This window comes from Pseudonaja textilis, chromosome 3 (genome assembly GCF_049901715.1).
Source record: "Pseudonaja textilis isolate UNSWEBS1 chromosome 3, rPseTex1.2, whole genome shotgun sequence".
Taxonomy (NCBI): domain Eukaryota; kingdom Metazoa; phylum Chordata; class Lepidosauria; order Squamata; family Elapidae; genus Pseudonaja; species Pseudonaja textilis.
Genome location: NC_141992.1, coordinates 191,578,841 through 191,867,198, shown reverse-complemented (window position 1 = coordinate 191,867,198; position 288,358 = coordinate 191,578,841). Strand labels below are relative to the sequence as shown.

At 41.9% G+C, this 288,358-nt stretch overlaps 1 protein-coding gene and 2 long non-coding RNA genes across 4 annotated transcripts; 2 read left to right on the top strand and 1 right to left on the bottom strand.

Annotated features, from left to right (window-relative positions):
- Window positions 1–115,964: 115,964 nt before the first annotated feature.
- Window positions 115,965–143,061, top strand: LOC113438339 (uncharacterized). Its single transcript, XR_015743311.1, has 3 exons — window positions 115,965–116,045; window positions 137,695–137,807; window positions 139,732–143,061. It is a non-coding gene; the product is annotated as an uncharacterized LOC113438339 (long non-coding RNA).
- Window positions 143,062–146,129: 3,068 nt separating this feature from the next.
- Window positions 146,130–149,911, bottom strand: LOC148126465 (uncharacterized). The gene is made up of 2 exons (XR_015743312.1): window positions 149,803–149,911; window positions 146,130–149,325 (listed from the first exon to the last, which is right to left on the bottom strand). It is a non-coding gene; the product is annotated as an uncharacterized LOC148126465 (long non-coding RNA).
- On the top strand, window positions 149,520–271,018 carry ZFAT (zinc finger and AT-hook domain containing). 2 transcript variants are annotated; one of them, XM_026703688.2, is made up of 17 exons: window positions 149,520–149,871; window positions 158,439–158,609; window positions 173,495–173,761; window positions 187,781–187,948; window positions 195,465–195,618; window positions 198,041–199,500; window positions 202,245–202,477; window positions 210,421–210,508; window positions 215,051–215,200; window positions 218,179–218,352; window positions 221,883–221,971; window positions 230,132–230,270; window positions 238,594–238,700; window positions 240,591–240,714; window positions 241,639–241,769; window positions 265,354–265,605; window positions 267,882–271,018. In XM_026703688.2, exons 1-16 carry the CDS (start codon window positions 149,853–149,855, stop codon window positions 265,585–265,587), a joined length of 3,708 nt encoding a protein of 1,235 aa, XP_026559473.1. In that variant the 5' UTR covers window positions 149,520–149,852; the 3' UTR covers window positions 265,588–265,605; window positions 267,882–271,018. The 2 variants fall into 2 exon arrangements, with proteins under 2 accessions (XP_026559473.1, XP_087787860.1); XM_087931734.1 differs by having other exon boundaries at window positions 265,354–265,613.
- The last annotated feature ends 17,340 nt before the right edge of the window (window positions 271,019–288,358 follow it).

Below are 288,358 nucleotides of genomic sequence, written 5' to 3'. Positions count from 1 at the left end.
CAAATAGACAAGGAAGCCCTAGCAGCTGTTGCAGCCGTGAAAAAGTTTCACGAATTCCTTTTTGGCCATTTCTTGAACTGGTCACCGACCATAAGCCCCTCCTGGGCCTACTGGCTGGCGACAAACAGACACCTCAAGTCCTTTCCCTAGAATGACAAGGTGGACACTTTTCCTAGCGGCCTATTCATACAAACTTATTCACCGCCCGGGCAAAACTCTATCCCACGCCGACGCTCTCAGTCGCTGCCCCTTACCCGCTCCGGCTGAAGACCCAGCTCCTGTCAACGCCATTTTTGAAATCACCCAGTTGGACCTGCCCATCACCGCCCTTGACATCGCCGCTAAAACCAAGGCAGACCAAACGCTCGCCCAGGTGCTCGACTGGGTGAGGAGGGGATGGCCGGGAGGCAACGTCGATAACAAATTCGCACCCTTTAAGACTCGCATGCAGGAGCTGTCCAGTTTGCAGGGTTGTCTACTGTGGGGCACTCGAGTGGTCATTCCGACCTCGCTGCGTACCCGAGTCCTGGAGGCGTTGCACGAGGGACACCCCGGCATTGTGAGAATGAAGGCGTTAGCACAGCTACGTGTGGTGGCGGGTCTAGACGAGGACATTGTCAATTGGGTAAGTTCCTGCAGCATTTGCCAGGAATCCCGTCCTGCTCCCCCATCGCCACCCCTACCAGATGGGAGAGCGCCAACGCCCCTTGGTCTAGAATCCATATCGATCTGGCAGGCCCGTGCATGGAAAGATGTTCCTAGTGGTCGTGGACGCTTATTCCAAATGGATAGACGTGGCGCAGCTATCCACGACCACCACACTAGCAATCACCAACGTGTTAACGCGCCTGTTCATTACACATGGACTACCCGACTCCATTGTCTCCGATAATGGCCCACAGTTCGCATCAGTAGAATTCAGCCATTTTGCTGCCAACCTGGGCATTCGCCACATTTTCACAGCCCCATTTCACCCTGCCAGTAATGGGTTGGCTGAACGGGCCGTCAGGACCACCAAAGAGGCCCTCGCTAGGTTTGGCAGGGATGACTGGCACCACAAACTCGCACGGTTCCTGATGAGCCAACACTCAACCCCTGTGCAGTCACCAATAAGTCCCCAGCGGAACTTCTGATGGGCCGGCGCCTGAGGACTGTATTGGACAGATTGCACCCACAATACTGCCCTGACTCTCCCTCGCTTCTACGTCGGGGTTAGACATTTCTTGTTACAGGAACCGATATTCGCAAGGAATTTCGCCGGGACCCACTTTGGATTCCAGGTGAGTCATCGCCATCACCGGGCCGAGATCGTATAGAGTCAGGCTGGAGGATGGTCGCGTCTGGAGGAGACATATTGACCAGCTTAGAAGGCGCCTCAGCACCCTTGCCAACAAGAGTCCAGAGTCTCCAGTCGAAGGGGAACCGCCTCATCCGCCGCCCAGCCACATCGTACCCAGCGACCAATCTGCACCAGCGGTCGTTCCGGTCAGCCCAAACTCGGACAACAGCGCCCAGAGAGTTGACCAGCCAGATCCAACCCACGAGAGCTCGACCCCAATAACCAACCCGGTGTTTCCCGAGGATGCCCAGTCCAGAGAAAGTGTTGGCGACACTATGCCGGCTCGACCATCACAGACTGGTACCGAACAGACAGACAATGTTCCCGAGTTGCGCAGTTCCGGGCGCCAACACAAACCCCCCGTCTACCTCAAGGACTATGCATGTTCGCATCTGGGGGGAAGGGGTGTTATGTCCTGAGGACTCAAGGAGTTCTCACTCAGGTCCACTCACTTTACGTGGGCGTTATTCCCCCATTCCCATTGGTTGGTTCTCCCCAGCAGCCAGCTATAAAAGCAGGCTGCGGGGTCCAACCGGTTGCTGATTGCTGCGAGCCAGTTCCAGGCTTGGCAAGCACGGTCAGCCCTTTATTGTAAAATAAAGTATTGTTGCACTCATGCTCTGGTTCAGCCTCTCATTGCTCAAACAAAACAGTGGGCGTGGCCTAGTCTGCCTCCTGCACCATGGCGGGTGGGGGAGGTTTTGCCCTCCCCTGGCTCCAAAGGCTTTCCTTGAGCCTCCAGGAGGGCAAAAATGGCCCCCCCAGGCTCCAGAGGCTCTCTGGAAGTCAGAAACGGGCCCATTTCCGGCCTTCCTGAACTTCCGGAAGGCCCGTTATTTGCCCTCCCCGAGCCTCTATGCATGCCCTGCACTTGCCTGCATCCAAAATGGGCCGTGTGAGAACTCCTGGGAGGGATGGGGTGGGTGGGTGGGGCCAGGCAGGGGTGGGATTTGGGGGTTCTCCAAACTGCACAGAATCTTAGCTAGGGACTCTCCCGAACCCCTGCGAATCCCCAGCAGCCCAACCCTGGTTGTTAAGTAACCATGCAGATTGTTAGGTGATTCTACGGGGGGTACCACAGGGGGTGGGAAAGGCCCTGGTCTGTTCCTCCCTCATGAAAAATGGAAACCAAATGATAGAAAACATTATAAATATATATTTATTTTATTTATTATTTGATTTGATTTTTTTTTTGTATGCCAGCTTTATTATGTTTACAAATAACTTAAGGTGGCCAACATATCCACCATCCTTTCCTCAACCTATTTTCTCCACAGAGTAACTCTACGAGGTAATTGGAGGTGAGAGAGGATGACTAGGCCAAAGTCATCTAGCTGGTTTTCATGGCTAAAAACAGGACTTGAACTCCTGTTTTCTGCTCTGGTGCCTTAACCACTAGGCCAAGCTAGCTCCATTTTCACTGCCATCTGGTATTTTTATCCATTTTTTTTTTCAGGCTTGGAGACATGGAGAAGATAGTCAGAGGGCACTGCTTGTGGAGAAGAGATAGCAGAAAAGCATTACATGGGGAAGGAGTCTAGAGGTGGCCTATGGATGTTCTGGAGTCTGCAAAGGCTGTATATGACTTGCAGGCCACTCATTTGTACTTCGCTCTTACCTCATCATCAATCAATCAGAACAGAGCTGGAAAGGACGTTGGAGGTCTTCTAGTCCAGCCCCCTGGTCAAGCAGGAGACCCTAATAACATTTCAGACAAGTGACTGTCCAGTCTCTTCTTAAGAACCTCAAGTGTTGAAGCAACCTACAACTTTTGAAGACAAGCTGTTCCCCTAGTTAATTGTTCTCATGTTAGGAAGTTTCTCCTTAATTCCAGATTGCTTCTTTCCTTTGTTTACACCCATTGTTTCCTCTGGTGCTTTAGAAAATTAATTGACCCGCCTCACCCTTGTGGAAGCCTCTCAAATACTGGAATACTACTATAATGTCCGCCCAGTCATTCTTTTCTCTAGACTAAACGTGCCCAGTTCTTGCAACCGTTCTTCATATATTTTTGTGTCCAGGCCTCTAATCATATTAGTTGCTCTTCTCTGCACTTTTTCCAAAGTCTCAACATCTTTTTCCTAATGTGGTGACCAAAACTAGATTCAGTATTCCAGGTGTGGTTTTACTAAGGATTTATGAAGCGGTGCTAATACTTCATGTGATTTTGATCCTGTGCCTCTGTTTATACAACCAAGGATTATATTAGTTTTTTTGAATGTGGCCACCCACTGCTGGCTCATATTTAAGTGATCGCCAACTAGGACTCCAAGATCTTTCTCACAGTTATTGTTTTTGAGCCAAGTTTCATCTATTTTGCTTTTCAGTTTGGCAAATTCCCAGTTAATTTTTTAAAAAAAAGAACCAAGAAAGCTATGAAAAGAGAAGCTCAGATGGGAGTGGTGAGAGAGGGATTCCACAGAACTTGTCCTGTTTTCCTCTGATGTCAGTGAAACATCTCAGCAACTTCTATGCCTGCAGAAAATATATGCAGGTCTTTATTATTTTCAAGATTCAAGTTTAAAAAAAAAGGAGAGACATCTGTACCACCAGTTTAATTTTGGAATTTCCTGCCCCAAGATGGAGCAAACCCAAAATTGTAATAGTACAGGTCACCTGTATTCTCAGGCAATGAAAAGCACGCTTCTCTTTTTGAAACAAAATAGATGAATGTCTTAACTTGTAGGTGGTGCAGATAATTAGAACATTCTTAGGACTTTGTGTGGTGACCTTTGGCTATTCTTTGTTTCTGTTCAAGCTTCAAACAATATTCCCTGATTAATGTCAGGCAGGTTGTTCATGAAAAGCAATGTGGTATTAAGAGCAACGGCATCCTTGCTCTTAAGCAATCCTACAGGTTTTCAAAGGGACAAAGGGTACTGTGAACTCTGTGGGGCTTCCAATTAGGGATGTGACCCAATTGACAGGTTGCTAACTCCAAGGACACTTGGCTCATCTGTACTATATTTTGGATACCCCATCGGGAATACCTTCAGATCTTCCGTGTCTAGTTCTCATGTGTGTTAATAATAATTAAATCAACTGTTTAGATGTTGAGACCCTAGAAAGAGTGCAGAGAAGAGCAACAAAGATGACTAGGGGACTGGAGGTTAAAGCATATGAAAAATGGTTGCAGGGAATTGGGTTAGTCTAATGTAAATGAAAAGACTGTCTAAGACAGGGGTAACCAACCTTTTGAACCTCAAGGACCACCAAACTCACAATTTTAGATCCCAGGGACCACTAACTGGTTCTGTGGGTGTGGCCTAATTTGTGGGTGTGGCTTGGTGGTCATGTGACTGGCTGGGCATGGCTTGTATGTAAATATTATGAATATTTATATAAATATTGAATTTTTTTATTAAAAAAAGAGCAACTTTTACCCAAAATCAGGCAAATGGAGTTGCTCACAGAATCATTCAATGATCTATCTATCTGCCATCGGCTAGCTCAGTCTCTCAAATTTGCTTGCCATGAGTCTGCACTGAATTTGCTTGCAAGCAAAACTTCAGTCCTAAGGGAGGTTCGGCTCTACTTAAAAGCAGAGCCGAAGATCTAAAGACTAGCTGGAAAGCAAGAAATCCAACCATTTTCTGCTTCCTAACTAATCTAAATCTCCCAGCACAGAGAACAGATGATGGTCAGGAAAAGGAAAAATAGAAATTTAGCAGGCAAGTTTACTGGGTAAGGAGTGAGTGGGTGGGGACGGTTCCCACGGGCCATGTGGGCAGCGCAGCACTTGTGTTTCTGCGCAGTCTGGATTAATTGCTTTGAAGAGGTGCTCTTGGGGTGAGATTTCTCTGCGGCCGACCAAAATTTTCTCACGGCCCACCGGTTGGTGACCGCTGGTCTAAGAATGACCTGATGGCAATGTTCCAATATCTAAGGGGCTGCCACAAAGAAGAGAGGTACAATGTATTCTCCAAATCACCAAAAGATGAGACAAGAAGCAATGGATGGAAATTACTCAAGGAGAGAAGCATTTAAGGAGAAATTTCTTAACAGTGAGGACTATTAACCAGTGGAACAGATTGCCTTCAGAAGTTGTGGGGGCTCCATCACTGGAGGCTTTTAAGAAGAGACTGAACAACCATTTGTCTGCAATGGTAATAGGGTTTTCTGCTTAAGTAAGGAGTTGGACTAGAAGGAACTCCAAGGTGCCTTCCGAACTCTGTTATTCGGCTAACTGACCAAGAAAAAGAAAAAGAGAGAGAGAAAAGCATGGGTGCTCAAATATGTATTATTTCGTGAATTCCCATTTGGTACCTTTAGCTTCCTATAAATGTGGAATTTGGGTTAGTGGATTGGAGACGTTACATGTTAAGCCTAGTGTTATTTTTTTCCTTCTCCTTTATGGCCTGCTGAAATCTAAGTGGTTGAAAAACAGCTCCATTAAACTCTAGCATTGCAACTTCTATGTGGAAAGGAGGCAGAGGAAGGGCGTGTGGGTATAATGTACTGAGTTATAAATATTTCCTTTCAGTTCTGATCAAGGGAATGAGTTCAAGACTACATCCAAAGATTCTATAAAAGTTGAAGGAGGCAGGGCGGGAGAGAGAGAAATTGAGATCTGAGGTCTATCTGATGTGGTGGAATATAGCCTTGATTCCCAGGAGGGAGAGAGTGCATTCCAGAGGAGGAAGAGACAGCTACATGAGCCATGGTGGCACAGTGATTAGAAGGCAGTATTGCAGGCTAACTCTGCTCATTGCCAAAGGTTCAATCCTGAGTAGCTCAAAATTAACTCAACCTTCCATCCTTCCGAGATTGGTAAAATGAGGACCCAGATTGTTGGGGACAAGATACTGACTCTCTAAACATCTTAGAGAGTGCTGTAAAGCACTATAAAGTGGTATATAAGTCTGTGCTATTGGTATAAGTTCAGTTAGTTTGTGTGAAGGAAAGTGGGTCCTCCCTTTACGGCAGAGATGGGCCACTATGGCATCTTTTACAACCTGTGTACTTCAGCTCCCAGACTCCTCATCTCCTGAGCCACAGAGAGAACACTTCTCAATCACATTTCAATTTCACCGAAGATATTCCGTGAAGGAGTTACAATTAAAATACAAGTCATGCCTTCAATTCAGTCAGGAGATCAGAGCCATTTCACAAATTACACTTGTGAAATGAAAGACATTCTAGATGTCTCTGTTTAGTCTCTCCCTCCAGGCCAGAGGTGGTATTCAGCAGGTTCTGACCAGTTCTGGAGAACCGGTAGCGGAAATTTTGAGTAGTTTGGAGGAATGGCAAATAACACTTTTGACTGGCCCTGCCCCAATCTATTCTCTGCCTCCTGAGTCCCAGCTGATTGGCTGGGTCTTCTTTTGCTGCCCTGCACAGGAGAATGGAGCTGGAAAGCAGGTTAGTGGGTTGGGGAAGGGAATGGGATTTTGCAGTAACCTTCCCCTGGAGTGGGGTGGGAATGGAGATTTTACAATATCCTTCCCCCGCCACACCTACCAAGCTACACCACGCCCACCAAGCCACGCCCACAGAACTGGTAGTAAAAAAATAATAATTCCACCACTGCTCCAGGCAGTAAATCTGGAACAATATGAAGAAGTCACTTAAGGCTCTTCCTTCCTACCTTTTTCCTTCTCAGATTCTAGAGAGCATCATCCGAGTAACAATCACAATTAAAAATAGAAATAATCTCAGCAAATTCAGTTGGGAACATCATTTTCTTGTCCTGAATACATTAAACATCCTTAATCCTAAAAAGCAAAATTCATTCTAATCCTAGAATTTGGTTCCGAGGACATGTCAGGTGTTCGGCATGCATTTAAATACATCCTTGCTAAAGGATGGAGGTGTTTTCAAATATAGGTAGTCCTCAACGTATGAGCACAATTAGGATCAGAATTTCCATGGCTAAGCAGGATAGTTGTTGAGTAAAGTATGCCTAATTTTACAAAGGTCTTGCCATGGCTCCTATGCAAATCACCATGCTGAAGGAACCACTGAAGAAGCTTCTTGGTGAGAAGTGAAACGTCTTCAAAGAAAAACCAGAAAGTCCAGTTGTCTCTTGGGAGAAAAAAAGAAACACATTTGGATCTATCTGAAAAGTTAGAAATGTGGATTCTTTGTTATCTTCTTCTATAAAGTTGATGTATTACTTTGCCTTTTAGTCATACTTTGAAAGTCACATTCAGGGTGAAGGAGAATAATAAACAGTGGTAGGAAAAGTAAGATTTCAATGCCGTTTTTGAATTTGAAAGAATCCTCTGAACAAAATGCAAGCTTTTCCTGCGATTGGTTTATATAATCCATTCCTTAGGCTAAATTGACTTCTGTTACAACCCTCCACTGTGTGCCTTTGAATTTAGAGTTATTGTGTGCGCGTATTGTTTTGTTACTTTCCCTCACAGATAGGGCAGGGGGAACTTTAAAAGAAAATGGTGGGTCTGTTGATAATCGCTCAACAGAGATAACCTAGCAAACATTATACAGGTCTTTTAATGACTTCCTCTTGTTCTTTATTACTTTTATCATAAACTGTTCCGCATTTTCAAAGGCCTGAATGAATATAAAAACATCCTTTCTAAACAATCTTTTAGGGACAGACTGTGCCAGTGCTGCTTCAAACAGAGATTTTTGAAGCCTCTTCTAAAAAACAACAACAATTATAGTTCAATCATACTATTGTGCAAGGAACACCCTCTAATAAATCTGTTTAGCAGTACACATTGATGGAGGTGCAAGCAAACAACTGTGGTTCCCAAAATAGAGGCTACATTAAGTTGTCCCTACCATTAAGATGCACAGACTGGAAGTTATTTATTTGTTTGTTTCGTTGTTTGTGGAGTTTCTCAGTCATTCAGGTCATGGTTGTCCCAAAAGTGCTTTTTTTTTCCCAAGAGGCAACTGGACTTTCTGATTTTTCTTTGAAGACATTTTGCTTCGTATCCAAGAAGCTTCCTCAGCTTCTTTAGCACCACCTCCAGAGCTGAAGAAGCTTCTTAGATGAGAAGTGAAATGTCTTCAGAGAAAAACCAGAAAGTCCTGTTGGTTGGTTATTAAATTTATGTGCCTGTCAAGGATGAAACTTTGGCAGCTATGTGCCTCTTGGTTTTAACTTGCCATTAGAGTAACGGGCTGGCTGGCTGGTGTTAGGTGTTGTTTTCAAATGGGTTAGTTGGACAAACAAAAACTTCTTTGATGCAACTGAAGACCGTGAGAGCCTGGAGCCTTTTCAAGGACATCGCAACAGGGGTAGAATTGAAGCAGATGATTCCCATAACAAAGATAACTTGTTTACATGGACTATGTGAGAGGCTAAGAGTTTGGCTGGGAAAAGTATTGTTTAATTCTATGAACTGGTGTCTGGGAACCTCTGAGTTAGTTTTGCCTTGACATTACCAGGCGGTGTATTCAATAAACAGTAGGATTTTCGGAAATGGTACAATCCTGGAGTTTTATTTGGATTCTCGAGCTGGATGTTGACAGTGCTACTCTGTTTGCCTAGAGACACCTCTAGGCAACTTAGAATCAATAAAAAAACAAGAAGATAAAACATTGAAATAATAGCAATAGCATTGAGAATGAAGGTGAATATACATATCTCAGAAAATTGTTGCAGGATCCAATCTGGGTTTTGTCTTCTGAGCTTTTGGACCCATGCTGGAGCCCATCCTCAGGCAAGTTCTCTCTAGCAGATTGGATCCTGCAACAGCACTCAGACTTACACACTGCTTCACAGTACTTTAAGCCCTCTCTAAGCAATTTGTGGAGTCAGTATATTGCTCCCAACAATCTGGGTCCTCATTTTTACCCACCTCAGAAGGCTGAGGCAACCCTGAGCTTCATCACGACTGAACTCCAGGCTGTGGGCAGAGTTGGCCTGCAATACTGCACTTTAACTGTCCTCACCATTAGGAAGTTTCTCTTCAATTCCAGGTTGCTTCTCTCCTTGATTAGTTTTCACCCATTGTTTCTTGTCCTGCCTTCTGATGCTATGGAGAATAATTTGACCCCCTCTTCTTTGGGGCAGCCCCTCAAATACTGGAATACTGTTATCATGTTTCCCCCTTAGTTATTCTTTTCTCTACTCTGCCCAAACCAAATCCTGCAACCGTTCTTCATATCTTTTAGCCTTCAGGCCTTTAATCACCTTAATTGCTCTTCTTTGCACTTTTTCCGAAGTCTCAACATTCTTTTTGTGATGCGATGACCAAAACTGGATGCAGTATTCCAGGTATGGCCTTACCAAGGCTTTATAAAAAGGTACTAATACTTCACCTGGTTTTGACTCTATGCAGCCAATGGTTGTATTTGCTTTTTTGGCTGCCAACTGCTGGCTCATGTTTAAGTGATCATCCACTAGGACGCCAAGGTCCCTCTCACAGTTACTGTTTTTGAGCCAGGTTTCACCTAATTGGTATTTGTACTTTTGGTTTTTCCTGCCCAGGTGAAAAACCTTGCTTTTCTCCACATTAAATGTTATTTTGTTGGCTAGGGCCCATTGTTCAAGTCTGTCAAGATCTTTTTGGATCCCGAGCTCGTCTTCTTCTATTTATAATAGTTGTCCCGGGGTCATGTGATGGATCCCGCAACCTTTCGACAAGCAAAGTCAATCGGGAGGCCAGCTTCACATAACAACCATGTTACTAACTTAACATCTGCAATGATTCACTTAACTACTGTGGCAAGAAAGGTCATAAAATGGGGTAAAACTTACATAACAGCCATCTCAGCAACATAAGTTGAGGAGTACCTATACTCTGAGAGTATGGAAGACATAAGTATTTGCCATAATCTGCTTTCCAATTTCCTGAAATTCTTCCTTGTATGAAAAAGAACTTTTCCCCCTCATCTCATTCTTAGAATGTGTCAGAGTTTCTGCTGGTGCGATTTGGGAGTTTTATTGCATTGCAAAAGAACAGAAAATTCTGATTTTATCATTTGTTCGCATAATATCCCGCTTAATTATTCTCAGCAAAATATAAAGTGGGATTGGAGAAGAGGTTGGAAAGACATTTGACCAGCCAAATGACAGGAGCATGTAATTCTGCTATAAATCATTTCCATCTTGCATAACAACTACCCTCAGAAAAATGCCAAAATATAGGGCATCTAAAGGACCGAGAATGTCAGAGTAAGGACAGATGGTGGATAAGCAAAGTGGATTTTGTGTGTTTGTTTTTGCTGTTTTGGTTTCTTCACAGTGGACAATGCAAGTCACCCAACACCATTTTTTCAGCATCTCGCAAAGAGATGCCGAATCCTCTTGCCAACTTTCTTATTTTGCAGGAATGTGGGGCCAAATCCAATCATGGTTCAATCATCAGGAGGACAACCGTGGTGAGGAGCCAGACAAACTGAGTTGAAGTATGCATTTTTATGAATGCATCATTAAATTATTTGCATATAATTTGCATGACAGCTGGAGAGGCCAGACTGTGACTGGTGGATAGAGTTGGATGCCATATGTGTTATAAAGTTGCGATGAATTGTGGAGTCTATTTTTTTTATCCTTCCTTCCCTCCATCTTTCGTTTTTCTTTTTTTTCCTATTCTATTCTGTGCTGTGCTGTGCTGTGCTGTTCTTTCCTCCTTATCACATAAGTGGCCAAATACATTAGCACTGCTAAAGCATAATTATTAGTTTACAACACAACACAACACAACACACATACATACATAAATATCTGTAGTTCCTCTTGCATGTGTTGCCCAAAACTTATTCCAGTGAGTGACAAGGAGGGTTTTTAAATATTTGAACAGCTGGGGGTTATTTCCATTTAAAATGAGAGACCAGAGAAGCAATCTTTGCACACATTAAAAAATTGCAAGAAAAACATATTGAAAGTGATATCCTGCTTTGCTTTGGTCTTAGTAATTGCAGAGGGCAGAGTAGAATGGGAAGGACTTGAAATATTAAATCGGGCTATGTCTCCATGAATTAGTTCTATTACTTGTTATTACATTTGAGTTTTTCTTATATCAATAAAAGGCATATTTTGTACTCCACAAAAGGTATGGTTTGTGAGAAGCTGTCTATTAAAAATCCACCAAGACTGCTTAAGAAGCAGTCATAGGAGAATTGTCCATGGAAGAACAAAGCAGTAAACTTCAAACTCACCACAGGTTAATATTTTTAATAAGACCACCCAACAAATGATGGTAGATTTCAAGTTTTCTAGACCTCTTTATTACATAAATTGTTATAAAAATGAAGATCAAGCAAGCAAACCCAAAAATTAAACCACCTTGGCTGGTTTTTAAAAGCTAATCAGGATTAGACCTGGTTAGTATTTGGATAGAATACAGATAGTTCTTGACTTATGACTGATCAGTTAGTGACCATTCAAATGTCCATGAATTCCCTCCTCCTCCCTCCTGATGAGGAGAGCACATCTTTCTCCTTCTGTCCTAGCCACTTTTTACAGAGGCACGATTGAGACCATTTTAACAAATTGCATCCCTGTTTGGTTTGGTGGCAGCAGTGCCTTGGATAGAAAGTCCCTACAGATAGTGGTAAGGACAGCTGAGAAGATGCACAGTTCCCATTATTCGGGATACTGCTGATGAGCACTATGAGCTTAGAGCTCAAAGCATTGTTAGAGACCCCGCGTGCCCGCTTCACAGTCTGTTTCTGTTGCTCTCCTCTGGGAGCAAGTTTTGAAGTATTTCTAGCAGGGCTACCTGATTCTGTAACAGCTTTGTCCCCTAGGCCATCCATCTGGTAAACTCGCAAGATTCGTTTTTCTCGCCATGTACATCCAAACTAGACTGTGCTGTTTCTCTGTGTCATATAATATATGTGGGTATATGCATAATATTTATTTGTTTGTTGTTTGTTTATTTTGTCATGGTTAAGTTGTATATATTGGAGGTTGAGAACCTTTGAGAGCTGTATGCAACTAAATTTCATTTTAATGCAGATTAGTGTACATTCAAAGTAACAATAAAGTTATTCTGAGTTCTAAAGTTACCATCTATCTGAAAAAGGGGTCTTATGATCCAAAGTTCTGATAGTCTTCCCTTTACCCACCATGCCCATGTGACTATACTTTGACTGCTCAACAACATGGCTGAATTTACAGCCCCTTAAAGCATCCCACGATAACATGGCCACACAACATCTTACAAAGATTTGGACAAAAAATGGCAACCTTATGGACTACGTTTTATTGGGCTCAGGCTGAGATCAGGATGGGAAGAGACAAACCAGCCAAAGCCTTTGCCTCAAGTACAGGCAGAGAAGGGATGGAAATTAATGTCAACCTGGATTTGCTTTTTGCGCGTGGGTGTGTGTCCTAGATGTTGGATGTTGGGTGGGAACAAATCACAATAGCTCTTCTGGTCCAATATAATGGTTGAACCAGAAAATCCTTTAACTCAGCTGTCATGTTACCTGAATTATATGGGCAGTCAAAGCATCAGGAATAGCTATATTTAGCATGGTCCTTCTAGTCTTCCTTTTTTGAAGAGTTAATTTCAAATGTTCCAGAATTGGGTGAACACGTGGACTTCAGTTTCCTGGCAACTAAGCTTAGATTTTCAGTCTTCCTCTTATTCCGGAAGCAGAGTACTTTATTGTTCCTGGTAATATGAACTTGTGAACTTCTTATTTAGTCACCTAACAGAAGTTTTGAAGGCCACCCTTTCACCATGTGAACAACGATATAAAAAGGGTATTCCTGAAAAGAGAGCAGAGAAAACCATCAAGGCAGTAAGAGGACTAGAGACTTACCTTTAAGAGGAAGCATTGCAGAATTAAGCATGTCTAAAGTCTAACAAAGAGAGATGATATGATGGCAATCTTCCAATACTTGAGGTTCTGTCACAAAGAAGATGATGTTGACCTATTCTCCAAAGCACGAGGGTAGGACAAGAAGCAATAAATGGAAGATTATTAAAGAGAGCTCTCTCTAGAACTAAGGAGAAATTTCCTGATAGTGACAATAATTCATCAATGTCCATCAGTGGACAGATGTTCAAGAAGAGTCTAGATGGTCATTTTCTGGAATGGTATAAGACAAGGGTCTTCAAACTTGGCAAGTATAAGACATATGGACTTCAACCCCCAGAATCCCTGAGCTAACATGTCTGGAGGAGGAATTCTGGGAGTTGAAGTCCACAAGTCTTAAAGCTGTCAAGTTTGAAGACCCCTTGGTATAAGGTGTCCTGCATAACCAGGGGGTTGGACTAGAAGGCTTCCAAGGTCCCTTCCAACCCTAATATTCTATGTCATATATTCTACCATATGCGAACAAGCTGGGAAGTGAAGTTGTGTGAAGGTCTTCCTTCTGTATCCCTTGAGCCTCTTGCCAATCAAGACTTTGGAAGACTCTGAATGACAAGAGAGATGGGAGGGGGGAAATCTCTTGTCCCCCTTCCTGATTTTCTCTTCTTTTATTCCATTTGAGTTGCGGATGTTGAAGGACTTTACATTTTTCATGTCTCATTCTCCCTCCAGAGAAGTCAAGCTGGGATATAAAATCTCCCTCTTTACTCTTGTCAGTAATTCAGTTTGAGGTGGTAATCTGGTTAAGCTATAGTTGGCTAAACTAGGATTCATTGAATAAATTGCCATTGGTTGGGATTATGCTAAGCATCCTGATTTACAGACCACACTGGCTAAGTTCCTGTGGGACAATCCACAAAAGAAGACAATGAACCATTATCTACCTACTCAGCACTGAAATTGCACAGGATTTGAACTGGGGTTCTCCAGGACATCTCCACATTGCTAAAGTCACAATAGCTTTATTCTATTATTGACAATTTAGCATTGATTAGGAGGGGAAAGAAGAAGAAAACAGGAAGGCAAAGAAGAAGGAGAATGAGCAGGAAGAGAAGGAGAAGGAGAAAGAGGAGGTGGAGAAGAAGTAGGAGAAGGAGGAAAAGGAGAAGGAACTAATGCAGGAGAATAAAAAAGAATTGCTCTCTTGTTTTACAGATTATTAATGCGTGAACCAAACTTTCCCTGCAAAATTTCCCTCATATTTATACACGGAATAACTGTGAGCTGCAGCTTGATATTTCTTTTTCTTTTCTACTTCCATGGTGGGTTTGTTTTTCTTCCTTTATTTTTCTACTGACAAGAAAATGTTGATATGGTTCCTTAGCTGTTTCAGTCTCCATCCTGCTGGGAGAAGCTGCACTAGAGGACAGTGGGAGATTATTTCCATTCATCAGCAAGGTTGGGAAAGGCCTATATTTCATATGAAGCTGCATCCTGGGAAACATGGCACGAGAACCGAGAGTGGACTTAAGATGTCAAGCAGAGGATGGAGAGCAAGCAATTAAAGGAAGGTGAAAATCTCCTGATCTTATATAAGGTCAGCGTGCTAAAACACAAGAGAAAGACTCTCTCTCTTAGGGCACCGTCCATGCTCTGATTGTGTAAAGCAAACAGTATTGTGTACTGATCTGGTCACCACAGGATAGGATAGAAGATAGAAAAAGGGCAAAACATACTATTACTACATTAATACTTGTAATGGCATGTGTGAATGACCTTGGGAGACAGGAGGAAGAGCCACAGACTAGGCAACAGTTAGATAACAACAACACACTCTTTGCCACCGCAAGGAAATTGAAAAATTATAAACAGGGCCAAAGCTCCAGTGGTGGGATTTAACCAGTGTAACAACTGGTTCGGTGAGCGCATGCTTTGCTTCGCGTGCGCATGCAGAGTTTGAAAACCGTCCATTTTCAGCTCTAATACTTACCTTCTGCTGCAGCCCCAGTGAGTAAAACAACTGAGGCATGGCAATCTGCTGTGCTGCATGAATCAGCTGGACTTTGAAACACAGAAATAAAGGACAGACTAGGACAGGAGTGGGTGGGTGGGGGGAACTGGTCACCGGAATTACCAGTTCACGTGAACCCGTCCAAACAGCTGAATCCCACTTCTGCAAAGTTCCCTAGCTTGTTTATCTGGGGGTTACTACATCAAACAGACTTCGGCATTGAAGATCCTCTTCTTTACAATGAAAGTGTGTACATAAAAATGGGCCTTGGTGGTGCAGTGGTTAGAGTGCAGTACTGCGAGCTACGCCTATTGCAATTTGGCAGATCGAATCCCACTAGGCTCAAGGTTGACTCAGCCTTCCATCCTTCCGAGGTGGGTAAAATGAGATGAAAATGAGATGATGGTGCACTTATGCATGCCCCTTACAGACATCTTAGGAATGGGCTAGGGTCAATAGTGGTTATTTTGAGGTTAAAGGAGTGGGGGTTAGAGGATGTAACAACAGAGTCAGGTAGTGCATTCCAGGCATTGGCCACTCTGTTGCTGAAGTCATACTTTCTGCAATCAAGTTTGAAGCGGTTTACATTGAGTTTGTATTTGTTGTGTGCTCTTGTATGGTTGTGGTTGAAGTAGTCATTGACTGGTAGGACATTGTAGCAGATAATTTTGTGTGCTATGCTTAAGTCTAATCATGGGTGGCATAGTTCAAGGTTTCCCAAGCCCAAAATCTCAAGCCTGGTGATATAGGGTATTCTGTTGAAAGCAGAGGAATGTAAAACTCTTCTCGTGAAATACTTCTGGACTCACTCAATTGTATTAATGTCTGATATGCAGTGCAGATTCTAGACTGATGAGCTGTATTCGAATATTGGTCTGGCAAAAGTTTTGTATGCTCTAGTTAGCAATTCGATATTTCTGGCGGAGAAGCTTCGTAAGATTAGATTTACAACTCTTAATGTCTTTTTGGCAATGCTGTTACAGTGAGCTCTGGAGCTTAGGTCATTTGATATAAGAACTCCAAGGTCCTTGACAGAGTGAGGATCATCAATGAGGTCATATCCACCTAGTTTGTATTTGGTGTACTGATTTTTTTTTACCAATGTGTAGGACAGAGCATTTGTTAGTCGAGATTTGGAGTTGCCAATTGTTTGATCATTCAGACACATAATCAAGGTTGCTTTGAAGGATAGTAGCATTGTCAGTGGTGTTGAATAGTTTTACGTCATCCGCAAAATGGACACAGTTGCTTATAAGGTGATCGCAAAGGTCATGTGATGACCCGGAGTGTATCAGAAATATAACAAAAACCAAAACAGAAATAAAGGTCCTTTAATGCCTTCAACTTGGCTTCAGTGTTTAAATGTTCACAGGTGAAGATTAAACTATTTTCAAAATAACATTCCAAACAAAAGAAACAGTTCAAATTCAAAGAGCAGATAATGAACCAAAAACCCAAAACAAACCGCACTGAATAAAGTTCCATGACAGACCAGGATAAATAATTGCCATCTTCAGGAAGATAAGCAGGTACAGTCCATTGGAAGAACATCAACCAAGATAAACCTCCTCTAGGAATAAAACACTAATTTGTCTCCAGCATCTGTTAGCATGCAGGTTATTATTTTCTAAGAATCTACATATTTCATCACCATGTTTTATTTTCTAACCATTGACAGAATAGATCCCAGATTTTATAAAATTGTTTATCATTTTGTTCTCTGATTTCAAATGTCAATCTACTCATTTCAGCACATTCCAATATTTTCTTAATGATTTCCTCCTGTGATGGTATTTTCTCATTTTTCCAATTTTTAGCAAATACAATCCTAGCCGCTGTTAATACATTTACAATCAGGTATTTCAATTCTTTACTATATATTTCAGGTAAAATTCCCAATAAAAATATCTCTGGTTTCAAATCTATATGCTTTTTTGTCATTTTTTCCAACCACGTGTGGATTTTAGTCCAATATTTTTTAGCATCCGCACAAGTCCATCACATATGGTAATATGAGCCAGGTGTCTGATGATATTTTCAACATTTTTCTGATTTGTTCTTGAACATTCTTGCTATTCTTGTTGGGGGAAAATGCCACCTGTAAAACATTTTATAATTTTGAGGCCATAATTTTTGCCATTTCTCTAGATCAATCCCATATCCAAAATTCTTCCCCCAAGCAATCATTGTTTCTTTAACTTATTCTTCATCTAGTTTAATTTCTAATAAATATCCATACAATTTTTTAATCACCTTTTCATCAGTATCTGTCAAAATCTTATCTAGATCAGTCAGTTTATCATAGGAACCTCCTGTTTTAGAGTCTTTATCATACCTTGAATGTATTTGAGCATATGAAAACCAATTCATCTTTATACCTTGTTCCTCTAATTTTTGTATAGATTTAAGTTCACCCTTTTCATTCAATATTTCACCATATCTAACTGTTCCTTTTTATATATTATAGGATAAGAAAATGCTTCAATAGTTGATAGCCAGACTGGAATTTTCAAATAACATTGTCTTTCAGTCTTCTCCCAATTTAACCACAGAGACTCCTGTATATAATGTCTTCTAAAGTACCCCTGTGATTTAGTTCCTTTATTCCTTTATAGAAAAGCATGCCACCCCAGCAACAGGTCATGTCCTTCTAATGTCAACAATCTAGTATTTCTTAATGTTATCCATTCCTTAACCCACATCAAATTTGTAGCTTGATAATACAACTCCCAATTAGGCAAACCAAATCCTCCTCTTATTCTAGCATCTTGCAAAAGCTTTAGCTTTATTCTTGCTGTCTTTCCTTGCCCTATATATTTCAACACGATTTTATTTAAATCTTCAAAGTAATCTTTTCCAAGCCTAATTGGAATTGTTTGGAACAAAAATAAAATTCTGGGTAGTATATTCATCTTGATTGTTGATATTCTCCCAATTAATGACATTTGTAAATTTTCCCATTTCGCCAAATCTAACACTATCTGCTACTTAAGTTTGATATAATTATTCTCTTTTAGTGTACTGCAACTTGCTGTCAAATGTATCCCCAAGTACTTAATCTTGTTCGTTACCTGAATTTTCGATAGATCTGCCAGTTCTTCCTTTTGTCTTGATAGCATATTCTTTGTCAAGATCTTTGTCTTATCTTTGTTTATTTTCAAACCAGCCACTTTTCCATATGCCTCTATCTTTTCTATCAATTTTGATGCTGTTTCTAGTGGGTCTTCTAAAATGAAGACCAGATCATCTACGAATGCTTGCAACTTAAATTCTTCCTGTTTAATTTTCATCCCTTTCATCCCCATCTCAACTAGTAAGGAGGGGGTTTGTTAAGGTGGGAAATAGCGCAGCTTAAAAAAAAAAAAAAGAGCACACTACACCTTGTTTGATTGTCCAAGGCTTCTGTTAAAATTTATAACTCTCTTCTCCAGAGTCTTATCACCTTTTTTTTCTATAAGCTTCAACACCAGACTCCAGCTGTTGATAGAAACCCAGAAGAGCACCTGCAATAATACTCTCTCATGCTCTTCCCTCTATCTTATCAAACAGGCAATGTCCTTGAAAAGAAGTCTCAGTTCTTTCTCAGCTTTGTCTGGTCAAGAAAAAAAAAATATTTCCAAGCCTCTACTTGGCAGTGTTACAAAGTTTCTTTTGCTTTCACTTTCCCCCTCCTTTTCCATACAAAATATAATGAAAATTAATTAAAAAGGGGAAAAGATATTAAAAAGGATGACTAAAAGGGAGTCTCTAACCTAAAATATTACAAAGTCAAAAAGGAGAGAAAGAATAGGTGGAAGAAGAAAAGACCGGTCCAGTTTCGAAATATAAAATCATGTATAGAAAATCCAGCAATGAGGAAAAAAAAATACTTTGACATTCCTGTTTAAAATCACCGCTTAATCACTTCTCTGAAAACTTTTAATGATTCTTTCTTTTCCTTAGGGTGTCCTTTCAAATCTTAAGATAAAGAAAAAGTTCTCACCAAACTGGCACACTTTCTCGTTCCGTTCTCTTTCGTTTCGGAGCTGTCCCAACTTCAGCAGCTTTAATGGCTGCCTCTTTGCCGCTGGCAAAAAGAGCTTCTCCTGGATCTACTAGAGACTTTGTGGTATCCCTGGGATTGACAGCATGCACTCTTTACATTCACCATCTCTTTGGGATTGTATAGATCCAATTGGACCGTCCAGGAGCAAAGATATCAGCAGCGATCTCAGACCTCCAAGATTGCATGCTGTATCGTCGCGATGCCAGCTCCGCCCTCCCGAGGGGGGAATTTCTTGTAGGGTGTGTGGTTAGACATAATAGCATTCTTCTTCTAGGTCAAGGTCATGTTATTTCTGCACCTGGGTGAGGGGAAGTCTCAAGTTGGGACAGATGGTGATTGGGGCATGTGATGCCATGAGGGGTGCAGGGGGTGGATTTGTAATGTTTTATTTATTGCAAGGAAACCCGGAATTTTCAGATTCGGGGTTTCCCAAATGTGCCAGTTGACTACTCTAATAAAAAGAACTTTGGAGAGGATGTCTGTCTCGGAGTTATTTGTTGGAGTGGAGGTTTTCTGGAAGGCTAATTACCAAATCTGCATTTTTAAAGCTGCCCCAGCTCAGTATTTGCTTGGGGGGCGGGGGGCAGGGAGCAGAGGCACTGAGTTTCTGTCTCCCTTAAGGTTTCTATTTCTATCTTAGGGGAAATACAATATTCTGCCTTTTTAATATTTCCCAAAATATTTCATTCTTTTAGGAGAGGGGTAACTTCCCTCAGCAGTGATTGGGGAGGGGGAAAGTCCCCTCCTGGATTGTGAATTTCTTTAATTTATGAGGCAAAATAGTGGACCTTAAAAAGGGAAAGGAAGGAGGTGTTTTCAAGTCTCCAGCCAGCTGAGCTTCTGCATATATACTAAGACTGGCCTGTTTCAATCAGCAAATACAGTCTAGCAGCATTTCAGTAAAGTTATTTCAGATATAGCCCCTAACACAGCCCAAAAGAGCAGATATTGTGGTTAAGTGGCACCCTCTACAGTGCAGTTCTTTACTACACAGTAAAGAAATGACAATAAAAGTTGTCTCATCTTATGTATAAAGGCTAAAAGTGATATGCATACACACACAGATGCACCTGTGGGGTGTCTTCAAATCTCAAGTGCCCAGTTCCGAAAAGGAGGAGTGAAGTGTACATGAGCATTGACAGATGTATCCACTATCAGAAACCAACTTGATAGAAGATGATCTCAATATACATAGCAGAGGTGGTATTCAGCTGGTTCTGACCAGTTCTGGAGAACCGGTAGTGGAAATTTTGAGTAGTTCGGAGAACCGGCAAATCCCATCTCTGACTAGCCCCGCCCCATCTATTCTCTGTCTCTCAAGTCCCAGCTGATTGGCTGGGTCTTCTTTTGTTGTCCTGCACAGGAGAACAGAACTGGAAAACAGGTTAGTGGAGCGGGGAGGGAATGGGATTTTGCAGTACCCTTCCCCTGCCATGCCCACCAAGCTGCACCATGCCACCCCCGCCAAGCCACCCCCACAGAACCAGTAGTAAAAAAAATTGAATCCCACCACTGGTATGTAAGTTTATAAGATTGCTGTCAGGGTTCCAAGTAACAGACCCAACACAATGAAAAAATTGAGGCCTGAGGGTTCCTCAAAGTACAGGTTTATTACACATGTCATATTGGCACATCTGGTGAAAAGCTGACCCTGAAAGTCCCACGGTTTTTATCACCCAAATTAAAAGTCAAAGTTCTCTCCCTCCCTGCACTTCCACATGTCCATCACATGGTCCAATCAGGTCACAGTCCAAACTTCAGTTGGTTCCAGTCCACGCCTCCCTAGCACCTGGTAAGAACGTCCTTGGTTCCAAGGAGGAAGAATTTTATTTTGACTACATGTCCCCAGCTATCTCTACTCCCCACTCCCATTCCCACAGCTCCAACCAGCCCTGCTGTGGCAGCTCTGAAGATGCTCCAAAATGGCATCAGGGTTCACGTGTGCCTTGGACAGCTCAAGATTGGCTGAACCTGCAGGTTGCTCCCTTTCAGAGTTTCATGCAAACAGTATAGAGATCTCTGAAAGAGCAGCCAGGCTTGTAGAGACAGGGCAAGTCCAAAAACAGAGAAATACTAGATTGAGTTGATTTATACATCTCAGCAAGCTCATATTATTTATTGTCAATGGAGGTCTGAAAGGGTCCCACAATGGAAGTATGGATGGAAATTGAGTTATGGAGTTGTCAGAGATGGCCAAAGTTTTATTTTTATTTGAAGAGAACTTATCCAGTTTTGTTTTCACTTAGAAACCAGTTCTAGACTTCATGCTCAAAAGAGGAAAAAAAAGATTGATTTTAAGTTTTGTTTATTAGATTAATGTTTTGTTATAGAAATGGCTTATGTCTACTAGACATGTAAGAACAAAATGTTGAGGTTGCCACACTGGTTTGAATTCTACTTCACCCAACCAAGTCAACAATTACTGCTTTTCCTTCCTATTTATATCCTGCCCTTACTATTTCTGCAAATAACTCAATGTTATTTGACATGTCCAATACACCTTTCTCTTCCTATTTTTCTCGGGACTGTAATGGAGAATAATGGCCCAAGATCACCCAGCCAGCTTTCATGGCTGACAGGGCAGGGCTTGAATTCACAATTTCTTGCTTTCTAGCCTGGTGCCTTAACCACTAGGCCAAAGTGGCTCTCTTTTTACCCTGTATATACTGTAGTTATACCCATCACAGTGTAGGACAGAGGCTTAGTCCTACCTATATTGCAAAATAACCTAGCCTCAAAGAGTTTCAATCAAAGATGTCTTCATCTTCCAGGCAAACCAAGGCTGTTTTTTGTTTTATTTTATTCAGCGTATGGCATCTACAGATATCATACAATCATTGATATTGTTGTTGTTGGTTGCGAAGTCATGTCCAACCCATCGTGACCCCATGGACAATGTTCCTCCAGGCCTTCCTGTCCTTTATCATCCCCTGGAGTCCATTTAAGCTCATGCCGACTGCTTCAGTGACTCCACCCAGCCACCTCATTCTCTGTCGTCCCATTCTTCTTTTGCCCTCAACTGTTCCCAGCATTAGGCTCTTCTCCAGGGAGTCCTTCCTTCTCATGAGGTGGCCAAAGTCTTTGAGCTTCATCTTCAGGATCTGGCCTTCTAAAGAACAGTCAGGTTTGATCTCTTCTAGGACTGACCAGTTGGATTGCCTTGCAGTCCCAGGGACTCGCAGGAGTCTTTTCCAGCACCATAGTTCAAAGGCTTTCATTCTTTGGTGCTCAGCCTTCCTTATAGTCCAACTTTCACAGCCATACATTGCAACTTGGAAAACCATAGTCTTGACAATACGCACTTTTGTTGGCAGGGGGATGTTTGTGCTTTTTAGTATGCTGTCTAGATTTGCCATAACTTTCCTCCCCAGGAGCAAGCGTCTTTGAATTTCTTGGTTGCAGTCCCCATCTGCGGTGATCTTGGAGCCCAGGAAAATGAAATCTGTCACTACCTCCATTTCTTCCCCATTTATTTGCCAGGAATTTCAGAGGACTGTATGCCATGAACTTAGTTTTCTTAATGTTGAGTTTCAAGCCAACTTTTGCACTCTCCTCCTTCATCTGCATCAAGAGGGGCTTTAGTTCCTCTTCACTTTCTGCCATTAGAGTGGTATCATCTACCTATCTGAGGTTGTTGATATTTCTCCTGGCAATCTATATATATATAAGTGAAATACCACTCACGCATCATCACAAAATCTCCAGAACCGTAAAGCCTACAAACTTGAAATTTGGCATGTATATTCCTCTTGGCTTCTAGGTGCTCACTAAGAAAGGATTTTTTGAAATGACCATCAGAGCATTAGTATTTCATATATTATTATTAACATAGTCTGATGCTAAGGAGTTCTACTCCCCATCCCCGCCTGAAAATAAATCTGTTCCAAATGCAAAACACAAGCAGAGGAGAGGAGTTTCAGTTTTAGTTTGACAGCAGCAAGCAGCTTTAGTACAGAACAGTTGAGCTAAGCCATGCCCAGGCTCCTTGCTGTCTCCTTCTTGATCACACAGCACATACTTTTTTCAGTTTCCAGACAGCCCTCAACTCTCTTACACACTGACAGGATATTAGCCAGATGAATACCGATGGATGCTGGTAGGCAGAGGCACATTTTTTCCCCTTATTTTCTTCCTGAAAAACTAAGCCCAATCACATAGTTTCGTAGCGAAGCACAGGTATCCAGCTACTCATTGATATAAAACACTAATAAAACAATTTTATTTGGGGCATGCAGTGTTGACTAACTCCACAATGGTCAATGTTCTATCTTAACAGAGCTCTTAACAGTCTACACACATGGCAACCAAATTGGGTATTGTGTCACTCACAGTCAAAAACTATAGAGGCAACAACTAGATTACAACAGTTAAAGGCTGGTTTTAAAATGGTCAATACAGTGACTTTGGAAGTGTTGAACAGAAATATCAGAGAAGATAAAACTATAAAAGGAATGAAAATTAAAAAGGAAGAATTTAAATTACAAGCTTTTGCAGATGACCTAGTCTTTATCTTAGAAGATCCTATAGAAACAGCCTTGAAGCTGCTGGAAAAGATAGAGACATATGGTGAGGTGGCCGGTCTGAAAATAAATAAAGATAAAACAAAGATCTTGTCAAAGAATATGTTACTAAGACAAAGAGAAGAATTGGCAGAATTGTTAAAAATCCAAGTTACAAACAAGGTTAAGTATTTGGGGATATATTTGACGCCAAGATGTAGTACATTAAAAGAGAACAATTACATTAAACTTAAAACAGAACAACAGATAGCCCAAGACCTGAAAAAATGGGAAAACCTAAACTGTCATTAATAGAGGATTTCAACAATTAAGATGAATATTCTACCCAGAATTTTATTTTTGTTTCAAACAATACCAATTAGGCTTGAAAAAGACTATTTTGAGGACTTAAATAAAATTGTGTTGAAGTATATATGGCAAGGCAAGAAAGCAAGGATAAAGTTAAAGCTCTTACAGGATGCTAGAATCAGAGGAGGGTTTGGCCTCCCTAACTGGGAGTTGTACTCATCAAGCTGCAAATTTGATGGGTTAAAAGAATGATAACATTAAGGACAGGACTAGATTGTTGACACTAGAAGGTCATGATTTGTTGTTGCCATGGTTGGCATGCTTTTCTATGGTATATGGAACCAAAACACAGGATTATTTTAGGAGACATTATATAACGGGAGTCTTTGTGGTTAAACTGGGAGACAAAAACAATGTTATTTGAAAAAATTCCAGTTTGCTTATTGACGACAGAAGCGTTTTCTTATCCTATAATTTATAAAAAGGAACAAACAGTTAGATATGGGGGAACTACTGATGAAAAGGGTGAACTTAAATCGATAAAAACTTAGAGGAACAAGGTATATGATGAATTGGTTTTCATATGTGCAAATACACCAAGGTATGAGGAGGATTCCAAAACAGAGGGGATTTTATGGGAAACAGACTGATTTAGATAAGATTTTGATGGGTACTGACAAGTGATTAAAAAGCTATATGGTTACTTATTGGAAATTAAGCTAGAGGAAGAACAAAGTTAAAGAAACTGATTGCTTGGGGAGGAATTTTGGATATGGGATTGACCTAGAGAAATGGCAGAAATTATGGTTGCAAAACTATAAAATGACAATGTCCACAGCCTATAAAGAAAACTTGTATAAGATGTTTTACAGGTGGCATTTTCCCCAGACAAGAAAAGCAAGAATGTTCAAGAACAAATCGAAAATGCTGAAATGTCATCAGAAACCTGGTCTATACTACCATATGTGGTGGACTTGTGAGGATGCTAGAAAATATTGGACTAAAAACCGTATGTGGTTGGAAAAATGACAAAGAAGCATATAGATTTGAAACCGAGCTTTTCTTATTGGGAATCTTACCAGATGTTTATAGTAAAGATTTGAAATATTTGATTGTAAATGTATTAACTGCGGCTAGGATTGTATTTGCAAAAATTGGAAAATGAGAAAAATTCCATTGCAGGAAGAAGTTATAAAGAAAATATTGGAATGTGCTGAGATGAGTAAATTGACATTTGAAATTAGAGAGCAAGAAGATAAACAATTTTATATAATTTGGGATCTTTTCTATCAATGGCTGAATGATGAAATACAAAAATAGAATATTTAGAATGTTAAACAATAAGGAATAATATTGATTTCACTTTTTCTTTTTCTTTTTTGGTATTTGATATTATATTTATAAAATGTTTTTTCTTTTTTTTTCTTTTATTTAGATAGAACTGGTAGGACTATATGATTTGCTATAGAATAAATTACTTAAATTATAGTTATCTCATAAGGCATGATTGAATAAAAGTATAGTCAAATCTTTTTTTCTTTAATAATGATATGAGGATATATAAGTTTGGATTGATAATAAGAGTTATTATATAAGGTAATTGTAATTGTGACTACGAAATGAATGCACAAAACTGATGAACCAACCGCCTCACTGTTTGTATATAAATATGAGAGCTGATATTTTTATGTTTTGTCTGTTTGTTTGTTTGTTAAAAAAACAATAAAATTGTTTTTTAAAAAAATGGTCAATACAGGTCAGTTTCTGAAGCCAAATTAAAGACTTAGGTATGCTGGCAAAATTTAAGTTTTACTTCCTATGTATTGCCAGACTTGCCATGAATGAGTCATTGGCAGATATACCTCTCAAATAACTAGGGGTATGTACTTTAGATGTCTTCAGGCAAATTAATATTCAAACTGGCTGGTGTTAATCTTGTTGGAGAGCCCCTACCATGTCATTACATGGCATAGCAGGAGTGAAAACAGAGAAATTAATCACATTAATCCTCCTTCCATATAGACATAATCTCTGGAATCTCTGTGTATTATAACTCCTGTGTCCTTCAAGATCAGTCCTTTTATTTATTTATTTTTTTGTTATGAAAGTGTTTAGGTACCAATTATAGCTAAGTACTTTCGCTCACCAGGAAGAGAGAAGAAATATCAAGATACATGAATGTGTTAAACAATTTTTTTTTTAAATGATGGCAACTCCACTCTATGAAAACAACCGGTTGAATACCATCTTTGGCCAGATAGATACTGTAGAATAGAAGTAGCCATCTATGGCCTCTTTGCAACCTGTGGACTTCAACTCCCAGAATTCCTGAGCTAGACACAGGTCATAAAGGGATCATCATTACCCACCTCTGCTATAGAACCATGTATTCCTCTGGTTAATACAGAAATGCACATGTGAAACTCTCGTCTGTTTGTCCCGAGTCGGTAGCAGAAGCGGTATTCAGCAGGTTCTGACCAGTTCTGGAGAACAGGTAGTGGAAATTTTGAGTAGTTTGGAGAACCGGCAAATGCTACCTCTGACTGGCCCTGCCCAGTGGTGGGATTCACCCAGTTCACACCAGTTCGGGTGTGAACTGGTTGTTGGAAGAAATCATTAGAGCAGAGAACCGGTTGTTAAATTATTTGAATCCCACCACTGGCCCTGCCCCCATCTATTCTCTGCCTCCCGCGTCCCAGCTGATCGGCTGGGTCTTCTTTTGTTGCCCTGCACAGGAGAATAGAGCTGGAAAACAGGTCAGTGGGGTGGGGAGGGAATGGGGATTTCGCAGTATCCTTCCCCTGCCACGCCCACCAAGCCAAGCCATGCCCACCAAGACATGACCACAGAACTGGTAGTAAAAAAAATTGAATTCCAGCACTGAACAGAAAGCATCTTATACATATAGATGAGGAGGTTATGGGAGACTACTTGCTTTTTCTTTTCCACAGGAAGGAGAATTAGCAGATGTGTAATTTTGCATGGTTTTCTGAGTTTGAACACACGTTACAACTGACATTTCCAACAGGATATTATTTTGAAAATAAATTTTAAAATGGAAATAAAAAAGACCCTGACTTAAAGATAACAAAATATCTAAGGAGATTAGGGAAATAATTCTAATATATTATTATTATTGTTGTTGTTGTTGTTGTTAGGTTGCAGGATAAAGTTAGCATTTATTGCAATAACTAAGAAAGACACTGTGAAGGAATTCTAATTCTGCAAAGAATAGAATGCTTGACCTATTTAAAGCAAAATCACAGCTCTTGCTCTTTTTCTTCTTCTCTTCTTATTTCTCCGGTATATGTGGTGCAACTGGCTGGAGGTTTCCCATTCATGGTTAAAAGAGAGTGCTTGGTCCTTATCCTGAATTATTGGAACTGACTCTGTGATTGTGACTTTGTCAAGATTTGCTCTCAGAGAATAGAGGTCTAATTACGACAATCACTCTGAATGGATGAAAATTTTACTGAGTGGTGAATTTAGCTGGCCTTTTCACACATGTTGAAAGGATTGGAGTAATGGACTTTAGTTACAGGAAAATAGACACTGGGTATATATAATGAAAAACACCCTAATGGTAAAAGCAGTTGCTCAGTAGAACTAAAGACTGAAGATGTCAAGTTCTTAGCCAACCCATCTCCATTATTAAGATTCTTCCAGAGTTTCTTTTTGAGGATTATTAAAAGTTAGGAGAGAGGCATCCAAAACTGTCAAAATATCAGATCCAATCTGTTGGAAAGAGACTAGACATGGCCTTAGTAAGACCATACTTGGAATAATGCGTCCAGTTTTGGTCACCATATTATAAAAAAAGATGCTGAGACTCTGGAAAGAGTGAAGAAAAGAACATCAAGGATGATTAGAGGGCTGGAGGCTAAAACAGATGTAGAACAGTTGCCAGAATTGCGTATGGTTAATCTGGTGAAAAGAAGGACTGGGGGTAACATGATCAGAATGTTCCAATATTTAAAGAGCTGCCATAAAGAAGAGGGTGGGTGGGGTCAAGCTATTTTCCAAAGCACCAGAAGGCAGGACAAGAAACAATGGATGGAAACTAATCAAGGAGAGAACCAGCCTAGAACTAAGGAGAAATTTCCTGAGAGTTAGAACAATTAACCAGTGGAATGACTTGCCTTCAGAAGTTCTGGGTGCTCCATCACTGGAAGCTTTTAAGAAGAGACTAGACAGCTACTTGTCTGGAATGGAATGGTATATGGTCTGCTGCTGGATTGGACTAGAAGACCTCCAAGGCCCCTTCCAACTCTGTTATTCTGATTGTATTGGGATCAGCTCCCAGGGCTGAAAGAGTTAGCAGAAGAAGCAGGAAGAAAGAGCTTTTTACCCACCAAGCTCCCAGGATTCAACTACTCTAGAACAGGGGTCTTCAAACTTGACAGTTTTAAGACTTGTGGACTTCAACTGCCAGAATTCCTCCTCCAGTCATGTTAGCTCAAGAATTCTGGGAGCTGAAGTCCACAAGTCTTAAACTTGCCAAGTTTGAAGACCCTTGCTCTAGAATGAAGAAAGCCACTCAACTAACCAAGGTAGGTCCCATCGATGCTTCAGAATATCATCTCTCTTTGCACCAGGTTTTGACAGATGACTAATTTCTCGAGTCTAACACCTCTCAAGACTGATCTCCACTCACAGCAGTATTGTGACTGTTCCAAAATTTGCCCCTGGACAATGACACTGAGAAAGTGGGAACGCTAATCATTGGATAAACCTAGTCTATCCAATGGCTTTGCTTAACATGCCTTGCAAATACAAAATGAGGATACCATCAACTGACAACAAACAAGAACAAAGCTTTGGTCCCAAGCAGAGGTAGTATTCAGCCAATTCAGACCGGTTCTGGTGTACTGGTAGCGGAAATTTTGAGTAGTTCGGAGAACTGGCAAATACCACCTCTGGTTGGCCCCACCCACCTGCCTCCGCCATTACCTCTCCTATATTCCCTTATTTTTTAGTTCACTGATTCACATGGCAGAGTGGATTGCTGCGCCTCAGCTGAGATAAAAAAACAGCTCAGCTTACCAGTGTTGACAGAGGTCGGTCTTTGAGCCCTCCGTGCATGCACATAGAACTGTCCAGGTACAAAACTGTCCAGGTACAAAACAATTTGGAAACCCACCACTGGTCCCAAGGTAGCAATTGGTAGAAGACAAAACATTGCACATTCTCCCAGTTGTTTGTTTATGACTTGGAGATGGGCGGGCCACATTTTAACCCAGCAATGCAGAACAGTCCTATTCATCTTCACTGTGGTTTGAAAAGAAGGAGTCAGGAATGAATCATAACTTGGCAGGAAGGAAAATGGTAGATAAATGTGTGAGTCTGTTTCTATCAAAGGAAAAATCCCGACCCCCTCCGAATTGATGGAAGCTTGTTAAAAGAACCCACCCAAACCCAAAGAAATGCAGTGATCAATCAAAGCAGATAGACTAGCTTGTACTATTGAACAATATTATGTCAAGAAAGGGGATCGGATATTCTTACTCATACGACTAGTTTTCACCTAAACAGTGCTGAAAGATCATTCGTCATACAGATTTATGAGCACAATTGAGCACAAAATTTCTGTGGCTAAGCCAGACATTTGTTAACTATGTTTTGCCCCATTGATATGACTTTACTTGCCACAGTTCTTAAGATAATTATTGTAGCAGCTGTGGTGACACAGTAGTGAAAATGCAGCATTGCAGGCTAACTCTGCCCACAGCCAGGAGTTTGATATTGAGGGGCTCAAGACTGACTTCCATCCTTCTGAGGTCAATAAAATGAGGACCCAGATTGTTGGGGACGATATGTTGACATTATAAACTGCCCAGAGAGTGCTGTAAAAGCAGTATGGAATGATATATAAGCATAAGTGCTATTGCTCGTTGTTAAGTTGGGAACACAGTTGTTAAGTGAATCCGCCTTCTGCACTGATTTTGCTTGTCAGAAGGTTGCAAAAGATGATCACATGACCTTGGGATAATGCAACTTTCATAAGTACAGACCAGTTGCCAAAGATCCAAATTTTGATCACAAGACCATGGGGATACTTCAATAGTTGTTAATGTGAAAAAAAAAATTGTCATAAGTCACTATTTTCACTGCCATTGTATCCCTGAATGGTCACTGTTGTAAGTCAAAGATTACCTGCACGTATATGTTTTCATCTAGTGCCCTTTAGTAAAGATATTTCAGCCATTTACTCCAAGCAGTGTTACTAAACAGTAGACACTTGTTGGTTTCCACATCCTCAATAACACCACCAAGAGTCTCTCTGACCTATGATATGATTGATTGACTTTGGTTGATAACACAGAAAAATTGCGTTGGTGTAATTGTACCCCCTCTGTGGCATCCACAGCTTCCTAGCAGCTTAAAAAAGGTAAAAGTAAAGGTTCCCCTTGCACATATGTGCTAATTGTTTCTGACTCTAGGGGGCGGTGCTTATCTCCATTACAAAGCCAAAGAGCCAGTGCTGTCCAAAGATGTCTCCATGGTCATGTGGCTAGCATGACTAAATGCCAAAGGTGCACAGAATGCTGTTACCTTCCCACTAAAAGTGGTCCCTATTTTTCTACTTGCATTTTTACATGCTTTCGAACTGCTAGGTTGGCAGAAGCTGGAACAAGTAACAGGAGCTCACTCCATTATACGCCACTAGGGATTAGAACTGCTGAAGCAGCAGAAGTCTTTCTTTCTCTCCCCCAAACGATGCCAGAAATGAGTCTTTGGCGGCGCAGCCTCTTGGAGCAGGATGCCTTGCAGGGTCCCAAAGATTCATTTCTGGCAGAGTTTGGGGGAGAGAAAAACTTTTGCTGCTTTCCTTGCATACAGCCAAAAGCAGAAGAAGAAAGAAGCAGCCCAGTAGCCAGGCCAGGCATGTGGGGTGAGTGAGGCAAGCTCCCTCCCTCCGCCTTCCCCCCCGCCCCTGCTCACTACCTCATGTTGTTCGCAATGCAAGCAACACAAGCCTTGTGTTCCCGTGGGCCATGTGAGCAGCTCAGCCTTGTCTTACCATGCAGCCTGAATTAATTGCTTTGGGAGGTCCTCTGGGGGTGACATTTCTCTGCAGACCACCAAATTTTTCTCGTGGACCACCAGTGCCGACCACTGAACTAAGTAACATCAGCAGGGCTAGCAACTAGGGTTAGGTAATAAAACATTTGCAAGAAAGCAATCAAGCTCAGAAAGCAAAACGGACCCCATAATCCAAAATAAGTTTATTGTGTAAGGGTAGTTCAGGTTGAAAGACATTCAGTTTACAAATGTATTAGGTTGCAGATGGGAACCTGTCCATGTGCAATAGAGGTGATAAAAAAAATGAGTCGATTGTAAGAAGATACACAAAACGATGAGATAGAGAATATCCCGGAGAGCCCTGGGATTGCTCCAATCTGGTTGCTTCAGCTCTGGGCTAATGGCCAAAGGACTTGGGCTCTAATTGGCTGTGAAATGAGTGATCACAGTCATGGCAATGCATGGGGGAATTTCCACCTAGTTGAAGATTAAAGATCTGAGTGACATGGCAGGCCAAAAAGGGAACAGAGGTTGTACAGGAGATACTTTGACGCCTAGGTCTTTCCCCTGGGTGTTTGCAGAAGAGAAAGGGCTGGAGAGGTTGCAGACTCTTGAAGGGATTGACATTTTAGGAAAACTAAGCTACAAATACACACACACAAACACACACACACACATGCAAATACAATACTTATAGGTAACCCTCAACTTTTGACCACAATTGAGCCCAAAATTTATGTCGCTAAGTGAGAAATGCATTAGGTGGGTTTTGCTCCCATTTTACCATAAATGTGAGTCAGTGGTCAAGTGTCTGCTGCTCTTCAGAGCTACCAGTTCTATAGAACCGGGCCAAACTGGTAGCATCCCACCCCTGGTCTGATGGTGTGATTATGTTTATCTTCCGCTGCCAAGCTTTTTCTCCAAAGTCGATGGAGTTAGCGCAGATGAAATCGAGCAAACCTGACTGTCGCTTTAAGTCAATTCCATATTTATTGGAAGTCCTTATTCATGAAAAACATCCTTCCTTCAAGAAACCAGAGAGCCGAGCATGGGAAAAAGGCAAATTATTGAATGTCACCTCAGGATTCCTGAGAAGAATCTTCTTTCTTTCTCTTCTGATTTTTGAAGCCAGACATGTGGCCGAATGATGAGCGTGATATCATAAGAACCTAGAACAAACTTCACTCTTTAAATAGATGAACTTCATGGGTGGGGAAAGAGGCAGATCTATTCTCTGTGGGGAGCTGAGTTAGGCCTTGCTAGACTATGCTGTGTCCTCTGTTGTCTTCAGCATGTGGTTCCATAGCCACCACTGAGCCATCTGCGTCTCACAGATAGTGAGTGGGTGGATGTTCTCCAATTTTCCTTAATTATATTCATTGCTCCATTCTGGCATCAAGCAAAGGATGTTTCTTTATTCCCTCCCTCACCCCTCCACAGGCGCAAGTTTTCTGCAGAGAAAAATATAGTTCAACTTTATTTTTAACAAGCCTTTCATGCCTGTTCCAAAGAAGATCATACCCCAGTGAAGTTTTTATGGGCAAACCGACATTGGGGTCTGCTTGAAGCATCTGGCCATCTCACACTGTTGGTGAGACTGTGAGCTGGAATAGAATGATTCTTCCAACTTCCTAAAATTCCTCCTTACTTCATCCTACATCAAATATTTTTCCTCTTTTTTAAAAAAAAATCCATTGAATTCAGAATAACAGAGTGGGAAGGGACTTGTAGGTCATCTAGTCTGACTTCCCACCCAAGCAGGAGACCCTACACTATTTCTGACAAATGGTAGTCCAGTCTCTTCTTGAAATCTCCAAGTGATGAAGCTCCCACAACTTCTGAAGGCAAGTTGTTCGATTGGTTGATTATTTTCACTGTCCAGAAATTTCTCCTTAGTTCTAGGTTGAATCTCCCCTTGCAGTTTCCATCCATTATTCCTTGTCTGGCCTTCAGGTGCTTTGGAAAATAGGTTGATCCCCCCCCCATCTCTGTGAACTGGATGTCTATAATTTTTGGACCATTCAATGTGTATGTTTATAAAATTTATTAGCTGTCCATCTGACCACAGGGTAAGTTATGGTGAAGTAATTAGTAGAGCTGCCCCTAATGAAAAGAATTGAGTCCCCTGATCATATTGAATGGTGAACCCTACCTTGGAAGGGATTAATGTGTGGAATAATTCATCCATGAAAGTCATTATCATAGACCATGGTAATGGCCATTAACTTGGGTTGGACAAAAATTATGGAGGACATTTTATTTAGGAATGGTGGCCTTGAAGACTCAATGGTATCACCAGGTTGGGACAATCCACCCACCCCAATTCCAGATGCAGAATAGTGATAGGACAGGACTACATCTCTGCCTCTTGCCATTAGACCCTAAAATCAGAAAGGCATATAGGGATTCTTCCAAGCAAAGTTCTTTATTGATCAACACCTAAAGACAGAATCCCGCTAAACTGAAGTACTTTCCTATATACCATATTTTTTCATCTATAAGACACCCCCATGTATAAGAGGCCCCCATGTTTCATGTAGTTTCTTGTAGTAAGCACATTACAAGCTATCACTGTGCAAAAGCCATCATGTTGGAGTGAGTAATACAACAAGAACAGGAAATGCATCCCATGAACAATAGAGATGAAAGTAGAGTAGCAATGTCATACAGGAAACAATGATAATAGAGAGGAATGATAAAGCTGCATATAGCATAGAAGCTCATCTGGCATGTGTTCTCCTCTCTGACTCTGCCTCCTATGTATAAGACACCCCTCCATTTTCAAGTAAATATTTTAAAGAAAAAGTAGCATACAGTAGTTGTCCTGGTCACCTAGATTTTTGTACCCTGCATCTGTTCCACTACCAAACTTTGCAGGGAAGGGCAGGTAACAGCCTCCAAATCTGAATGGTACCCCTAAAACTTTTATTGTGCTCAAACAATTATAACTCAATTTGTTAGCAGGGGCAAAAACATAGATAACATTACTCTCATGATCGTGAGAATAGAATAGTACCTATTTCCTGTATTCTTACTCATGTTTATACATACCTATTATCTTGTAAGAGATTGACAAATCAAATAAATAGAATAGAATAGAATAGAATAGAATAGAATAGAATAGAATAGAATAGAATAGAATAGAATAGAATAGAATTCTTCATTGGCCAAGTGTGATTGGACACACAAGAAATCTGTCTTGGTGCAAATGTTCTCAGTGTACATTAAAAAAAAGATACATTCATCAAGAATCATAAGGTATAACACTTAATAATAGTCAAAGGGTACAATAAACATTGAAATCATACTAGGAAACAGTCAATATAAATTGTAAAGATACAAGCAACAAGTTACAGTCCTACAGTCACAAATGGGAGGGGATGGGTGATAAGGAGTGATGAGAAGATTAATAGTAATAGTAGTGCAGACTTTGTAAATAGTTGAACAGGGTTGAGGGAATTATTTGTTTAGCAGAGTGATGGCTTTTGTGGGAAAAACTGTTCTTGTGTCTGGTTGTTCTGGTGTGCAGTGCTCTATAGCGTTATTTTGAGGAAAGGAGTTGAAACAGTTTGTGTCCAGAATGGGAGGGGTCTGTATATATTTTCACAACCCTCTTTTTGTTTCATGCAGTATACAGGTCCTCGATTGAAGGCAGGTTGGTAGCCATTGTTTTTTCTGCAGTCCTAATTCTCCTCTGAAGTCTGTGTCTGTCCTGTTGGGTTGCAGAACCAAACCAGACAGTTATAGAGGTGCAGATGACAGACTCAATAATTCCTCTTTAGAACTGGATCAGCAGCTCCTTGGGCAGTTTGAGCTTTCTGAGTTGGCACTGAAATAACATTCTTTGTTGTGCTTTTTTTGACTAGTTTTTGATGTTAGGTGTCCATTTTAGGTCTTGTGATATGATAGAACATAGAAATTGAAAGTCTCTACTGTTGATACTGTGTTGTCTAGTATTGTAAGAGGTGGTAGTATGGGAGGGTTTCTTCTAAAGTCTACCACCATTTCTACGGTTTTGAGCGTGTTCCAGATTGTCCCAGTTACATCACAAGGCAAGTTGTACAACCTCCCATCTGTATGCAGATTCATTGTCATCTCGAATGAGACCAATCACTGTTGTATCATCTGCAAACTTCAGTATTTTAACAGATGGATCGTTTGAGATGCAGTCATTGGTATATAGGGAGAAGAGAAGTGGAGAAAGCACACAGCCTTGGGGGGCCCCTGTGCTAATTGTACAGGTATCAGATGTGATTCTGCCTAGCTTCACCTGCTGCTTCCTGTCTGTTAGGAAGCTTATGATCCACTTACAAGTGTATTCAGGTACCACTAGCTGGTTTAGTTTAGTTAGAAAAATGTCTGGAATGATGTAATTGAATGCTGAACTGAAGCCTACAAAGAAGACCCACGCGTAGGTATTTGAAGATTCAAGGTGTTATAGGATGTAGTGCAGAGCCATATTAACAGCATCATCTGTTGATCTATTTGCTCAGTATGCAAACTGCATGGGATGACTCATGTAGTTTCCAAGACAAGTTTAGCCTTTCAACAGAAGATTATAAAATTGATTTCAGAGAGACACCTTTGGCCATGAAACTCATTGATCTTTGAATCATTGGACATTCATGCAGAGACATTTCCCAAAATGGCTTTTGAAGGAATTTCCAAGCGCACAGCTTGTGAGTTCCTAAATAAGATATCTTTCATAACACCTGTTATACAGGTTGACTGGAAATAATAAAAAAATAACCTTGTTTTTTTTAGGGGGGGGGGGATTCTAAAACATCTTCCTCTGTTAGAATTTGTAGAATAGGATCCTAGTCAGGATTCCAGCAATTGCTCTAATTAAATCAAGATTCTCGAGCCAAACTTCAAAAAGCTTTCAAAGGATTTATTAGAGGTAACATACTGGCACTGACCTCTATGAAACCAACTCTGGCATACGTAATTTACAGTCCCCTGTGACCCTGTTTCCCCCCTCACCCCTGGGCATCTCATAAACCAAATTCTCCAATTGAGCATGTTCACAGGCTGGGTGTCATCACATTCTCCAATTAAATATATTTGTGGGCAAAAGCCCTGGTATTTTAGCTACAGTCTTTTAAAGATAAGAGTTGGAATGTACTTTCGCTTTCAAACTGCTGCATTGCTCTTCCAGATTTTCTTACTCCCCCCCTTTCTTTTTAATGGCAACTACTAAAACAGGCATAGGAATGTTTTATGAGTTGACAATCATAATTGGGAGAATTAATTATTTTGTGGCCATCCAGAGATATTTTCTTTTCAGAGAAAAAGGAGACTGTATAGAAGCCATGACCTAAATCTATCTAACAAAATGAAATTCTGGATCTAAATCTAACAAAATGAAATTCATCGTAGATAAAAGTAAGGTACGAAAACTTAGGTAAGAAAAATCAACCCATACAGATATAGATTAGGTGAAACTTGGCTTAATACCCGTAACTGCAACAAGGATCCTGAAGTCCTAGTGGACAATCACTTCAATATGAGCCAACCTAGTGTGGCAGTAGCCAAAAAATGCCAATTCAATCTTAGGCTGCAATTAACAGAGGGATAGAATAAAGATCACGTGAAGTTCTAGGACCACTTTAGAAAGCCCTAGTAAGTCCACATTTGTAATATTGCATCCAATTCTAGTCACCACAATACAAAAAAAGATGTTGAGACAATGGAAAGAGTGCAGAGAAAAGTGACAAGAATGATTAGGGGGCTGGAGGCTAAAATATATGAAGAATAATTACAGAAATTGGATATGTCTAGTCTAGCGAAAAGGAAAAACTAGCAGTGACATAATTGCAGTGTTCTAATATTTGAGGGACTATCACAAAGAAGAGGGGGTCAACCTATTTTCCAGAGCACCAGAAGGCAAGATAAGTAAGAACAATGGAATCTAATCAAGGAGTGAAGCAACTTGGAACCAAGGAGAATTTCCTAATAGTTACAACAAAGAATCAGTGGAACAACTTGCATCCAGACGGTGTGAATGCTCCATCACTGGAGGCTTTCAAAAAGAGACTAGACAAGCATTAGTTTAATGAAAAGAAGGACAAGGGGTGACATAATAGCAATGTTCCAATATCTCAGGGGCTGCCGCAAAGAAGAGGGAGTCAAGCTATTCTGCAAAGCACCTGAGGACAAGAAGCAATGGAAGGAGAGAAGCAACTTGGAACAAAGGAGAAATTTCCTGATAGTGAGAACCTTTAATGAATAGAACAACTTGCCTACAGAAGTTGTGAAGGCTCCAGCACTGGAAGTTTTTAAGAAGAGATTAGATAAACATTTCTCTGAAATGGTATAGGGATACCTTCCTAAGCAGGGGGTTGGACTAGAAGACCTCCAAAGTCCCTTCCAATTCTGTTATTCTCTTCTCTTCTCTTCTCTTCTCTTCTCTTCTCTTCTCTTCTCTTCTCATATTTTTATTCTATTCTATTCTATTCTATTCTATTCTATTCTATTCTACTCTACTCTACTCTACTCTACTCTACTCTACTCTACTCTACTCTACTCTAATTCTATTCTATTCTATTCTATTCTATTCTATTCTATTCTATTCTATTCCATTCCATTCCATTCCATTTGTCTGAAATGGTATAGGATCTCCTGCTCAAGCAGGGGTTTGGGCTAGAAGACCTCTAAGATCCCTTCCAACTCTTCTCTTCTCTTCTCTTCTCAAGCAGGAGATTGGACTAGAAGACCTCTGAGGTCCCTTTCAACTCTATTATTCTATGTTCTATGTTTTTCCCCCCAACGTCTCCCTGAAGCAGCTTTCCAAAAGCAGCTTTTTAAAATGACACATTTGCAGCCCATCTCTCAGGAGTCCATGGGCACTTTGGGAGTCATCATAACGGCCTCTCCTCCAGCAGAACATAAAAATTACGATCCGGAGGTAGCTTTTAATTTCTCTTTAATGAAGACGACCATCAGAACCTGACAAGGTGGGCTATTAAAAGAAAACAGATCTGGAGGTATGGCAGGGAAAGCGGCAGAGGAAGAAAAAGAGTGTCTCAGAATTAGCAAAGGTGAATCAGATAATTATACATTCCTCAATCATGCAGTCTTTAACCGAGGGTGGGCATTCCCAGCGAGCATTTAACAAGCTGAAGAAAAAGCGTGGCAAGCTATTTATTGTTGGGAAGATTTATCGCAGAGCTTTAATTGCTCCCCCATCCAGTTGGATGAGGGTCATTGAAAGAGATAAAAATATGAGAGGTCTTAGTCTTTTTACGTTGGGCAATGAAAATGAAACATAGCCTGTGACAAAAACACCACCCACTTCCATGCTGGAAGAGTAAAATCCCTGGGTTATAGTTTCAGAGCAAGATCCAAACTCTGTCAAGGACCTTGGAGTACTCATCTCTAATGATCTAAGTGCTAGAGCCCACTGTAACTACATAGCCAAAAAAGCATTAAGGGTTGCTAACCTAATCCTACGTAGCTTTTTCTCTGGTAATATCACACTACTAACTAGAGCATACAAAACATTTTCTAGAACAATACTTGAATACAACTCATCAGCCTGGAACCCACATTACGTATCTGATATTAACACAGTTGAGAAAGTCCAGAAATATTTCACAAGAAGGGTTCTCCACTCCTCTACTCGTTGCAGAATACCTTATGCCACCAGACTTGAAATTCTAGACCTAGAAAACCTAGAACTACGCTGCCTTCGATCCGATCTAAGTATAGTACATAAAATTATATATTTCAATGTCCTACCTGTCAATGAATACTTCAGCTTCAACCATAACAACACAAGAGCAAACAATAGATACAAACTCAAGGTTAACCGCACCAAACTTGATTGCAGGAAATACAACTTCAGCAACAGAGTGGTCAATGTCTGGAATACTCTACCTGACTCTGTGATTTCTTCCCCAAACCCCAAAAACTTTAACCTTAGACTGACTACTATTGACCTCACCCCTTTCCTAAGATGTCTATAAGGGGCGTGCATAAGCACACCAATGTGCCTACCGTCCCTGTCCTATTGTTTCTTTTATTTTTCATATATGTATCCATTTCATGCATTTATAACCATGTTTTTACTTATACCTATTATCTTGTAAGTGATTGACAAATCAAATAAATAAATAAATAAAATTTCTTTATAAGTGCAAAATGTATCAAAGCCCACTGTTCCCTTTGGAAGTGTAGTAGGGATTCTCCCCATTCTCTCACAGACACAAAGCCACACCCCACAATCATCCCTAATCCCATTCACTTTTTTCTGACCCAGCTCTCCAAACACAACAAACCCTCTGAAATTAACTCAAAGATTCCTTTATTAGGAGCTCCAGCAGCCCCGGCATAAAGTTTATCTTTCAACACCGGCTAACAAGTCTGTCCAGCCGGAAGATGAATAGTTGTCTGCCACATATATTCATCTTCGCCCCCTGCCTTTTATCCCCAGAGCTAGGGTGGGGCTTCACTAGCAACGGTGGCTTTTCCACCCCAAGGATCGGCCCGCGGATTTCCACAGCTCTCCTCTCCTCTGCTTTCTGGATATCCGCGCATCAGGCACTGGACCTGAGGGATGTTGACTTTCTATCTGAGGGCTGACAAGTGGCTCAAACTCCGCCTCTGTCTCTCTCTCTCACAGCTCCATTCCCTCTTCCACCTCAGAGCTTTCAGGTTGCCCTGACTCCGATGCCTCCTCCTCCTCCTCCTCCTCTGATTTTGCTGCCGGAGAGGCCAGCAGCTGACAAGCCACAACATCACTTCCTCACCCCATTGGGGATCAGGCCCAACCATTTTTCATTCAAGCGATAAATTTTGATCTATGTTGTTTAACTGGATGAATATATTAAAACATATTATATTTAAAATGTATCTAAATGTGACTAGCATAACGGAGTGTTGTTTGTGGGATCTTAGGTGCCCTCTGAGCTTGGATATTTTCTTGCAGATGTTTTATTACCAAACTAGGCAACATCATCAATGCTAGAAGGGAATGGGGTTTGCTCTCTATGTAGATATAAAAGACTTGCTGGTTCCTTGATTAGTGTGTTGTTTACTGTCAGCATGTTTGTCTGAATCGGTAGTTCCTTGAATGGGGTATTGTTTGCTTCTTGATTGTTGGGCTAATGTTAATGTTGGTATTAATCTCTGATTATCAGGGTGTCGCTTGCTGATGATGAATTGTTTTGGTCCTTTTGCTTCCTTGTTAACTTTTCGATTATCTCTTTCTAATGGTCTGTATCTGTTCTTTATCTCTATGTGCCTGTTACAGCCAAGCTCAGAGAGCACCAAAGACCCCACAGTTCAACTCTGAGCTACAAATATTCCCTTCTGTCAGAAGTGTGATTCATTCCAGATTCCGTCTATATATGCATAAATAGGTCAACTAGCAGGACATGTGAAGCTAAGATTTAACAAAACTAAGTTCCCACGTTTCTATAAGGAGACCACTCAAAATGAAGTTTATCTATTGTAAACCTCTTGCTTGATGCAGGAATTTTAAGACTGAAAATTGGGTCACTCACCAGCCTTCTACAGAAATTCTTCTAATGGCACGGAGCTCATCCATGCCTTTGTTCCACTATCAAGAAGTTTACCATGAATTCTGGAGTTTTTTCTAATGTTTCATTGTTTCTATGACTTCTAGCAATATCTATAAAGTAGAGGGAGGAAATGTTTTCCCTTCCCTTCATGGCCACCCTTCAAACATCATAGAACACAAAATCATAGGGCTGAAAGATGCCTCAGAGGTCTTTGAGTCTAACCCTCTGCTCTGTCAGAATCAGAAGAGAGCTGGAAGGGACCTTGGAGGTCTTCTAGTCCAGCTCCCTCCTCAAGCAGGAGACCCTATAACATTTCATACAAGTGGCTGTCCAGTTTCTTCTTAAAAACCTCCAGTGATGGAGCACCCACAACTTTTGAAGGCAAGCCCTTCCACTGATCGATTGTTCACACTGTTACCAACTTTCTCCTTAATTCCAGGTTGCTTCTCTCCTTGATTGGCTTCCATCCATTGTTTCTTGTCCAGCCTTCCGATGCTTTCAAAAATAAGGTGACCTCCTCCTCTTTGTGGCAACCTCTCAAATACTGTGATCATGTCCCACCTAGTCCTGCTTTTCTCTAGACTAGCCAAACCCAAATCCTGCAACTTTGCAAATTTGTTTTCATGTGTGTTGTACAGGTCACCTTCAAGAAGTGAGGGGAGCCAAATGTTAACTCTTAAAACATTTTGTATACACGTTTTATTGTTGTCAACAGAAAGTGGGGGGAGGGAGTTTCAAAGAGCAGACAGGGGTGTGGAACTGAAAGAATATTCCATTCATATTTTCTTCAAAGACTGATTAGATGACTGAAGCTTCTGCCACACAAAAATCTAGTTGGAGAGCATGATTGATGACTCTTGGCTATGGATGTGTTTCATTGGATGATATACCCAGGGGGCGGGGGGAAAGCAGGATCAAGGGTGACAGTGAATTATGTATCTCAGAGTTAACTACGCCCAGGCTAATGCCGGCATGTTAACTTCTAATAAATCCTCTTTAGTTTTGGGAGTATGGCTCGAGGCTCATTGGAGTAACTGCTGGAATCCTGACACAACCATTCTTCATGTGTTTTAGTCTCCAGGCCTTTAATCGTCTTAGTTGCTCTTCTCTGATCTTTTTCCAAAGTCCCAACATCTTTTCTGTAATGTGATGACCAAAACTGGATATGATATTCCAGGTGTGGCATTACTAAGGCTTTATAAAGCAGTACTAATACTTTATGTGATTTTGATTCTATGCCTCTGTTTATACAACCAAGGATTGTATTACTTTTTATGGCAGCTGCTGCACACTTCTGGCTCATGCCTTGGTAAGGCCTCATTTGGAATACTGCATCCAGTTTTGGTCACCACATTGTAAAAAAGATGTTGAGACTTTGGAAAAAGTTCAGTGGGGGCTGGACTAGAAGACCTCCAAGGTCCCTTCCAACTCTGTTATTCTATTCCATCTTCAAGTGATCGTCCACTAGTACTCCAAGATTCCTCTCACAGTTACTGTTTTTGAGCCAGGTCTCACCTAATCTGTACTTGTATCTTTGGTTTTTTTCTGCCTAGGTTTTAAACCTTGCTTTTCTCCACATTAAATTTCATGTTGTTGGATAAGGCCTGTTGTTCAAGTCTGTCAAGATCTTTTTGGATCCTGAGCTTATCTTCTGGGGTGTTGGCTATTCCTGCCAGCTTCATCTACAAATTTGATGCTCAGGGAAGGAGTCCTTATCCCAACCTGGACAAATGGTTATGCAGTCTATTTTTGAAAACACCTAGTGAATCTACAACTCTGGGAGGTAAGAATTTTCACTAATTAATTATTCTGACTGTCAGGAAAATTCTACTTACTTCTAGGTTGTGTCTCTTTAACAAGCTTCCACCAATTACTTCTTGTTTTTCCCTCTGTTGCTTTGAGAATAAATCAATCTCCTCTTCTCTATGACAACCCTCAAGTACTGGAAGACAGTTATCATCAGTTAGGAGTTAGAAGATGGAGGAAGGAGGAGTTTGGACTCTGGAGTCACCGGACTGAGGGACTGTGATTTGATTGGGAATTGTGACTCTGGGGGGAAATTTCCAACTTTTGCTTTTATTGGGTGTAATTCTGGGATCTTGCCAGAATCGGAATTATACCAGTTTCTTGCCAATTTAATATGTCCCTAATAAACAGGCTTTAATGAAAGATGGGTGCCTTGGATTTTTATTCAGGGGACTTGTTACTTGGAAGGGTGACAGTGTCCCCTAATCCTTCTCTTCAGTAGAGATATCCTATTTCCCCTTAATTTTAACTTCTTCAGACTCCATACTTAGGTTCCCCAGACCATACCCAACATTTTTCAACCATTTCCCAAAAGAGATTTCTTCTAGATCCTGTGACATTCCATCTTCTGTTTGGCCACAATCCAGGTTTAATGCTGCATCCAAAGCAAGAATGTACTGTAATAGCCTACAAGTGTTCTAACCAACACAGAAAGAGCAGTGTGATTTTATTTCTTCAACTACAGTTAAAATGTTTGGTGTAGTGGTAAAGGCACCAGGCTAGAATCCTAGTCCAGAAGTTCTAGATCTGCCTTGGGCACAAAGACAGTTGGGTGACTTTGGTCCAATCACTTTCTTTCAGCCCTGGGAAAAAGGCAAGGACAACCCATTTCTGAAATGTAGCCAAGAAAACCTACAAGGACTTTTCCAAGTAGTCATCAAGAGTCAACACTGATTCAACACATGTGCGCACATTTAAGAAGGTTGAACAAGGATTTAACGTCAACTGGATTGTATGATTCATTTTTAGGAAAGCATCACCTGAGTCATGGCTATTTTACAAAGAACATCTCATGCTTCTCATCACACCTCTGAGGAAGAACAGGATGATTTGCTGAACGGATGCATCTCTATAGGGTTTCTGCTCCACTTCCAAATCCCAAAGAAATGTGAAAATCTGTTTTGTCTTAAACAGATTGCATATTTTCAAGAAACATATGAAGGGATGATGCTTTCACTTCCCCAAATCCCTACTTTGCTTAGATTCCTACTTACTTTTGTGTGAAAGAGATAGACTGCACAAAATCTATAGGTGTCTATGGAGATTTGCAGTCATCCAGGTCATGGCTGTTCCAAAGATGCTTTTTCAAAAGGCAACTAGACTTTGCTTTAGCTTGAAAACCTTTCCCTTCTCATCCAAGAAGCTTCTTCAGTTCCGTCCTAAGCCGCATCCACATCATAACAATTATGGCTACTCTGGGATTCTGTTTTAATATTTTTCTATGCATGCATCATGGTTTCCCACTCCCCTCCTACTTCTGCAGAGTTGAAATAAATAATGGAGATGAAGCTGGAATTATCTGGAATTAAATATAATACTGTACCTATTAAATATTTAACACATCAAGAATTTTCAGACTGCAGTTATACCTTTAATGTATTTTCCCTAGCCTTTTATAATATTCAGTCTGCAACAGGAAGAGAAGGATAGTGATCTACAGAAAGGAAAACTGAAAATAATATGGAAGGAAGTTGTTTATATTTTATTTATAAGTTTAGGATATTCAGCAGCATGAGGTTCATTTCGCCTCCACTATTTTTGAAATTTAAGCTTTGATACAGATTGTCTTTTCCTATCCTTCCTTGCAGACAAGCAAATGTACCATATCACTTTAAAAAGCAGATTGTATAAAATTAAGAAACGATACAATTAGCCATGACTAAGGCAAAGTTTCTACCACTTTGCTGTTTATAGCTATAATTGACAAATGAAGAAATATTCTTGCCTTACAAAAAAATTATTTGAGAGAATGGTGAACATGCAATTGCTAAAAGAGTAAATTGAAAGTTCTTGGAAAAGAAGAAATGAAAGACTGTGATAAAATGGGCTTGCATCACCCTTGTGTCAGAAACACCTATGTGCTTCCAGGTTGAAAGGAATAGCCAATGACCTTACCATTGCCTGGGGAATGTCCAGTTGGGTGTCTGTGATGACCCAGGGCATGGCACAAAAATAACAAAGTCACCAAAGTAGATAAATTCCCTTTAATGCCTCCAACTTGACCCCAAATGTCTAATCCTCAGCTGGAGATCAAACTCTTCCAAAAACAGTCTACAAAGGGAAGAAATGCAGTCCGAACCCAAAGGAAAGATAATTAGAAATTTAAAAAAAACAACACACACACTGAAGTAATTAGCACGACAGGCCAGGATGATAAATTGCAGATTTCCAAAAGATAACATAGCACCCACAGTTGGGAGGATGCCAAAATCCAGATAAGTCTTGACAAAGATAATGCACTCTTTGCTTCCAGCAACTTTGCCATGTGCAGTTTGCCCTTTTAAGCAGTCTTCCCAGTTGCAGCCCATGAAGGGGATCAGAGCCCTTTCCTCTCCCATAAGCCATGTTGCTCCCTTCTCCATTCCTCCCTGTATGCCATAGGATGAAGAGGGGATAGCCCTGGGTCTTCCTCTGAATGCCCAGCCGGACTGTGCCCTTCCCCCATTTCTTCCACAGCTATTGGATCCACATTTCCACTCCCTGTCAACTGCTCAATCTCCCCCTCAGAATCAGACTCCAACAAGGGCATGATAGTCTCCTTTCATGTTCCCAGCAGGAGCTGGAGCAAAAAACGGGAGCTCACCCAGCCCCATGGCAGCACTCAGGTCTTGAATGCGGGCTTGCTAACACCAATGCATAAGCCATCATCATCATCATCATCATCTTTTAACGACCCCATAATCCTTTGTGGGGTGGAATCTGGGCAACTGAATGGAGCTGGCAAAGTGTTTTAATGGCCGGATGCCTTTCCTGTCGCCAATGCGGAGTTTTGTTCAGCAGATGTATTCTCAGTCTGTCCAGAGAGAGAAATATCTGCCTCTACCTAGGAACAGCCTCCTGATTGTGAAGAAGCGAGGGCTCTACCTCTAGGCCCCCGCACCACCCCTAATCACATGAGCCACCATGTTCCCTATAAAATGGGCTGACAACTTGACACAATTAACTGTGGGAACAGTCAAAAAATAGATGGTTAAAAGAGTGAAATTTACATTACATTATAACTGACAAGATGGTTTTTTTTAATGATGTACCATTGGAATATGACTCCAGAAAAATTGTCTAGAATATATACAGATACTTCAAATTTATTTTGAAAATGCAGACAATGTGAAGGATCATTTTATGATGCTTAGTATAAAAGCCAGAGATTGCTGGGTTTAACTGAGATAATTTAAAGATGAACAATGAACTGAAACCTGAAGTTTTCCTATTGGGACTGAAGGATAAACAGGCAGGTGAGGGAGTCTTGGAACATTGTTTTTATATGGTATATGATAATTGAAGTGAGATTATTGTATGCACAAAGAGGACAGAGGAAGGGTGACAAAACTTGCTGAGATTGCAAAATTGACTTGTTGATTAGAGAAGATGATTAGAGGAGATATAACATCTATGCTTTTTGGAGAGTAGAAATCCCTTATGGATTTTTGGCATTAAAAAGAACAAAAATGAATTTATGAATCATGGTTTTTGATGGTTAGATAGGACAGATTAAAGAAACAATAGATTCACAGTAACTTTAAAGGGACAGGACGATTTATAATTGCTGTAAAGAAGATAAGAAATTTCATTTGTATATCTTTTTTCTTCCTTTTCTGCTATTCTTTTTTTTCTTTTTGCCTTGTTAGCTTTTTCTTTCCTTTCCTTTTCACTCTATTTTAGTTTATATTAGTCTTAGTTTTGTGCTGGAAATTTTCAAAAACAGAAACTTGCAATTGTTTTAAATACATATACTTGGTTAGCCTAATGAAAGATTCTTGACTCAGATTTGTTTTACCAATGGTTAATTAACAGAAACAAAGGTTAGAATCTAAAAAGACTAAAAGATAAGAAAAAAAATTGTATTGAAAATTGTATGAGATGGATAAACTAATTGTATTACTATTTTGTGATCAATATTGATATGCCTATTATGATCAGTATTATGATTAATGTTGTATCTCTATTTAAAACTGACTGTAATCATTATTACTTTCTAGTGTTTACTATGTATGAGCTACCAACCTTAATATCAAATGTAATAGAAAGAAATACGTTTATTGTTCTATTTATATTCTATTCTTTTTATCCTTACATATTTGTAAGTTTGTTTGTGTTTTAATCTTTTGTAAATAAAGTTTATTTTAAAACTTAAAAAAAATACTGACTGTAACCAGACAACAAGCTGTTCAGATAGATATGGAACCTTTTATATATATATAACCAGTTCCAGAGAATCAGTAGCAGAAATTTTGAGTAGTTTGGAGAACCGGCAAATACCACCTCTGACTGGCCCCACCCTAGTCTATTCTCTGCCTCCCAATCCCAGCTGATCGGCTGGGTCTTCTTTTGTTGCCTTGCACAGGAGAACTGAGTTGGAAAGCTGGTTAGTGGGGTGGGGAAGGAATGGGGATTTTGCAGTATCCTTCCCCTGGAGTGGGGTGGAAATGGAGATTTTACAGTATCCTTCCTCTGCCATGTCCACCAAGCCATACCTACCAAGCCATGTCCACAGAACCAGTAGTAAAAAAATTTGAATTCCACCACTCGTTTTGGGTGACAACGATCAAATGTTATCATCACAGCAACCAGGGACATCCATGGGAGCAGAGAGAGGTCAGATTGTCAAGAAGGGGGTTGTGATATGTGATGGAAGCCTTCCTCTCCACATACATGCATATAAAAAAAGGGCATGGCTTCCATCACTCCATCTTGACATTTTTTGATCTCTCGATGTCCTCTGGGGATGTCCCTGACAGCAGTTTTTGTTTGTAACCCCTCTTTGGTTTTGGTTTAGATCAGGGGTCCCCAAACTTGGCAACTTTAAGACTTGTGGACTTCAATTCCCAGAATTTCCCAGACAACATGGCTGGCTGAGGAATTCTGGAAGTTGAAGTCCACAAGTCCTAAAATTGCCAATTTTGGAGACCCCTGGTTTAGATGATCTTTGTAATGAGAGAAGAAACGTCTTCAGCTCAACTGCTAAGCAGACATGCCATTCTTTTCATCGAAGGGTATTTGGTTCTGATTGTACGAATGCTTCAAAATCCAAAAGCCATCAACATACCAAATAACAACTAAAAGCTACACACAACCAGGAACTGTATAAATACAATACACAGAGCAGTCCAGTTCACATGTTCTGGAGAAAGAGAAGTTCTCTGATGATGGGCTCCAGCAAGAACTTGAAAGCTCAGAAGAATAAACCTTTAGTCCTGGTGGCAGATCAGATTGGACCCTGCAACATAATTGGAAAAGCAACTGGGTGAGGCCAACCCTACCATGGAGAGAATGACATTCCATAAAAAAGGGGCCACTACTGAGAAGGGCCATCCTTGTGGTCCCATCAATTGACAATCCTTAATCTATGGGGCTCATAATATGCCCTGCCTTCCCATCCTGGTGTGCCAAGTGGATGTAATAGGAGACAGCTGGTCCTTCAATTAATATTCATCCCAAGCCATGTAGAGTTTTAAAGGTGGTAACCAGCATCTTGAATTGTACCTAGAAGCAGATTGGGAGTCAGCACAGCTCTCACAGAAGAAGTGGCAGAAATGCAAGTCTAGCCTTGCACAAAACTGTTCCGGCCACTACATTATGAACAAACTTAAATGTCAGAGTGCACACAGTGTGACTATGTGAAACAACCCAGGAGCAAATACAGTAAACAGAGGTCTGTAATAAGAAATAGTGGTTTATCTCTACAAAAGAATATATACATACATGTACTAGGCCAGTGGTCTTCAAACTTGACAGCTTTAAGACCTGTGGACTTCAACTCCCAGAATTCCTCCTCCAGTCATGTGAGCTCACGAATTCTGGGAGTTGAAGTACACAAGTCTTAAACTTGTCAGGTTTGAAGACCCTTGTACTAGGCAAAGGTCAATCAATCAATCAGTAGCTACAACAGCAGGTAAAAACACCTGGAGAGAGAACTGCCCCCACAGGGCCTCTCTCATAATACAGACTCTTAAAGTGGTAACAGTCAAATAACCGTGCTGACTCATTCTCATCATTGCATCATCATTACAGCATTACAGCAGCTGGTCAGCTATTAAATTATTACCCTGACATTAAACTTCTGAATACTCTTCAAGGGTAGCTCCATATACACCCTATTACAGTAGTCCAGATGGGAGGCAACCAGGTTGCGGGTGATTATGAGAATGGCTCGTTGGTCAAGGAAGGGGTATAATTGGCACACAATACATACAGCACAACTTCTTCTACAGAGATTCCTTGTTCCATTTCTTCACAACCTTTCAAGGGGGTTGACTTCACAAGTGAATCTTAGTAGGGGATCAACATGGAAAAAAAACAGCAAGGCCATGCCTTCTTCCTGCATCTCAGTAAAAATGTGAATAAAGATAGCAGAAGAATAAAGGCCCTCTTTGCACCCTTCCTCTTCCACCTCCATTGAAAAGCTGTGCCTGTTAGATCGGTGGATCGGGTCACATAAGAGGCGAGACGCAATAGTGAACAATCAGCTCTTTATTTCAGCTCTGAACAAGGACAGTTTTAGATGTGTGAGCTGCTTGGCTTTATACAGCCGGCCGGCGACTCGGCGGCCAATGGCAGTGCTTTGAATCTCCCGCGATCGGCTCGGCCAATCGTGGTAGATTCTTAGCGCTCCAATCACAGGCGTTCCTCGAACCAATCGGATTGCAATCTGGGTGGACCAATCAGAATGCGAGTCTTCAAGAATGTTAATACAGAACACCCCTCCCCTCATGGTTTCATCCGACGCAGTGTCATGACGTAGTCGCGCAGGTAGGTGGGGCTTCGAACTTGTCTGGCTGACCTGCGTGGCTCAGTCGGTGTGTGGTCGTCAGCCGGTTCGGACGGGCTCCGCGTCGCTCTCCACTTCACTGATGGAACCGCCTGGAAGGGTGAGCTGGGCCTGTCGCCGCAGCTCCCGCCCGGACTACCTGGGTTGGTCGAATTGCGGTTCCTGTTGCTCTCGCTCGGTCTTTCCGGGCTGGTTGAGCTGGCTTGGCTGTACCTTCCAGGTGAAGATCCCGTCTGCGACAGTTCGAGGTCTGCTGGTGAGTATGGCTGGTTTGTTTGAGCGTTTCTGTCTTCTGGTGGGGGGTGTTCGGCTTGCATTGGGGTGTGTGTCGTTGATGATTCCGGCCAGCCGTCGTCTACTGGCTTGGATGTTGAGGCTCCCCCTCCCTCTCTGCTTTCCTTGGTTGCCGTTGCCGAGGCGTCGGGGGTGTTGGTGGCTAGTCTGGACCGTAGCTGGTCGATGTGCCACTTCCAGCTCTTCCCGTCTGTTGTTTGGAGTCTGTATGATCGGGGCCCGGTTACCTGTGTTATTTGTGTGGGAACCCAGAGGGGGTCTCCCGTGAAGTTCTTTGCGTAGACTGTGTCCCCGATGTTGAATGCCCGGTACCGGCTGGAGGAGTCCGGGGATTTCTCTGGGTTGTAGGTGGGGTGTAGGTGGTCCAGTGGAGACCTCAGTTTCCTTCCCATTAGTAACTCCGCTGGGCTCTTGTTCGTGGTCGTGTTCGGAGTGATGTGCTGTATGAAGAGTAGTTTGTTTATTTTTTCCTGGATGTCGCCGGTTTCGATTTTTTGGATGGCTTTTTTTTGTGTATTGGACCATCCGTTCCGCCCTACCGTTCGCCGCCGGGTGAGCTGTCGAGGTTAAGGCGTGTCTGATGCCCCGTTCGGCTAGGTATTTTTCAAATGCCAGTGCCGTGAACTGTGGCCCATTATCTGACACTATGACATCCGGTAACCCGTGTGTTGCAAAGAGTCCGTTGAGCTTGTCGATGACCGCTTCTGTTGTTGTTGCCCTCATAGTGCTTACCTCCAGCCAGTTGGAGTAAGCATCTACGGTGATGAGGAATGTATGCCCCTTGGTAGGCCCGGCGAAGTCTATGTGTATTCGCGACCATGGTCCTCTCGGGGTCTCCCATTCCAGGATTGGCGCAGCGGGGGGGGGGTGGCTCTTGACTCTTGGCATCTGCTGCAACCGGCGACCCATGTCTCGATTTGTTTGTCCATCCCTGGCCACCAAGCGTAGCTTCTGGCCAGGGCTTTCATCTTGACGACCCCCGGGTGTCCCTCGTGCAGCATTGCCAATACTCTGTCTTGGAGTGCTTCCGGTATGACTTCCCGGTCGCCCCAGAGTATGCACTCCCTTTGCGAGAACAGCTCAGTTTGGCGGTTTCGGAAGGCTCTGAACTGCTCGCCGCTGTCACTTTCTGGCCACCCTCGCTCTACCCAGCTCAATACCCGCGCCAGCCGTTTGTCTTTATTTGTTTCACGGGCAATGTCTGGCGCGGTTAAGAGTGGGCTGGGTAGGGTCTCGATTTGCAGGGTCATCGTTGTGGGCACTGAGTCGTCGTCTAGGTCGGGTAGTGGTGACCGGCTTAGTGCGTCGGCGTGCAGAATGTTCTTGCCGGGTCGGTGTGATAGTTCGTATGAGTATGCGGCAAGGAACTCGGACCACCTCATCATCCGGGGCGACAGGATGTTCGGGGTGGCCTTGTTCCCTGCGAGTATCCCGAGCAGGGGCTTGTGGTCCGTAATGACAGAGAAGTCCCTACCATTAAGGTATTCGTGGAACCTTTTTACTCCGGCGACGATGGCGAGGGCTTCTTTGTCCAGTTGACTGTAATTTCTTTCCGGTTTGGCCAGCGTTCGGGAGAAGAAGACGATGGGTGCTTCCTTCCCGTCGGGTAGGGTGTGGCTGAGGACTGCTCCGATGCCAAACGGTGATGCGTCGCACGTTACCGTGAGTGGAAGGGTCTCGCTATACTGGATCAGGACTGCGTCCGATGTTAGCAGGTTTTTTGTTCGTTGGAACGCCGTCTCCTCCCGCTTCCCCCAGGTCCAGGTGGCCGTTTTATCGAGTAGCCGGTGTAGGGGTTCTGCCACGGTCGCCTTTTGGGGTAGGAAAATATTGTAAAAATTAAGCAGTCCCAAAAATGCCTGTAGTTCCGCCTTGTTTGTTGGTGTGGGGGCTTCTTTGATGGCTCTGAGTTTCTTCCCAGTTGGGTGTATTCCGTGCCGGTCCAGGAGGTACCCCAGGAACTCGACCCTCTCGGTGTGGAGTTGGCATTTGTCTCTTTTAACTTTAAGGCCGGCATCTTTGAATTTGTTCAGCACCGCCCTTAAACGGATCTCCAATTGTTCTCTGTTGGCGGCTGCGATCAGCACGTCATCGAAGTAGGGAACCACCCCTTTTATTCCCTGGAGGAGTCTTTCCATGAGACTTTGAAAAACTCTTGGAGTGACGCTGACTCCAAACTGGAGTCGGTTGCACCAAAAGGCCCCCTGGTGTGTAACAATCGTTTGCGCTTCGGCTGTCTCCGCATCGACCGGCAATTGCTGATACGCTTGTGCCAAGTCGAGTTTTGCGAAGACCCGGCCTCCCCACAGTGAGTGCAGAAGGTGCTGTACTACTGGGACGGGGTAGGCGCTTTGCTGTAGCGCGTGATTGAGGGTGGCCTTGTAGTCCCCGCAAATTCTGATGGAGCCATCGGGTTTGATGGGGGTAACTATGGGCGTTTCCCAACAGGCATGGTCGATGGGCTCTAGTACCCCTTGTGCAACGAGCTTGTCTAGCTGCTCGTCGATTTTCGGCTTGAGTGCAAAAGGCACTCGCCGGGGTTTGAGGCGGATTGGTGCGACGTTAGGGTTAAGGTTGAAGGATATAGGGGGCCCTCGGTACTTGCCTAGCGAGTTGTCGAAGACCTCCTGGAATTCCCTTACGAGAGTCGCTTCCCAGTTGGCGTCGTCTGTATGATGGATGCCCGTCACCTCGATGCCCAGCGGGGTGAACCATTGCAGGCCGAGCAAGCTGGGGCGGTCCCGGTCCACGATTGTGAGTGGCAAGATGTCGGTGTAGTTCTTGAACGTGACCTTAAAGTGCCCAATGCCGACCACAGGGATGCGGTTTCCCTGGTAGTCTTTCAGGATTAGCTTCTGGTCGTCTAGTTCGTTGCGGCGGATGGTCGGGACCAGGCGCTTGATTGTGTGCCAAGAGACCATTGAGAGGTAGGACCCGGAGTCCACTTCCATCTCGCAGTGCTGGTCCTCGATGCACAGTGCCACGTGTACCTTCCGGGCGTCCATGGTTAATGAATGGCCGATGACGACCGTCTGGTGGGTCTCCTCGCGCCGCTGTGCCTCACTGAGTCGTCTGCTGCGGCTGTCGCGGCTCCACCGGCTCTCAGTTGGTCGGTCTCGGTGCCTGGGGGGGTGCCGTCTCGTCGTCGTGGGCTGTTTCCTCGTCGCTGCGGGCTGTAGCTCTTTTTGTTTCAGCACACCTTGGCGATGTGCCCCCGCTTCTCACAATGCCTGCAGATGGCGTCGAGAAAACGGCATTCGGAGCGGGGGTGATCGCCGCCACAACCGGCGCAGTGGAAACCTGGCTTCCGTCCCCTGCAGTCCCGGTGGTCGTGCTCGGTCTGTAGCCGATGGATTTCCTCGTCGTCGTCGTCCTTGGTGTCGGATTGGGGCTCGAGGTCGCCATGATGTGTGGTTGTTTCTCGATGGCTGGATTCCCCGGGCTTCGCGGTGGTGGGGGTCACTTTGTTGGTCAGTGGCCGTTCAGTCGTGTTGGCTTGCCTCATCCGGGCTGCTGACTGGCGGGTGGCCTCGGCGGCGGTGGCCTCGGCGAGGGCGTCGGTGAGGGAGATGTTGCCTTTGGCCATCAGCCGGCTCTGCAGCACGGGGTCTCAGAGCCCAAGGACGACTCGGTCCTGAAGTGCCTGGTCCAGGTCGGGGAATTCGCAGGGGTCTCCCAGGTTCCGTAGCTGGGCCACGAAGTCGCCGATGGTCTCGCCTTCGCGCTGATCTCGGCAGTAGAAGTCATGCCTACGAATGAGGATGGGCACGGTAGGGGCGTAATGGCGTTGCAAAATGGGCTCGAGGTCAGCCCAGTCCATCTCCTTGACGTCGGCGGGTTTTGCCAGCGCCTTGGCCATTTTGAACACTGCGGGCCCGCAGTGTGTGAGGAATACTGCCCGTTTCCTCTGGCCGTTGGCGTCTTTGAGGTTGCTGCATTCCAGAAACATCTGGAAGCGGTCGATGTATGATTCCCAGTCTTCGGTTGCTGGGTCAAATGGAGCGGGCGGCAGGGTGCTGGCCATTGTGCAGGGTTAGGTGCTGCCCATCCCAGTAGTTCCTGCAGCTATGAAGTCCTAAAAGAGATTTTTGTCCTTTACTGTGTTTAATATTCTTTGGGTAGTGAGGTGGCCTAAAGGTGGAACTCTTGCCTCACATTCAGGAGGCCGTCAGTTCAATTCTAGGAAGAGGCAGAATATTTCTCTCTCTGGGAACACTGAGAATATATCTACTGAATAAAACTCCACATTGACGACAGGAAGGGCATCCAGCCCATAAAAACTCCGCTCCATTCAGTTGCCCAGACTCCACCCCACAAGGGATTATGGGGTCATTAAAAGAGGATGATTGTGTTTGATATTCTTGCATAAAAGAATGCAGCAATTAAAAAAAAACCTGGCACGGGATAGAGAATATATGCTCACAAAACAAAAAGAAAATCTTCGGAACAGTGATGGTGCCTGTAATGGAGACAAGGAAGAAGTACATGAACCTAACTCCTAATTTAACAGTTCCTCATCCTGACAGAAATGTTGCCTTTGGCCCAAATTCACATGCATTCTTTTAAATAACAATTTTGATTTAAAATTTCATGGGATCATAAAAACCTAGTAGAAGTTGTTTATGATTCCATCTGCTCTACAAGTCATTGGCAGGGATTGCAAATACAGGGCTTCCCTATGGATGCATTTAACACCAATAATCAATGTGGCTTTGGTTTTCATCGGCTCTGGTAAGTCCAATAATGGGTATAATGTGCAACAGGCATGTGGCCATTGAAAACCTGCAGAGTTCTTCTAATTTCATGATAGTGAAGGACTGTAAGCAATTTCTCCTAGGAAGCCAGGACTGAGTAAGTTGCTTCTTGCAGGATCCTGTTCAACAGGTGTCGTATGTATGACCCCCTAGATCAGGGCTGTCAAACTCCTGGCCTATGGGCCAGTTCTGCCATGTGCTGGCCACACCCACAACTGGTTTAGCGAAGGGGGAAAAGTCCTGACACATCATGTGGTGCTGCCATGACAATGTGAGTTTGACATCCCTCGATCATATTTTGGACTAACATAGTTGCTAAACTCCAGTTGGAGAAGCAATGTAAATAGAATAGAACAGAACAGAACAGAACAGAATAGAATAGAATAGAATAGAATAGAATAGAATAGAATAGAATAGAATAGAATAGAATAGAATAGAATAGAATAGAATAAACAGAGCAGAATAAACAGAATAGAATAGAATAAAATAAACAATAGAATAGGAATAGGAATAGAATAGAATAGAATAGAATAGAATAGAATGGAATGGAATGGAATGGAATGGAATGGAATGGAATGGAACGGAACGGAACGGAACGGAACGGAACAGAACAGAACAGAACAGAACAGAACAGAATAGAATAGAATAGAATAGAATAGAATAACAGAGCTGAAAGGGATCTTGGAGGTCTTCTAATCCAACCCCCTGCTGTCACTAAACAACTGTTGTAAGTCAAGGACTACCTATATTGTTTATCCATTTTGAAAAAGCACTATTTTTTAGTGTAGGTTTCACATTTTACAGGTGTAAAGTCTTATTTTCTTGTAAACCTCAAATTTTTGCACTTGTTGAAAACTATTATATAGGTAATATGCTTAGATTGCAGGTAGTCCTTGAGTTATGACCATAATGGAAGTTGCCCATTATGGCCATAAATCATAATGGTTATAAGGAAGGTTGGTTTTGTGACTTTTATAACTTTTTTGTGACACTCATGAACTGAACACCACAATCATTAAGTGAACAAATTGTTTGTTATGGTGCGGTATTGCCGAAAAACAGAAGTAAGTGTCCATTTTTGGCAAAACCATGGAAAAAATCAGTCATATGGTCATCAGACACTGCAGATGGCCATAAATGCAGTCAGGACTTGCATCTTAGCTCTATGTAATTTCTCTACTCTACAACTGGAACTTAGCTGCCAAAGCCTTCTCGTGCTACTATACACAGACTGTTAATTTTTAAAGTAAATCCTGATTTCAGTTAAGGAATTTATTAGAAGTGAATTATTTACAGACTAATAAATCCTACAGGGAAAGGGGGTTTGTTTGTTTTTTAGTGGAAAAATAAATTCAGGAAGCATGGTCTAGACAAATCCACATTTTTAAAAAAAAAAAGAGAGAGAGAAAAGAGAATCTAATTTTTACTGTCTGTTCAGGTTGTTGAACAGCTACAGGATTCAGTTAGGTATAAGGCCTATTGAATCAGGTGGGAAATAGATAAAGCCGTAACTCCCATCTAAGAACTGCAATAGCACAAGAGTGACTTAAAGTCCAATTTCTTCTCCCAGCATCCAATATAGCAGTCAGAATAGCATCTTCCTCATATAAAACATGGATCAGCGGATTTTCAGGAACTCAAGAGATTTTAGAAAAATGAAGGATTGGCATCTGAGGGAGATGGGTAGTTAAGAAATTAACAAAATAACAGAGCTGGAAGGAACCCTGGAGGTCTTCTAGTCCAACCCTCCCTGCTCATGCAGGAGACCCTACACCATTTCAAACATATGGTTTTCCAATCTCTCCTTAAAAACCTTCAGTGTCAGGGGTGGGGTGCAAATATTTTTACTACCGGTTCTGTGGGTGTGGCAAGGTGGGAGTGGCTAGATGGGAGAGGCCATGTGACTGAGTGGGTGTGGCTTCTTTTGTGTGTGTGTGTGTGTGTGTGTGTGTGTGTGTGTGTGTGGTGTGGGTGAAGCAGTAAGACAGTGAGGGGGATCCTGGAACAGCTGATCATCGGAATAGCTGATCATCAGGAGGGGAAAAAAACAAATACCAGTAGTAAAAAAACATCTACCGGTACGCCCAAACCGGGCTGAACCAGTAGAATACCACCATTGTTCAGTGTTGGAGAACTTACAACCTCTGGAGGCAAGTTGTTCCATTGATTAATTGTTCTTAACTATCAAGAAATTTCTCCTTAGTTCTAGGTTGGATCTCTCCTTGATTAGTTTTCATCTGTTGCTTCCTGCGCTGCTTCCAGGTACTTTGGAGAACAGATTCACCCCCTTCAGCTCCCAGAATTCAGATCCACTGAATCGGCAAAGCATCTGGCATCCCAGTTGATGTAATGCACATCAAAGAAGGTCCCTGGGACCCGTTTACAAATCTACTTTAATGCAATGATTGATTGAAGTCCCCTGAAAGCCAATCTCTCCTTCGAAACTTTGCCCAGATCAACTTACCAAGTAGGGAATTCTGGGAATTGAAGTCCACCAGTCTTAAAGCTGCCAAATTTGGAGAACCTGATGCAGTCCGGGATATAAACTAGAAGACTCTGAATTGTGAATTCTGTCTTGAAATGGAAGCCATCTGGGTGAACTTGGGACAGCCTTCTCCCTCAATCCTAAAGAGAAGGCGATGGCAAACTACTTCCAAAAATGTTGGCAAGGAAACTGAATGAACTTGTCGATGTAGTCCCTGGGAATCAAGATTGACTCAAAGGGTCGTCCTTCTCTCCAACCTTAAAGGCTGGAAGTAGCCAAGTCTCTCTGGATCATTGTGAGGCCCTATTTTTTTTTTTCTAACAAGGGACGCAGTGGCTCAGTGGCTAGGATGCTGAGCTTGTCAATCAGAAAGATCAGCAGTTTGGTGGTTCGAATCCCTAGCGCCGCGTAACAAGAGTGAGCTCCCATTATTTGTTCCAGCTTCTGCCAACCTAGCAATTCGAAAGCATGTAAAAATGCAAGTAGAAAAAAATAGGGACCGTTTTGGTGGGAAGGTAACAGCGTTCTATGCAACTTTGGCATTTAGTCATGCCGGTCACATGACCACGGAGATGTCTTCGGACAGCGCTGGCTCTTTGGCTTTGTAATGGAGATGAGCACCGACTCCTAGAGACGGAAAAGTCTAACAGATATGTGCAAGGGGAAACTTTACCTTATTTTTTTTAACCAGAAGAGACTGTCTCCAGGGCCTTACTACCTTGAAAATGTAGGAGGGTCCCTGGGAGGGCTATCTTCTTGACATTTTTGGCCAGCCCTTGCAGACAACCTTGACATTGTATCAGCATTTGGAAAATGTTGCCCAGGTTGAGAAACACTGGATTATGTCCTATAATCCTACCGCACAATCACTTAAATATGAGCCTGCAGTGTGCTGCAGCTGCCAAAAAAAAAGCCAACGCAGTCCTAGGCTGCATTAACAGAGGGATAAAATCAAGATGGCATGAAGTGTTAATACCACTTAGTAAGACCACACCTGGAATAATGAATCCGGTTTGGGTCACCCCAATGTAAAAAAGATGTTGAGACTTTAGAAAGAGTGCAGAGAAGAACAACAAAGAGGATTAGGGGACTAGAGGCTAAAACATATGAAGAACGGTTGCAGGAACTGGGTATGTCTAGTCTAATGAAAAGAAGGACTAGGGGAGACATGATAGCAGTGTTCTGATACCTTGGGGTGTGCCACAAAGAAGAAGGAGTCAAGCTATCCTCCAAAGCCCCTGAGGGCAGGGCAAGAAGCAATGGGTGGAAACTAATTAAGGAGAGAAGCAACTTAGAACTCAGTAGAAACTTTCTCACAGTTAGAACAATTAATCAGTGGAACCATTTGATCTAGAAGTTGTGAATGCACCAACGCTAGAAGTTTTTAAGAAGAGATTGGACAGCCACTTGTCTGAAATGATATAAGGTCTCCTGCAGGAGCAGAGGGTTGAACTAGAAAATCTCCAAGGTTCCTTCCAACTCTATTATTCAGTTATTTCTATTCTATGTTGCTATAGGTAGAGATTCAGTTCTGATGAGGAATCGTGGGAAAAATTAAGACAGGGATGAAGTTTGCAATGACAGCCCGATCTCCAATTAATTGTAGTCTCACCCTCATGCAAAAAAGCTGAGAGACGTACTGAATATCCCTTTTCCAGCCACAGAGATTGCCTTGAACTAGAGTTGCTTAAGGCTTCAGTATTCAGCTACTGTCCTCTGACTGAATGCAAATCTCTGTCTTGCTGGATCCCTGGAGACTGAGGTAGTGAACGCTAGATAGTCTCCCAAGTCATTTCACACCCATTTTTTTTTTGATTTTCCAACTGACTAGTAATTTAGCAGAACTGGAATGAGAAATTCATGGTGTTGATGTCATTAACTTGCAAGCCTGTGTATGCCGAAATGATGGTTTCTCTGAGCTGGCCATTGCAAGTTCTTCCATCAGAGAAGTTTATGCTATGAAAAATTAGTCAGAGCAGGGAAATTGGTGAGAAATTAAGTGCCTGAAGTCTCTCCATCCTTTGAAAAAGAGAGGTAGCCTTGCTGCGTTGTAAAATAAATGCTCCCCTATTCTTAATAAATACATTTCTGGTACCGCATCGAATAACTACTGTGTATTAAATGAAAGAAAACAGAGGGTTGATTGAACAAGTTCAGCTCAAGTAAATATTGAGGGAAGGAGAGCCGACCACAGTTGGAATGCAGAGCTAATCAGGGGTTTCTGCAAAATTTGATAAAAAGGAAAATAACCTTCAAATTTTGGCTATGATGAGTGCATTGATATTAAAAATGAGTGAACTTTTATTGCCTTGTTGTACTCACCGTCTAATCGAGGTCACATGAAGTTCCAGTACCTTTTTTCAATGCCTTAGTAAGTAATTCCACACGTGGAATACTGCATACAGTTCTGGTCACCAGCAGGGGGTGGGATTCTACCGGTTCAGAGCGGTTCAGGCGAACTGGTAGTTCCGGTGAGCATTTGGCCCCGCCCACCTGCCCCTGTTCTTTCCTGTGCTTTATTTCCTGGGTTTTTTTTTTAGCACAGCTGATTCGCAGGGCAGAGTGCTTTGCATCAGCTGTTTTACTCACTGGGGATGCAAGAGAAGGTAAGCAAAGTGCACGCTCACCGAACCGGTTGTTACACTGTTTGAATCGCCCCACTGGTCAACACACTATTAAAAAAAAGATTTTGAGATTTTGGAAAGAGTGCACAGAAAGAGCAACAAGAATGATTAGGGGGCTGGAAGCTAAAATATATGACGAATGATTACAGGAATTGGGTATATCTAGTCTAATGAAAAGAAACACTAGGGGAGACATAATCTCATATTTGACGAGGGGCTCCTACAAAGACAAGAGGGGCAAACTATTTTCCAAGGCACCAGAAGGCAAGGCAAGAAACAGTGGATAGAAACTAATTCCAGAGAAGCAATCTGGAACCAATTTCCTAACTGTGAAAGCATTCAACCAATGGAATAGCTTCCCTTCAGAAGTTGTGGGTGCCTTTTAGAAGAGACTGGACAACCATTTATCTGAAATGGTATAGGGTCTTTTGTTGAGGATTAAACTAGAAGTTATCCAAGGTCCCTTCCAATTCTATTTATTCTGTGTTTTATGTTCTATCTAGTGCTAGTGTTTCTCAACCTTGAGAACTTGAAGATGGGTGGACTTCAATGCCCAGAATTCCTCAGCCAACAGTGGGAGTTGAAGTCCACACATCTTTCAAGCTGCCATGATTGAAAAACCCTGATGTAGAATTGCTGATCATACCATGTAGATACCCCTGGATCTAGCTTTTATAAGTTTATGGCAGAGGTCTCCATACTTGGCAATTTTAAGACTTGTGGACTTCAACTCCCAGAATTCCCCAGACAACATGGCTGGCTGGAGAATTGAAGTTCACTAGTCTTAAATCTGGAGATGAAGTCTACAAGTCTTAAAGTTGCCAAGTTTGTGGACCCCTGGTTTATGGAGTTAGAGCAACCAAGAAGCACCCGACACATTTGAGAAGAAGGCAGTGTTTGGCCCAAACATTTTCATTGCTCAAACTCCCTAAAGTTATTATCTTGCCTTCCTCCAGTACTTTGCAGGACAGTGTAAAGTTGAAATCGCTGAAATGAAATTCCTGCTCTTGTGATATTTTACTAGAAATAGCTCCTTCGCCCCATTGCCTCCTTTTTCTCTTTCTTGGCTTTGCGAACCGAAAGAGGCAAGTTGTGTTGATGAAACACACACTGCATCAGTGTGGGACCATAGCAAATTCAAGCCAGACTTAGCAACGGCTCTTAATAATCATGGCATGTCTGTCAGAGAGGACCTTCTGCATACTACTGCCTTAAATAATTCACAGCTCCTCAAATATTGCATTAAATAATTCAAGGACAGGACAGCCATTGTGATTAATGATCTGTAGCTGATATTTTTGCTAATCCTGCAAGAAGGCAGAGACTGAAGGAGGGAGAGAGGGAGGGAGGGAAGAAACAAATATATAAAGAAGCATATGCAGGCTCAAAGCAAGGCAGGAGTCTCTTAGCAAATTAGAAAAATGCCTAGTATTTGATGCAAAAACAACCATGCAAGTGAATATATTTAAGAACGCCATCCCGTAACTCTACACGATTAATTTAGTTGAGAGTTTACAGTGTTTTCCCATCTCCTTGCTGAAGCTTTAGGAAAATGAGATCTTTTGCACCACAAAAGCCCAAAACATTATCCAAAGCAGAGACCGTACAGAAATAGGGAATCCAATTAAGCAGGAATCAAAGTTATGCAACCATCCTCCGACTTTCTCTTTTTCAAAATGCACATAATCCGCTATTTCCATTTCCAATTTCTTTTCTTCTTCGAAAACCAGCTACCTCCTTCCATCGTCCGTCGTCTTTTCCATATTACTTGATTTCTGGCATTTGCCCTGCCGAATATCAAAGAGGGGGTCGGTGGGGCTTGATATGAACCAGGAGGAAAAAAAATATTTCTGCTTGCAGTTTTAGGTTACAGACCATCCTTCCCTGCTTTGCAAAGAGTGATGGGTTTTTACGTTCAAGGAAACCAGTGCAATCCTTTTGCTGTGCCAAATCAGAGAGACCTATAAAATTTAGCATCATATCTCATCTCTGTCCCAGAATGATTTAGTGACTATGGACAGACATTAGCAATAATATTGTGCAAATGTTATGAAGGTTTGAGTAGAGGAAGACTTGAGTAAGCATCTCTTGAAAGTTCTCCGTAAAGTGATGGAATTTCCCACTCACTTCCCCCCCTCGCCTCAGTTCCACTATGCTTGCACTATTGCATCCAGTTTTGGTCACCAAATAAATATATTAAAAAAAGATGTTGAGACTCTAGAGAAAAGCAATAAAGATGATTAGGAGACTGAAGGCTAAAACATATGAGGAACAGTTGCAGGAATTAATGAAAAGAAGGACTAGGGGTGACAAAAATAGCAGTGTTCCAATAATTGAAGGGCTGACCCAACGAAGAGGGGGACACAATCTATTCCCCAAAGCATCAGAAGGCAGGACAAGAAGCAATGGATGGAAACTGATCAAGGAAAGAAGCAAACTAGAAATAAGGAGGAATTTCTTGACAGTGAGAACAACTAATCAGTGAAACAGATCGCCTCCAAAAATTGTGGGCAGCTCCATCACTGGAGCTTTTTAAGAAGAGATTGGACAACCACTTGCCTGAAATCGTACAGGTTTTCCTGCTTGAGCAGGGGGTTGGACTAGAAGACCTTGAAGGTCCCTTCCAACTCTGTTATGCTATTATAGTTCTACAAGCAAAGGCAACCATTTGGATTCATGTACTTCATCTCTGAGCTTGAGAATTGGAAGAAGATTGAAAGCAGCCTGCCAGTGGCCTAGAAGTGGAGCTCTCACCTCACAATTGAGAGGCTGTGAGTTCGATCCTAGGCAGATCTCCTGCTCGAGCAGGGGGTTGGACTAGATGACCTCCAAGGTCCCTTCCAACTCTCTTATTCTATGATTCCTAAAGCACGGGTCAAACTGCTTCAAACGGGAGCAGCTCCAGGCAATCCTGCAATGCATAGAGTACTACACCAGCCTGATGTCAGAAGTCTTCCAGGCAGTCCATCCCCAAGCATCTCCAAGGATGCCATTTTTGAAGCTTGAAAGCACTTTGCCGAGCAGCAGAGCAGGGATTGGGAGGAGAATTGTCCTCCAGAACTGATCTTGAATACAAATAGAGGAGAACATCTGTTCTCCTTGGTGCTCTCTGAGCCTGGTGGTTTTCTTTCATGACCCAACTAGATAAAGTTATCAGGGCTACAGTGCTAACCCCACTCCCTCCAAGCATTGATGATGTTGCCTAGTTGTGCAATGAAACATCTGCAAGAGAACAACCCAGCTCAGAAAGCATCAAGGATCCCACAAACCCCCTGCTCCCTACCCCTCTTCATTGTCCTCCTCTCTTTTTTTCCCCTTTTCCTCTTCTTCCTTTTCCTCCACTTCCTCTCCTTCTCCCTCCTCTTACTTTTCATCCTCCTCACTTCTAACACAGATGCTGTTTCCTAGTTGGGTAATGAAACATCTGCAAGAAAACAACCAAGCTCAGAAAGCATCAAGGACTCCAACAGAGGGCATAAAACCCAGGGACTCTCAGCATCTCTTCCCCTTTTCACCCAGGAATTCCAAGGCATGTGATCCTGTCCACCATTAAATCATCTTTCCAAACAGCCTCCATGTTTCCAGTGTCTTTTTTCCCTGCTTGGAACTGAACCCAGAAGGATATTTTCTTCCAACACTTGGAAACATTTTTGGAAATGGTTTGCCACTGACTTCTTTCTGGAGTTGAGGGAGAAGGGCTGGCCCAAAGCCACCCAGCTGGCTTCCTTTTCAAGGCAGAGCTAGAATTCATAATCTTCTAGTTTCTATTTTGGACATTTATTCACTACACCAGGGTCTTCAAACTTGGCAGCTTTAAGACGTGTGAACTTCAACTCCCAGAGTTCCTCAGTTTTGGAGACCTTTGAACTATACCAAACTGGCTCTCTTTTGAAGGATCTTTGCCATATTTTTTTTTAAAAAAGTATAAATAATGTGTAAAATAAATTAAGAAAGACATATTTTCAAATGTTCAGTCCTTGGTTTAAAAATAGCTTTTGTCAAAATGTGAACTGTTCTTCCAGGATAAAACTGGCTACCACGGGGTGCAGAAATATGCAGATGACATTTCATTGCCTCATAAATATTGCCTCATAAATATTCATAAATATTGCATTGTAAATAAATAGAAGAAACAGGCAGAAAAAAAAAACTAAGTCATATCATCAGTGCACACTGATGATGTTACCTAACTGGGTAATGAAAGGTCTGAAAGATCAGAGAGCACCAAGGACCCCACAGTTCATCCTGGAGCTACAAATATTTCTATCAACGTCAAGAACCTGAAAAACATCGGAATCTTAGCTGTGATATATGAGGACAAAGGAAGAATGCTTTGCACACAAAAATAGCATGATACTTTTAATTCCCATAATAGATGAATGGCTGGAAAAAACTGATGGAACCGGCAGAGGTGGCTAAATTAACTGCTTTAATCAAAGAAAAGAACACATCCAATATTGTTTTTAACTTTAAACCGGTTCTGGTTTTTATGCTTGAGACGGGAGGGGGGGATGGAACATTGATTTGCTGATTAGATACGTTTGTTGTCATAGAAATAGCTACTACATATTAAGTATGCAAAAGTAAAACGTTGAGGCTGTAATCTTACTGTTTTATTCTACTTTATTCAGGAGTCAATGTTTTTCTTTCTTTTTTCCCCCTTTCCCTCCCATTTCCCACTCTTTTCATTTGCCTTTTAGATTTTGGTAAGTTTTATAAAAATCATTAGAAGCTTAGAGGGAGGGAAAAAAAACAGGACTTCACAGTTCAACCCTGAGCTACCGATATTCTCTTCTGTTTCTTGCATCTGTTTGCTACCATCTGGATTTTGGGAGCCCAGACACGGTAACTATATATATAAAGTAGCTTTTGAACATTTGAGCATGGATTCCATGCTGTGTTTTTATCCTAGCTGTCCCAGTGAATCAGGTTTCCATGGCCATGCAAGTCCTCAGGAATTAGCAAACACTTCTGGCAATTTAGATCAAAGGAATCCATGTATGTTACACTAAGTACCGGGTTTTTTTTTTCCTGATCAAACTTTATGATGTACCTACGTTTTCTGGAAATGGCATCTAAAACTGCAATGCTTCTTTGTTAGCTGCAGACATAAAAACGTTATACTGAAGAGATTAATCCCTTCCCTTCAGGGCCAGTGATACAGTCATAGGAGAGATTAATACTTTGCACTCTTCTCATGCAATTCAAAAGTTTTTTTTTTTTTTAATTTTATGTCCCCTCTTAAATTCAGTTGTTCCCATTGAAGCGGAGTTTGCTTTGAGCAACGTATTTCTTTGTGCCTGTACTCTTCTAGTGAGCCATGTGTCTAACACATGCACACAGGTTGCGTTTTGGATGAATTATTGCTCCCATTGTTTCTGTGGATTCACATGTTCTTTGTACATGCTTTTATCGCATGAACACATCCAGAAAACATGAGGGTGGGATGAAAGATTGGACAAAGAGTAACATTTTGAAGGATAAAGGGCCTACAATTTATTGAATGGTCTGATTATGCAAACTGAGAATACCTCTCTCCCGTCCCTAATCATGTCACAGCAGAAGGAAACATCAAGTCTTGGGTATGGCTATTCTAAAGAAAAGAAGGAATAGGGATGACATGATGGTAGCAGTGTCCCAAAATTTTAGGGGTTGCCACAAAGAAGAAGAGGTCAATGTATTCTCCAAAGCACCTGAGGGCAGGACAAGAAACAATGGGTGGAAACTAATCAAGAAGAGAAGCAACTAAGGAGAACTTTCCTAACAGGAAGAACAATTAACCAGTGGAATGCCTCCAGAAGTTGTGGGTGCTTCATCACTGGAGGCTTTTAAAAAAGAGATTGAGCAGTCATTTGTCTCAAATGGTATAGGGTCTTCTGCTTGAGCAGAGGGTGGACTAAAAGACTTCCAAAGTCTCTTCCAGCTCTATTATTCTTATTGTGTAAGTCCTCTTCACAAATCCTAGGAAAATGTGAGCAGAAACCCACTTAAATGGGAGTTGGACTAGAAGACCTTCAGGACCCCTCCCAACTCCTCTGTTCTATTCTATTCTATTCTATTCTACTCTACTCTACTCTACTCTACTCTACTCTACTCTACTCTATTCTTAGGGATATTCGATAAAATTTTGGAGCAGATTAATTCATTAGTGGAATCAAACAATTCCTTCCTTCCTTCCTTCCTTCCTTCCTTCCTTCCTTCCTTCCTTCCTTCCTTCCTTCCTTCCTTCCTTCTTCCTTCCTTCCTTCTAATTTCTGCTACAAATAGCATGCAAATTAAAATGTTAGCAGCACTGTAATACACATTAGTCTTTTATTCCATTCCTGTTAGATTGAAAAATATATTATTAATTCTTTTTTTTCCTTTTTATTGCTGCTAAAAAATGGTCCCATAACATTACATACAGTAGGTTGGGTTTGCATGTGTGCATAGAACATAGAATAATAGAGTTGGAAGGGACCTTGGAGGTCCCTAGTCTCCTAGTCTGACCCCCTGCTCAAGCAGGAGACCCTATACCATTTCAGACAAATAGTAGTCCAGTCTCTTTTTGAAAGCCTCCAGTGATGGAGCCCACCCACCCCCAATATATAGCTACTTGTAGGTCTGCTGAACCATAGATACATCGGAAAAGAAATTTTAATATTCTCTCCAGGCATCCGTGCTCTTGCATCCATGCAAAGTACCAATTGTTTTACCATCCTCCGTTGTCGCCCTGACCTCCGTTGTCGCCCTGACCTAACCATACAGCAACGTGCCCGCTCCCGTGTACTCCGCACTGAACTCAAAAAACATCTCGACAATGGAGAGAAGGACCTGTACATTGACTACCATGCTGACTGTATCAAAAGTAAGTCACACAACCCGCAACTCAGCTTTAACCTTCAACCACAACCCTACCTCAACCAATCCACCATCACCCAAGACTAGGCATGCACGCCCCTAACTACCTTAATTCCAACTACTGCTGGCCTTAAATGCAAGCTACTCAATGCAAGAAGCCTTGTAAATAAAATACCTGAATTTTTCCTCCTACTAAATATGGCTAAATTCGACATTATATTTGTCTGTGAAACATGGCTCAATGAATCTCTCCCCGACTCCATTACCACAGTAAGAGACTATCATGTTTACCGATCAGATCGTGAAATTCGTAGAGGAGGTGGTGTTGCTATCTTCTACAAAAAGTCCTTACATCTAAAAAATATCCAAGTTACCCAGGAGCTTGCTCTTCCTGAGACCATTATCTGTGAACTATCCTTAAATATCACAATTCGATTCTTACTATGTTACAGAGCACCTGATTATGACATCGAACATGTAAACAAGCTAAATACACTACTAACATGGGCAGCATCCTGCCCATACCCTTTATCTTTCTTGGTGATTTCAATCTGCCTCATATTGACTGGACCCTAAATGAATGTACAACTGAAACCATACATGCAACCTTTTACAATGCTGTTACAAATCTGGGACTGGAACAACTAGTATCCAACAACACTAGACTAAACAACTGCCTCGATCTCATCTTCTGCAATAGTTTGAATTTAATTTACGGAATACAAACTAAAGAACCCTTTTCCAGCAGTGACCACAATATAATTGACTTTTGTCTCAACATACGTCCACACAAAAACCACCACAATGATGTGATCCCCAATTATAATTTCAAAAAAAGCAACTATGATCTTATAAACAACGATCTCTCATCCCTTGATTGGCAATCTCTATTCACTGGATGTAATACTGTTGAAGACCATTACAACATATTTTTACTTGAAGTCAAAAGAGTCATCAAACTATATGTACCAACAACTACTCCCAAAACAAAACAAAAAAAAACAGATTGCCCATAACAATAAGGAAACTTCAATCCAAAAAGAGATCACTCTGGCGAAAAAACAAATCTGGTCACGTTGCCAATTTCAAAAAACGATACAAAAATTTATGCCACCAAATAAAGACCGAATGCACCAATTATCACATCAAACAAGAGCAAAACCTTCTAAGCACCAATTCCACCAATGCTTTTTACAATTTTGTAAACAACAAACTAAAAGATTCAAGGTCCATCCCACCCCTGATAGGACCTAATGGTAAAGACTGCAACGACGACACCATTAAAGCCAACATCTTTAACACATTTTTTGGCTCAGTATTTGTAAACAGCAATGGATCATGCCCAGCATTTCCTAGCCGAACCACAGATAACTACAGTGATCTAATACATATTGATTTTACAGAAGACAATGTTGAAAAAGCACTACGCAATCTAAAACCATCCCTATCTATTGGACCAGATGGAATATGTTCCTATTTCTTAAAAAAGTTATCCACTGCCATAGCCAAACCTCTAAGCATAATCTTTGAAAAATCTTTCAGGACCAGTTCCTTGCCTAACCTATGGTCACAAGCCACAGTCATCCCCATCTTCAAAAAGGGAGAGCCTTGCCTAGTTGAAAATTACAGACCAATCTCCTTATGCTGCGTCACCTGTAAAGTCATGGAATCAATTATTAACCAATCCATCATCCTCCACTTAGAGACAAACAACCTACTCTCCAATAAACAATTTGGTTTCAGAAAAAAACTATCCTGTAATCTGCAACTCTTACACTGCAAAAACATATGGACTACACAACTTGGTCAGGGCAAAACAATAGATGCAATCTACATAGACTTCTGTAAAGCCTTTGATTCAGTGGTACATGACAAACTACTCCTAAAAATAAAATCCTATGGTATCTCTGGACAACTGCATAACTGGATAGAAGCATTCCTGTCAAACAGACAACAAATGGTCAAAATTGGGAGTGTCCTATCAAATTCTGTACCTGTCAATAGTGGTGTCCCCCAAGGCAGTGTTCTAGGACCAACTCTCTTCATACTCTACATAAATGACCTCTGTGATCATATTAAGAGCAACTGCGTTCTTTTCGCTGATGATGTAAAGCTGTTCAATACCACAGACAATACTGCTACCCTTCAAAAGATCTTGACTGTGTATCAGAATGGTCAAACAAATGGCAACTTCAAATCTCAACAAATAAATGCTCTGTCTTACATATTGGCAAAAAAAATCTGAAAATAAAATACAAGCTGAATAGTAAAGATCTTGTTGATGATCCAAGCTCTGTAAAGGACCTTGGAATACTCACCTCTAATGATCTAAGTGCTAGTGCCCACTGCAACTACATAGCCAAAAAGGCATTAAGAGTTGTTAACCTAATCTTACGTAGCTTTTTCTCTGGTAATATCACACTACTAACTAGAGCATACAAAACATTTGCTAGACCAATACTCGAATACAGCTCATCAGTCTGGAACCCACATTACGTATCTGATATTAGCACAATTGAGAAAGTCCAGAAATATTTCACAAGAAGAGTTCTCCACTCCTCTACTCGTTGTAGAATACCTTATGCCACCAGACTTGAAATTCTAGAACTAGAAAACCTTGAATTACGCCGTCTTCGGTCTGATTTAAGCATGGTATATATAATCATACATTGCAATGTCCTACCTGTCAATGAATACTTCAGCTTCAACCATAACAACACAAGAGCACACAATAGATACAAACTCAAGGTTAACCGCACCAAGCTTGATTGCAGAAAATACGACTTCAGCAACAGAGTGGTCAATGTCTGGAATACTCTACCTGACTCTGTAGTTTCTTCCCCCAACCCCAAAAACTTTAACCTTAGACTGTCTACTATTGACCTCACCCCTTTCCTAAGAGGTCTGTAGGGGGCGTGCATAAGCGCACCAACGTGCCTACCGTCCCTGTCCTATTGTTTCTTTTATTTTTATTTTATTTTTCTTATATGTACTTATTTCATGTATTCATAATTATGTATACACTTTTACTTATTATCTCGTAAACAATTGACAAATAAATAAAATAAATAAATAAATAAATATATCAAACTCCTCAGTCAATCCAGATCAATGCTTTTTAATATCGTGAAATCCCAGGACAAAAAAAAAAGGCTAAATACCTATCCTTCTCACCCCATCTCAAAAAAAAAAAAAGAGCAGAATTTCATCCTCTATGCACCCTATTTTTCAAATCAAATTATATTCTCCAAACTTTGTTTCATGCACACTCCAAACCTCACAACAGCTGTTGTGCTTTAGCTAAGGCCATTACAACATTTTCTATGAAGAAGATGCACTTCAATTATTTATTTCCAAGAAAAGCTCGGCGGTATTTTCTCTGTCCATTTTTCTTAAGTGAAGAAAGATGCAAACTGTCCCCTAGGGACTTTGTTTTTTATTTTTTAATAGTAATTTTATTAAATGTTACAATTAAAAAGATGAAAACTAGTACAAACTAAAAAAAAACATAAAAGAATAAAGAGAAAAATGGAAAGTCCATAAAAGAAAAACATAGGGAAGAGAAAAGGAGAATGTAATAAACACACAAAATGTTAAAAAGTTATGATATTTATGTAGTTACTTATCAAGCACATCTAAATTATATTAATACAACCAAAATATCTTTAAAATCCCCAGGGCATGTCACATTTTTTGAGAACCCCTAATGTGGAAATTGAAAGTTGAAAAAATTGACATGCCCTAAAATTGTAGTAAAGGAAAAAGAAGAAGAAATATACAAAGAATTGACTCTCCCCCTTCATCACAAATATAAACAATTTAAGTAACTTATCTTCTCTTAAAATACAACAAATGATCTCTTTTCCCCTACCCTTTGTCTTATCTATAAATAAATTCTTAAAGCTTTATCTTTTCAGTCCTGACAAGCAAAGTCCATTAAGGGTTGCCAAAGATAGCAATCTACCTGTTTTAACCTGGATCAAATCAGCCAACATTATATTCCTTCCTTTTCCTTTTAACAATCTTGATCTTTAGTCCCTTCAATTTATAGTCTGGAATTTGACTTCTTTTCTTCAAACCTTAAGCCAGACTCTTTTTAAAATCTACTTTAGGAAAAGTCTTCAGGTCACTCTCTTGTTTTGTTTTTTGTATATCTCTGTTAATTTTCAATTATTAAGGCATCAGCTGGTTTCTTTTGTAAGCTCATCTTTTTCCATAGCATTATTTTAGTTTCTCATGCTGGCAAGAGAAAATGCTGTCAACATGGCCCAGTACCAGGTGAATATCATTTAGTTTTAATCCTATTTATTTTACATATTTTTTTTACACATGCTATATTTCTAAAACCCATTTTATACCGTTTTTATCTGCTCAGTGTTCAATATTCTGTCTATAATTTGTACATGTTTGACATAAATAAAGCTTATCATTTTTAAATCCACTTTCAGAACAGTCTCAATCCCGTCAAATATAATTTGTCTTCTATAATGCCGTTTAAGCAGACGATCTATCTATCTATCTATCTATCTATCTATCTATCTATCTATCTATCTATCTATCTATCTATCTAGTATATTTATATCTATATATCTATCATTTATCTATCATCTATCTATCTATCATCTATCTATCTATTTTTCAAAAATATAATGTTATTACAATCACTGACCAGCACTTAAATAGATAGACACCATACGCAGCAATACAAAATTCAAATAGATTAGCTAACATATTCCTAAATAAAGATACGAACAATGATTTCGTCTGATTTTCCCTCTTTGTTCCCTGAAGAGTGACACCAAGCTCAATTAGCAGTCAGACAAATTTGCAACATGCCTTATACTTGTAGAAACTTGATTTTCAACTAAATAGACCTCATCCAAGCCACCAGGGAAAATTTGTAAATTATAATATACAATGAAGCATTGTGAAAATCATTATTAAAGGAGCAAAATACGATGATATGAGCCAGTTTCAATTACATCCACCTCACACGGGTAAAATTTGTCATAGTAAGGCATTTTTTACATACCTGCTTTTCCTTGCCAAGCGAAAGACAGTAAAACACACACACACACACAAAGGGAAATTAATATGCTAACTTTTATTCCCAAAATATATTGATTCTAGTGTTCTCCATACGTTTAGACTACACCTTCTATTAGCCTTATATGCTGTCAGGTAACCGAAGAGCCAAAGGAAGTCTGTGTTCTCTTGTCATGTTAAGCCCTAATTTGTTTAATCATGGTTTATTGCATTAACAACCATCAGCTTACAGAAACTCTCAGGACTACAGATCTGGGGCTCCTAGAAAACCAGAGTTTTTCTCATTGTTGAGCTGGTTATTTTTATTCTCTCTTCGCCAAGGGTTTGTATCTCTGTTTTTATATTATTTACTGTTAATGTGATTTTTATATTTTTTTATATCTATGCTTTTTATATGCGGTTTACTCATTTGTGTGTCATGCGAGGTCACATTCAGTGGTATTGGTGGCTCTATAAATTTGACTAATAAATAAATTAAAGTAACTTGCAAGAGCACCTTAGAAGAATGCAGTAGCAAATCACTTTTATGCTCCATCTAAGAAAATTGCATGGTCATTAACAAGAGTCTATATTAATTCAAGTCAACATTATCTTTAGAGGTACTTGCTATAAAAACTTGTTTCAAAGACCTGAAAAATATCACTGGATTGATGGGTTCACCATTCTTCTGCCGCCTCCTCTTCCTCCTTCTCCTCCTTCTTCCTCTTTGTCCTCTTCTTCTTCTCCTTCTCCACCTCTTCCTGTTTACTTTCATTGTCTATCTCCTCTTCCTCTTCTTCTCCTTCTTCTCCGCTTCTTCCTCCTTCCTTTCATTGTCTATCTCCTTTATCTCCTTCTTCTCCTTCTCCTCCTCCTCTTTCTTCTCCATTCAATGAAAGGGATTTAATGGTGTAAGTGGCAGGTATGACATCATTTATTTTTACCTTTATTGTTGATAAAAATAACACAAAAGCCATCATGATATTGAATTTTGACAGCACATCCTGGGGTCCCCAAATAAAGTTAAGGGCCACAAGGGACCCCAGGTGAAGTGCTCAATTGTGCTCTGGGAAGCCAATTCATGTTTTTAAGGGAAATCTCAGCAGGCCAATGACTTGGCATTGACAAAAGCATGCAGTTGGGCTGAAGAACAATAAGGATCCAATGTGTCAGGATTCTGACTAATGCCCTAATAAAATTAAGAGTCTCAAGCCATTTAGCAAGAAAAATCCAGTTGTTTATTAGGAGTGTCATGTCGGCACGACCTAGGTGCAGCCAGCTCTGGCTTCACCCAATCCATGCCTTGCCTCTCACCCTGTTTCCCCTTCCCCCCAGAGTGTGTCACCAGTTACATTCCCCAATGAAGCAATCATGTGGGTCATAGAAGTCACTCCCTCCAGCTATTGTGGGTCTCCGTGCAGATGGCCTTGGCTTTGCCCGGCTAGGCTGTGTCTTGTTTTGACTAAGGTGTGAATTCCTTGGTGCAGCTGCAAGGTGCGATTCCCATCCCCCTGCCTATGGCAACTCAGGAGCAGGTCGGGAAAGCTTTGCAAGTTGACACAATGAATCATTGATTGGATGGACACATCTTCTAGGTTAGAGGTCAGCAACTCATGGCTCTGGAGCCACATGTGGCTCTTTCATCCTTCTGCTGCAGCTCCCTGTCACTCAAAATATGCATCACAACCGCCAAAGTGTGACACCCACCAGCACATGATTTATTGAGCTTTTCAACCCCAGTAGGTCAACCATGGATAAATCCAGAAAAGAAAAGTTCCAGAAGAAAACAAACTGTTTAATTCAAGTACATATTGTTGATGTAATACCCCGTTAGGAGAATGAGCGCATACAGGGAGAAGTAGTGAGAGTAAAGTTGAATAATACACACACAGCACACGGATACACTGTACAGTAAATGTAGGTTTTTACTTCCAATAAACGTTTAAGCAAAGTTCAAACACAGTCCAAGTCATTCACGGTTAAATCAGTCAGTTTTCAGTCCAGGGATAATCCAATAACAAAGTCCAGTATCAAAAACAGTTCAGTAACAGACTTACATCAAATCCAAGAATAACAGTCAATTAGGAGGAACGGCAATACTATCCAACAGAAGGAAACAAAGACTCACTCACGCTCTCTTCTGAGACTAAAACAACCCAGGTTTCTGGCTCCATCTTATGGCCATTTGAGAAACCACACCCAATTACAGATTTAGTATTATCTTAAAGACATAGTATTAAAATGTCTATCCTACTTTATATATTTCCAACCCAAATAACTGTTAGGTGACTTACATTCCTAAAACATATGCTAGTTTTGTGGCCACCCAGGAAATAGTTAGGCATGGGAAGGGTTTTGTGGCTCCCGGTGTTTTCTTTTCTGTGGGAAATGGGTCCAAATGGCTCTTTGAGTGTTTAAGATTGCCGACCCCTGTTCTAGGTCCTATCCTGGCTGTCATTGCCCTGCAGGTGGTCCCATGCAATAAATATTTCTGTGAGACTACACAATTTTGCAAGTCTTTGTAATACTGGTTCACCAAGGAACCCATTTACATACAATTGACCATGGTTTTCCTAGCTCCATAATTTATACATCTTCATCATGCTCATCTGAAAAGCAAAAATGGGGATTTAGACCACCCTCTGCAAAATTTGCAATGGCTTTGTGTTGAAATGTGTTCTTGGAGATGGAGGAAAAAGGTCTTTGCACATCTCTCTCTCTCTCTCTCTGTCCCTCCCTCCCTCTCTTTTTCTGTATATCTATATCTATCTATCTATCTATCTATCTATCTATCTATCTATCTATCTATCTATCTATCTATCTATCTATCTATCTCCTCAGTCCATACATGCCTAATTATGGCAACTGTCAGATTTTTTTCTGCAATAGATATTACGCTCCTGGCTTGACACATCCTAAATGTGATGCAATTATCTCAAAATAATTTTCTTGGTTAATGGGCTCTTTTCTTCATCTCCTCCATCCACAGAACTCATTACCCCAAGGATTGCTGCATATATCTCATTCAAAATTCCGATTTGGAGTTTGCGATGATGTTAGGGAAGAAGATAATCTCCAAGCTGCTTTTCACAGACTTCCTTAGCCTCCTGCTTCCAACCAGTGCAGGACAATTCCAAGCCTGAGACTGAGAAACTCACACCCACAGTTTCCACCAAATGGTGATGTGGGCGTAGGTCACGCTTCTGAGTCATCTTTCTCTAACATTCTGTGATGATCCAGGGCAAGGCACAAAGCTCACACAGCCAGCCGAGAGTTCAAACTCCCCTTTAATGCTCCAAATGTTCCCTCAGATGCTCCCATGTTCTTGGCAAGTCCCAGAGCAAAGCTGGTCTGTGCCTAGACCAGCAAAACAAAAGAACAGGAAAATGAGTCCACAAACCATGGAACAAACAATGAGTCCACAAGTAAGGAAGAAGCAAAAAGTCCTGCAAACTCCGAAAGTCTGTCCCGGCACACCAAACTAGACCAATTCAGTGTTTGTAATTGACAAATGCCCCTCCCCATAGTGTCTCCTTAAATCTCAGTGCCCAGTTGTGCCTTGTGAAGAGTGGCAGGGCACTCTCCTCCCGAATTGTCAGGTCAGCCTGCGCTGTTCCTGGCTTCTCTCCACTCTCCATGCTCAGGGATCAGGAGACGCCAGTCCTTGCTCATTGCCTGAGCTGTGTTGCTCCTCCTTTCCACTGCTTGCCCTCTCTCAGTCATCCTGCCCCTGTTCCTCCCTGCTAACAAGCTATCCCAATCCTGAAGGGCCCTGGACTGCCTCGGCCTGCTCCTGCCCACATTCCTCCAAAGTCAATGAAACTACCCCCTCAATCTCCATAGGCTTCAGCTCCGGCTTGTCCTCCTCTGGAGATTCAGGCTCCGATGGGGGCATGACACATTGCATTTTTCTGATTGATTGGACTGTGGTGCCCATCATTCTGAGCCAGCATGGACATAGAAGAAGAGAAGAAGAGAAGAATTCTTTATTGGTCAAGTGTGATTGGACATACAAGGAATTTGTCTTGGTGCAAATGCAATCAGTATCCATAAAAGATATATTCATCAAGAGTCAAGAATCATCAGGTACCACACTTAATAATAGTCATAGGGTACAATAAGCAATCAAATCATACTAGGAAACAGTCAATATAAATTGTAAGGGTACAAGCAACAAAGTTACAGTCCTACAGTCACAAGTGAGAGGGGATGGGTGATAAAGAGTGATGAGAAGTTTAACAGTAATATAGTGCAGATTTTGTAAATAGTTGGACAGTGTTGGGGGAATTATTTGTGTAGCAGAGTGATGGTGTTTGGGAAAAAAACTGTCCTTGTGTCTAGTTGTTCTGGTGTGCAGTGCTCTGTAGTGTTGTTTTGAGGGAAGGAGTTGAAACAGTTTATGTCCAGGATGTGAGGGGTCTGTAGATATTTTCACAGCCCTCCTTTTGACTCGTGCAGTATACAGACCTTGATTGAAGGCAGGTTGGTAGTAATTGTTTTTTCTGAAGTCCTAATTATCCTCTGAAGTCTGTGTCTGTCTTGTTGGGTTGAAGAAGCAAACCAGACAGTTATAGAGGTGCAGATGACAGACTCAATAATTCCTCTTTAGAACTGGATCAGCAGCTCCTTGGGCAGTTTGAGCTTCCTGAGTTGGCACTGAAAGAACATTCTTTGTTGTGCTTTTTTGATGATGTTTTTGATGTTAGGTGTCCATTTTAGGTCATGTAATAGAACCTAGAAATTTGAAGGTCTCTACTGTTGATACTGTGTTGTCTAGTATTGTAAGAGGTGGTAGTATGGGAGGGTTTCTTCTAAAGTCTACCACCATTTCTACGGTTTTGAGTGTGTTCAATTCCAGATTGTGCATATACTCACATTTATTATATGACACAGAGAAACAAGACAGTCTAGTTTGGATGTATATCTGTACATGGTGAGAAAAACGAACCTTGCAAATTTACCAGATGGATGGCCTAGGGAACAAAGCTGTTGCAAAATCTGGTAGTCCTGCTAGAAATACTCTGAAACCTCCTCCCAGAGGGGAGCAATAGAAACAGACCATAAAGTGGGTGTGTGGGGTCTCTAACAATGCTTTGAACTCTAACCCTATAGTGCTTATAAGCAGTATCCTGAATAATGGGCTTCCTATAATCTTCTCTGCTGTCCTCACCACTCTCTGAATGGACTTTCTATCTGAAGCACTGCCGCCACCAAAGCAAACCGTGATGCAGTTTGTTAAAACGCTCTCAATTGTGCCTCTATTGGCAAAGAGAGCTGTGTGCAATCACATAAAGTCAGGCTAGTTGATTTCCCACAGTCTCTGGGCAACAATTATGAGAAGCAATTCTTAAAGAGCCCTTTGGCCTCACATGAGTCTCCTTCACATGCAGCTCTGCATCCCTCAGGCAACACGTCAGGCCAATGGCAACCTTACTGCTCATGCTCCGATTCAACTTTTGCATTTCTGCTGGCCCCATCAGTCTCCACACAAGCTTTGGTAGATCAGTTTCACCTCCTACCTTGTCGCTGGCAAGGAATGTTTATTTGGGAACGTCCTGGACAAGGTAATTCATGTCATGAAGGGAAGATGCTTTGAGTTTTTGAAGCATTACTTGCTTCCAAGGCCAACTTCCTTTCTTTGAAGCTCTTCATATTTTGCTATTTAGTACACACTGTCAGCTCCTGGCAGATGCTGGCTCACCAGGAAGTTAGAGCTACATTCACCTCAGCATGCCAAATAGGTCAATCATAGCTTTCAATCAAGATAAGAAATGATGTACCTGCTACCAGCTGCCTTGTCTAGATTAAAAGGTACAACCAGGGGAAATTATGGCATCCCCTCAAAAAATAAGTGGGGTGCTTTCCACTTTCTGAAGAAGTGCACTATCTTCCCAACTTTACCCTAAATCCTTGAAGAGCCCATTTAAATGGTCTTCAGCGAACCTTCAGGTGATAATTAATTCTAGATCTAGACTGAAATAAGTTTTGGAAACTGCCTCAAATGGGAGAAATTGGGTGAATGGAAGGAGCTTCTCTTCATGGAAAGGAAAAATTAGCTAAGTATATATATATATATATATATATATATATATATATAACAAGGTTAGGAGATTACCTTTCTGGTAAAAAATATATATTGCTACCAAAAAGGTTTCTCCAGAAATCTTCCCTTGGGATTTAAGCGGCAGATAAGAAGTCAGGATTTCTTCAGAAACTGACTAGAGAATAAGAGATTCACGTGGATCTTTTGCCCTCTGGGAACATCCCAACCTCTACGAATTTTTCGGAAATTCCCTTCTCTTTTGAAAGAACTTCTAAAGAGAACTTTCCTTCCTCAAAGTGAGGCCTACTAGGAAATCACCCAGGAGAATTTCTCCGCTCAGCATTAGCTGCATGTGCTGAGTGGAGAAGCGTTGTCTCCTGTCTATCTTGCAACCCTTTTGGTCTTCTTCATTTTTAATTACTGTCTCTATATTAGAGAATGGGCCTAGACCAGAGGTGGTATTCGGCAGGTTCTGACCAGTTTTGGAGAACCGATAGCGGAAATTTTGAGTAGTTTGGAGAACTGGCAAATACCACCTCTGACTGGCCCTGCCCACATCTATTCTCTGCCTCCCGAGTCCCAGCTGATCAGCTGAGTCTTCTTCTGTTGCCCTCCACAGGAGAACGGAGCTGGAAAGCAGGTTAGTGCAGTGGGGAGCAGTGATTCAATTTTTTTATTACTGGTTCTGTGGGCATGGCTTGGTGGAAGGGGAAGGTCGCCAACCTTTTGGACCTCAGAGACCACCAAACTCATAATTTTAAATCCCAGGGACCACTAATTGGTTCTGTGGGTGTGGCCTATTTTGTGGGTGTGGCTTGGTGGTCATGTGACTGGCTGGGCATGGCTTGTATGTAAATATTGTAAATATTTATATAAATATTGAATTTTTTATAAAAAAAAGAGCAACTTTTACCCAAAATCAGGCAAAGCAGGCAGGCAAATTGAGTTGCTCACAGAATCATTCAGTGATATCTGCCACTGGCTAACTCAGTCTGTCACATGGAATTTCCTTGGCGTGAGTCTGCACTGAATAATAGAACCTTCAGTCCTCTACCGGTTCTCCAGAACTGGTCAGAACCTGCTGGATACCACCACTGGCAAGAGAACAACCAAGCTCAGAGAGCAGCAAGGATGCTGAAGTTCATATCCTTTGGAATGAGGTAATATTCATCTCTTTGTGTGCCTAGATGTTGACCTTGGGGGATGGATCCAAGTCTGGAGAATCTTATTGTGTATGGAAAAGATTTCCATACCTTGAAGGGATTTCGGGTAGTTTTAATTGTATTGCTGATACCAGCCAACATCCTAGAAGAGATGCACTTAGTCAATTTCAGGCCAAGAGTCAATATGAGCACAAAAAACTTAAGCCATGTTTTTTTTTTTTGTTGCTTGAGGTTTACTGTCAAGTCAGGGCTGGTAAGCGGTGTGGGTAGCAAGGGTGGCCTGAGGGTTTTGCCTTCTAATATTGTGTTCTGACAAAACCCTTGTTCAATAAAACAAACACGAACCAAAGGGAACAGAAACCTTTTAATGATTCTTACAAATCCCTGGTTAAAAGGCTGCTACAAACTAATTAACTCTGATAAGCACGAGCCTTGCCAAAACTGTGAGAGGCTGCCAAAAATAATGGATAAGGTTACCTAGAAATATTTTACAACACAAGAGTCTTCAAATACCAACTAAGATACTGCAATGTCCACAAGGCTCAAGTTTCAAAAATTTTTGCTTCCTGCAAAGAACGTCCAATTCCCAGCTGGCTTTTACTTCTTGAAGGAGGGGCCATTACCTTACAGCCTTACTCCCAAGTCACCTGTGCTGCTGCAGCTGCTCTTTTCTGCGAGCAGCCCTGTGCGCACGCACACTTGGCACAGGCTCCTCGGGAAGCTCCTCATCACTGCTGCCAGCCCGCACAATCTCTGAAGGCAACAGTCCACTCCCTAATGGTCCTGGCCCCACGTCTGAGTCCTCGGTCTCCTCTGCCGTTGCACCTGCTGCCGGCTAACCACAACACATTGCAACATTTCTCTCCCAAATAAACAAAGCAAATAATGGTTTAAAACTACACCAATTTTGGAATCTATGGCCTGAAGCTATTTATAGAATATTCACCCTAGCAGCGATAGTTGTTAAAAGCTTCCTGCCAAAAGCATTAATGAATTTTGCACGGAGTCCAGAGCATTGGCATTTAAGACTTAATAAAAACCTTCTTTGCTTTATTTGGGGAATTTTGTTCCATGCTAATTGGTGTCAGCATCAATCAGGATCACAAGTGCAAACATGGCTGCTTTCAAACCCTTTCGGTTGTTGCTTAATTTTTGCCACCTTGAGTTGCTCAACGGAGCCTCTGGCAGCTTCCAGGGAACGGGCATCTCAACAATGTCGAGAGTGTGGGAAATAGGGAGCTGATAAAATGGTAAACATTAAGCCAAATATCTTCAGGTAAAGTAAAAGATAAAGGAGTCCCTGTAGATTTTACTCCACTAATCATTGCCGGCTGTAGGGGGCAGTGTTCATTTCCGTTTCAAGGCCATTCCGTTTCAAGTGCTGTCTGAAGACATTTCCATGGTCATGTGACCAGCATGATGTCATCGAGCGCTGTTACCTTCCCATCAAAATGGTATCTATTTATCTACTCGCATTTGCATACTTTCTTTTTTAAAAAATTAAGTGTTACTAATTTTCTATTATTACATTAATTAGTGCTTAATAAACATCGTGTTGTCTAGGTTGTTTTGTTTGCTTAACAATTAAAATTAGAGTCCTAATCTTTACCTCTTTTCTCCAGACATTGATAAAACAAATTGCAGGTTTGGTAGTGTTCTGTATCTTCTTTGTGTTTAATCTTCAGTGGAAGTCTGTCCATTTCTGCACAATCCAATATCTTCTTAATTATCTCTTCATCTAGTGGTATATCTTCATTTTTCCAAACCTGAGCAAATGCAATCCTCACTGCTGTTAATACATGCAATATTAAATATACAGTTGATTTATCACATTTTTCTGGTACTACACCTAATTTTTAAAAAGTTCAGGTTTAAGATCTACATGTTTGCATGCTTTCGAACTGCTAGGTCGTCCAGAGCTGAGGCAAGGATGGGAGCTCAATCAGCCCATCAAGTGGCACTCAGGTCTCAAACCTGGGCTGCTGGCTTTCCAGTAGACAAGCTCAGCTTCTTAACTGATGAGCCAAAGTGCCACCCAGGGTCTGTCAGGGGTGTGGATAAAATCAAGATGGCAGCCATGTTTTTTTTAAAGATGGGTTTCAATGGCAATGTGATAGACACCATGTTGATATTTTTTTTTAAAAAAAAGCCAGACTTGTCGTTAGTTCTTTATGATTCTTTGGGAACAACTCTGTTGTCCTGTTATTTTACTCTTTTCTGAAAATAAGGAGGAATATTTTTACTAATGAGGCTCTTTTGCTGGATCATTGATTAGATTTATTCTCTGTCTTTCATTTAGGATTGAAATGCTCTCTTCCTCTTTTTCTCTCTCACTACAGTGTGTGAGGTGAGTTGGGCTAAGAGAGAAGGACCAGGACCAGGAGCCTCCCTAGATGAGAAGGGATTAAATTCTAGATCTTCTGATTTCATGTCCACCACTTCCATCTCTGAACAATACAGTTTCTTGGCCTGAGAGAAAATATCTATGCAAAGTTCCCCAGGGAGACTATAAGATAAAGTGAAGCTGAGACCATGGATCACCTCATGGTTGGTATGGCTGCCATGAGATCACCCCAGGTGCCTTGAAATTTCCTGAGGAGACGTTCTCAAACTGAATGTGTTATTTATTTATTTATTTTGTCAAGCGATTATAAGATAACAGGTATAAGTATAACGTAGTTATACATGAAATGGATACATATAAGAAAAATAAAAAGAAACAATAGGACAGGGATGGTAGGCACGTTGGTGCGCTTAGGCACACCCCCTACAGACCTCTTAGGAAGTGGGTGAGGTCAATAGTAGACAACCTAAGGTTAAAGTTTTTGGGGTTTGGGGAAAAAAACCGCAGAGTCAGATAGAGTATTCCAGACATTGACCACTCTGATGCTGAAGTAGTATTTCCTGCAATCAAGTTTGGTACGGTTTACCTTGAGTTTGTAACTATTGTGTGCTCTTGTATTGTTATGGTTGAAACTGAAATATTCATTGACAGGTGGGACATTGCAATGTATAATTTTATATACTATACTTAGATTGGACCGAAGACAGCGTAGTTCTAGGTTTTCTAGGTCTAGAATTTCAACTCTGGTGGCATAAGGTATTCTGCAATGAGTAGAGGAGTGGAGAACTCTTCTTGTGAAATATTTCTGGACTTTCTCAACTGTGCTAATATCAGATGCGTAATGTGAGTTCCAGACTGATGAGCTGTGTTCGAGTATTGGTCTAGCAAATGTTTTGTATGCTCTGGTTAGTAATGTGATATTACCAGAGAAAAAGCTACGTAGGATTAGGTTAACAACTCTTAATGCCTTTTTGGCTATGTAGTTACAGTGGGCTCTAGCACTTAGATCATTAGAGATGAGTATTCCAAGGTCCTTGACAGAGTTTGGATCCTCAACAAGGTCTTGACTATTCAGCTTGTATTTTATTTTCTGATTATTAATTTTTTGCCAATATGTAAGACAGAGCATTTATTTGTTGAGATTTGTAGTTTCTTCAAATATTGTTTCTTCCAATGCATCACAGTCACTTTGCGAGCATTTTCACTTAAATAAATTTCCCTTAATTCTGGTATGTCCTTCCTGGTTCAATTCAGGTAGCTCCATATTAGATAGTTAGCTTCCTTAGATATTAAATTGTAACATCTATCTTCTTGCGATTCTGTGGCATCATATTATGATGATTTTTTTATCATGGGATGAGTGCCCCTATAGTAGGCAATGACTAGAGGTATAAAATCCTTTTCCTTTCCTTTCCTTTCCTTTCCTTTCCTTTCCTTTCCTTTCCTTTCCTTTCCTTTCCTTTCCTTTCCTTTCCCCTTTTCTTTCTTTTCCTTTCCCTTTTCCTTTCCTTACCTCTTTCCTTTCCTTGCCTCTTTCCTTTCCTCATCTCTTTCCTTTCTTTCCTTTCCTTTCCCCTTTCCTTTCCTTTCTCCTTTCCTTCCCTTCCCTTCCCTTCTTATCATACTTTAATATTTTATCTTGTACACTATATTGTTCATGTTTTTCATATGTATCTCTACCTTTCATGTATTGTACCACTTCATAGTCTTCATATTTGCAAGCTAAAGATGCAAAGCAGAAAAGTAACATATCCTGTTAATTAACACAGTGCTGCATCCACTTTGTTATTAATACAGTCGAGTCTATGTAACCATGCCTAGAATTTTAATTGTGGGAGAAATAGGCAGAGTCTGGGAAAAAAAAGTCGTGCCTGCTTTATTGTTTGTTTACAACTCAAGCACAGGGCAAAATATATCAATGCAGTAGTGAGGGAAGAGGAAAAATAAACTGGTGGTTTTGTAAAGAACCAACATCTTCATTTACAGCAGGGAAGGAGTACAGACTGTGAATGTAGACTATGTAGTTATTCCAGACTCTAATGGTTGGTGAGTGAAAAATGAAACTAGTAAAAGGAGTCTAGGGAAATTTCAAACATTGAGGGGAAATTAGCTTCAAGAGAACAGCCTGGAAAGTGTGTCTTGTGATATATGGTTGAGCCAAATGGAATAGTACTAAGATAATATGCATATATCAAACATCTGCTTCTTTCAGTGACTTCACTAAACTTGCCATCTCATTCCAAGGCATGTATGTTATAGACTATAGATCGTAACCTCCAGCTATCACAAAATGTTATTGTTCATTTCAGCAAGAACTTTTGAGCAATTAACGTTTAAGAAACATGGTTAATGGAATAATTGAGGTAAAATCTTCATTGGTGGGAGAAGGAAGAGGAGGAGGAGGAGGAGGAGGAGGAGGAGGAGGAGGAGGAGGAGGAGGAGGAGGAGGAGGAGGAGGAGAAAGAAGGAGAAGAAGGATCCATTCCATCCAGTGATATTTTTCAGGTCTTTGAGATAAGTTTTTAAAGCAAGTATCTCTAAAGATAACATTGACTTGAATTAATATAGACTCCTGTTGAAGACCATGCAATTTTCTTAGATGGAGTATAAAAGTGATTTGCTACTACATTCTTCCAAGGTGTTCTTGTAAGTTTCTTTAATTTAATTTATTTATTGGTCAAATTTAAAGAGACATCTATATCACTGAATGTGACTCTTTTAAGATGTTCAAATCTTTTAAATCATGTATATTTGCTGGTGACTTCATGGCATATCGTATTCATAACAACAGTATAGAAATTGTTCCACACTGACTTTTTAAAAGATGTTTCTTTTTCTCACTTCAGACTTTCAGTTTATAGTCCTGGTGCCTGGAAATTCCAGGTGGTCTTGCATCTCAGTGGAACTACAGGCAACTATAAAGAGGCAGGGTATCATTGTCTAAATTGTCATCCCTCGAAGTACCCATTAATCCATGAAGACTGAAGTTGTGCCGCATAAATTTATTGTGGCAGGCTGAGACTTCTCAGTACATGGCAGGCCTGTATATTATTATTATTACTATTATTGTTGTTGTTGTTTAAAAGATAGAGAGATAAAGATTATGACAGGGTTTAGCAATAACAGTGAATGCCTGTTTTGTTGTTTTTTTTCCAGAGTGTCCTCAGAAGTTAGCAGCTGCTGTGCTACTGACACAGATGTGGAACAGCTTGCTGGAGCTGGGAGCAAGCCATTTTGGGAAAGTCTGCCTGCCCACTGCATTCTCCTGGGAATCCAAGGAACCTAGAATTATGAGGATGTTGAGACAACCTTCATTGGTGTCCTTTGAAAGAATCATGGTCCCTAAGGAGCTTAGGCAGAAAGCTGTAACAATTACATAGGGATGAAACAGTCTGGTGTGGATGTTCCTTTAACAGTTTGCCCAAAAATAAACAGTTGATCTGTCTGTCTGTCTGTCTGTCCATCTATCCGTCTATCTGGCTTATGTCTATCTATCATATATGATTTATCAATCTATCTATCTATCTATCTATCTATCTATCTATCTATCTATCTATCATCTATCATCTATCATCGTCTGTCTGTTTGTCTGTCTATCATCTATCTCTCTATCTTTCTATCTAACCTAACCTAACCTAACCTAACCTAACCTAACCTAACCTAACCCAACCCAACCCAACCCAACCTAATCTAATCTAATCTAATCTATTACCTGTCTAGCCATGGCGGCACAGTGGTTAGAATGCAGTATTGCAGGCTAACTGGACCAACTACCAGCAGTTTGATCCTGACTGGTTTAAGGTTGACTCAGCATGCCATCCTTCTGAGGTGGGTAAAATGAGGATTGGTGGGGGAAATAGGCTGACTCTGTAAACCATTTAGACAGGGCTATAAAGCACTATGGAGCTGTATATAAGTGCTGTTCTTATTGCTAAATATTATATCAGAGGTCTCCAAACTTGGCACCTTTAAGACTTGTGGACTTCAACTCCCAGAATTCTCCGGTCAGCATAGCTTGCTGGAGAATTCTGGGAGTTAAAGTCCACAAGTCTTAAAGTTGCCAAGTTTGGGGACCCCTGTATTATATCCTCTGTCTGTCTGTCTGTCTGTCTAATTCATATGGCCACTCATCTCATAAAAGCACAGAACAATTAATTAAAAGGAAAACCTAACAAATATATATAAAACCAGTTATTTCAAGCAAGAGAAGGTCAGCTGAGCTGCAGTAAAAGAGCCATCACAAGAAAACCACTGCATTGAACAGAACTGGCACATACACTTTATTTCTGGAAACTCTCAAAGGCAATGAAGGTGAGGTTCCCAGTGGTCTGAAAAGCTGCTGTCAGGACCCTAATTACTCTGCTTGGTTCCTTTTATATGACATCTGCCACCTTTAGTAAACTCAACTCACCTTATCTCCTTTGCTTCCATCTATTAAGTAATTCCTATTGAGCCATTACCAGCAGGTTGTCTTGGCTTTGAAGTCTGTAGGACTCTCTGTCTTTTCTGAAGCTCATCTGTCAAAGTGCTTTCTTCTGTAGGCCTACAATTCTGGCCAACCTCTGCTGTCACGTTGAGCTCATCACCATGCAAGTCTCTCTTTTGCTCTGCATTCACATTTCTTAGAACGTCTACTTACATATTCAGTCGAATGCAGCATTTCTCAAACCAGGCAAGATGTGAAGATGTCACCTGTCAGAATTCTACGGCCACTATAGCTCTCTATCTTAGCATAGCTGGCTGAGGAATTCTGGGGGTTGAAGTCCACACATCTTAAAGTCCCTAAGTTGAGAAACACTGGTCTAATGACTATATAATAATACCCAGTGTCTCAATAAAAGTTCTGCAAACCTTGTGAGGATAAGGAAAAGCCATCACCACAAATTTAAAGAAGATCCAGTTTAAACACAGGAACCTTCTCAGTTAGCACCTACTTGGAGTTAGATAAGGATCAACAGAATTCAAGAGGCATTGCATTTATTTTTGCTTGTGACTATGTAGAGATTCTAGGTTGATACCTCTTTCAACTCCACCTCTTTTAACTCCACCTCCAGGTTCTGTCCCTTGTCCTCCTATAGGAAATGCTATAAACTTCCAGGAGTCTAGCTAGAGCGTGTCCGTCTATAGGAAAGGTAAAACATTACATACATACATACGTTTATAAGCATGTCTCCGTTAGATATATCTTCCAGCTTTTGTTGAGCAATTAATGAAAAGGCACACAGATAAGCACTGTCAAGCAGGATAAATCCATTTAGCTAATCTTGACTGATCTTGAAAAATCTTAATGGGATTAGAAGTGATTAACACTTAGATGGGAGACTATCAGAAATCCCAAAGCTGTAAGCTCAGCTGTGAAGTTGAAGAAACATCTTGGAAGAAAGGATTAGCAAATTGCTCTGTACATGGATGTGTCTATGTAGTCACCAGATGCAGAGACTAATGGAGATATCTAAGCTCTGTTACCAAAGCAACAAGAGGCGAAACGTATCTGTAGTCAGCATTGGAAAACATTCAACTCAGGCAGACACCTTCCCAATTCACAGGAGCATAGGAAGAGGAGAAGGAATAGCATAATCAGACATGCAAGGTTCTGTTGTAATAACCAATCTTAATGACAATAGTTTTGGCCCTTCTGTGTAGTTGGTTTCCTGGTTTGGAACGGGACATCTCACCATAGCCAATTTCCCACAGCCAACTTGCCGCAGCCAACTCATCACTGCCAACTCACCATGGGACAGCTTGCCGCAGGACAATTCAACAAACCAATTTAATTTATTTTAAATCATTAAAACATATTTTGTTTTTTCTCATTCACATTTCATTTTGTCCCTCCTTTGGCATCCTTTCTGTTGATTCTGATTCTCTTTGATTCTGTTCCACCATTTTTTTGATACTAGTATAACACTTGTCCCACGGCGAGTTGGCCACAGCGAGTTGACTGGGGTGAGTTGGCCATGACGAGTTGGCCATATCAAGATGGCTGTGCTGAGTTGTCCTAGACTCTCCTGATCTGGTGTACGTGGTGGAGCTGAGACCAGGATTTAGGCAAGACCCAAGGGACACTGTCTTAGATCAGCATGAAAGAAGACACCCATATTATCTTTAGAAGTTTAGTTTCCAAGTCCAATGATGGCCAAAACACAATAAATCATTTTCTTAGGCAACACCGGAGAAGAATAAAATGTTCTGCAGGAATTCTGGCTGTAGTCTCTTAAATTACACTTTGATTTAAAATTTGGTAGGGTCATAAAGGGTTAGCAGAAGTTGTTTATGGTTCCATCTGGTGTACAAGTTGTCAGTAGGGATTGCGTCAGGACTGATTCACACTTTCATCTACATTTCTTCTTCACTCTCAGCCTGAGGATAACTGAGAGTGGAGTGGTTGGAATGAATGCAAGAGAGGGAGACTGGTATTCAAGCATCCATCAGCACTGTGGGACATCACTGGCATCCCAAGGACACACCGAGCAGATGCTCCGGCATTGCAGACTGTTTCCCATAACAAAATGAACATGTGTGATTAGTGGATGTTTTGGCCTGTGGGTGGCCCGTAGGGAAAAAGAGGAATTAACTATGCTTGCTTTTGCAGGGGTAAACCCAGAGCTGGTTTCTCTTCTTCTGTGCCAATGTGGTTTATTCAGTAAAGTTTATGGTCTTGGTAAAAATAATGTTGCAGGAGTTCCTTTTTCTGGATTTGCCAACTGGACAGTTGACAGATTATAAATACATGGATTCCCTACAGATGTATTTGATATCAACTACCAATCTGGCTTTCTTGGTGACACATCCCATAGAGTGGGATAAAATTCTGCTGGAGCTGAAACCAGCCCCTACCTTGCTAAAATTTAGGACAGGACTCAAATATATATTTACTAGCTTTATGCCCGTGCTTCTCTATGAAACTATGTGAACTTTGTTTTGGGGGAGGAAAATAAGGCGGGGGGAATTGTGCCTCTGCCTATCAGCATCCATCGGTATTCATTTGACTAGTGTCCTGTGTCCTGTCAGTGTGTGAGAGAGTTGAGGGCTGTTTAGAAATTGAAACATGGAAACTGAAACAGTATTTGCTGTGTGAGCAAGAAGGAGACAGCAAGGAGCCTGGGCATGGCTTAGCTGAATTGTTCTGTACTAAAGCTGCTTAGTGCTGTGAAACTAAAACTGAAATGGAAGCTCCACTCCTCTACTTGTGTTTTGTATTTGGAACAGATTTCTTTTCAGGTGGGGAGGAGGATTATAACTACTCCTTAGCATGCATGCATATATGCAAGCGACCAGCTATCGCACCCCCCAACCCCAAAACCAAACAAGCTGACACACACCAAGAACACAGACCCAGACCCCAAACTCGAAGCCAGACCAAAACCCAGAATGCTACATCACAGCCACCTGTTCAGGAAACCCCATCAGAAAACTCAAGAAATTATACCACAAGAACTCAAGAAGTTGCAAAACAGCAAATGACCCAGGAAATCATAGCACAAGACCAAGGATACCACAGCAATAAAACTCACAAGGTCATCACACAACCCATTACCCAAGCCATTACAACACAGGAGGCTAATGGAAAAGAGATCAAAACACAAATGACCCAGGAGATCACAAGACCAAGGATACCACAACAAAAGAACTCGCAAGGCCATCACACAATCCATTACCCAAGCCGTTAAAACATGGGAGGCTAATGGAAAAAAGATCACTACAAAACAAACGACCCAAGAGATTACAGCACAAGATCCAGGATATCTCCACAACAAAACTCACAAGGCCATCACACAGCCCATTATACCAACATCAACTCCATCAACCGATCAAGAGGCAGCAGCGCAGCCAACCAGCCAACCACACCAGCCCCCCTGCCACCAGTATTTATAGAGAGACAGTAGCTCTGATCACACACTGCTTGCACTGGCACAAAACCGAAAGCACCAGCTTGAGGATGGCGAGTGGGAAATGTCACCAAGATACTCTTAATCTTACACAGGAAAAGACCCAAACACACCTAGACCTACATACCTGTACCCGTGAAAATCTCTCTCTCTCTATATATATATATAGAAAATATATATATATATGTTGTGACTCAGAGGTTTGAACCTGCTCTGACAGAAGACATAGGCTCGAGTGATGAGGAAGATCTGGCATTAAGGTTTGAGCCTGCCTTGTTGAGTGACATAAATGGGAGTCAGGAGGAAGAGGAGGACTTGGCATTGGGGTTTGAACCTGCTTTGCTGGAAGTTTCAGAATCGTCATCCTCTCCAGGACCTTCCTCATTAGTTATACCTCAGGTGTCGGCAGATAAGCAGGAGAACGTGCCAGAGTCCTTGATATGAAGATCAAACCAAAGAATGTTGGTTTGATGCAAGGAACAGACGTAAGCAGAAACGTCAAGCACAAACTGGAAGGAGACGTCGAATCAGGGACTGAGGAAAGAGACTGACACGCCCCTCAAGGAATATAAGGAGGCGTGTTAGCTTTGAATCCCCGTTCGGGTCAAACTTGTTAATTTGCATCTGCAGTTTGGACAAAGTATTCTGTTTGCCGCTCGTCTCTGATTTATAGTTCTGCTCGTTATCAGAATTTGCAGACAGCTTCTGGGAAATCTGCCAACGACGAATTCAGCCAAAGGAAAGTTAACTCTGTTGTTCCTGATATTGTCTGTTCGTGTTTTTTCCTTTGGACATTTGGACTCACCTCGTGGCCACAGGTGAGACAGAACATATATATATATATATATATATATATATATATATATATATATATATATATATATATATATATATATATATTCCCAATTTTTTTTGTTTAATGCTAGTGGCTTTAGCGTTTGTGTTCTCTATCATTGTGTTTTTTAACATTGTTTTTATGACTGTTTTTTATTGTACCTTGCAGGCACCAAGAACCATTAAAAAAGTGGGTGACACTCTAAATAAATGTTCTAAATAAATAGAGAAGGACTAGGTAGTCAGCCATTATGAAACTTGAAGGCTAGCTGAAGTGCCTAGGCCCAGACATCTTGGAAATTTATTTGTTTTGTTTTGTATTTCTCAGACGTCTAAGAGGGGAAAACTTTGTTCTTATTCTAAAGCCTGACATTTCTTCTATGTTCTGTGATTCTGTGGATTGTTTTTGTTTATTTTTTAAAGAAGTCCTCCTCCTCTCTTGAAGACATAATGCAAAACAATACAAGTGCCTTTTCCCTTTGTCATCACCTTTCAAAAACCTTTTAGAACTTTGGACAAAGCCATTGGTATTTGTTCTGAACATACAAATAGAAAATAGTAGGGGGGTTTAAAAATAAAAGAAAGAAAACCTCTCAAAAAGAGGACGACGACATTGACAGTCAATAGAATGGAATAATCATCTTGTCTCTTTTCCCGAGACTGAACAATGGTAAGAGAGATGGGGGAGAAAAAGAAAAGTATTTTTCAACACGTTAAGTAATCCCTGGTAGGAACTGGAAATCATTTCCCTGATTTCAAAGAGGCCAAAGAATATTCTCCAAGTTCTAAGGGCCTTAATTCTCAAGTTCTAAGGGCCTTAATTCTTAAGTTCTAAGGGCCTTAATTCTCAAGTTCTAAGGGCCTTAATTCTTAAGTTCTAAGGGCCTTAATTCTCAAGTTCTAAGGGCCTTAATTCTTAAGTTCTAAGGGTCTTAATTCTCAAGTTCTAAGGGTCTTAATTCTCAAGTTCTAAGGGCCTTAATTCTCAAGTTCCAAGGGCCTTAATTCTCAAGTTCTAAGGGCCTTAATTCTCAAGTTCCAAGGGCCTTAATTCTCAAGTTATAAAGGCCTGGAGACTGAAACATAAGAAGAATGGTTTCTGGAATTGGGTATGACTAGTCTAGAGAAAAGAAGGACTAGGAGTGACATGACAGCACTGTTTCAATATTGGAGGGACTCCTACAAAGACAAGAAAGTCCAACTATTTCCCAAAGCACCAAATAGCAAGATGAGAAACAATGGTTGGAAACTAACCAAGGAGAGAAGCAACCTAGAACTAAGGAGAACTTTCCAAACAATGAGAGCAATCAACCGATGGAACAGCTTGCCTTCAGAAGTTGTGAGTGCTGCCTCACTTTCAAAAGAGACTGGACAGCCATTGTCTGAAATGGTATAAGCCCATGGAAGGGAGCCAAGGTCCCTTCCAACTCTGTAAGTTCATGCCACACATTATTTATGAAGTCCTAAATAACACACTTAACATAAGTTCCTTCTTTTTGTGTGATGAATGCAATCGCACACAGAAAGAAACTGGGGAAAAGAATTCTAGTATTTAAGAACTGTTTGGAATGATTCCCTAAAAAGGCAGTGCATTCATCTTTATTTATCCGTTGGCAGTTTGTGATTTTGCCAGCAGATAAATAAAGATAAATGTGTCGCCTTTTTAGGGAATTGTTCCAAATGGTTTTTACTTATGTAACAGAACAGAGCTCTGTGGGCAACTTTTCTCACTTTAGAGATATCCATGCCTATTTAAGGTGTGTTCTAGATTGGCTAATCTAGAGGTTCCAGGTGGATTGGAACTGCATCTCCCATCCCATGAGTTAATTTTGTGAGTTTGCTTGCTAGCAAATTTTATGTGACACATTCAGGTAGCCAGCTGAAGAATCATAGATCTCTAAATTAATCTGTGATTCTGTGAGCAACTCAGTCTGCCTAACCTGCTTTGCCTGATTTTGGGTAAAAGTTGCTCTTTTTTAGTAAAAAAAAATCAATATTTACGTACAGGGTGTGTTGTGAGTTAATTTTGTGAGTTTGCTTGCGAGCAAATTTTATGTGACAAACTCAGGTAGCCAATGGCACAAAGATAGATCTCTAAGTGAATCTGTGATTCTGTGAGCAACTCAGTCTGCCTACCTGCTTTGCCTGATTTTGGGTAAAAGTTGCTCTTTTTTAGTAAAAAAAATCAATATTTACATAAATATTTATAATAGTTATATACAAGTCATGCCCAGCCAGTCACATGCCCAGCAAGCCACACCCACAAAGTAGGCCACACCCAAGAACCGGTTGTTAAGAAATTTGACTCCCACCCCTGCCTCTGTGTGTGGGTGTAAGTGTGCGTGTGTGTGTGTGAGAGAGAGAGAGAGAGCAAGAGAGAGAGAGAGAGGTTAATAACCTCTCCCTCTCTCTCTCTCTCTCTCTCTCTCCCACAAACATCAACAAGCCACCGTCAGTCAAAATTCATGTTAGTGGTCCCCAGGATTTAAAATTTGGTGGTACCTGAGAACCAAAAGGTTAGCGACCCTTGACCTAGAGTACTGCATCCAGTTTTGGTCACTACGCTATAAAAAGATGCTGAGGCTCTAGAAAAAGTGCAGAGAAGAGCAACCAGGATGATTAGGGGACTGGAGACTAAAACTTATAAAGAACAGTTACTGGGCATGGCTAGTCTAGTGAAGAGAAGGCAGGATCTCCTGCTTGGGTGGGGAGTTGGACTAGATGATCTACAAGGTTCCTTGGAACTCTGTTAATCTGTTAAATTGATGAGTTCTTGGAAAATCCAGAATATTTAAGTACAAATCTCTCATCACTTCAGCTTGCTAATTTCTCAACACATTGAGGATTAATTGTGGCTGGACTTTCACAACATGCTAAACAAGTAAGTTGTATGCTTGGTTTTTTTCCTCCTAAATTTTGTCAACCTAGCCACTAAATTTTAACCATACAGGTACTCCTCAACTTATATCCATTTGTTTAGCAACTGTTGGAAGTTATACCACCACTGAAAAAAGTGAGTTTTCATTTAATTATTTATTTATTTGTATCCCCCTTTATTATTTTTACCAATAACTCAAGATGGCAAACATATCCAATACACCTTCCTCCTCCTATTTTCCCCACTGTGACAACTCTGTGAGGATTGGATCGGATTGAGTGACTGGCCTGAAGTCACCCAGCTGGCTTTCATGCCTAAAGTGGGACTAGAACTCACAGTCTCCTGGTGATTGGCCCAACGTCACCCAGCTAGCTTACATGGCTAAGGTGGAACTAGAACTCACAGTCTCCTGGTTTCTATCCTGGTGCCTTAACGACTAAACCCAACTAGCTCTCTTTCATAGGTCCACACACTAAAAGAGTAATTCTAACCATCCCAATGACATCTGCTACAATTCAGATACATTTACAAGGGGTTTTGTCAGCAGATCAAAATGCTATCTAGACAGCGTCTTGTCTGAGTGGTGCCAGACTTCGTACCTTCAGCAACCCTGAGATCTGTTAACATTACATCTGGAAGAGCACGCCTGGTTCTAAAAAGGACAAAGATTTCTGGATAATCCTCCCAGCAGACATCTCTTACAATAGTTTTGTGAATCCGGTCTGAGAAACCAAAATATGACATTGATACAAAAACAATTAGCTTTTCTAGAAGTGTATCGGTCTAATTCATGTTTTAAAGTTGCCTTACCCCACAATGTACGTAAACCAGAGGTGGTATGTTCGTGGGGTGGGAAGGGAATGGGGATTTTGCAGTAACCTTCCCCTGCCATGCCCACCAAGCCACACCACGCCCACCAAGCCATGCCCACAGAACCAGTATTAAAATAAATTGAATCCCACCACTGACGTAAACAGTAAGATTTAATTCTTATTGCCTTGCACCTTGGCTGTCTGCCTCTTTTTAGAAGAGGAAAGCTCACATATCTTGGAGATTTTTTATATTCATTTCCTGAATGTTAAGGAGCTTTGTGCTGTAATATGTGCATAATGAAGAGCCTGATCAAAACAGCTTTGAAAGGTGGCTTATGAAAGCAGGTGTGACCTGGATTTGGGAAATGACAGCCGGAAAGATTTGCTTCCCAAGTAGTGATCCGTATTTGTGTGTCTTGATATTCCCCACTTGGAATATCAAGAATATCCCCATGGGAAGAGTTCCATGGAGGAAAATCTTAAAAGGGGAAGTCAACTCAAGGAGCTTAGGAAAATATGAGATGTACAATTATCAAAGCCCAGGAGGGAGGTGTTCTGACCCAAACCCTTTTCCAATAAAACAAACATGAACCATGGGAAGAGAAACCTTTTAACGAGTCTTATGAATCCTCAATTAAAAGGCTGCTGCAAACTAATTAACTTTGATAAATACAAGCCTAACCAAAACTGTGCGAGGCTGCCAAGAATTACAGATAAGCAATATTTCACAACACAAGAGTCTTCAAATACCAACTAAGATACTGCAGTGTCCACGAGGCTGGAGTTTCAAAACGTTTTTGATTCCTAAAAAGAACATCTGATTCACAGCTGGCTTTTATCTTCTTGAAGGAGGGGCCATTATCTTGTAGCCTTACTCCTGAGTTGCCTGTGCTGCAGCAGCTGCTCTTTCCTACGAGCAGTCCTGCACACATATGCACTTGGCACAGGCTCCTCGGGAATCTCCTCATCACTGCTGCCAGCCCCCACAATCTCTGAAGGCAGCCGTCCACTCCCTAATGGTCCTGGCCCCTCATCTGAGTCCTTGGTCTCCTCAGCCATCTGCCCCTGCTGCCGGCTAACCACAACAGCAGGCCTTCAAGCAGATGAGATGATAGGAGTCTTCCAATATTGGAGGGGCGGTCACAGAGAAGAAGAATTCTGGGGGTTGAAGTCCACAAGTCTTAAAGTTGCCAAGTCTGGAGACCTCTGTCATAAACAGTCAAACTCCATTCAAAGGAGGTTACTATGACCACCAGGGGATACCACCTGAATGTTTTTGTCCCACAGGCACTCATAAGATGTGGGTAGCAGTTGTCATTTTATGGGGTTTGAGACCTCCAGATTTTATCTTGCGTTATTGAAATGACTGCTTCTTTTCATATATCCTCATGAGCCATGGTGGCACCGTAGTTAGAGTGCAGTACCGCAAGCCACTTCTGCTGTCTCTCAGCTGCAATTTGGCAGTTCAAATCCCACCAGGCTCAAAGTTGGACTCAGCCTTCCATCCTTTCAAGGTGGGTAAAATGAGGACCCAGATTGTTGGGGGCAATAGGCTGACTCTGTAAAATTGCTTAGAGAAGGCTTTAAAGCACTCTAAAATGGTATATAAGTGCTATTTCTATTGCTTTCCTCCCTGAATTTTGGAGACATCAAGAGACATTCTTCTTCAACTTTCGAGGAAGAGTTGAAGAATTTTTTGCCCCATAGGGCCTGGTGGCCTCTCTAGTTTTGGAAACTTCTCCTAAGACATGCTTGTCCCTGACATCTTCATTAAAAATCTACTTGTTCTGAACACTTCCTCCATTTCCTCCAGCCCTTTGAAGATCATCTTTAATCCTTTCAGCTTCTTTTAATGAAGGTGATGAATATACACTTAGGCAAGAAAAACCAAAAGTACACATATAGACTGGGTGAAACCAGGCTCCATAGCAGTAACTGGGAGAGGGAGCTTGGCATCTTAGTGAACAACCAGCTAAATATGAACCAGCAGTGTGCAGCAGCAGCCAAAACAGCTAATGCAATCCTAAATTGTATTAACAGAGGGATACAATCAAGATAAAGGGAAGTACTAATACCACTCTATAAAGTCTTAGTAAGACCACACCTAGAGTACCGCATCCAGTTTTGGTCACTACATTATAAAAAAGATGTTGAGACTCTAGAAAAAGTACAGAGAAGAGCAACCAGGATGATTAGGGGACTGGAGACTAAAACATATGAAGAATGGTTACAGGAACTGGGCATGGCTAGTCTAGTGAAGAGAAGGACCAGAGGAGAAATGATATCAGTCTTCCAATATTTGAGGGGCTGCCACAGAGAGGAAGAAAGGGTCAAGCTAATTTCTAAAGTGCCTGTAGGCCAGACAAGGAATAATGGATGGAAACTGAACAAGGAGAGATTTAACTTGGAAATAAGGAGAAACTTTCTGGCAGTGAGAACAATCAACCCATGGAACAGAAGTTGCCCTCAGAAGTTGTGGGAGCGCCATCACTTGAGACTTTCAAGAAGAGATTGGACTGCCATTTGTCAGAAATGGTGCAGGGTCTCCCGCTTGGGCAGTGGGTTGGACTAGATGACTTACAAGGTCCCTTCCAACTGATTATCTGTTATCTGTTAATATTTGAGTCTCTGCTTTCAATACAGCTGGAATTCATTTTGGCTCTTTAAACTTCTTGAGCTGGCAGCCTTTTTTCTAGAACTGTGCCACAGTCTGGAGTCCAAAGTTAAATGGGATTGAGAACATATATGGATGCCTACCCAGCACAGGCTGAGAACACTGTACAAATCTAGAAAAAGATGCAGCTATTTTAATAAGGTTTCCAATAGATCCTGCGCTCTAAATCAAACGTATGTTTTTCAGATCGAGAATGTTCCGCAGCTTTGTCCTTGTTCTATAATCTTGCATTTCTCTCTCTCTTTATCTGTGACTTTATAGACTTACTTTATAGATTCTTAAATGTCTTTATTGAAAAAGTGGGACTTTTCAACAATAACAGAAGAGATGCTTTTTAATGCAGTAAAACTGTCTCCTCCAGTATCCTGCCAACTCCTTTTCTTTGTTGAAGTTATTTTTGGTGTCTGGAGTATCTGCCCACAAGCTCCTTACTTAACTTAAATGGTGATTTAATGTGACATTCCAAAGTGGTTATTTTTCAACATGATCTATCCTCTGGTATGTATAAGTTGCTGGACAATGAATATTTCTCCCATCTGGGCCAGATCTTCCAATTAAAACAATTAATTGCTATTAATTAAACTAACATATCACTTTCATAAATTGTGTAAGTTAATTATTTGCATTAATCATTTAACTACCATTAAAAGCAGTCATTATGAAGTGCTTTCACTGCATTCAAAATACTAATTAAAACTGATAAGAGATTGCTGTCAGTGCATGTCCCCCCCCCACATCCGTTCTTTTATTGAAACTTGCAATAGCATCACACAGAAGCATCGAAGCCAATGGTTGTTTTAAATCACATTGAAATGAAGCTAATTGGCTGAACTGTACTTGCCTTTCCAGAATGGTGCAAATTGAATCTCTATTCAAGATTTAACTTTATGGATGTTTTGTAGCTGGGCTGCTGGCTTTTAGCAGGAAAAATAAAGTAACGGGGGACAAACAAAATGGAAGAGAAAGTTCAGGCCTCAACGGCACAGAGTGTGCTAACCCCTTGTTCATTTTCATGGTGGTTTCTCATATTGGTGATGGTTTGTTCAACGAGACAGGGCTGGGTTCATTCAGAAACACGAGGTCATAAACCGCGGGTTGCCCTTGACTTGCGACTACAGCTGGGACCAGAATTTCCATTGCTAAGCAACATGGTTGTTAAGTGAGTTACACCCATGTTTGCAACCTTTTCTGCTCTGGTTGTTAAGTGAATCATTTGCAGTTGTTAAGTGGATCCGGTTTTCCCCCCATTGACTTTGCTTGTTGGAAGCCAGCTGGGAAGGTAGCAAATGGTGATCATGTGACCTTGGGATGTTCTGCAGCTGTTATAAATCCATGCCAGTTACCAAGTGCTGAGTTTTAATCATGTGACCATGGGGATGCTGTGACAAATGAATGTGTTAGGACTGCTCATAAGTTGAGAGTTTGATCTAGTGGTTAAGGCACCAGGCATGAAACCAGGAGGCTGTGAATTGTAGTCCCACCTTAGGCATAAAAGCCAGCTATGACTTTGGGCCAATGACCAGGAGACTGGAAGTTCTAGTCCCACCTTAGGCATGAAAGCTAGCTGGGTCACTTTTGGCAATCACCAGGAGACTGTGAATTCTAGTCCCAACTTAGGCATGAAAGCTAGCTGAATGACGTTGGGCCAATGACCAGGAGACTGTGAGTTCTAGTCCCACCTTAGGCATGAAAGCTAGCTGGGTGATGTTGGGCCAATGACCAGGAGATTGTGAGTTCTAGTCCCACTTTTGGCATGAAAGCTAGCTGGGTCACTTTTGGCAATCACCAGGAGACTGTGAATTCTAGTCCCAACTTAGGCATGAAAGCTAGCTGGGTGACGTTGGGCCAATGACCAGGAGACTGTGAGTTCTAGTCCCACCTTAGGCATGAAAGCTAGCTGGATGACTTTTGGCAATCACCAGGAGACTGTGAGTTCTAGTCCCACTTTTGGCATGAAAGCTAGCTGGGTCACTTTTGGCAATCACCAGGAGACTGTGAATTCTAGTCCCAACTTAGGCATGAAAGCTAGCTGGGTGACGTTGGGCCAATGACCAGGAGACTGTGAGTTCTAGTCCCACCTTAGGCATGAAAGCTAGCTGTGTGATGTTGGGCCAATGACCAGGAGATTGTGAGTTCTAGTTCCACTTTAGGCATGAAAGCTAGCTGGGTCACTTTTGGCAATCACCAGGAGACTGTGAATTCTAGTCCCAACTTAGGCATGAAAGCTAGCTGGGTGACGTTGGGCCAATGACCAGGAGACTGTGAGTTCTAGTCCCACCTTAGGCATGAAAGCTATCTGGATGACTTTTGGCAATCACCAGGAGACTGTGAGTTCTAGTCCCACTTTTGGCATGAAAGCTAGCTGGGTCACTTTTGGCAATCACCAGGAGACTGTGAATTCTAGTCCCAACTTAGGCATGAAAGCTAGCTGGGTGACTTTGGGCCAATGACCAGGAGACTGGAAGTTCTAGTCCCACCTTAGGCATGAAAGCTAGCTGGGTACGTTGGACCAATGACCAGAAGACTGTGAGTTCTAGTCCCACTTTAGGCATGAAAGCTAGCTGGGTCACTTTTGGCAATCACCAGGAGACTATGAATTCTAGTCCCAATTTAGGCATGAAAGCTAGCTGGGTGATGTTGGGCCAATGACCAGGAGACTGTGAGTTTTAGTCCCACTTTAGGCATGAAAGCTAGCTGGATGACTTTTGGCAATCACTAGGAGACTGTGAATTCTAGTCCCACCTTCTGCATGAATGCCAGCTAGGAGACTTTGAGCAAATCAATCTCTCAGCCCAACCTACCACACCACCCTAAGTTACATATAAAAATCACAAAGATGGAGAAGGGAATGAATGTGCCTCATACTAAACATTTGGAACTTATATGGGGAGAATATATGAAGAATAAGAAAATAATAGAGTTGGAAAGGACCTTGGAGGTCATCTAGTTCAGTGGTCACCAACCAGTGGGCCGGGGACCACTGGTGGTCCACAAGAAAATTTTGGTGGTCTGCAAAAAAATGTCACCCGCAAAGCATCCCCCAAAGCAATTAATCCAGGCTGTGCGGGAGCACAAGGCTGCACCACCCACATGGCCCGCGGGGGACACAAGGCTTGCATTGCATTGCAAACAATATGAGGTAAGGAGGGGAGAGGTGAAAGGGCAGAGGGGGGAACTTGCCCTACTCGCCCGATGGATCTGGCCTGGCCACCTGGCTGCTTCTTTCCACTTCTTTCTTCTTCTGCTTCTGGCTGCACAGGGAAGCAGCAGAAGTCTTTCTTTCTCTCCCCAAACTCTGCCAGGAATGAGTCTTTGGGACCCTGCAAGGCATCCTGCTCCAAGAGGCTGTGCTGGCAAAGACTCATTTCTGGCAGAGTTTGGGGGAGAGAAAGAAAGACTTCTGCTGCTTCTGCTGCTTTCCTTGCATGAAGCCAAAAGTCTCTCTCTCTCGCAACGCCCCCTGAGAATGGAGCTGGAGATGGTATCCTGTGATCCCAAATAAAGAATGATCAATCGGTAGGAAAACGGGGTAGGGAATTTTCCTGCAGCCACTGTCAGTCAAAATTCATATTAGTGGTCCATGGGATTTAAAATTATGAGTTTGGTGGTCCCTGAGGTCCAAAAGTTTGGTGACCCCGATCTAGTTCAATTCCCTGCTCAAAAAGGAGTCCCTATACATTTCAGACATTGGAATGGTTGTCCGATCTCTTCTTAAAAACCTTCAATGTTGGAGCACTCACAACTTCTGAAGGCAAGTTGTTGATTAATTGTTCTAACTATCAGGAAATTTCTCATTAGTTCTGGGTTACTTCTCTCCTTGATTAGTTTCTACCCATTGCTTCTTGTCCTGCCTTCAGGTGCTTTGGAGAAGCAGAAATGTTAACTCAACGGTGCTTGCATTTATTTTATTGAGTAAATGAACACTAGAATAAGTTTTGGCAATCGGTCTCAGTGGCACAAGCCACCCAAAATTACTATATCTTTTTTTGCAACAGATGAGAAAAGAAGAAAAGGTTGGATGATCTTGGGCTCGTTGCAACTCCTATCTGAGCTAGAAATGGAACTCAGACATTAATACTGATAAAGCTTTCCTGCTGCTGTAATAACAACAATAATAAAAGTATTAAATGCTACAGAACAGATAAAATGTGCACTAGCAGAGTTATGAATTATATATGGCACCTCTTCCATAGGATATATAGAGACAGAAGATGCAGTTTTTATTTATTTTATGGGATCTGCTCTTTCCGGTTGCAGCAGAACATGATTAATTTTGTATGTTTATAGAAAATAGTAATAACCAAAAGACAGGAAAGTGTAATTTTCTCAACATTCCTGACAGATATTAGGACTGAAAAACAACAAAAACCCCAAAACTCTAGACCTCAGCATTTAACAACCCAGCGTGCTTTAAATTAAACTTGCAAAAATATTTGGAAGATGGGGGAGAAAATACTTCTATTTTCAGTTACTAATTCTGCCAGCAAGTCAGCCCTAAGAACAAAGGGAACAAGGGGGAAGTATTAGAAAAGGATAAGAAAATTATGATGGCTATCTAAGCATGCAGGACAAAAAGGGAAAGAAGGGGGATTCATCAAATTTGCAGGTGACACCAAGCTGGGGGGAATAGCTGACACTTTAGAAGATCCAGAAAGATCTTTGCAGTCCTGAGCATTGGGCCTTATCCAGCGTGATGCAGTTCAGTGGTGTGAAAAATAAGATCTTGCACTTATGCAGGAAAAACCAAATGCACAGGTAGGTGCTATGTGGGTCAACAGCAGTAAACTGTGAGAAGAATTTAGGAATCCTAGTGGCACTCACTTAAATATGAGCCAACAGTGCGCTGCAGCTGCTAAAAAAGCCAACACAGTCCTAGGCTGCATCAACAGAGGAATGATATCAAGGTCAGATGAAGTCTTAGTGCCACTTTATACAGTTTGGATAAGACAACTCTTGGAATATTGGGTCCAGCTTTGGTTATCATGATATAAAGTGATATTGAGACTCTAGCAAGAATGAGAAAAGGGCAACACAGATGATAAAGAGTCAGGAGGATCAGTGGTGGGATTTAAAATTTTTTACTACTGGTTCTGTGGGTGTGGCTTGGTTGGTGTGACAGGGGAAGGATACTGTAAAATCTCTATTCCTTCCCCACCCCACTAACCTGTTTTCCAGCTCCATTCTCCTGTGCAGGGGCAACAAAAGAAGATCAGCTGGGAAGCAGGAAATAGATGGGGGTGGGGCCAGTCAAAGGTGGTATTTGTTGGTTCTCCAAACTCCTCAAAATTTCCACTACTGGTTCTCCCGAACTGGTCAGAACCTGCTGAAGACCACCTCTGATGAGGATAAACCATATGATGAACAACTGAGGGGACTAGGTATGTCTGGTCTAATGAAGGATTGGAGGGACATGATAGCAGTCTTCCCAATACTTCATGAGGAAGTAGTTGACCTATTCGCCAAAGCACCTGAAGGTAAGACAAGAAGTAACAGGTGGAAGGTCATTAAAGAGAGACCCAACCTAGAATTAAGGAGAAATTTCCTGACAGTAAATCAGTGGAACTGCTTGCTTCTGGAAGTTCTGGATGTTCCATCACTGGAGGTCTTCAAGAAGAGACCGGATAGCCATTTGTCCAGTATAAGATCTTCTGCTATGGGCAGAGAGTTGGACTAAAAGACCTCCAAGGTCTCTTCCAATCTTATTATTCCATGTTCGAGCTGCGTGGACATCTCTTGCATTAAGATGTCACAATGCAAACAACGAGAATTTCATCCAGCTATGTGTAACTCACGTAACGTATGGAATGACATTAGGATTCAGGTGTTGATGTTTGCCTCTTCTCTCTATTCCACCCCTCTAAGCTGCCCATGGGTTGGTGGAAAGCAATGTGGTCGTTCCTAAACTTTGAGGCACTACAGAGATGAGGCAAATGAACTAAAGAAGAAATCTGGAGAAAAAAAAAAAACTGATAAGAAGAGAATATTTGTAGCTTGGGGCTATCAAATCATCCCAAGCATATTCCAGTCTCTAGGACCCCAGTCATCCTTGCAGTTCTTCTTTGAACTCTTTCCAAAGAGTTACTTGATTCCTTCTTCCTTGTGACAACAGTCTAGATTTTGGAAGACTGCTATGTCAAACTACAGGATCAATAAAGAGAAAAAAACCTATGAGTGAGTAAAGGCAAAGATAAAATCTCTTTGGATCCCACCTGGATTCCTGGTGACCCTACAAAGGATTGTGTGGGTGTCAACTCATAAAACATTCCTATGCCCATTTTAGTAGTTGCCATTAAAAAAGTGGGGGGGAGGAGGAAGGAAATCTGGAAGGGCAGTGCAGCAGTTTGAAAGCAAAAGCACATTCCAACTCTTATCTTTAAAAGATTGTAACTAAAATACCAGAGCTTTTGTCCGGGAATATATTTAATTGGAGAATGTGAATGATGACACACAGCCCGTGAACATGCTCAATTGGAGAATCTGGTTTATACCTGGGGGGAAGGAGGAAATAGGGTGCCCAGTGACTGTAAATTACGTATGCCAGAGTTGGCTTCATACAGGGCAGTGCCAGTACATCGCCTCAATTAAATCCTTTGAAGTTTTTTGAAGTTTGGCTCAAGAATCATGATTTAATTAGAGCGATTGCTGGAATCCTGACAGTGGGTTTTGGACAATAATGCCTTTCCCCAAGACCTCAAAAATTGGATCAAAGCCACCCCAGAAGCATCCACAGCTGAGGGTGAACTAAAATCTAGGGATTCTCTATTTTATTGCACCACATCGAGCATTGGCAGCTTAAGACATTGTTGATGGTGGCTTGTTCTCTGAGCTTGCTGTAATATCATCAGCGGGACATCGGTTGAAGCGTCTTCTTTCAGTTCTCCTCCACTTATATTGGTCTTATGTGGTCACGTGGTTGGCTGGTCATTTGATCGACTGGTTGCAAGATGCTTAAGGATTTGAGTTTGGCTAATCTAAAGAAAAGAAAGACTAGGGAGGACATGTTAGCAGTATTCCAGTATCTGAGAGGCTGCCACAAAAAAGAGGGAGTCCATTTATTTTTCCAAAGCACCGGAGGGCAGGACAAGAAACAATGGATGGGAAATAATCAAGGAGAGAAGCAATCTGGAATTCAGGAGAAACTTCCTAACAGTTAGGAAAATTGACCAGTGGAACAGATTAGCCTTCAGAAGATGTGGGTGCTTCATCACTGGTTGTTTTTAAGAAGAGACTGGACAGTCCCTTGTCTCAAATGGTATAGGGTCTCCTACTTGAGCAGGGGGCTGGACTAGAAGACCTCCAAGGTCCCTTCCAGCTCTATTCTGATATTAAGTTGACCTGGTGATTCCTGATGAGCTGATGATGTTATCTAGTCCAATGATGAAACGTTCAGAAGATGAACTTGAGAGCTTGGTGGGCATGGTGTGGTGGGTGTAGCTTGGTGGGCATGGCAGGGGAAGGATACTGAAAAATCTCCATTCCCTCCCCAGCCCACTAACCTGCTTTCCAGCTCCTTTCTCCTATGTAGGGCAACCAAAGAAGACCCAGTGGATCAGCTGGGACTCGAGAGGCAGAGAATAGATGGGGGCGGGGCCAGTCAGAGGTGGTACCAGTTAAAGATAATCAGAGTTGGAAGGGACCTTGTAGGTCATCTAGTCCAACCCCCCACCCAAGCGGGAGACCCTACACCATTTTTGACAAATGGCAGCCCAATCTCTTCTTGAAGTCTCAAATGATGGCGCTCCCACAACTTCCGAGGGCAAGATGTTCCATTGGTTGATTGTTCTCACTGTCAAAAAGAAGGCGGTGTTTGCCGGCTCCAAACTACTCAAAATTTCCGCTACTGGTTCTCCAGAACTGGTCAGAACCTGCTGAATACCACCTCTGAACAGCAATATCGGAGAACAAACCATCGCCAACATCTACCACCCAAGCTAGAAATATTTTCTATCCTTTTAAAAGCTTAAGACATTATTTTATGTGGCTTGACATTTTTAACTAAAAATGGTTCCATTGTCATTCAGCAGCTTGCCACGGAATATTGGCAGCACAGTTTTGGATCTCTTAAGAAAAGAAAGGGTTGATGACTGCTCTTTCATTATATAAATAATCCAAGCCAAGTTGATTCATTAGTGGAGTCTGTGGTCAGAACTAAATTCTGTCTATCTTGCTAGGATATCTTTCTTAGTCCCTGCATTTGATTACAAGAGTTGGACCTGCTTGCCAGCTTTGTGTGGATGTCAGGAAAGGGAATTTTTTAAAAAAAAAAAACCACAGAGTTTCCGTGGAGATGAAATTTGAAGTTACCTTCGCATTAATGATTCAGCATTTTCTTATGACATTGCACGACTCACGCCTGGCGCTTACCATGTTTGGTCTGCTGAATAAATACATTGGGAGTAGAAAAATGAGCGCATGGGATGTGAATATGTAGTGTAAGAGCACAGCCTGGTGGCAAACTAAGCAGATAATTCCTTGAAAATGACCCAAACCAAGTTGACAGATTGTCAAGCCACAAACTGCTGAATTGATTGTCCCAAAAGTGCTTTTTCAGGAGGCAACTGGACTTTCTTGTCTGGACTGGACAACTGGACTTTATAATATATTATAGAATAGAATTCTTTATTGGTCAAGTGTGACTGGACACACAAGGAATTTGTCCTTTGAGACAACCATGACCTGCATGACTGAGAATCCGTACAGACTTTTAGCTATACAATTTGGGATGAACACCCTTTGAGTGCTGTGGAAAAAAGAAATGGATTTTCAGAGGAAAATTGCAGACTGCAGGAACCAGGAGCACAATTCAGGTGACCCTGAGGACACAGACCTCCAAGTGGCCTCAACGACCCACTAAAAGGATGCAAATGACCAGCTTCTGCAAGGAATACTAATTCTTCCATTCTCCACTATCCTATCAGAGCTGAAGAAACTTCTTGGATGAGAAGCAAAACATCTTCAAAAGAAAAAAAAAAACACAAGAAAGTCCACCTGCCTCCTGAAAAAAAAAGCACCTTTGGGACAATCATGACCTGAAGGACTGAAAATCTCTATAGACTTTTTTGCTGAATTGGTTTTGAAATCAGACAGGATGTTGGTTTTCATCTTCAAGCCGGGTTGAGTTTGAGAAGCCTATCCTTTCAATAGCCTCAGTCTAAATCTCAGGTAATCTTTGACTGCGACCGTAATGAAGTCCCAAAGTATGATGGCTAAGCGAAACACATCTTAAATGAACATTTTCGCCCTGTTTTAGGACCTTTCCTGCCATTATTGTTAAGCGAATCACTGCAGTTGTTAAATTTAGTAACACGGTTGTTAAGGGAACCCCACTGACTTTGCTTGTCACGAAGGTCGCAAAAGGGATACAGCAACCATCATAAATAGGAGTCGATTGTCAAGTGTTCCACATTTTGATCACGAGGATGCTGCAATGATTGTAAGTGTGAAACGCAGCCATAAATCACTTTTTCAGCGTCACTGTAACTTCGAACGGCCACTAAACAAACAGTTGCAACTTGAGGGTTATCTGTCATGAGTTTTCTTGGCATGTTATGAAAAGGGTCTCCCCCTCTTATTCTCCAGTTCTGTGATTTCCTGGTGGTCTCCCATCCACATGCCAACCAGATTTACTAAACACACTAAGTTTCTGAGCTCAGGTATACTTAACATTTGACGGGAGGTCGGTGGGGATGAGGGATTCAGGAACACATTTTTCACAATACCATCAGGTATAAAGGATTACAACCAAGCAACTCACACAACATAATTAAGGTTGATTTTGCTGAAGCTAACATGACCCAACACAAAGCTAATGTAATTAGGCTAGAGGGAAGAAATTAATGACTCGGAGATAAAAGAAAAAAAATGTGAAATAAACTTATCTGTAAGGTAGATGCACCTGAGGCAATATTGGAAGGTGCACACCCTTAAACCCAGATGGCCAAACTGCAATTTTTTAACCTGACAACAAAGAGAAATGATTATATTGCAAAGTGGGTAAGTGAGTCGAATTAAAGCCATTTAGGGAAAAACAATATCTTCATTGAATTAAATGACCACGAGATGGCAGCAGAGGGATATCCAAAGCTTCTTGGCTGCCCCTCAGTGGTGGCCTTGATTGTTTTCATACGCCAAATCTGACAGGGTGGGTTCACATAAACATGCTGTTGGACTGAAGATTATTTTACAGGTTCATAGGATCGCCTGATTCATACAGCCTGCTAAGATTTTTCTATCCTCACTACACATTAGTCTGTGTGCAGCTCGACATGCAGCTAAACCCACCTATCCTCCAATAAAACAGACTGTGTGTATAGATCTGAATGCTTTATTGAAAGAACAGGATATGGTGAAACTGGGGAAAATAGGGATACAAACCAAGATAGACAGTATTGAGCTACTGCTGAATGTAACAATTAATAAATACAAGCAATTTAAATCTCACCAGCGATGTTCTGTGTCTGGGATGTGGGTTTGTCCTTGGATGACCATGTGTCACAGATTAAGATGGATTCTTCTTTGTGTTTCTGCCTTCTCCAAATGCTAAAGGAAATGGAGTCTGGCATCCCAGCGTGCACTTGGTTTGAGAGCTGCGGGCTGATGGGTAAAATGGGTTGGGTCAGCTTCCAGACAATACAATTGGTATTTTGTCTCTCTGGCCACTAGATGGGGTTAGAGTGCAACAACAGTATATAAAAAGTTATATGCTGGGGCCTGACAAATATGACGCCCTTTTCTTTTCTTTTTTCTGTCTTCTCAACGTGCTGAACCATAAACCGAGCTCTCATGTAGGCTAGTCTATCACCTTATAAGGATATAGAGTTGTATCCCAAGAAAGATCTCCTAATATTTATGAGCTGTTTATCAATGGACCTGATTGCTTTGAAAGATCTTGATGTCTCCTTTGAAGGAGGTGTTAAGCAGAGACTGGCTGGCCCATGTGTGTGTGTGTGTGTGTGTGTGTGTGTGTGTGTGTGTGTGTGTGTTGATGTAACCATGGATTCCTTTACTAGGAAACTTGAGCCAGCAATGTGCAGCAGCAGCCAAAAAATGCTAATACAATCCTTGGTTGTATAAACAGAAGCATAGAATCAAAATCACGTGAAGTATTAGCACCGCTTTATAAAGCCTTAGTACCTGGAATACTGCATCCAGTTTTGGTCACCACGTTACAAAAAAAGGATGTTGAGACTTTGGAAAAAGTGGAGAGAAGAGCAACTAAGATGATTAAAGGCCTGGAGACTAAAACATATGAAAAACGGTTGCAAGAATTGGGTTTGGCTAGTCTAGAGAAAAGAAGGACTGGGGGTGACATGGTAGCAGTGTTCCAATATTTGAGGGGCTGCCACAAAGAGAAGGGTCAACGTATTTTCCAAAGCAGAAGGAAAGACAAGAAACAATGGATGGAAACTAATCAAGGAGGGAAGCAACCTGGAATTAAGGAGAAACTTCCTAACTGTGAGAACAATTAACCAGTGGAACAGGTTGCCTTCAGACATTGTGAGTTCTTCATCACTGGAGATTTTTTAAGAAGAGACTGGACAGATACTTGTCTGAAATGGTATAGTATCTCCTGCTTGCTCAGGGGGCTGGACTAGAAGACCTCCAAGGTCCCTTCCACCTCTATTTTAATTCTGATTCTATGTTCTCCAACAAAGGTGGCATTCAGCAAGTTCTGACCAGTTCTGGAGAATCAGTAGCGGAAATTCTGAGTAGTTTGGAGAACCGGCCAATCCCACCTCTGACTGGCCTTGCCCTCATCTATTCTCTGCCTCCCATTGAGTCCCAGCTGATCGGCTGGGTCTTCTTTGGTTACCCTGCAGAGGAGAACAGAGCTGGAAAGCAGGTTAGTGGGGTGGGGAGGGAATGGGATTTTGCAGTAACCTTCCCCTGCCATGCCCACCAAACCATGCCACGCTCGCCAAGCCATGCCCATAGAACTGGTAGTAAATTATTTTTAAATCCCACCACTGTTCTCCAAGATCATTTGTGTTCTACGATCCAGGCATTATAGAAGAACAAAACAAAGAGCTTGACTGAATTATCTCTTTACCCACTAAAGATCAAGAACCATCCCTGGGTTGATTTCACTACCCTTCTTTCAAATCTTTTACATTGTAAGCCTGAGGGAGAGGCCTGACTAGATACATTATTGATTTTGCTAAGCTACTCTGAAAGCTTTCTTTCTTTCTTTTTCTTTTTGGCTGAAGACTATATAAAAATCTTTCCCATAAACAAACAAACAAAAAAAGGTTTGCAGCCAAGTGTTTGGGAGAATGGAATTGCTTTGCACTGAAAATGTGTGAATAAACAACATCTGACTGGATTTATACTGCATTTTAAAGCTCCACAGAATCTGGTTGGATCAACAGGGTGGAAAACTTCAGGCAAATGGGGAGAAGGTTGAGACCAGAGCACAGGCAGACCTTGATTTACCACAGTTCATTTAGTGACCATTCAAAGTTACAACGGCACTGAAAAAAAGTGACTTATGAGCATTTTTCACACTCACGACCTTTGCAGCAAGCAGCCCCGCCATCATGTGATCAAAATTCAGACCCTTGGCAATGTCAGATCTATGTATCTGCCATTCTTCAATGGAAGAAGGGGAGGGGGGAAGTTGGTACAAGTAATCCTTTTTGATGTAACCTGAATATATTGATTCTGTATAACTTGTATATGATATACAACTGAAGGAGTGGAGCCAGATGTCTAGAAACTTGTCACCTCTTGAAGAGATAACAAGATGAGAAGGGATCATAAAAATTCCAGCTCTGGAAGACACTCCTGGGAACTCTGCTAAGATATGTTCCCAGAGAAGGGGAGGGGGGAATTAACATGTTGGTTCTTTGTTTGACTAAATCCACATCTCAATAAAGGGAGAGGTTCTAAGTTCCTTTATCTATGACTGTATGCCTGGAAGCATCTTAGATTCTGCTTTGCCTAGTGTTGGGTTTAAATCCCTTTCAATAAAGGATTCCTTTTAAAACCCCTGGTTTTCAGAAGTTCATTCTTTTCGGTTGAAGGGAAAAAGTCCAATGCTTACAGGCAACTGGTTCATACTTATGACCATCGCTATGTCCCGATGTCACATGCTCCCGTTTTGCGACCTCCCTGATAAGCAAAGTCAATAAGCAAGCCAGATTCACTGAACAACCATGTTACTAACAGCAAAGGTCATACAATGGGGCATAACTCACTTAACAAATGTCTCACTTAACCATAGAAATATTGGGCTCCATTGGGGTTGTAAGTCAAGGACTACCTATATACACCTGGGTGGGGTTTACTAGTTAAGGAGCAACTCCTGGAGGTTGTAATTCAGTGCTGGAGGAGATGTTCTGTGTCCAAATGTTATAGCTTTCCCAGTTTCAAAAAATCATGTACATAGAATAACAGGGTTGGAATGGTGCTTGGAGGTCTTCTATTCCACCCCCACCCCCCTGCTCAGGCAGGAAACCCTATATCACAACTTCTGGAGGCAAGTTGTTCCAGTGTGAAGAGTTTATGAAAAGCAAAAACGTTGATCACATATTGTCAACCCAAGAGGCCATGTTTAGTTGCCCACTGCAACGGTGGTGGTGGAATTAAAAACAAAAATACTACCAGGATTTGCAAGAAAAAGTGAAAAGGAGTTTGTCAGGGGATTTTAACCACAAAGTTTCATAGAGGGTCCCTGAGAGATTTTCCCTTAGATTTAAACCTCTAAGTTTAAGGGTTTTTGCATTTTCCCCCTAAGGAGAAAGCAGGTTCTGTTGCTAGAGAAATAGCCAGTAGCAAGAATTTAGCTCTTGACCTCTTCCAGGAGACAGACAGACAGACAGATATAGACAGATGATAGATAGATAGGCAGGCAGACAGACAGATGAGATAGATAGATAGATAGATAGATAGATAGATAGATAGATAGATAGATAGATAGATAGATAGATAGATAGATGATAGGCAGGCAGACAGATTATAGATAGACAGATGATATAGATAGGTAGGTAGGTAGGTAGGTAGATAGATAGATAGATAGATAGATAGATAGATAGATAGATAGATAGATAGATAGATAGATAGATAGATAGATAGATAGATGGATAGATAGATAAGAGGGAGGGAGAGACAGAGAGACAGAGAGACAGACAAAAATTTCTCAGCCTAGAGTACAACCTTAGGATTTTTGGGTAATCTCTCACCCAAAAAGAAATCAGATTAGATCCCCCTTTTTCTCAAGACCAGCCAAGATAAGTAACAGAATTAACAAAGTTAGAAGGGACCTTGGAGGTCTTTTAATCCAACCCTGTGCAAAGTTAGCTGCAAAATACAATATGCAGCTAACTGCATATTGTAGTGTATGCAATATACTTTATTGCCAAGGCAGTCTATTGATCTAGAAAAAATGGTTTGCTTTGTGCCCACAAATAGTTTTGCTTGTTTTATAATTCACAAAAGCAGGTCCTATTCCATTTGTGAGGAAGAAAAGAGGAATTTACATTTGCAAGCCTTTTGATTTGAGTAGAGGAATGCATGCAAGAAACTTTCCATAATTTATGAGCAAAAACCAAACGAAAAAAAGAAGTGATCCTGGTTAAGTGTAGGCTACGGAAAATTGAATAAATGTTATGAACCTCATTCATTAGCTGAAGGATAATGTTTTGCACACCAATATAATTAATTGGATTTGAAAGAAAGTTGTGGTTGCTTAGAGCGCATTGAGACAGAATGAGGTCTTAGTAGGTGGCAGAAGTTAAGCAACCTTGGCAAATATTGGAAGCCATGCAGGGTTATTCCTGGTTAGTATTGGATGGGGGATTAGCAACTGTGTTTACAACACTGCCAAAAAAGATGTACATTTAGCAGGAATAGAGCTTGGCCAAAAAGCATCTTCATCCTTCTTTGAAGCAATGCTTCTCATCCTTGACATTTTTAAGATAGGTAGACTTCAACTGTCAGAATTCCCCACTGCTGGCACATTTTAAAGGTTTCTCAGGATTGAGAAAAACAATGGCACAAAGTAAAACAGGATTTAGTAAATTGTGCACGCACAGAACCCAAGTGGTGAGAAAACTACATTCAATATTCACTGATGGCGCTTTTAAATGGCACCAAAGACAAATCTCAAACTGTTTTCTTACTATTATAGTGAAAGGGGGAAAAAATGAACAAAGCAAATGTGACAGCAGTTTAAACACATACACACACACACACAAAGAGGAAAAGAAAAAGGGATGTTTGGTTTGGACGGACGATCCCACTCCTAGAAGAATGAAATATTTTGAGAAACCTTAAAAAGGCAGATTATTAAATTATCCTGGGTGAGAAATGGAGAAACATGCTCTTGGAGACAGAAAGCAGCCCCCACCTTTCTTAAAAGCTCCCAGCAGATATTTTGGTGCCCATTGAGAAGGACTGGGCCAGCCTATCTACAAAAGAAAAGACCTTCAGCTCCAGGGTGATGGGATTAAGACAAGATTCTTCAGGACATAATAGGATTAACCCACTAGCAGCAGAGCTCACTGGATTGCACAGTCTCCTAAGGACATTGCATCAGAGTCCAAACTTCAACCAAACCTGAGAGCTCAGACAACCTACAGAGCCAGCTCTGACCCCCGACAACAGCCAATGCAATACATGTTCTTGCACAGGAATAGGAAGCTCAAGTGCAAAGCCCAAGAGAAGGCATAAATACCCCTCACTCTCCACTCCATCTGGTCAGCTACTCAGGACCTCGAACCCAAGTGGTTCTGCTTCATCTTTCCAACCAGCCTCCGTGTTTCCAGTGTCTTTCTCACAGCTTGGAACTGAATCAGATGGATATTTCTTCCAAGAGTTTCTAACACTTCCCCCAGCCTTTTGCAGGTTAATTTACAATATTTGCAAACCTCAGACGGTTAACAAATACAGGTAGTCCTTGTCTTACAATCGTTTGTTTGGTGACTGTTTAAAATTACAATGGCACTGAAAAAAAAAGAGACTTTTGTCTATTTTTCACACTTACGATCATTGCAAATGTCAACTCATAAAATATTTCTATGGTCTTTTCCAACAGAAAGGGAGCGGGGAACAGTGAGCAGCTTGCATTCCATAAATGTTTTCAAAGATAGTAACTAGGTGACTGAAGTTTCTGCCGTGCAAAAGTCTAACTGGAGAGCATGTCTCAGCTGTTCTTCCAGATTTAATGCGATGAAACGACCACTCACGCTGGACAAGTAGTGAGCTTTTATTTTCCTTCCATGCTAAAACATCAGGTAACAACGAAGCATAATAGTTTAAAGTCAGCTCTGGCTTTATCTGCAGCCAGAGCTGTATTTATGCATGTAACATATTATCTGATTAATTAATCGATGCAGCCAACATCCGGCCACCGCTGCTTTATCACCATCCAGAATAATCATTAAATCAGGGTACGCTCGTAACATGTTACCGTTTACCGTCAAATTTACAGGCTTTTACTCTTATTCAAATAACATCAGTATCACCGTCACCGTCACCAGCACCACACACCACCCACACCACCCGACAATTCCTCCGCGGTTCATATCGCTTCACTCAGCAAGCCACATTCCGCCGCAGTCATTATTCAGGCAATTGACGTCATCGACCTGCGTCCGTCTGCAATCACCACCTTGCGCTATGGGGAAAATGCCAGCCACAGAGAGGATCAGTCCAGGCACTGTATGAAAATGACCTCACACCCACAGGATTCCGCAGCCAGCCCTGCAGGAGACTAATAACCACAGTATAGTGGGAACACAGTTCAAGTCGCAGTTCCACAGAAACCACCTTGGAGTCATGACAGGATGATTGATGACTCTTGGCTATGGATGTGTCCCATTGTAGAGTATGAATTAACACACCTAAGGGGTGAGAGAAAAACCAGGATCAAGGGTGACAATGAATTATGTGCCTCAGAGTTGGCTACACCCAGGTAGCACTGGCATGCTAACTCCCAATAAATCCTTTTTAAGTTCTGGAAGTTGGCTAGAGACTCATGATTTAAATGGGGTTAAGTGCCAGAGGCCTGACAGTAGCATCTCTCCAGTCATGTGTTCAAAATATGGACTCTTGATCCCTGGCTCATATTTATGATGGTTGCAATGTCTTGGGGTCATGTGATCCCCTTTTGCAACCTTCTGGGGAAACCAGATTCACTTTACAACCCATTTGCTAACTTCGTAACTGCAGTGATTCACTTAACAACCACGACAAGACAGTTGTAAAATGGGGCAAAGCTCATGACTGTCTTGCATAACAACAGAAAGAGTATGTTCATGAACTGGAATAGAGCATGGTAACAAGATCAGCCAATGAATAAGCACAACAACTAAATCAGCCAATGAGGACTGTTTTGGAAACTGAAACTAGAAGTAGTCTAGGCTGGAAACCGAAACTAGAAGTAGCCTAGGCATGGCTTTATATTAAGCTCTGCAGCTCTGAAGCTCTGTTAAGCTCTGAGTCTCTCTATTGAAAATGAAAGTGCTTCTCTCCTCTGCTTGCCTGCTGAACTAAAGTGAAACTGATGTCTGTTTCTGTTCGAGTTTGCTCCATGTTGGAGAAATCTACCACTGGTGTTGCAAAATTTACTCTATATGTTTATAAAGAAGTTAAACGAAGCCTCAGTCTTCTGGGTTTACTTTTCTGGCACTGAATTTACGCTACAATACTCAAAACACTATCTGTAATTGAAGAATTGCAGGGCTGGAAAAGACATTAAAAGCCCTTCTAGTCCAACTCCCCTGCCTCAGAAAAGCAGGAGCTGTTTGTAAATGGGGAATAAAAATGCAAAATGGGCATCCTGCCAATTCTAATTCCTCTCCAAAGTCTGTAATCGTTGCCCTTGCTCTTTTTAAAAGACTTTAAAGTCCATGAATCGTTATCCATTTCCCACAATTAAAGCAGCAAAGGCGAAGATTACTCCAATGCTAGTAAATTAGGCAGCCCTCAATTTACAACAGTTCTGTTAGTGTCCATTCAGAGTTGCAATGACACTTTTGAAAAGGTGACTTTTGCCCGTTTTTCACACTTTATAACCGTTGCAGCATCCCCCATAGTTTCCTGATCAAAATTTAGACGCTTGGCATCTGTCTCACATTTATGATGGTTGCAGCATCCAGGGAGTCATGTGATCCCATTTTTGTGACTTTCTGATGAGCAAAGTTCCATAGTAGAATAGAAATAGGAATAGGAATAGAAATAAAAATAGGAATAGGAATAGGAATAGGAATAGGAATAGGAATAGAAATAGAAATAGAAATAGAAATAGAAATAGAATAGAATATGGAAGGGAAGATAATGTAGAGTAGAATAGAATAGAATAGAATAGAATAGAATAGAAGAATAGAATAGAATAGAATAGAATTCTTTATTGGCCAAGTGTGATTGGACACAAAAGGAATTTGTCTTGGTTCAAATGCTCTCAGTGTACATAAAAGAAAAGATACATTCATCAAGAGTCAAGAACCATCAGGTACAACACTTAATAATAGTCATAGGGTACAATAAGCAATCAAATCATACTAGGAAACAGTCAATATAAATTGTAAGGATACAAGTGACAAAGTTACAGTCATACAGTCACAAGTGGGAGGGGATGGGTGATAAGGAGTGATGAGAAGATTAATAGTGATAGTAAAGCAGACTTAGTAAATAGTTGCACACTGTTGAGGGAATTATTTGTTTAGCAGAGTGATGGCTTTTGGGGAAAAAAAATGTCCTTGTGCCCAGTTGTGTGCAGTACTCTATAGCGTTGTTTTGAGGGAAGGAGTTGAAACAGTTTATGTCCAGGATGTGAGGGGTCTGTAAATATTTTCACAGCCCTCTTTTTGACTCATGCAGTATACAGATCCTCGATTGAAGGCAGGTTGGTAGTAATTGTTTTTTCTGCAGTCCTAATTACTCTCCGAAGTCTGTGTCTGTCTTGTTGGGTTGAAGAACCAAACCAGTCAGTTATAGAGGTGCAGATGACAGACTCAATAATTCCTCTGTAGAACTGGATCAGCAGCTCCTGGGCAGTTTTTGAGCTTTCTGAGTTGGCGCAGAAAGAACATACTTTATTGTGCTTTTTTGATGATGTTTTTGATGTTAGGTGTCCATTTTAGGTCATGTGATATAATAGAACCTAGAAATTTGAAGGTCTCTACTGTTGATGGGTCCATGGGGAAACCAGATTCACGTTACTAACTTGGCAGCTGCAGTGATTCACTTAACAACTGTGGCAAGAAGGGTCATAAAACGGGGCAAAATTCACCAAACAACTCTCTCACTTAGCAATTTTATTGTGGTCATAAGTCGACAACTGCTTACACTTCTGGAATTAAGGAGAAACTTCCCAACATGTGAGGACAAGTTGTAGGTGCTTCATCCCTGGAGGTTTTTAAGAAAATCCTAGACAGCCACTTGTCTGAAATGGTACTTATACTCCTGCTTGAGCAGCGGGTTGGACTAGATGACCTCCAAAGTCCCTTCCAAGCTCTATTCTGATTCTTTTTCTGAGGAGCTGGCCAACTTTGAAAACTTTGGCATGCAGATGGGCACGCATGCCCGGTAATATAACCTAGAAAAAGAAAAATGCACTGGAAGCAACCATTGGAGGTGTTTTTATCTCTCTTTAAGGGTAAAAAAAAGTATAAAAGAGTCAAAAGTTAAAAAGTTCTTGTCGCGAAAGTGGTCAGCCGCGCGCATGCGCAAACCATCCGTTCTAAAGTTTGTTTGTTTTTTTCCCTCCCTCCCTCCGCCCCTTTGGAGGAGGGCGTGCCTCGTCCTGCCCCTCGGCTCGCGCCCCACCTCTCTCTCTCCCCCCCCCCGCCCCTCCCCTCCTCAGGGCGCGTGCGGCGTCCGGCCTCGCTGATTGGGCGCCGCCCGCCAGGTGGATTTTTTTTTCTTTTTTTTTTTTTTTGCATAACTTCGCTCCTCCTCCTTCCTCTTGGGCGGTGAGCGAGAGAGCGCGAGCGCTTTTGCGGTGGGGGTTGGGGGGAGGGAGAGGAGGCGGGGAAAGCGAAGAGGAGGACAAGGGGGGGGGGGGGGGGGAAAGCGCGGATTGGTTGCTAGGGTGGGTGACGTCAGCGAGCCGGGGACGAGGGTGGGGGGGCGGGAGACGCGGAAAAGGTCAAACTGAAGGCGAGCCGGGGAAGCGGCGGCTGCAGCGGCGGGAGCGGCGCCCCTTCCCGGCAGGTACGGCCAGAGGGGGGGGAGAAAAGGGAAAACGGGGGACCCGTGGCCACGCCCCCTCACCACGACCCCACGCTCACCTTGGGGAAGGGCACGAGGGGCGGCCCCCCCCAGGGCCGGGGGTCCCATTCTTCCCCCAAAGTGTGGGGGGGGCTACTTGTTTTTGGGGTTCCCCCCCGCTCAGGCTTCTCCATCTTCCTCCCCCCTCTATACAAGCCTTCCCTATGGGGGTTCCCCCCCCACATGCTCTATCAGGAAACCACCCCTATTTCAGCATCCCTATTCCCCCCCAAAAAAAAGTTCATAGAGTATCACTTTCCTTTCTAATGGTGGGAGGGGGGCAAAAGCCCCTTCCCGCTGGGTAATGGCTACTACTTTCCCTTTCCCTAACTGCCCCTCTTAGACCTTTTTTTTTTTCAAACTTGGCAACTTTAACGTCAGTTCCTCAGCTGGCATGCTGAATCCTTCCCCCCACACACCCTGAAGTTTTATTTATTTTATTTGTATATATAATATATAACATATAAACTATATATTTTTATAACATATAAAAATTCAATTCAACAGTGCGTTGTCTGGATGCAATTGTTTTTCGGCCATTGTAATTAAAATAACATTCATCACAACATGAATACTGTAATAATAATAATAATAATAATAATAATAATAATAATAATAATAATAGGCTTGTCCATCTTAAACAGATTTCTGTTTTAACATTTATCCTTTTTATGTCCCTGCCTTTCTAACTTCTGTTTTTATTGCCTAAAGCAATAAAATAAGAATAAATAAGAATCCTCGATGCGCTAAAAGTAATACAGAGTTCTTGGCATGCATAAAAATGCATAAAAAGAAGTGAATGTTAGCAAATGGCTCTTAAGAAAGTGTGGCCTCTCTCTTTCTCTTTTTTTTTTTTGCCTGCCAGAAGTTGTCAAGGATCCCGTAAAGATGGAGTTCTTTGCCTTGCCTTCCTTCTCCCTCCCTCCTTTAACAAGAAAAAAGAATGTAAAATAACTTTTCTTTTCAGCGGGCTTCCTTCTGATTTTCCTCTTCAGGGCAGGCTTTCCGGACTTTTTTCAACTCGGTTATCTGTAGTTTGTAATGAAAACTTCCTCTTAAAAGGCTGTCCCGCCTGACATTTGGAAAAGTGGAGGGGGGGGAAAAAAAAGAGTATTGTTTGGATATGGTTTCTCCTCCGGATGGGTGGATAAGAGCTGCTTGTGTGTGTGTGTGTGTGTGTGTGTGTTTCCCCCAAGCCGAGGAAGGCCACAAATGGAGACTGTGGCTTTGGAAAGGGATGAAAGTCAAGTTGGCCTGGAAGAATAATAAGGTTGGAAGTCTAGAGAATCATAGGGTTGGAAGGGATTTTGGAGGTCTTCTAGTCCAACCCCCTCAGATTCTCAGTCATCCAGGACATGGTTGCCCCAAAGGTTTTCAGTCAGAGCTGAAGAAGCTTCTTGGATGAGAAGTGAAACATCTTCAAAAGAAAAACCAGAAAGTCCAGTTGCTTCTTGAAGAAAAGCACCTTTGGGACAACAAAGTTGAAAGGAACCTTAGAGGTCTTCTAGTCCAACCCCCTGTTCAGGCAAGAGACTGTACTATGTCAGGAACTTCCAGTGTTGGAGCCCCCACAACTTCTGGAAGCAAATCCTTCCACTGATGAATTGTTCTTACTCTCAGGAAATAAATGTTTTTGGTGTCTGTAGGTCGGCCTCTTGAAAGCATTTTACATGAGGAAAAACCAGGTTGGATCCTGTTTTGGCTCTAAGCAAGTTGTAACATCATTCTGTCTCGTACTTTGTACGTGCAATATTAAAACTGGATTTCCTTCTCTGTCTTTTCCATGTACTATGGAAGAACCGAGCTATATAAAGTTGTATTTAGGCTTGGTAGCTTCTGTTCTTTAAAGATAAGATAACCCTTGACTTACAACAGTTCATTTAGTGGCTGTTCGAAGTTACACCGGCATTGAAAAAAGAGACTTATGACTGTTTTCACGCTTAACGACCATTGGCTGCATCCCTACAGTCACGTGATCAAAATTTGGACACCTGGCAACTGGCGTGTACTTAATGATGGTTGCAATGTCTTGTGATCAAGTGATCACCTTTTGCAACCTTCTGACAAGCAAAGTCATTGAGGAAAACAGATTCCCTTAGTAACCGTGTTACTAACTTAATTTGCAGAGATTCAGTTAGCAGCAGTGCCAAGAAAGGTCGTAAAATGGAGCAGCTGTCTTGCTTAGCAACAGAAACGTTGGACTCAATTGTGGTCCTACATTGAAGATAACCTTATGTCCTTGGAAGAAAAAGGTTCCAGTTGTTAGCCTGGTGTTTACACAGAGTTGAGGAAGTGTTAGGTTGTGTTTAAGTTGAAAGAGATTGCAAGATTTTGCAACGTCCATTTATACAGTATACCTCGATTGAAGTTGTAATTCGCCATGTTCATAAAAACGTCAGTTCTATATAGTGAAAGAGAGAAACATCAGATACCAGTACAATAAGCTCTACCTTCCTTCCTGAATGCAAATGCTGAAAGTCAGATGCTGGGGTTTTGAATTCAGAAAAATTGCTTGAGGGAAATGCATGAATATTTTTGTTGTTGGAATTAAAATAAGCCTTTCATGTCTGATAAGGACAGATTAGGCCTTAAAAAGAGAGAGCTTTGTTCACAGATGGTAAAAAAACAGAGTAACTAAAGGAGAGGAGCGTTTTGTGCAAAAAAAGGAAGGCTGAGTTAACTTTTAAAAACTTTCTGCTGACAGAAAGGAGGAAACCGAGTGAACATTGCTGTTTAGAACAAACATTTTAAAGAATTTTCTGGCTTCATTACGAAGACTTCATGCTCAGATCTCTGAAAATTATTCCTGGGGTTTTTAAGGTATGTGTGTGTGTGTGTGGCTCATTTTTAATTGACGTTCCCACATTGACCGATCCACATGTAATGACGTGGAGCTTAGGCACATCCGAAAACTGCCTTTATCTTTCGTAAAACGTGAAGCCAGCATATGTGTGCAGCCTGGTGATGACACATTGGCACGTTTAGCGAGGAAAGGATCTGGGTGTGCAAGTGAACAATGGTTTGAAATGAGATTGAAATGTTCCTAGGGTGAGAATGGATGAAAAATGATGTGTTCTGCTAACCGCAACCCGACTCCTCCAGAGTCAGCTGAGGGTTTTTCACAGCCTAATCTTAACTCGTACCCACCAAAGATGTAATAAGTTTGCTGACTTCAGGTTATTTCTCTATTACCTCCCTTCTCCCTCCACCTCCATTTGCAGGACAGCAATAAAGAATGCTGAGGAGAACAAAGTTCTTCACTTTAATGAAAAATAAACTTTTTAATATTTTAACTTCAGGGCAAATTTTCCTCTCAGCTGCTTTTACTTTCCCAGTGATTCCTGGAATAAAGATTGACAGATGATTGATTCATTTAATTACTATATAAAATGTTTCAATCATTTCCTACTCTGGATTTCTTATTCCTGAGGATATATTTCCGCAGATTCCACTTAATGAGACTGGGCTATGACTAATTAGCAAAACTAATTAGCAGGAATTTAATTTGGGGGAAGAGGGATCTCTTGGAATTGTTTTTTTTTTAAAGAATGTGAGTCTTACTGAGCTGAAAGAAAGTCTCCTTAATAATAGTGATTTCATGCGATATGGTGATTTACATTCCCAGAGAAAATAGGGACTGTTGTTTGATTGTAGAAGACACTGCATTATGGAAGAAAAATCTTCCCAGCCATCTTCTGATAAAGTCACTGGGGGAAACCAGATTCACTTGATGATTGCATAATTCACTCAACAACTGCATTACTTGCTTAACAACCATGACAAAAATGGTTGTAAAATGTGGCAAAACTGACTTAACAACTGCCTGGCCTAATAATAGAAATGTTGGGCTCAAATGATGTAAGTGGAAAAGTGACTGTTTTTTAATTATGTAGTATCGATATTGTAGAATATCACCTTTCATAATTTCAGAATGTATCTCTTTTTGACTTTGAAATTTGCATGTAATACAGATGGGGTGTGTGTGTTGAGAACTGAACAAGTAAGGAGAGGGGGCAAAAGTTAGAGGAGCCCCTGGACTTATGGGGCCTCGGGAAACCCATATAGTTGAATATACTTTTTAATTTACAGTAATTATTTTTATCTCTGTTTCTCTAATGTCTGAAGCTGGGAAAATAGTCTTATTTTTCCAGCTTCAAATATTAGAGAAACAGAGATAAGAGTTAGATAAAACCGATTAGGTGAGAATATTACAAGTTTTGAAAGTAGTACTTTACACCTTAAGGGCAGTGCAGTGACTCAGTGGATAAGACGCTGGACTTGTTGGCTGGAAAGCCAGCAGCGCAGGTTTGAGATCCAAGTGCCATGCAACGGGTGAGCTCCCGTCCTTGCCCCAACTCGTGCCAACCTAGCAGTTCGAAAGCATGCAAATGCAAGTGGATCAATGGGTACCACTTTGGTGGGAAGGTACATGACCACGGAAATGTCTTCAAACAGCACTGGCTGAATGACCTTGAAATGAAAATGACTGAAACAACTAGCAGTGTAAAATCCACAGGGACACCTTTGACCTTTTACTTTACACATTAGTTTTTCTTGGATAATTTTTCAGAAATCCAGAAGAATGAAATCCGACTTTTTGTTTAAAAGAACATGTTGGCACCTAAACTAAAATGATTCTAAAAAAATCACTTTTAGAGTTTATAGCCACACTTATTCCCCCCAGGTATATATATAAGTAAACATATTTTAAAGGTTACATATTTGTATTACTTTCAGAACACATTTCAGCTTCTTAATAAAAATTCATCTTGAAACATAGTCCCCTTTCCATGTAGATTCTGTTACCTTCTTTTTCTTACAGCTTTTTCTAAAAACTCTGTTGTGTGGGAGACAGCTGCGAGAGGGCATTCGAGATTGATTTTGACCTTGAAAAACTTGTTTAACTACATCTGCACTTAACCTTAGTCGAGTAGTAGATGCTTTATTACAAATTAAAGGGGAAAAAAAATAGACAGAAAAAACATGTACTTGTTGGGTTGGGTGACCGAACGAAGGAGAAAATCCTCACCTCTTCGTTTATCCCATGTTGTTTGCCCTAATTAATGGGTGATACTAGAATGTGCACTCTTGTGAAAGAGTGAGAATATCAGTAGGTGGATCCCTTTTCTGTGTTGATGGAACAGGCCTTGGGAACTGCTGTATCTTGACATCTTCTTCCCTTGGGGAAGAGAGAGAGAGAGAGAGAGAGAGAGGTTTTATTTCCTCCACCCTTCCAGGTGTGGCCACTGCCCCATAAGCAGTATCTGTATACCTTGTGCAGTAAAATATCCCCCACAGCGTTTTCAAGAATCTGATCTGTACTTTCAGATATTCCCGAAAATAACTTTGTTGTGCAACTCCTGTAGACTAACAACAAGTACTGACAATTCCCCTACAACTGTTCCTCATTGGTGAGTTGAAGTCTTCTCATTCCGTCCTTGAAACCTATTCCATCATGAACTTTGCTATTCCCGTTCCTGATCCCTAATCTTCTTCTGTGGTCTTAGTTTGTGGCTACCTCACCTGCTCCCATGATCATGGGTGGCAAAGCCTAGGACCTTGTACAGGACAGAGTTGTATTTTGTTACAGAATAACAGAGTTGGAAGGGATTTTGGAGGTTGTCTAGTTCAACCCCTTGCTCAACCAGGAGACCCTATATATCAAGGGTCTTCAAACTTGGCAACTTTAAGACTTGTGGACTTCAACTCCCAGGATTCCTGAGTAACATGACTGGAGGAGGAATTGTGGGAGTTGAAGTCCACAAGTCTTAAAGCTGTCAAGTTTAAAGACCCTTGCTATATACCATTCCAGACAAATGGCTGTCTAAAATCTTATTAAAACCCTCCAGTGATGGAGCACCCAAAACTTCTGAAGGCAACTGTCAGGAAATTTCTCCTTAATTCTAGGTTGGTTCTCTCCTTGATTAGTTCCTATCCATTGCCTCTTGTCCTGCCTTCAGGTGCTTTGGAGAAAAGCTTGGCTCCCTCTTCATTGTGGCAGCCCTTCAAATATTGGAACACTGCTATCATGTCAACCCTAGTCCTTCTTTTCATTAAACTAGACATACCCAATGTCAGTGGTCAATGCAGTGGAGACTGTGTACATGTTAAGGCTGCCCTTACATGGTGTTAGAATAAGCAGGAGAAAGAATTATTTTAGCATTGGGGCAACTATGGGAGTTATCAAGCTTGATTCTCTCATGGGGTGGAGACCATCTGAACACAGCTTCTCAAAAGATATGATAGAACAAACATCTTGCTAAGGAATTATTGTACCCTGATTAGGTGCATGTGAGAACATGATTACAGTAAACGTTTGTGGACTGAATCATAAAAAGTGCCTATTTCTAGGCAGAGTCCTGCAATAATGAGTTCGGGGCTTTAAATATGTGAGTCTGGGAGGTATGTGTGTGTGAGTTTTGTTGCGTTTCCTGTTTAGAATTTACTTTATGGCCATTTAAACTTTAAAGTACATTGCCTTCACTAGCAGAATGTTAAGGAGGCTGAGGAATCATTGAAAGTCTTCTGAGCAAAGGAGGACAACAATTTGGCTCTTTCAAGAGATTTTTTTAAATTATCTATTTAAATGCAAGAAGTGCTTGGAACCAACGAAGCTATGTGATTTGTTTATTCCTTCTTTGTAATCTTTACCCTTTCTGTTTGATTTTGAAAAAAAAATGCCTTACACCTTTCTTTTTTTTCTCTCCATTAGGGTTGCACAGACATATAAATTCAAAAGAGAGAGGAGTATTAGGTATATTTCCTGCCTTGAGTTATTTATAAAACTAATAAAGGTGGGATGTTAATTAAAAAGAAAACATGATTCTAGATGCAAATGGAATACCTGTCTAGATTGCTTTAAAGCAGTCACATCTTTTCCTGGAATCAAAGGCCTGCTCTCTACATCTATGTCACAATTTTTGGAAAAAGATACATTTGGCATAAGTTGTTGAGTACACACCTGTGTGTGCTCTAAATCACACACTTCAAATCTGGATTTCTGCCCAGGCCTGACAGTCTCTTGTCTTTCCCTTTGAGCCTTCTCCCCTTCTGATTTGAGTTGCCTAGCGCAAGGGTCTTCAAACTTGGCAAGTTTAAGACTTGTGGACGTCAGCTCCCAGAATTCTTGAGCTAGCATGACTGGAGGAGGAATTCTGGGAGTTGAAGTCCACAAGTCTTAAAGCTGTCAAGTTTGAAGACCCTTGGCCTAGTGTAACATTTTTAACAGATTTAACACAACTAAACAGTTTAAAACACAGCCCTGGTCCTCCCAAAATTTAAGACTTGAGAATCTTAGTAAAAAGAAAGACAAAGAGTTCAGATATTTACCTCAATAAGCTGTTTCTGTGTTTAATTCACCTGAATAAAGATGGGCCTCGCTTAGCAAGGAAGAACCCTAAACACATTTTGACACTCACATTTGTATGTTTGGTATATTGTCCACTTCTTCCAGAAGCAGTGGCACATTCCACCCGGACAAACTGACACACTCACGATAAAGAAGCACAGACCTTCAAGGACATTTGGTTGTCATCTCAGGGACTTTGGGTGTTTCCCGAGGAGCTTTCCATGACTTTGAAGGCCTGCAGAGGCAATGGTGACTTTGGCACATATGCTCCCTCAAGAGTTTCAATAGAAACATTGGATTCCTGGTCAACAGACTGACCTTGTTATTACAATGGTTTAACACCAGTTGCGTTAAAATTCATTCACACGTGTCTTAATTGACCTTGATCCTTCTCAAGAAAAAGAAATGAAATAAAGCACAACTGCATGTACGATTTTCCTCTCCTTTCTGCTTCGCATAACTCTTACTTAGTTTTTTTTATCCCGGCACATTAAAAACACACACATTAGCTGAAAACGTGGGTTACGTTTCTCCTTGTGATACTTAAGATAAAAAGGACGAGGCATTGGGGAGATAAGGGGGTGTCAACACACTCTTAGAATATTTTCCAAGTCTGTGTGAGTTCCTAACCGCCTGGCTTCGACATTTTTATAACCTTTTACTGTTAGCGGGAATGACTATACATGGCCAATCCTCGTGTATAATTTGGCAAATTTCAGTTAACTAAAAGGTTTATGTTGGCATTGAATCTTAGCTCTCCAGTGATTCAAAACAATGGCTTGGGGAGATAGAGAAGGAAAAGCGGGAATTCCATTACTTTCAGATAATTTCTAATGTATTGATCGAGCATTAAGCGCGTCCCTTGTTTTGGAATGCTTTTCTTATACAAGTAGACCTTGGGTTGCGAACGTGATTGAGGGGATCCAATCTGAATTGGTCCCCGGAACCAGAGGTTTGTTCTTCCAAGCTTTTGGGTAAGTGCTAGAATTCAACGTCATTGGGTTAATGTCATGGCCCTCTCCCCTCTTTGGAAGAGCTTTATAGCTCCCACTGCCTTAAGAAAGTTCAAAACATTCTCAAAGATCCATCTCATCCTGGGAACCCTTTTTTAAAAAAAAAAAAAAAAACTATTACCATCTGGCAGACGGTACAGAATAATAAAAACAAGGACAAATAGGCTGAAAAACAGCTTCTATCCCAGGGCACTAGCTTTTTTTGAATTCTGCTATATAGTGCAGTGTCGGGGGTTTTCGGTTGAATGTGTGGAGAATGAATGATGTGTGTGTTTATTTTCATGGTCATGGTCATGATGTGCACTCAAGATGCTGTTTGATTTTGTTGTACGAGGTGCAATGGCAATAAACTAAACTAAACTTAAGTTTCTGGGACAGTTTTGGTACAATTTTGGTTTCCCAGACCTTGATGCGTTGGGCAAAATTCTAGTTGCTGTTATGTGATCTGTGTAATCTTGGCATATTGGCATCCCATCACTGGGAATAAACTTGGTTTCAGTTGAGGCTCTATTCAAAATCCAAGAAACCCTGGACTCCATTGTTATAGAGAAAAGGACTTTTACTGAAAATTGAAGTGGTAGCACCAGAAGAAATACAAGATCTGAAGCAACAGGCGCAAAAATCACATGTAGAAAGTTATCCCATGTTCCCACCCCCGATAGTTCAAACTGGCCATCCAATCTGAGATGTGTATAATGTCATGTGGGTGCATCTTCAGGTGGCATTTCACACATCTGGTACGCCAAGGCATTTGGTCTTGGCCTAGAGAGATAAGAGGCTACATCTGTGAGGTAAGCATAGTGAAGAAAACATCCCAACTTTTACATTTCACCAACTTAAACCTCCAGCACCCTTCCCCCCACTGGAGCCCAATTATTCCCCCCCCCCCCCGTTTCTATGGCAGCCGAAAAGACAAGCAGAAGAAGGATTCTTGGAGGCTGACACTTAGTCTCCATCGTAATAGGCTATCGGAATTAATGAACTATCCAATTTGGTCTATTAAATTAAGATTTCACTTATGCTTCTCTGTATTGGAATTGAGGTAATAATGGTGAGAAATGTTATTTTGCAAAGGGTGAGTGGGAAAAAAAGGAACCAAGGCCCCAAAGAATTTATAGCCTCTGGCAAGAGTGGAGACAGGTATGAGATAACGTTGAGATATGGACTTTTATCTCAGCATTGCCTTCATCTACCATTTATTAATATTTCATTAAAGTCTAAGATAATTCGTGTTTGTTGCAGAGCCAATCAGGTTAGCTTTAGCTGTAAGTGATGACAGGCATATTTGAAATTGCCAATTTGTGGAATATAATAAAAATCAATCTAGTTGTCCAGGTTGGTAGAACGTAGGATGCTTTTTGGTGTTGATCAAATGTGCATGCTTGAGGAACGACTTTAGATGTAATAACAAACGGTCTGAGTCAAAGATTAAATCAGCTAGGCCTATTTATCTAAGTGGAAGTGAAAGTTAGACAATGAAAGGAAAAGAAAATATTAATAAGAAGTGTCCTAGGGTAGCATTGTGGCTGTTACATCTGAAATTTCCTCTGAGCTGTTTCTGAATTGTCCAGGAGGGTGGAGTCAGTCTGTTTTTGTGTAATTTTTGATATCCTTTTGAGGTAGAAAGAGCAAATGAAACCCAGCTGAATTGGGGGGAGAGGGGGAAATAGAGTTGGTAATCTATTTGATTCAGATCTTATTTTTATATTCTGATGAGGACTAGTGATGACTCAGGCTGAATGGCTACATGTCATTCTTTTTTCATATGGGATGATTGCTTTTCACTGTCATAAATAAGAGCACCATTATAATAAAGACTAAAGGCATTAGCTCCCACCATGATCTTGGGTGTTGTGGCTGAATCATGTAACCTTCTAATGTTCGCAAACTTTGTCCTCTGAGCATTGTGACTTGATTTATGGTATCTGTTGGGTCCTTCTTCATGCTCCTGTATCAAGCTGCCTTTGAGGATATAGCAACAGTAGACCATGATCTAGTTTGTCTGTTTTAAAAGATCAAAGGATTGGATGAAGCCCATTTGTCTGTAAGCTTCAAAGTACTTGTTATGTTTATATCTCTGTAAAAACAAGATGGAAGACCTAAGAAAAATAATAAGAGGTACAAGACCAAAGAGTTGGGATAGGGGTCTTTATTATAGTGTTGGGACATCTACAAATATTCCAGAGGTGAAGATAATTTCTCTCGTCCCAATCTGGAACTTCTTTGGGGACAATTACTAGTCCATTATTATACTGTTCCTTGTCTAATGTTGCTGTTTGGTTTTAAGTCTTTCCTACATTAACAGTATCGAGAAAGGTGTTAATCAAATCGTTTGAATTTCCTTTCTGTATAGAAACATAAATGCACTGCAGGGAACAAATATTTTATTGATGGTGTATTATTCCATAAAAAGAAAAAGTCTTAACCTCTATGCATTATCTTAGACATATTGTCTTGCTTTCTGGTCAATACATAGACATACTAGGCAACAAACAGTTTTGCTAAATGCCTACTTCGGTAATTTTTGATTGAGACCCCAGTGTTAATTTTTGGAATGTCCTAGTAGTGTTTGAGTACCCAGATCAAGCCTCTCCTTTCTTATTTTCAACACCATCTGATTGCTATCACCTTCTATGTGGGGCTCAGACATGCAAGGCCATGAATTAAACTGATGTATTGCTAAACAGCCTATGCACAGAAATCTTCTCAACTAATGGGTAGAACCTGCTTGGATTTAGATAAGGGTCAGTGGAATTCAGGGGAGGCTGGACTTTTAGTCCTGTTTGTGGCTACGTAAGGATTCTAGGCTGATCCCTCTTTTAGTTCTGCCCTCAGTTTCTGCCACTCCTGTTCCTATACTATGTTTTGTTAACGTCCTTATTCCTGTGCCCCAGTCCTCTTTAAAAGCATACTATAGCCTCTAGTAGAAATTTATTTACTTCCATTTTGCCATTGCCTGACTCCAGGATATCTCTAAGCAGTTCATTATATAAAACAGACTATAGAAACGGTACAGGCAGAGTTTGCTTGCCAACCACCTGGTTCAGTGACTATTTGGGCCTCATCCTGGAAGGAGGGGGCCACGAGAGAGAAGTCCTACTTTATGGGTCCTGAAAGGTAGGTGTGTTTGTTGGAGCACACCTACTCCATGGGTTCTTACTAGCTGGGCAGAAACTACAGGAGGTACGTAGACCTTCAAATGACGGGCTCATGTCATGTAGGACTTTATTCAGTGGTGGTATTGAATTTGTTTTTACTACCGGCTTGGTGGGCATGGTGTGGCTTGGTGGGCATGGCTTGGTGGGTGTGGCAGGGGAAGGATACTGCAAAATCCCCATTTTCACCCCACTCCAGGGGAAAGAGACTGTAAAATCCCCATTCCCTCCCCACCCCAGTAACCTGCTTTCCAGCTCCATTCTCCTGTGCAGGGCAACAAAAGAAGACCCAGCTGATCAGCTCAGACTCAGGAGTCAGAGAATAGATGGGGGCAGGGCCAACCAGAAGTTGTCCCGGCCACCAAGCCACGCCGACAGAAGTGGTAGTAAAAATTTTTTTGAATCCCACCACTACTTTGTGCCCATACACCTGAGAAATTGTATATGCATCAGAAAAACCCACACAATCCAGTCAGGAGAAACATGTCCTTTTTATTTGCTTAGCCTGTATTATAAACGCATCTCGGTAAGAAATGTCATTTTCCTGAAATATATCTTTTCATCAATTTTCAGAGTGGCAAAGTTAAGGGTAGAAGGACTGGGTTATAAACATTTTCTCCCATCTTGGAAACTTTTCTTGCTTCTCTTAAACTGGACCAAGTGGTGGTGTGTGTGTGTGTGTGTGTGTGACATGAAATTATTTAGGGATTGTACTACAAGGACCTTCTCAGCTGGAGACGGATGGCTTTACACAGCTTTTTTTCTGTGACCTTGGAGATCAAAGCAAAGATATCCTGTTTTCTCTTAGGTAGATATTCAGTTGTTGTGCACTGAATTCCCAGAAGAGGCTTTTTAGAAGCACACAGTCTTCAATATATTACTTTCCTTTTATCTGTCGGGTAGGATGCTGACCATTCCTGGCTGGTACTGTAATTATTGCTGCCAGCAAGTTTCAGAGTGGAAGAGTCTAATTTTAAAGACGTTGGATGGAAGTTTTTATTTTCTTCAAAGGCTTAGAGCAGCAATAGACGATAAGCTAACAGAAAACAGTTAATGCTCACTGATCCCGATGAAATTGTGTCAAGAAAGGACAACATCTTTGTGCTAATAATTTACACTCCTCACCAAGGAATCTAGTTTTGTGTCATTGTTTAGTGACGAAGACACACAGACTTTGGAAATAGTTTGGGCCGTTTAAAGTTTAAATACAGGTAGTCTTCGACTTGAGAAGCTGCTAAGAGAGGAGGGGGTCAAGCTATTTTCTAAAGCACCCGAAAGCCAGACAAGGAACAATGGATGGAAACTGAACAAGGAGAGATTCAACCTGGAAATAAGGAGAAACTTTCTGAGAGTGAAAACAATCAATCAATTGGAACAGCTTGCTCTAGGAAGTTGTGGGAGTGCCATCACTTGAGAATTTCAAGAAGAGATTGGACTGTCCTTTGTCAGAAATGGTGTAGGGCGGAGGGGTTGGACTAGATGACCTACAAGGTCCCTTCCAACTCTGATTATCTGTTATCTGACTTGCAATAGTCCGCTTAGTGACCGTTCGAAGTTACAACGACCCTGAAAAAAGCGACCCATGACAGTTTTTCACACTTATGACCATTGCAGCATCCCCATGGTCGTGTGATTTACATTTGGATGCTTGACAACTGACTCACATTTATGACGGTTGTCATGTCCCTGCTTGATCGAACTAAGTATAGAAAGTTAGCACCCACCCTTCTCCTAGAAGTACGAAATAGTCCAGGAACTATTTAAAAAGGCAGAATATTATATTTTCCCTAAAGGAGAAACACATTTTTAAAGGCATAAACTCAGAGCTTCAGCTCCCTGCTCTCCCCAGCAGATATTTTGGAGCCATCTTATCTACAAGACAAAAGACTGGCCAGCTTCTGTACAAAACAAAGGACCTTCACCCTCAGGACATAATAGGATTAGCCCTCTCTCCATCTCACCATGTAGCACCTGGGAAGATTGCATCACTCAGCAAGTTTCAACCAAGCCTGGGATTCAAGGCAACCTACAAGGTTACCCCTGCATGACCCCACAGGAGTCTGACGACTAATCAAAATACATGCCCTTCCCAAAGAAACAGGAAGCAGGTTCAAAGCTCAAGAGTGGGTATAAATCAGTCTCTCTCTGTCTCTGTCTCTCTCTCTCTCTCTCTGTCTGTCTCTGTCTCTCTCCCTCCGTCTTGTCCTGTCCACCATTAAACCATCTTTCCAATCAGCTTCCATGTTTCCAGTGTCTTTCTCCCCACTTGGAATTGAACCCAGCTGGACATTTCTTCCAACACAAGAAACCATGCGTATATTTGTTTTCCTCATTGTTCTCTCAGGTCGAATGAAGGTAGGATGGTTACAATCTTCCAAAACGGTTGGGTGTATTCTAGAAATTGACTTTCTAAACTGCGTCTGGGGGCTGATTCATCCATCACAGAAGACTTCCAATCTCCCTGTCCCGAATTGACTCATCTCTCATCTAAGAATAAAATAATTGTATGCATCCATGAAGTTTGCCTTTTAATGTCAGGTGAGGAATCTGTTGATGCTAAATGTCAACACCTTGTGGAGAGCCATCATGGTGAACGTTCACTGCCTCCTATCCGAAGATTAAAGAGTTGGTGTCAGAAATAGGACACAGGATTCTTTTCGCACATGAATCATCCTTTCTTGCACCTTGTTGCTGTCCCACCCGCTACATAAAGAAATCCTCTAAAATGTACACCTTTGACTTCTTTTAAAGAAACAGGAGTAGGAATATTTGCCAAGGAGAGACTGTGTATAGATCTTCCATCCAAATCAGCTCTTCGGATGACTCAGAGGTCAGAATAGTTTTATTAAAGAGCATGCCTGTTGTATTTATGTGCTGCTGGGCTCCACGTCAAGTCCCAGCAGTTGACAAGGATAATTTTTTAAAAATTGGAAAAATATAAAGTGGAAATCAGAATATTCAGGTGAGCAACATGCGCATCGATGTCCATCTGCCGAATGCCCGTTGGAACAACTCAAGCCTTCGGTAGCTTCTGAAAAGCTATCCACAACTGTACGCATCTATATTCCAGAAGAAATTTCCAATTGGAAAGGGTTTTTATTGTTGTTGTTATTTTGCATCCATCCATACAACGTTCTTGCAATAGCCTTCTGCCTTCTCCAGGTCCCTTCCAACTCTTCTTAATCTGAATTTTAACAGCGAGGACAATTAACCAGTGGAACAGATTGCCATCAGAAGTTGTGGGTGCTCCATCACTGGAGGTTTTTAAGAAGAGGCTGGACAGTCACTTGTGAAATGGTATAGGGTCTTCTGCTTGAGCAGGGGGCTGGACTAGAAGACCTCCAAGGTCCCTTCCAGCTCTATTCTGAGTCACAGGTGACCTTTCTAAAGTGTAGATGGGTAGCAGTGTTCTTTTTGGGAGAGTAGAGTCTTCTTGCAACTCTGCCAGGAACACCATTGGTGTTAGGTATATTCTGCTGATGGTAGTCTGACACTAACATAAGCCAATGCAAGAGAGGCCTTTATTTATTTATTATTTATTTATTTATTTGCTGATTTATTTGATTTTATTTCTATAGCCGCCCATCTCGGGAAGCAATTCTCACAATTCAAGTTCCTTAGAGTGGCCTTGCGATTCTTTAAGAATCTTTGGTCTTGGTATGTTCTTGGTTGGTTGGTTGGTTGACCACTCTCAAGGAGGATACAGCAAATGAATCCTTAACTTACCACCATCTCTTTCGTGACCATTCGAAGTTACAATGGTACTAAAAAAAGTGGCATGACTGTTTTTAAGAGGCGCAGTGGTTAGAGTGCAGTACTGCAGGCTACTTGTGCCTGCCAGCTGCCTGCAGTTTGGCAGTTTGAATCTCCCCAGGCTCAAGGTTGACTCAGCCTTCCATCCTTCCAAGGTCAGTAAAAGGAGGACCCAGATTGTTGGGGACAGTATGCTGATTCCGTAAACCCCTTAGAGGGGGCTGGAAAGCAGTATGAAGTGGTATAGAAGTCTAAGTGCTATTACTATTGCTATTTTCACACGACAGTTTCACACGAGTTGCAGCTCGTAGTCATGTGATCAAAATTCGGCTGCTTGACAACTGATGTGTGTTTATAACGGTTGCAGTGTCCCGGAGTCATGTGATCAGCTTTGGCGGCCTTCTAACAAGCAGTGTCCATGGGGCAGCCAGCCAACTGAAGGACACTTACCATATTTTGGTAAAAGAATGAATAAGTACCTTTGTTTCCACGTGGAAACCGTTTCTGAACTTTGTGCTTGCGGTGGAAACAAATGAAAATCTGATTTTGGGTTTTACAGATTAGATTGATAGGTGCTTATAGAAGTGGCTAGTTTATATTATTATGAAAAAGCAAAAAGTTGTGGTTTGATGCTGATGCATTCTTTTACTGCAACAGAGGGAGTCAGAAATCAACACTTTTTTTCTTTTTCCCAGCCCTTCCTCATTTTTCTTCCTCCCCCTTTCCCCCTTGTGCCTTCCTATTTACTTTTGCATTTTGTACCTTATCTTATAACCCAATAAAATGTTTAAAAGGAAAAGAACTACCTGTAAAAACAGTGTAGAATTTCCTCCATGTGTACAGAGTCTTGCAGGGCAGTGGACTTGCGGAGTGCAAACTCTTCGGAAGTAGTTTTGGAATCCTTTCCGGCCTGTTCAACATCCAGCCCTGTTTTTTCTGAGGTCTTCAGGAATTTCCTTTGTTCAAGCCGTGACTTGCTTCCGCATAATTGTGTTATGAAGATCAGATTTTCTAGTGAACCCTCAGAATTATGTTCTTTATATAAGGCAGGACTTCTCATACTCAACACTCATTGTTGACGCCATGTTTTCTGTGGTAGCCCTTCAAATATTGGAACACTGCTATTAAAGGTAAAGGTTCCTCGCACATGCGTACTAGTCGCTTCTGGCTCTAGGGGGCGGTGCTCATCTCTGTTACAAAGCCGAAGAGCCAGTGCTGTCTGAAGGTGTCTCTGTGGTCATGTGGCCGGCATGACTAAACGCCGAAGGCGCAAGGAAGGCTGTTACCTTCCCACCAAAGTAGTCCCTATTTTTCTTGCATTTTTACATGCTTTCGAACTGCTAGGTTGACAGAAGCTGGGACAAGTAACGGGAGCTCACTCCATTATGCAGCACTAGGGATTCGAACTGCCAAACTGTCGACCTTTCTGATCAACAAGCTCAGCATTTTAGCCACTGAGCCACCACGTCCCTACACTGCTATTATGTCAATAATAATTCTTTTTTCCCAGCAACTGTTCTTCATATGTTTTAGCCTTCAGCCCCCAGCAATTATCTTTGTCGCTCTTACCTGCACTCTTTCCAGAGTCTCAACATCTTTTTTATATTGTGATGAGCAAAACTTGAATGCAGTATTCCAAGTGTGGTCTTACCAAGGCATTGTAAAGCGATAGTATCACTTCTCGTGACCTTGATTTCTGTCCCACTGTTAATACAGCCCAGGATTGTGCAAAGTATTTCAGTGAAATTGCTAGCTTCAATTTTGCTCCCTTTAAAACCGTCTAGACAAAGAGCACTTGGGAACGGAAGTTTGCAGGATTATTTTTGTTTTTTGTAAACCCCAAATTAATCCTGACCGTTTTTCTAACACAGAACAAAAGTATTTTAATCTTGACGGACAATATGTCTGTTGATCTCAGCTTACCTTCTGCTTGTCGAATTCGGGATGCCTTTTCCTATTCGTGTAACAGTTATAAAGAACGTTAATTTTCGGAACATCCTTGGAATCACTTACCAGTCATCAAAACCATTTGTCACCTCGCAGATGATCCTTTGATAGAGTATCTTTAGTTTCTGTCTCACCTCCCTTTGTCCATTGCAGCTGTTGTTGTTGGCACTCCTGAGTTTTGTCCTTCAGCCTCAGCTGTTTGTGTCGGCATCTTTTCGGCATTTCCCTATGATCTTTTCAGCAAACCTAGTCAGTTGCAGGAAGGACTGCTTGAGGGAACATCGTCCTGAGTTGAAAATATTCAGTTAAATTCCCTGTAACTCAGGAGCTTGCCTATGTATCAGAAATCCTATTGGGAATCTGTATACCAGAGGTCTCCAAACTTGGCAACTTTAAGATTGGTGGACTTCAACTCCCACAATTCTCTGGCTGGAGCTATGCTGGCTGGAGAATTCTGGGAGTTGAAGTCTACCAGTCTTAAAGTTGCCAGGTTTGGGGACCCCTCCTGTATACACCTGATCCCCCTACATCTAACTATCTCAACAGTTCTCCCTGCCTTACGTGCAAAGATCAGATAGTTGCTGAGATAGCTAGAAGGCGTCCCCAAACAGGAAGCTTTATGGTAGCATTTGCCAAGTTTTCCACACTTGTAAACCACTCTTAGCCATTGTAGCCGGCCAGCAGGATGTCATAGTTGGTGGAATCAAGCCAACTTGAGATTCCAGGGCACCAGGACAATTGTAGTTCCTCTATCCTGGTCTGTCTCAAGAGCAACCAGCATATTTTCCTTCCCATCCCAATTTGAACTCCAATGAAAAAGGGGTCGCATTTCCTACTTTCTACTGGGCAAGGGAGGATCACTTGGTCATGGGACTTAGAATTTAGCGTTGGGAGAAATATCCTTCTGGGTTCAGTTCCAAGTGGGGAAGAAAGACATGGTGACTGCTTGGAAAGATGGTTTAATGGTGGCCAGGACCACGCGGCTTGGAGCTCCAAAGTGGAAAGGACGGTCCCATGCTTCAAGATGTTGGGTGAAGGAAAAGAAGAAGGGACAAGATGCTACGAGACCCTTAGTTACATACCCTCCATTGGGCCACACCTTACTGTTTCCTGTTCCTCTGTAAGAAAATGTATCCCATTGGCTGTCAGACTCCCAGGGGCGGGGGTCTTAGCTAACTTTGTAGGCTTTGCCTGGACCACCTGAGTGCTGGCTGATGCAATCCTCCCAAGCCATGTGGTAAGGTGGGTAAAGGGCTTTGTTATGTGGAGTACTCTGGCCCAGGCCTTGATGGCCCCCCTATTAACAAAGGTGTGTGTGTGGGGGGGTGAGTTTCTGCTTCTGAGTTTCTACTTCTCTTTTAAGGGAAATATTCTGCCTTTTAAATATACCTTAAGTATTTCATTTTTCTACGAGGTGGGTAGGTTTTAACTTCCAACAGTAGAACACAGAATAATTAGAGTTGGAAGGGACCCTGGAGGTCTTTTAGTCCAACCCCCTGCTTGAGCAGGAAACTCTATACCATTTCAGACCAATGGCGTGTCCAGTGTCTTCTTAAAAGCCTCCAGTGATGGAGCACCCACGACTTCTGAGGGCAACTTCTGTTCCATTGGATGAATGGTCTCACTGTTAGGAAATTTCTCCTTAGTTCTAGGATGTTTCTCTGCTTCATTCGTTTCCATCCATTGCTTCTTGTCCTGCCTTCAGGTGCTTTGGAAAATAATATGACCGCCTCGTCTTTGTAGGAGCCCCTCACATATTGGAACAATGCTACCCTGTGTCCCCTAGTCCTTCTTTTCTTTAGACTAGAGATCTTCAATTCCTGTAACCGTTCTTCGTATGTTTTAGCCTCCAGCCCCTCAATCATTCTTGTTGCTCTTCTCTGCTCCTGATAATTGTTTGTATCTTTTGTCAGAACAATCGTTTGGGTTTCCAGCTTCAGCCGGGGTTACACAAGAACAAATCAAAATGGAATCCAGATAGATAGGCTGTGAAGAAAGGAGATTTATTTATTCCCCAAAACCAAAGAGGTTTGCTACTGGGGGTAGCTACAGAGAAAATGAGGCCCAAAGGGATTGTTTTATAAAAGAGCTTGGTCTTGGTGGGACTTGAGGGGTGTGTGTGTGTGTGTGTACACATACTGGTTCTAATGTGTGGCTCTGTCAGAAGGTCAATCTTAATTGGCCTTCCTTTGTTGGCTTGCCTTTGTTGTGTAGATCAGCGGTCCCCAACCTTTGCGGCTTGGCAGCCTGGCTTGGCGGGGTGGGGAGGGAACGGGTGAGTGGCACACCAGTATGTACATCCATGCACACACAGCTGGACTGTAAGTTGAGCTGTGTGCATGTGCGCCAGCCTGCCACTTGCCTGAGTCAAGCTGTGGCCGGTTGTGAATCGGTCACGCCCTGGTTGCGGGCCACGACCTGGGGGTTGGGAACTCCCTATGTAGATGGTATCTGGGCAGTCTACTTGTGGGTTTAGGAAAATGTGAATGAACAGGGTTTTTTGGCTGCTTATTTATTCTTGCGCAGGTAATTGGTTTTACTGTTTATCAGTTGATCGAGCAATCTTAGCATCTAATCTTTGTTGAAACGTACCTTTTTGATCGCACCAAAGGTGCTTTTATAAGAGGCAACGGGACTCTCTGGTTTTTCTTTGAAGATGTTTCGCTTTTCATCCAACTAGTCTTCTTTTCCATAATGTTTTGGTTTTGCATAGAAAAAGTGAACAATCCTGTTCTAAAGACCCACGAAACCTTCACGTTCGGGCAGATTTGCTCCATACCATGTGCTTTCTTTTGTGTGAAAAACCCCTTTAACTTCCCAGGTTCTCAGTTCTAAAAATACCTTTGGGGATTCCTTCTTTGTCTTGAAAAGCTAATAAAAGTCAATTTCTTATCCGTAACTGCGTGTAGTTTTCTCCTCCTAACCACAGCTTGGTTTCTTGTAAGAATTACAGGTGGGAGATGCTTTTAAAACAAATGTCTCTCTTTTTTATGTGAGTCAGTGAAGGTGTAGAGCAAAACATCAGCATATGTTCCCTATCTCATATGCCATTACTCAAAATGCCATTCTAAATATTCCACACCAGGGGTGTCAAACTCGATTTCATTGAGGGCCGCATCAAGGTTGTGTTGGACCTTGGGGCAGGCGTGGGGGTGCCAGTGGTGGCCCAAGTAGCAAAAATGGGCCCAAAAGCTCCTTTTTTGGCTGTAACGGCTTCCTGCAACCCTCTGCCAGCAAAAATGGGAGCTCTGTTTTCTCTGGCAGAGGCACCACGGGCCAGTCTACTGTTATTAGGGCAGCACCGCGTGCCAGATCTAAATATCCCACCATCAAGTCATAAAATATTTCTATGGTCGTTTTAGAGTTGCCAACAGAAAGGGAGTGGGGAGCAGTGCAGCAGCTTGCAAACCTAAAGTGCATTCCGTAAATGTTTTCAAAGATAGTAACTAGGTGACCGAAGTCTTTTGCTCCACAAAATTCTAACCGGAGAGCATGATTGATGACTCTTGGCTATGGATGTGTCCCATTGGAGAATATGAATTACGATACACCCAGGAGGTGGGGGAAAATCAGAGTCAAGGGTGACAATGAATGATGTGTCTCAGAGTCGACTACACCCAGGCAGTGCCGGACCTTGTAACTCCCATAAATCCTTTTGAAGTTTTGGAAGTTTGGCTCGAGACTCATGATTTAAATGGGGTTACGTGCCGGAATCCTGACACCCACAGGCCGGAACCAGTCCCCGGGCCTTGAGTTTGACACCCCTGGTCTATATGAGTAAAATCTTTATTTAAATAAACCACCGTGCTTTATTATTTAGGCAAGGACAAATAATGGGTTCTGTTCCATAAGTTTGATTCGAGTTTTTAAAATATTATTTTTCTTGCATTTATTCTTAATGCCGGGCCCCCCCGCGGGGCCCCCCGGCCCCCCCGCCCCCCGGCCCGCCCCCCCCCCCCCCCCCCGGCCGGGCCGCCCCCCCGCCCCCCGGGGGGGGCCCCCCCCCCCCCGGGGGGGGGGCCCCCCCCCCCCCCCCCCCCCCCCCCCCCCCCGCCCCCCCCCCCCCCCCCCCCCCCCCCCCCCCCCCCCCCCCCCCCCCCCCCCCCCCGGCCCCCCCCCCCCCCCCCGGCCCCCCCGGCCGGCGGGCCCCCCCCCCCCCCCGGCCCCCGCCCCCCCCCCGGGCAAGCCATCTTGTTAATGGAGATGCATAATATCACCTGCTTAACCTTCTGTTTTTTTTAAAAAAAGATGATCTTGAAAATTAATACATCTGAAATGAGTTCCGCTCTCTTTTCCATATAGGTTTTGCACTGTAGTTAACTGGCTCAATAAAGTGATGGCGACTTATTGAAATGTATTTATTTAATTCAATTTAGGCATCTTCCAAATCCGACTCCAGGCTGGTCACAATATAACACCATAAAAAACCAATACAGACCAATACCAGATGGGCTCCGGTCACCATATGGAGACAAAGTGCAGGATTCAGGTATTTCTGATCAGATAATCCTGATAAAAGCTTTCCAGAAAATGCTGGATTATTTTTTCTTGGACAGATTATTTGCTGTTATTTGCCTTTTATGCCTGAGGTAATAACATACTATTGATTCAATGTGCACCATAAAAAAAATCAATTTAACTTTGGAAACTTTTGGAGTAACGAAGATCTTATTTAAACAGTCCAAAGTTTAGTGAGACCCAGTTCCTTCCCATCTCCCATGGGGAGCACACCTGTCTTTAAAATGTTCTGAGTTGCTCTTAAGAGTCTTTTATGTTGTTGTTAACAAAGAAAAACTTCTTTGCTTAATGTAAGTATTTGGATATATAAAATTTCCCTAGCTAAATATCGTGTCCCTCAACCAAGACCATAAATTGAGTGGTACATTCAATATCATATCAATAACAACCACTTCTATAAGTTCCGTATAGGTAGTCCTTGACTTACAACAGTTCATTTAACTGTTTAAATATGTTCTTCAGCATTAAAGTAATAAATATTTCAAGGAAGAAAAAAAGTGCCGTACCCATTTTTTTCACCGTTCAGAAAAATGTCTTTTGCTTTAAACGTATAGGTATTTCTTCCCCTTACAGCAGTTCATTTAATGAACGTTTAAAGTTACAACTGCACTGAAAAAAAAAAGTGACTTAGGACCGTTTTTCACACTTAGTTTACTTTATTGTCATTGCACCTCGCACAACGAAATCAAACACCATCTTCGGTGTACATCATGACCATGAAAATAAACACAAACACACATCCTTCACATCCTCCACACATTGAACCGAAAACCCCCGACACCACACCAACACTGCATTATACAGCAGAATTCAAAAGAGCTACTGCCCTGGGATAGAAGCTGTTTTCAGCCTATTTGTCCTTGTTTTTATTAGCCTGTACCATCTGCCAGATGGTAATAGTTCAAAAAAAGGGTTCCCAGGATGAGATGGATCTTTGAGAATGTTTTGAACTTTCTTAAGGCAGTGGGAGCTATAAAGCTCTTCCAAAGAGGGGAGAGGGCAACCCATGATCCTCTGGGCAATGACATTAACCCTCTGGAGTGCTTTCCTATCTGCCCCTGTGCAATTGGCAAACCATACAGAGGTGCAGTCAGTTAAGATACTCTCTATGGTGCAGCGGTAGAAGGTCACCAGCAGTTTCTCATTCAGTTGTTGTTTTCTGAGAAGCCTCAGGTAGTATAATCTCTGCTGGGCCCTTTTGACCAGTGCTGCCATGTGGGCACCCCAGGTCAGGTAGGGTAACACCCGTTTTTCACACTTACGACCATCGCAGCATTTCCATGGTCACATAATCAAAATTCAGGCACTTGGCAACTGACTTATTTATGACAGTTGCAGTATCCTAGAATCACGTGATCCCCTTTTGACAAGTCAGTGGAGAAGCCAGACTCACTTAACAACCAACTGAACCGCTGCAGCGATTCACTTAACAACTGTTGCAAGAAAAATTTTCAGATGGGGCAAAATTCGCTTATCAGCTGTCTCACTTAGCAACAGAAATGTTGGGCTCAGTTGTGGCCATACGCAGAGGACTGCCTGTACCAACCATTTATGCTTTCTCCTCTGCATAGGGTAGTTGTGTTATACATAATATGAGCTGTGGGTGGCATGGTGATTAGAATGCAGTATTGTAGGCTGACTCTGCTCACTGCCAGCAGTTCGATCCTGACTGGCTCAGGGTTGACTTAGCCTTCCATCCTTTGTAGGTTGGTAAAACGAGGACTCAGAATTTTGGGGGCAATATGCTGATTTTGTAAACACTTCAGAGAATGCTGTAAAGCCCTACGGGCTATATATGAATTTAGGTGCTATTGCTATACTGTTTATCAGTATGTGAGCTGAAGGAGACCTAGAAATTATGTTTTTCACCCACCTTTAATTTTCTCTTTTTCCAGATGGACCTCCCCTGCATTCCAAAGAAATTGTAGTTTGTTGTTGTAAACATCCCCGACTGGAAGCTGGAAAATGTAGCTTTCAGTCCGATGTTTGCTGCCGCCGGCTACTCATAAACAACACTGGAAAGAGAAAGATCCATCATCAAGAGGCTTTGTTTTTAAAGCTGGCAGGTACTGGGCTGTTGCCTCTAGGACCCATAACAAAGGCTTTTGGTTGAGAGGAGGAGGAAAAAAATGTGTCTGGCAAATCCTTTGAAGTTTTTCAAGCTTGGCTCGAGGCTCATGATTTAATTAGGGCAGCTGCCGGAATCCTGACAGTATGGATGATAAAAGCCTCCAGTTGACCTTAAAACAGAGGTGGGGGACGATAGCCCCTTTTATGACTTGTGGACTTTAATTCCCAGTTTGATTTATTTTAGTTTGTTGTCATTGCACCACATACAATGAAAATAAATACCATCTTCAGTGTACATTATGACTATGAAAATAAACAAAATACACATCCTTCACATTCTATACATTGAATTGAAAACCCCCGCTATTGCATTTGTGTTGCACGATACAGTAGAATTCAAAAGAGCTACTGCCCTGGGATAGAAGCTGTTTTTTAGCCTATTTGTGCTTGTTGTTAATATTCAGTACCGTTCAAAAAAAGGGTGCCCAGGATGAGATGGATCTTTGAGAATGGTTTGAACTTTCTTAAGGCAGCAGGAGCTATAAAGCTCTTCCAAAGAGGGGAGAGGGCAACCAATGATCCTCTGGGCAATGACGTTAACCCTTTGGAATGCTGTCCTATCTGCCACTGTGCAATTGGCAAACCATACAGAGGTGCAGTAAGTTAAAATGCTGTCTATAGTGCAAGGGTAGAAGGTCACCAGCAGTTTTTCATTCAGTTGTTGTTTTCTGAGAAGTCTCAGGTAGTATAATCTCTGCTGGGCCCTTTTGACCAGTCAGCACGGCTGGCTCACAGATTCTGGGAGTTGAACTCCACAAGTCATAAAGGGACCACCGTTCCCTTAACCCTGCCTTAAAAGGAATGTCAGTTTTTCTGGACAAGTGCATGAGTGATCAAATCCCTGTGGGTGTATTCATTTTTCCCTGATTCCCAATATCAGTAAATGTTAACACACACACAGGTAGTTCTCAGCTTAAGACAGTTCGTTTAGTGACCGTTCAAGTTTACAACAGCACTGGAAATAGTGACTTACAAACGTTTTTCAAGCTTACGACCATTGCACCATCCCCTTGCAGCGTCACATGATGAAAATTCAGGTGCTCGGCAACTGTCATGTTTACGGTGGTCGCAGCGTCAAGTGATCAAAATTTGGATGCTTGGCAATTGACTTATGACAGTTGCAGTGTCCCAGGGGGTCATGCGATCCCCTTTTGCGACCTCCTGACAAGCAGAGTCAATGGGGAAGCCAGATTCACTTAACAACCACCTTACTGTCCTAACAGAAAGGTGATAAAATTGAGCAGAACCTGCTTGACGGACATCTCACTTAGCAGTGGAAATGTTGGGGCTCAATTGTTGTCATAAGTGGAGGTCTACCTGTGTAGAGTTAGGCCATTGGTCATGATGGGCAGCCAAAGCTCACTGCAATGCTACTAGACTTGAGCCCAAGATTCCTCTTAAGGTCTGTCCATTTCTTTCTTTTCCTCTTATTTTTCATGATTTTCTGCTTTAATATGTTCCCTCTTGGACTGAGCGGTGCTATTTGTTTATTTTCTCAAATAGGGGCTCTTCAGCATTTCTGCTTCTTAAAACTACAATTTTGGACAGCTTGAGAAATATTCACCCACACGCATTCATACATTCATTTAAGTGTCTTGGGATTCCGTTGAGAACTGAACAGTTAAGGATGATGAGACATAAAAGAAGAAACATTTCAAGGTGCCGCTCTGGCATCTGAAACCCACACTCTATGCTCTTGAATGTTGGGGTGTGTCCTATGTTTTCCTCCCATTTGTTTTATGTTGTCACACTTGCAGGCTGCCAACTCTTTTATAAGTTGGCTTTAGTCAGCTGTGTTACTGTCAAGAGCAGACTGAAAGGACATCTCTCTCGAATCGGTGCGTCTCACCTCAGCTTAACCCCATCAAGTTTTCGTAGTAGGGGAAACAGAAAAATAGAAAGTGGCAACTGTCGTTGGCTCACGGCGAAAGGGAGATAATAAACGGAACAAATAAATAACGAGCCCTTTGCACGTTTGTCCGAAGACAAAATGTTCTAGTCGCAGAAAGGTGCAATCAAGTGCATCTGAAATCCAAATTTGGAAGAACTGGTGATGACCAATTGCAAATCAGATTTGATATAAATTCAAAAGGTTAATATTTTGGGGCAGCTCCAACAGAGCCTTACTTAAATACCGTTATCATTATCCTCGTTTAGTTGGAAGGACAAAATATCATTAATATTATTCATTATTAAAGTTATAGCTCATCTTTGGGTACTTTGGAGAGACTGAGTAGCCCAAGGAAAGACCCACCGAGTTAATCATGTCTTGGCTTATCCTCATGCTTCTGTTAGCTCTACTATGTCTTTGGTTTACGGAAACCTACTTGTTTTATTTAGTTGAGTTCAATTACTATTCCTTTGTTCTTGCTGTGATGTTGTTTTTTAAATATGTTCTTCGGTGTTAAAAAAAAACCTAATAAATATTTAAAGGAAGAAAAAAGTACAGAACCCATTTTTGCCCCGCTATTTGCAGAAGTACGTCATGACCCTGTTGGAGTTCGAATCTGAGGAAGAAGACGAACAGCTGATATGGAGTGGGAGTGTGGCTCTGCTGGCTGTAGAGGAAACTGGGGAAGGGCAAAGTCTGGCTGGACAGAGCAGGGAAGAGGTAGAACAAGGGAGAGGGAGTTCAGAGGAAGGCTCAGGCCCACCCCCTCTTCTTCCTAGGGCACGCAGGGAGGAATGAAGGAGAGCAACACGGGTTGCGTGGCTTACGGGGGAGGAAAGGGCCCTGATTCCCTTCATTAGGCACACCTGGGAATGAGAGTTGACGCATGCTGAGTGGGGCAGCTGCTGGGAGCAAATGTGAGTTTATCTTTTGTTGATTTTAGTTATCTGTGTTCCTGGCATCTTCCCGATCATGTTGAGTTATTGCCGTGTCTTCATGTCTGGAATTCCTTCTGTTGCCCTGCCAGACTAATTACCTCATTTTGCCTTGATTGGACTTATAGTTACAGTTTTTGTTGACCACATTTTGGACTTGACCACATTTCTGCAGCCACTGGCTGTTCCTGGGAGAGTTTTTCCTCCAGCCTGAAGATAACCAGGACATTAGGGGAAAAGTTAGAGCTAATAAAGGGACTCCTACTGATTATCTGACTGTGTTGCCTTTCTGCCGTGCCCAGGGTCATCACAAAAGTATTTGTTGCTTTAAAAGTCCTCGACTTACAAGAGCGCAACCAGTGACTGTTCAAATTCTCAATGGCACTGAAAAATGTGACGTGCGGCCATTTTTCAATTACAACCTTTGCAGCATCTCCATGATCTTGTGATCAAAATTCAGATGCTTGGCAACTGGTTCATACTTAACAACTGTTGCTGTGTCCTAAGGTCACATGACACCCCTTTCATGACCTCCTTGATTGTATCCCTCTGTTAATGCAATTTAGGATTGCTAAGGATAGCATTGGCTTTTTTGGCTGCCACTGCACATAATTGGCTCATTTAACTGGCTGTCCACTAAGACTCCCAAGATCCCTCTCACAGTCACTGCTATTAAACCTGATTTCTTCCAGTCTGTGTACTTTTGGTTTTTCTTGCCTGAGTGCAAGACTTCACTTTTGTCTACATCAGATTTCATTTTGTTAGTTCATGTAAACATCCTACACTCAGCTTTTATCCCATGAAATGGCTGGGGGATGCAAGTTTGCTTCAACTGATTTGGAAAGACAGGCCTTGCTGAGTAGCTCATGTTGGGGACAAGGGAGAACAGCCATCCGTTTGATTCCATTCCATTTAAATGAGGGAAGCCAACTACAGAAGTGATATCTCTGGCCTGGTAAAGGCAGCCATTTTGATTCTGTGGATCAACTCAGAGTGTGTTATGTAGGCCTTCAAACATTCCAGCTCAGGACAGTTTTAGCATTAGCATTAGATCCTCTCATGCTATGTAGCGTATCAGGCAGCAAGGGATCTCTAGATGAACACTTGAGTGTCTTGTCTTTCCTTGAAGATGTTTCGCTTCTCACCTGACATTTCTGTCAGAAATGAAGAAGTTTCTTGGATGAGAAGCCAAATATCTTCAAGGAAAAACAAAGGAAATCCAGTTGCCCCTTGAAAAACCACCTTTGGGACAACCATGACCTGGATGATTGGGAATCTCGATAGACACTTCCCACGTCATGTTTAAGAGTCTTTAGGGTCTTCTGTGAACATCCTTCGCCATGTATTTTGAGAACGTCCTCTTGGCCGTTTGGCATCAGTGAGGTCCATCTCACCGCCATCTTGGGGATTCGATTGTTTTCCATCGGAGAATATGACCAGCCAGCTGGAATCTTCTGCATGCGACTGTTATGTAGTTGGCAGGAGAAACTCTTTTGGAGCACTTCTTCGTTAGAAACATAGTCAAAATAGCGAATCTTTAGGATTCGGCAAAGGCATCTTAATTGGAAGACATCATGTCTCTTGCTGATGCCCTCCAAGTCTCACTGGCACGAGTCTCAGGACATGAGAAAAAAAATAGCATTGAATACAGATAGTATTCACCAGAGGTGCAGAAAGTAACCATAGGGTTACTATAGCTGGATTGCAACAATCCAAATGGCTGCTAGATGACAGTCAAGAGATACAAAAATTGGGCTGTTGCTTAATATTCAAATACATTTCAGATTTCTTTTTTTGTCTTTTAATGACCCCGTAATCTCTTGCATCGGGGTGGAGTCTGCACAGCTGAATGGAACTAAGTGTTATGGCCAAATGCCCTTCCTGTCACCAATGTGGTGTTTGCGGCAGATATATTCTCATTGCGCCCAGAGAGATAAATATCTGTCGCCATCTAGGATTGAACTTGCAGCCTTCCGATTGTGAGGTGAGAGCTCCATCTTTAGGCTATCGCACCACTCATTCAAACATGTTTCAGATACTGGTACAAAAATCTCCATACTTTGCTATGCTAACTGACTGCATGGATTGTTGCATACCAGAATGGGGTAGCCCTTATCTACACAATCAGGAATGTTGATAGTGAAAACATCAAGGTCTTCCAGTATTAAGTTGCTGCTTTTCCAATTTCTTCAAAGATGGGGTGTAGCCTTTATTCTCAAAAGGGCTCAAATGAAGGGGGTAGGGAGAGAAGCGTGACTAAAGCTTAATAGTCAATTGGTACAAACTTGTGTTCAGAACAATTGTTGAGTAATGTGCGGGCAATTCTTGCCATCGACATAGGACGCTGGTCAGTTTGTTCCCTTTGAGGCTTCCCGAGTAGAATAAATTGTCCATAACCCTTTTAAATGTTTGGCTGAACCCTTTTCATATAGAAATCGATGGTGATAAATGATGATTAACTGAGGATTGAATTAGTAATCACTGGCCACATGCATGACTGTCTGCATACTATGTGCTAGCAACATGAGCACCCTGATTCATCAGTTATCTGCTCTCGTGTGGTGTGCATATTTGCAAGCTGCTAATCTTTGTGTCCCAAAATAGTATATTGTTTCACAGTCAACGGTATGGGTATAGAAAATGGTTTGAAATCATGTTCCTCCAGTTGAGATTCCTATAAAATATAACTCTCTCCCACTGAGTTGACTTTATCTTAAAAGATAAAGCCTTCTGCGTGACTTTGGTAAATGTAGTCTTGTGCATTAATCGAGTGTGGTAGCTTGGTCAGCAAAGCAAGTTTAAGGAGAACATGACTTTGAGGTGGCTCCAGACAGTTTCTGACAGTGGATCCTGCTGTGTCAAAGTGGAGTTACAAAGAAGAGAGACTTCGTGCCCTGGGAATGGAGCTGGCAACCGTTCTCCTGGTTGGAGGTGTTTCATAGAAGCTCTGTAGATCTGCCTATTAAAAGCAGATTTTCCTTGGAGTGCCTGTAATGTGCAAAGTCTGGGAGGCTGGAGAAAAACCCAGGTAGATTTCTATAGGTAAGTTATATTTCAACAACATGCTTCTTCTTGTGCCATATCCGTCATTGGACGTTGGCGATCGTGTTGACGATCCTATTATCAACAGCCGCATGAAAAAAGTGCTGTTGAGATTTGTACAAATCAGTCCCTTAGATTTTGAAGCCATGATGATGTTCTTCTACCTGGATCTTGTTTGCCTTCAGTCTTTCCTTGGATGTTTAAGTATGCCATATTTTTCCGGGTGTCTCATAAGACGTCCAAAATATTCAAACTTTTGCTTTTTTATGGTTTTGATGATTTTCCTTGGCTTTCCCAGGTGGCTTATCACCTCATTTCTGATTTTGTCAACCCAGCTTATACATAAGAGCCGCCTGTAAATCCACGTTTCAAATACTTCTAGTCTCTTCAAGTGGCTTTCTGTCAGAGACCAACTCTCCACTCCATAGAGAAGGATAGAAAAGATGTAGCATCTGACAAGCCTGATTTTCAATCTTAGGCTTATGTCGTGACTGCAAAAGACCTTTTTCATTTTGAAGAATGCTATTGGAGCTTTCTCTATTCTTGTCTTTACTTCAGTGGTCATAGTCCAGCTTTCACGTAAATTAGAACTGAGGTACATGATCCAACTTTTTCTAATGGTATTCCTTCCAAAGTTATTGGTGGTAAATTAATGGGTTGTTTGTGGACGACCATGATCTTGGTTTTTGAGGTATTAAACTTCAAGCTGTATTTTTCAGAGATTTCTGTGACTGTTGATGAACTGAAGGACTTCATGCTTACTGGCAAGCAGAATGCTTAGATCAAGGGTCTTCAAACTTGGCAAGTTTAAGACTTGTGGACTTCAACAGAATTCCTGAGCTAACATGACTGGAGGAGGAATGCTGGGAGTTGAAGTCCACAAGTCTTAAAAGTTATCAAGTTTGAAGACCCCTAGCTTAGATTCTTTAAAAGAACACTGGCTCATGATAAAACCTAGAGACAGTGGAAGCTGAACTGAGGACAAAATAGGTCACCAGAGAGGAAGAAATAGTGAAGGTTAATTAGTAATGTCTAGAATCAACCATTGGTGTGTGAATTGTGTGTGTATGTGTGTGCACTCGCTTGCATGCACAAAGGATGCCAGTCTTGAAAAACTGATGAAAAAGCCACATGCTGGTCTTTGTGAAAACAGCTCCTGGTGATGTCCATTTGTCCGAGCACAGATGCCTAATTCCGTGTATTAAGAGCCGGCCTACGGAAGTTAATTACAGCCCGGGGTTGGCTCTAGCATCTTAAGGAGCCAGCCTTGAACTCTGCATCCTGAATCTGGGGTGTTGGACAGACAATCCTAATGTGCTAAGAGATGGGATTTGTTAGGGGAAGAAAGGTTTTTAACATCACTGGCCTGCTTTCAGCAATATTATAACAGCCTACAAGCTAGTAAATGCCGAGGGAGGGGCAAAATGTTTCATGGCATGACCATTTTGTGCAAGGAATAGCTGATTCGGGAGGATTCACAATTTAAGCACCTCTCTCTCATCAGCAGCCATCTGTTCGGTACTGTGGTTTCTCAACACAGTCACAACAGCTAAATAGTGTATGAATTTATTATCCTTAGCAAGGGAGAAATCACGTTGATTTACAGTGAGGTATTGATGCTGTGCTATCAAAACCTCTTTCAATGATTGCTTGCTCTGGTCTAAACCACTGTTTTTCAACTTTGACCATTTTAAGAGGTCTGGTCTTCCAACTCCCAAGAATTCCCCGGCCAGCCATTCCCCAATTCTAAGAGTTGAAATCCAGACCTCCTAAAGTGGCCAAGGTTGAGAAACACTGCTCCAAATTCTTGTTTTCGCTTTGAATTTGGGTTTTTTTTGGTTTTGTTTTGAGTAGCTTTTTCTGAGCAGGGAATTTTCCGTTAAATATGAGAACTGCTTGTCTTGCAGGCCAAAGACTTTTGGTCAGCAGAAATCAGAATCCTCAGTGTCTCTATAGTCTGGTCTCTGTGTTGCAAAGTATGTTAAGCTAACTTCCAGCTGTAAGCTTTTATTGGAAAATTCATGAACTTGCAAAAAAATAAATAAATGGCCAAACTCTTAAATGTTTTTCAAACTTGGCAACTTTAAAGATGTATGGACTTCAGTGGCCAGCTGGAGAATCCTGGGCATTGAAATCTACTCATCTTAAAAGTTGCCAAGTTTGAAAAACACTGCTCTAGAGGAAGGATTAAAAAAAAAACCCTCAACCAGATCACAGTGCTATTCAGAATTGGGTTATGTTGTTGATGTACAAATTCCATATTGCTCCTTATTTGTGTCTCAAGTAAACTTAAAGAGGCTCAATAATTTGAACCTTGAACCTACTCATTTGAACCTCAGTTTAGAAGAGCCTTAAATTTATTTTCCTTTATTTGTATCCTGTTTATATCTAAACCCGTTCTGAAAACTTTTTGTTCCTTAAGGCAGACTTTCTAATCATATAGATCAGGCATATCCAATCCGCAGCCTGCGGACCACATGGAGGCCTAGCTTGCAATAAAAATAAAATTTAAAATAAGACTATTTTAAAAATAAAGGAAGTTTGTTATTTATATACATTAACTATATTTCATATGCTGCTCAGGCAAGCCAAAAGGTTAGACATGCATCATGTACAATAAGCCCTTCAGTCTTGCACTAAAACACCTTTGTGCTGGGATTGGCATGTCCAGAATTGCAGCTTAAGGAGAGAAGTTGTTCCATGTGATTCTGTCGTACACTGTTGTAAACTATTCATCTTTTCATTCTGCAGTTTTCCTTTATTAGCCTATGTATTCTGGAGAATGCCATTCAGATTGCAAGTTGCTTTGAGCTTTTTCATTGAAAAGCACAGAGTTCAACTCGACTCCTGGTGCCCCACAAGGACATACCTGTGCATATAAAATGAACCATGATCTGCATATAAATTTAATAAATGAGTATACTACATGCTGTGTCTACATAAACATTTCCAAGGCAACTCAGCTTCTGAAAGTTTGCTGAACAGTTGAACGTGGGCGGGTTTTTTTTTGACAGTACAGAAAGGTGAAAATCCAGTATATACAACAACATATAGCTGTTGTTTTGATTAAAACTACAGCCCATTCAAAGAGAGTTTGGCTCCTGGTAACTACAGAGACTCTTCCATGCAGTTTTCTTGGCATTAAGGAAATTGGCTTGACAGATTCCTGGGAATTTCTGCTTATCACGCAACCTTTGGATCTCCTGGTGGTCCCCCATCCAAGCATTGACTTGGTTCTTTTGGGAAACATGGTCAACTAGCTGCTGCCACCTGTTGTGGCCTCTACACCCTTCCTATGCCCATACATGTATTCCAAGAGCCACGTTCAGCATCCAGAGGTTTGGGGATCCCAATCCGTAGATTGAGCGCAACTTCCCTCGGGCTGAAAGCCTGCAAATCCTTCCATTCCTCCACTATCCTGTCAGAGCTGAAGAAGCTCCTTGGATGAGAAGCGAAAGGTCTCCAAAGGAAAAGAAAAATCCAGTTGCCTCCTGGAAAAAAAAAAAAAGCACCTTTCGGGATTCCCTCCGGTTGCTTTGAAACTTTCCAGCAGCCACTAGGAGGTGGCGTAGCCGCGCAGGCGCACGGGAGGTGGTGGTGGGGAACTGGCTCCGCCCAATGACGCTAGACAAAAGGGACAACTCCTCCCTTCCCGCTCCCCCTCCGCGCGAGACTCTGACGTCACTCGAGGAAGCGCAAGCCCGCAGCCATGTCGGTCGCCGCAGATTCGCCATAATCCCCGTCCGGCAGCTTCTCCCGTCGCCATTCCAGAGCGGCCGCAATTAATATTTATAGAGGTCGGGGCCGGCTTTTTTCTCCCCCTTTCTTTTTTTAAAGGCTCCTTCCCGCCCTTCCAGGGACTCAGGAAAGGCGCATCGGCGGACGGCGCTTTCCCGAAGGGACGGAAGTGCGCCAATCTTCCTTTTTTTTTTTTCTTTTTCTCTTTCTCGCAATTCAAAAGGAAATACCCGGATCTTTTTCTTTTTTTTTACTTCCCGCTCCGCAATCCCGGGCTGCCATGGAGTCTCCTTCGGCCGGTGAGTTGTGGGGGGAGGGGCGGCTCGGGCCCCGTCCGCGCCAGAACCGAAGGGGCACGCGGCGGAGGGATCCCGTGCGGACTTTGGTGGATCCGCCACGCACTTCCGGTTCTCCGTCGACCGTGCGGGGCAAGTTGTTGAGTGGCGAGCAGATCAGACGCAGGCGTCGAAGGGGAACCGGAAGTATCCATATCCCTCCCCCCCCTTTAGTGCGCCTCTTGCCCAGACCTCTTTGGGAGTGGGGGGAATCTATTTTTCTCAGTTCAAAAAAATAACACTTGGGACTCCCGTGCCCATCATTCCCAGCCTCCTTAGTCCATATTCAGGAATATGTCCAGCCCTGCAGACGTCCCATGCCCTCCCCTCAAAGCCAGACGACACGCAGATACGTGATTTAAATCCGCCTCCCTTTCTCTGGTGTCCTTATTTAGCGGGCGACGGGAGTTCCTCCCCCCTCCTTTATTTTTTGGTGGCGCGCGGATTGTCGGGAGTTGAAGTCCATCGCGTGGCATGCTGGGGCTTGAAGTCCTGAGGCTCACCTGGACTGCAGGATGCCTCCTTCCCTTCCCTTCCTCCCTGGTATAGTTAGAACATCAGAGTTGGAAGGGACCTTGGAGGTCTTCTAGTCCAACCCCCCCGCACCATTCTACACTATTTCAGACATAGTATATATATATATATATAATGTCAGAGCTGAAGAAGCTCCTTGAATGAGAAGCAAAAGATTGGGCAGGTGATTGGACTAGATGACTTACAAGGTTCCTTCCAACCCTATTAATCTGTAATCTTAAATAAAAAAAATATAGTATACTGTACATTCTTGACGAATGTATCTTTTCTTTTATGTACACTGAGAGTATTTGCACCAAGATAAATTCCTTGTGTGTCCAACCACACTTGGCCAATAAAGAATTCTATTCTATTCCTATTCCTATTCCTATTCCTATTCTATTCTATTCCATTCCATTCCATTCCATTCCACTATATTTGATTCGATTCTAATTCTATTCTTATCCTATTCTATTTACTACACGATTTAACAGATAACAGATAATCAGTTGGAAGGCACCTTATAGGTCATCTAGTCCAACCGGGAGACCCTACACCATTTCTGACAAATGGCAGTCCTTCTTGAAAGTCTCAAGTGATGGTCCTCCCACAACTTCCAAAGGCAACTTCTGTTCCATTGGTTGGTTGTTCTCACTGTCAGAAGGTTTCTCCTTATTTCCAGGTTAAATCTCTCCTTGTTCAATTTCCATCCATTATTCCTTGTCTGGCCTACAGGCGCTTTAAAAAATAGATTGACCCCCTCCTCATTTCAGAGATTTCAGAGATCCAATCTCTTCTTAAAAACTTCCAGCGTTGGAGCATTCACAACTTCTGGAGGCAAGTTGTTCCACTGATTGTTTTCCCTCTCAGGAAATGTCTCCTTAATTCTAGGTTGCTTCTCTCCTTGATTAGTTTCCACCCATTGCTTCTTGTCTTTCTTTCTGGAGCTTTAGAGCAGGGGTCTTCAAACTTGGCAAGTTTAAGTATGTGGACTTCAACTCCCAGAATTCCTCCTCCAGTCATGTTAGCTCATTTTTGCCATTCACATTTCATTTTGTTCCTTTAATGATTCTGTTTCACCATTTTTTTCAAAATGTATAACTCTTGTCCCCCAGCAAGTTGTCCTAGATTCCATATTGGACTAGAAGACCTCCAAGTTCTCTTTCAACTCTTCTCATCTTCTGAACCATTATAGAAATTGGAAATTAATATGATTTTTTTTATTTCCTCACATGTTCCTATCTTTTATTTATCCTGCTGCCTGCGTCTTGTCTGAATATTTATTTATCTTACTCATCCAACTCAAACAAGTGACTCTTAATGGCTTATAACAGGCGGCTTCAAACTTAACAGCTTTAAGACTTGTGGACTTCAACTCCCAGAATTCCTCTTCCAGTCATGTTAGCTGAGGAAATCTGCGAGTTGAAGTCCACAAGTCTTAAGCTTGCCAAGTTTGAAGACCCTTGGCTTATAAGATTATATCAAACAAACACCCTCTCAACCACCTAAGACAGGAGTGCTATATTAGGGGACTGGAGGCTAAAACATATGAAGAACAATTGCTGGAATTGGGTATATCTAGTTCAGTGAAAAGAAGGACTAGTAGGTGACATGAGAGCAGTCTTCCAAAATCTCAGGGGTTGCCATAAAGAAGAGGGCAGTCAATCTATTGTCCAAAACATCTGAAGTCAAGAAGCAATGGGTGGAAACTAATCAAGGAGAGAAGCAACCTAGAGCTAAGGAGAAATTTCCTGATAGTTAGAACAATTAATCAGATCAATTGCCTCCAGAAGTTGTGGATGCTCCAACACTGGAAGTTTTTAAGAAGAGATTGGACAACCATTTGTCTCGAATGGTATAGGGTTTCCTGCCTAAGCAGGGGGTTGGACTAGAAGACCTCCAAGGTCCCTTCTAACTCTACAGTCAGGTAAATTACACTGAGCTCCATTTGACTGGTTTAATTCTCTTGAAACTCATTACCTGTAGATCCCATGATCCCAACATATCACTTTGTACCTGGAAACATCCCACAGACTATACATTGGCTAAAAATTGAGAGATTTGAGTTATGACATACTTTAATCTCTCTGCTCTGACAGCTTAAGGAAGCTGGCCCATTAAATGCCATTTGGATAGAACCAGAAAAATACCTGCTTTGAATGTGCATCCCTTGCTTTCTTCTTCTCCTCATAATTCCTATTATCAGAACCCACCAGAGTTATTGTAGGACACTTTTCAGAGCTTCTGGAAATAAAAATTATCCCTTTTTTCCTTTCCTTCCATTTTCCCAAGCTAGTCTAGGTCTGTGGTTTTTTTCCACTTTACTAACTCCAACAGATCCTGATTTCAACTCCCAGAATTTCCCAGCCAGCATGAGAATTCTGGGAGTTGAACTCCAGACCTCTTAAAAGTTAACAGTGCCAAAGTTGAAAAACACTGTTCCAGGTTTAGCATTTCCACTTCGTTTCTTTTTCAAAAGTTTTTGTTGTTGCAGTTGAGTTTTCTAATGCAGTGGCCACTAGAGGCCGCTGTTAACATTCTGAAGAGATTTCAGTTTAAAAAATCAAGACTGTTTAACCAGCTAGATGGGCGGTAAAATAGATGATAAGGAATTATGCTTGAAATAAGTTTGCAATATTCCAGAAATTTCAGGGTTAAGTGCTTTTTTTTAAAAAAAAGATGATCCTTGTGTTAATTCTACCAATGGCTGCAGTAATAAAGTATACAGAGAGCCCGTTTGGTGTAGTGGTTGGGCTAGAAACTGGGAGTCCAGGAGTTATAACTCCCGCGCCTTGGACACAAAGCCAGCTGAGTGACCTTGAGCCAATCATTTTTTTTCTCAGCCCTAGGAAGAAAGCAATGGCAAACCACTTGGAGCGGGGGTGGAGAGGTGACTTGCCAAGGGACTTATCACCCTGAAAATTGGACTTCACTGAATGGAAGAAAAAGAAAAAAGCAAACCCAAAGAGCTCACTGTCCTAATACTGCATTCATACATGCCAAAATAAATCTCTTATCAATTTATTGAAGAAAAGAAAGCACAAAGAAACCTTTTAACACTGGTATCTTTCCTGAATCAGGAAACTGCATGTAGCACAGGCAGCTTTAAGGAACGAAGGCTACTGCCTGCTTAGCAAAGCGGAAATGGAACACTTGTCAGACAGGATTTGTGCATCATTCTCTTGGGTTTGATGAAGACAAGGCTGAAAAAAATAGCTGCCCTTAAGGCCAAAAATGAAGGCTCTTGCCTGGGATCCTGAGCATTGCATTAGAACAGTGTTTCTCAAACATGGGAAAGGGATGGACTTCAACTCCCAGAATCCCCCAGCCAGCATGGGGAAATCATTGGCCTAAAAGCTGGTTTTTACAGCTAAGGTGGGGCTAGAACTCGCCATTTCCTGGGGATTGGCCCAAAGTCACCCAGTTGGCTATTATAACTAAGGTGGGACTAGAACTCATGGTTTCCTGGGGATTGGCCCATAGTTACCCATTTTTCATGCCTAAGACGAAACTAGAATTCACAAACTCACGGTGACTGGTCCAAAGTCAATCAGACGGCTTTCGTGCCTAAAATGAAACTAGAACTCACAGATTCTTGGTGATTGACCCCAAAATCACCCAGTTGGCTTTCATGCCTGAGACGGAACTAGAACTCACCGTCTCCCGTCTTCTAACGAAATACCTTAGCGACTAAACTGTGTCCTAGGGAGCCACAATGAAAGCCGGTTGTCAATTCATATCCTGCTTGTGAATATTCTAATGCCCAGATGCCCTTGGATCGCCACTATATGATACAATACACTAGACTGGGTAGATCTTTGGCCTGATCCGGCAAAATCCCCAACTTTTCCGGTCTAGCAGTTTGGAGGAAGAATGGCTACTTTCTACTTTAGAAGGTTATCAAAGGCTATCAAAAACAGGATGGTCACATTATTATAATAGGTTCACAACGTTGTGAAGTCCCAGCTGACGGTTCTTTAGCTGGTGAAGGCCTTCATATTCATCAAGTTGTTCCCAAGAATCTGGGATGTTGTAATGTATCAGCGTAGTATATGTACAGATCCAATCAGTGTGTCCTTTTCAGAGGTGGTATTCAGCAGGTTCTGACCAGTTGTGGAGAACCTGTAGTGGAAATTTTGGAGGACTGGCAAATAACACCTCTGACTGGAGATTTTGCGGTATCCTTCCCCTGCCACACCCACCAAGCCACACTCACAGAAATGGGAGTAAATAAAATTTGAATCCACTCCTTTTGCAACCGAAGATAAACATTTTGTCAAAGTTGGATACCTGTGCTTTGCTACGAAATTATGTGGTTGGGGAGGAAAATAAGGGGGGAAAATTATGCCTCTGCCTACCAGCATCCATTGGTATTCATCTGGCTAGCGTCCTGTCAGTGTGTGAGAGAGTTGAGGGCTGTTTGGAAACTGAAAGAGTATTTGCTGTGGGAGCAAGAAAGAGACAGCAAGGAGCCTGAGTGTGGTTTAGCTCAACTGTTCTGTACTAAAGCTGCTTGCTGCTCTGAAACTGAAGCTCCTCTGCTTGTGTTTTGCATTTGGCACAGATTTCTTTTCAGGTGGGGAGAGGGAGTAAAACTCTTTAGCATCAGAGCGTGTTGATACTAATATACAAAATACTAACGCTCTGATGGTCATTTCGAAAAATCCGTTCTTAGTGAGCACCTAGAAGCCAAGAGGAACATACATGCCAAATTTTAAGTTGGTAGGCTTTACAGTTCTAGAGATTTTGTGATGATGCGTGAGTGGTATTTCACATATATCCACTTTTAGAATCTCTCCCAAAGTAGGACATATGTTATTTTCTTTTACTTTTTATTTTTTGTCACACAGTCAGCCAGATGTTTTGGCTGGATTTGGCTCTTTTGTCCACCTATTGAGTCTTTCCCAAGGAAGGACCTGGAATAGGCAGATATGGATGCATGATGGTGTTAGAAGTATGATCACAGGATTTAAGGCTACTCCATGTAAAGCTGCCTTTTTGCAATTGACTGTTGGCAAATTTGTCAATGCTGATGATGATCAAGAGGTGCTCCAGTTGTTTTGGGATTGCACCAAATGCACCTGTTTACTTTTGGTACTGCCCTTGCTCGCTTTTTCCACAGTCTTTCTATTTGTAGGTCTTTGTATTTTGTTAGCTTCTCCAGTTCTTTCTCTTCTCTTCTGCTGTCTCCAGGTACTGTCACGTCCAGAATCTAGAATCTTATTGACAGTTGTTAAGTGTGGTGTGTTATGTGGCAGATGCTTCTCCGTTTGAATTCAAAAGTCCCAGAACAAAGCAAAGAAGCATTATATCAAGGAGATGGTCAAGTCTTTGTAAAGAGGATAACACACATTTGACAGATGTGAAAAAATACATTTGATAGATGTGAAAAATGGCAAGACACCCTTAATATATCCTGTATCTCTTCCTTTCCCACCTGGGTTTATTTCTTTCTTAACAATTGCACAGTAATCAAGGACTTGGATACAGCCCTATTTTTCCTGAAAAGACTATTACTATTGATACTACCTTTGCTTTCTTTTGCCACAGTTGTTCTATTTCTATCTGCAAGTCCGTGTATATTGCTATTTTCTCTTGTCTTCTGCTTTCTCCAGGTACTGCCACATCCAGTATCCAGACTTTTTTTTTGTCTTTCTTATCAACAGTTTGCCAAGAATTTTTATTAGTGTAATTATCTTCATTGTTTCAGTAGTCATTGTGAAATTAATCTGATATTAATCTTGGTTCGGTGGCTACAGCTTCCCTGAGGTAGCAGTGTTCCAATATTTGAGGGGCTGCCACAAAAGGATGGGTGTAAATTTATTTTCCAAAACACCAAAGGGCAGAGAAGTAACAACAACCTGGAATTAAGGAGAAACTTCCTAACAGAACAATTAACCAGTGGAACAGCTTGCCTTCAGAAGTTGTGGGTACTCCAACACTGGAGGCTTTTAAGAAGAGATTGGACAGCCATTTGTCTGAAATGGTGTAGAGTCTCTGCTTGAACAGGAGGTTGGACTAGAGGACCTCCAAGGTCCCTTCCAACTCTGTTATTCTATTACTCTGTATGAGGTGAACAGGGCAACGGTGTCCATCTTTACACAGAAGCGAGTGACACTCTGCTTCTTCTCTAACAAGTTTCCCTCAGGTTGTGGCTCTAGTAGAGAAAACATTACAATAATACAGAGATAGAGATAGCAAATAACTCGATTTATTTTCCCAAAGCTTTCATGTCATAAGGAAGTTGTCTGGAATTTTAAATAAGGCTGTATGTTTGTAGGCTCTAAGAAGATTGTGTACAGCCAGGCGAAATGTTCTATGTCTCCTTAGCATGTCTATATACTTAATTGATTAACAGCTTCTTGGATCCTCTGCATATTTAATTCTTTGTCTAGTTAATTGCTCTGTTGACTTCCCTCCTAATTAATTACCCGCAGCCTCCTCATCAATTCCATTCATGCTTAATTTGGAATACTGCTTATTTGATTCTTTACCTTTCATTGGCTCTTTCAGTTATTGTCCTGTAGGTTCCCAGCCTAATTATCACCTGATTTATCCCTTACAGTTCACATATTTAGTAGGACGCTAGAGAGATCGGCAGCAACTTTATTAGTAGCAGCAATAATTATTTATGCGGTGTGTAGCAAGATTTCACTTTTTGGTTACTGTTCATCCTTGCAGCAAATCCGTAAAGTGTTTTGGCTTTTCTTTTTTCTTTTGGAATTTAGAGGCAGGGCACTAAAACAGACTGAAGATGGAATACACTTCCGTGGGATAACAAGTAAACAATAATAATAATCTGGTTTTGACAGGTGATGTCTTGAATTTGCTCATGCACTGAAACTGAATTTGCTTTTGGTTTTCTTCTGCTTTGTTTACTCTTCATTACAATCTTCAAATCAAACTGTCTAGCAGGCAAACTGTGTTGTTTCATTCTTCCAATCCAAGGGTCTTCACACTTGGCAAGTTTAAGACTTGTGGACTTCAGCTCCCAGAATTCCTGAGCTAACATGACTGGAGGAGGAATTGTGGGAGTTGGAAGTCCACAAGTCTTAAAGCTGTCAAATTTGAAGAGCCCTGTTCCAATCAATCAGAATACAGCTGAAAGGGACCTTGGAGGTCTTCTAGTCCAACCCCCTGCTAAAACAGGAAACCGTATACCATTTCAGGCTGCCCAGTGTTGGAGCATCCACAACTTCTGGAGGCAAGCTGTTCCACTGGTTAATTGTCCTCACTGTTAGGAAATTTCTCCTTAGTTCTAGGTTGCTTCTCTCTTTGATGAGTTTCCATCCATTGTTTCTTGTCCAGCCGTCTGGTGCTTTGGAGAATAAATTGACCCACTCCTCTTTGTGGCAGTCCTCAATTTATGGCCCTAATTGCCAGCCTCAATTATGATACTAAGTCAACCACTACCTGCATTCCTATTTATTCAATTAGTGGAATAATTGAGTCCAACAATAATGGTCATAAGACTGTATCACCTTCCATGTTTGCTTTATGACCGGTTGTAGTGTACTCCTGTTATTACATTTTGTGACTTTTGGGAGCATTTTCTGGCAAAAATCGCCTATTCAGTAAGCTGGTGTAAAACTCATTATAAAATTGAGTCCAGTCACAACTTTGCAACCAAAATTCTGAGCTCAGTTGTGGCCATAAGTCAAGGACTACTTGTATCACCATCATCATTTAACCACCCCATCATCCCTTGCGGGGTGGAGTCAAGGCAACTGAACGGAGCTAGCAGAGTGTTTTAATGGCCGGATGCCCTTCCCTGTTGCCAATGTGGAGTTTTGTTCAGCAGATATATTCTCAGTGTGCCCAGAGAGAGAAATATCTGCCTCTACCTAGGATCGAACTCACAGCCCCCTGATTATGAGGTGAGAGCTCCACCTTTAGGCTACTGCACCACTCTAATGAGGACTCCTGTATAACTTTATAGATTCCCGAAGAGTCCCAATTAAAAATAATAACACTAATAACCAGCTTTATTTATTTATTTGTTTCGTTTTGTTTTCCAGGCAACAGATCCATCTTCATGTGTAAGCTGTGTAATCTCTTTTCCCCCAACCAGTCCGAATTGCTGTCTCACGCCTCTGAGAAGCACTCAGAAGATGGGACGAAGGTGGACGAAATCATTGTCCTGCTCAGGCCTCTCACGACGCCCGCCGATCTGAATAAAAACGGAGAAGGTACCAGCCAAAGATGGGAACCCTTATTGCACTCTGGGTTGTCCTAAATTGCTTCAAGCCTTCAAACAACCCAAGCTTCTGCTTAATTCATTACAGCAGCGAGTCCTTGTCCTTGCGTAATTCATGTAATTAAATGTTCCCTGCGCGTAAGGCGAGGCAGCCTTCGATGGTCTCCTGAGCTCGCCAGGATGTTTGTTTCTTTCATGAGTTAGAAGTACAGTTTGATGTCTACAGTGCCACATGTTTATCATCCCTGTCCTTTAAGGAGGGAGCGCGTACGTGCGTGAATTTAACCATCTTTATAAATTCAGCTGTGCGTTAGGGCAGAAGTAACGAAGCTGAGCGTTCATGGTTTAATAATGGATTTTATTTCCTGCCTTTATTACTTTTGTAAATAACTAGCTTGATAGCCGTGCTTCGCTACAAAACTATGTGGTTGGGGTGGGTTTTTGGGGAGGAAAATAAGGGGGGAAGGGAAATCTGCCTCTACCTACCAGCATCCATCGGTATTCATCTGGCTAGTGTCCTGTCAGTGTGTGAGAGAGTTGAGGGCTGTTTGGAAACTGAAAGAGTATTTGTTGTGGGAGCAAGAAGGAGACAGCAAGGAGCCTGGGCATGGCTTAGCTCAACTGTTCTGTAGTAAAGCTGCTTGGTGCTATGAAACTAAAAATGAAACTTCTCTCCTCTGCTTGTGTTTTTTATTTGGAAGAGATTTCTTTTCAGGCGGCGAGGGGGAGTAGAACTCCTCAGTATCAGAGCATGTTAATAATAATATACAAAATACTAATGTTCTGATGGTCATTTTGAAAAATCCTTTCTTCGTGAGCACCTAGAAGCCAAGAGGAACATATGTGCCAAATTACAAGTTTGTCGGCTTTACGGTTATGGAGATTTTATGATGATGCGTGAGTGGTATTTCGCTTTTATATATATAGGTTTAAGGCAGCAAACTTGCCTGATACTCCTTCCTCCTCCTATTTTCTCTACATCAACTCTGTCACCCAGCTGGCTTTCCACCTAAGGTGGGACTAGAACTCACAGTCTCCTGGTGATTGGCCCTACATCACCTGTCGAGTTTTCATGTTTAAGGCGGGATTAGAAATCACTACACCTGGAGATTGGCCCAAGGTCACTCCAGTTGCCTTTCATGCCTAAGGCAGGACTAGAACTCACAGTCTCCTGGCATGGCTTTCATGCCTATATCTTCTTATAGAAGATTTTATATCTTCTATCTTCTTATAAAAACATAGCCTTTGAATGTTATCACTTCTCTTATATACAAGGCATATGTTCTGACCAAGACTTCCTGAGACAGTAACAATCACGCACTATTCCCATAAATCTTTTTTTTTTAAATTTCGATGGCTGTGAATTATATGCATTCACAGCCTGTAATGAGTCCCAAACACTTTATGAATAGTCCAACAGAAGCCTGCCACAGTCTTTCGGGATAAGGCTGATAAGCTCCCACCTTTACCTCCCTTGAAATGCTGCCAAAGACTAAATTGCCAATTAACTGTACAAGGCCAAATAAAGAATGAAATCAACACGGAGCTTCAGAGTTTAAACTGACCCGAACGAACAAAGTTGCTTCCTGCAAAGGCTCACGTCCCTTTGCTCTTCCTTTATGTCTTATGGTAGGGGCCAATCATCTCCAAGCCTTACTCCCCAATCGCCCTTTTTGTCTTAACTGTTCTTGCCTTCTGGCAGCTCTGCGCAAGCGCACACTGGGAACAGACTCTCCCTGTTCGTCTGCCTCGCTGATGTCAGATTCTGGAAGCTCCGGAGTCAGCACATAACTCTCAGATGGCGCTGTGTGTCGAACGCAGATCCCTCGTCCAAGCCCTCCCCAGACTCCAGGACTGGCCCATGTTCCTCCCCACTGTCCGACTCTGCGGCCAGCTCCGCAGGCCGCCGGTAGACCACACCATAACAGGAGAACAAGTGTGCCATGCGGTAGCTACCCCCTGCAAAGCAGCATGCCCTGGGATGGGCTTCCCTCATGAGAGCAATATGGAGCCTCTCTTTGTAATGATAATTACCACCTCCGAGACTACAAACACATACCAGGAACGATTGTTTGCTTCCCATTGGTTTTAAATGTAAGCAGAGCTCTGCTTTGTTTCTAAAGCCTTTATTTTGGTGTTCCACGGTTAACTAGCTCTTAGAGAGCCATTAGGGAAATTTCCTTTGGAAAGCATCCACTGTATCAAATAAGAGGCCACTATCATTTGGCAAATCAATTGGCCGAATGCTAACTTGGCATTTGTTAAAAAAAAATAACAATAATAATAATACTTGTGATTCATTTTATATAATAGCCCTCATTTTCTGTAAATGCAGGACTGGGGACCATTCATAATTTATAATGGCAAATTAACACTGATGTATTAGCCCAAAAGCCATACAGCACAAAGGTTGAGTGGCTTAGCCGGTGATTGTTGTCCTAGCTAAACAGGATGACAAATACAATTTTCCTTTCATTTCTAAGAACGGTATTGTCCCTGGCACTAAAATGATCAGAGGCTGGATGGCAGCTGCTAAGCCCTTTTCTGATGTTTGGTTTTAATATCACAGCTGGGTCGAAGGGAAGGACAAAGCAAAAAATAAATAAATAAAAGTTGCACAACTGATAAGCAAAGCCCTCTGCAGCTCAACTGTAGTGAGAGAGACAACCGATGTTATAAATCAAGCACCTCCATTATTGTAGAGCAGGTAGCCAGACAGCATCTAGCATATGTCTTGTAAGTTTTATAGACCGGCATAGAATCATACACTAGAATCGTACAATAAAGGGCCTTGAAGGCCTTCGGTGTTGTGGTTCGCTGGAAGCCAGTGCAGACGGCAGCAGAATCGGACAGTGGGGAGGAACGGGGATCAGTCTGGGAGTCTGGGGAGGACTCGGAAGAGGGTCATGTGTCCAATGCAGAGACAGGGCCAGAACCATCTGGAAGTGAGGTGCTGCCTTCGGAGCCTTTGGAGTATGGCAGCAGTGAGGCAGAGCACCCAGGGGAGCCTGTTCCCAGTGCGCATGTGCGCAGAGCTGCTAGAAGGTGAGAGCAGCCGAAACAAAAGGGGCAAATTAGGAGTAAGGCTGGGAGGTGATTGCCCCTCCCATAAGGGCTAAAAGTCAGGCCTAGATGATGAAACCTTTGCAGGAAGCAAAGTAGTTTGATCGGTTCCGAGTCATCCTTGAAGCTCTGTGTGCACTTTGTTCTTCGTTTGGCTTTTTATAGTTCATTTGGCTCTTCTGTTGGCAGCAATTCAAAGGAAAGAAAGGTGGGTGCTTCTTTAGAGGGGCTATTTGGGATTCATTATAGGCTGGGAATGAACATAATTCCCAGTGTTGAAATAAAACAAGAGTTGTTTTAACTAAGCATGTGCTTAATTACGGTCTCAGGAAGCCTTGGTCAGAACATTCCAGTCCAACCACTTGATGCAGTACAGGAGTCTACATTTCTAAAAGCTGATTTTATTTGCCATTTTTGCTAACTTACTGTACATTAAAGGAATAGATATTATAATACCATAACACTTCTTCAGACATACCTTATTATTATTATTATTATTATTATTATTATTATTATTAAACTGAGACAGGCTGTGGTTCACAAGTGGCAATTGGTTATGTTTTCCATATACTGGAGGTTACAGCATTGCTGGGTTCACCCAGTGTGTAAAATTAGGCTAAATCTAACTGAAAAGTTAAAGTTGACCACAAGTGAGAAACGCAAGCACTGTTTCTTAATGGTTGCATGACAGCTGAAGTGCCAGCTTTGCTAATTAACACTGTGCACCATTATGGCAAGAATTGATGCAATAAATCTGTCTGGCCATTGATATGTTCAAAAGATTAGCTGTTGGAAATCTAATTAATGTATTATAAAACTCTCAGTGGTTTTCTTTGCACAAATCAGATGGAAACTTCTATACTGTGAACATCCTGATGGAGCCAAGCAAGGCTACGAAAGTGTATTTTAACTTCCATTTCAACTTTCTTCAGATATTCTCTTATATACACTAAACTCTTGTGCTGAACGCTGCCTCTTATGAGCACAGTTGAGCCCAAAATTTCTATGTGGTAAGAGAAACACTTGTTAAGTGAGTTTCCCCACTCCCCATTTTACAAACTTCCTTGCCACGCTTGTTAAGCGAATCGCTGCAGCTGTTGAAGTTCGTAACATGGTCATGGAGTGAATCTGGTTTCCTCATTGACTTTGCTCGTCAAAAGATTGCAAAAGGGAATCACATGACCCCAGGACCCTGCAAATGTCATAAATATGAGTCGGTTGCCAGTCATATGAATTTTTTTTCATATGGAAAAAGAAAGGAATTCCTAGTGAAGTTGAAGTAATAAATAACATTTTGACTTGTGCTGAAATGGATAGGCTAACGCCAGAGATGAAAAACAAGGATGAATCGAAATATTATATAATTTGGAATAGATTGTACTATGGGTGGGGACAGAAAGGAAGGGTTGAAGTTTGAAAAGAATTGTTAAGGGGACATTTCTGATCACAAGACTTAAATTATATCAAGAGTATTGAAAGATATAAATAAGGCCAGTCCAGGGGAGGGATTCAAAATTTTTAACAACCGGTTCTGTGGGTGTGGCTAGGTGGGTGTAGTCATGTGACTGGGTGGGTATGGCTTTTTCTGTTTTCTTTTTTTTCTGTTTTTTTCAACAACCCCCCCCGGCCAGTTTTTAAGCCTCTTGAGGGGGTCGCTTTTGCTCCCAGGAGGCTTCCCTGGGGTCCAGGAAGGTAAAAAACAGAGCGCAGGGAAGGCATGCAGCACAAACTATGCTCCGTTTTTGGGCCTTCTGGGCCTCAGGGAAGCCTCCTGGGCAAAGCCAGTAAGACAGCGAGCGGGATAACAGCTGATCATTGGAACAGCTGATTGTTGGGAGGAAAAAGAAATACCTTAAGGAGTGATTGGGTGGGGGAGAACGCAATCAGCGATGTCGCGCATGTGCGATAAGGACATGGGTGGAAAGGGGAAAGGCGGGTGGGGAGGGGCGGGGCCAGCCAGGGGCAGGATTTGCTGGTTCTCCAAACTGCAAAATCATAACAACCGGTTCTATAGAACCAGTCAGAACCGGTAGAATCCCACCCCTGGGCCTGTCATATGAATTTTTGGAGATGCCGCAATGGTCATAGGTGTGAAAAACAGTCATAAGACACTTTTTGTCAGTGCCGCTGTAACTTCAAAGGGTCACTAAATGAACTGGTGTAAGTCGAGGACTACCTGTATGAGAAGTATGACTGCTGCCACAAAAAAAGGAGAATGTGATTTCTCTTTTGTGTGCTTTTCCACTGGCAAAACATTTTTTGCATGCTCTTTGTATAGGAAGGCATGCCAAATTAAATACTAATAAAATGGAATGAGCTAATTTAGCTCCTCATGTTGAAGCTTATGGGACTGTCTCTGTCTGGTTGTTTCTGCCCAGCCATTAACATTAACGTGGGAATGTTTGTTTGCTTCATTGGATAAGCTCTGCCATCTTACATCATCTTGGAGACAATGCATTTTTGGTGGCCCCTCCAGCTTTCTGGCATAACACCCTTCTGAAATCAATCCAACCCCAGCCCTATTGTGTTTTTAAAAGCCTTGAAGATAAGGCTTTTTCAATAGGTCCTGGGAGGAATGGATTGTGATCTCTTTGTGATGGTTGCTTTGTATGGTTTCGTAAATTATACATGCTGTTTTTCCTGATATGGATGTTTTATCCTTATGATCGTTGCTGTATGTGTATGTGTGTTTGCTTGTTTTAAGTACTACACTCTGTAAACTATCTAGAGTTTCAAAAGTGATTGAGGCAGCCTCTAGGTTTGATTTCACTTATAAATAAAATGAAATCTGGCCATCATTGGTTGTGTGAACAAGCCATCATACAAGTAGGACACATTTGTTTGAGTGTATCGTGTTATGCAAATATAGCAATTGTATTTTGCTCACTAGGATTTAGGGTTTAGTGTGCAGGATCTGTTCTGGTCTATGAAAAAATTCCTAGGTCCATGCAACACTTTTTAATTCTTAACTCCTGGTTAACAAAGCATAGTTTTTGTATTTATTCAGTTATGTTCCAAGAGGAGAATTATTCTCCAAGAAATAAATAATACTATGATATAATGCAATGGGCTTGATGTATATACCATATGATAATTCAATGGGTATCCATTTCCTTTTAGCCCAAACCACTGTGTGGTGCAATTCAGCCAATATTTGTCTTATCAAGAGTAAAAGGCAGTTCCTGCAAAGTGGCTGCATTAATGAACAACAGTAACAACTTCACCCCAAATCTTTTTTTTTATTTGTCTGAAAAGAAAAAAAGGTCCATATACACCTTCCTTATATCCATTCTTAGCAATAGAAGTCTCTGTGTGACCATGGAGAAAAATAGAAGGAGTGATTGCTAGCAGTGTTGCCCAGGCTACTGCCAGAAAGATGGGATAAAAATTTCATCAAATAAACGTCTGTGTTTGGAAGTGGCCATCATGGGCTCCAGCTTACTGCTAGTCTGTTGAACATGCATAAAAATAGCTGAATCTGCTGGGGTTATGTATGATTCTGCCTGAAGGGCAACCTCAGTATGATTCTGCTATTCATGAATTGTTAGCTTGCTCTTTCAGCTTCCTCCTTCACCGTAGTTGAGGTGGTATTTCTTCTTTGAGGGTGTGCTGGCTACGGTCAAGACTTTGCACCTCTCTTCTTGCACCCCTGAGCCCCTTCTGCAACCCTGCATCTGTTCCAGGCACCATCTTAATTCCTAGGTTGCCACCAGTGGTTGTATGCTACCGGTTCGGACCGGTTTAGCTAAACCGGTAGTAAAAAAAGAAAAAGAAAAAAAAAGGCCTCCCACGATCAGCTGAGAGGAGGAAAAAAAAAATCCGACAATCAGCTGAGAGGAGAAAGAAGAGAAAAGCGCAAGATTGGCCCTCCCATCCACTTTTGCACTTTTCTCCTTTATCCTCTCAACTGATTGGCGCTGCGGGCCTCAGCTGGTGTGGGGAAAGCTGCGGGCGCATGTTAGGTGCATGCATGTTAGGTGCGCGTGCATGCACAGGTGATTTCTGAACTGGTAGTAGAACAGGCAGGATCCCAATCCTGGTTGCCACCATGCTTGGGAAGATGCCACAGCAGAGTTGGAAAGAGTCCTAAACGGGACCTCACCTCCACGCTTTGCTGCAGGTGTCACCCTCCTGTTTGTGGACCCACATGGAGGATTAATTCTCTTCCATCAGGGACCTGCAGTTGGGCCAAGTCAGACAACACCCATCATTCTCAACTACCAAGGAGAGAAGCAACCAGAAACTAAGGAGAAATATCTTGACAGATAGAACAATTAGTCAGTGGAACGGGTTGCCTTCAGTCTTTTGGGGTGCTCCTTCATTGGAGGATTTTAAGAAGAGATTGCACGGCCATTTGTCTGAAAGAAGAGACTAGCCAGTCACTTGTCTGAAATGGTATAGGATCTCCTGCTTGAGCAGGGGGGTGGAGTAGAAGACCTCCAAGGTCCCTTCCAGCTCTGTTCTGATCTGATGAATGAATGGAAGGGTATAGGGCAAGGTTTCAAAGCAGGATGTCAAACCCAATTGTATTGCGGGCCATATCACAACATATTGGGATGTTTTTTTGCCTTTGCAGAGCCGGGATGATAGGTGCCAGTTTGATAGGCCTGGTATAAGGTTTTCTGCTTGAACAGGGTTGGACTAGAAGATCTTCCAAGGTCCCTTCCAACTCTTATTCTACAACTCTAGGATGTCCTGCAAACTCAACTGGCGAGGCAGACTTCCCTGTTAGAAGGGAATCTTAACTGGTTTGCTTAGCGGCCTTCCCCTACGCGAGATCCAGTGCTTATACGGAACCATAGTTTCCACCTCAAGAAATTCATAGAAGTGTAGTTGCTGTTTCTCTGGCAAATTTGAAGTAACTAATAAAGGACAACATTGGTACCTCGGGGATTGAAATGAGGGCTCTTTGGTGCTCTCTGAGCTTTCTTCTTGCAGATGTTTCATGGTCCAACTAGGTAACATCATCAGTGATTGTTCAAGTTGCATCTTGAACCATACATTTTTTCCCCTCCCAAATATACAGTATAAGTTCCTAGTCTTCAGATTGAAGACCAAGTGAAATCACGTTCTGCTAAGATATTTTATTTAATAGCTGGAACGGTAAAATAGATAATGGGCCAGAAGACACTGAGATGGTTTGATTGATGGGAGAGCGCAGGGTTCTGCATGAGATAATCTACATTATGATTGGTTGCTTGGTGTAATGGGGGAGTTTCCCTTTTTCCCTGCCTTTTTTCTTCTGTGTGCTCTGTGATGATTTTACCTCATGATGTATTGATGTGTCCGACTATAATAGAACCTCTGGTTGCGAATGCTTCTCTTCACGACCAAATCGGGTGACGACCAAATTTTTTTTACCTCTGGTTGCAAACGGATGCTCGTGTGGCGACCAAACACAGCCACCGCGATTTCCCCTTCCACGTCGATTTCCCCTTCCACGTCATTTTTTTTTAACATGCATGCACTTCCAGTGACAACCAAATCAGGTGATGACTGAATTTTTGGAATGGATTACGGTCTTCACCTGAGGTTCTACTGTATCTTGTTTGACGTAAATATAGATGTGAAATTTATTTATTATTTATATAAAACTGCAAGTTTGGGTCAGCCTTTCTGACTACATTTGGACACCGGCTACACAATTCCCTGACACATTCCTTAAATTATTGTGATTTTGCACAGTGGCTATTCAGAGTGGCATACTAATACCGAGCCTTATAAAAATTAAAACTTTGGCAGGGTTGCAACTTTTTTGATGTTAGCAAAGCAGGTAATGTTATAGTGAGAAGCACAGCCTGTCAGTAATTCAGCAAAACTTGCTTGTGTGAGGCTCTGTGTCTGAATACACACACACACACACACACACACACACACACACACATTTCAGTCATTTATTTCCCCTTATACATTCGGAATAAATTATTGACGAAATTCAGTATTGCAAAAAGCAAGCATGTCTTGATAAATCACCAGGGAATAATAAAAGCCTTTAATGCAACGTCCATTATTTCGCAGTAACATTTAATTCCTCACCCAACTCATCCCTTGCCAGTGTATGCATGCTAAAATAATGTAAGTTATTAGCAAATGGTTGGTTGATGCTTGAATGAAAAAAAAAGTATATTTAAGGGAAAAACAACATAATAGCTTTCTGCTTAGGGTAACTCATTCATTTTTCTGATCCCTTCATTTTTTAAAAAAGGTCATTTCAATGAATTGCCCAGAAAGGGATGTTTTTCTCAAATTTTTGAGAGAAGAGGCAGTGCAGCAGGACACTGAGTGAGTCAGTTTTCCTAGCAGGCAGATGAATTTTGGATGAGGATCTTTCTTCTAAGCCTCATCATGAACAAACAGTAAAAACTATTTTATTAAAAAAAATGAGGGAGTCTTAGCTAGACTGATAATGAAAGGAAGACTAGCCAGGGAAGTCATAGATTGGGACTGAAAAACAGGAAGGCTGAGGTTATCTCTTTTCCTTTTTTTTAAATAATACTTTTTGTTGAAGTTTAAAATCACAAAGATAAAAAAAAACCAATACAAGCTAAGAAAACATGAGCAAGAAAATACAGTGCAAAAAGGAGAAAAGAGAGGAGGGGGGATGGATGAATGAAAAACCAGTACAAACCAAGAAAAACATAAATAAGACAATGTAGTGCAAAAAGGAAAAAATGGGCAAGAGGAGGATGGATGGATGGATGGATGGATGGATAGAACTTCCCTCTTCATCAAGAATAAGTCTAAACATTTTTTATTTTTGATATATGTTGTTCTGGATAACCTCTGTCCCCTTCGTATGACAGCACAACAGGCATTCAGGGTATGGGTGTATGTGTGAAGAGTTTTTGGACTCTCACACTGGATTTCTGTATTTTTTGAATTTGAAAAATATCTGGAGTTTATTTCTGTTGAATTTTTCTTATAACCTTGTATTGAAATATAGAGGAAAACGTATCTTCTTTGTTCCCTGATCAAGTTTCAAATTAAAATGGCTGAACACTGGCTGAAACTTAAGAAAGGAGCATGGGGGAATATGCAGCTCCTAGCAAAATTTCTCTTTTAAAAATCTTGATAAGATATAGTGATTTTGCAAGAATACAATAAGCCTAAACATTTCCAATAGTTTAACTTTAAACAAATAAATCAGTTTCATAATTCTTTTCCTTTATACCTTACTGTAATATTTTCCTCTAAATATTATATATATATAATATATTTAGAGGAAAATGTTTCGGTAAGGTGTAAAGGAAAAGATACACACACACGAGACGTCCGGTTTGAGCTTCTTCCGCGACAGACCGAAAGCTCATCTCTGCGAGGCTTTGATCTGTGCTTGCCGCTGGAGCGCCCCGAGCCAGCTGGTTTTGGGGCTAAGGCACCCCGTGGAGGTGGTGAATAGGGGAGAGACTGCCTGCAGGGTTGAGGAGAGCCGCATCTCTCCTCCCCAGCTGGCCATTACTCCCTTTTCCAAAGGCAGTTGCAGGCGGTGGTCAGAAATGGCCACCTCAAAGAAGAACTCGGCCAGAAAAGAATGTGCAGGAGGAAGATAAGAGGAGAAAGTTTTGGTTGACCGGGTCAAACAGCAAAAGCAACAAATAAGGTACCCTGGAACTGAAACTATTAAACAACGATAACATTGTTCCCTAAGAAGATTTTTAAGCTGCGAAGGAGAGAGAAAAGGGAAAAGATTTGGTTTTTTTTTTCTCCTTTTCCTATACTGGCAGCTAAGAGACTTAAGTAAGAAATTGGAAAAAAAATCCACTTTGACATCAATAGGCATTTAATGCTGAAAATAAAAAGTCAAAGGGATAATAAAGATTTCTGGATAATTAAAAGCTTCTGAAAATAGGAAAGGAGAGAAAAAGAATAAAAGGGTAGGATCTGGAAGGGAGGAGACTGCCTGGAATTAAAAAGAACTTACAGCAAAATCTCAACAAGACTTCCAAAAGATACATTCTAACTGGAATATCGCAACAAAAACCCCAGGAAAAGAAAGTCAAAAAAGAAATAAGAAGATAGAACTTGGGACTATCTGGATTACTTGATGATTTCTGGATTCTTGGTTATTGTTTTGAATGACTAAAATCAATTGGGTGGTTGTTTAAAACTATTTAAAATGACTCCACTTTTAGAAGAGCTGAAAATGGAACTTAAAAAATACAAAGAAGATGCACAAGAAGGGGGAGGTTCTTTTGGCTTCATATTTCAGTTTTTAGAAATGGAGATTTGGAATTATGAGAAACAACAAGAAATGCCTGCAGAACAAGAAGATTGCGACAAAGAAGAAGCCATCTTTAATGAACAAGTAATCTTAGATGGGGGGAAAAAAGGAAAAGAGGGGAAAGAGAATGGAAAGTTTAAGATTGGGAAAAACAATCCCCCCCCCAAAAAAAAAATAGAGTGAAAAATAAGTATAAAATTAGAAAGCAACAGAAGAGGGAAATGCAGAAGAGAGAATTAGAAGTAGAGAGACAAAGGGAGGGAGGGAGAAGATGAGAGGGAAGAAAGAAAGGAAAAGAAGTTATAAAGGACAGAAGCAAAATATAGAGAAACAGGGCCTATTTAGAATTAATGGGGGAAAACTTAATGGAAAAAGGGATTCTGCAAAGGTACATAAGATAGTATGGTTACATTAGAAACAGAAATAATTTTAGAAAATATGAAACAATGTATGATTAAAATGTCTGATAAAATAGCTATCGTAATTCAGTGGAATGCTTGTCAATAAATGTAATAAAAGGTATATTTAATGATTTATAAAACATATGTGAAGAGAAATAAGGGAAAAATTAATTATGGAGATCATATGTGTTTTTATGGAAGTATGATATTTAATTGAAAAGAAATGTTAAAGATATTAAGATTTTAATGATTATTAATGATAGAACTGAACTGGAATGGAATGAGGGTTTACAATTACATATATTTACAATTTTTTTAAAAGAATATAGTATGTATTATAAGAATGTACCGAGCAGAATTCGATTGGAAGTTATGTATTAGGTATTATATTGAAGGTCATAACCTTAAGGTATATATTGAAGTTTAAATGAGTTGAATGGATATAATTTAAAGATATAAAGGTGTCATACTCCAATTAGTAACTACAGGAGAAAAATTGTTTAATGAGAAAAGATAATATGAAATTGAAACAGAACAGACAAAAGTATAAATATAATGATTTGAATTGAGATGAGATAATCAAAATAAAATTGAGAAAATTAAAAGAGGGGGAAAATATATAGAAAATGTAAAATAGTATAAGATATGGAATAGAATACAAAAAGGAGCATGAAGTTGAGTTTTGTGTCTGCATAAAGAAGTTCAACCTGGGACTATGCTATTTTCAAAAAAGATGTTTTACTTATATTTTGTATGTGTGAAAACCCAAATAAAACTTTATTAAAAAAAGAAAAAGAAAAGTTACACACACGCACACAAAACTTCTCCTCCCATGTCTTATAAACAAATCTTTAAACTTCATCTGTCAAAGTTAATCGAGAAAAAATCCATTAAGAGCAACTCAAAAAAACAAATTGAAAATATTAATCTTTAATCCCTTCAAATAATACACCACAAATTAATTTCTGATCATCTTCTTTTCATCTCCTCTGAGCTATAATAGCTTTTCACTTTCTCTGTCAATACAATGAAACTCTTTTTCCTATATCTTATCCATAAACAAGTCTCATTCACTCCTATTCAAAGAAATCCCATTAAAACTGCTAGAAAAAAGAGAGGCTCATATATAGTTTAACCTCAAATAGGCCCACTTTGTAAACCTTAATTTATGTTTTAAGGGTTTTAATTATTCCTTTTAGGTAATATCCTAAAAGCTGGTATTTTTTTTATTTTCTCCTGAATTCCTTCATAATATGTATAACACATCTTTTCGTAAATCCAAAGTAAGGAAATTATCATAGCCAAGTCATTTTTCTGAGTTAAAATCCACATATCCAAGTCATTATTCTGGTTTATTATTTGCAAGTCCTTTTTGACTATGGAAATCTCAGCTAGTTTCATTTGTTAAGCTTTGTCAATATGCACTCTTATCTCTTTTAAGCCATTTTTATTATATCAGTCTAAAGAGTAACTTCTGAGTACATTGTTGCCAAATATCCTTAAATTCCTCCAGTGTTAAAATAGTTTTTCTCCATTCTGTATTAGTGGGAGTTTTTTTTAATCATAATCTTTAATTCTTTCTGGTTGCCTCTAGTAACTCAACCTCAAGGTCTGTTCTTACCATGTTTTCTTTTCAAACAGAATATTTCCCAGGAAGAGATTTCTGACTCTTAAGCTCAGATATTTTAATAAGATTTTAAAAACAACAACAACAGGAAATATGCTTACAACTTTTTCAAAATCTTGTTTCCAGTCAATCTGGCCCCTTAGTTTGTTTAAATGCTTTCCAAAATCAACATTCTAATCAACCCTTTACTGCTTCTTTCCAAATTAAAACAAAAAAGTTTTTAAGTTTTCAAACTTACATAAATCTCCTTTCACTGCCGGGTTGGAGGAAAATAACTCAGTGTAATAAAATTTATCTTTCTGGAGGTTTTAATGGCCAAAAGGCAATTTATAGGCTATTTCCGATAAATGTGATTAAAAGGGGAGATAGGCAAACCCAGCATGCTTATAAAAAGCTCCAACTGTGGCTTAGGCTGGGGAGGGGGTGTCTCCAAATTTCACAACCTTAAGACGTGTGGACTTCAACTCCCAGAATTCCCCTGGCTAAGAAATGCTTAGGCAGAGTTCCACTTTCAACCCCAAATGTCTGCTTCACTAAAACCTAAGCCATCTTAATCCATCATTTTTCTCCACAAGTCTCCCTGAGATATCGCTTTTCCATACACTGTTGGGTTCACGTGTTGCACCAAGCCTTGTTTTTTGGGGGGTGTATTTTGTAAACTCAGCTGATGAGGTTCACATAAATCACAGCTCACAGTTCTAGATTGTAGGTTGGGTTAACTCGAGATGCTTAAGCCAAACCGAACCAAACTCTGATTTTGGCTTCCTGCACTGTGTGTGAATCCAGTTGGTTTGGCTCCCAATTGTTTCTTTTTTGAAAAATCTGTTCCTGAAAGAAACCTTAGATGGGTAGTTTTGGAATAAGTGAAATATCAGCTCATTCACAAGGCCTGCAACATTTTTACCATGTTTTTCATTCTTTAAATAGAATTAACAGAGTTGGAAGCTTGGAAGCCTTTCAGTCCAATCCCCTACATAGCAGAAGATCCTATATTATTTCAGACAAGTGACTGTCCAGTCTCTTCTTAAAAGCCCCCAGTTTCCATCCATTGTTTCTTGTCTTGTCTTCTGGTCCTTTGGAAAATAGGTTGATACCCTCCCCATCTTTGTGCTAGCCCCTCAAAGATTGGTGCATTCTCTTACAAATCTTTATTCTTCCAGATGCAAGTGGCATATTTTTCTTAGCCATTTCCAGCCTTCACTGGTATTTGAGTCTCCATCTTCCCTTAAAGTGGTAATTGTTAAACGCTAATGCTGATTCATAAGGAAGAAGCTCCGTTATTTAGATTTTACCGTGACTTGTCGCTAATGCAACGAATGTCTAGAATGTATAATGAGTCTTTGAGTTAAGTTGGAAAATAGTTTGGTTTGCTTCATAATTTAAGTGGCCACCCTGTAATAAATATAATCTGAAAACACTTGGCTGTATAAAATCGTTTGTAGTGAGAATCTCCTGGAATGTCTTTGTGGCGAGTTCATTCAATAAACACTCATTAAAGCTCAGAATAACCCTCTAAGGTGGTTAATGTTAATGTTAATGTCTCTCTTGTTCCCTACTCCCAACAGAACTGCTTGTAGTAAAGAGGAAGAGAGGAAGACCCAAAGGATCAACCAAGAAATGTTATGTTGAAGAAGAATCAGCTGAAAGCGCTACCTCTGCTCCCAGTGAAGGTGTCCAACCAGGACCTGAAGAAGGAGGAGAACTGGTGGATGTTCACGCAGACAACTTAGAATGCCGGAAGTGCAACCGGAAGTTCTCTAATTCTCGACAGCTACGAAAGCACATCTGTATTCTTGTTAAGAATGAAGACTTGGAAGAAGAAGATGATTCAGGTGAGCACAAGTGTGTTGAGGTGCATGATTCAAAGACAAGTGAAAAAGTAGACACATAGAAAGCCACCTTGTTAGATTTATGTATTTATTAAGGGAATTGATATGGCTACCCAACTCAGTCAAACTGACTCTGTGCAACTTATAAAAATAAATCCCCTGTACAAAAACCTAATAAAGCCCCACTCCCCTGGCAACAAAATCAAACCACCCACTTGATCGGCTTTGCATGAGGTCCCCTTGGCCCAGTGGAAAAACCATATCTTCAGGAGCTTTTGAAAGAGTACCAAGGTGTGCACGAATCCTATTTCTGTTGAGATGATGTTCCACAGTGAGGGAGCCACCACAGAGAAAGCCCTTCTTCTTGGTCCTGTCATGCCCCTGTCAGAATCTGACTCGGAGGGGGAAACTGAACAGCTGACAGGGTGTGGGAGTGTGGCTCCGTTGGCTATGGAAGAAACTGGGGAAGGGCAAAATCCGGCTGGGCACAGCAGGGGAGAGGTGGAGCAAGGGAGAGGGAAGTCAGAGGAAGACTCAGGCCCACCCCCCCTCTTCATCCTAGGGCACGCAGGGAGGAACGGAGAAGGGATCAACGTGAGTTGCATGTCTTACAGGGGAGGAAAGGGCCCTGATTGCCTTCATTATCCGCAGCTGGGAACACCAGTGTATAAAAGAGGAAGCTACGCACAGCAAGTTGTTGGGAGCAAGCGTGACTTTATATTGTACTGCCATGGCTTATCTGTGTTCCTGGCGTCTTCCCAACTGTGTGAGTTTTGCCATGTTTTCAAGTCTAAAATTCCTTCTCCTGCCCTATTAAGTTAATTACTTCAACTTGGTTTGTTTGGATTTTTAGTTACAGTTTGTGTGTACCTTGTTTTGGACTGAATTTTCTACAGTCAAAGGCTGTTCCTGGGAGAATTTTTCTCCAGCTGAAGGTAACCTGGACATTGGGGGCAAAGTTGGAGATAATAAAGGGACTCTTACTGCTTATCTGACTGTGTTGCCTTTTTGCCATGCCCCGGGTCATCACAGTCCCATTAAATGGATTTTTTTAGGAGAGGAGATCCATAACATAGCCTCCCTTCCCATTCTGATGGGTCAATTAGATATAACTGGGAAAAGATGATAAATAAATGTGTGCCCCCCTGTTTTGGAGCAGCTGGCCAGCTAATAAAGTAAAGTTTTCCCTGTCAGTCGTGTTCAACTCTAGGGCATGTTGCACACCTGTTTCTTGCCCAAGAGAGCTCACAGCATTGACTCCAAGCCGAAGCTCACAAAACTCTGTTAGCTTCCCACGGAAGTGGTACCTATTAATCTACTCGCATTTGCATGCTTTCAAACTGCGAGGCCAGCTTATACTTTAGGCTTTTTCATCAAGACCTTTTAGTTACTAATGAGTAACTAAAAGTAGTCATTAGGAACGAAAGTTACGTAGTACAAATGGCTTGATAGTTTTCAGAGCCATCATTCCTTTCTCTTTCTCTCTCTTTCTCTCTGTCTCTGCGTGTGTGAATATGAGCATGTAACTTTTCCCCACTCCTTTGTTCTTTAGTTCATTCCCTAAACTGGCCCACGTTGAGACTTATCCCATTTTTATTTCTTTTTACCTGGAAGAGCAAATGCATCATTGATAAACCAGCATTCCCTCTTGAGTTTGGATCAAACTCTGGCACTCTGATCTGGAATGATTTCTACAACAGGCTTTGGAGCATGTCCGTGCATTGATGTAATGCAAGTCTCCAGCTGTTTACAGATGCATCTGTGCCCAGGATCTCACGGCAGCACGAAGGCAGACGTGTGCTCTGTCCCTACCCCTGTCTGCTTTTATCACTTTTGGGAAATCAGATCTGAAGCCCTCCACAGCCTTAGTATATGCAGGTAGTCCTCAACTTACAACCACAACTGAGCCCAAAATTTCTGTTGTTAAGTGAGACATTTGCTAAAAGTGAGTTTTGCCTGATTTTATGATATTTCTTACAGGTGAATCAGTTGCTAAGCATCTTAATTTTGATCACGTGGTCATGGGGATGATGAAAAGGTCACAATTGTGAAAAACGGTCATAAGTCACTTTTTTCAGGGCCGTTGTAAATTCGAATGGTCACTAAATGAACTGTTGCAAGTCAAGGACTATCTATATCAGGTCATCTGTTTTTTTTTTCCATTTATGACAGCTAAGAGGCTGTGCCCCTTGTCGCTTCTGAATGCTTCCTAGGAGTAACACATATAAATGCTTTTTTACCTCTAATTGGGTTTAGTGCCTTCGTTTTAAAAATAAATACTCTGTGCATTAAATAAATTAGGTGCATCTTATCCCAAGTGCTTGTTAAAAACACAAAAAGTCTGAAGTAGTGACTGGGAAGGGAAACCCTTTTGTTTTGTTTGTGTGAGTGTGTGTTTGTGGTTGTGGTTTTTCTTCTTCTTTTGTTTCAAAAAAAGAGGGTTAGCAGGTTTTTCCAGCCAAAATAAGATTTCTCCTTTGCTAAAAGTATCAGCATCTCTATACCCTAGTAAAAGGAAGGGGGAAACTGCTCATCGGACAAAAGCCAACACATGATTGCATGTAGGGTGGGAAATTGTTAGTTTTCTTCTTCTCTCCAACCCGACCAAAAGGCTTCGGCAAGGAGACCGGAGGTTGGAAAGAACTGGTGTAAGAAAGAACTCGACTCTGTCCATGAGCAGGATCAACCTCCCAACAGCTGAACAGAACTGGATGGAATTCGGTGTGTATGGTTGGGTGAGGAACCTGACAAAACAAAGGCCAAGTGTGAAAATGGGCCAGATCTAGCTAGTAATTGTGAAGAAACAAACAAACGGATCAAAAAAAGCCAGACAGGAAAGATATCCCAGAAGTAGCTTGGAAGGTTGTTGAATGCTGAACTCTAAAATCACCACCTCCTCTCCTCCTCCTCCTCCTCCTCCTCCTCCTCCTCCTCTTCTTTTTCTTCTTCTTTTTTTAGCGCCCACCCACTGCCTCCCATTGCGCTCATAACACAAATACAGATACACATAGACGTATCGTCAGGTGAGATGATCAGAAACACATCCAGGAATGTGTTCCTTGCAATTGTATATATATATAAAAAAGCATCCGTAATGAAGTGCCTCCCTATACGGAGTTTGGTGCCAACCTCTGGATTTCACCTAGTGGTTTAATAGCACGGAAGAGCGTGCAAAGCACAAGACAATTAAATGCAGAAATTTGATTGAACTCTCATGATGCCCAGCTAGGGCTTCACGGCTGTATTCACATGGTAGAGAAATCCTACAGGTCCGGTTTCTGAAATTATTTCTGACCTCTTTCTGACCCCCAGCAGTGGCTATAGGAGATTCTGCATTTGCTTCTGGATAGCAAGCAAGCGTGCGCGCGCACACACACACACACACACACACACACACACACAAACATACACGCATAAACATACACACTTTCTCCCTAGGGGCTAATCAGTATGCTTAGGTATCTATCTGTATAGGTAGTCCTCGACTTACGACTATAGTGGAGTCTGCCCATCCAGTGGTGGGATTCAATTTTTTTTTACTACCGGTTCTGTGGGCATGGCTTGGTGGCTGTGGCGTGAGTTGGTGGGCATGGTGTGGCTTGGTGGGTGTGGCAGGGAAAGCATACTACAAAATCCCCATTCCCTCCCCACCCCACTAACCTGCTTTCCAGCTCCGTTCTCCTGTTCAGGGCAACCAAAGGAGACCCAGCCGATCAGCTGGGACTCAATGGGAGGCAGAGAATGGATGGGGGAGGGGCCAGTCAGAGGTGGTATTTGACGATTCTCCAAACTACTCAAAATTTCCGCTACCGGTTCTCCAGAACCCGCTGAATACCACCTCTGTGCCCATCATGGTTGTAAATCATTCTAGCCATAGGATGGGTCAATCATGTGACTGATTATTCTTACAACCTTTCATAAAGGCAATCATTAAGCAAAATGTTTGCTACGAGACAATTTTGCCAAATATCAGAAGTAAATGCTGGGTTTCAGCAAAAATATCCTAAACTATGGTCAGGTAATCCACAGGACACTGTAAAGGGCCATAAATGCAGGCTGCTTTCTGGGTGGCCAAAATGTAGTCATGTGACTGCAGGGATGGTGGCCATCAAATCTTCAGCACTGGGTCATTAGTACCTTTTGAGGAGAGGTCCATTGTAACTTCAGACAGTTGCTAAGCAACCAATCATGTCAAGTTCTATCAATACATGCCTTAACTTAAGCCCATCTCTCCTTGGCTCCCTATACCTACAAATATAACTGACAGGTAAATGCCCTGGAGTTACCACATGCATACATTGAAATACAATCCTGCGGAGTTTTAAGGTTCAGAAGTTGTTTTGGAATGCAAAGCTTTTGTCCTTCATTAAACTCAGTCGCGTGTAAAGCTGGGCTTTACATTCTTAGGCTAGTTAAGTTTCAGCTATGTTATGAGCATATACGCTGGCTTTATAAATCTTTTATTTGAATTCCTAAGCCTTGAACGCCAGAACCTGCCAGCACTTCTCCTTCACATGCTGAAGAATTGGCCTTGAAGGAAAGTGCAGAAGTTTAAAAATAGAAGTTATTATTTATGTATGTATGTATGCGTGTGTGTGTGTGTGTGTGTGTGTGTGTGTGTGTGTGTATGTATGTATGTATGTATGTATGTGTGTGTGTGGGTGGGTGTGTGTATGTATAATACATGCATGTCTGTCTGTCTATCCACTTACCTATACATTCATCCACATCTGTCTGTCTGTCTGTCTACCTATCCATCCATCCACCCACCAACCTGTCTACCTACCTACCTACCTATCCACCCACCCACCATGTCTGTCTGCCTCTTTATCATAATTTATATCCATCCATCTCTCTCTCTCCCTATCCATCCATCTCTCTATCTCTGTCACTATCTCAATCCATCCATCCATCTATCTTTGTCTGTCTGTCTTCTCTGTCCGTCCATCTCTCTAGATCTCTATATCTATCTATCTATCTATCTATCTATCTATCTATCTATCTATCTATCTATCGCTTGCCTATTAGAGTCATGGTAGTCGTTAAATGAGGTACCCAAAAGATGACCTTGTTTAATGGCCACAATCTCTGCTTGCTTGTGGTCATTAAGCAGAGCACAGAAGACAGTGCAGGCCTGGGTTCATACTGCAGCACCTCCTCAGCTCACACGTAGCTTGCCCTGAGCCTCCTAAAATTTCCTCCACCCCCCGAGGCATCCATTCTCCACCTCCCACCCCCAAGGCCCCATAGGTAGCAAGTCCAAGGCCTGCAGGAACCAAGCAGGGTGGAATTGTGCGAGAAGATAACAGGGGTTTCTGCAGAAGGTCATAAGGGTGAGCAGATTGCCAAGATACATGACTACCTAAATTATCCATGAATTGAAATATTGGTGTAAGAAACCCTATATGTCCAACTTATAATTCCCTAGCAACATTTTGAGCATGGATGTACTTACAGTCTGGCCAAGCAATTTAAATCTCTTTTCAAAATGCACCGCTTCAATTTTTCTCCTAATACTTGACAATGATACCTACAGTTGTCAATCCAATTACAGTCAAGAGCCTGGGGGAGCCTGGGGGATTTGCACCTGACTACAAATTAATTTGGAGAATTAAATGTGAACTTTTGGTGTTGCGTTGACTCTCAAAGTGAACATTTAACACTTAAGCTTAGGACCTGGGTTTTCTTTGGGGTTCCTTTTGTCAGTGTTTCAGCAGGACTAATGCATGTCTGAATGGGAAATATATTTGCTTGTAAGATAACATGTAGAATGGATCCGATATAAGAACTTCTGGGTGAGGCCAGTACATACCTCTATGTCCCCTCAATGTGCATCATTTCTTAAGTATAAGCCCACTCCTAATTCTGGTCACCCACAGCTTTCCTTTGTAGGTTTTTGTTGTTATTGTTGATTCATAGACCTTCCTTTGAATATATAAGAGAAATATCCACAATCATCATTTCCCGAAAGATGGATGGATGGATGGATGGATAGAAAGATAGAAAGATAGATAGATAGATAGATAGATAGATAGATAGATAGATAGATAGATTTGTGAAAATCATAATTTTAGCTAGACAGTTGGGAAATAGGGTTCTTTCCACAAGAGGTGAACTATGAAATATGTACTAATAGCCAGTTTCATCTTAAAGGTTAATCTGCTGGCTTAGAAAGTGTGAATCCGTGAGTTCTAGTCCCACCTTAGGCATGGAAGCCAGCTGTGTGAATTTGAGCCAGTCATACTGTCCGAGTTCTTGTCACAAAAAGGAGGAGGAGGAAGTCGTATTAGACATTTACGCCATCTTGAGTGATAAAGCAACAAAAGCGGGATAAAAATCTAACGAAGAATCAAAGAAAAATCAGATCCTTGTTATACTCCCCAGGTCAGTTCCAAATTCCACCCAGCATAACATGGTGTTTGCCAGTGTTCGCCTAGACTTTCCCTCTGCAACCCGCAGAGCACAAGATAATAATTTAGCGGAGTGTCAAGAATACAACTTAGAAATATCTAGCTGATCGTCTATTTGTCTCCCGTAAAACAGATAATTAGGGAAGACAACAAGTATTGTTCTCTTATCAGTAGATGGATTAGATAGAGAGCGCCTTGATTTTGCACACTAACCCAACAAAAAACATCTCCCCTGCTGCCTCATAGTTCACTCCAAGGGGCTTGAGAGGAGTTGCTCCACAGCTGTAACAGCAGGAGCGCCATTAACAGCCATTGGTAACATCTGTGTTTGTTGAAGAGGTAAGATAGACAAGCTTTGACTCTGCAGTTTTGGCCCCTGAGGAGGTAGCGCTAACAGACGATGCTTTAGTCTTTCCTGGAAATACTGCTATGCAGGTAGTCCTCGGCTTAAGACCATAACCGAGCCCAAAATGTCTCTTGATAAGCAAGTCTAGCTACTATAATCTACTTCATGTTCTTTGCTTGCAGGGTCAGCAAAATGATTGATTTGTCTGATCGGAGTCATTTTTGGTTATGTGGTTAAAGTGGTTATGGCACCAGACTAGAAATCAGGAGACATTGAGTGCTAATCCCACTTTACACATAAAAGCTTGGTGGGTGACTTTAAGCCAATTACCAGGAGACTGTGAGTTCTAGTCCCGCCTTAGGCATGAAAGCCAGCTGGGTCACTTTGGGCCAATCACCAGGAGATTGTGAGTTCTAGTCCTGCCTTAGGCATGAAAGCTAGCTGGGTCACTTTGGGCCAATCACCAGGAGATTGTGAGTTCTAGTCCCGCCTTAGGCATGAAAGCCAGCTGGGTCACTTTGGGCCAATCATCAGGAGATTGTGAGTTCTAGTCCCACCTTAGGCATGAAAGCTAGCTGGGTCACTTTGGACCAATCACCAGGAGACTTGTGAGTTCTAGCCTAACATTAGGTATCAAAAGCAGCCGGACAAGTTTTGGTCAGTCTCAGTCAGACCTCAAAGGGTTGTTGTTATTGGAAAAATAGGAAGAGAAGGGAGTATTAGGTATATTCACTGCTTTGAGTTTTTTATAGAGCATTGAAGGTGGGATAAAAATCTGGAAAAAAATTCTAGAAGAGGGAAAAATACAGCAAATATCATCTAGGTGCCCAACACCTAGTTGTCATTTACCTTAAAAGGGAGCAAAGCAAATGATTCATTGAAACCGAAATCTCTTGAGTCGTCACTCAGTGTGCTTTTAAAACAATCTTTGGGTTTGTGCAAACCTGATCCAATGATGAAAACCAGTGCCATTTTTATTTTTTTTAAAAAGTCAAAATCTACAAACCCACCAAAAAAGGGCATGTTGGAATCATGACAATTAAAGAGGCCAATATATGTCCTAAACATTCAGCTGGGACCTTCTCCAGTTAAGAATGCATGCTAAGGAGCTGAGTTTCTAATTAGGAACCCCAAAGAGAAAACCTGGATGGCTTGATGAACAGTCTAGCTTGAAATGAAAGCGGTGATTCATGTCTTTGACAGCTAGCTGCCTTTATCATCAGTAGCAATGCAGGCATCCTGCAAATGCCATCTGAATATACAGGCAGCCCAGCATCAAATTACTCTGTGCATGCTGCACTGGATTTAAATCACCTAAATCTGGGTACATGAGGTCAGTTTATTAGTTTGCCAAATCAAAGTGCCAGCTGTTCAAACTGATTGCTTAATGTTCCTTTGCAAAAGGGAGCAGAAGTGAAGACTATTCATCTCAATCAGGCTGCTGCAAGATGAAGAATAAAATGCGATCGCAAAACATTTATTCGAGTCCAACCTTTCCTGATGCTGTATAAAGGCTTTGGGATTTTCCTGGCCATGTTAGCTGGAAATTATGGGTGTTTAAGACTGTCACAGCTGGTTATCCCCAAAAAAGTTTGCTCGGGAGATAGAAGTTAGGAGACAGGAGCACATTTTTTTTTTTTTTGAACAATACGGCTTATTTTCAGGGACGTGTAAATATATGCACATAAACCACATGATATTAGATGCCCTTTTCAGTCCAGTGTATAAACTGGTTAACAACAGAATGAAATGATTATAAAAAAAGATGCTAAGACTCTAATAAGAATGCAGAGAAGAGCAACAAAAATGATAACGGGACTGGAGTCTAAAACATAATGCATTTTTATGAACGATTGCAGGAACTAGATATGTCCAGCTTAATGAAGAAAAGGACTAGAAGTGACATAATAGCAGCCTTCCAATCAGTGGTGGGAAAAAATTTACTACTGGTTCTGTGGGCGTGGCTTGGTGGGCATGGCAGGGGAAGGATATTGCAAAATCCCCATTCCCTCCCCACCCCACTAACCTGCTTTCCAGCTCCGTTCTCCTATGCAGAGCAACAAAAGAAGACCCAGCCGATCAGTTGGGACTCAATGGGAGGCAGAGAATAGATGGGGGCTGGGCCAGTCAGAGGTGACATTTGCCGGCTCCCCGAACTACTCAAAATTTCCGCTACCGGTTTTCCATATCTGGTCAGAACCTGCTGAATATCACCTCTGCTTCCAGTGTTTGAAAGGCTCTTAACAGACTGTGTGTGTGTGTGTGTGTGATCTATTCTCCAAAGCACCTGTGGGCAAGACAAGAAATAAGGGATGGAAAAATTATTAAAGAGAGATCCAACCTAGAATTAAGGAGGAATTTCTTGACGGTGAGAACAATTGTTCAGATGATTGTTCAGAAATGTTAGGTGCTATATCATTGGAGGTCTTTAAGAACAGATTGGACAGCCACTTGTCCGGAATGGTATAGTGCAGCGGTGGGGTTCCAAAATTTTAGCAATGGGTTCTCTGCCCGGTTACGGGGTGGGTGTGGCTTACATGGCCTCCTGCACCACAGCGGGGGGGTTTTGCCCTCCCTGGGCTCCGGAGGCTGTCTGGAAACTGGAAATGGGCCCATTTCCATCCTCCCCAAACTTCCGGAAGGCCTGTTTTTCACCCTCCTCGAGCCTCCGTGTGCGCCCTGCACTTACCTGCATCCAAAATAGGCCGCGTAGGGACTCCATGGAGGGGGGGGAGTGGTAGGCAGGGCCCGCCAGGAGTGGGATTTGGGGGGTTCTCCAAACTGCACAGAATCTTAGCTAGGGGCTCTCCTGAACCCCCAGCAGCCCACCCTGGTATAGTGTCCCCCTGCTTGAGCCGAGAGTTGGATTAGAAGTCTTCCAAGGACCCTTCCAACTCTGTTATTCTGGAATTGTGTAATCTACTACTAAAAATCGATTTTATATAGATTGTTCTCGACTTAACAATGGATCTGGGAAAGGGAATTTGCAACTTAGGTTAAAGTTCCAACAATTGGCACCCCCTCCACGGTCATGTGACCAAACTTTGGCTGCTCAACAACATGGCTGCATTTAGGGCCGCTTGGAGGATCCTATGGCAATGTAGCCACTGTTAGAATTCTGACACTTAACCTCATTTAAATCATGAGTCTCGAGCCAAACTCCAAAAAGATTTATTGGGAGTTAGAAGACACAGCACTGCCTGGGCGTAGCCAACCCTGAGACACATCATTCATGGTCACCCTTGACCCTGGGTGTATCATAATTCATATTCTCCAATGGGACACATCCATAGCCAAGAGTCATCAATCATGCTCTCCAGTTAGAATTTTGCGCGACAAAAACCTCGATCACCTAGAAATTATCTTTGAAAACATTTATAGAATGAAAGCTGCCCACTGTTTCCCCCTCCCTTTCTGTTGACAACTCTAAAAAGGTAATAGAAATTTTTTTACGAGTTGACAGCCACATTGTACGATTGGCAAAACCTGTTCTGACCCAAACCATTGTCCAATAAAACAAACAGGAACCAAAGGGAACAGAAACCTTTTAATGATTCTTACGCATCCCTGGTTAAAAGGTCGCTGCAAACTAATGAACTTTGATAAGCACGAGCCTTGCAGGAACTGTGTGAGGCTGCCAAGAATAACAGATAAGGTTACCTAGAGATATTTTACAACACAAGAGTCTTCAAATACCAACTAAGATATTGCAATGTCCACGAGGCTTGAGTTTCAAAACACCTTTGCTTCCTGCAAAGAACGTCTGCTTCACAGCTGGCTTTTATCTTCTTGAAGGAGGGGCCATTATCTTGCAGCCTTACTCCCGAGTCACCCGTGCTGCTGTAACTGCTCCTACGAACAATCCTGCACACACACGCACTTGGCACAGGCTCCTCGGGAACCTCCTCATCGCTGCTGCCAGCCCCCACAATCTCTAAAGGCAGCCGTCCACTCCCTAATGGTCCTGGCCCCTCATCTGAGTCCTCGCTCTCCTCAGCCGTCTGCACCTGCTCCCAGCTAACCACAACAAAACCACAGCTACAGCAAACCATTGGTTCAATGAATGACCACAGCACAAAGGGTTATAAAAGACTCTGCACAGCACTGACAGCTGCCATCTTTGCAGTGCCAACCCGTTTTACAGCCATTATGGTATATGATTGTAATGGGCAGGCTTCATTACGGTCATGAGTTGAGAACTATCTGTTCTCACAAAACTAATCTTATTTGCTTACTTATGACCATTGTGTAAAATTATACCTTGATCAGATTATAACTTGCTGAATGCACAGTAATTCATAATGATAGCCTGCTCAGCTGCTGTAAACTCTCCCAGTACAGGTAAACCTCAATTTACAACAGTTCATTTAGTGACCATTTGAAGTTACAAAGGCCCTGGGGGAAAAAATGACACGTGATCAGTTTTTAAGCTTACAACCATTGGTGCATCCCCATGGTCACAGGATCCAAATTCAGACGCTTGGCAACCGACTCGTATTTATGAGGATTTCAGTATCCCAGGGTCATGTGATCACTTTTTACGACCTTCTGACAAGCAAAGTCAATGAGAAGGCCAGATTCACTTAACAACCTGGGGTAAGGCCATCTCTTAATTCAAACACTTGCAAGCCATTATGATTCAGGTCCGTGTGAACTGGTGTGTGCGGGGGGGGGGGGGGGGGGGGGGGGGGGGGGGGCCCCCCCCCCCCCCCAGAGGGGGGGGGGGGGGGGGGGGGGGGGGGGGGCCCCCGCCCCGGGACCGGGGGGGGGGGGGGAGGCCCATTCACCCCCAGGATACTAACTTTCTTAACACCCTAAATCCCTGAAGAAGGGGGGAAAGTTTGTAAAATGGGGAAAAACTCACTTTTACAAATATTTCACTGAGCAACAGGAATTTTGGGTTGAATTTTGGTCATAAGTAGAGGACTGCCTATACAAATTTACTTTTCTCGATCTAAAGTTTGTCCAACTAACGAACAACGGAGATAAGAGTCTCAAAATGCTTGTGAATTGTTGAGCTTTAATGTCTCCTATCTGTAGACCAGGGACCTCCAAACTCTGCAACTTGAAGATTCGTGGACTTCAACTCCCAGAATTCCTCAGCCAGCCAAGGTTGGAGACCCCTGCTATCGACCACAGCAACTGGGAGATGGACCTCTTCTTCCAGCCTCACATATCTCCACTCTGTGGTTCGCTTATGAAGATGTTGCTGGGAAAACCATGTATTTTTTTGATGAGGGGAAAAGGTCCCGTACATTGTCAGCCCTTCTGGATGTCCTCAGTTTGTAGATCATCCATTTCTGAGGTCCCTGGTCTACAGACAGGAGGAATTAAGCTCAATAAATCACAAGCATTTGGCAACTCTTATCTCCATTGTTTATTAGTCGGACAAGCTTCAAATCTAGTGAAAAAAAAATTGCACAGATAGTCCTCTTATGTCCAAAATTCAGCCCAAAATTCCGATTGCTAAGTGAAATATTTGTTACGTGAGTTTTTCCCCATTTCACGACCTTTCTTGCCCAGGGGAAAAAATGTACAGGTGAGTCCTTTACGTATGTCCAAAATTCAACCCAAAATTACTGCTGCTAAGTGAGATATTCGTTATGTGAGTTTCCCCTCATTTTGCGACCTTTTCTGCCTCTGAAAGAAGGAAGCGTCTTGTCGTTTCATAAAACCGAACAAATAGGTAACTTGCTTTTGTGCTTCATCTGTACAATTTCTTAAACCTTTCAAACACACTGATTAGGCACTGACTACCATGTTGTCAACACCTTCACGAATCTCGGCAGACTGTACTTGCTGACTAATTTTGTCTTTGAGCTGCATTGCCAAATAGATTTGTCCCATATGTCAAATTAAAGCAATTTCTCTACGTTGGCACAGCAGTTGCACATTTATCCTCGTCTGCCTAAAAAAAAACCCCTGAATTTCACCTCTAGAATTTGCTATCTTGTACAAATAATCAATTATGCATATAAGATGTCAGGATTCAACTACCTCTGTCCATTCTGGCCCGTCGCATCCTTAGAAGTACTTAATTAAAAAGGAATTAAAACAAAAGGAATGATAAGAACAAGCTGTGAAATCCTTCACACAGTAATTTCTTTAATACCGTTGCACGTTGCCAATGAATGCCTTCCACAAATTAATGGACATTATTGATCTGAGGAGAGGTTCATCCTGAGCACCTGATTAGTGAGAAGGGACGCAAAGAAGGACCATTTAGGGGAAGAGATCAGGCATATCAAAAATGAAAGGATAATCCTGTGCGTAGCATAGCGTAGCGTAGCGTAGCATAGCATAGCGTAGCATAGCATAGAATTCTTTATTGGCCAAGTGTGATTGGACACACAAGAAATTTGTCTTTGGTGCAAATGCTCTCAGTGTACATAAAAGAAAAGATAACATTCGTGAAGAGTCAAGAATCATCAGGTCCAACACTTAATAATAGTCATAGGGTACAATAAGCAATCAAATCCATACTAAGAAACAGTCAATATAAACCATAAGGATACAAGTGACAAAGTTACAGTCATAAGTCACTAGTGGGAGGGGATAGGTGATAAGGAGTGATGAGATTAATAATAATAGTAGTGCAGAATTTGTAAGTAGTTGGACTGTAAATTGTAAATAGATCGTACTGAGAATCACTTAGTTTCCCCAATCTCTTATATTTGTGGAAGTGGATTGTCTTCTGTGTTTGTTTGTTTGTTTGTTTATTAATTTATGAAAATTTCTATGGCCGCCCAACTCACTCTTAGTGAATCTGGGCGGCCTACAGGGGTTTTAAAAAAAATCCAATATTAAAATCCTTCATTAAAAGCAATAACTTGTTATCCTCTGGCAACAACAATCACCTAAGCCATTTGATGGGCTTCGTAAGGAGTCCAGTGGCACGCATGGTTAAGAGGCTGGTTTGGAAGTTAGCGAACCTGTGTTCGAGACCCAAGTGCTGCCATGGGGTGAAGTAAGCTCCTGTCATCCGCTCCAGCTCCTGCCAGAAACATGAAAGGAGCCCTCAACTGGGCATCTCCTGGGCCTTTCAACACAGAAGCGCCTCAGGGCTTTTGACAAGAGTGTGACATGATGGAATCTCTGCGCTAGATGGACCTCCCTAGGGGAGGGGACCCCCGCCTCCCTTTTGCAAAGTTTTTCTTTTCCAACAGAGCAAGGGTGAAACCTCACCATCCTGCGGATGGTAAATAGGAAGGAAAAAACTACTCATCATTCTCTTTATGTTCTTTTTTATTTATATTTGCCCTTTAGGTAATGATTCTGATGTTGACCTTGACAGGAGGGAAGATGAGCGAGAAAAACCATCCAAGAGGCAGCGGGTACAAAGAACTGAGAAAAGTCTTTCTTCAAAAGAAGCAGACTCAGGAGCTAAGAATCCTATCATAAGTGTGGTTTTGACAGCCCACGAAGCAATTCCAGGTAACCATCATTATTTCTGGGGGGAAGGGGGGGGTTCTTTCTTTCTTTCTTCCTTCCTTCCTTCCTTCCTTCCTTCCTTCCTTCCTTCCTTCCTTCCTTTCTTTCTTTCTTTCTTTCTTTCTTTCTTTCTCATACCTTCCTTCCCTTTTCTCTATCTCCCTTCCCTCCCACTTTCCTCCCTCCCTTCTTTCTTTCTTTCTTTCTTTCTTTCTTTCTTTCTTTCTTTCTTTCTTTCTTTCTTTCTTTCTTTCTTTCTTTCTTTCTTTCTTTCTTTCTTTCTTTCATTACCTTCCTTCCCTTTTCTCTATCTCCATTCCCTCCCACTTTCCTCCCTCCCTTCTTTCTTTCTTTCTTTCTTTCTTTCTTTCTTTCTTTCTTTCTTTCTTTCTTTCTTTCTTTCTTTCTTTCTCATACCTTCCTTCCCTTTTCTCTATCTCCCTTCCCTCCCACTTTCCTCCCTCCCTCCCTTCTTTCTTTCTTTCTTTCTTTCTTTCTTTCTTTCTTTCTTTCTTTCTTTCTTTCTTTCTTCTTTCTTATACCTTCCTTCCCTTTTCTCTATCTCCCTTCCTCCCTCCCACTTTCCCCTCCCTCCCTCCCTTCTTTTTTTCTTTCCCTCCCTCTCTCTCTCAAACTTCCTTCCTTTTCTCTATCTCTCTTCCTTCCCTCCCCTCCCTTTCTTCTTTTTCTTTCTTTTTCCTTCCTTCCTTCCTTTATTGTTTTTTTTACAATTAACTCAAGGCACGGAGCATATCCAACCTATCTTCCTCCTCCAATTTTACCCCCAACGACAACCCTGTGAGGTGAGTTGGGCTGAGAGAGAGTAACTGGCCCAAAGTCACCCATTGGTTTTCAAGGCTAAGGTGGGAGTAGAATTGATGGCCTTCCATTTTCTAGCCTGGTGCTTTAACCACTAGCCCATATGGTATCTCGTTCAATGACACATTTCTTTCACCTTTCCATAAAGTTGATACAGATAGGCCCCCCTCATGTACTATGCAATTATGGATGTGAAAGAATCTGCATCCCTATAGTTGCATTTCAGTATAAAATATACAGCTTTTGATCCAAGAGCTAGAAGAATTTTGCCAAATCATGGAAAAAAACAGGGGCTCGCTTCTTGCCCGGCTCATTAGACTTGCAAAGTGGGGAAAAAAATTGAAATTATGGATGACAAAAACTTAGTTGCCTATAAATAATGCAGAATTCTAGATGGCTGAGCCTCGGAGCTCGACTGTCAGCTGTAAAATAAGGGTTTGAGGGGCCCGAATGGGTGACCCACATATAAGCATTTAATTCTTAGAGGAAGCATCTTAACTTCCACTAATGGGCTCATGTGCATTTAGGTTAATTGCACAGAGCATAGGAATTACATGGGTGACCTGGTCTAGGAAGGGACTTAAACTTTTGCCAGAAAGGAAGGACGGGGTGTCTCACGCTAACAGCAAGTCCTTCCTTTCAGTGTTGTGCAAATTTTGCCTTTTGACTGCACAAAATAACATCATTCCAGTATTCAACTAATTACAAAGTCTGCACTACTATTGCTGTTAACCTTCTCATCACTCCTTATCACCCATCCCCTCCCACTTGTGACTATATGACTGTAACTTTGTTGCTTGTATCCTTACAATTTATATTGACTGTTTCCTAGTATGATTTGATTGCTGATTGTACCCTATGACTATCATTAAGTGTTGTACCTGATGATTCTTGACTCTTGATGAATGTATCTTTTCTTTTATGTACCTTGAGAGCATTTGCACTAAGACAAATTCCTTGTATGTCCAACCACACTTGCCCAATAAAGATAACAGATAATCAGAGTTGTAAGGGACCTTGTAGGTCATCTAGTCCAACCCCCCGCCCAAGCGGGAGACCCTACACCATTTCTGACAAATGGCAGTCCAGTCTCTTCTTGAAAGCCTCCAGTGATGAAGCTCCCACAACTTCCAAGGGCAACTTCTGTTCCATGGGTTGATTGTTCTCACTGTCAGAAAGTTTCTCCTTATTTCCAGGTTAAATCTCTCCTTGTTCAGTTTCCATCCATTATTCCTTGCCTGGCCTACAGGCGCTTTAAAAAATAGATTAACCCCTTGCTCCCTGTGGCAGCCCCTCAAATATTGGAAGACTGCTATCCTGTCTATTCTATTGGAATACTCTGGATTTGAATGATAGATACGGACTTCTATTTAATCAACTCTTACCGGTAGTGCTCGACTTACAACAGTTCATTTACTAACCGTTCAAAGCTACAACAGCACTTAAAAAGAGTGAGTTTTGACTGTTTTTCACAGTTAACGACCATGGGTGGGCTTCAAAAAAATGTTAGCAAGGGGTTCTGTGTTGCTGGGTGGGCATGGCCTAGTCGACCTCCTGCACCAGGGCGGGGGAGGGGGCATTTTCACTGTCCCCGGGTTCCGGAGGCTCTTTTCCCAAACTTCCGTGGGGCCTGTTTTTCGCCCTCCCTGAGGCTCCACGCGCACCCTGCGCTTGCCTGCATCCAAAATGGGCCATGTGGGGACTCCTGGGAGGGGAGGAGCAGAGTGGGTGGGGCCAGCCAGGAGCGGGATTTGGGGGGTTCTCCGAACTGCACAGAATCTTAGCTGGGGGCTCTCTCGAACCCCTGCGAACCCCCAGCAGCGAACCCCTGTTAACGACCCTTGCAGCATCCCCCACGATCCCTTGATTCAGGCACTTGGCAACTGACTCATGTTTATGACGGTTGCAGTGTCCTGGAGGGGGGGGGGGTCGTATGATCACCTTTTGCGACCTTCAGACCAGCAAAATCCACAAAGTAGCCAGGTTCACCGAACAACCTTGTCACTAACTTAACAACCGCAGTGATTTACTTAATGACAAGAAAGGTCTTAAAATGGGGCAAAACTTATCTAACCAATGTTCCACTTAGCAACCGAAATTTTGAGCGCTATTGTGGTCCTAAGTCAAGGATTACCTGTATTGATACGGATATTTTAAATCAACTGTTATTCCATGAATGCAATGGAAAGATTGATAAATACCATTTCATGTGGTTAATGTATTGTTTGTGTGTTTATTGGGTTTTTATCCTACCTTCGTTACTTTATAAATAACTCACGGCGGCAAATGTACCTACCAGTCTTTCCTCCTTCCTATTTCTCCTACAATAGCCGTGTGAGGTAGGTTGGGCTGAGCAGGAGTGACTAGCTTCCAAAGTTACCCAGCCAGTGTATAATGATGAAAACTAGGCTGAATATTTTTGTATTTGTAATACATCTATCACAATGTTATCTTCTTCTGTGTCATTTCACAATACAATGACATTAAAATGTCATCGTCCTTCACTTGACCTGGGGGCAGTGGTAGTTTTTAAACTTTTTGGACTGATGCGTTTTGGTTTGTTTTGTTTTTCCAGCAATTTCAAACAAGATTTTTGAACAAGAAATGTTTTCCTTCAGGCCAGTTCTAGCCCCATAGAGACATTGCTTAAGTCAGGGGTCGCCAACCTTTTGGATCTCAGGGACTACCAAACTCATAATTTATTTTAAATCCCGCGGACCAGAAACCTTGGAAAAATCCCAAAAAAAGTCTGGTGGGGGGGGGAGAGGGACAGACAGACAGACAGACAGACAGACAGACAGACATTTTTGGCTTCATGCAAGGAAAGCAGCAGAAACAGCAGAAGTCTTTCTTTCTCTTCCCCAAACTCCACCAGAAAGGAGTCTTTGCCAGCGCAGCCTCTTGGAGCGGGAGGACTTGCAGGATCCCAAAGACTCATTTCTGGTGGAGTTTGGGGAGAGAAAGAAAGACTTTGCTGCTTTCCTTGCATGCAGCCAAAAGCAGAAGAAGAAAGAAGTGGAAAGAAGCAGCCCGGTGGCCAGGCCAGCGCATGGGGTGAGTGGGGCAAGTCCTTCCCTCCACCCTTTCCCCCTCCCCTCACTACCTCGTTTTGTTTGCAATGCAAACGATGCAAATCTTGTGTTCCCGCAGGCCATGTGGGCGGCGCAGCCTTGTGTTCCCCCACAGCCTGGATTAATTTAAGACACAGGTTAGGACTTCACCTTCAGAAAAAGATGTGTGGATACGTAACAAGTCTCTAACCACATACTGTAGTTCAAGATATAACCTAATCTACCTTTGTTTGAGTGTATGAGTGAAACCGATTTAGTTGCATTGGTCCTTCTTTGAGTTGTACCCTGGGGCAAGTTTGAAAGTTTGCCCATTTGGGGGTACGGCAGTGTGATGCTTGCAGGCTTTTATCATTTTATGTAGCAGTCCCGCGTGTAGGTGTAGCCTGATTTGTTCATCCTCCAAAAAGAGACCTGGAAAAAGAGAGAAAAAAAACGAACAACTTCAAGAACACAGCAGGAGAAAAAAATTTTATCTTGTGGTTTTTATGTTTTATGGTTTGGTTATGTTAAATCTTGTAAATGCAACCTCAGCATCCTTCCTGTTGCAACATTATTCTCTTGTGTATAATCCCTTTAATTTCACGCTTCTGTAATTTCTCCATTTATGTTTTCTGTGGTCTGTGTTCTTCTACATGTAACTATCTGTGCATCTGTAGAACAAAAGCTATGCCTTTTTACCAGACCCATAGTCCCTTTTAACTCGTCCCACAGAATAACAGAGTTATAAGAGACCTTGGACGTATTCTGGTCCAACCCTCTACTTAAGCAAGAAGCCCCTATACCAGTGATGGCGAACCTATGACACGCACGCCAAAAGTGGCACACAGAGCCCTCTCTCTGGGCACACAAGCAGTTGCCACAACACCATTTCTCTGTGCATATGCGCCTCCCACCGGCCAGCTGGTCTTCGTGTCTCTGCCATGCATGTGTGTGGGGGTACCCATATGGGGGTTGCATGTGCAGGGAGGGCACATGGGGGGCACACGTGCACACGAGGGGGCAGGGCTCACACGTGAGAAGTGCGTGCATGTTGCATTTGGGGGATGCGTGCACGTGCACTTTGGGCACTTGGTGCCAAAAAGATTAGCTATCACTGTCCTATACCATTTCAGACAAATGGTTGTCCAATCTCTTCTTAAAAACATCCAGTTGCTACTTCTTTGTCTCCAAGCAACCAAGGGCAGGGTAGTTCTTGATTTACGACCACAATTGAGCCCAAAATTTTATGTTGCTAAGTGAGACTTCTATTGAGTTCTGCCCCATTTTCTGGAGTGGGATTCTACCGGTTCAGAGCGGTTCTATAGAACCGGTTGTTATGATTCTGCACAGTTCAGAGAACCGGCAAATTGTGCCCCTGGCTGGCACTTTGAATGTTCATTAAGCAAGTTGTTGTAAGCTGAGAGCTACCTCTATCCTCCACTGATTTTTTTTAAAAAAATCTGTCTTTTCAAAACTTTTTTTTTTGCCATTCTCCATATTTGCCCCATATTCCATTGTTAACACGTAACACTTAAATGTATGTTATTTCTCTAAATAAAAATGAGTAAAACTGCTTGATGGGCAATAAAGGGAAAAAATGAGATGAGCTATGGAGGGAAAAAGCACTCATTATTGTTTATCAAACAGCTTCCCATTCTGTTCTAAATGTCAGCTTTTAGCTTTATCTTTTTTCTTTCCAGGTACTCTCTTTTTCTTAGGTTGTCTTCTTAATTGTTTGCTACTCATTTCTCTTTGCTGTTTTTTCCCCATGGCCTTTGTAGATAAGCTCTTACGTTGAAATTAAAATATGAAGCCCTATTGTTCACATCTCAAGATTGCTCATCTACTGCTGCACAAAAGCGGTGTTATTCTTTAAAAACAAAAAAAACAGAAAGTTGCTCGCAAAAACTCAGTAGGGATATTTCAGAATTCGGGTGATAATACCGAGATGAGAAACTAGCAAAAAACGGAATTGGTGAATGATTGGATGAGAAGAAGCAATGTTTAATCGTTCCTTGGCTTGCCATTTCTTACCACCGGATGTTTCTTCCTTCTCTCGAGGTTAGATTTGCTTCTAGTTTCAGAGTAGGGCTATTTATAGGGGAACGTTTAGGGATCAATCTAGCTTTTCAGATTCAGAAGCTGAAGAGTTGATGACTTTGAATCTCAGTTTACCGTATTTATCGGCGTATAACACGCACTTTTTCCCCCTGAAAATAGGGGGCAAATGATGTATGCGTGTTATACGCCGATGTCCCGTTCCCAATAGTGCCTAGCGGCGGCGCAGCTGTCGTGACGCTGCGCCCGCCGCATATTAAAGGGAATGCGTGTTATACGCCTGTGCGTGTTATACGCCGATAAATACGGTATATATGGAGATGTTGGTTAAGCTGGTGGAGGACTGGAGCTGGGGATTAGTCTGGAATCATTAGATAGGCTAAAGAGGACAAGGTCCGAACCTCCCCTTGAATACCGGTGAATCTCAACTAGTCCTGCCCAGATACAAACTGCCAGGCATTGAGCAATAAAGTACCGATAGGTCGTTTGAACTCTTCACATATGGCACTGCTTTTTCGTACCCGAAAGGAATTAGCTAAAGGAAGCGTTCTTGAGGAGACTCATCTTTCTCAGCCTATTGTCCAAGCTGATGTCCACTTACAAAAGAGATGGCTTTGGTAGTGGGCTTCTGATGGCAACAGATGTTCGAATTTCCTCCTCATGGCTCTGACCAGACGCTTCTTGATGGCTGGGAATCTTGGACTGGAAATGGACATTGCTTGCATTTGGACACTCTTGAGATTTGTGCAAGGGTGGGATCCTACTGGCATAACAACCAGTTCGTTTCGCACGCGTGCGCACTGTGTGCGCATGCACACTGCATACGCGTGCGCACTACTTACAAATTACTGGGTCCAACAAACATTCCCTGCTCCAGCCGACGAGCGGCACTCAGCTGTGCCGCGCAAAGCAGCTGAGGAAGGAAAGCGCAGAGACTAAAGGACAACCTAGAGCCTGGGTGGGTAGGTAGACCAAACAGACGACCAGACCATCATTGCAGTGAACCGGTTCGGGCTCAGCTGCTCTTTGGAGCTGCCGGTTCTGTAGAACTGGGCCAAACCGGTAGAATCCCACCCCTGGATTTGTGGTCTTCAGGCTCTTTTTTCTAAAGTAAGCTTTGAGCTTTAGTACGCCTTGTTGTAAGATATATTACTGCAATAAATATCTTGAGTTTGTTATCAGAAGCTGGTGTGTAGCTTCGAATGCTACAAGGGTAACTTTCAAAAATTGTTTATGATGACTAGAGTAGAGAGGCCACAGTAGTGGTATAGGGGATGGCCTTGAAAGGCTAGGAGGAAGCTCCATTGCCAAGACAACAGTCAGATAAACAAGGCTTGAGCCCAGAGCAATAAAATGGCTTGTGAAAATGCCTTATGATCCAAATTCAGATCATGTGACCATGGTTAAGGCTGCAACGGTCACAACTGTGACTAGCAACTATTCCTCAGTTGCTTTTTTTTTTTCCAACGCTGCTGGCAATTTCAAATGGTCACTAAACAAATCGTGGTAAATTGAGGACTACCTGCATTCTGCTTATCCTGTGTAGTATTTCAGAGGCCTTTAGGTGAATTGCATTTCTGTTTTTGCTGCAGGTGCCACAAAGATAGTCCCTGTGGAAGCAGCTTCCCCCCAAAATGAGCCGCCCGTCAACTCAGAAACCTCTGTGGCAGACTCATCTCAGCGAAGAGGTTATCAGGAATATGCCATTCAGCAAACTCCTTATGAGCAACCAATGAAATCAAGCAGGTAATCTCCATTTACAAATCTTAAGTACAGGGCAGCCTTCCGGGCAGAAAGAAACCTTCTCTAACTTAAATTACTGAGAAGGAGCAATCATGGCATTTTTGGAAAGATGCTTCGGAGACCCGGGTTGATGCTAAATGTATTATAGGCATCCTTTTTAAAATTCCAGGGCTTTTAATTCATGCTAAGGATGTTTCATCGTTCAGGGAATGCTGCCGCTTTCTTGGTAAAAGTTAGGTAGCAATTAGGCTGTTATTTGGAACATTGCATTGTTGTTTTTTTCCCTATTTAGCTAATGGCATATATAAAATTGTGTGCTTGTCAGGTGACCTAATTTCAAGAAGCTATTAGCATAATTGAGGGAGCTGTATGATGTGGTGGAGTGTACTCTGGAGTCCCAGGAACGAGGGGCCACTTCCTAGAGAGCAAAGAGGCAGCGGTAGTTGGAATGTCTGGTAAGCAGGAAGATGGCGAGGATGACCCTTCTCCAGCAGTTCACAGAGTGTATCTGTAGTTATGTAGATAGTCCCTTTATTCTGGCAAGATTCTGTCTGTAGGCGAACAACAATAAAGAAACTGCTCAGAAGGAATCCTTGGGGCCTGATATCGATCTTGTCAGACTACAGCAACTATTTGCACAACTGTAAGATATATTCCAAGCTACTAGGGAGTGGCCACCTTAGCTATATTTCTACCTACTAGAGATTACAAGCTCCGCTGCCTCTTTGCCTCTTCTGGAAAGGAGCCAAACGGAATTTCAAACTACCTTCCACTACAGATGATCTCTGCTGATACAGTCTGCAAGAAGAAAGCAATGAGGAATCCAAAGGAAAAAAGAAATACAAAATAGAGTAAAATGCAGTGAGTAAGTCAGCCACTACCACATGGCATCAAAATGCCAGTTTTGGATAGCCAGAACACTTTTTACTTATCCAAGGAATGATCATATAAGCTCTCAATCAGAATTCTGGCTGAGGATTTAATTAGAATATCACTGTGTTTATTCTGTCTTTGAATCCATTCCATATTCCCTGAATATCTCTTTCTGTTTTAGCTAGTAAGGAGATTTATTGAAGAAAATGTAGCCTTCAGCGCTTCATCGGTGAGGGATTATATTTGAGAAACTTTACTATAAAATACATTCTGAAATTTCATGTCCCTAACTCTAAAGGATGATAGCAATGCTAACATTATTAGCACTCTAATTTAACATAACTTGTGTTAAACCTAACAGTAGATATAGGCCCCTAGTTTCTTTTCTGTTTCTCAGCCCAAGCCTCCATCACTGCTGGGAAGCATGGGTCAGAGTAGACTGGAAGAGTAGTCCTCATGGAAGAGAATATTTGTAGCTCAAGGCTGAATTGTGGGACCCTTGGTACTGTCTGAGCTTGGTTGTTTCCTTTCAGACATTTCATCACCCAATTAGGTGACACCATCAGTGCTAGATAGGAGTAGGGGTTAAATACAATGGCTTGCCTTGTCAGTATTGGTGGAAACATTCTTGACAGTTCCTTGATTAGGTTGTTGTGTACTGTTCAATTTGGTTTCCTGAGTTGGTCATTTCTTGATTAGGGTATTGTTTAGATCAGGGGTCTCCAACCTTGGCACTTTCAGACTTGTGGACTTCAACTCCCAGAATTTCTCAGACAGAGGAATTCTGGGAGTTGAAGTCCACAAGACTTAAAGTTGCCAAGGTTGGAGACCCCTGGTTTAGATTGTTGGTCAAATATTAATCCTACTGTTAATCTTTGCTTATCCAAGAGTTCAGGGTGGTGCAGTGGTTAACGTGCAATATTGCAAGCAAACTCTGCCCAAAGTCTGGAGTTCGATCCTGATCTCAAGGTAGATTCAGCCTTCCATGCAGAGGTAGGATTCAAAGTGCTTTACCACCGGTTCGGTGGGTGTGGCTTGGAGGGCGCACTTTGCACACGCACAGGTGCGTTCCTACTTACCTTCTCCTGCACTGTCCCTGTCTCTTCAACAGCTGACGTGCGGCAATCTGCTGCGCCGCGCAAAGCAGCTGAGCGCCAAAAGCAGGAAATAAAGATCAGCGTGGAGCCTGGGCAGGTGGGCCCAGCAGCTGATTGTCGGAGCAAATCGGTTCACTCCCAGATGATCTTCGGAGCTACCGGTTCGGCCAAACCGGGCCGAACCGGTAGAATCCTACCCCTGCTTCCATCCTTCTGAGGTCGGTAAAATGAGGACCCAGATTGTTGGGGGCAATAGGTAAATAATGCTTACATTGTAAACCATCCAGAAAGTGCTATAAAATGCTATGGGGCAGTAAATGCTATTGCTACCTGGATGTTGATTGTTGGTGAGGAGCTCTTTTGAAGTATTGCTCAGGACCAACCTGGCCTATTGGAATGGCTGTTATTCTCATGTTTGCTTTCGTGATTTATGATTCTTTTTTTTTTCTCCTTAGGTTGGGAGCCACTCAGCTGAAGATTTTCACCTGTGAGTATTGCAACAAGGTGTTCAAGTTCAAGCACTCCCTTCAGGCCCACCTGAGGATCCACACCAACGAGAAGCCCTACAAGTGCTCCTTCTGCAGCTACGCCAGCGCCATCAAAGCCAACCTGAACGTCCACCTGCGGAAGCACACGGGAGAGAAGTTCTCCTGTGATTACTGTCCCTTCACCTGCCTGAGCAAGGGCCACCTTAAGGTCCACGTGGAGAGGGTCCACAAGAAGATCAAGCAGCACTGCCGCTTCTGCAAGAAAAAATACTCGGATGTCAAAAACCTGATCAAGCACATCAAGGAAGCCCACGACCTGCAGGACAAAAAGGTGAAGAACGTCTTCGACCAGCTCCGCTTGATGACCCGGGAAGGCAAGAGGCAACTTTTGTACGACTGCCAGATCTGTGAACGCAAGTTCAAGAATGAACTGGATCGCGACCGGCACATGCTGGTCCACGGGGATCAGAGACCCTTCGCTTGCGAGCTCTGCGGCCACGGAGCCACCAAGTACCAAGCTCTGGAGCTCCACGTCCGCAAGCACCCTTTTGTGTACATTTGCAGCGAGTGCTCCAAGAAATTCGTCAGCTCCATCAGGCTCCGCTCGCACATCAAAGACGCACACGGGGAATTGCCGGAGATGTCCGTTTTTAATAATTCCATCAATCAGAGCTTCTGCCTGCTGGAACCCGGAGGAGACATCCAACAGGAAGCCCTTGGAGAGGAACTGTCCCAGACGGCTGCTGAACTGTCGCTTCTAAACTCCAACGCACTCTGTGTAGTAAAATCTATTTGCATGGGAGAAGGAAATGCCATTGAGGGAAGCTGTGAAAATAATAACCCAGCGGAGAGTTTGGGGACACCTCCTGCTCTCCTTTTGGATTTTGAAAGCCCATCAGCAGCACCAAACACACCGGATCCCATGTGTGAGCCGCTCACCGAATTGCTGTCCCCACCTGCTAGCTTGGTCAACGCGTCAGATAGCTTTTTACAGAAAAACACTCCACCAGATCCAGATGGAGAAAAAACCTGTTTGGCCAAAGACCAGCTGCCACTTGACTCTTCAGTGAACGCCCAGTGTGACGTTGAACAGCTTTTGGGAGACGAAAACTCCACATTGAACCAGAAATGCCAAGGTCCAGAGAGTGTTCCTGACACCCAAGAAGAGAGCCAGTCCATTTGTCTTGATCATCAGGTAGTCAACCACTCAACCCTTGAAAAGAACGAGACCTCCAGTTCCCTTCCCCTTCTAGAATCCAGTGTAGAGTCTCACCAGAATCCAGAGTCTGGTCCTCAACCTTCAGAGGATCAAACTGGAGCTGCGGCCTTTATGCAGATTTTGGACAACCTGCAGAAACAACAAATGAATACTGCCTTGTGTGAGAAGATCAGGAAGGTCTACGGAGACTTGGAATGTGAATACTGTGGTGAGCAGGATGTTGATGGCTTGTTTTCACCCAGGACCATGAATAGCAGATGTTGGTTTCCATAGTAATCACCAGGACAATAGGATTAAGGATCCATTTCTTAAGGCCGCCCAAGGAAGGAGTGTAGCTATTCTTCTGAAATTAATTATTTGTAGCTCTCTTGGAGAAGCAGAGTTCAGGATTCGACTCCTTCTCAAATGCGTCAATCTGCCCTGTGAGAGGAACCTAGAGAGGGATCTGGGATTTAGAACCTTGAGGCTGTTCCTAGTCCTGCCTTAAGTAAAAAGTGACGATGTGGAGTCTGGGAAAAGCAGGAGTAGGGCACATCGGATAAAGAAGCAGAAGACCTGGTTAGACAAAAAGAATTAGGGAAAAGCATGAATGAACTATGGTACTCTTTGAGCTTGGAATAGAGGTAGCACTAGCATCTCAAACACTTCAAACACAGTGCTGTCTGAGGAATTCTGGGAGTTGAAGTCCACAAGTCTTAAAAGGTGCCAAGTTTGGAGACCCATTTTATGCCACGCAATAAGATCTTTTGGAGCATCCGTTTGTAAACCCCATTAATCTCTTTTGTCACTTATTAGTTTTTCATGCTTTGGGAGTTTGGAGACCCCTGGCATAAAATAATACCAAGTGGGTAAGAAGAGAGTTAAACATACTGGAAAGTATCTGTTCTGTTGTGCCCTACCAAATCCACCACACAGGCCAACAGAAGTGTTTGAACTTCTAGTACTGGATGGATGGATGGATAGATAGATAGATAGATAGATAGATAGATAGATAGATAGATAGATAGATAGATAGATAGATAGATAGATAGAGAACGTGATAGAGAAAAGTTTCAAGAGGCTGCAAAGACTACCATTCAACCAACCAAAGAATTAAAAGTTGGACTCTTGATTCCTAAACTCTTAAACATGATCCTATTCTAGTGCACTGGCAGTGACAGCTTATCTTTGACTGGCCTTAACTGTCAGGTAGAGAAACCAAGCTGTTCTTTGTTTTGATTGAAGAAGGCAACATTTTACCCTTGGAATTTTGTGCTTCTCCTTGTGGTAAACAACTGGGAAAAGCTATCTAAGAACTTGAACCTACAAAGGTTCAGCCTTAATATTAAACCTATGTTCATCTATTAACCCTGAAACCATGTTTCGTGGGATCCTTGGTGCTTTCTGAGTTGGTTATTTTACTTGAGGTCCACTATAAATATTCCCTTCTGTTGAAACCATGTGTCAACTAAAAAAAAAAAATACTCCTTTAGTCTTTTTAGTTGCCAGCAAAAAAGGGAGTGGGGGAAAACAGTGCATTCCTTAAATGCCTTAGATAATCGCCTTGGCAGCCCAAAGCTGTCGGCACGCAACAATACTACTGGAGAGCATGATTGATGACTCTTGGCTATGGATGTGTCTCACTGTAGAATATACATCCAGGGGGTGGGGTGGAAGACCAGGATCAAAGGGGAAATGAATAATGTATTTTAGTGTCGGCTGCACCCAGCTAACGCCAACATGGCTCCTCCTAATAAATCTTTTTTTTTTTACTCTTGAGATATGCGGCTAGAGACTTATGTTTGAATAGGGATGGAATTGTTTTGTCCCCATTCTTTAACTTCTCACCGCGAGACCTGCATATTACTTTATCAATTCCCCTCTTAATTTAAATCTGAGCCAACTAAACTCCTTGCTTCCTGCAGCTGTTACAGCAAAAATGCTTTCTCCTAAAATATGCCTCCCTAGGTAGTCATCACCTGATCTCCTGATGCGCTAATAAGGCTCCCTGATGCAAGTACTGTCTGAAAAGTGCATGTGATAACTCTGTGCATTAAGAACAGTTCAATTAGCAGAATACCTTTTGGAAATGTTTGTCATTAGGGACACAATTGGCAGAGGAATGCCAGTTAACTATGTCCAGATGAGGTTCCTGTCTTTCTGGAAGTAATTAAATCCATTTCATCAAGTCTTTTCAAATTCATTTAGTGGAGAAAAAGTATATTTAAAAGGATTTTTTTTTTTTGCTTTGCTTCCAAAAGCTGGTTGTTGTTTTTTCTCTCGCAACATGTTAACTTAGGATAGCTGCTATCCAAACCAAAATCCCTATCCTGTTTCTCTGAAAAACCCTATTATCCCATAAGAAGGACTAGAGGTGACATGATATCCCTCTGCCAATATTTGAGGGGCTGCCACAAAGAAGAGGTGGGGATGTCAACCTATTCTCCAAAGCACCTGAAGGCAGGACAAGAAGCAATGGGTGGAAACTTACCAAGGAGAGAAGCAACCTAGAATTAAGGAGAAATTTCCTGACAGAACAATCAGTGGAGCAACTTACCTCCAGAAGTTGTGGATGTTCCAACACTGGAGGTTTTTAAGAAAAGACTGGACAACCATTTGTCTGAAATGGTACAGGGCTTCCTGCTTGAGCAGGGGGTTGGACTAGAAGACCTCCAAGGTCCCTTCCAACTCTGCTAATCTGTTATTAAGGGTTATTTTGAGGGGGGACACTAGATGTGCCCAAATGGATTCAATTCCATAGGATTAGATATTTTCAGGACAGGATTAGACTGTATTCGTTGAACCAATTTAGATTTTTTTGCGGGGCTAATTTATTCTGTATGCATTAATGGACTGGGGCCTGGTGATGTTTTTTGGTGTTCCTGCAACACATCAGTCTTATGGTTAAACCAGGACACCGAGTTGTGGGAACAGGGCCATCAACTTATTAATGTTTCTCTGTATTGTTTTCAGGCAAGTTGTTTTGGTACCAGGTACATTTCGACATGCACGTCCGCACGCACACGCGAGAGCATCTTCATTACTGTTCTCAGTGCAACTACTCCTCCATCACCAAAAACTGTCTTAAGCGCCATGTCATCCAGAAGCATAGCAACATTTTGCTGAAATGTCCCACCGAAGATTGCGATTATTCAACCCCGGATAAGTACAAACTCCAGGCCCATCTCAAAGTGCACTCGGAATTGGTAAGCCTGGAATCTTGATAGTACCTTTGTTTAAACTTTCAATTCACTGACATATTTATCAGCTTCTAAAACTACAGGTAGTGTGATGACTATTTTTTATATTACACTTAGGTCAGACTGAAGGCGGCTGTGATGACCTGGGGCGTGGCGCAAAGGCAACACAGTCAGATAATCAATAAGAGTCCCTTTAATAGCTCCAACTTTGCCCGCAATGTTCAGGTTACCTTCTGGCTGGAGAAAAATTCTCCCAGGAACACCCTTTGGCTGCAGAGAATCAAGTCCAAAACATGGTCAACAAAAACTGTAACTTAAAGTCCAAAGAAACCAAACAGAAGTAATTAGTTTGGCAAGGCAGGAGCAAGAATTCCAGACATGAAGGCACAGCAAAACTCACACGGTTGGGAAGATGCCAGGAACACAGATAAGCAAAGTCAACACAAGATAAAGTCACTTTTGTTCCCAGCAGGTGCCACACACATTCTGCCTTTCTTATAAATTGTCTTCCCAACTATGGCTAATGAAGGGAATCAGGGCCCTTTCCTCCCCCTAAGCCACACAACCTACGTTGCTCTCTTCTCCGTTCCTCCCTGTGTGCCCTAGGATGAAGGGGGTTGGGCCTGGTTCTTCTTCTGAACTCCCTCTCCCTTGTTTTCCCTCTCCCCTGATCTGCCCAGCCGGACTTTGCCCTTCCCCAGTTTCCTCCACTGCCAATGGAGCCACACACCCATTTCCTGTCAGTTGTCTGGCTTCCTCCTCAGATTCAGACTCTGACGGGCATAACAGGCAGTCCTTGGCTTTCAACAGTTTGTTGAGTGACCGTTCAAAGTTACCACAGCATTGGAAAAGAGTGACTGACAGCCGTTTTTTACAGTTACAACCTTGAGAGTCACATGATCAAAATTGACACTTGGCAACTGACTCATACTTATGATGGTTGCGATGTCTAGGGGTCACGTGATCCTCTTTTGTGACCTTCTGACAAGCAAAGTTGATGAGGAAGCCACTGAACTACAGTGTTCACTTAACAACTGTGGCAACAATGGTTATAAAATGAGGCAAAACTCACTAAACAACTGTCTCACTTAGAAACACAAAGTTTGGGCTCCATTGTCATAAGTAAAGAACTACCTGTACCCATCTTCTCCCTAGGGGGATTCTGGGTGATGTCCAAATAAAATAGTAAAAACATAAAAACTATATAAAATTTGAAAGATGTAAGCAATGCTAAAAAATCAATTAACAAAAAGGGAATTTAAAACAAAATTTGCCACATTTTCTGGGTGAAGCTCAAATGGAAATTCTACCATTATTTATGACTATATTTTTGGCATTTGCTCTATAAATAGCTGTTAACAGCCTTCTAAACATCTCCAGCTAAACAGTACTATACTACCTTATTTGTTTTTCAGTTCAGGTGTGGGAAAGTCTGAATTTGGAGACTATGTTGATTGATTGGTTAAATAAAGAGGTGGGAAAAAGTTGTGTGCCATTGGAGCACGACAACCTCTGACTGAGTTCCCTAACTAAATACTAGGCATTTTATGTCCGGATGAATTGGTTGCATTTGGATTATTCTGCATAACTTAATTTTGGGCTCATTTTGCATAAGTAATCAAGAGAACCCAGAACCTGGGGAACATTTCTTGGCTTGACCATTGATGCATCAAAATAAGTACAGCTTATGGGAAAAGCTCCTTATTGTTAATAATTTCATTCCTTAATGATTTTTACACTAGGTGGCATGCCAGTATGGAAATAACATCTCAGCAAAACATATTAAATCGGACCAAAATGTTGAAAGATTATGAAAATTTCCTTCCTTCCTTCCTTCCTTCCTTCCTTCCTTCCTTCCTTCCTTTCTTTCCTTACTGTTAATAATTTCATTCCTTAATGATTTTTTACACTAGGTGGCATGCCTGTATGGAAATAACATCTCACTTATACACATTAAATTGGACAAAAATATTGAAAGATTATGAAAATATCCTTCCTTCTTTCCTTTCTTTTCTGTCATTCTCCTTCCTTCCTTCCTTCTTTCCTTCTTTACTTACTTACATATTTTTTCTTCCTTCTTTCTTTCTGTCTTTCTTTCCTTCCTTGTTTCCTTCCTTCCTTTTCTTTTTATATTTTTCCTTCCTTCCTTACATACCTCTTTTTCTCTTTCCTTCTTTCCTTCCTTACATACCTCTTCCTCTCTTCCTCCCTCCCTCCCTCCTTCCCTTCCTTCCTTCCTTTTCTTTCTATCTTTCTCCTTCCTTCCTTCCTCAATTGAATTGAGGTGAATTTATTCAGCAATACATATAACCTTCCTCTCCTTACTTTTTTAAGAAAGAAGAACTGTATATAAAATTGCCTCCATAGACTGCTAATTGCCTGGCCTTATCTAGGAGCAAGAGCGCCTCCGGCCATGTCCCAGCATCCTTGACTAAATCCTTTGGCACCCCAGCCGTATGCCCTTCAGTGGTGCTTATCAAAGTCCTCCCCCTTGCCTTCGGCCTTAATTATCTTTCCATCTTCTCTCCTTGATACGTTGGCCAAAGTCTCAGTAAGCCCATGGACAGCAGAAGGCCTGAAAAATGATGTTTTTTACTTGACTTGGCAGCTTCCTTGCACATGAGTCTTGTACAGGATTTATGTAGAGAGGAAGGTGGCTGGGACAAATTTGCTTGTGCTCTTTGTTGGCAGATATAATCAGGGAAGGAGAAGTGAGAGCCATGGGAAAATGCAATAAGAAATCATTTTGTTGCATATAGAACATACAATCATAGGGCTGGAAGGGACCTCAGAGCAGGGGTGGGATTCAGCCGGTCTGGTTTTTTTCCCTTAAAAAGAAATGCTCATCTGATGTTTCTAGAGCTCTTCTATACTGACAGGAGATCGGCTGTTGGCCAATATCTCCAACAGGTTGAATCCCTTTGAAAAAAAAAAAATGGGAACGTTCAGAAGAGCCAATTTCCTACTCTAAGTGCCGTGTCTCTGAAAAACCTCAGGTTGGTTTTTCAGAAAGCAGCATGAAATTCTGAGCAAATTGGGGAGTCCTTCTTTAAATGCACCATAGTGTTTACAGGTATTTATTAGGACGATAAAAGCCTGAATTAGAATGCTCATCTGAATTCATTTTGCATGGGAAGCCTGGGCTTGTTTTCAACACGGTCTCGGTTTTTATTTGTAGCAATTGATCTCTTGCAAACTGCTGTGCTCTGTGTGCGTTTGTGTCTATCGCAAAGGTACCTACAGCTTCCGCAGTGCTTAAGAGCCTAGCTCGTTGATTGAGTAGCAGGCTTTTCAAGCGATGCCTGAGGAAAAACAAGAGAAAAATCTAGGTAAAACTTCCAGTTACCTTTTGCCTAAATTGGATGCTACTCACCAGTCCTCTCTTTCTACCTCTCTTGTTGTTGTTTTTTTAAATAAAGTACAATACAGATGGTCCACAACTTAGGACCATCATGGAGCCTGTCCATTATGGCTATAAATTAAGGGCCTTCAAACTTAGCAAGTTTAAGACTTGTGGACTTCCAACTCCCTGAATTCCTGAGCTAACCTGACTGGAGGAGGAATTCTGGGAGTTGAAGTCCACAAGTCTTAAAGCTGTCAAGTTTGAAGATCCCTGCTGTAAGTCATAAAATGTGTCACCCACATGAACAACCTGGTTTTATGACCTTTTTGCAGTAGTCATTAAGCGAACCAATTGTTGGCTATGGGCTTGTTTTGCCCCCAGATGTGGTTTTCAGTAAAAACATGGTAAACCACAGTCACATGAGTGTGGACTTGTCATGCCCCTGTCAGAGTCTGAATACGAGGAGGAAGCTGGACAGCTGACGGGGAATGGGAATGTGGCTCCATTGGTTATGGAGGAAGCCGGGGAAGGGCAAAGTCCGGCTAGGCAGAGCAGAGGAGAGATAAAACAAGGGAGAGGGAATTCAGAGGAAGAACCAGGCCCACCCCTCTCTTCATCCTAAGGCACCTGGGGAGAAACGGAGAAGAGAGCAAGATGGGTTGTGTGGCTTATGGGGGAGGAAAGGGCCCTGATTCCCTTAATTAGCTACAGCTGGGAAGACAGTTGATAAGAAAGGCAGACTGCATGCGGCAGGCTGTTGGGAGCAAATGTGGCTTCATCCTGTGTTGTCTTTGCTTATCTGTGTTCCTGGCATCTTCCCAACTGTGTGAGTTTTGCTGTGCCTTCACATCTGAAATTCTTGCTCCTGCCCTGCAAAACTAATTACTTCCGTTTGGTTTCTTTGGACTTTAAGTTACAGTTTTTGTTGACCATGTTTTGGACTTAATTTTCTGCAGTCAAAGGCTTTTCCTGGGAGAGTTTTTCTCCAGCCAGAAGGTAACCTGAACATTGGGAGCAAAGCTGGCGATAATAAAAGGACTCCTATTGATTATTTGACTGTATTACCTTTGTGCCACTCCCCTGGTCATCACAGGACTGCTACAAACAGTTGTAAATGCAGGCCCCCAGAATATTGTGACGTGACCATGGCAGGGAATGAGGCCATTGGAACTTTGAAACTGGGTCATAAGTACCCTCGGGGAGGTCTGCTGTGACTTTGAAAGGTCGGTAAACAACTGGCCGTAAATCAAAAACTACCTATAAGTAACTGTGCTTAGAGAGCTAATACAATGTCAATTTAATTTTGACAGAAAATGAACATTTCACACAAAGGCTATGTGGCAATAACTTTGGGTTGGCGCAGGGCTGAGAGTCCGGTCTACTTATCCTAGCCCCACTTCGTTGCTGTGCTATAGTGGGTTGGTACTTACTTCTGCTATCGTCTAACTTGTAGCAGATGGCACTTTCTGCACTTTTCTCTCCCTGCCCCCTCCAAAAAAAAAAAAAAAAGTCTCAGCATGTCGACTGATAATATAAAAATGCTATTGAAACAGAAGTATCCAACCTTGGCAAGTTTTAGACTAATGGACTTCAACTCCCAGAAAAGAGTTATTTCCCCATGGCTGGCTGGGGAATTCTGGGTATTGAAGTCCACAGGTCATAAAGTTGCCAAAGTTGGACCCTCTTGCCTCAAGAGATCAAACAAGTCTAGGAGAGTCACATTGACCCAGAGCTGAAGAAGCTTCTTGGAGGAGAAGCGACGCATCTTCAAAGAAAAACAAGTAAGTCCAGTTGCCTCTTGAAAAAAAGCATCTCTGGGACAACCATGACATGGGTGACTGAGAATCTCCATAGATGAGAGTTACATTGACACATCAGTATGACTGATGCTCTCTGTGTGCTGAAATCAGACTTGAATGGTCTAGGTCATTCATTTATTCCTAGGATGTTGCAACCACTTTCCAGAATGTATGACATCCCAGGAGAATTTCTGCCATAAAATGTCCAGACAGTTTGGCTTGATAGAATGTGCTAAACTCCAAAGAAAGGAGTTTTAGAAGAGTTAACTTGATTTTGGCACTGTTGATGCAGTCTTAAATATCATAAATATTTATCTTTATTATTATTATTGTGTGTGTGTGTGTGTAGCATAAATATCATAAATAAAGAGCCTCGGTGGCGCAGTGGTTAGAGTGCAGTACTGCAAGTTACTTCTGCTGATTGCTGGCTGCCTGTAATTTGGCAGATCGAATCCCACTAGGCTCATGGTTGACTCAGCCTTCCATCCTTCCGAGGTGGGTAAAATGAGGACCCAGATTGTGGAGGGACAATATGCTGACTCTGTAAACCACTTAAGAGAGGGTTGCAAAGCACTATAAAGCGGTATATAAGCCTAAGGGCTACTGCTATTGCTATCATGAGAAGTTAGTATTGCTTTATATCACACTAGTGAGGCCACACAGAAGATACAGTTCTGCTCGCCATGTTGCAAAAAAAGATGTTGAGACTCTAGAAAGAGCACAGTGAAGAACAACAAAGGTGATTAGGGGATTGGAGGCTAAAACATACGAAGAACTTGCAGGAGTTGGGCATGTCTAGTCTGTTGAAGAGAAGGTTTAGAAGGGATATGATAACTGTCTTCTGGTACTTGAAGGGCTGTCATAGAGAAGAGATATTGACTTATTCTCCAAAGCCCCAGAGATCAGGGCAAGAAATAACAAGTGGAAGCTTCTTAAAAAGACATCCAATCTAGAACTGAGGAATTTTCTGACAGTGAGAACAATTAATCAGTGAAATAGCTTGCCTTCTGGGATTTTGGTTGCTCCATAACTGAAGTTTTTCGAAAATAGACAATTTGATCTGGATGTTATACGGTCTCCTGCCTTGAGCAGGTGGTTAGACTAGAAGACCTCTGAGGCTCCTTCTAGTCTTATGATGTTATATTCTATATGTTCTATTCATACTAGAAAATGTGTTCATATTATGCTTTTTTTCCCCTTATAATATTGACATTTTTTGATAGTGAACATATCTAAATATTTTATTTCATAGCCAAAATGCCTGGAGATGTTGAAAGTCAAATTCCAAATTCTAATCTCTCCTTGGCAGAAGAATTGCAGATCCATAGATATTTTAAAAAAACGATTGGTTGTCATTGAGATTTGCTCCTCCTGATGAATCTCAGCTCTGAAAAAGTTTTCTAATGAGCACATATTCCAACAAGATATAAATTTTAAACTTGTTCATATTGTACTTATTACCTCGGAAAGGTGAAGGTCTCACATATAGCGATGATAATTTTTTGATTTTCTCTTTGCGGCTGGAATTTTCCTTGGCAGACCGCTCTGAATGCAAGAAAATCTAATTTTTATCTCTGAGTCTCATGGAGCATTTGGCTTTTTCCAGGAAGCAAATCTTGGCATTCGTTAGAAGTGGAACAGTCTGTCTCTTCCACACTGTAAAAGATCCCAGGAGCCTTTATGGAGCTGGCTGCATATGTTTAGAATTGAATTAGAGCCTCCAACTCATCAACTTGGCTTCAAAATTATTAGCTTTGGAATGATAATATACTTGAAGTTCTGCGTATTTATTTTCTGATTTCAACTCCCATCGAGCAGATATTCAAACATTGATAGAAATAATAGTTAAGGGGCTTGGAATCCACTCCCATTTAGTTTTTCGTTTTCCCTACGTGGGATAAAATGGCCCCAAATATCATTTACACATAACATTTGCGGAAGAAAGCAATTTCAGTCGAGCAGAGGTAGTGTCAGTCTTCTTAAAACCTGCCATTTCTAAAGCCAGTTTTAATTTTGAATCCCATGATCTGTTAAATTCAAGGAGATTGGTCTGCCAGACTGTATCTATCCTTCGTGAGAACTGGTTTGTAATATGTCTGTACAGTATTGGTAAACAAATTCTCTCTCAGGACATGATGTTGAACTCCCAAAATGTCCAGCCATGCTTGACATAGAAATAAAAGACCTACCTACCTTCCTTCCTTCCCTCCCTCCCTCCTTCCCTCCCTCCCTCGTGGTGTAATGGTTAGAATGCAGTATTGCAGGCAAAGTCTGCCCAGTGCTAGGAGTTCAATCCTGACCAGCTCAAGATAGACTCAACCTTCCATTTTTCCAAGGGGAGTAAAATGAGGACTCAGATTGTTGAGGGCAATATGCTGACTCTCTTAAACTGCTTAGAAAGGGCTGTAAAGCACAGTGAAGTGGTATAGAAGTCTAATTTCTATTTCTTCCTTCCTCCTTTATCAATCTAAATCTGGGGCATCCAACCAGGGCAATTTCAAGATCTGTGGACCAACCTGTGGAATTGAAGTCCACAGATCTTTCAAGTTGTCAAGATTGCTCCGGTCTAAACCAAAGCTCTGAATTATTTTGAAATCACCCGTGTGCTTACAAGTCTTTTTTTTTTTTTAATCCTTTCCATGTGGCTCATTGTGATAATGATAACTGTTCTGTCTTTTCATCCGCCAACTAAAATCCACCTTTGAGCCTTATTTTGTTGGAAGCCTGATATTATTCATTGTGTAATGAGTTTAGCAATCAGTTCAGTGAACCGATACCGTCTTCTTTTCTCTTTCTTTCCTTTAAAGGACAAAAAGAGTTATTCCTGCCCTGTGTGTGAGAAATCATTTTCTGAAGACCGACTTATAAAAGCTCATATAAAGACAAACCATCCAGGTAAGATAAGCCACACTGATGGGTCTGAATGCAATGTAATCGTGGAGGCAAGGCACCCGCTGAATAACATTCTGCTGTTATATTACGCCTTCTTGCTATTAGGCTTTCATTGTTGCTGCTATTATTGTCATTATCATCATGAAGAAGATTTTTTTTTTAAAAAAAGAAATCATTTCGGTGATCAAATTATTTCGTGTCCCAGCACCTATACTATGAATAGTAATTTGCCAGACTGAAATGGAGGAGGCAAATCTTTCTTCTAAAATTGAAGATGTGGAGCATACAAGTAGTTAACAAGGGCTCCTAAGCAGGGGTGGGTCGGCCGGTACAGACTGGTTTGGGCGAACCGGTAGTTCCAGCAATTAGTTGGCCCCACAACTCACCTCGGCCCTAGTCTGTCCTATATTTCTGTATTTTTCAGCCCAGCCCAGCGGATTGCCGGGTGTTAGCTGTTCTTACTCACCAGGGCTACAACAAAAGATAACTTTTAGAGCCGAAAATGGGTGGTTTTGAAACACTACGCATGCCGAACCAGTTGTTACACTGGTTTGAATCCCACCACTGCTCCTAAGTGGTGGCTAACCTTTTGGGGCTCCTGTGCCAAAAATTGTGTGTGCGCTTGCATGCTCGCAGCTCACACTCGCGTGCCAGCACCCAGAAGGCAATGTGTGCCCCCTCACATCCCCTACATATGCGTGCGCAATCCCCACACCCACCCACCCACCGCCCCCTTACCTGCACTGCACCTCACAGCTGATTTTCAGCCTCCCAAAGGCTTGAGGAAGGCTTCTGCAGGCTTCTACAAGCTTTGTAGGCCGAAATCTAGCCCCGTTTCATCACTTCCATTTTTTTGGGAAAAACAGGAAGTGATGAAACGGGGCTAGAATTCGGCCTACAAAGCTTGTAGAAGCCTGCAGAAGTCTTCCTCAAGCCTTTGGGGGGCTGAAAAAGGCCTCAAACCGGCCAAAAATCAGTTGTGAGGTGCACACATGCGCAGTGAGGTAAGTTTGCCTGCAACTCTCGTGTTGGCACAAATGGCTCTGTGTGCCACCTGTGGCACACGTGCTATAGGTTCGCCATCACAGTTCTATAGCTTTCCCGTCTCCCATCTGCCAGGTTGTTTAAAGGGCTTCTGGTTTCCAGCAAACAATTGAATAGATTTTGGAGGAATTAGCAGAGGGGGAAGGAAATTGTGACTTGCCAGCTTCTGTCTGCAGAGGGAAAGTGGGTGTGTGAACATACATCATCTCCTTGCTCACTTCTCAAGCTGTTTCAGAGAATTTTCTTGTGGGTGGGACTGTCTTCTCTCTGTGTGTGTGTGTGTCTCTCTCTGTGTCTCTCTCTGTCTCTCTGTCTCTGTCTCTGTCTCTCTCTCTCTCTCATAGCCAATGACCCGAAGAGCGGTCTGCAAAGTGAGAAGAGAGTCTTTGAATTGGTCAGTGTTTGAATCCATCAAAAGTCACTGGGGGTCCACTCCTCGGTCTGCTTGAAAGGGTGACATAAGAGTTTAGGATGCAAGTCAACCTGGAAATTATTTTTGTTTCAAGTAGTTGTAACCAGGTCCGTATGGCATACAAAGACATACAGTAGTCCTCAACTTATAACCATTCATTTACTGATCCTACAGAGTTACAGTGACTGGGCAGCATGATGGGCCATCATCCCGATATGGGTGACTGTAAATTACGTATGCCAGAGTTGGCTTGCTGTCAGGATTCCAGCAATCGCCCTAATTAAATCATGATTCTTGAGCCAAACTTCAAAGGATTTAATTGAGGCTACATACTGGCACTGCCCTGTATGAAGCCAACTTTGGCATACGTAATTTACAGTCACCTGTGACCCTGTTTGAGTGAGAACAATCAACCAATGGAACAGAAGTTGCCCTCGGAAGTTGTGGGAGTGCCATCACTTGAGACCTTCAAGAAGAGTTTGGACTGCCATTTGTCAGAAATGGTGTAGGGTCTCCCGCTTGGGTGGGGGGTTGGTCTAGATGACCTATAAGGTCCCTTCCAACTCTGATTATCTGTTAATCTGTTTCCCCCTTCCCCCCTGGGTGTCTCACAAACCAGATTCTCCAATTGAGCACGTTCATGGGCTGGGTGTCATCATTCACGTTCTCCAATTAAATATATTCGTGGGCAAAAGCGCTGGTAGTTTAGTTACAACCTTTTAAAGATAAGAGTTGGAATGTGCTTCCGCTTTCAAACTGCTACACTGCTCTTCCAGATTTTCTTACTCCTCCCACTTTCTTTTTGATGGCAACTACTAAAACAGGCATAGGAATGTTTTATGAGTTGACAGTGATGCTGAAAAAAGTGACTTCAAATCGTTGTGGGAATTTACGTCCCTTGTATGAACTCCCTATGATTGAACAGGCAGTCCTTGACTTACAACCATTCATTTAGTGACTGTTTGAAGTTACAGTGGAATTGAAAAAATGTTTTATGACCATTGTTCACACTTACAGTGACCGTTGCAGCATCCCCACAGTCACATGATCAAAATTCAGAGGCTTGACCGCTGGTTCATATTTGTGATGCTTACAGTGTCCCGGGGTCATGTAATCCCCTTTTGCGACCATGTGATAAGCAAAGTGAGTCAGTCAGTGGGGAAGCCAGATTTACTTAATGATGGTGTTAATAACAATTGCAGTGATTCAGTTAGCAACTTTGATGAGAAAGGTCATAAAAAGGGACTATCGGACGAGCCTTCATTCAAAATCCAAGAAATAATCTTTAGACAGCATTTTTATAGAGCAAAGTAATTTTACTGAAGCGATAGCAACAAAGGAAAAACAAGATCCGAGGCAGAAGGCGTGGAAATTACATATAGAAAGTTATCCCAAGTCCCCACCCCCAAACTGGACATCCAATCTGAGGTGTTGTATAATGTCACGTGGGTTACATCTTCAGGTAGCGTCTCATACACCTGGTATGCCGAGACGGTTGACCTTGGCCTAGAAAAGACAAGTGGCTGCATTTGCGCAGTAAGCAAGAAAGCATCCCAGCTTTTACAATTCACACAGCTTCAATCTCCAGCACCCTTCCCCCAAAAGCCCCAATTATCCCTCCCCCACCCCCCCATTTCCATGGCAGCCGACACGAGCCAAGCAGTCAAAGATGTCAGGAAGAATTCTGGGAGGCTGACAGGGACAAAACTCACTTAACCGCTTTCTTACTAGCTACAGAAATTTGGGGCTGAGTTGTGTTCATAGTCAAGGACTACTTGTAAAGGTAATTCTCGACTTACGATGGGTTGCTTAGCAACAGACCCCAGAAAAGCTCCTTATGACCTATGTTCAAAGTTTTGATACCGAGCTCCGATGGCTGCCCCCAGATCACACATACCTAACAACCAGCCTTGCAATTATGGCTCTTTGCAGCATCCGACGGTCATGTAACTGGATTTTACAATGGTTTTGCCAAAAACCCAGCATTTCCTTCCAGTTTTTGGCATTGGTTAGCTTAACGTCCATGCTGTAGACTTGACAATTGCCACAAAACATAATGGGAGACCCGATTATGACTATCACGACTTTCAACCATAAGGGGTGGGGTTCTACTGGTTCGGCCCGGTTCAACTGAACCGGTAGCACCCAAAATCATCTGGGAGCGAACTGTTTCGCTCCGACTATCAGCTGCTGGGCCCATCCGCCTGCCCCAGCTCTATTATTTCCTGCTTTTGACGCTCAGCTGCATTGTGCGGCACAGCGGATTGCCACGCGTCAGCTGTTGAAGACACAGGGAGAGCGCAGGAGTGCAGGAGAAGGTCAGTAGGAAGGACTGTGCACGCAGAAAGCATGCCCACCAAGCCAGTGGTAAACTAATTTGAACCCCACTCCTGGCCAAGCTCCATTATAGTTGTAACTGGAGGACTACCTGTATATACATCCTTGTCAAGGTAGGGCCCGTGCTTACGTTTGGTTATTCTCCCTCACTGAGTCGGAATAATGCATCCTTCTTTTCTGGCAATTATACCATCCCATCTGGGTTTTTAGGCCTTTTGCAGTTGTTAACAAGCTATTTATTTAGAATTCCCGTCCCTTCCAGAAATCCTGGGTGAAACCTTGAGCAAATGTTAGCAGCTCTCGGAGACTATTAAAGCTCATAAATATTTGGTTAGTGAAGCTGCCCTGCTTAGGTGTTTACTGTTTGCGAAGGCTTCCTGGGAGAGAACACACACACAGAGAGAGAGAGACAAAAAAGCCAATTTCTGCACCATCAGCCCAACCAGTCTCTAATTTGTCGCTCAAAGAGTAGAGAAAAACAGCATAATACACAAATGGATTGACCAATGCTGGGGAAAAAAAAGCCTCCGTTAATGAGGCTCTTTCTTTCAAGTTCAGATCTTACCTGGGGAAAACAAAACCCACGAACGGAAAACTCCTGAAAAGATTCAACAAGCAGCAGTCAAAACAATCTATATTTTATTGGTTTCTGAAAGCCTAATGGCAAGCGCTTACCTTCTTATTTTTTTTTTCCCTTCCCCTTTTCTGCTTTTCCTTTCCTTCCCCAACTCCGCCTCCCCTCTCAATCTCAGAGGTGTCTATGCACACGATTTCCAAGATTGTTGGCAGGAGAGTTCAGCTCAAAGGACTTATCGGAAAACGAGCTGTGAAATGTCCTTATTGCAATTTTTATTTCATGAAGAACGGATCGGATCTCCAGCGTCATATTTGGGCTCATGAAGGTAAATGGGATGTAGCGAGGGCCTTTCTGTCCATAATTGCAGTAATTTGCCGGTGAGAAAGGCAAGAACCTGGGGAGCAAACATGACATATTCTGATACAAATGCATACAGTGAGCTGTTCCTATTTCAGCCCTTTTATTAAAAGACCTTCGTCGGCACCAGTATATAAATGATAAACAAAATCACCTCAAATCCTGCCTCAGCCATAAATGGCAGCCGGGTGATTTGGGACCAATAACCAGGAGTTGGTAAGTTGTAGTCCCACCTTAGGGGAAAAAAAAAGCTGACTTTGGGCCAATCACTAGGAGATGGTGAGTTCTAGCCCTATCTTAGACATGAAAGCCACCTGGGTGACTTTGGGCCAATCACTCCCTCTCAGCTCAATCCACTTCACAGAGTTGTGGGGAAAATAAGAAGAGGAAGATGTTGGATATGTTCACCGCAGCTCTGGTGGCCTAGAGGTGGAGCTCTCGCCTCACAATCAGGAGGCTTTGTGTTCAGTCCTAGGCTAGAGGCGAATATTTGGAACAGACTCTCCTGCTCGAGCAGGGGGTTGGACTAGATGACCTCCAAGGTCCCTTCCAACTCTGTTATTCTATGCCAGGGGTTCCCAACCTGGGCTGCTCGCACCCCCTGGGGGTGCAAGACGATATTCCAGGGAGTGCGAGAAAAGTCCAGGTAAATAATAGGATATAGGCTATATGTTGGCATTTTTATTTATCATGCAATGGATTGACTTTGTTTTCATTTTAGAGTTAAGTATCGTTATTTAGTGGCCGTCACATACGTAGCTGAAAAGATTCAATCCTACCATATATTTAACCCGTTCAGTAGTTCCTAAAGTCTAAATTTCAGGGGGTGCGAGGTTCGAGTGAAATTTCTTTAGGGGTGCGGGGCGAAAAAAAGGTTGGGAACCCCTGTTCTATGCTATCTATGCCTTGTGTTATTTATAAAAAATAATCAAGGTAGGATGGCAGTGTCACAAAGTCAACTGAAGCACGGAGAATTCAAAGCACAGTCCACATCAGGGTTCATTGGATAACTATTATCATCTGCTGAATCTGTTTTTCTTTCATATTGCATGATATAGTCAATAGCAACAGCGCGTAGACTTGGCTTATATACCACTTCACAGAACTTTACAGATATAAACATATTTAACTATAACAACACTTCTACATTATTTAAAAGGCTGCCTGATCTGATGCAAAATCTAGCAGGCAGCTCAGTAGCACAGGGTTAATCTTTAATTCCCAACATTGATGTTGTGTAATGCACTCTTCATTTATAGTACAGTGTTTATAATACAATGTCTTCCCTAGCTCTGTTTTATCGCTTCAGTATGTCATATCTTCAGTTTTCAGAACTCCTTCCTGTATCCAATTTTGGAATTAACACTCTATAAATCAGTTGTTTGTGGCTCATCTCATTCAGGCTATATGTTTTGTGATTTTCTGTCTCAGCAGCTGAAGTCCACAGTTATTCAGGAATCAATATGTTGAATCTCTTTTATTTCTAAATTAATGAATCAAGATTAGACCAGCAAGTAATTTTTTCTTCATATGTACCTACAAACAAAATGTTAAATTAACACATTGCCATTTGCGAAGGATTTTTAACATTCACACATTTTCAAAGCTGCTGGCCACACAAAAAAGGCAACAAAATTCAGTGTGCTTAGCTATTACTTCTCCCTCTCTGCATAAAAGTGCATGGCACTCTACAAATCACAAAACAATGCACTCTTACTCAAGGAACTTGAAATCTATAATTACAGCTCAAAGAAAAAGAGATGGGTAAGAGGGAACGGTAAACCAGAAAAGAATGACTTGAATTCACGTAGCATTTAAGTCCTATACTTAAATAAACAGAACACAATATCTGTTTATTTATCCAATTTATGTGGCTGCCCACTTGAACAAGGGACTCTGAGCAAGGAACAGAAGTAAAATAAAATAAAACTTAAAACCACTTGCATGAGTTTACATGAGTTTACATGAGTTACAATATGTCCAGAAAAATAAGCCATGATTGTTACTTTATGCTCTAGATCAGGTCTGTCCAGCCAGCAGTTCACAAGCCAAAGCCCTGGATAGCAGCCACACAATATCATAAACTTTTCACATTATGTTATTTATATATGTACATTAACTATATTATATACTCTATATGTGACCCAGGCAAGCCAAAAGTTTTGACACCCATGCTTTAGATGCGAGGATGCACAAAACCATTTAGCCTACTCAAGGATACTGATAGAAAATAATATTTGTAGCTCAGGGTTAAACTGTGGGGTCCCTGGTGCTCTCTGAGCTTGGTCACTTTCTTGCAGACATTTCATTACCAAGCTAGGCAACATCATCAGTGTTAGTAGGGAGTGGGGTTTGCTTTCATTTTATATGCTAGTGTTTTGCCCTGTCAAGGGTTGGTGGGAGTGATTTTGTTGGTTCTTTCTTTGGGCTGTTTACTGTTTGTTGGCACTTCCTTGATTTTCTGGAGCAACAATACTCAAAGATGTCATGCAAACCCAACCATTAAGCATCGCTCTAGAATCATTAAAGGTTGGTGTGAATGGGAGAGGATTGAGACAGGTCAAGGTGGTGAAACGAGCAGGTACAAGTTCTTTCTCTTCTGGCACAATCCGAAATAGAATTTTTCTTCCCCATTTTGTCTGATATTGTAGTGGTGGCAACACTGTCTAATCCATGGCTTATAGCCATCAGCCTCTGTACATACATATGCATATGCTACCATGGAGTTCCACAGTACAATTTTGCTTATTTGTTTTTTGTAAGGAGATGAAGTCCTAAAAGAGTCCTCCACAATTTGATGTCTCCCCCCCCCCCAAAAAAAAATACATTGTAAATGCAGCCCCCAAATTGTCAACTAGCTGGATGGAATGTCTCCTGAAAACATTCTCTGTCATCCTGTTCGAGCTGGAAAAGACTGACTGCCTAAAACGGTTTCTCTCCCTGTAGGGATCAAGCCGTTCAAATGCTCTCTATGCGAATACGCTACTCGCAGCAAAAGCAACCTCAAAGCTCACATGAATCGCCACAGCACCGAGAAGACGCACCTGTGCGACAGGTGCGGGAAGAAGTTCAAATCGAAAGGCACCTTGAAGAGCCATAAACTCCTTCACACCGCTGATGGTGAGTAGCTCTGGGTCAGGTTTGGAAACATTGTTCCAGATGGCAAACGAAGGTGTAATTAAAGGATGCGAATGGAAAGAGATTTCCCAGGCCTTGTTGAGTCTTAATTTAGCAGAATGGGCCGACGCTTAGGGCCAACCACACAAGCATACTTTGAGGGACAAATGTTCTCAGTAAGACATTTCTGTCATTCTTTTGACTCACATGAAAGGTCCTTGCACTGGCAGGTTCATAGAAAGCTTCTGTGACAATATTCATGCACCATTTGTAGAATTTGACTGCAACAGGCAGAGTCTGACAAGTTCCAGAGGTTTTGTGATGACCCGGGGCGTGGCACAAGGCAACGCAGTCACATAAGTAAGAAAAGTCCCTTTAATACCTCCAATTTTGTCCCCAATGTCCAGTTACCTCTGGCTGGAGAAAAAACTCTCCCAAGAACAGCCTTTAAGTGGAGGAAATTCGGTCCTAAAACAAAGTACATATAAACTGTAAATAAAAATCCACACAAACCACACTGAAGCAATTAACTGGGTAGGGTTGGATAAGGAATTGCAGAATTCAAAGGTCAACAAAACACACACAGCTGGGAAGATGCCAGATAAGCCTCAACAATAAAAGATAACTCACTATTTGCTTCCAACAAGTTGCTGTGCGCAATCTCCCTTTTTAAACAGTGTGTTCCCAGCTGCAGCTAATGAAGGGAATCAGGGCCCTTTCCTCCCCTGTAAGCCACACAACTCACATTACTCCCTTCTCCGTTCCTCCCTGCGTGCCCTAGGATGAAGAGGGGATGGGCCTGGGTCTTCCTCCGAATTCCCTCTGCCTTGCTTTACCTCTCCCCTGCTCTGCCCAACTGACCTGTGCCCTTCCCCAGTTTCTTCCACAGCCAACGGAGCCACATTCCCACTCCGTGTCAGCTGCTCGGCCTCGCCTTCCGAATCAGATTCCGACGGGTGTGACAGGGTTGTTGTTGGTTTTTTAAAAAAAATATTCAATATATAGAGACAGAAAAGAGCAGTCAGAGTATCAGCCAAGCTTCCTCAGAGCAGACAGGTGCTTTTATTTTTTATTTTATTTTTTTCAGTTTCACATTATAGGGAGTCCTCAACTTGCGACCAGAATTGAGGCCCAAATTTGTGTTGCCAAGGGAAACAGTTGTTAAGTGAGTTTCCCAACCTTTTTTGCCCCTGTTGTTTTTAACGAATCTCTACCGTTAAGTTAGGAACATGGTTGTTAAAGCGAATGTTAAATGTGTGCAAGTTGCCAAGAGGGAATTTTGATTACATGACCACAGGGATGCTACAATGATTGTTTAAGTGTGAAAAATGGTCATAAGTCACTTTTTTCAGGGCTGTTGTAACTTTGACTGACCACTAAAAGAATTGTTGCAAGTCAAGGACTACCTGTATTTTGTCTTGGTGGTTTGCCCTCCTCTAATTAACTATTGGTACTCCTTGGCTTACAACCAGTTGCTTAATGACCATTCAAAGTTGCAATCTATGACCCTATTCCAAAGTTCCAACGGTTCCCCACCATGGTCATATGACCGTAATTTGGTTCTTAGCAACACAGGCATGTTTATGGTCATTGACAGCACCTTGCAGTCACATGACCAGGTTTTATCATTGTATGGAAAGCAACAGCGATGGAGTTTGCATAATAATGATTACAGAAGTCATAAAATCAAGCACAGTTACTTAATGGCTGATACAACTTAACAACCATAATTCCAGATTCAATTAACAATTATAAGTCAAGGACTATACTGTATATTAATAATATATAGTAGATAGTCCTATATCTACATACCCTCACATCCTGGACATAAACTGTTTCAGCTCCTACCCTCAAAACGACGCTATAGAGCATTGCACACCAGAACAACTAGGCACAAGGACAGTTTTTTCCCGAATGCCCTCACTCTGCTAAACAAATAATTCCCTCAACACTGTCAAACTATTTACAAATTCTGCACTACTATTACTATTAATCTTCTCATCACTCCTTATCACTCATCCCCTCCCACTTGTGATTGTAGGACTGTAACTTGGTCTCTTGTATCCTTATGATTTATATTGACTGTTTCCTAGTATGATTTGATTGCTTATTGTACCCTATGGCTATCATTAAGTGTTGTACCTTATGATTCTTGACTCCTGATGAATGTATCTTTTCTTTTATGTACAGTGAGAATATTTGCACCAAGACAAATCCCTTGTATGTCCAACCACACTTGACCAATAACGAATTCTATTCTATTCTATTCTGTTCTGTTCTGTCCTGTCCTGTCCTGTTCTACTCTGCTCTATTCTACTCTACTCTACTCTACTCTACTCTACTCTACTCTACTCTACTCTACTCTATTCTGTACTTGACTTACTTCACTCACTTTGATATTCTAAGCCAGAAGCATCTCCTGACATAACACTTCACTGCCTGACTTCATTATGGCTCACAACAATAGTGATGTTCAACAAAATCTGACTTTTTCTCTCTTCAGAAGGATCAAGAATATTTAAGCATCAAATTTTGTTGGGTTTTGTATAATAGGAAAACTGTCATCTTCTGCATAAGCTGCTCCCAACTTTCTGCAGCAATTTCAAATTCAGGAAGTAGTTTTCTTCACATTAGTGGAAATGTGCCTTTTTTTTTTCTTGCACCAGTTTTTGACAGCTCTTTCTGAAAGGATTTCAAATAGCATTTCTCCATCCTGGTTCTATAGGAAGAGTGGGAGTAGATCAGATCTCTGTGTGGGTTTAAATATGCTCTCTAAATACTAAACCATTCTTATTCTGCCAAAAAAAAAAAAAAGAATGCTGAAAATGATGAGTGAAGAGGAACAAATTTACTTTGTGTCATAGTAGTATTGGACGCTGCTATACAGTCGAGGACTTTTTGACATAAAAGTTTTAACAAATATATATTTGCTGGAGGGAAGCATATTAAAAATATCCATGCAGTGGAGAACCAATCTCAAAACTTGTAGTTTGGCCAACATTTCTCTTCTGTCCCCTGTTGTGCAGCTTTCGACAAATCAGGTCACTTTTTTGGTGCATGAAAAGATGTATGTAAAATAACAGTTAAGCAGTTCAGCCTCCTCCCTGTTGATTATCACCATCTGTCCATCTTCTCCAGCAAGCAAGTCAAACCATTTCCTTGACTTCTTTCTTGTTTTGCACATGCAAATTTGTTTCCAGCTCAAAGTGCAGGTGTGGGGGGAAAAAAAAAACAGTTCTTGGATGAGTGGAATCGATTGCATCAACTTGATTTAATTGTTTCCACTCATGCAAGAACTGGGTATTTTTTCTTGTTTTTTATCGGCATACAAGAAGTCCTTGATTTATTACAATTTGAGCCCAGATTTTTTTTTTCTCGTTTCCCCTTTATTTTTCTCGGTTTATGGAGACCTCTTTGAGAGTCTAATCCTTTATGCTTCAGAGAAATTGCTCCTCAACCGTCAACAAGTTCACTTCAGCGTATTATATTCTTTTTCCCTGTTGGGATCTCAACTTCTCCACCTTTTGTTTCAGGAAAACAGTTCAAGTGCACGGTGTGTGATTATACGGCGGCCCAAAAGCCACAGCTTCTGAGGCACATGGAACAGCACGCCTCCTTCAAGGTAAGATGCCTGTCACCGGGTCTTGTTTGGTAAATGTGATTCACTGAGCTGCTGCTATGCCCGGGAGCCCAAGGTTTCAGGGTTACAATTCAACAGCCTCTCGATCAATTCTGGAACTGAAGCAGAGCAGTTTTAACTTTTAGCCAATCTGCTGGAACGAGGTAGGAATTTGCATTCTTTCATTTTGATATAGGGAATCCTCTACTTACGACTGTAGTCAGTGGTGGATGTCCAAATTATGTCCTACCAGTTTTATGAGTGGTTCTATGCATGTGCGCCTCGCTGAGCTGTTTTTTACCTCAGCTGAGGTGCAGCAATCTGCTCTGCCGCGCGAATCAGCTGAGCTAAAAAACAAGGGAATATAGGAGAGGGAACAGTGGGTGCGGGTGGGCGGAGCCACTCAGAGCTAGTTTTTGTCGGTTCTCCGAACTACTCAAAATTTCTGCTACTGGTATGCTGGAACTGGTCCGAATCCGACTGAATACCACCTCTGACTGTAATGGACCTGCCCGTTATGATTAAGGATTGCAATGTGGGTCACCAGACCTTTTTTGTTTTATTATTATTATTATATTATTTTTATTATTACCTTTTTTGTGGTGGTGGTTAAGTAAATGGGGATGATCTTAAAGCAAACCCACAGTTTGCTAGAGGCCGCTGATGATGAACCTATGGCACACATGCCGGAAGTGGCACGCAGAGCCATTTCTGCCGGCATGCGAGAGGTCACCCGGAAAAGCCCCTCTGCGCATGCGTGCATGCCCCCTGCCAGCCAGCTGACTGTTGGGTATCTGCTGCACATGCATGGGGGGAGACATGCATGTGGAAGATGTGCGCACATGCGCAGAGGTTTGCGCCGTGCCGAGGGGGTTGTGTGCGCATGCACAGGAGGACGGAGGATTGCGTGTGCATGCACCATATATGCAAGCACGCACGCACACTTTTGGCACGCAACGTGGAAAAGGTTAGCCATCGCTGCTAAAGGCTATTTTTACCGAAAAACGGAAGCAAATGTCACTTTTCAGCCAAAGGTCGTAAAAATGTCATGTGACCACAAGTGCCCGTAAATGTAGGCTGGTTGACAAATGCTCAATATATACGGTCATGTGACCACAGAGAAGCAACTGTCAAAACCAGGTTGTAAATACTTCTGAGGGGAGGCAGTTGCACCACTGAACAATCGCCAAGCAACAGGTCATAAGTCGAAAACTACTTGTACAGTGTTCACATTACATTTTATATTTTAATAAAAAAGGTAAAGTTGGATCCAGGCTATGATACAGGGGAGTCTGAGATACTTTGAGAATTCAAAATCCAAGAAATGTCTTTATAGTAAGTAAGAGAACTTGTGGGATGGCATTAGGAAGCTCACACCAACTGTGAACCTCTTTTCGGCTTACTGTGGTATTGTTGTTAGCCAACTTTACTGTCTAATGGAATTAAGAGTTTTTGATACTTATTATAAAGAATCTTCCTTTTTTGGCTGACATCCTTTCTCCAAAGGTTCAGTTGAGATCTTCACATCTATCTTCCAACTGGGTGTGTTAGAAACTGAGGTGCTTGCTCATTTTGCTAGGAGCAAATCTGAGAATGTTTGGAAAGGAAAAACATAGCAAAAACTACTTTTACGAAGGCAACAGATAGGAGCAAGGCAGTTTATTTCATTTGGTAAATAGATCAAGGAATGTCTGTCTTACAAGCTGATCTGTGACACTTTAAAGTGCCTTTACAAAGCTATACAAGATGAAATTAAACCGCATCAAAGAAATGCGTACATATACATTTATATACATATTGATAAACCTGTCAGAAGCATTTCTAAATCACACTCAGAATCGCAGCTATATTCCTGGTGAGATAAGTAAGCTATTAATAGTAGAGTGTGGAGTGGCTACTACTATCAAAAGGATCCTTGTTTGAAGTCATCACTTAAATATTTTAGCAAAGGGAAAGATAGCAAAGGCCTCGATTGCTAATTTCAGCATCAGAGCAAGATTTCATTTATAATCTATTACTTATTACTTATTTATTTTAAATGTTTATATGCTTTCCTTCAAGCCCAAAGTTTCCTGGGGCAGGTCGCGCCGTGTTAATGGGCACCAAGTACAATTATGAAAAAATGAAAATAAAACATTAAAGCACAATAATTAAAGTAGATAACCGTAAAACGATTATAGCAACAGCCAGCATAGTTCATACGTTTCTAAGCAGCAAATATGTTTAATGGATTAAACATTAATAGATTAAACATTAAACATTAATTGATTAAAAACCCTTAGAGAATGAAAACATCTTTACTGTCTTTTCAGCATTATGGAAAGTTTAATTCTAGGGGCACTTTACTGCAAAGAATAACCCAGGATCAGGGTCTGCTACGGAATAATCTTGTGGCCATTCAGCAGAGCAGAAGGCTGTTCCCCAATATGAGATGACCGTCAAGTCTTGAAACCATAATGGGCAGGCTCTGTTAGGGTTTTAAGTTGAGGATTACCTATACACTAATAACCACTAATAAAAAATGTTAGTTTCATCCCAAACCCTTCCTACATAGGTGCTCTTACCTAAATTATTTTCAGTTGTGAATTCTATCATCTATCCCATTGCAACTGTATGGCTCCATATCACGGTGATTTTATGATGGTTTTATTTTAATTTAGTGTATTATGCCCTATATTATATTGTCCACATACCTTATATAAAAATAATATTCAATTCTCATACGTGGAGACTTAAAAAAAATGTTAACAGAAAGAAGCAAGATTGGAGGATTGTAAGCAATTAAAAAACCATTTTATTTATGGCATCTCAGAGGTCATGCTTTGATACACAAATTTAGTTTAAATAAAGTGTCAGCAAATATATATATATATATATATATATATATATATATATATATATATATATATATATATATATATATATATATTTTTCTGAGGTTCTCCTGGTATTTGTATGTGGATCTTTGGTTGTTCGGGTTTTCTCCCGCGTAAGATTCGAAGTATCTAGGCAACGTTTCGATGAAGTCTCATTCATCATCTCAGGCTTCTGTCTCCGGCTCTGTGCTTCTCAGAGTAATGTGAGATTGCAGCTGCTTCCTCCTTTTAACTGCCAGTGGGGGTGGGACTTGATTGGGTGGGGACTTGGCTGTGTTCTGATTGGGTGGGGGTGTGTTCTCATTGGTAGGGGGTTTGGCTGTGTTCTGATTGGTTGGGGGGTTAGCCGTGTTCTGATTGGTTGCAACAGCATTTAGACTTATATACTGCTTCATAATGTTTTACAGCATTATGGTTTACAACAGCAGTCTCCGACTTTTCCAGTTTGGTACACTGGTGAAGGGGGGAAGAGAGGGGATAGTTTCACACTCACGCATTCACAAACGCAGGTGCGCAGACTTGCCCACCATCTCCATGGCCTGGTTCTGAATGGTGCCATGGGCCAGCATCGGGGTTGGGGACCCCTGCTTTAGAGCACTCTTTAAGCATTTTACAGAGTCAGCATATTGCCCCCAACTATCTGGGTCCTCATTTTAGCAACCTTGGAAGGATGGAAAGCTGAGTGAACCATGAGCTGGTCAGGAGGTGAACTGGTAGTGGGCAGAATTACCCTGCAATACTGCATTCTAACCATAGCTCTGTGGTACCTATTTATCTACTCATGTTTTCATGCTTTCGAACTGCTAGGTGGGCAGGAGCTAGGGGAACTCAGCCTGCCGAGTGATGCTTGGGTCTCGAACTTGGGCTATCAGTTTTCCAGCTGATAAGCCTAAGGTCTTAACCACTGAGCCATTGTGCTACCCCCAAAGTGGGCTTAAACACACCAGAATCCTCTTACCTTACGACTTCTCCCATTTGTTCATTTTGTGTTCCTTGCTAATAAAATGGGAACAGGAATGTCTAATATTTAGAGTTCTTGTGCGCCCAGGTCATGTTTTAGAAAAGTTAAAACATGCTCAGTTTTCTCATCAGCAAATATGGATTTATTTGGGACCTTCAAAGGGAATTTTGTAGGACATCTGCACTAATTGATTTCTGTGCAGTGATTATTTTTACAAAGTGAAAGATTTCATTTCATCTGGATTAGCTCTGAAATGAATACCTTTATTTAGTTAGGGAGTGAGGATATTTTCAAACTTCAGACTGCTTCGCCAGTTCTAGGCAAGATGACTAAACGTGTGACAAAAATGAAAACAAACATTCTGACAAATTATCTGTCTGTCTATCTATCTATCTATCTATCTATCTATCTATCTATCTATCTAGAATTAATGGAATTGACCAAGATTTTTTTTAAGATATCTTCCTCCCTCCCTCCCTCCTACTTCCATCTATAATCTGTCTGTCTGTCTGTCTGTCTGTCTATCTATCTATCTATCTATCTATCTATCTATCTATCTATCTATCTATCTACCTACCTACCTATCTACCTATCTACCTATCTATCTACCTACCTACCTACCTACCTACCTACTATCAATGGAATTGACCAAGATTTTCTTAAGATATCTTCCTTCCTTCCTTCCTTCCTTCCTTCCTTCCTTCCTTCCTTCCTTCCTCCCACCTTCTTCCCTTTATCATCTATAATCTAATCTGTCTGTCTATCTATCTATACCAGTATCTGTCTCTGTTTATCTATCTATCTATCATCTATCTATCTATCTATCTATCTATCTATCTATCTATCTATCTATCATCTATCTATCTTTGTCTGTCTGTCTCTATCATCTATCATCGATGTATCTTTGTCTGTCTGTCTGTCTATCTGTATCTATCTATCTATCTATCTATCTATCTATCTATCTATCTATCTATCTATCTATCTATCTATCTATCTATCTAATCTATCACATTTTTAAACCGCTCATCTCCCTTACGAATTCATTTAGTGATCATTTGAAGTTTCAGTGGCACTGAAAAGAGCGACTTATTTAATACCATTTCAACCTCCCCATGATCATATGATCAAAATTTGAATGCTTGGCAATGGGTTCGTATTTATGACGTTTGCAGCGTCCCAGAGTTCATCACTTTTTGCGACCTTCTGACAAGCAAAGTCAATGGGGGAGCCGGATTTACTTAACAACTGTGTTACTAATTTAGCAGCTGCAGTGATTCTCTTAACAATGGTGGCAAGACAGGTTGAAAAATGGGGCAAAGCTCACTTAACAACCGCCTTGCTTAGCAATGGAAATTTTGGGGTTCAATTGTGGTTGTGGACCATAAGGCTAGTTTGCCTCTAAGATAATTGCAGAACTTCAAACAATTGTGTTCTTCAGGAATTGAGTAAAGGGCCTGACCGCACAGCCAACTTTCACTCAAGTTCAGCTTCTAAAAGGCTAATTACTGGAACATTTAATTGCAATTAGGTTAGCCAAATAGGAAGCCATTATTTGTAGCTCTAGATAAAGGCTGGTCATAGTTTCTATTAGCATTTCAGAATCATTAGCTGGCGGCATGCAAGATATGAAAGAATTGCCTCTGAAATTGTTTGAAAACTCTTTGATTTGAAAGAGTCTTCAGACATTGTAATCTATCTTAAGCCCATCTTTTATCTGTTTATCTCTTTGGATGAATTCTGAACAGGTTAAAAAAAAAAAGTAATTTTCCAACACAATATAGAGTGCTTCGATTATTATCCCATCTTTTTTTTCAAAAGGTGCAAATATTGGAAATTAAATACATGAATTTTTAATGAAATTAAAAGCTTAGATGGAAGACACACTTTCAGGGCTGTGAGTTATCAAAACAAAACAGAGCTTCCCTATGCAGAAGGGCAGTGATGTATGGTTGTGAGAGTTGGACCAACAGGAAGGCTGAGCGCCAAAGAATTGATGCTTTCAAATTGTGGTACTGGAGAAGACTCCTGAGAGCCCCTTGGACTGTAAGGAGGAGAGCAAATCAGTCAATCCTGAAGGAAATCAATCTTGACTGTTCTTTGGAAGGACAGAGATTAAAACTGGAGCTCAAATACTTTGGCCACCAAATGAGAAGAGAGGACTCACTGGAAAAGGCCATGATGCTGGGAAAGACTGAAGGCAAAAGGAGAAGAGGACAGCAGAGGATGAGATGGTTAGATAGTGTCATCAATGCAATGACCATGAATTTAGGCAAAACTCCAGGAGACAATGGAGGACGGGGTTTTTGCAAGCTGTGATCCATAGGGTCGTGAAAAGTCAGGCATGACTTAGCAACCGAACAGCAATAATTCAGAAGCGACACATCTCCAAGTGGGAACCACTCTATGTTGTATGACATCTTGAGAACAGATAAGTCTTGAAGTTGGGTTACACTGACTCTTTGTCTAATGAAACTGCATTGTCATGTTGGCATAGAATCTCTGGAACAATCTGAGCAGTGTCCTCAAAGAAAACTACTAATTTCAAGATGTATCTCAGTCCCCTACTAGCCTGAATGCTAAAACCTTTGGAGAGCACCATTATAGTTATGTATGTACCTATTGTTTCTTATAAACTTCTGGAAGCTTTCCTTCATGGTGGATGGGTAATTGTGGTCTATGCCACACAGTCGCTTCATAAACCTTGGATATAGGTCTACAAACTCATCCACCCTTTGAACCAATGTGTTTCTTTCTGTCTAGGATCCCTGGTATGCTTCATTCCCTTTCTAAGGTGACTTGTCCCTGTGATTTATGATTTAACATCTGTAACCAATTAAGGTTATCTACATGGGGCAGATACCGGAGAGTCACACTCTTAGCTACATGGTGATTAAACTTTGGTCAGAGGTACATGAGGAAGACCAGAGTTTAGCTACATGGTGATTAAACTTTGGTCAGAGGTACATGAGGAAGACCAGAGTTTAGCTACATGGTAATTAAACTTTGGTCAGAGGTACATGAGGAGGATCAGAGCACCCTATATGGTTGGACACTGACTTCCATAATTCAAGGTGGCAACATTATTATGCCAAAGACCTGGTTCTTTAGAGGTTGTGTAAAGGCCACTTCCTTCCATATGAACCTGTCTCTTATTTATGATAACGATTGGGGCCTGCTATTAGATTGATGAAATAGACTCTTTTCAAGATCTAAGTGGGAAAACTCCTTGCTGGAAAAGGTATTTTGAGTTTCTTTTTACTTGCATTAGATAAACTACACAAATCCTTATATCCCACTCGACATGAAATGCTGCGTTATGCTTCATGTCTTTCCATTTTGATGGTAATATGTGCTCAGATTTTATTGTATGGTACAGTTATTTTCTGATAAATGCCTGTATTCTGTGGTAATTTATTTTTTATTTTTTTCAAAAAATAAAACATGATAGAGAATGTTCTTTAATTTATGGGCCAGTCATTCTTTTTCAGATCTACTTCTCTACAGAGATATTATTATGGGGATAAAATACTCTGGGAGAAAAGCAGGAAGCGAATGATACTAGTAGTAATAACAGCAGCAATAACAGTCTATATTCAGTCACTAATTTGTTATTATGACACTCCTCTTCACATATTGAACAAGCAAAAATCGGTCCAGGCCTTCTAAATATAAATCTTGGATGCCAACTGCATTAAACACTTGGCATACATTAACTGAGAATGGAAACATGTGAGCTTTCTTATTTATTTGTCTTTCTTGGAGGCTCTGTGAAAGTGCAATTCTGCAGCTTAAGACTTCTTGGAACAAATGCCTTTTTTTGTGTGAGCAATTTCTGCATCTGGTGCATTCGTGCTCACATTAGTCCTATTTTAGAAGTCATTTTTGAACGGGTTCAACACTCTACTTCCCTGTCTCTTTGCGTTTGGAGGTATGCCACTAAATTAGCACAGCGCATTAATTTTATTGCCGGGTAATTTATTTAGTCAATAAAAAAGGTTGCCGTTGTTTTTCCAAATGTATTTGCTCCGGCAATCTATCCCTTTATGAAAGAGAGCAGAATTTAGCCATCATGGCAAATAAATAGTTCACTGAATGTTTGGTGCCGATAGTTTTCCATCATGTTGTAAAACTTTGCAGGGCATAAAAAGGTAATAAAATCTAAGATATGTTGCCGTTATATGTTTTGTTTTCATAATGGGATAAGTTTACTTGTTCACATGCGCGTAGCAAGGCAGATCTAAATCTGATTATGGTAACCTAACAATAAGATGTGTAACAGCATTTGAAGTCAGATATAATTAATTCCTTTCCTTTTGTTAATTGTAGCCTTTCCGCTGCGCACACTGCCATTATTCCTGCAACATATCTGGTTCCCTCAAACGACATTATAACAGGAAACATCCCAGTGAAGAATACGTTAATGCAGGCTCTGGTGAATTTGCAGCGGAAGCCCTTCTCCAACAAGGTAACCTGTCTGTTTTGAAAACATAGATATTTTTCCTTTGCTTTCACCTGTAGTTCCTTTTCTCACAGAGATAATGTTTTGCATCATTGATGAATGATGGATTTCCTTTTCCTTTCCTCTCCACGGAATTACTTTTGAGCATCATCTCCAAGAAAGAAAAATAATTTAAGTTGAAACTGATAAACCAAATAAATGAGAAGACTAATATGTTGTTGTTCTTCACTGTGGAAAAGTAATCCAAGTGTATTTCTGTGGGTCACCTGAAACATCTGAAAGAAGCAACATTCTGATTGGCCACATATACGTTGGCTTGGGTTGGGTTGAGTTGAGTTAATTGGGTTGGGTTGCTTAAGTGTTGGGTTGGGTGAGATGGCTAGGTTGAGTTGAGTTGGGTTGGGTTTGGTCTGCAATTTCCAGATCTGAACATGGAAATCAGTTTCCATCCATCTTTGGCCTGCGAATTTCATCAATTTTGATTTCTGTTTATTTAAGAGAATATACATGGTCAGCCACTCAATCTCAGTGACTCTGAGTATCTTAAAAAAAAGAAAAACAGTTGAAACAATAACCCCCATCCCCCTTGTGACAACAATCAGATTTGATAAATCCCTTGGGTTTGTGCAAAACTTTGGAGAGACATTTTGCTTCAATCATCCCTTCAACAAAACACTATCTGTTCAAAATGAAATGGTACCTGGCCTCTCACCACTTCAACAGAGTCACAAGTCCTGTTAAAGCAACTGCTTCCCTGGCCTTCAACTGTCTACTTCAAGGAGCAGAGGTCATTTCTATCAAAGTGAAATGCCCTGCCTAAAATGCATCTGATTGTTGTAAGCCTGACATATGATTCATTACAAGAATTACTGACCAGGTCCTTATGAATATGACTTGGAATTAGAATCCTGGTTAGTTGCTCTTTTTGTGAAGCTCCCTGGGCCATATTCATTTCAAATTTTGTTCCAAAACAGATTTATCTCCTAGAGATGTAAAATTAGCTGGACTTTCTTCCAAAGAGCGAATTGAGCATCAGAAGATTGGCCAAACAGATGGCAGATTAAAAAGAAATACTATTACTTTTTTTTTTTTTTTTTGGACATCAAAATAAGCTTTTTTTTTAAGGGTTTGGAGAACTGTGAAGTATGCAAATGTAATCTCTCAGGAGATGGTCTTTCATCTCTTAGCGGACACTGTGCTGTTGTTCAGTTTGGCAATCTGGCCATACGAGCTAATATCTTGCAGGGTATGAAACGGATTTAAAAAATTCAGGACATTACAAAAGGATGTAACATCCCTGCCAGTGAGGAAATAAAGGTCCCCAATTGAGATTGTGGTGCTTTTTCAAACGCTGAGCCGGTTGTGTGAGATGGCTTTTCTTATTTTATTCCTGATTGTTTCCACGTTATCTTTCAACGTTGAATGATGTTATATAAAATTCTCTTTCCCCATTTCAAAGCAGCTTGGGAGGATTTAAAAATTTCCCCCGTTTTGTTACACTAGAATAGATGCCAGCATAATGCAAGGCTGCTCTGAGTAATGAATAAAACATCATTTTCTCAAGCATGACATTTTAAAGCATTGCTAAATTATTCTTTTTCTTTACTGCGTTTTTTTTTTCTCTCTCCTCCCCACAAAATTTATGTCTATAAGAAGCGTGAATCTATGTTTCAGTACCATGGAAATGGTAGCACGAGACAAATGTGTTAAGGAATTTGCATTGAGTTTTCCTTCCAGTGTCAAAGAAATTTGAGCAAGACAGACTAGCATAAAATATATGGGAGGCTATTTAGAATCCCGACCATGGTTGAGAATAACAAGAGTTTGTGATGACTTAATAGATGGATATGTTTATCACAGTATGTGCTAGGAAAAGAAATTGCTCAGGAATATGAAGTACAGGTAGTCCTCAACTTATAACCATTCGTTTAGTGAGCATTCAAAGTTACAACAGCACTGGAAAGGGGACTTATGACCATGTTTCACACTTACAACCTGTCATGCCCCTATCGGAGTCCGAATCCGAGGAGGATGCCAGACAGCTGACAGGGTGGGAGTGTGGCTCCATTGGTTGTGGGGGAGGCTGGAGAAGGGCAAAGTCCAGCTGGGCAGAGCAGGGGAGAGGTAGAACAAGGGAGAGGGAGTTCAGAGAAAAAACCAGGCCCACCCCCTCTTCATCCTAGGGCACACAGGGAGGAACGGAGAAGGGAGCAACTTGGGTTGCATGGCTTACGAGGGAGGAGAGGGCCCTGATTCCCTTCATTAGCCACAGCTGGGAAGACAGTTGATAAGAAAGGCAGGCTTCATGCAGCAGGCTGCTGGGAGCAAAAGTGACTTTATCCTGTGTTGTCATGGCTTATCTGTGTTCCTGGCGTCTTCCCAACCCTGAATTTTGCCATGCCATCAAGCCTGAAATTTTTGCTTCTGCCCTGCCAAACTAATTACTTCAGTTTGGTTTGTTTGGACTTTAACTTACACTTTGTGTTGCTCATGTTTTGGACTAAATTTTCTGCAGTCAAATGCTGTTCCTGGGAGAGTTTTTCTCTAGCCAGAAGGTAACCTGGACATTGGGGGCAAAGTTGGAGATAACAAAAGGACACTTGTTGCTTATCTGACTGAGTTGCCATTGTGCCACGCCCCGGGTCATCACACGACCGTTGCACCATCCCTGTAGTCACATGATCAAAATTCAAATGCTTGGCATGAACTGGCATGAATTTATGAAGTTTGCAATATCCCGGGGTCATGTGATCCTCTTTTGTGACTTTCTGACAAGCAAAATTTAACTTAACAACTGCAATGACTTAACAAGTGTGATTGGAAAGGTTGTTAAATGGGGCAAAACACACTTAATAACCGTCTTGCTTTGGGCTCCATTGCAGCCGTAAATTGAGGGCTATCTATACATGATCCAGCTTGGGACTTGGTTATAGGGTGGAGGAGTTGCTTTGTTGATTCCTCCTTATTTACAAGATACATCAGGTACCAACAAACGGTGTTTTTTGATTAATCCAGTGTTTGGTTGAGTGGATATCATGGCAGACATATAGCAATAGCACTTACACTTATAGACCGCTTCACAATGCTTTACAGCCATCTCTAAGCAGTTTACAGAGTTAGCATATTGCCCCCAACAATCTGGGTCCTCATTTTACCAACCTCGGAAGGATAGAAGGCTGAGTCAACCTTTGGCCTGAGGAGATTTGAGCTGCCAAATTGCAGGCAACTGGCAGTCAGCAGAAGTAGCCTGCAGTACTGCACTCTAACCACTGCGCCACCGGGGCTCAATAGATATGGATAATGCCATCTCAGAACATAGAATAACATTATCGGAAAGGAACTTGGAGGTCTTCTAGTCCAACCCCTTCCTACTCGGGCTAGGAGGCCCTCTATCATTTCAGATAAATAGTTGTCCAAGTATTCATTCCAACCCTCCACTGATAGGACTCAAAATTTTTACTACTGGTTCTGTGAGTGTGGCTTGGTGGTTGTGTGGTGGTGGGCGTGGCAGAGGAAGGATACTGTAAAATTTCCATTCCCTCCCCACTCCAGGGAGAAGGTTACTGCAAAATCCCATTCCCTCCCCACCCCACTAACCTGCTTTCCAGCTCCGTTCTCCTGTGCAGGGCAACCAAAGAAGACCCAGATGATCAGCTGGGATTCAATGGAAGGCAGAGAATAGATGGGGGCGGGGCCAGTCAGAGGTGGTATTTGCCGGTTCTCCGAACTACTCAAAAGTTCCGTACCGGTTCTCTAGAACTGGTCAGAACCTGCTGAATACCACCTCTGCAACCCTCCTAGGATTCAGGAAAGCCACCCAATCCTGGTTGTTTCAGCAGGCCTTAGGGTGGACATGTGCTAAAGCCTTTTGCAGTAGAATGCTTCTTTAATTGGATTTTAATCGTTCCCCGTTCATTATCCACTTGTGGCCTTACTCCCACGTGGACCCTGAGTTCTTAATTGCTCCTTTCTTTTAGCAGCTCTGCACATGCGCAGACTGGGAATTGGTTCCAACTGCTCCCCAGCCTCACTGCTATCTGAACCCCAAGACAGCTGATGACTGCCAGCCTGCCCTGGCCCCATCTCTGCCTCTGATGCAGATCCCTTGTCTGAGCCTTCCTCAGCCTCCAAGACTGGCCCAGGTTCATCCCCAGCCTCCTCACTGCTGTCCGACTCTGCTGCCACCTCTGCCCGCCGATGGCGGGCCACAACACAGAGTTTACAACCGTTTTTTGCTGCGGTGCTTAAACAAACACTGCGTTTGTCGAGTGAAGTCACTCAGGGACATTTTTTTATTCTGCCAGAAACTGGAAGTAAAGGTCACTTTCCAGCAAAAAAAAAAAAAAAAAAGTCATCCATCTCAGTCACATGACTCTGAGGTGCAGGCTATAAATGTCCATAAATGCAGGCTAGTTGTCAAATGCTCAAGAGATGATCACATGACCACAGAAAGGAGGCCGGCCATCCGAACTTTGAATCCAGGTTGTAAGCGGCTTTTTTCAGGGTCTGTTATAGCTTCAAACATTCGCTAAGCAACCAGTCGTAAGCCGAGGATTACCTCTGCTCATTTTGGCTAAATAGGTTATACCAATGATGGCTCACCTTTTCCACGTTGCGTGCCAAAAGTTGCGGTCGCGTGCCTGCACTCCTGACGCAATGCGCGTGCGACCCCCTCACACACCGCCCACCTCTGGGCATACTCATGCAACACCCCCCCTACACGCTGCATACCTCTGCGCACGTGCGCACAACCTCCCTGCACCGTACACCTTTGTGCATGCGCGCACATACCTCTGCGCATGCACGGCAGATACCCGACAATCAGCTGGCTGGTGGGCGCACGCAAGCATGCACAGTGGGGCCCTTCCAGGTGACCTCTTGCGTGCCAGCAGAAGTGGCTCACACACCATAGGTTTGCCATCATGGAGTTATACGAACCAAAAATACTGTGGTTTAATATGTTGGGTAGAGCCAATAGCAGAATAGAAAGTTTAAAATATTTATTATTTTTTACTTTGGGGTCCCTTTAAGGGGTCTTGGGGTCCCTCAGCGGTCCCCAAATCACCCTTTGAGAGCTGCTGGTCTAGAGAGACATAAATCAATGGCGTCTATGGCGATTCTCAGTCATCCGGGTCTTGGTTGTCCCAAAGAGGTTTCTTTTCAAAAGGCAACTGAACTTCCTTGGTGATTGCTTGAAGATGTTTTGCTTCTCATCCCCGAAGGTTTTCCAGTTCAGTTTGCACCTTTGGGATAAATCAATGTTCCTGGATTATCAATATTTACATTTTGATAGGAGGGATGGAATGTATGTCTTGCTGCACATTTTTATGTCATATGCCAACGGTGGGTTTACTGGTAAAGTGACCGTTGTTTTTAGAGGCCAATACTTAAATGGAAAAGCAGCACTTTTTGGTCGTACAAAGGCAGGGCCTGCCAGTCTCTATAAAAATCTCCCAACCTGTTTTTACCTTGCCCCTAAAAAAACACACACGCTATATGTAATAGTATAATATTGCTCGCAATGTATAGCTAGGTTTGTATAGTGAAGCTCAAAGTGTGAACCGCTCCATGTAGAAAACCAATAAACTCTCTTAGGTTTCCAGCTAGCGGTAAAGGGGTATTTGCCACTATCACCAAAGGCATAAATATTGCATTGTTTTCAGTTAAGTGTCTTCGTGGCCACCTTCACGTTCTCCTCTTCCCAGATTTGAGCTGCCAGGAGTTTGTAAAACAAAGTTGTGTTTTCTTGGAGCTCTCCCTGCATTAATCCTCAGAATATATTTTCCAGTCCATCCTGCAAAATATAAATGAAATCATTTCCAAAGGAGCTTTTTTTTTTTTTTCCTAAGGGTCTGGGTGGCAGAAAATTGGGCTGCCTCGCTGTTTCAGAAATGAGAAATCCTTCAATTTTATGTGTACTCCAGTGTCAGAAGCAGATAAGGTATGCCATTCAATGACCTTTTGCCTCTATATTACCACAGCAGTTAATGAATTGGAGAGAAATTAATTTTCTTTAGCTGTGATGTCAATTAGCCGCCCTGCCGAATATGCCACGGGCTCCATGGCACACTTTCATTTGTTGTTCCTTAATTAAAGTCAAGAGTGAAAAAAGGTGGCTATTTTAATTAACTAACTGTTATTTTTGCAATAATTTTAATTTAAAAGAAAGGAAGGAAAGTCTCCATTCTAATTGAGTTTTTATTAAGAGGGGAATATGAAATGAATATTTCAATTCAGGTTTTTGTAACTGGCGATGCCTTTGTCCTGTACGGAGAGTCAGGCGCTGGCATTTAACAGAGAGGCAAGTCGGACTGAAAATAAAATCGGGGAGGTGCTTCTTCTAACAGTTTTAAAGATAACCATAGTAGTGCTGGAGGTTTTAGAAAACCCTTCAAGAACAATCAATATATGTCAGCCAAGAACCTTTTTTTATTGATTGATTTAATTCTCCTAAATCCGTGATGGCGAACCTATGGCACGCGTGCCAAAGGTGGCATGCAGAGCCATTTTGTGCGGGCACATGTGGCCCAGCCAAACTTAGCTGCACTGTGCGTGCGTATGCCTCTCAGCTGATTTTTCGGCCCATTTGAGGCCATTTTCGCCCTTCCGGAGCCTTGAGGGAAGCCTCTGCAGCCTCAGGTAGCCGAAAAAATGGCCTTCTGAAAATACCGGAAGTGCCGAAACTGGCCCGTTTTCAGGCTCCCGAGGCTTTCCTGAAGCCTCCAGGAGGGCAAAAACGGCCTCCTCCCGGGCTCCAGAGGCCTTCCAGAGGCTGAAAAATGGGCCTTCCAGAAATACCTCCTAAGGCTGTAGAAGCTTCCCTCGAGCAAAAACGGAGGGTGAAAATGGCCTCAAATGGGTCGAAAATCAGTTTGGAGGCATGCACATGTGCAGTGCAGATAAGGGGATGGGGTGGGGGTGTTGTGTGCGCATGCACAGGAGGACGGGGCACATTGCACACGTACGTGCACGCTATCACGCGCTTTTGGCACACTACAACAAAATGGTTTGCCATCACTGTCCTAAATGCATTAGCAAGAGCACAGGTAAACCTTGAGGTACAACCAGAAAAGAGCCCCAAATTTACATCGCTAAGCAAGACATTTGTTAAGTGAGTTTTGTTCCAATTTACGGCCTTTCTTGCCACATTTGTCAAGTGAATGACTTCAGTATTAAGTTAGTTGTACAGTTGAGTGGATCTGGCTTCCTTGTTGAGTTTGCTTGTCAGAAGGTTGCAAGTGGCGTTCCGTTGACCCCAAGACTACTTCAACCTTCAGGAATGTAATGTGAGCCAGCTGAATTTTGATCCTGTTACCATGGGGATGCTGCAAAGGTCATAAAAGTGGGGAAAAAATCATAATCATAAGTCTCTTTTTTTCAGTGCTGTTGTAACTTCGAACAGTTTGTCACTAAACTTTTGTACGTCAAGGACTTTCATTCTCAAATGATAAAACAATAGTAATAATTACACATTTCTCCACTAGCAAAATTACTCCCCTACTTGGGAGTAATCACACACATGACACACACACACACGCACACACAAACATCAGAGTTTAAAAAGCAGAGTTTGAAAAGTTAAGAGTGTTTTCAAAAGAGATGTAGGTGATATGTACTCCATTCATATATAGGTGATCCTCACTCAACAGTTGCCCTGTTTGTTGACTTCAAGGCTACAACTATGCTGAAAACGTAACGTTACAATCACTCCTCGTACTGACAACCATCACAGCCACCCGCACAGTCATACGATCGAGATTCAGGCATTTTACAACTGGGGGATCTCCACGATCTTTCCCGCTTCCCATCACCATTTCACAGCTGGCTGCCAACGAGCGAAGTCGATGGAGAAGCCGACATTAAATCACAAGTCACAGTTGAGTGAAGTCTCTCTTAATGACCATGGCTGACTCGCATAACGACCACAGTGGGAGTGAGGTCATAAGTCTACTGCAGTCATGTGATGCTTTGCTTAATGACTGCATTGTTTAGTGACTAAGCAGCCAGTCCTATTTTGGGTGGTTAAGTGAGGACTACCTTTATATTTTTTGCATATTCATACAGGGAAGCAATATTCATCCGGAATATAGCTCTAAATGATCGATTTGCTACCATTTTCCAAAAATCCCTCTAAGAAATGTTAAATGACTGTATAGTATGGAGAAGAGAGAAATGTAGAATTCACAAAAAGGCTGTTGGGGTAAGACAGATTAGGAATCATGGTACTCTTATAGTACATTTCTATGATTTAATATCTACTCACAGATTATAATCTCTGATCAGGATCTAAATATTCACTCTTTTTGTTTTTCTTTCTCTTCCCACCCAGGTGGTATCAAGTGTCCTGTATGCAACTTTGTGTACGGCACAAAATGGGAATTCAACAGGCACCTCAAAAACAAACACGGACTTAAAATAATGGAGCAGGATGCAGAGGTAAATACAAGCAGCCATGGCTGTTCTAAAACATCGCTTTTTCCTTGAAATGTTATCAAGGAAAAATTGAAGCAACATTGTCCTATAAAATTTAAAAGAAATATCCTGCTTCTATACGTTTTTATGCATGCAGGGTTATTAGGTGCAAATGAATTGTTCAATGTCATTTCTTTATAATGAAGCCTCATATGAGGCTGAAATTATACATAAGAAATTGGTGGCCATAGCAACAACGTGTGACTAAATTCCATCACAACTCCCAACATCAGTCCAGGCTTTTATCTTTTCAAGCTGAAACCTGAACCAGAAAATAAATAAATATAAATATATATGAATAGAACAGAACAGAACAGAACATGGAATAGAATAGAATTCTTTATTGGCCAAGTGTGATTGGACACACAAGGAATTTGTCTTGGTGCAAATGCTCTCAGTATACATAAAAGAAAAGATACATTCATCAGGAGCCGAGAATCATAAGGTACAACTCTTAATGATAGTTATAGGATACAATAAGCAATCAAATCATACTAGGAAACAGTCAATATAAATCGTAAGGATATAAGCGACAAATTTTGTGTGTGTGTGTGTGTGTGTGTGTGTGATATTGGTCATGTATTTTTTCATCTGAAGAAGGCAGGGCTTACTTTGTTGGAATACTCAATTCTGGTTGGATTTCTATACAGGTACTATGGACACAAAATTTCCATTGCAAAGCAAGACCATTGTTAAGTGAGTTTTGCCCCATTTTACAACCATTCTTGTCACGCAGTTGTTAAGTGAATCCCTGCAGTTAGTCATACGGTTGTGATCACATGATCCCAGGACACTGAAACTGTCATAAATACATACCAGGTGCCAAGTATCCAAATTTTGATCGAGTGACCATGAGGATGTTGCAGCAGTTGTAAGTGTGAAAAACGGTCATAAGTCACTTTTTTCAGCACTGTTGCAACTTCGAACGGCCACTAAACAAATGGCTGTAAATTGAGGGCCACCTGTAGTTCATTCTGTGGGCACTGCTCTCCAGAGATAACTCGATGCAGCCTTCAGTACAAAAACACACCAGCAAGGACACATATCAGATTGACTGGTGCTTTGATCACTTATTTTGCATCAGTTAACCAGTTGATGCTAAGGCCACCGGAAGGGGCTTCAGACAATCTAGATTCAGAGTGTTATGCAGGGGTGTCAAACTCGATTTCATTGAGGACCACATCAGAGTTGTGTTTGACCTATGGGGAGGAAGGCATGGCAAGAGTGTGTGGCCAGTTCGAAGTCACTCGTGTTGGGGATTATTAATGAGGTGTTATAAGACTGCAGTCTCATTTTTCTCCTTGGGAAAAAAATGATGGAAAAAAACTGTGAAGATAAATAGAAATCTTAATGACTCGTGTTAAACTTAAAAATTAGATCCTCAAAACTGTTGGTGTTTTCAAGCACAGTCTGGATTGAAAGTAATGCGATAAATTATACTTTTCTTCCAATCAAAAGGATTGCTTTCATGCCTATAATCCTACTGATTTTTAATGCGCATGTCCTTATGCACCCCCTAGTAAAATTAATGAGATTGGTAACGATCAGAGATAAGATGTATTTGATAAAGAGTCTCCCAGTTGTGCAACTGTCTTGTATATGACCTTAGCAAGTCATTTCCAGATTGCTTTTCTATTAAAAAAAAACAACGTTCTTTTGTGAGGAATCTTTGCTTGCTTCATGCATCAAAAGAATCTTAACTTGTTTCATTCTCAAGAGCCATTTTGTGATGCTACGCTATGCTATTCAAAGAGACATACTTAAGCTTGAACTGTAGGTAAGCATTTTGGCAGCTCTGTAATAGACCGGGGCCTGTTAACTCCATTTCTTCTCCAACTGCCTTCTGTTTTGCAGCAAACCACAGAAATTCCCGAAGAACCCTCTACGCAGTACCTTCATATCACCGAAGCCGGAGATCTGCAAGGGACTCAAGCTGCTGTGGCCACCTTGCAAGACCTAAGATTTACCTCAGAGAATGGTAACATGCTCTCATTAAGACCCAATCAGTACTTGGAAAAAAATGTTTAGATCATGTTTCATTCAGCTCAGTCTAGTGGTTAAAGGCAGCAGGTGAGAAAGCAGGAAAGTCTTGAGTTCTAGTCCTCCCTTAGGCACAAAAACCCACTGGGTGTCTTTGGGCCAATTACCAGGAGACAGTGAGTTCTAGTCCCGCCTTAGGCATGAAAGCTGGCTGGGTGACTTTAAGTCAATCACTTGGGAGATGGTGACCTTGGGCCAAGCTGTTAGGTACCACCTTTGAAAGATAAGAAGAAAAGGCAGCAACAGCATTCAATTAATATTGAAGATGCAGTAAGCGAAATTTACACAAGACTCTGAGGGAAAATTGGAATAAGATGCAATAAAGCCCTCAAGAAGGAGAAAATAAGCTCGAAAGGAGGGAGGTGAGACGTTTGAGTCAGAAGACAAGAGAGCTGCTTGGCATACAGAGAGTCCCTGACTTAAGACCACAATTGGAGCAAGAATTTCCCTTTCAAAGCAGGGTGGTTCTTAAGTGAACCACGCCTGATTATATGACCCTTTTCGTCATGTTTCTTAAGCAAATCACCGTAGTTCTTTTTGCGGTCGTTAAATGAATCCATCTCCCCCCATTGACTTTGCTTGTCAGAAGGTGGCAGTGGCAATCACAAACACTGCACCCATCGTAAATTCATGCTGGTTGCCAAATGCACGAAATTTGAGGGCCAGTGGGAAGTCCCTTTTTTTCAATGCCATGGTAACTCACGAAACAAACCGTTGTAAGTCGAGGATTACCTTTAAAGCGTGTGGAGTGGTTGTGTGGAGTATGCAGTGCGGAAAGGTGAACAAAGGGAATAGCGGTCAGAACACCGCTAAAGTTTGCATCCTCCTTACAGTGTTAATCTTAATGCTTCTCCCCCGTAAGGAGGAAGGCTTGATGCCACGGCTGTCAACATCCTTCAGCAAATCATAGAGCTGGGATCGGAGCCCCATGACGGCGCTGCTCTAGCTTCTGTGGTTGCCATGGCTCCTGGGACTGTCACAGTGGTGAAGCAGGTAAACTTTCTTTTCATTCCCAATTGAATGTTCTCTCTCTGTCTGTCTCTGTCTCCCTGTCTCTCTCTCTTTCTCTCTGTCTCTGTCTGTCTGTCTGTCTGTCTGTCTCTCTCTCTGAGCCTGTGATCCTGTGGAACTTCCTTTGGTTATTTGACACACAAGTGCATTTTTGAGATCTCAGCTGAAAGTGGTTGTTCTTCAGCCAAGTAACTCCTTCCTAGACCAATCGCCAGGAGCCCATGAGTTCTAGTTCCACCTTAGGCATGCAAGCCAGTTGTGTGACTTTGGGCCTATCACCAGGAAACAGTGAGTGTGAGTTCTGCCTTAGGCGTGAAAGCCTTCTGGATGATTTTGGGCCAGAGTAGGAAAAGCAGAGCTTGGGGGCAGAGTCAAAAGAGGAATTAGACTAGAATCTCTACGTTGCTACAAGCAGACTAAATCCAACCCCCTTTGAATTCCATGGACCCTTATCTAACTCCAAGCAGGCGCTAACCATTAATTGGCAAGATTCCTGTACATAGACATGAATAGCAGTGTTCGTGTAATTAAACCTTCACGTCTGAACCTGATCTTTCGTGCCTGACAGCCGGTCCCTCGCTCTCAGCCCAATCCACCTCATAGGCTTGTGGGTGGGGGAAATAAGAGGAAGAAGGTGGGTTGAGTATATTTGCCATCTTGTAAAAACATTTGTAAAAACTAACAAAAGTAGGAAATAAATAAACACAGACAGACAGACAGACAGACAGACATATCAAGGTACAAAAAATAGTCCAAGTGTAACAGTGGAGGAAAAGTAAACAAGCCAATGCAATCCTAGATCGCATTAACAGAGGGATAAAATCAAGATCACACGAAGTGCTACTACTGCTTTACAAAGCCTTAATAAGACCGTACTTGGAATACTGCGTCCAGTTGTGGTCCCCATATTATAAAAAAAGATGTTGAAAAAGTACAAAAAAAGAGCAATAAAAATGATTAGGGGGCTGGAGGCTAAAACATAAAGAACGGTTGCTGGAACTGGGTATGTCTAGTTTAATTAAAAGAAGGACTGGGGCGACATGATAGCAGTGTTCCAGTATCTAAGGAGCTGCCACAAAGAAGAGGGAGTCAAGCTATTCTCCTAAGCCCCTGTGGGCAAGGCAAGAAGCAATGGATGAAAACGAATCAGAGAGAAAACCAACCCAGAACTAAGAAGAAATTCCCTATCGCTTAGAACAATTAATCAATGAAACAACTTGCCTCCAGAAAATGTGAGTGCTCCATCACTGGAGGTTTTTAAGAATGGATTAGACAGCCATTTGTCCGAAATGGTATAGGGTCTCCTGCTTGAGCAGAGGGTTGGACTAGAAGACCTCCAAGGTCCCTTCATCTCTATTATTCTGTTCTGTTAAGGTTTTGTTAAAGGCTAAGCTTTACTTGGTGTTGGAGCCTGTCCTGCCATCATTGCTGTAGCTATGGGAAGTCTTTTTTTTTTCCCCTCTCTTCAATGGGATTCCGACTTGGTCTTCTTCATCCTTTTCCATCCCTTAATCTCTTTTCGGAGCTCTTTTTGCTTCCTTCTCCCTCCCTCCCCTCAAAGTGAGGGTTGGTCTCCAGCTGTTAGAATGGCCTCTTCTCCTTCTCTCAGCTGCTGTCCTTACCAGCCCTCTCTGTGTGATTCCTCTCTTTGTGCAAATCTTTCTTCTTTCCTTCAATCAGTCTGGCTTAACGAGCTTTGAGGAACTGTTCCAATGCAGCCACTAAGGAGGGTAAATAGCAATAGCACTTGGACTTACATGCCGCTTCACAGTGCTTTACTGCATTACTCTCTAAGGCAGGGGTGTCCAACCTTGGCAACTTCGAGACTTGTGGACTTCAATTCCCAGAATTCCTCAGCCAGCTAGCTGGCTGAGGAATTCTGGGAGTTGAAGTCCACAAGTCTCAAAGTTGCCAAGGTTGGACACCCCTGCTCTAAGGGGTTTACAGAGTCAGCCTCTTGGCCCCAACAATCTGGGTCCTCATTTTACCGACCTTGGAAGGATGGAAGGCTGAGTCAACCTTGAGCCCATGAGAATTGAACTGCCAAACTGCTGGCAACCGACAGTCATCAGATGTGGCCTGCAGTATTGCATTTATAACCATTGTGGTTCATAAAATCACAAATTATATTGTTGGTTTATAAGTGGAGTAGCTGGCAGTTAAGCTTACATCAAGCTCACTGGCAAAAAGCAGCTTATATGGACATTAAGCCAAACCTGGCCTTATATCTTTTAGACACTATTTTGGGGTTGAATGTGTTTAAGTCAGTTCTAGGGGAGAGATCTCTTTTGTGGGATCTTTGGTGCTGCTCTCTTAGCAAAGCCCACTCCCTTTTAGCACTGATGTTGTTACCCAGTCAGGTGATGAAACATCTGCATGAAAACCTGGAGCTGTCGGCAGAGTCGGGCAGTAGCGAGGAGGTTGGGGAGGAACTCGGCCATTCCTGGAGGCTGAGGAAGGCTCGGACGAGGGCTCTGCATCAGAGGCAGAGATGGGGGCCAGGGCAGGCTAGCAGTCATCAGCTGCCTTCGGGCTCGGACAGCAGTGAGGCTGGGGAGTTTCTGGAACCGGTTCCCAGCCTGCGCATGCGCAGAGCTGCCAAAAGGAAGGCACAATTAAGAACTCAGGGTCGATGTGGGAGTAAGGCCACCGGTGGACAATGAATGGCCCCTCCCATCAGGATTAAAAGAGAAGCAAAAGGGAAGGGGGCTTTTGCAGGAAACAACTTGCTCGTTCGTTTGTATGTTCCAGCCTTGTGGAGACTTGTCTGTATAACCCAGCCCTTCCCTGCCAGCATTGAGTGTGGAACTATTTACCGGGCAGCGTTCCAGGATTGGTAAAGGTCTGAGCTAATTAGTATCCCTTTGCAAGACTGTTTGCCAAGCCGTTGGCTGACCGCGAATGAAATAAGTTCACATTAATGTAAGAAAAGAGGTTTTTGACGGGACTCTGAATTGACTTAGTACTTTTTGGAGAGGCCGAGGACAGAACAGAGAGCGCGAAGGACCTCAAGTTTGACCCTAATCTCTTCTATCTTTTGATCGTGTTTGCAATGGCTGATACTCCTGTTGTAGTCTCCCCCAACAAGCCGTTGGAGACGTCCCTCCACAAATGCTTGTGAGAAGGAGCAGAGAAGGCAGGCCCGCTTTCACTGAGTGGCCATGATAAATGCTTTCAAGGCTGATCAAAAACACCTTTGCAGCCTTGGGCTGCCAGCTCGGCTCTTCCCTCAGTTTCTCAGTGCCTCTCTTCTGTTTTTTTGTTGATTATCTTTGCTGAGTCTCTTGGCTGTCTGCTGAAGGAAGTGATGAGTCAAGGAATTGAGTTGGCAAGCTGTGAACACCAAATTACCTGGCATGAAGGACTCGAACAATTCCTTAGCTAGCCTTAGAGAAACTCAATTAAGTTGAGCTAAATAAATGCTGAGGCTCTTCTCTGGGTTCTGAGAGGCTGCTCCATAATATTGCCGGAAAAAGAAAGGTGTCTTCTCTATAGCTACCCCAGCCCTTTGGAAGAGCCTCCATGCTGGGCTAGGATGGGGAGAAATGGATGGATATGGAGCCATTATTTTTACAAGTAGTGCATATGACAGAGCATAATAGAGTTGGAAGGGACCTTGAAGGTCTTCTAGACTGACCCCTGACTCAAGCAGGAGACCTTACACCATTTCAGACAAATGACTGTCCAGTCTCTTTTTGAAAGCCTGCAGTGATGGAACTCCCACAATTTCCGAAAGCAAGCAATTCCATTGGTTGACTGCTCTACTATCCAACACACCATCCTCCTTCAATTTTTCCCACAAGGTGGGTTGGGCTGACCCACAAAGGCATCCAGGCAGCTTTCATGCCTAAGACAGAACTAGAACTCAGGGTCTGCTAGTGATTCGCCCAAGTCATCCAGCTGGCTTTTTCATGGCTGTGCCAGGAGTTGAACTCGCGATCTTTCACTTCGTAGCCTGCTTCTTGCATGGGCGATCTGATTGTTTTATTGTTGCGGTCTTGGTTTTGCTGTGCTTTATTTCCCTTTCCAACCCCCTATTGTCTTTTATCAGCAAGTAGTAAGAACGAAAAGACATTTCTCTGAATAATAGATAAGTACCGTCTAAATAAATTTAACACATAATTAAATAATACCATCTGAGGAAAACTTCACGGGGAGAATGGGTGGGTTTTTTTTTTCAATCTCTAATCATTCTAGATTCATCCTTCTTCAACGTATGATTTGAAAGGCAGGTTGTTATTGTGGTTTTTTGCTTTGGGAGTGGGGTGGTGGTGGTGTATATTGTGTCATTCTCTCAGCCCTGTGACTGACAATTGTTGAAACTGTAAAAAGACCGGAGGTTATTTTAATGCCTTGTGTCACGAGTCTCTTTATATTCATCTCTGTCATCTAAAAAAATCCCTCTAAGCGAAAGGGGATCCAAGTGGGCAGAAGAAGAGGGATAGATTTCACTCCCCCTCCCACAGCGTGAAGGAGATAATCAAACTTCATTATAAACAAATTCTACAATTAAAAAACTATTAAAAACATATTTCCATTCACTGCAGCATATTTGTAGCCGTCCTCACTCCCTTTGCCATATTCTTAAGTATGTAGAATATTACTAAATATTATTACAATTGTTTTACATTTGATTTATGTCATCTTTTCGTATATTGATGTAGTTATTGGCATATTTATACATAAGTATATACATGCCTATTGATACCAAATTATATCATCACACCATAAGCTTTCATCCCATTTATCTTGACCTAATTATAAAACTCATCTTGAAATACCTTCTATTTAAGAGTTTTTGAAAGAGGGCCAGGGCTTCTTTCTTTCCAGAAAAAATTAAAAATAAAATAAATGTGTTTCTGTTCTGTCTGTGTATACATGTGATATTACTTACAACCCCATTCTTTTGATCCCATTGAGGTCTTTACAGTTAGTCCTTGACTTACAACTAGTTGTTTAGCGACTTTTCAGAGTTCTAGTACCTCTCTTCCCCCCCCTCAAAAGGCTACTTATAACCCAGTTCCAAAATTATGACGTTTACCCACCCAACCGCCAAAGCAGTGGCGGTATTCTACCGGTTCAGCCCGGTTCTACCAAGGCGGTAGCAGTGATGAGCAGCAGAGACCGAACCAGTCCTCTCCACCACTCTGCTGTTGGGCCCACCTGTCCGCCCGTGCTCCCATACTCACCTTTATCCTCTGAATTTGAAGCGCAGCTGCTTTGCGCGGCACAGAAGAGAGCCGCGTGGCAGCTGCTGAAGCGACCGGCATCGTGCAGGCTTGCAGGTGGCGAGTTACAACGCCTCTGCACCTGCGCAAAGCCACGCCCACTGAACCAGAAGTAAAAATATTTGAATCCCACCACTGCCCCAAAGTAACGCGACTGCATTTTGAGCACTGCATAATTGACCCACGTTTACCGCCATTTGGACACACCCACACAGTCACATAACCATGATTTATGACATTATTTATTTATTTTTTGCCAGAAAACAGCATTTACTTCTGATTTTCAGCAACCCACCTTCCTTAGCAAACAATGGATTTGCTTAGCAACTGCTGTGTCTGCTTAAGGACTATACTATTCACTTTCTGACTGCTGCCTTTGCTTAACGACTGCTGCATAAAATTAGAATCCAGTCACTTTGCATCCTCCGTCCACTTACAATCATAATTCCAGGCTCCGTGACGGTCATATAACTCACAGATGACCTGTATTCCTTTCTCAAAATCCTCATAACTGTTCTATTCATGTGCTCTTTTTTATATAGAGAAAACATTTTTCTTCTCTCTGTAGTGTAGATTTGCTATCCCTGATTTTTTAAACACACACACACACACACACATATTTTTGGCTAAGCCAAAAATTCAGAAGGCATAGTGCACCATTTCCATAATTGTTAGAATACAATATAGGTAATCTTCGACTTATAACCACAATAGGCTTAGATAACTTAGAACTATGCTACCTTCGGTCTGACCTAAGCGTAGTAAATAAAATTATCCATTGCAATGTCCTACCCCTCAATGACTACTTCAGCTTCAACCACAGCAATACAAGAGCACACAATAGATACAAACTCAAAGTAAACCGCACCAAACTCAATTGCAGGAAATACGACTTCATAAACCGAGTGGTCAATGCCTGGAATGCGCTACCTGACTCTGTGGTTTCTTCCCCAAACCCCCCAAATTTTAATCTTAGACTGTCCTCTGTTGACCTCACCCCAGTCCTATGAGGTCTTTTAAGGGGGCGTGCATAAGCACACCGACATGCCTACTGTATTCATTTCATGTATTCATAATCATGTTTATACTTGTACCTGTTATCTAATGCTTGCTTGACAAAAAAAATAAACAAACAGACAAACAAATAAATAAATATTAATAAATAACAATTGAGCCCCAAATTTATGTTGCTCAGTGACATAGTTGTTAAGTGAATTTTGCCTCCTTTTAGGACCTTTCTTGCAACAATTGTTAAGTGAATCACTGCAGTTATTAAGTTAGTAACACGGTTGTTAAGTGAATTTGGCCCTCCCCATTGACTTTCCTGGTCAGAAGGTCACAAAAGTCTCTCTCTCTCTCTCTCTCTCTCTCACACACACACACACACACACACACACACACACAGGACACTGCAAACTGTCATAAATATGAGTCAGTTGCTAAGTGTTTGAATTTTGATCATGTAACATGGAGATGGTCCCTTATTCCCCAGTGTTGTTATAGTTTTAAGCAGTCACTAAACAAGTGTTTTAAGTCAAGGACTACCTGTAGTTGAACAAGAGGAAAAGAAATGCAAGTATCACTCTTTGGAGTCAGGCAGTTTACAAATTTAATAATAAATTAAGACTAAATAATGCCTAACAACTGTTTCATTGCCTACTACTTAGCAAAGTGGGTTTCTTATGTTGATGCTACCAAGGAATTCAATCAGAATAGAGCTGGAAGAGGGACCTTGGAGGTCATCCAGCCCGACCCCCCTGCTCAAGCAGGAGACCCTATACAATTTCAGACCAGTGGCTGTCCAGCCTCTTCTTCAGAACCCCCAATGCCAAAGAATTAAAATGGAAGGGCATCTCTGTGTGATTTGACAGCTGCTATGAACCTGTTTCCTTTTTTTATTTTGTCAGACAGGTATAAAATTAAATTTTTGGATAGCTGGATAGATACACTTGCGTGTTTCGGTTCAACAGGAGCCACATGGAAGGAGTTTAAACGTTGATCTGGTTTGACTTGAACATACCCTGAGAAACACAGCAATTTGTCATGGTAAAAAATGCCGACTGATGTCCACCAGAGAAAAGAGAGCTGAGGCGTCAACAGCAGTCAGTCAATTGACAAAACTAGTAGAAAACACATGGACAAGAGCCGCTAGGAAAGCTGCTAAATTTGTTTATTGGTTATTTTCATTTCAGGAGAATGCCAAATTTAATAGGCATTCAGCTCGGTGATATTGTCCCCAATGAGATTTTGGTTTCTGCTCATTTTTACATCAGTCACCTTCCTATTCATTTTGGCTGGCCGTGTTATTTATTTGCACGGTCCCCACGGCATTTAAAATTATGCGGGGCTTTTGACTAAAAATAAAAGAAAGAAGCCCATTTGTGTACCCATCCAGGCTATAATATCCTTGGCTTGCAAGCCTCCTTGTACCTCCCCATCCCTCCATCCCAAGCAATCCGATTTGTTGCCACGGCAATTGTATGTGCGGCAGAGTGTCATTTGCAGGATAAATTGCAGGTCGGCTCTGGGATGTTGTGACATTAAGCGACTCCTCGCTGCCATAGAACAACGGGGCTGGCAATTCATTGTCAGTGAGTCAACTGTTGTGCCAAGGCAGGGGTTGGATGAGATGGTACAATCCTTTAATTTCAGCAGCCCATCTGCTGCAATTGGGTTACCTGTTTAGAGTCTGTGCTATAAAGGATTACAAATGTGTGGCTTGCCAATTCTAAATCATTTAAGCCTGTTGGGTTTATGGGTGATGGAAACTAATCAAGGAGAGAAGCAACCTAGAACTAAAGAGAAATTTCATAACAGTGAGAAAAATTAGCCAGTGGAACAACTTGCCTCCATAGGTTATGAATGCTCCAACATTGAAGGCTTTTTAGACTGGACAGCCATTTGTCCAGAATGGTATAGGGCCGTGATGGTGAACCTACGGCACGTGTGCCACAGATGGCATGCAGAGCCATTTGTGCCAGGACATGAGCTACAGCCAAACTTAACTCACTGAGCATGTGCATGCCTCACAGCTGATTTTCGGCCTCCCAAAGGCTTGAGGAAGGCTTCTGCAGGCTTTGCAGGCTGAAAACTAGCCCCGTTTTGTCACTTCCTGTTTTTTCGAAAATACCGGAAGTGACAAAACGGGGCTAGTTTTCGGCCTGCAGAAGCCTTCCTGAAGCCTCTGGGAGGCTGAAAAGGCCTCAAGCCAGCCGAAAATCAGCTGTGAGGTGCAGTGCAGGTAAGGGGATGGCGGGGTAGGAGGGTGGGGATTGCGCACGCATGCGTGTGGGGACACGCATTGCCTTCTGGGTGTTGGCACACAAGTGCGAACGTGCAAGTGCATGCACAATTTTTGGCACAGGAGCCCCAAAAGGTTAACCGCGCTGCTATAGGGTCTCCTGGTCAAGCAAAGGGTTGGACAAGAAGATGTCCAAGGTCCCTTTCAACTCTGTTGTTCTGAGTGAGCAACAGGCTGGCCCGTTGCTTATTAGATCTTTCTCTTGTTTACTCCCCATTTCTTCCTTAAGCATGACCTGAGCTGAGCACCTGTGAATTATATAGTATAGACATGCTGAAATTACTACATATGTCTTCTCTGGATGTTTAGAAAGAGTGCAGGTAATCCTCAAACTTACAACCATGCATTTAGTTAGTGACTGTTTAGAGTTACAGTGGCGTTGCCAAAAGGTGAATCATTTTTCCACATCTACAACTGTTACAGCATCCCCCTGGTCACGTGATCAAAATCCAGACACTTGGCAACTGACTCATACTTACAATGGTTGCAGTGCGACTGATGTGAGCACCTTTTGCGACCTGCCAACAAGCAAAATCAACAGGGAAACCAGATTCACTTAATATCTGTGTTACTGACTTAACAATTGCAGCAATTCACTTAACAATTTGTGGCAAGGAATGTCAGAAAACGAGGCAAACCTCATTTAACAACTGTTTGGCTTAGCAAGGGCTCAACTATGGTTGTAAATCAAATTAGCTGTATTGAAAACAAAACGTTGCGGCTTTCTTCAGCAGAGCATTCAGTTTTGGTGAAAGAATCATTTGATTCGTCTCACCCAAAACTGATGAGCGGCCAACATTTGCCAACGTTTTATTTTATTTTTGTCTTTTAGCTTTTGTATAGTTTTCATCTTTTTAGGATTGTAAGCCATCCAGGGTCACCCTACGATAAGATGGCAGCCAACAGGTTTTACAAATTAACAAGTAAATAAAACATTGCGGCTGGATGCAGTTATGATAGCCCAAGCTGACCAAATCAAGCATCCTATAACTACAGTATAGCTCAATCATATAGCTCCCGCTGCCTTAAGAAAGTTCAAAACATTCTCAAAGATCCATCTCATCCTGGGAACCCTTTTTTTGAACTATTACCATTTGGCAGATGGTACAGAATAATAAAAACAAGAACAAATAGGCTGAAAAACAGCTTTTATTCCAGGGCAGTAGCTCTTTTGAATTCTACTGTATAGTGCAGTGTTGGTGAGGTGTCGGGGATTTTCGGTTCAATGTGTGGAGGGTGAAGGATGTTTGTTTGTGTTTATTTTCATGGTCATAAAGTGCACTGAAGATAGTGTTTGATTGCGTTGTACAAGATGCAATGACAAAGTAAACTAAACTACAAGTGGTCCTTGAGTTACGACCGTAAATGAAGCCTGCCCGTTATGGTCTTAAGTCTTAACAGTCACAAAATATTATTGGTTTTACAACCCATAAATGATTTCCATTTTTGCGGAGCTCGTTAAAAAAATTCAGTTACCATAAAACAAATACCACAGTTGTTAAGGGAACCCATTGTTTGCTGTGACATAATTTTGCCAAAAAAAACCCAGAAGTGCTGGTTTTCATCAAAGCGGTCATACAATGCAGTCATGTGACAGAGGGATGTGCAAACAGCCACAAATGCGGTTGTGTTGCCAAATACTCGAAATGCGGTCATGTGATCACCATCAAAACATTGAGTATGGGTCACAAATTTCCCTTTTCATGTACATCGTAAGTCTGAATAATTGCTAAGTGACAGATCGTAAGTGGAGGGCTACCTGTATTGGCATAATACCATTATTATTATTATTATTAAATTGTCATTAAACTGCCTGAAACATCACAACCAAAGATGCAATTATTGAGCCTAACTTGGCATCTTCAGCAAAAAAGACTCAGCGATCCTGCCTTGAGATGCCAGTGGATTTGAAATCTTTTCCACTGAGCACCGAACAAGGCTTTGGAACAAACTATTCTGGGAATGACTCATTAGTGAGCCTGCATTCTTCAATTAACACAATTATACTTTCTCTTCTTTGCTCACTCATCTAATTTCTCCTTCGCCTAACTCACTGATATATATATTTTTTTTTATCAGAGGCCGCCTGTAGAGACGCAGGCCGCTCTCCCTCCTCTCCTCTAATGCATTCAGATAATTGTGATGTTAGTCAAGAGATGGGGAGAAATTAATTTGAGTTCCCCTGTGTTTGCAAAATGAGAAATTCTATCCTAACAAACATCTGAGCCGAGCCGCAGCTGGCCCTCCAAATTTGTACGTCTCTGAATATTAAAAAAACAAAAAACAAAAACGCATTTCTCTAAGCCAGAATTTCCCCGATTCAGATCCTTTGATTATAGTTATATTTATTTCTTTATTATTGCTTACGGGAACAAATTGCACATGAGTCAGATCATACAAACCCTACCCCAGTGCTGCTTCAGGCTGATTAATTAGATGAGCAGTTCACACCAAACTGCCTTTTGTTTCCTACTTTCCTCCCTCCCTCCCTTTTTTACCGTTGTGACTCTGGCCTACTTCCTGGGGTTAAAACAGAATACGAATTAATTATTGAATGTTTTGCCACACCTATAGCAAATAATCCACATAACAGATATATAAGGGACATTAGAGCTCTTCTTATCCAACCCCCGATTCAGGCAGGAAACCCTATACCATTTCAGATAAATTATTGTCCAGTGTCTTCTTAAAAAACTTCCAGTGTTGGAGCACCCACAACTTCGGAAGGAGGGTCATTCCACTGATTAATTGTTCTCACCGTCAGGAGATTTCTCCTTCTAGGTTGCTTCTCAGTGGGATGTTCATAAGTGTAAACAGTTTCTTGATTCAGATGACCGGTCTTGGAACAAGTAGAGGAGCAAATTGAAGTTAGCATTTCTGCTCATCCAAGTTCTGCTAGTATTGCCATCATCCATCAACAGACCATCCTGCTGTAAGTTGCCTTTGGTGCAAAGTATCAGTAGCACCCCTCAGTTTTCTGATACCAGTACTTCATAGAGAGACCCCTAATCTAAGACAATCATCTTTAACGGGCAGATAGATTAAATAAAGAAAGGTAAGGGCTTTCCTTGCTCAGTCATATCCAACTCTAGGGGTTGGTGCTCATCTCTGTTTCCTAGCCAAAGAGACAGCACTGTCTAAAGCAGCGGTCCCCAACCACTGGGCCCCAGACCAGTACCTGTCCGTGGAGCATTTTTTACCAGGCCGCAAAGAAGTGGCCGCCGCCATCTTGTTTCGACGGCGCTTGAGGAAATGCTTCCGGGTGAGCTTGTCGGCCGTCGGTTGGAAAGCGGCGTTTGGGTGCTGAATCCTCACACCTTAGTTTCGTCGGGGGCTTCGAACGAAGAGCCATCCCGATGGCGGTGGAGTGTCACGTTAGGAGGAGATTAAGAAAGAGCCCGAAAAGCCCATCGACAAAGGTACAAAGGAGGAGTTGAAGGTGGCGGGGAGAAGCGGGGGACGGCTGGCTGGCCGTGGGACAAAAAAGGTTGGGGGCCACTGGTCTAAAGGCCTTTTCCATGGTCATGTGGCCAGTATGGCTATACACCAAAGGATGCAGTAACTTTCTCATTGAAGTTGTATCTATTTATCTGCTCGCATTTGCATGCTTTCAAACTGCTAGGTTGGCAGGAGCTAGGGTTGGAATGGGAGCTCAGCCCCGTCCACGAGTTACTCTTTTGCAAATTCAGGGACAACTGGGTACCTTTTCAACTTCTTTTATTTTTCTCGATTTGGGGGCATAAGCATTCTTCTGCGTCTGGACATTTTATAGCTTCTTCTCCAATGCTATACAGCATTTTTCAAGTCAATATGAGAGATGGGCTCCCATGGAAATCGTTCTGACCAAGGCTTCCTAGACTGTAATTATGCACACGCTTATTTTAAAAACAAGACGTATTTTATTGCAACGCTGGGAATTGTTCTCATACAGTCCCCCCGAATTAAGCACCCATCTTTCTTTTCTGTGAAGTGCTGCCAATAACAGAAGTATCAAATGAACTAGGGAAGGAAAAAAACAACCAAAGTACAAAGAGCTTCAAGAACAAATCTGAACCGAAGGAACGACATTGCTTCCTGCAAAGGTTTCATCATCTTTGCCTGACCTTTATACCTTATGGGAGGGGCAATCCCCTCTCAGCTTTATTCCCCAAGTCACCCCTTTTGTTTCAGCTCTTCTTGCCTTCTAGCAGCTCTGTGCACACGTGCACTGGGAACAGGCTCCCATGGGTCCTCTGCCTCGCTGCTGCCAGACTCCGAAGGCTCCAAAGGCAGCACCCCACTCCCAGCTGGTCCTGTTCCCATCTCTGCATCGGATGCAGGACCTTCATCCAAGTCCTCTCCAGACTCCATGACTGGTCTCTGTTCTTTCCCACTGTCTGATTCCGTTGCCATCTGCACTGACTGCCGGCGAACCACAACAGAAGCGATGGTCGTCCCGCCTTCATAAACATGCCGCTATCTACAAGTTAAGAATAAGAGAGAAGACTTTGATAGAAATAGGTAGGAGACTAAGCAAGTCGAAAACTGCCAGATAGCATTTAGAAAAGAGTTCCGACAGGCACATTCCTATTCACTGAACTGTAAGAAGAAGTCCCTCACAATTAGACTTCCAAGGTTCCGTTACAATAGCCAATCTTCCAGAAAAGTAGGTATGAATCTTTTTATGGAATTAATTTCCTGGCATGGTCCGTCTAGTGGGGTTAACTCTCCAGGTGTGCTTCTCAAGTTAGTGGATATTCGGTTGCCTCTTTTGAGTTGTGTCAGTCCGTTCGAAAGCCAGCACTGTTCACAGGAGCGATTAAGGCTCTCCTGATTGATCTGCCAGATGAGGAAAATCCCATAAGCTCTGTGATTCTGCCAGCAAGTTCATTTAAGAAGATACAATTGAACCTGGCAGTAGTTCCACCTCAGTGCCCTCAACCTTCCTTGGATGACAATGATTGTCAATCACTTGGTGTTCTCCTTAGCCTCATAATTGCCCTCCAACTGCTTTTTAAAAGTGGTAGGTTGCCAGATTCCATTCTTGTCTTCAGAAGGCATCATGGTACATTGGCCTAAAGATCAGCAGTTAAAATAGCCGTAAATGCAGTTACAAATATAGCTATAAAATTAGCCTAGTGCAGCTATTCGTTTCATCACGTCAGGCTTCTGTATGCTTGCTCTGATCTGATAATAGAAGGTTGTTGTCACAATGATTCATTCACTCATACCTATATATGCAGTGGTGGGATTCAAAAGTTTTTATTACCGGTTCTGTGGGTGTGGCTTGGTGGGCGTGGCAGGGGAAGGTTACTGCAACATCCCTATTCCCTCCCCAGCCCACTAACCTGCTTTCCAGCTCCGTTCTCCTGTGCAGGGCAACCAAAGAAGACCCAGCCAATCAGCTGGGACACGGGAGGCAGAGAATAGATGGGGGCGGGGCTAGTCAGAGGTGGGATTTGCCAGTTCTCCGAACTACTAAAAATTTCCTCTACCGGTTCCTCAGAACCGGTCAGAACCTGCTGAATACCACCTCTGTATATAGGATTTATACAGCAGCCCATATCACACAAGATGCTTATAGGATTCAAACACACAAAGGTCAGGTTGCCCTCAACTTTCAACAGTTCTTTTAGTGACCGTTCCAAGTTACAACAGCACTTGAAAAAGGCGACTTAGGACCATTTTTTTCACACGACTAAAGAAACATCTCCATAGTCACGTGATCAAAATTCAAGCACTGGGCAATTGGCCTGTATTTATGACCGCTGTGGTGTCCCAGGGTCACTTGGTCACATTTTGTGACATTCTGACAAGCAAAGTCAACAGGGAAGCCAGATTCCACTTAACAACCATGTCACTAGCTTAACAAGGGCAGTGGTTTACTTAACAACTGTGGCAAGAAAGTTCACAAAATGGGGCAAAAGGGACTGAACAATTGCCTTACTTAGCAGCAACAAAAAAAATGATCTCCATTTTGGATGCTAAGTTGAGGTCCACCTGTACCACAGATAATCTCCCAGAGCCCAAGGATAATCATTTGTCCTAAATGCCTAACGAAACAACTAGGTCATCAGTGCTTTGTAGAAGACTAACATGGTTAGGGATATCTGAATCTCTGGGGGATGCTGTCCCTTAGGGCAGGTCCTGCAGTTGATGAGGCACAACTCCAGGGTCCAGCAAGATCAGGGGTGGGCTTACCAAATTTGCTCATGATACTAAAGTGGCAGGAATAGCTAACACCCAAGAAGATAGGCTCAAGATCCAGATGGGTCTTGACAGACTAGAACACTGAACCGGATCTAACAAAATGAAATTCAGTGTAGAGAAAAATAAAGTCCTACACTTAGGCAAGAAACAGCAGAAGTACACATACAGACTGGGTGAAACCAGGCTCAATAGCAATAACTGTGAGAGGGATCTTGGAGTCTTAGTGGACAAGCAGCTAAATATGAGCCAGCAGTGTGCAGCCGCCGCCAAAAAAGCTAATGCAATCCTAAGTTGTATTAACAGAGGGATACAATCAAGATCAAGGGAGGTACTAATACCACTCTATAAAGCCTTAGTAAGACCACACCTAGAGTACTGCGTCCAGTTTTGTTCACCACACTATAAAAAAGATGTTGAGACTTTAGAAAGAGTGCAAAGAGCAACCAGGATGATGAGGCGACTGGAGACTAAGGCATATGAAGAACGGCTACAGGAACTGGGCATGGCTAGTCTAGTGAAGGACCAGAGGAGACATGATAGCAGTCTTCCAATATTTGAGGGGCTGCCACAGGGAGGAAGGGGTCAAGCTATTTTCTAAAGCACCAGAAGGCCAGGCTAGGAATAATGGATGGGTGTAACAAGGAACACCAAAAACTGCATTCTGGCTTAGCTTCCAAGAGTCTCAAAGGTGCTTTTTTTTTTTTTCAAAAGGCAGCTAGACCATGTGCTTGTTTTTTAACCTTTGAGGAAGAAGAAAACATTTTGCTTCTCATCAAAAAGCTCCATCGGTTTTGATGAAGCTTCTTGGATGAGAAGCAAAACGTCTTCTTAGCCTTCCTCAAGGGAAAAAAAAAACATAGTCCAGTTGCCTTTTGAAAAAGCACCTTTGAAACAGCCATGACCTGGATGACTGAGAATCTCCATAGACCTCCAGCTTCTCGGTGTACTTCAAAGGCAGCCGTGTGTAGAGAGCATTATAGTAATCTAAAGAAGTGACCAAGACATGAGTTAACTATGAGCAGGGCCTCCCAATCTGGTTTTTCTTGGGAGACTTATGTCAACAAGCATCCATCTTAGGTAAAAAGTCATTCTGTCCATAAATGATTGCACCAGACCCATAGGGAACATAATAAAGAATTAGGACAATTGGCAGCGGGAGATGCCATAGTGTAAGAAAGTAATTTTCACCCCCATCTTGTTACAAATATAGTACAGTACAGGGACAATTTATTGTACCAATGCCATAACTGTGTGTCTTAAAATTCCCATTACTCTGACCAAGGGTGGTGGTGGTTTTTTCTCCAGCCTTGCCAAATCCACTTAGTGGAAAGTGCAAAAGGGAGAAGATAGGACATAGAATAACAGAGTTGGATGTGACCTTGGAGGTCATCTAGTCCAACCCCCTGCTGAAGCAGGAGAGTCTATAGTACATTGCAAACAGATGGTTATCCAGTCTCTTCTTAAAAGCCACAATTTCTGAAGGCAAGCCGTGGATATTTTTTCTCACTGTCAGGAAATTTCTCCTTAGTTCTAAGTTTCTTCTCTCCTTGGTTAGTTTCCATCCATTGTTTCTTGTCCTCCTTCAGGTGCTTTGGAAATTAGGTTGACACCCCCCACCCTTCTTTGTGTCAGCCCTTCAAGTATTGAAACACTGCTATCATGTCACCCCCACTCCTTCTTTTCATTAAACTAGACATTCCCAATTCCAGCAATTGTTTTTCTTATAACACCAGCCTCCAGCCCCCTAATTATTTTTGTTGTTCTTCTCTGTACTCTTCGCAGAGTCTCAACCTTTTTTTATATATGTATACTAGCCGATAAACCTGTGTTTCCCAGGTATTTATTTATCCCAATCCTGAGGAAAATCCGGTAGTCAGGACTCACGCTGTTGTACTGTTTGTTGTGCAGTGTCGCAATTCTCTTATTCCTCCACAAGAGGGAGCCCTGTGAAGCCGTTACCAAGGCAGAAGCCATTTTAAGGTACTCACACACCCCAAGGGGTCTTAGGGGTGTCTTACCTCCACAGTATTTGTTTCAGAGGGTAAGTGATCTGTGTACCAAGTTTGGTTGAAATTTCTCGACGTGTTTCAGAATTATGCTGGAACATACATATTATATATATAGATACTCGCTCTGCTTGGTACATTCTTAAAATACACACTGTATTCTTAAAAAAGAAAAAAATATAAATGTATAATATAATTAAAACAACATTCCATTCCAATTCAATTCTATCATTAATATTAATATTCATTAAAGTCTTAACATCTTTAACATTACTTTTCAATTAAATATCATACTTCTATGGGAACAGTTATAAGCTTTCCATAGTTAATTCCCCCCCTTCACTTATATTTTATAAAACATTAACTAATTAAAATGTTCCAGTTCCTTCCTAATTCTATTTTCTCATTTATTTTATTTCACTTATTTTATTCACAAACATTTCACTAAATTACACTATTTTATCCCTCATTTTAATCATACGTTGTTTCCAATTTTCTAAAGTTATTTCTATTACTAATATAACAATACAATCTTATGTACCTTTACAGAATCCCTTTTTCAGTTAGATTTTCACCCATTATCTCTAAATAGGTCCTGTTCCTCTATATCTTGCTCCGGTCCTTTGTAACTTCTTTTCCTTTCCTTCTTCCCTCTCTTCTTCTCTCTTGCCTTTTTACCCCCTTGTCTCTCTACCTCTATTTCTCTCTTCTGTATTCCTCTTTTCTGTTGCTTTCCAGTATTATACTTATTTTTCGAATTATTTTTCTTTGGTTGTTTTTTTAAGTCTTAAATTCTCCATTCTCTTTCCCCCCTTTCCTTTTTCTTCCCCACATAGAATTACTTGTTCATTAAAGATGGCTTCTTCTTTGTCCCAGTCTTCTTGTTTTGCAGTCTTTTCTTGTTGTTTCTCATAGTTCCAAATCTCCATTTCTAAGAATTGAAAGACGAAGCCAAAAGAACCCTTCCCTTCTTGTGCATCTTCTTTGTACTTTTTAAGTTCCATTTTCAATTCATCCAGAAGTAGTGTCATTGTATAAATTTTTAAACAACCACCCAATTAATTTTAGTCATTCAAACATAATAACCAAAAATCCAAAGATCACCAAATAATCCAAATACACCCAAGCTGTTTCTTTTTTGCTCTTTTTTCTTCTTCTTGGGGTTACTATTTAGTTGCAAAGTTTCAGTTAAAATGTATCTTTTAGAAGTCTTGTTGAAGTTTTACTTTAGATTCTTTTTAATTCCAGGCAGTCTCCTCCCTCTTCCAGATCCTGCCCTTATTCTTTTTCTCTCCCTTCCTGCTTATGAAAAAGAAAGTTTTTAATGTCCAGAAATCTTTATTATCCCTTTGGCATTTTGTTTTATTTTCAGCTTAATTGCCTATTGATGATAAAGCAGATTTTTCCAATTTCTTATTTAAGTCTCTTAGTTGTCAGTATAGGGAAGGAGAGAGAAGAAAAAAAAAAGCCAAACCTTTCCCTTTTCACTTTCCTTCACTGCTTCCGACTCTACTTTGGGAGCGATGTTATTTTTTGTAAGTTTAAATTCCAGGGTACCTTGGTTGTTGCTTTTACAATTTAACCCGGTCAGACAAAACTTTCACTTCTTATCTTCCTCCTGCACATTCTTTTCCGGTCGAGTTCTCCTTTGTGGTGGCCATTTCTGACCACCGCTACAACCGTCTTCGGGAAAGGGAGTAATGGCCAGCTGAGGAGGAGAAATGCGGCTCTCCTCAATCCTGCTGGCAGTCTCCTCCCTCTTCACCACCTCTACGGGGTGGCTTGGCCCCGAAACCAGCTGGCTCGGGGCGCTCCAGCAGCGAACCCAGGCAGAAACCACGCATGATCGTGGATTTCTGTCTGTCGCCAAAGTTCTTCAAACCAGAACAGCCAATATCTCTTGACTTCTTAATTTGGTCCTGATGTATTAACAAGTTCTGAAACTCCCAAATTACTTGTATTGACTAATGTCTTAGATGAGTTTAAATCTTTGGCTGATTTCCATAGACAGTTGAAAATTACTTCTAAAATTACTACTAATGTTGTTAATCTTGCAAGAGGGTTGAAAGGAAGAGTTGGATTGCCATGTTTTAACAAATCAACCTTCTTGCTTTTTAAAAAAATTTTAAATACGTCTTTTATGGTCTTCACATGAACAGTGTCATCTGAAAAAAGATTTTTTTTCATTATGTAAATCAGGAGATATTGAAGAAAGATTGAGTGTCAGTATTTTCATGTTACAAGTAAAATGTATTTGAAGGGATGTTGACATAAATAATTTGGTTCTGCTCTGTGATTGTCACATTTTGGTTTAATATCCATGTTATTATTAATAGAATTTTAAGAATTCTATTTTGAGTTTTGAGCGGGATAGAATCAAGATCATGCGAAGTTATCATGCTTTACAAAGCCCTATTAAGACCACACCTGGAATACTGCATCCTGTTCTGGTCACCTCAATACAAAAAAAGATGTTGAGACTCTGGAAAGAGTGCAGAGAAGAGCGACAAGAATGATTGAGGGTGGGGTGGGGGCTGAAGAATAGTTTCAGGAACTGTCTAATCTAGAGAAAAGAAGAATTACGGGACACGTGATAGCAATCTTCCAATATTTGATGGGCTCCTACGAAGTTGAGGGATCAAGCTGTTTTCCAAAGCACCAAAAAGGCAAGACAGAAAACAATGATGGAAACCACCCAAGGAAAAAAAGCAACCTACTAAGAAGAACTCTCTTAACTGTGAGAGCAATCAACCAATGGAACAGCTTGCCTTCAGAAGTTGTGGGGGCTCCATCGCTGGAGGCTTTCAGAAAGAGACTGGACAACCGTTTGTCTGAAATGGTAATGCTCAAGCAAAGGGTTGCTCTAGAAGACCTCCAAGATCCTGTCCAACTCTACTATTCTATGTTCCAAGAGAAGAGAAATAAGGACGTGATGCTGAGTAACATGCCCCCAAATTGGAATGCATCAATTTATGAAGAATTTTTGCGGCAAATGGAATTTGGATTGTAGGTGACAATTTTGCCATTGGGTGCGGGGGGGACTCCAGTCTTAAAATTTTGGACTAAAGAAATGTGTTCACTCTCAGCTTTATATTGGCTCTTGATTAATGTATTGGGGAAAAAAGAACTTTACTTCTCTTGAACTACACATTTTAATTCTGTTTTTTTTTTAAATTACTGGTTTTTAAGAGTTGCCTTAACTTAGAAATTAAATAAATCATGTCCAACTAAACCTATCTAGGTATGCTAGGCTTCAGTTTCCTGCATTTTTAGCTGGGCAAGACTGAGGTAGATCAACAACCATTAACCATGGCAGAGAAATTATCAAGCTTCAAGAGGCCAATTTCAGAAGAAGCCTGAAGGTCAGTTACGAAAAGGGGGAAATGTTCTTAGATGGACCTTCCATTCGATCTAGCAGGAGAGCTTTTATATCCTTCAGAGAATCAATATAAAAACGATTTGGACCTGGTTGACTAGCTAATCTATCAAGCTGTAGAAGAAGACCAGGCTGAACTGGAAGGTGAGATTAAATGTGTCACCACTTCGGAGTCATTGCATTGCCACAAGACACTTAAGTCCAGCCACCCTTGAATTCCCTTGACCCTTATCTAGCACCAGTTTAGCCTTGACCATTAGTTGATTATATTCTTGTACATAGGGGTCATGGTCTCATCAGATTCTGGTTTGGAGGAGGAATTGGAACCAAGACCATATAACAGGGAAGGCACATCTCCCCTGAAGAGGCCAGGGGCTGAGGACAATGCTGTCTCAGGCCCCTCAGGCATTGGGGGAGGTGGTCAACTGGACAGGAGGATGCCGGCCCTCACAAACACGCGGGAGGGTTAGCAGTGGGGATGAGAGGCAGCAGATCAGTGGTGGTATTCTACCAGTTCAGCCCAGTTCTGGCATACCGGTAGCGCCGAAGATCAGCTGGCAGAGAACCAATTCACTCCCAAGTCCTTCCAAGGCTCTGCAGTTGGGCCCACCCACCTGCCGCTGCTCCTAGGACCTTTTTAACCTCTCAGCTGTTTGGCACGGCAGAGCGGGCTACTGTGCTAAACAGCTGAAGAGGCGCAATAGCTTAGTTTTTACTGTTTTAATGAGTGCGCAGAGCGCGTATTTCCCACAAGAGTGAGTCTCGCGCGAGTTGTGGGATCCCACCCCTGCAGCCATGCCCACCAAGCCACACCCACAGAACCGGTGGTGGGAACTTTTGAATCCAACCACTGCAGCAGACCGCCCTCTGATGAGGAACAGCTGCCCTCCCCCACCTCGATCCGAGGGCACGGAGAGTGAAACGGAGGGAGGCTCAAATCTGCTTGGGAGGAGGTCCCCCTGGCCATCCTCCCAAGGAGCACCTGCCTTGGGTTGACTTAAGCAAAGGCTGCGGGGAGGGCATGTTTGTTGAAAACAATCGTTTTGCTTTTTGGGGCCCGCATTTCTCCAGCCTTGGAAAAACCCCTGCTTTGACTCCTGTTTCTACCTGAGCCTTTGCCTCATGGACTTGCCTTGTGGACAACTCACGGACTTTGCCTTGTGAACTTTGCGGTGGAACTAATAGAACAATAAGGGACTCTATTGAAGCCTATCTTTGCCTATGGATCATATAATAGCAATAATAAATACTTAAGTGCTTTGAATTCAACAAGTGCTCCTGATTTTTTATATAGTAAATATGTGGATATTTATTGAGGTTAACATGTGCGATTTTTTTTTATCCCGTAAGCAAACTACATTCCAGTTCTTGATCTTTCCTTTGAGAAACAGGATGTCCCGAACTGAGTTGACATAAAGAACAGTAATGTCTGTCAGAAGTAGAATCCCTTCTCCTGTGCAGTTCATCTGTCGCTGTCTAGCACTCTGACACATTACAGTGCATTTTCTGGAGCGTGATACCTCCATGTTCTCCCCCCCTTTCACAATAATTTCAACTGAATCTAGGCCTCCCATAAAAGTCACACGTTTTCTGAGGCCCCCAAAAACCAGCGTAAATCCATTTTATGGTACAAGGCATGTTATGCTAAAACGTGGTGTCTTGTTGAATATAAGCATATTGTATAACGACCTTTCTGGCACAAAATGATTACCTCTGTGATCTGAAATAAAATAAGTGCACAATTGTTCTCTTCCATTCTTCGCTCCATTTGCTGCTCATGTCTGAGATGGAAGGAAGCCTCGGGCTTCCAGGAGTTTCATTCTTAGTCTGCTGGATGCTTAACTTAAGTGGTTTATAGTTGCATTGCTGGACCAGCTGTTCCTTTAAGATAAACTTTTATGGGAATTACACATCTGCGTAGGAAGAAAATCCACCGCATAAAGTGGTTGGACCTTTCTGAGCTGCCTGGTGGTATCTGGTGCCTTAGTAGTCTTTGAAAATTACTGTTGTGGTCATGAGAGACTAGAGTAAGGTTCCCCAACCCTTGGTCTCAGTGGTAGGTTTCAAAATAGTTTACCACCGATTCGGTGGGCGCGGCTTGGTGGGCGTGTTTTGCTCGCCCACACACGCTTTGTGTGTGTGCGTCAAACGCATGTTTTGCGCAGGCACAAAGGCTTTCCAACTCACCTCCTGCAATCCTGCACTCGCTTCAGCAGCTGACGCTCAGCAATCTGTTGTGCCGCACAAAGCAGCTGCACTCCAAAAGCAGGGAATAAAAGTCAGTATGGGAACCCGGGCAGGTGGGTGGGCCCAACAGCAGTTCTTCAGAGAGAACGGGTTCAGTCTCGGCTGATCTTCAGCACTACTGGTATGCCAGAATATCACCACTGCCTGATCTGTGAACTGGCACCAGGCTACGGCATGCCAGAAACGTGGCCACACAAGAAAGAGAAGCCGGGTGGAATTCTAACAGTTTGTCCCAATTCAGGTGAAGACCATCTGGGAGCGAACCAGTTTACTCCAATGATCAGCTGCTGTCCCTGCCTGCCCCGGCTCCATACTGACATTTATTGCCTGTTTTTGAAGCTCAGCTACATCGCGCCCTACAGCAGTTTGCTGAGCGTCAGCTGTTGAAGACACAAGGCGAGTGCAGGAGAAGGTCAGTAGGAAAGCCTTTGCGCATGTTTAAAGCATGCCCACCAAGTCATGCCCCACCGAACCGGCGGTAAAACAATTTGAATCCCATCACTGAGCGAAGCCCTCATCTGTGGGGTGCAGATAACTCCTTTTGGTCCATGGGAAAACCTCTCTCCATGGAACCAGTCCCTGGGTGCCTGGAGGCTAAAACATACAACGAACGGTTGCAGGAATTGGGCTTGGCTAGTCTAGTAAAGAGAAGGACCAGGGGAGACATAGTAGCGGCCTTCCAATATTTGAAGGACTGCCAGAGGAAGGAAGGGGTCAAGCTATTTTCTAAAGTGCCTGTAGGCCAGACAAGGAATAATGGATGGAAACTGACCAAGGAGAGATTTAACCTGGAAATAAGGAGAAATTTTCTGACAGTGAGAACAATCAACCAATGGAACAGAAGTTGCCCTCAGAAGTTGTAGGAACGCCATCACTTGAGACTTTCAAGAAGAGATTGGACTGCTATTTGTCAGAAATGGTGTAGGGTCTCCCGCTTGGGTGGGGGTTGGACTAGATGACCTACAAGCTCCCTTCCAACTCTGATTATCTGTATCTGTATCTGTCCAATAAACATGTTTTCTGAGGTACGTTCCTGCCTTGGAGTTCTGATTGGATGCGTTACTCGGAACACTTGACATCTGGTGTATCGTTTCTCCATAAAGTCTACACTGCCAATAACTGGCATGTTATGGGATTTTGGTCTTAAACCAGTTTTGCTCCTCTTCATTGCCTACTCCCTTGTGCAACCCTTTTGTAACTTTCCCATTGGTTCTGACAGGTGACCGAAGAGGAAGAATCAGCTAATCACACCGTGATGATTCAGGAAACTTTGCAACCGGCTTCAATGGAGTTGGGCGAGCAGCACCATTTGGTGGTCTCCTCAGATGACATGGAAGGCATTGGGACAGTGACCGTTTATACTCAGGGTGGAGAGGCCTCGGAACTGATTGTTTATGTGCAAGAAGCCCTGCAGCCGATGGAAGTGCAGGAAGAAGCTGGACAGGATATCTAAATCAAGTCTTCTGGGCAGGTAAGTAGGTAGGTAAGCCCCCTGGCCCTGGAGGATGAGTCTTCATTGGCATATTGCAAGTGTTCTGACCCAGCCTTAGCAGAAGCAAGAAACAGACTCCTTGTCACGAAAAACCCCTCTTTGTTTACCTCTTGGGAATTAATGGCATTCACACACTGAAAAGTCCAGGCAATAGTCCTTCAAAGAGTTAACGGCAGTAACCGACCTTATCAGTTCCTTACAATCATTGCAAAGCCGTGAACTCCCAGCCGAAAAGCTGCAAATTCTCTGAGCAAAATCTTCAGAAATACGAACCATTGTCTCCTATGACAAACACTCCCCTTTCCTTCTATTTATTTCCCAGCCAGGGAGGGGCCATTCAGTGTCCACATGTGCTTTGCTTCCCGAGTCGACTCCTTGTCCTCCATTGTTCCCCTCTCCTAACACTCCTGCACATACACGCATCTGGAACAGGCCCCAGCTGTTCTTCCTCCTCACTCATATCAGCCTCCAAAGGCAGTTGCCTCTCCGGTGGCTGGGAAATGTCGGATGGCCCTGGCTCTATCTCTGCGTCCGATGCAGAGCATCCATCAGAGCCTTGCCCAGACTCCAGAACTGGCCCAAATTCCTCCCCAACCATTGCAGCTGACTCTGCCGCCAGCTCTGCTAGCAGCTGGCAGACCACAACAGCAAGCCATTTGGGGAGAAACCCCTAAAGTTGGCATGGCAAGAGTTGGTACATTCCAACAACTCTGTGACTCTCTGCCTAACTAATTTTTCTCCACTGATAAAGTTACTTGGATGAGCAAAGAAACATCTCAGATTTACAAACTTTGGTCCAGTTGCCTTGATTCAACCTTTAGGCATCTCCTGACACTGCTCAGTTATTTCCCAGTTTGACAGCAAGCATAAATGGTACTTCCTGCAACTACTAAATCCATGGTGTGTTTCACTCCTGGTAGATGTGAGGGTGGGCAGTTGATTGGATTTCAGGTGGTCCTTGACTTACGACCACAATTGAGACCAGAATATCTTGTCAGGGCTCCAACAAATCCACCCTCATTCAAATCAAAAAAGTAAATTGGTTTATTAGAAATTGCCATGTTGGCGCATGGCTGGATGCAGCCAATACTAAATTACATCATACATTTCCCCCTTGACCCTGGTCTTTCCCCCACCCCCTGGATGTGACTTCTCCAATGGGACACATCCACCTCCAAGAGTCATCCATCATGTTCTCCAATAACCTTCTTGTGCTCCGACAACTTTGAGCTGCTGAGGTGATTATCTAGGCATTTCAAGAAGGCCTTGTTTTTCCCCACTCCCTTTTTCTGGCAGCTAAAAAGACCAAAGGAGTATCTTTTTAGTTGACATATCTATTGCCTAAGCATGATAATTTGTTAAGTGAGCCCTGCCTGATTATATGACCTCTTTTTGTCATAGTTGTTAAAGCGAATTCCTGCGGTTGTTAAGCAAATCACACGGCCGTTAAACAAATCCACCTTCTCCCATTGACTTTGTTGGAAGCCAGCTGGGAAGATTGCAAAATGGCAACCGCATGACCTCAGGACATGGCAACCATTGTAAATGCACGATGGCTGCCAAGCGCCTGAATTTTGATCATGTGACCATGGAGATGCTGCAGTAGACCTAAGTGTGAGGACCGGCTGCAAGTCACTTTTCCAGTGGCTGTTCAGAGTATCACAACATAAATTCAGCACCAGAAAAGTAAAGACAGGTGACCAAGGCTTCATTTAACTTCTTTATGAACATATAAAGTCATTTTTACAATACCAGTTGTAGTTTTTCTCCAACATGGAGCAAACTCAAACCGAAGCAGACATGTTACGAGTTCAGAGCAGAACAGCAACTCAGGAGCTCAGAAACAGACACCAGTTTCACTTTAGTTCATCAGGGAAGCAAGACACACAGCAGAGGAGAGAAACACTTTCATTTTCAATAGACAGACCCAGAGCTTAACATACCTTCAGAGCTGCAGAGCTTAATATAGAGCCACGCCTAGGCTACTTCTAGTTTCAGTTTCCAAACAGTCCCCATTGGCTGACTTAGTTGCTATGCCTATTCATTGGCTGACTTTGTTACCATGCTCTATTCCAGTTCATGAATATACTCTGACAGTAACTGAATGCTCGCTAAACAAATGAACGTAAGTCGAGGACCTCCCCGATGGCTTTTCTCAGGAGACTTCTGTTACATGTATACTGAGCCATGATGCATTTCTTTCTCTTTTTTTAAATGCCTTTTTTTTCACGAATCCCCTTTCCTTTTCTCCCAAGGAACTCGAGAGATCACAGCCTCTTATTCCACCGATCCCAATACCTTCTTCAGGGATCAAATTAGCATCCTGAACAACATCTGTGCGAGGAGACTTCAGCCAAACCAACCAGGAGGAGTGATCATCTGGCAAAGCGCCACAGGGCTCGATAAAACTATCTGGGCGTGTTGTAGGCACCTTAAGAAGAGGGTAGTGTTTTTAAAAGACTCTTTTAATCACAGTTTGAAAAGCTTTTTGAGAATGCTAAAGGACAATCAGGCAAAAGAGAAAGGCCCAGGCAAGCTGCTTTTAAGGATAAAGCTCCATAGCTTATTTCTTCCCTTTGTTGGCTCCCTAGATTGCTTCTAGGAAGAAATTGGCCTTTTTTTTAATCTTCTAAAGGAGCTTTGCTTTGTGAGTTTTGAAAAAACCCAGAACGTGATTTGAGTTTTTGAAGACTCAAGAATGTTATCTTGAAGGAACTGGCTTCTCTTAGATCGTTCATCTTTTAATTTCTTCTCCTTCCAGTTTCTCGAGGATGCAAAACTGCCACCGTAGTTTTTCCCAGATGCCCTGGTTCCTATTAGAAAGGAAATATTTAATTGTCACCATGTATTTGAGGCACATAAATTGTAAATAATTTGAGAAGGCTGGGGAGGTTATAAGCATCCTTGAATTTTTATTTTTCTCCCTGTTCCTCTTTGCAAGATTACAACAGGGTTTTCAGAAGTATAACAAAATGTGTACTTTTTTTTTTCCCTGAGCTTGGCCACTCTATTTCTGATTGATGTTCAATACTGCTGGGTTATGTGTGCCTCATAATACATAATGAATGCAATTTTGAGCCATAGAGAAGTAATTTAGCATCAAGAAAGCTGTGAAAACCAGAGTGATAAAGTGGAATTTGGGTCCTGTTTCCTTGTCTGACAAATATTTGAGCATTTCCTTCATGAAAAGCCCAGTTCTGTAGCCAAAGCTCACATCCATTATGGTTAATCTGTCTTTACAAAACTAAACAATTTGCCATGAAATACATTGGCCACCAGGACTGGTCTAAAGGAAGGCCTAATTTTTACTAAGCCTTCTTGAAGAGTGGGATAAACGAAGGCTAGGAGGCTCAAGCAAAATTGCAATAGGTATTTTGTCCATGTTTCTAAGAAGTATTCCCCAATGGGGTGAACATTCTGCTATCCATGAAGGAAGCCAGACTGTTTCCAGCAGTCCAGTATATTCTAGTTGCAATCATGCTGGTTGGGGGATTCTGGAAGTTGGAAGTCCACAAGTTTTAAAGTTGCCAAGGTTGGACATCCCTAATTTATGGGGAAACATTGCTTCTCAGTTTGCTTAGGGGAAAAAAGAGATGTTATGATTCGCACCCAATCATATGAAGAGTTTACCATTCATCCTCTGAGGAACAATGCCAACAGATCATGGTTAAAACCTGAGGTTGATTTTTTTTGTTATTCTGAGGGAGAAAGGGTGAGGGGGGAAAAACAGGAATAACCTGACTTCTTTTATCCTATGAATGTTTACATTATCAAAGCACCCATTTGTGATCGTAAACAGAAATTCTATCATCCGACGTATGAAACAGCTTAGAGTTTAATTCTTGTGACTTATTATGTCTAAGGTCTTCAAGAGACTTCTATCAAAAAAAAAAGTGGTATTTTAAAATATACAAGTTTTAAATAGGCAATCCAATTTTGGGGTGGAAGGGGAGACTCCAGGCCCTGTGTCCAACCACACTATTGACTGCCAGTGTCTCAATTCTTTTCCCTGTAGTTTTGCTCGAAAGGAAGAATGCAACATATTAAGTCCTCATCTAGATTTAATGTGGTTTTTTCAGAAGAAAAAAGAAAAGAAAAAGAAAGAAAAGAAAGAAAGAAAAACAAGAATTGAAACAAATTCTTACTACCTCCCCATTATTTATTACATTAAATTATTAAATTTATTGAGTGCATATGCCACTGAATCATTGAAATTCCTACCGGCTTAAAAGCATAAATAAAACATACCCAGTAGAGGGAAAAAATAGAGTAAAATCTTCACAGTAAGACAGGAAAAGTAATGCATAACTCCCAGCACACATAACATTGCAACTCCGAATAAATAAAAAAACCAAATTATTAGGTGTAACACCAAAAAAAAAAATAATCATTGTCGCTGATTTCCAAAAAAAGATTATAATCTCCTTATGTCCATCATCCTTCCCCAAAATATTCAGTGCAGCTCTCACTACTCAGGAGTTACTTCCAGCTGCCTTAAATCCTTAATATATGGAAGAGACCTTCTGGTCACCAAGTTCTATTTTTTGTTGCAACTGAAATCTATACTTGTATATTTTCGCATCAGGTTATGCTATTTCCATCCTGCAAAGGTAATTAGCTTTACGGTGATGCATTACTCTCCACCTTAGAGCTAGATTTTGGGAACAGAAGGAGGAAGAGGAAAAGGATCTCATTGGGAGCAAACTAGGTTTGTAACTATAATTTGGTTTAAAACAAAAACCTCGACGAGTCACTCTTTGCCACAGGAATGAAATAAAACTAACATTACAGGCTTATAAATATCCATATCCATGCTTCAAAAATAGCTAGCTTCCCTCAAAAGCCAGAACTTACTTTCCTGCACCTGCTTATAGTAACTTGAATTGGTATCGAGTATTGCTGGATTAAATTAATTCTGCAAAAGGGATGAAGGATGGGTTTTAAATAAAAACCTCCAAATATTACAAACTGATGGTGCCGCTCCCTTGGGATTAAAACTTTTGTTTTAAACAAAACAGGTTTTGTTTTGTTAGTGATCTTAAAGGACTTCCTAAAAATTCCTCTGTACTCCACTTGCCAAATCTACTTAGGGGATCTTAAGGACTGTCTTGTTAATATGTAAAAAGGTGTTTCCACATCTTTAATTGTAAATTCTCTCCAGCTCAAATAATGGTACAGACGGGGAAAACAGAGAGCAAGAGAAGGTTTGCAATATCTGTGGCAGCAGCTTCTCAAATGAGGGTGCATTCTTTGGTTGAGGGGAGCATGCCTGCAAGATTATTGTCATGTGCATATAGCCACAAATTCATCATTGTACACCTCCCTTATCTTGGGAGGGGGAGTGTCCACCAAACCAATAAATCCACCAAACCAATAAATCCTTTTCAGAGTCTCCTTTTGCTTGGATAGTCAGAATGCAATATACCATAACATGCAATATTATTGTGTTCTATATTGTGTATACAGTACAGGTTTAGTTAGTTTAGTTTAGTTTATTGTCATTGCACCTCGCACAACAAAATCAAACACCATCTTCAGTGCACTTCATGACCATGAAAATTAACACCAACACACATCCTTCACACTCCACACATTGAATTGAAAAACCCCAACACCACACCAACACTGCATTATACAGTAGAATTCAACAGAGCTACTGCCCTGGGATAGAAGCGGTTTTTCAGCCTATTTGTCCTTGTTTGTATTGTCCTGTACCGTCTGCCAGATGGTAATAGGTCAAAAAAATGGGTTCCCAGGATGAGATGGATCTTTGAGAATGTTTTGAACTTTCTTAAGGCAGCGGGAGCTCTAAAGCTCTTCCAAAGAGGAGAGAGGGCAACCCATGATCCTCTGGGCAATGACATTAACCCTCTGGAGTGCTTTCCTATCTGCCCCTGTGCAATTGGTAAACCATACAGAGGTGCAGTAAGTTAAGATACTCTCTATGGTGCAGCAGTAGAAGGTCACCAGCAGTTTTTCATTCAGTTGTTGTTTCCTGAAAAGTCTCAGGTAGTATAATCTCTGCTGGGCCCTTTTGACCAGTGCTGTAAAGTGAGCACTCCAGGTCAGGTCCTGTTTGATGGTAACACCCAGAAACTTAAAACTAGCCACTTGCTCCACTTGGTCTCCATTGATAAGCAAGGGCTCATTGTCTGATCTGTTCCTTCTACAGTCCACTATAAGTTCCTTGGTCTTATTGGTGTTGAGGATCAAGTTATTGTCTCCACACCACGAAAGCAACCGGTCTACCTCATCTCGGTAGGCAGACTCATCCCCAAGGGTGGGATTCTGTCAGTTCGCACCTATTCTCTAGAACCAGTTGTTAACATTCTAAGCAGTTCGGAGAACCGGTTGTTAGAAGAAATTACTGGCCTAATCCTGTAAGGAAAGCAAGAAGGAAACATTCTGGTATTGCTTACAGAAACTGCCTCTCCGTTAACCCTTATTACATTCTTGGCAGGATTAGACTTCTTGTCTCAGGAACATCCCTGGAGTTTTTTTTTCCCTCCTTTGCTGTTACTTTGCTTGTGTGCAGTGACCATTTAAAGTTACAATGGCACTGAAAAAAGTGACTTACGACCATTTTTCACACTTACGACTGTTGCAGCATCCCCACAGTCATGAGAGGCCAGGCGAGGAGATGCATGCCTCGATGTGAGTGATATTGAGTTGACCACACCCAGCCAGTCACATGACCACCAAGCCATGTCCACCATCTAAGCCACGCCCACAGAACCGGTTGTTAAAAAATTTGAATCCCACCCCTGCTCATCCCCCACACCCCAGGAGATGAGTCCCACCACCCATCTGCAAATTTAGCAATAGCATTACTAGCATGAGTGGGAATGCAGTCATGTGTCAGGGCTCCAAGAAATCCACCCTCATTCAAGTTCAAAGTCTCTAGCCACATCTCAGAGAAAAGAAACTTGATTTATTAGAAGTTGCCATGTTGGCGTATGGCTGGGTGCAGCCGATACTAAATCACATCATACATTTCTCCCTTAACCCTGGCCTTCCCCCCAATGGGACACATCCACCTCCAAGAGTCATCCATCATGCTCTCCAATAACCTTCTTATGCTCCGACAACTTTGAGCTGCTGAGGTGATTATTAGGCATTTCAAGAAGGCCTTGTTTTCCCCACTCCCTTTTTCTGGCAGCTAAAAAGACCAAAGGAGTATCTTTTTAGTTGACATCATGAACCACTCTGGTGTACCAGTGTTAAGAATAAGGGCTGAAGAGGTATGATTAGCTAATCTGACCTACTGTGAGCGGCCAGACAGGAAATCTATAATCCAAAAGGTAGTCCTCAACTTATAACCCTTCATTTAGTGACTGTTCAAACTTATAACAGTGCTGGGAAAAAAGTAACTTGACTGTTTTTTACCCTTATGACTGTAGCACCACCTCCATAGCCACGTGATCAACATTCAGATGCTCGGCAAATGACTCGTATTTATGATGGTTGCAGTGTCCCGGGGGTTGTGTGACCCCCTTTTGCGACCCTCTGACAAGCAAAGTCAATGGGGAAGCCAGATTCACTTTACGACCATGTTACTAACTTGCCAACTGCAGTTATTCACTTAACGACCAAGAAAGCTTGTAAAACGGGCCAAAAACCCATTCATCAATTGCCTTGCTTAGCAACAACAATGTTGGGCTCGCTTGTGGTAAGCCGAGGACTCCCTGCATATGGTAGAATATCATAAAGGTCGTCCTCGACTTACAACAGTTTGTTTAGTGACCATTCAAAGTTACAACGGCACTGAAAATGAGGGACTTGGGGTCATTTTTCACAATTATGTCCATTGCAGCATCCCTGTGGTCACGTGATTTACATTCGGATGACTCACATGTCGGTCGCTGTGTCCCCGTTTGTGACCGCCTGACGGGCTAAGACAACGGAGAAACCCGATTCACTTCACAACCATTGTTACTAATTGAACAGCTGCAGTGATTTGCTGAATGAATATGGCGAGGAAACGTGTCGCAACACAGGGCAAAAATTCACTTAACAAATTTCTCACCTGGCAAACATGAATTTTGGGCTCAATTGTGGTCGTAAGTTGAGGACTACCCAAAGTCTTCTTTGTCGGTCATAATATATTGTTATTATTTGCATCGGGAGAGTTGGGGGCCAATGGCAGAGGCGTCGTGAAGCTTTTGAAAAGCGAGCTGCCAGTTCAATGAATCCGGCGGCGCTACTGGCACTAATGCCACGCATAACAATGAACCGATCAAAGTGACATCGGAAAGGAACGGCCGATGCTTTCAACGTTGAAAGGTTACCCTCCCTAAATTCCAGATGGCATAGAATTGACAGGAATGCTAAAAAGTATTTTACAAGACGGCTTCACGGTCAAAGAAATCCGTTGTGGTGTTTTTCAGACTTTTATTTTTCAACAATGAGATTCCTTTTTTAAAGAAAGAATAGATGCAATTTAACATGAGAGAGCTATTGTTAGGCGCCAACAACCAGATGCATGTGTGAAGAGTTCAATTAACAGATAACAGATAATCAGAGTTGGAAGGGACCTTGTAGGTCATCTAGTCCAACCTCCCCACCCAAGCAGGAGACCCCACACCATTTCTGACAAATGGCAGTCCCATCTCTTCTTGAAAATCTCAAGTGACGGCGCTCCCACAACTTCCGAGGGCAAGCTGTTCCATTGATTGATTGATCTCCCTGTCAGAAAGTTTCTCCTTATTTCCAGGTTAAATCTCTCCTTGTTCAGTTTCCATCCATTATCCCTTGTCTGGCCTACAGACACTTTAGAAAATAGCTTGACCCCTTCCTCTCTGTGGCAGACCCTCAAATATTGCAAGCCTGCTATCCTGTCTCCCCTGGTCCTTCTCTTCACAAGACTAGCCAAGCCCAGTTTCTGTAACCGTTCTTCGTATGTTTTAGTCTCCAGTCCCCTAATCATCCTGGTTGCTCTTCTCTGTACTTTTTCTAGAGTCTCAAAATTAGCTATGTTATTGGTCATGCTCTTTACACAGGAATTTTCCCAGACTGGCATTTTGCACCTGGACCGGACTGGATAAGGTTTAACAGCATTCAAGTGATGTTGGTCCTTGCTCGTCTGTACCTACATAAGGATTCCAGACTAATTCCCTGCTTGACCCAGTACTCTTCAATATCTTCATAAATGACTTAGATGTGGGAGTAGAAGGGGAACTCCTCAAATTTGCAGATGACACTAAGCTGGCAGGAATAGCCAACACCCCAGAAGATAAGCTCAGCATCCAAAAAGATCTTGACAGACTTTTTTATTTATTTATTTTTATTTTACAACAAAAATTACAAATAAAATGCATCTTTCAGTTATACAGTGTGTCATCCAGGTACATATATCTTGTGCACATATTAATATTTGTATACATTTCTCACTGAGTTTACATTCACTTTATATTCTAGTCCAAGGGTCTCCAATCTTGGCAACTTTAAGACCTGTGGCTTCAAGTCCCAGAATTCCTCAGCTAGAAAAGCTAGCAAAGCTGGCTGAGGAATTCTGGGAGTTGAAGTCCACAGGTCTTAAAGTTGCCAAGGTTGGAGACCTCTGTTCTAGTCAACATTATGTATCATATCACATCGTTATTACAATTATGGGCAATCACTTAAGTGTGCAGCAGCCACCGAAAAAGCTAATACAATCCTTGGTTGTATAAACAGAGGCATAGAATCAAAATCAAGTGATGTATTAGCACCACTTTATAAAGCCTTCGTAAGATCACACTTGGAATACTGCATCCAGTTTTGATCCCCTCATTACAAAAAAGATGTTGAGACTTTGGAAAAAGTGTAAAAGAAGAGCAACTAAGAGGATTGAAAGTCCTGGAGACTAAAACATATGAAGAACAGTTGCAAGAACTGGGCGTGTCTAGTCTAGAGAAAGGAAGGACTAAGGGGTGACATGATAGAAGTGTTCCAGTATTTGAGGGGCTGCCACAAAGAAGGAGGTGACGACTTATTTTCCAAAGCATCAGAAGACAAGAAACAGTGGATGGAAACTAATCAAGGAGAGGAGCAACCTGGAATTAAGGAGAAACTTCCTAATAATAATAACAATTAACCAGTGGGATAGCTTTTCTTCAGACGTTGTGGGTGCTTCATCACTGGAGGTTTTTAAGATGAAACTGGACAGCCACATATCTGTAAAGCTATAGGGTCTCCTACTTGAGCAGGGGGTTGGACTAGAAGACCTCCAAAATCCCTTCCAGCTCTATTCTGGTAGACTCCTACCCCTAGCTCAGCCAGGCTCTCTCCCTGACAGGTACAAAATAGCATCTGTACATCGAGCATGCCTAGAGGACCCACTGCTCCAATTAAATTTCCATCCTGCACACAAAGTCTGAGCTTGTTAATAAGAATTAATTAGACCATCCCTGGAAAATCAACAACCAGCTGGATCTTCAAAACCTTTTCGCATATCCAGCTGATCGTTAGACTCTCCCCTTGGACCATTCAGGATCCAGAAATGCGTATACTACGTCGGATATCTCAGTACGATTTGGTCGTTTCTCCACGTTGGCGGCATGATTGTGTTTTCTTGAAGCCAATAATTATGGATGTGTAGAAAAAAAATAAAATAAAGGGAGCTATTCTCAGCAGGAAATTGGATGCCTATTAAATGGCCCTAGATGGGGATTTTTCATTAGCATTTACATTCCCGGCGAAATGTGAGGCTAACACAGCAAATGAATTTTGTGTTGTGATTCCCAATTAAACTTCATTGTTCGTTTGCAGGGATTACTCCTTGACCTAATCACAAAAACTAAGAGCAACTCCTCCAAAATATAGCAATTTTTTTCCCCAGTAAAAATCCCCTTGAAATAGCTATTCCTTCTATAGCCCATTTGCCACGAAAAACAGCATTTGGAGGAAGGTAGTGATTGGTCACAATATTCACACTATTAGCAAAGAAACCTTCCCAAGTCAATTAAACAATTGCCTGTGTGAATATCTGGCGACAAGGGGTGGGAATGTGGAAATTTAATTTACCATGCGTCACTTACACATTTTCAAGTAAATTATTTTCAAATTGGGCTCTACATTTCCACTGCCCATGGCAGGTATAATTTAAAAGAAAAATTCCAATATATCACTGTCACGCACACCTCTTGCAATTTAAGGCTTGGCTTATTTAGACTGATAACAGCAGCTGCAATCCTTGCTGATTGGGTGTGGAAATTCATGCCTTTCTCGGTCTAAATATGATGCCTTCTGCAACAATATAGACAAAGTGGGAGGGAAATAAGTATATTTTTATCATAATGCCATCTTTATGAGTAAACTAGGACCAGTATTTCATTTGTGTTTTACAAGCATTATATTCCCATTTTAATAATATGTGTTTCCTGCTTTATCTATTCAGTGTCTACCCAAACTAACCTGTTGCCATCAAGGGACTGATCGTTTTAGCTAAGCCAACACTGTTCTTTGTTATCTCAGTCCTGTCATAATGTGAATCTATATCCTTCTGAGTGGATAATTATTAGCCAATGAGCTTCATAACTAATTGGGAATTAAACTCCATTCTCTTCGTTTACAGATCATCTCCCTAAACCACTGCATAATAATCAGGTTCCCACATGCTAAGGATTTTAAGGATGGTGGGTTTATGTCAATATTTTTATTTCATTCCTTCAATTATAATGCTGTTCGGTTGGGGTGACACGATAGCATTATTTGAGGAGCTGCCCCAAGGAAGAGGGAGGGTAACTCTATTCTCCAGAATACCAGAAGGCAAGACAAGAAGCAATGGATGGAAACTAAGCAAATAGACAACTAACCAAGAACTAAGGAGAAATTTCTCGACAGTTACAACAATTAACCAGTGGAGTGGCTTGCCTCCAGAAGTTGTGGGTACCAATAAAGGTGAATAGCAATAGCACATGTACCGCTTCACGGTGCTTTACAGCCCTCTCTAAACAGTTTACAGAGTCAGCCTATTGCCCCCAACAATTTGGGTCCTCATTTTACCCATCTGGGAAGGAGGGAAGGCTGAGTCAACCTTGAGCCTGGTGAGATTTGAACTGCCAAATTGCAGGCAGCCAGCAGGCAGCAGAAGTAGCTTGCACTACTGCACTCTAACCACTGTGCCACGAGGCTCCTATTTTGTATGTATGTATGTTTGTTTGAATGTTTGTAGGTCAGGGTTGAAATGAGATGAGTGTTTCTTGGTGCTCTCTGAGATAATCTTTCTTGCAGGCATTTCATTACCCTAACTAGGTAATATAATCAGTGCTAGTTGTGAGTACTCCAACACAAGATTTTTAACAAAGAGATTGGATAACCATTAATCTGAAATGGTATAGGAACTCCTGCTTGAGCAGGGGGTTGGACTAGACGACCTCTAAGGTCCCTTCCAACTCTTATTTGGCTATGGTTACTATACAGTGTTTTTGTAGAAAGGCGAAAAGGACAATAACAGTCATCTGAACTTAGAGACCCAAACTAATGTAGAAATTGGTGGGGGAGAGAAGTAGAAGTGAATCAGAAGTGATCAAGAACCATGGGAATTATCCTCTCCCGGATCTAAACATGGACTATGGAGGCCAGAATCAGGAAGCAATAGAGCGAGAGTGTCAGACTTGATTGCATCACGACCTGGATCATGATATATCACAACTTTTTTTATTTTTGTGGAGCTGGGGTAGGCATGGTCTGCGCATGGCATATCCAGCCCATGGGCCAACAGTTTGACAGGCCTGCATTAAAGGAAAACACAGTATTTTTAGCTCAGCATTGAACGGTGGAGTCCTTGGTGCTCTCTCACCTTGGTTGTTTTCTTGTAGATGTTTCATTACCCAACTAGGTAACATCATCGATGCTAGAAGGGAGGGGGTATCTTTTAATACTGATGGTGTCACCTAGTTGGGCAATGGAACATCTGCAAGAAAACAATGAAGCTCAGAGACCACCAAGGACCCCACAGAACCAGGCAAGTTTGCCAATCACCATGACATCTCGCTTAGCCCTTCCAAAGTAAGTTGTGATCTAATTCTCTTGAGATTCAGTAGATTAAAGTTATCGCTTCTTGTAGCTTATTGCTGAAAGTTTCTCATAAATAAGAACGCCTAGTTTTTGAAGATGCCTGCAATTGACTGTCCAGAAGAGTTTGAAAAAAGGAGCAGGAGGAAGTAAAAAAAAGAATAACCAAACATACAAAAATAACAGTCGCGGGAACTGGGTATGTCTAGTTCAAGGGTGTCCAACCTTGGCAACTTTAAGACTTGTGGACTTCAACTCCCAGAGTTCCTCAGCCAGCTTTGCTGGCTGAGGAACTCTGGGAATTGAAGTCCACAAGTCTTAAAATTGCCAAGGTTGGACACCCCTGGTCTAGCTTAATGAAAAGTGACCTGATAGCAGCCTTCCAATATCTAAGGAGGTAAACCTATTCTTCAAGTTCAAAGCACCTGAAGACAGGACAAGAAGCAATGGATGGAAACTAACCAAGGAAGGAAGCAACCTAGAACTAAGGAGAAACGTGTCCTCCTAACAGTGAGGACAATTAACCAGTGGAACAATTTGCCTCCAGATATTGGGAGTGCTCCAACATTGGAGGCTTTCAATAAGAGATTGGAGAACCATTTGTCTGAAATGGTGGAAGTTTCCTGCTTGAGCAGGAGGTTGGAATAGAAGACCTCCAAGGTCCCTTCCAACTCAGTTACTCTGTAAAATAGCTCCGTCTTCTCTAATAGGCCTATGTTCAATCAACCAAACAACCAAGCTCAGAGAGCATCAAAGTCCACGAAGATTCTATGTTCTTATAATATTTTCTAACTAATTGGACTAGTTCTGTCAGACTTGTGTTGGAGGCCATTTCCTCAATGAGCTGTGGAATGCATGATTTCTTCTCAGGGAAAACAGTAATTTCTGTCTCGTGCGTCAACCATTTAGCCAACATCTACCATACTACAGTAGTTCTTTTCTCTTTCTCTTTTACATTGAACATACCTGAAGTAGCCTTTGGTTCCTAACATCCTTAGCTCATTATAATCTTTAGCTTTCTTGACACCACCACTTCAAAATCTGAACTACTTCTATAGCCTTACTTCTGACTTCACCTTCTTTTACCCTTTCATGTACATACTTTTGAATGTCACAGTTTCACCCATTTTCATCAAATTAAATTGCCACCTCTCAGTAGGTTGTTTTTTTTTAGCAGCAGCAGTAAAAAAAAAAACACGTTAAGACAGCTTATGGTTTAATAAGTGAAAGTGTCAATTCATTGTGAGAAGAATGGAGATCTTTAACATGTGTTCTTGATTTCCTGAAAGAGGTTTGGTGGGCGTTACCAAGAAAGCAAAGCATAGCTTTGTTCGTAACAACATGTGTTTAAAAGACTTTGGTGGCAAAACTCTAGGCCAGGGCTGTTAAACTCATGGCCCTGAGGCCCAGATGTGTCACAAGCTGGCCACGCACACGCCCAGAGTAGCGAAGGGGAAAAAGTAGGGATACCTCACGTGATGACGCCATGATGATGCAAGTTTGACACCCCTCAACTAGGCAATTCTGGAATGTTAAGCCAATGAGATCTAATAAAAAGATGGATGTGAAAATATCTTCAGACCCCTCACATCCTGGACATAAATTGTTTCAACTGCTACCCTCAAAATGACACTATAGGGCACTGCATACCAGAACAACTAGACATGACAGTTTTTTCCCAAATGCCATCACTATGCTAAATAAATAATTCCCTCAACACTGTCCAACTTATTTACTAAGACGGTATTACTATTATTCCTCTACTACTAGATTATAATATTAATAACACTTCCTAGTACCTTTCTCTTCCCACTTATGACTATGAGCATGTTGTATCTTTACAATTTATATTGTTTTATTTGCTTCCTAGTATGATTTGATTGCTCACCTATGACTATCATTAAATGTTGTATCTTATGATTCTTGATGATTGTATTTTTTTTCCTTTATGTACACTGAGAGCATATGCACCAAAGACAAATTCCTTGTGTGTCCAATCACATTTGGCCAATAAAGAATCCTATCCTATCCTATCCTATCCTATCCTATCCTATCCTATCCTATGCCATGCCATTCCATTATTGCTCTGTTCTGTTCTATTCTATTCTATTCTATTCCATTCCATTCCATTCCATTCCATTCCATTTCATTATTATTCTATCCTGTCCTGTCCTGTCCTGTTCTATCCTATCCTATCCTATCCTATCCTATCCTATCCTATCCTATCCTATCCTATCCTATCCTATCCTATTCCATTCCATTCCATTATTGTTCTATTCTATTCTATTCTATTCTATTCTATTCTATTCTATTCCATCCCATCCCATCCCATCCCATCCCATCCCATCCCATCCTATTCTATTCTATTCTATTCCATTCCATTTCATAATTATTCTATCCTGTCCTGTCCTGTCCTGTCCTGTCCTATCCTATCCTATCCTATCCTATCCTATCCTATCCTATCCTATCCTATCCTATCCTATCCTATCCTATCCCATCCTATCCTATCCTATTCCATTCCATTCCATTATTGCTCTATTCTATTCTATTCTATTCTATTCTATTCTATTCTATTCTATTCCATTCCATTCCATCCCATCCCATCCCATCCCATTCCATTTCATAATTATTCTATCCTGTCCTATCCTATCCTGTCCTGTCCTATCCTATCCTGTCCTATCCTATCCTATCCTATCCTATCCTATCCTATCCTATCCTATCCTATTCCATTCCATTATTATTCTATTATTCTATTCTGTTCTGTTCTATTCTGTTCTATTCTATTCTAATTAGTACATGGACAAGAGACCACCAGGAAATCTTACTCATTAAGTCTAAGCTAGAAAGTGTTTTTTTTTTAAAGAAAAACATAGAAAGGGAAGCATTTTCACCTTGTTGCCACACAAAACTATGTAAGGTTGTGCACTTCACCAGGAACCAATTTGACTTGAAGGAAGATGTAAATCAGTGCAGCTGTTAAATTGTGTAGCATGGTTGTTAAGTGAATCTGGCTTCCCCATTGATTTTGCTTGTCAGAAGGTCACAAAAGGGCATCACGTGAACCCGGGACAATTGCAAACCATCATAAATATGAGTCAGTTGCCAAAGGTCTGAATTATGATTATGTGACCATAGGGATGCTGCAATCAGTCATAAGTGTGAAAATTAGTCACAAGTCACTTTTTCAATGCCGTTGCAACTTTGAATGTATTATGAAACAAATTGTTGTAAGTCGAGGGCTACCTGTATTCCTATCTGCTCAAAATATAGGTTGGAGAAGGAAATAATTATCCAAGCACTGCTTTTGGGTGTGAGCTTAAATTTCCATTGATGCCGTGGATTCTTTCTTTTGGTCCTTATTGATGAAGAAAACTTCACTTTCCCCATTGTCAAATGTCATGTACCCATCTGTAGCAAAGCAAGAAAGCAAGAAATACCCAGAGCAGCAAGAAATACCCAGAGCAACAATTCTTACCACTTGTCTAGGGTAAAAAACTAATCTTCAAAACTTGATTTATGTTGATCTCTGTTAGAAATTCTGTTTACATATAGCACCACAGAGCAAACAAAGCACACAGTCACCATGTGCTTTACTGCTCAACTGTTTAACTGTAACAGGAAACAGGAAACTCTACTTAGAACAAAAAAGCATAGAGCATATATGTGTAAACTTATAAACACTGCCATCTACTGGCTGAATACTACTGTGGTTGTTGCATTAAAAATACACTCCAACTATGAATTTGAACAATCTCATTAAAGAGTCTGCATATCTCCTCCATTTCTTTTTGTCTACTCTTATGCCATGTTAGAAAAGATGAAGAAATAATGGGTCTTACACATGATGTCAAACTATACTAATCCTGGAGTTGGTTGTTCCCTGAGTTGTAAGCCAGTATTTCTCAACCTTGTCATCTTTAAGACATGTGAATTTCAACTCCCAGAATTCCCCAGCCAGGTTGAGAATTCTCGGAATTGAAATTCACACATCTTAAAGCTGACAAGGTTGAGAAACACTATTATAAGCAGATTCAAGCCTGATTAGACCCATCAGCTAAGTTTAAGGTCTCAGGGTATGTTGGAGGCACAATTTAAAAAAAGTTTTTAAAGGAATATTAGAGTTCCTTGCATGTCAACTCAAATACCATTCAGTGTTGTGCTCCCGAGGTTTGAACCAGGTCAGTCAGCAGATGTAGGCTCAAGTGAGGAGGAAGATCTGGCATTGAGATTCAAGCCTGCATTGCTGAGTGACGTTGAGAGGAGTCTGGGGGAGGAGGAGGAGTTGAATCTGAGAGATGAGCCTAATTTATTAGAAGTTTCAGAGACATCTTCCTCTTCTGGAATTCCCTCCCTGATTGTACCTCAGGTGTTAACTGTTAATCAGGAAGGTGTGCCAGAGGCTTCAATAGATGATGAAACTGCCGGATGCTGGCTGGATGCTAGAACCAGGAGAAGATTGAGACATCAATCTCAATTAGAAAAGAGACGTCCAGCCAAGGATTAATGAGACTGACACACCCCTTCAGGGGATATATAAGGAGCGTACTAATGCCTCTTCCCCGCTCGAAGCAAAGTGGATTTTTAGTGCTTTTTGGATTCGGAAGAATACGTTGGAAGCGGCCGTCGAGATTTATGAACAATTCAGCTTTGCCAGACAGATTCCAGGAAGACTGCTAAGGACTGTGTAAACAGAGCAGTTAACTCTTCTGTCTCTGGTTTTGTTTGCGTAAAGTATTTGAACTCTGGAACTTGAGATTCTCACCTGTGGATACAGGTGAGACATAACAATTCAGTATGATATTTCTTGGTAAATGGGCATAGGTTGTAAAGGATATGTTTTCAACCCTCCGCAAAATAGCATGTACAATTTCTAGTTAATTCCTGGGATGATGGATTTCCATCCATTACCCTGAAATTTGTTTGTTTTCCATTTCCATTTTGACACAATATTCACTCGGGATCTATAAAAAAAGAAGAGCTTTCCTTGGCTAGCTGTTTGCAATTCTGCAGAAGACAAATAACTTGACAAGCCCTTAAAGATGATAAGGAGGCAAAGGACCTTGAGCTATTCTTCCTTGGATAAACCCATATTATCTATCCTTAGTTAGAATCAACATCAAAATAAAATTGCTATGGATGTTAAGACACAGAGACTATATTCAAAACAAAGCCATCTGCTTAGAATGTACATGGTCATGATCTGTTTTATGACTATCACAGCTTACAATTGTAACAGGCAGGCTCCGTTACGGTTATAACTCAAGGACTAACTATAAGAGATCTTTAATGAAAGCCTGGGGTAAATTCAGAATCCCAAAAGCACAAGAGGAAGTTGCAACCTTCCTTTGTAGTGTGATAGTCAAGGTTTTGAGTGAATTAAAATACTGGTTTGTGGGTTTCTCAGCACCTGGTAACTTTGGTAACTTTTTCTCTCAACATCTCCCCTCCTTCCATTTATTTCCTGGCCTTCCCACAGTCTCACACTGTTTCTCTCTCTTACCTCTTGTTTTTAATATGACCTCAATTCAACACACCATCCAAAGGCTAAGTGCATTCCTTAGTCTGGAGCAAGGCTGTCAACCTTCCAGTGGGATGCTTAGATCTGGCCCATGGGGCCACCCTGGAAATAGCAAAGAACCAACCTGCAGCAACTCTGCCAGTGAAAACAGAGCTTGTGAGGGTCTCACACAGCCCTCCTGGGCTCCATTTTTGCTGGCAGAGGGTTGTGGGAGGCCGTTGCAGCCAAAAATGGACCCCAGGAGCCAGTGGTGGGATTCAACAATTTTTACTACTGGTTCTATGAGTGTGGCTTGGTGGGTGTGGCAGGGGAAGGATACTGTAAAATCTCCATTCCCTCCCCATTCCTGGGGGAAGGTTACTGCAAAATCCCCATTTCCTCCCTATTCAGAGTTTTGCAGCGTTAATTTACCACCAGAAAAATAAACACAGATGGCTGATGACTTTATAAACATAATAAGTAGATTTTACAAACCAGTTGTAGATTTCTCCAACATGCAGCAAACTCAGACAGAAGTAGACATGTTACAAGTACAGAGCTTCAGCAGTAACTTCAGCAGCTCAGAAACAGACATCAGTTCCACTTTAGTTCAGCGAGCAAGCAGAAGTAAAGCCATTTCATTTTCAACAGACAGACTCAGAGCTCAACATAGCTGCAGAGTTGCAGAGCTTAATATAGAGCCACGCCTAGGCTACTCTTAGTTTCAGTTTGCAAGTGACAAGAGAGAAAACACTGAAATTTAAAGATAAGGAGATTGTGGTTTTGAAACAAGTACCCAGAAGAATGAGAGAGATGAGAAGAGGATACCGATTCTTGACCAAATTGCTACTTTAAAAAGAGGTGAATTATATATAGATGGCTGATTCCAGAAGGTTTAATGTTCACATGGCAAGAACAGAGATACAGAATTGATTCAATTGAGAAAGCTGAATCATTTTATACAGAATATTTCGGAGGGAAAGAGGAAGAGGCAGAAAAGGAAATTTCACTAATTGAATTCCAAGAGGACTGCCAAATGACGACTGAAAAAGCGAATATACTCTGACACTCATCACCCCACTAACCTGCTTTCCAGCTCAGTTCTCCTGTGGAGGGCAACAAAAGAAGACCCAGCCAATCAGCTGGGACTCGGGAGGCAGAGAAGAGATAGGGGCGGGGCCAGTCAGAGGTGGTATTTGCCAGTTCTCCAAACTACTCAAAATTTCCGCTGCAGGTTTTCCAGAACTGGTCAGAACCTGCTGAATACTGCAGTATTGCTGCCAAACATTAATTGCAGAGAGGTTCACCTCACCCCTCTAAAGTCTGGAAGATTTTTCAACTTTCAAGCCCCCACAACAAAGAACTACACAACTTTTCTTTAGCCAGCAGACCCTCTTACGGTGCAGTGGTGGCGTAATGCAGTATTGCAGCCAGACTCGCCCACTGCTAGGATGCAAAAATCCCAGCAACCGGTTCTCTGCCTGGTTGCTGGATGGGCATGGCCACGGTGGGCGTGGCCTAGCGGAACTTCCGGTTTGGCTGTTTTTTTTACTTTCCCCAGAGTCCAGAGGCTTCCCTTGGGCCTCTGGGAGGGAGAAAATGGCTTCCCCTGGGCTCCAGAGGGCCTCCGGAAGTCAGAAACAGGCCCATTTTCAGACTTCTGGAGCTTCCAGTTCGGCCCATTTTTTGCCCCCCGAGAGCCTCCACACAGACCCTGCACTTACCTGCATCCAAAACGAGCCACATGGAGACTACTGGGAGGGGTGGGGTGGGCGGGGTCAGCCAATTGGTTCAACTTCCAACCTGGCTGAATCCCATCCCTGGCTTTAATGTAATGGAATTGCACGGGAATCCTCAGCTCCTGCTTCCTTTGTCTTGCTCATCACTTCCCTTCAGTGAAAGGTTCCTTTTGAAATAGTTTCAAGAGTTCTGCTTTCTTGAATGGAGAGGAGAGGAGAGGCAGATCCTTACAGGAGGACAACCAGCGGTGGTATTCTACCGATTCGGCCCGGTTCCGCCAGTGCTCTGCTGTTGGGCCCACCCACCCGCCTGGACTCCCATACTCCGCCTTTATCCTCTGCTTTTGAAGTGCATGGTACAGCAGAGTACTGAATGGCAGCTGCTGAAGCGACCGGGAGAATGCAGGCTTGCAGGAAGTGAGTTGGAACACCTCTGCGCTTGCGCAAAGTGCGTGCGCGCAGGCAAAGTGTGCGCATGCATGCAAAGCGCACCCACCAAAGCACACCCAACGAACCAGTAGTAAAACATTTTGAATCCCACCACTGAGGACAAGCACAACTCAAAAACTGCACAAACCGATGAAGCTCATTCACATTCACAGCTGAATCTTCATAGGGACAGGACTGCCGAGCAGGTGCCAGGCATCATCAGCCATTTGTTATCAGAAGGTGGCAAAGAAGACAGCCAGTGTCACACTTAGCCTCCGAATGACAAAGGCAGGACAGCAAACTATCTCCTAGGCAAATAGTCAGAAACATCTGAGTGACAGGGCCAACGCTGTCAGTCAAATAGAATAAATCACAGTTGTCTGTTCCTTAACCCAACTGCCCATCCCTGCCTCTCACAATTCACATTCTTATTTCAGTCATGTATGAATTATTAAACAGTTGCAACATCATACCTTTAAAATATCTATCTATCTATATCTATCACTTATCTCTCTCTCTCTCTCTCTCTCTCTCTCTCTCTCTCTCTCTCTGTGCATCTGTGTCCTTTAGCCCAGACAATCTTAGGGGAAGTCGACGCTTTCATAAACTTGAAACATCCTGCAATTTCTTTAACATTTTTTTTAATGTCTGGGATGTAAAAATAAAATAAAATTAAAAATTAAGAAAATAAAATGAAGCATTACTCCTTAGATATTCTGCTGAAGTAATCGCAGGTTTGCACTCTATTTTTAAATTAAAGTATATATATATATATTTTGCAGGCTGTTCAATTCTCCAATAGCCAAACCTGGGGTAGAACAAAACCCGAAACATTAAAGCAATTCAGTACAATTAAGAAGATTGTTTCCCACACTGTTCATAATTTCTCATTCCATATTAAAAAAATACAATTTGGTGGTCATTTGAAACCTCCTGTAGTCAATCATCCTCAAACATCTGTGGTGGAAAAATATAGATATAATGTAGCTGTATCAACTACATTATAATAATGTAGTTGAATCCCAGTGGTGGGATTCAAAAATTTTTACTACTGGTTCTGTAGGTGTGGCTTGGTTGGCATGGCATTGCTTGGTGGGCATGGCTTTGTGGGCATGGCAGGGGTAGGATACTGTAAAATCCCCATTTCCTCCTCAGACCACTAACCTGCTTTCCAGCTCCGTTCTCCTATGCAGGGCAACAAAAGAAGACCCAGCCAATCAGCTGGGACTCAATGGGAGGCAGAGAAGAGATAGGGGAGGGGCCAGTCAGAGGCGGTATTTGCCGCTTCTCTGAACTTCTCAAAATTTCCCCTACCGGTTCTCCAGAACTGCTCAGAACTTGCCGAATCCCACCTCTGGCTCAGACCTCTTCAAGTTATGAGGCTGAGAAACACTGACATAACAGATAAATATAACTGTGGCATCTCTGTTGCTCGCTGAAAGTGATTTCATTGCGGATGTTTAATTACAAAACTAGGTAACAGCAGCACTGCTGATATTAACTAATTGGGTAATGAAATGTCTGCAAGGAACAGAACCAAACTTAGAGACCACCAAGGACCCAACGGTTCAACTCCGAACTACAAATACTCTCTTCTATTGAATAAATATAAATATACCTTATATTTGAGTTGAGCAAGGCTCATTCAACCTCTCTCATCCTTGAGACTTAGCTTAAGGCCATCTTTTTCTAGATTTTGGGATGTTACCCAGGAAAAGTAGAACTCCATTTGGCAAAATTAATTTCATGGTTTTTCTCTTATTTGCAAAAAGGCCTTTTTGCAAATAAGAGAAAAACCATGAAATTAATTTTTTGTATGAATGGGCAACAATTGCCAAAGAAATAAGGTCCTCTTCCTCCTTCTGATTCAGTTTCTCCTCTTCCTCCTCCCCCCATCTTTGATTCTGTTACTACTACTACTACTACTACTACTACTACTACTACTACTACTATTAAAGCTTTGGAGCATCTTTTCCCCCACTTGAAGTCCTTCAATAAGTTTGGATAGAAATTCTGATACAAATCCTTTTAAAAACAACAAACCAAAAGCGTACAGGAAAAATCAAGTTGTCTC

Coding starts and splice junctions, on each gene's coding strand:
- ZFAT (XM_026703688.2), top strand. Junction 187,949..195,464: donor AGCCCACGAAGCAATTCCAG/GTAACCATCATT, acceptor TTTTTGCTGCAG/GTGCCACAAAGATAGTCCCT. Junction 218,353..221,882: donor ACTCCTTCACACCGCTGATG/GTGAGTAGCTCT, acceptor CTTTTGTTTCAG/GAAAACAGTTCAAGTGCACG.